The sequence below is a fragment of the Erithacus rubecula genome, assembly GCF_903797595.1.
Source record: "Erithacus rubecula genome assembly, chromosome: Z".
Taxonomy (NCBI): Eukaryota; Metazoa; Chordata; class Aves; order Passeriformes; family Muscicapidae; genus Erithacus; species Erithacus rubecula.
In genome coordinates this window covers 1,289,240-1,577,597 of record NC_136661.1, presented here as the reverse complement: position 1 = coordinate 1,577,597, position 288,358 = coordinate 1,289,240, and the positions used below count along the sequence as shown (strand labels likewise).

The following is a 288,358-nucleotide window of genomic DNA, read 5'->3' as shown; positions in this document are numbered from 1 at the left end:
TAGCTGCGTGGTGACAGTAATCTAATCTGTATTTTTTCAATTGCCTTTAACAAGGCTCCACATGAAAGGTTATAAAGGTTTTTTTTTTTGTTGTTGTGGCATTGGAGTAAAGGTCCTTTTAGCAACTGGGAGACAGTTAAAGCAGAAGAAATATAGAGTGGCTTGTGTGCCACTTCCAGGGTGAAAAATTGGAATCACACTGCAGAAGCTGTTAGGCTTCTACGCTTTCTTGAGTAGCATCTGCTTTTGCCTCTGGTGGAGACATAGTACTGCTGCTGGTTGGACTTGGCACATTTGGGCACTTCCAACATTCACCCAGGCCAGTCATTGACTTGGACAGGTTTAATCTTGTATCGCACGTTGTAATTTTGGTTTGGACTTGATTAAAATTTTTCCATCTTGGATATATCATAACTTCAGCTAAAGATTATTTCATAAATAAATGAATTTATTTAGAGGTACTTAATTTATTCTGACTACAGTCTTCCCCTTAACTTAGTTCATATAATTAGTTTACTTCTGCACATCTTTCCTTAGCCAAAAGAAAAAATATATGTGAAGAAGTTTTCTCTTAAAAATCTTGTGCAATCATACTGCATTCTTGTCAATTAGTGTCTAGAGAGGCAGTGCATATGTTTATAAATGTGTTCATTTAAATGTTTTTTAATTCAAAAAGTAACTTGTTCAGAAGATAGAGGTTCAAGCAGGAAGCATGTTATGTTGATTTTCGTTTTTAATTACATAAACAATGTTTTTTCAAGGAAATATTTTGCCATTCAGCTCAAAAAACTAACATGCTGTGAAGAGTTAAGACAGTCTGGAGACAAAAGCCACTCTAGTCTGTGTTACAGAAGCTGGTGATGACTGAGTTTTGGAGGATAAAAGAACAGCAAAGAAAGCCTGTGAAGGCAGATGGGGATCCCAAAAATAGCTGGATTTCTTATGTGTCATGCAAAGCAAGTTACTTTAACTTTTCATGTTTATAATTTTCTCAAAAATTTGTGTCTTACAGCTGATTAAGAGATGCATTTGACTTAAAATATGCTTTAACATAGTTTGTATTCTTTTTTAAAATCCTTTCCTTAAGTTAGCAAATATTTTGGCCAGATTTTTTTTTTGTGTGCCTTAGTTCAGAGGGCAGGAAAGTAGGGTAAAACATAAATTTCCTGTGAAGCAGGAGCTGCTGTTCAGAGTACAACTGAAATAAGTGACGTTAGCAGTCAGACTTTCACAACAGAGCTAGAATAACGTGTATTCCTGCATGAAATGCCTTTAAATTTTAAGAAAAAGCTGCCTATTAAATGACTGTGCTCTGTGCGCTGTATGATCTTTGGCTGAAACAGGTGGGGGTTTTATTGCTCAAATAGCGTACAACTATACAGATAGAGAACATGTCAGAGAACACAAGTATAAATAAACAATTTAAATAAATGTCTTTCTAGCATTTCCCAATTTGACTTTGAGACTTTAGTACTGGTATCCTGGCAACTTTATTTGTATGTAATTTCACTAAATTGAAAAAGGAGTAATTCAATTTGTTGTGCAGGCCTTAGCTGGTTGATATTACAAAATAAACTATGGTAGTAATATATTAGTCCTTCAGGGCTGGAAAATGGAAGGAATCATTCTGTTAATAAGTTTCTTGAATAGTTGATAGATCATAAGGTGTATCTTCACAAGTTTGGCTGGCAGTTTCCCCTGAGACAGAGTATTTATCTACGTCTTAAAAGGATTCCATCTCCTACTATCTTCTTTTAAACTCAAACATTTTCTTGCCTAAAAAAGATGAACTGAAAGTTCTTAGTGTATGTTACAATCAGTATTGTGTCTGAATTTTGGACATTCAGTTGATTTACACATTTGGAAAGCTGTTGTACAAAGGCCACCTTATGTTTGAAGCAATGTTAAGTGTTGTCAAATTAGAACTAATTCCAGGGTGTTGACAACTTTATTTGTAGTAATACGTTGGTATGGGTTTGTTTTATTTTTTAATGATTTTAGTGACATTTGTGTGATTGTACCTATTTCTTTATTTCATCTTTTATAGACTGAATCTTGGCAAAGAATAGGATCAGATGAAAATACACCCATCTGTGAACTATGGAACAGTAACTATGCTTACAGCAAAAAAAGGAAAGGTAAAGTATTTTATACCTGTATATGTAGTTGTAGTGGATTGAGCCTGGCTGGATGCCAGGCATGTACCAAATCCTCTCTATCACTTTCCTCCACAGTTGGACTGGGGGGAAAAATATAATGAAGGGCTCATGGGCTGAGATAAGGACAGAGAGAGATCAGACACCAGGCACTGTCATGGGCAAAACAGACTCAGCTTCAAGATATTAATTGAATTTATTACTAAAAAAACAAAAGATAAGTAAAAACTAATATTAAAAACACCTTCCTCTCATCCCTTCTCCCTCCCAGCTCTACCTCCTTCCCCCCAGCAGCCCATGGAGACAGGGTATGGGGGTTATGGTCAGTTCATCACATGTTGTTTCTCTCACTGCTCAGGAAGGGGACTCCTTCCCCAGCTCCATGGGGTCCCTCCCATAGGAGACAGTTCTCCATGAACTTCTCCACTGTCAGCCCATGTCATGGACAGCAGTCCTGCACCAACTGCTGCAGTGTGGGTCACTCTTCCATGGGGTGCAGTCCTTCCAGGACAGGCTGCTCCAGCACAGGCCCCCATGGGATCACAAATCCTACAAATCTGCTCTGCTGTGGGCTGCTCTCTCCCCAGGGCTGCAGGTCCCTGCCAGGAGCCTGCTCCAGCACAGCCTCCCACAGGGTTACAGCCTCCTCTCAGGCATCCACCTGCTCGGGTGTGGGTCTCCTCCACAGGCTTCAGGTGGATCTCTGCATCCCTGTGACCCTCCTGGGGCTGCAGCTGCTTCCCCATGGTCTGCACCTCAGGCTACAGGGGCATCTCAGCTCCAGCACCTGCTGGAGCACCTCCTGTCCCTCCTTCTGTACTGACCTTGGTGTCTGGAGAGTTCTTCCTCTCACATGCTCTCACTTGGTTCTTCTCTGGCCACAAGTACATCTGCAATTCACTTTTTTCCTTGTTGTGTTACCATGTTACTGTCAGCTCTGATTGGCGCAGCCTAGGTTGGTTCTGAGTCTGTCTTGTAGCTGCCAGGGACTGGCTCTGCTGGACATGGAAGAAGCTTCTGGCAGCTTTTAACAGAAGCCGCTCCTGTAGGCCCTCCTGCTACCAAAGCCAGACCACTCAAACCCAGTACAGTACTCTAGCAGAATACTTTTTATATAATGTTATTTTCTCTCCAAGGATTGATTTATTTTTCATGAATGTGTGTTTTGTAATCATATGGCCATATCTGTGATTTGAAAGTTTGTTTTCTCATTAGTTGTCCACACACTTATTAAGTCAATCACAATTTATATGAATATATATACACTAATACATTTGTGACTGATATGTATATTCTATCTATTTATGAAATATAGTCATATATAAATTTCATGCTTATTCAGATGTCAGTTTTAATTCTAGTCTAGTATGTGACTTGACTGGAATGTATGTGAATTTGAAAGCAAATCAAAATTGTGAAATTGTAAGAATTGATCATGAGTATCTTCTTTTATATCTTTATAATCTCTACAGTAGTTAATGGTTCTGTGGAGATGAGTCTTTGTCAGTCAGATAGGTAATATATTGCCACTGCTCTCCATCGTTCCTCTGATTCTTTATAGTATTAGCTGTTCTTGAATGGTTTGGACGAAATATTTAAGAGTGCATAATTACAGTCGAGCTGGGTATTGCATATGTGAGCAAAGAAATAAGTGGAAGACTTGGAGAAGTATTCTACATGTTCTAAGCAATAAAGCCTTACCATTCTTTGTTACAGTTTTCTCCTAGTGGTTGTTTTCTCTTTCTTGAGGTAATGCTGACTTCTTGAATGAAAAAATACAGATTTTTTACCTTAATTTTTTTACCTTAATTTTGTCTTTGAAATAAAGTGGAAATATCAAGCTGCAGAAAACTGAAAGTAACCTTTTTCTTTTGTACTACTTCTTATGCTTTATGTTCATAGCCACAGAACTAAAGGTTTAAATACTAACTTTAAGAATAATTTCTTTGTTTTTTCCAATTCAGTCAGTCTCTGCAGAGAGAAGGAAAAAGATAAGTAGTTATGGGCCTGATGGGCAATATCTGGACTTTTCCAACAACTAGTCAGATCTCCAGAACTGCCAGTTCTTGACATGTTTAGTGCTTTAACAATTAGTATTTTCTTCCTTCTTTCTTCATTATCTTTTCAGATTAACATATCCTCTTTTAAAAGTTTGTGGGTGGTGGCACAGTTCTGGTGTAGTAATTAGTAAAATGATTAGCTGTTTTTTTTGTTGTGACTGACAAAAAATGTTTAAACTACCAGTGAAGTATTCTATGCAAATTTTGTTTACCTTTTCCAGTCTGTGTTGATGTGGGAATCATTTAAATAAACAGGAAGTGTCTGATAAAATTCAAGTCCAAAGATACATATTAAGCAAAACTTTCCTGTTAGCATAGAAGACTGGGATGATTCTAGCTGTTTCCAAATGTTTGCCAAATGAAGTATAAAAAAATACTTGCTTACAGGGTCTCTAAAAAGTAATTTCCTTATTGTTGCCCTTGAACATCAAAGGAAGTTGTAATCATGACATGTATTGCTTGAGATTTTCTAGAAGGTTGCTCCATAATGACTGAAGCTGACATACAGCCTCTGCCTTCAAAAGGGAGTTAAATGTCTTTTTCCTAAATAAAAATACAACCTCATGTCTCTTATCAGTAATTTGCTGGGAGTCCAAACTTAATATGGTCTAAATACACTTTGTTCATAATTTCAGTGCGTTTTATTTTATAAAAGGTAACCTGATGTCAATTTCCTCAGTTTATCAATGAGGTTAGAACTCACTTTCACCTTAGTAGATAGATACCTGTTTTTATTAGGCATTCTAATATCAAGGGATAAAATCTATAAAAAGAGACTGAGCCTTCCTGTATTAAAATTGTCTGTCTTTATTGGATATCAGTTGTGTTTGTCAGGAAGAAGTAATGGATAGTTTTGTTGTTCTTCCGTATAACTTTTCAAATCCTGTTGGTCAAAGATGAAGTGGGTCAAGAGAAAAGGCAACTCTGTTCCTGCCATTCCCAATTTCTTTCCATTCTTATTGTGTTGTCTAATTATTTTCTAGTAGTCATCAAATCCAAATTCACTGTTCATGCTATTCATGTCATTATTTGTTAATGAGGGTAAAGGATGTGTTGGCAGATAGTCATGCTATTTTTTCCAAAAGCAGGATAGTGGATTGACCAAATCCTATTCAGAAAAATAGCAAATGTCTTCTTAAAAAGCAGTAGACTGTTGGCCTGCCATTTCTCCATGGAAGCAGTTTGAAGGCTTCTTTCATTATGAGACTCCTGAATATCCTTTGTTCTCAGTAGTAGGAGTGGGAGTGGCATTCCCTTCTGGTCTTTGTCCCACCAGAAGTTTCTTTCCACCCAGGAGCATGGGTGCCTACCACTGAGGTCAGTAACACAGTTGCTTTGTGCACCATGGCACCTTTTTTTTGTCAGGTAAATCCTTCAACTTGTGTTTACTACATGCAAAAATGTAATTCATTTGATGGTTTGCATAGATTCTTTGTAAGTGACTATTACAGTGCTCTATTGTGCTTTAAAGGGGCGGTTTGTTTCTTTGTGTAAGCAGGCTTTCTGCAATTTCTAATAGTGAACTATAGTTTCATAGTTCAAGTACCATTTTGGCAGCAGTGTTGAACTGACTCATCATCAGATTTGATGACTATTAATTAGGAATTAAGTTTTATGTTCTAAAGCTGATGGTTAACTGTATTTTCTCAGTGGTATGTAAGTGTGCTTATGTAAGACCATGGTAATTTGATGACTGAAGACAGTGGGACTTATGAGTTGTGGGTGTGTTCCTTGAGGGAGAAAATGTTGGTTTTTTTATGTAGTAGTAGACACATACAGCATGTCTTGCTTAGTAGGCTGATACAATGTATCTTTCTGCTATCCTAGACAGACAGCCAGTGCTGTTTCACTGCCTCCCCAATCAATTTCTATGAACAATTACATAACAATTAGAAGGGAGGATGGGATAAAGGGGCTTGAATGGACCATATATTTTCTGCTCAGAAAGGGTTAAGTCTCAGTGACCTTTGGCTACACTTCTATTCATGTTGCATGTGTCTTGTTTATAATACTGAACATGTGTAGTCTTTTCTATCAATTTTGCAGTAGTACTCTTTATTATCTGCATATAATATGTTTATTTATAGAGTTTTAAATTGCATTTTAATACATCCACATAATAAACATAACACCTTGTGTGCTTTGATCAGTTTCTTTGACTATGGAAAATAATTTTTATTTTCAGTGGAGTACAGTAAATGCTGATATAAAAGCTACAACAGGCATTCAAATGAGTGAATATTTAGAAAAAGATGAAAAGCATGTTCATATTATCTTTGTGTGTTACTTAAAGAATGTTCTAAATGTATGCAGTACCACTGTGCTGGGGGACTGTAGTCTGAAGTAACATGGGAACTAACATATTAATATCAAGGTAAAGGTACATATTCCCCAGATGCATAGTTTTACCTTTTTCAGCTTTTATTATCTTTAGAATAGTGTTCCATTTATTTCATGAATACAGAAGTATTAATTGGCCATGACATGTTCCAAAGACAAAAGAAAGGTCTAATTCACTCTAACAAACTTGTTAGTCACTATTTATATCAAGAGGATTGTGAATCTACAGAGAGTAACACTGTTTTCTTCTACACTTGCTTTGTTTATAAATCAAAAGTTTTTAAGTGACCTGCAGTGTCTGCTTGTAGTTTGAAATGTTACTTTTAAAGCAGACCTCCACAATGTAGCACAGAGATTTATCCCTTAAGATTAATTCTTCGAGTTCATTTGGGGGAAAGAAGTACCAAAAAAGAAATACTAATATTGTGGTGCTTTTAGAGTAGTGGGATTTTTTTGTTCTGTAATGCAATTTTTTATATTCTAAGATTAAATCCTTCTGAGATGAGTAATTGCTCATTTCTGTGAGCAGTGGGCAATTTGGGAATGCTAAGATCTTGACTTCTGGTTGACTGTATGTATTGGTACTTCTAAACTTTTTTTTTATGCATAAGTTTCATTTTTAACTTGGGATTTTTAGTATCTAAAGTGTATATCTGTCTCTGACAGATATTATATTCACGCTGGCTGTAATTAGTTGTATCAATTTCTAATTGTTGTGATTTCACAGTATTTCAGTTGAATCATATGTGTGATTTATCTAGTGAAGTACATGATCTTTAACTTAACAAAAACCAGGGTTTAAAGTTTTCATCCATCCTAATTCAGTTACTGTTTGCTTTGTTCACCAATCACTCTGATCCTCCTAGCAGGGGACAAGACCTAGAGAACAGAACTGATAGTGACTGTGTAGATAAAACAGAAATGAATTCTGCTTTTAAGGCATAGAGGGAATAGTCTGTAAAAGAATAAAAATTGGAATGAAAGTACAGTGTCTTTAACCTGCAGATCTATTGTACCTTTGAAAAGCATGTACTCTGAAAAAAACACACTGTGATGCTACAGAAATTCATAATTATGTGACAGAACACTTTGAAGAGAGGTCACTTTAGAAACTGACCAAAAAGCATGTCAAGAAAATAGAACACATTATAAATAATTACAGAAGTAAAGAACACATTTCCTTAAAATGTCTACAGATTGTCTTAGTGAAATACTAGGTGTCATAATGCATTTTATTTATTATATGATAAATATGTGTTCTTTATTTTCTGATAGAGCCTCTTTTTAAACTTAGTGAAGACGATGGGGTAAAGGGTAACATTCCTAAGAGGTGTATGAGGGACATTTCACATGAGATGTTACAGAAGGTAAGATACCAACCCCAACAAACAGATCTAAATTTTAATGTAAGAATCACAATATGTATGTATGTATAAATGTCTGTACTCATGAATTTAAGCCTTCATTTTCCTTCCTAATTAAAATTGTGGCTTTCCTGAATTTTGCTCAGAAATTAATTCTAGGAAAATAGCTGTGAATGTGTCATGTAAGATAAACATGGGCAATGCCAGAGAAAATGAAAAGAGTGTTTAGGGATATAATGTTAAAACCTAACAGGTTATCTAAATTGTAAGTAACATACACTTAGCAGTTTGTCCCTTAACTATGGGAACCTTAATTTTTTTGCTAGCTGTTTAACTTTAGATAATATCAGGTGTCAATCATAGAGTTCTTTTACAGAATAGAATGATGCATAATAGTGATAAATCCACCATTTGTTGTATTTAAATTTTAGCACAATGTTTCATGTGAAAATATTTTCTGTGGAACTGTCACTCTTTTTACAAGATAGTACCATATACATGTAGTGTTCTCTAGCTTTAAAAATATTGGTAAGTATTTTATTTTTACTGCTTAACATTCTACAGGTTTTGCCTCATACAGTAATGAGATGTTCTCAACTAGTTGGTATTTGTATTGGTATTTGTAATATACTCAGGTAGTTTTGTATGTTAACAGGTGTTCACTTAAGAGGGCTCACTTGTATTTTACCATATGTTTTGTTTGCTTGCAAAGAAAAGGCATCCTTCAAACAGTATCATGCCTTTTGTTTGTCATTTTGCAAACCTATTTGTTTAATTACTTATAAATCTTTAAAAGCAAGCTTAAATTGAATAAACACAAATCTATAACTTTGAATGTCAGTTCGGGTATGTCTATTTATTTTTTATCTGTGAATTAACTTGTAGGAAGTATGGTAATTTACAGCAGATGATGTGATTGCATATACTTGTAACACTTGCCATATGGTCAGGCAATGAAGGCTGTCATCTCGTTATTACTGAATGACAAACATCATGTTAAAATAATAACACACAGAATAGGAAGTGCTCACATTCATTTATCTTAAGGTAGAGTGAGTAATTGAAATAATATGAATGCTACCATCTGAAATGTCACAGTTTATGCTTGCTTATCATCTGTATTTCAGAACTATGATTTTGTTTGCCAGGTACTACATAATTTTTATCTCTGTGGATATACAGAGTTATGATGGTACCTTAGGGATAGGTGTATATGCTATTCATTGTTTATTTTCTTCTAGCTGTCATACATGACTGTAAGTGCTACTGAGTGTAAAAGGTTGCTTTAAAGAACTGAGAAAACAGTAGTAGAATCTCAGTTTAGGAAGGTGATTGAAGAAAGATATTTGTCTAACACATTGTCATTGGGGTGGAAAATGCCAATTGTGATTTTAGTTATACCCTTTGTTTCACTAAAGCATTTGAGAAAAAATCCCTTTCTAATTTCACCCAATAACTTTATGTCGCCATAATGCATTGTCTCTTCAAATTAAAGATTTTCCTATCAAACTCATAACTTCAGTATCCAATTCACAAATGTGAACTTTGAGCAGCTCTTGTCCTAATTTGCCCTGTACATCAAGAGCTCTCATTTCTCTGAATCATATATGTAGTACCCACTTTGTAAAACATTTCATAAATTTAAAAATAATTTAGGAGCATTGGCAAAATGCTTTTGTAAAAATCTAAAAATATAAAGCTTACAGAAATAATATAATTGAATATTTTCGGTGTCAAAGATAATTTTGGCATTTTGTATTGCTATGAAGTGTGGGAACTGGCCAGTGTTTTACAAGGTTGGGAGTTCATGCACATGCTAATATAGCTTCTGGAGAAATCATCTTTCCTGACAACATATGGAAAAACCTAGAACCCCTGACACTTCCCTTTGTGAAGGAGTGGGGATTAAGTTTGTACAAAAATATTTAATATTTCTCCAAGTATTGGAGTAAGTGGTTACTAAGCACAGAACTTGTTCTGATGCCCTTTTCAGGCTTCTGGGGATATCTCATAGACTAAATAATAATTTTAGTGTCTGCTGAAATTAAAATTGCCCCTTATTTCTGGGAATTGTCCTTTATGTGATATATTCAATAACATCATGGAGAATCAATAATTATTAACAATAAGTTAATGGACTTGAATATCTGTAAACTTCAAAGGACTTTAGAAGCAAAATATAGGTAGAATGCTTCTTCAAAATTTATGTGAGAAAATTGTAAAATTAGTCTCTTAATTGAAACATGTTAGATTTTCTATTTTAGTGAATAGAAAACACATAATTAGCATCCATATTTTTATGTGCTGAGTTTCTGATATCTCTTGCTAGGATTTTTTAGGAGTTTTTTGAAAGATCAAATTAATATTTTATTTCTGTATTTATGACACTTGAAAGAACTTGTTGCTTCAGATAGCTAGTGCAAAACTGTCCGTATTTCAAAGTAGTAATCCTTCTGAAAATGTTTTTTTAAATTCAATTTGTATGTATAACCAAATCAGTAATGAGCTTAAGATGCATCAGGAAGATTCATTAGCATGGGACGCTTAAACTTCTGTGTCATTTTGCCTGGAATTTTAAGTTCTTTTACCATCTGCCCTTTGTTCAACAGCTGTATTATTGCAGCTAAAATGTTTTTATCTGCACTATGTTAAAATTATTTTTAAATTAAGGACTACAGATAGCTTTTGTCCTTGTTCTTAATGTGATATTATTGTCATATAATAAATATATCTGAAAACATAGTTTGGGATTTTTCAAGACAGGCTGAAATATTGTGGATGCTAAAATGGCTTTTTTTAGGTAGAGCAACTAGAAAGAAGATTCAAAGCTATTGAAAGGGAGTTAAAGAAACAGAAAGAAGTAAACAAAGACTTACTGAATGAGAAAAGAAAGAATCTTTAAAAGTGCAAGAGTACAATGCAGACACAAGAGGAAGAGTGCTGGAAACACTACTTAAGAGGACTTGTGAAGTAAAAGAAAAAGCAGAACTTCAGTTAGTGATTAATGAGAAGGAAAAAGAAGCTGCCTCTTTGAAGAGGCAAGTGACAAAATCTAACAGGTTGAGAAATGAAAGTGAAGATTTGCTGAGTCAAGTGCAGAAGCAGAAGTGTTTGCCAGATAAAGCCAAAGCAGTGGCAATCTCTTGGCAATGTAATTGCAAGATAACAGGCACCAAGGTTAAATTAAAAACAGCCAAGAAAAAGAGCTCTCTGGGACATCATGGAGCTTTTCTCAAACAGTCCATCAAGGTTATGAGTAATGTATTTGAGAACTTCAGTAAGGACGGCTGGGAGGATGTGAGTGAAAGCAGGTACGGCTCTCATTAACTTAGCCCTGTAGAGGGGACACTGTGCATATGTAAAGCACTAGCAAATGGAGATTGAATTTCAACTACTGTTGATTTGGTATTCAAAAAAAATACTGTCAGATCCTTTGAAATATCTTGGGAGGTCTTGTTCTGAGCTTATTGACTGAAATTTGCATGCGAAATTAGCCACAACTGCATGAGTATTTGAATAGGTGCCAGGAAACCCAAAAGAAGGCAATGCTTGATTTCTTCCAGTGATGCTATTTTCATGCAGTCATGAGGCTTGAAATTGACAGTTTGGCAGGTTGATTTAATTTGCTGGCCTTTTGCATATTCACCACTGACAGCTAAGGATTCCCAGGCAAGCCTAGTAAGTCGGTTTAGTTATCTTGTGACATGCCGACCCAGGAGGAGAAACATTTTTCCCCCTTAATTTAGTTAGATAAATTTTGAATGACCCATTTCAGCTTGCTAGCAGATGTCTACAAGCTGTTTAACATCCTTTAAATTAAGAACCATCCACACTAATTATTTCATGTATGTTTTATGCAGTCATTGTACTAACTTTAATTGAATGATGGTTAAAAATCAGTTCTTTAAAGGTGATGGCTACCGCATACAATCCCAGTCTTGAATCAAAAGGCTCTCAGAAAATTCCAATGGCAAGTGTCATATAAACAATAAGAAGTTTTGCTTCTCCTTATTATTTCCTCATATACTTGAGGAGGCAGCAGTTAGCCACTAGGTAAATGGTTATCACGCCTTGTCTTTCAGAACTTTGTTCCCAAAGTGACAAGCAAAGAAATTTCTCAAGCCTGCATGTATCCAAAATACAGAAAACATGGGAAAAGAGTAAAGAAAATAGAATTGTCTTCATAGGCTTTATACTGGCTCTGTGTGTCATATGGAGCAAATCAATAGAGGCAAATGAAGCCTTTCTACTACTTCTCCCCGTGCAAAATAGGGGGTTCCTGAACACAGTATCTTGAGGTAGAAAGCAAATTAAGAACCATGTCATTTGTCAGTTGCTATCATTAATGTAAAGCTTGTTTGTTTTCATGTGTAATTAGATATTGTAGATCTGATTTTAATAGAAAACATACATGTGTGCACAATTGCATGTTGTAATTAGTGAGTAATTAATTTTCTATGTTTGCTTTTAGAGAAAAATTGAGCAAGCACATTTTCATTCCACTTTAAGTTTGACATTAAAAGTCAAATGTCACAGTGGACATTTTTGAAAGTGAAAATTAAAGGTGTCATTCTCAACAAGTTAGAGAAGTATCTTCATTTAGTTTCCTTTTCTACTTGTTAATAAATACCATTCTGTATCACTAGTAGCTGGCTCTGAGTTTCTAAAGCAAACCTTTAATTTCCTAAATGGAACATTCCTTAAAGCAGGAGAGGGAAATGTGTATGTAGTTAGAAATGTCTCCATGGCTATAAAGCAGCCCCTTTAAACCATTGCATTGATTTCTGTTCTGTAAGACATACCAACGTGTCAAGACAGTTTTGAAAAGTACAAACATGTTTATATGTGGACTCTTAAGTTTGAGGCCTTTTCTCTGGTTAAGTAAACTGCATCTCTAAACCATTGATTTTTATGATAGTGTAGCTTAATTTGATCTTAGTTATGCTCTTTTAAATACCTTGGTTTAAAAAGTAACAAATCAAACTAGCCTTCTGTCAAGGGATTCTGCTCACACAAATGATTATAAATTGCCAGTGATGTTATAGAAAAAGATATATCCAAGATTTCATGTTTTAAAGTAGACTTCCCTGAATATAACAAAGCAAATGATAATGTGGGGTAAGGCAGTGAAAAACTGGAAATTAGGAGCATATTCAGTGCAATTCTAAGGAAAAATTGTAAAAATATTTAAAGTTTCCGGTCCAGTTTCTCTGCATGGCAGGAATCTGTGAAAGAATTAAAATAGTTACAGAATTTAAGAGCATTCCAAAGGCGTGCTATATACAGCTTTCACTAAAGTGTGATTTTTGAGTTTGTCTTATGCAAAAATGCAAATAAAGTTCAATTGAAACAAAATGTTATTAAGTATTATGCATTTATTTGTTATATTATAAAATGTGAAAATGAAGGAAAGTGGAAATTTAGTAGTTTATGAGCCATTCACAAACTAGAAGTATAATGAAGTATTTTTTCATTTATTTCACTTCTGCAGATTGCCTCAAAAGTTGTCTTTTGAGAAGCAGCTGAATCTCAGGCCTCTAAATCTCGCTTATAGAGTGAGATTTCATTTGACAGAATAAAACTTGATAAAATCATTTCAGAGATATATTTTTGCTTTATTATATTTGAAAAGTGTATTGAATAAATCTACTTACTGTTTGCATTTTATATTAGTTTTTTTCTTTCTTGCATGAGTTTATTTCTATGTGCTTATGCATTGTCTCTGGAAAATTTAATATTTAGCTTGATTTTGGGGGGTTTTTGTTGGTTTTTTTTTGTTGGTTGGGTTTTTGTTTGTTTTTTGTGGTTTGTTTTTGGGTTTTTTTGTTTGTTTTCGTGTGTTTGTTTTCTGCTTTAGTGACTCTGAAATACCAACTTCTGAAAGTTTGGAAACAGTGATTATGAAGACAGTGCAAAACATTGATCCACTGCCAGACAGAAGTACACAAGAAGAAAAAATGCCCTGCAGTGTGGTTCATTTAGAAGTCCAAAATGAATAATATAATAAAAAGGTGTATAATAGAGCTAGTTTTGTTCTCCTGAGAGGAGTTTTGGTGTTCAGTATCAGCATTGCTGTCCCCTCTCAATTAACTTGAAAATACAGAAGTAAAAGCCTGCTTCCCGATATTTGGCCAGTGGATTCATTATATTTTAGAATGTTTTGTGGACTGTAAGTCTTCTGTCATGGGTTGACCCTGTCTAGATGCCAGGTACCCACCAAAGCCTCTTTTTCTCTTCCCTCTGGAGCTGGACAGTGGAGAGGAAACATAACAAAGGGTTCATGGGCTGAAATAGGGACAGAGAGAGATCATTCATCAAATACTGCCATGGTCAAAACAAATTAGACATATAAATGACATAACAAAATCAGAGGAGGATTATGAGAAATAAAAGAAGATCTTAAGAAGACACCCTTCCTTCCTTCCTTCCTTCCTGGAATCCTTCCTGGAAACCTTCCTGGAAACCTTCCCAGCTCTGCCTCCTTCCCCCCAGCAGCCCATGGAGACAGGGAATGGGGGTTATGGTCAGTTCATCACATGTTGTTTCTCTCACTGCTCAGGAAGGGGACTCCTTCCCCAGCTCCATGGGGTCCCTCCCATAGGAGACAGTTCTCCATGAACTTCTCCACTGTCAGCCCATGTCATGGACAGCAGTCCTGCACCAACTGCTGCAGTGTGGGTCACTCTTCCATGGGGTGCAGTCCTTCCAGGACAGGCTGCTCCAGCACAGGCCCCCATGGGATCACAAATCCTACAAATCTGCTCTGCTGTGGGCTGCTCTCTCCCCAGGGCTGCAGGTCCCTGCCAGGAGCCTGCTCCAGCACAGCCTCCCACAGGGTTACAGCCTCCTCTCAGGCATCCACCTGCTCGGGTGTGGGTCTCCTCCACAGGCTTCAGGTGGATCTCTGCATCCCTGTGACCCTCCTGGGGCTGCAGCTGCTTCCCCATGGTCTGCACCTCAGGCTACAGGGGCATCTCAGCTCCAGCACCTGCTGGAGCACCTCCTGTCCCTCCTTTTGCACTGACCACTGTCAAAACCTGGCCATACGAACTAAATAAGTCTGTAAAAGCATTTAGACAGAAATGTAAAAGGTGATTTAAAAATGTAAAGCTACTGTAAGCTAGTGGTGCTGTCTCGCCAGTCCAGACAAAGAATGGCACTGATGTCCCATTCAACTTTTAGTCAGAAGCACCATACAGAACAGCCTGACCTAATCCTTAACAGGGAGACAGCAACACCTCTCTCTCCCTCCCTTAACAGCCAAATCATGTGCTGACTAAACAAGCATAAATGTCTCTTGGTTTGTTGTGCACTGGATGATTTGCTCCATCTTAGAAAGATACTCTTCTTCACTCTGTGCCGGGAAGACTCTGTCTTGAGAAAAGTATGCTTTTAGCCTCTTCTTAGCCTATTTACATTCATTGTCAGGGGATTGGACTGATTGTCTCATTGCTCACATCTATATGCTGTTTTCTCACAGAAGAGAGCCAGCTGGTTGTGTCCCAGGTCTTTAGACGCTCCATACAATCTGTAACAGATGACTCATTCTTGGACTTTTTAACAGTGTCTAAAAGATTTTCCCTCCTGTGTTAGTCTAAATAAATCACTTCATGGAATTTTAAACATAAGCAGATATTAATATTTCTTAGTTCAAGAAACAGAATACTGAAACACAGAACAACTTGCTGTTTTTAGATAACTAGTTTGAAATTCAGTATTTGGAATGGTGATATAACAGATTTAAAAAAAAAAAAGTTTTTTTAGTTTCCAAAATTCTAAGACAAATGCAAACTCTGTTCTTGTGACATATTCTTGGTTGTGTTATTTCATCAGTACTTTTGGTCAAATAAACTGTAAAAAAAAGAAAATTCTTATCCATTAATCTGTTGGTAACAATACATAGTAGGAGTAGGGCACATGATATATGTGAAAATCTGACAAAAGTGTGCTTGCTCCTAATTAATCTCCTTCCACTTCTGGATGAGGACCTACAAGGCAGGGAATCCAGGAGATTCTGTCCTCTCTTGATTGGTAGTATAGCAGAGACACTCCAAAATCTGTAAGGCCTGTATTATGCTTACTTTCTGTTCCTACTGGTGAAGGTAAATACATTCTGAAAGACATTTGCACCAGGCTGGTGAAACTGAAGCAAATTTAAGTGTCTGGAGAGCCCTAAACAGTTAAATATGCTTCAACAGAACTCCCCTCTTGCAGGAAAAGAATTTGAAAACATGATTTATGAGCATGAAAGAATGTATTGTGCAAATGTTTACATTAACATCTGGGAACACCAATTTTAACAGAATTCTTGAATCTGTCCAGAGGATTTAAGTACCCTACTGCTGGGTCATAGTATTCTCCTACAAAGTTAGTACACAAACCCATTGATATGCTGTTGCAATATTTGCTTGTTTGAATTTGTATGTTTATTTTCAGATATTTAGCTCATAAATTCTCATATAATAAATGACTGTCAAACAACATCTTTTCACACAATTAAAGTAAGTTTTTACTGAGTCCCACCTAGGGAATGCACTGACTGGTATGAGATTTTTCATTACCTTTTGTTCATATTTGACCCTTGTACCCAATATAGCCAATGAAACAGATTAAATATACTTTTGTTTAGACCTTAAAAATACCCTGCCTGTTAGCACTGAAGCCTTTATTTTTGATAATCCTGATCAGAAATTCAAGACATGTAACTTCTAAGTCCTTGTTGATTTTGCATTGTTGGCACTTCAGAAAAAACACAATATTGAGTGTTTATAGGTTGAAAGTTTCATATGGTTAATGTTTTTATAGGTCAGCTGTTAATTTACCAGTTTACTTAGAAATATTTAAGAGATTCCAAGAGTGTTTTTAAGAACCAAAACAAAATCATAAATCATGTTATTTAAGATGATGTTGTCCATTTAGTAACAAGCCATTTTATGGTCAGTGAACAGAGCAAAAGGAAGAAATATCACTGTCCAAAAACTGGGCTACTCTGTTACTCTACTGCAGAAAAAAATTTAAGTCACTGCAGAAGCACATAGCTGTTCTGCAGAGTAAAAAAAAAAAAAACAAACCAGCAGTGGCTTCCATTAAGAATGTTAAAGAAACCAATGAAAAATTAACAAGTCAGCTACACTTGGCTGATCAGAGACTTCAGGTTAATAAATTTGAAGACAGAGGTAAAATACTTTTCATTATAGTGTCTTGCAATGTTCACCTTAATTCTACTGCAATTCTGTGAAATTTAGGTAACACTGATTTTTGTATTTTAGTTTCTGATAGTCAAAGTTATGAAATATTATATATTACCATGCTTTGTGTGGGCCAATTCTTGTGTATAAATAATATTTGGGCTAGTTTGTCAATGCAATTCATTTATCCTTTTGAAATAAGGTGGTATTCATGCTAATATTTTACATGTATTCAAATGAGTGATGTAAGTTTCATTTTTAGCTTGTGCTGTCTTCCTGACAGAATCTGGTCAGTCCAGAACTACTACCTGTTCCTCTGTGAAGAACAGACACTCTCTCCTCACTCCCCAAGGCAAGGGAAGTTTTCTTCCAAAGGGTGCTCAGACCAGTTCCGTATTTATTTAATCCCATCTTTCTCTGTTAAGGTGAAAAGCCAAAGAATAAAGTTTATTGAAATAGAGATAGTAAAGTATTTAGTTAACAGCCTAAGGACACAAATTTTCTTCTCTGCTTCAATCTTCATTCCTGCTTAATTCTTTTCCATGCTATTACTCCCTTCTGGTTTTCCCCATTCTCATATATATATGTATTTTGTGTTAATCTATATGCAGCTTCTCAGCTGGAATTCTTTTCTGTTCATACTGTAGTGATTGGCCTGCCCTTTATAGAGCTGAATCAACAAACACTTATGCAGTAATTGTCTCCTGTTGGTCACACACACATCCTGCTTCCAGAATTATAGTGCTACAACAGATGGACCTGCTGGAAGGAGGCAGACATTAAAAAAGAAATCAAATCCCCTCCCCCTCAAAATTCTTTGTGTTTTTGTCTTTGCACAGAAGGCAGAAGCAGTATCAGGAGCAGCACTTTTCACTTTCTTAGGACTAGGGAACTGCTAATTTCTAAAGGAGGGAAGACTTCATTTCTGTTACTCATTTTGCATAACTATATATGTGTATGAATTGTTTAGAAAGAGTTTTCAAGGTCATTGGAACCAATGAAGATCTGCCTATCTTGCTAACAGTATCATAATATAAAATTTCATGGACAGTATAAACTTCACAGGGAACTTATGTGTAATTATCTAAAATGTTCTGATTTCTCAGACATCTTCATGCTTTGCCTTCCTATAAGACTACTCCTTAGGTGTCCGTAGAAGAGCAGTGTGAGAAATAAAATAGAAAATGTCATTATCATGTTTATGACATTAAAATGTCATAAAAAAAAAAAAAACCAACAAGAAAAAAGGGGGAACAAAATTTATGTATAAGAAGTGCTGCAATGGAAAACTGACTAAAATAAAAAAAATTACTTTAAAACCAAACTCGTTTTCTATCACTCATTTCTTCTGGAAGATTTAAAAAAAATGGTCACTGTTCTATTTAAAGAGTCATGCATTCTAAGCAAAAATAAATAAATGGTGTTTCAGGTACTCAAGGAAAAAATCTTTATTAGGCATGCACATTTTTTTCCTTCTCAGCAAACAATTCAAATTCCCTTTCTTACAACTAATTACTCTTCAGGTGCCATACTAGTGCTACCAAGTGGGAAATTTAAAGCAGAGGCTTGGGCTACTTGCCAAGTGAAAATTAAGGAGGTAAAGAACCTACACAGTCACTGCAGGGTACACTCATGTTTTAGAGAGAGAACCCTGATTCAGGCAGATATCCTATGGTTCTAAAGCACACTTATGTGTGGGAGACTTGTATGGGTTTTTTTTTGATAAGAAATACTGTCTAGAAGTGAAGTTTTAAGATACTGCAAGGGATATAATGTTTTTAAAGTTGTTTTGTTAATACTTTTGGTACTTAGATTTTAGAATTTTCTTGAGAGGTAGAAGGTAAAAAACAAGATGTCAAACCATGAAAAAAAAAAAAAAGATTGGCACAACCAATCTGTATTTGGAGTAAATCTTCATTACTTCATGAGTGCCAGAATTTCAAAATTACTAATGTTCAGAAATAAGCATCTATGGTTAACTGCCATAACCATAATGTAAACTTACTTTAATAGTGAACTTTTGGTCCTAGGCTAAGGTAAGTTTTGCAGTCTAGCAACTGTAAACATTAACATCATGGCTTGGACAAGATGCCATTTTGCCTGAATTTATCTAAGAAAATAAATCCTTTAGCAGACAAGGACAGATGTTTGTGCAGTCAGGCCTTCGTTATAGTCCCCAGGGACTCTAGAAGATCGACTCTAGATTTAAGATTTAAATGTTCCAGATGTTCATTTTGAGACAGATTTTACAGTTCATGCAACCTAAGGACTGTCTAGCATCTGTTGATTTTCAGAATATATACATGCATGGTTTTGTGTATTTTTCTTGAAAATCCTGACAGACATATATATAAGTGTATGTTTGTCTGCTCTTAAGAGATCAGAATTCTGGATTTAAGTTCTGATTTTGTTTGGTCTTATAGATGGTTTGCAGTAATGTAGGTATCTGGCTTTATTTCTGCAAAAGCAATTTCTTACATATTTTTTTTAAATGGCTGTAAAGTGACTGCACATGTGAGAATCAACAGTTGCATTCTCTAAGGATTCACATTAACACTGAGTCAAGACCATCTGTACAGAAGTACAGTAGTTACATTTGTTATTGGTGTATAGAAATCACAGCTGGAGCAGATACTTAGTGTGGAAGCAATGGTCTTTAGTATTTTCTTAGTTTCTAAGAAACGCATTTGAAAGAAATTGTAGGGGAAATTCAGGTTCTTTGTTCTAAGGTTTAGTCTTCACCTCTACTAATTTCTATTGTTGAGTGCTTGTAAGAAGAGTGTATTTATTGTATACAACGCAGTAATCATATTTAGTTTTATGCAGTGTTATTCTTGTGGCAAAAATGCAGACAAAGTATATTGAATAAGAAGTTAAAATCATAAGAAGTTTAAGTCACTAGTGCTTCTCTTACTCATGTCAAGGCTGTTCGAAGGTCCACTGCTCACATGTACCATACTTCTGCATCCCCAGTTCTCCAGTGTTTCTCAGGTGATATCACAGGAAAGCTGCATTTCTTTATGGAATACTGCAGGCAAAGCGCCTGTGTGAGCTACACCAGCAGGAAACTTGAATCTCAGAATAAGAATAAGTCAACCGGTCAAATGCTGACACATTCTTTGAAGGGGATGATATGAGGGTTTAACTAAAGTTTTTTCAGATGCCTTCCTGCAGATATATCAGTACACTTTTGCTGAATTGGGACAGAGCTTTTAATTTTTTTAGAAGCATATTTTAAATATGGCCCAGACTATACTTTTTTCTGACAGCATTTTAAATATTCATCCAAACTTTATTTTAGCTATTTGATTTTCACTTTTCTTTGAATTTTAAGAGAACTCTTTCCCCCTGAGCTCATAGTTTGTTTATCTAGTAGATTATCTCAAGCATAGAAAGGTGTTAGCATGAAAAGCAGAAAAGCAAAGTGCTAAAGAAAGCCTTCTTTAAAGGTTGTGGCTTTCTTTACAAGCTCTCTTGACTGTTTTTTATTGCTTAGTATATGAAAGGACAGATCAGTGTTGCATCTACGAAACCAGGATCACAGCTTCATTCCATTTATGGCACATAAATATAAGAAAATCAGCCAATTTAGTATTTTTCAGTCACACTGAAACAAAGAAGGAACTGATGATAAATTTAGATGCATTGGAAATTATTGACTGAACTATTATTTTATCTCACTTAAACTCTAATTTTCATGAAGGATTTTTCACTCTTTAATAATTGTTAATTGCTAATTGTTTCACTCTTTATAATTGTTAATATAACAATTATACATTATATATATTTATATAACAATTTGTGTATGTTTGTAGTTACCTTAAAGAAAATTTTAGGAATAAATTTGGAATTATAAACTAAACACTATTTGTAACTATCGTGCAGCAGCTAAAACTGCTTTTGAAATTTCCTCATATTTTGTTCATTCCAGCAAATGTGTAATTGGACAGATTTTGTGGGCTTTCTAGATAAAGGTAGTCCAGTTAGAAGTGGTTGTAAACCCATCCAGTTATTTTCTGTCAAAACACTTTTATGAATGTCCTGGGTTTATGTGTTTGAAATCTGTTACATGGATGTACTCCCAGAGCATTTGTGTATTTTTATTAAGTTCATGAAAGAGATTCTATATTTAGTGTCACCTTTTCTGAGTGTTGGATTTTCTTCTTTCTCTGGTAACATGAAAAGGTGTTTCTCATTATTATGTTAATACATTAGGCAATTTTAATGATACCTATAGAAGACCTGAATGAAAAAAAAAAGTATTAAAAGATTGAGAATTGAAATTTGGGAGACTTTAAAATTAAGCATAAATAGTAATTTATACAAATAAAATTTGCATAAAGTTAATGCTACATTAGTAGCAGATGCAGGAGTTCTGACTTTCAGATATATATAAATAGTAAAAGAAAGTTAAAGCAGAGACACTGTTAATGACCACAGATTTTAATATGTTAAAAATAATCTGATAAGAATTCAAATTATTTTGGCTCTGTTAAACAATGTCCTTTTCCATTCTTACAGGGCAGAGTTAAGTCTATAACCTCTTCCTTGTAGCTCTCTTCCAAACAAAAACCCCACACACATAATATTTAACACTTTTGACAAGCTTGATGCAAAATCATTTGTGTTCACCTTCATAGATTGTAGTGGAACAATCAGAGAATTCTGTGAAGTTGTTTAGGAAAAGTCTGCTCCCAAAAAATGATGGGAATCATTATTTTTCTCCCCATCTTTAGAAGGATATAGCAAATCTTGTCCTAACTACTTTTAATAAGAGTAGTTTAAGTGAATTTATGGGAACTTAATCTTTGGGCCCAATGGTCCAAAAGAAGTAAACAAGTTAATCATAAAGCTCCACTGGATTCTTTAACCTTCTCTACTATGTAAAGTTCTGTGGATAGTATATGGTTTTGTCAGAGGATATTTATTCATCATTAAATTTCACACAAAAAGGTCATTTATTTGGGAATAATTATTCATATGTTGCCGTGAGATTACATTTCATCTCAGGCAGATGAGATATTCTTAGAGTCTTTCACAGACAACCAGTTTGTGTTGAAATTGGACCAGTACTCGTAGGTTTGTTCACTAGAACAGCCCATGAATTTTTCATTATTAGTAACTACTGCTATTAACTATGAAAGTGATCTTAATAAACCCTTTTATATGTGCTTATTTCCACTGAATTCAAGGAAATTTCAAGACATCCTACTTATAATGGTAAAATTAAGTCTTATTCCCTCTGATCTTACATATAGATCTCTAAAGTGAGGGGTACCTTTTTTGTTTTCAACTTTTAGAGAAGGAGTAACAACAGGGAATGTAGCAAATTTTTGTTAATATTCTCTGATTTAGTATTCTGATAGACTCTGAAATAATGAACAAGAAATAGCTAGTTTGCTTTTCCATCAGCCATATATTCTCCCTTGGAAGTTCCAGTTCCCTTCCCTGTTTTTTTGATGGATTTTTACCTAACGGTCCCTCTTTTCTCTCTTTTCCAGCCTAGATAAATGTGTTCCAAATTATGTTCTTAGGAAAAGTTTTCATGACTCATGTGAAATTGTATTGTGAACATTGAGTTGATTCTTCTGCCCTTTCCCAATGGACTCTTCTACTTTTGTTCTCCTTTACTTTGCTCCTGTCCTAATCTGTTAAATTTTTCTCAATGTAAAGATACAGAACATAAGATTGGTGGAGGAGAGTGCTTAGTATGGTTAGCAAGGTACATACATGGATGAGGGGAACTGATAAAAGACAGTTCTTTATTTGAGTAGCTGCATTTTCTAAGAATGTGGATGGGTAAGGTCATGGGATTTCAAAAATATCTCCATGATTTGAAGGTATCAGAGGTTTTAAAAGCACATTTACTCATTTTTGTTGTGTGCCTCTGTGCAAGTCATTGCTTATTGAAATGTAAATATGAAATAAAATTTCAAAAATTGTCTTCGCCATACTTGGTTTTACGCAGTATTTGGATTGGGTCTAAGCATTGCTATATGGAACACAATGGAGACTCAATGTCTCAATTCCTGCCTTAAAGTTAAATTGGTGCATATAAGTACCACTTAATCATTTTCACTAGCTCAGAATCTCATGTACCATGAAATTAATTTTTCAGTTCCCTCACATGAATGATAACATTATTTTTTTTCACCAGGATAATGGCTTACACCTTACATATCTATTTTATCTGAATATACTAGGAAATAAATGACTGTTGTTTTGCTGTTTGTTTTGGAACTAAAATCTTTTAATCATTTTTTAAAAATTAGTGTCAACATAAAAAATTCAGGCCAGTGCAGTAGGATATCTTTAGTCATTGTCAACTACTCTTAAGCTTTCAATCATCCACCAGAGTCTGATTGAAGAGTATGGATTGTTATGATCTCACAGTGTTTTTAATGAGCAAATCATTACATCATAATGAAAACCAATATGTTGCTTGGGTTTCACACTGAGTGAGGCTGAATGGCTGTCTCCTGGGAATTGGGGACTCTGAAGAAAAATGAGACTCCTAGGAGGTGATGCTGAGCATGAGCTCTCATTGCCATTTAAAAAAAAATACAAATGTATAAATCAGAGTCTGTACAAGAGGAGCAGAAAGAATATGTGTTCTTTCACTGGCATAATTTGACTGGTCTTAAAATAATATGTATAGTTCTAATACACAGAATCCAAGAAGGAAATTGAATTAATTTTAAAAACATCTAAAGACTAATGAAGAGGATTTGAAAATACAATGTGAGATTTTCAGAGAGCAGATTAGCAGGTTAACTCATGTTTAATTATCTAAGAGAAAGAAATCTTATAGATTCCTCAGTCTAGCCAAGGAAGATTGAAAAAACAGCAAAGATAGAAACATACTAGATATGATATCTGTAATTTTTAGGTGACTGTAATTGACTATTGCAGTTGGAGCCAGACAGCTGCAACTAATCTATATCTAAAAAGGAAGAATTAGAGAGAAATCAGCTGCTTGTGGTTAGCCGTGGGCAGATTCCTTCTTAAAGAAATAAAAAAATGTTGGGTCTGTAGGATGCATGAAAAAGTAACAAAAAGAGTGTTTGTTTGATGGCATGAGCTTAATTAATGGGAAGTATGAAGAGGAAGGTAAATTCTGAACTTCAGTAACACTGTTCGCTCACCTGAAGCAAGCATGGATGAAGTGTTTTTACATCACAGAGCTCAGCAATGTTTTTAAATTAATGCTAAAATGAGTTTAGTGCTGCATAAAAGAGATGTAAACATGGATGATAAGTTTAAGGTAAGTCAAACCACTTGTTTTTTAGGGATCTGAGGTCAAGCAGGAGTGCTGTAATAGCACTCAAACATCAGGTTATGAGAAAGATGAATTCTGAGGCAGAGGAAGAAGCCATCACCACTGAAGGCATACGTATATAAAGTCACAGCACAGGGAGGGTGGATATTGAAATGAAGGAAGTAACCCAAAGGAAATGCCCATTCCACAGTGTGCAGCAGGAGCATTTTAAGATCATTAGTCTTAAGCAGAAGATATGCAGAGAAGGGAGACTGGCTTTTGTGTGTAATGTACACAGAATTTAGGATTATCTTAGTCCTGTAATACCCTTTGAATGTTGCTGATTGCACAGCTGAGAGAAGATGAAAGCTTTTTGATTTACATAGTATGTAAGTTGGTAAAGGAAAATACACAAAACAAAATATAAAATATGATTTTTTAAAGTATTTACTTCACATTTTACTGGGAGGATTAAGCATAAAGAAATCCATTTTTAGTGAGGTAATTGTGACATTTTTTAAGGAAAAACTTTTCATTTTAACTGGGGGCATAGAGATGATTTTTGTTTTCAATTTTTTTTCAATTTTTTTTGTCAATATCTTGATTCAAGCTTAGATTTTTGTTAAAGGTTTAGCTTCAAAACAGTAAAAATACTTACCAGTCCAAAGATTTATTTACAATATAAACTTTAAACTTCAGCATAAATAAAATTTTAAAACAAACAAACAAACAAACATTATAATGAAAAGTAATTTCAATTAAAAACCTACAAGTGCTGTACTTATTTGAAAATTTTACTATCTCCATCACCAAAAGACTAAGTTAGATATGAGGAAGTCTAAATGGTAGGAGACATAAATTTCTGGTGTTATTTTAGGAAAATCTATATTGAGGAATACTGGAACTACAGGTAGTATATGATTATTGGCACCTCAGCTTCTATTTTGAGTGGTTACTATGAAAAAGATAAAAACATATTTTCAATGAACATAATTTTGATCAGAAGGCAGTATATATGGCTTAGCATGCATTTTATTGCAGCCCACTCTCATAGACACTTCTGTGTACAGTTCACAATGTTCTTTTATTTTCTTCAGAACTTCTCCAATGTCTGAATATTGGATTTTCCTGTGTTTTTTATATTTCTGTCAGGCATCATAAAAGTTCAGTTTCATTTCTGTTATTCAGCTGCTGCTTTGTGTTATTTGTGACACTCTTCATAAACAGGAGTTAAAAATGTCTTTATATATACAAATGCATGTTTCCCTGTTTACATGTACTCACCTGTGTGTCTCTAGACTTTTCTTTACACTTGCAGCTTTTGTAGTAGACATCGTGTGTACAGTATTCATTTTATATATGTCTCATCCTCAAGGGCCATGGCTTTTGCCAGATGAAGCACTTTTGATTTTGAGGCCGATGAAACACAGTGATATTATTGATCTATGCATGACACAGCCAGTCTCTCTGCTGGCAGAGTGTAGCAACATTTATCCAGGAATTTGTGAAATGTCACTTGGATCATGTTCGTAAGGTTAACTGTGCAAAATCCAGGATTCAAGCTGAGAATCCATGAGGAATTGGACGTGACTCTCTTATTCCTTCATCCTATCTTCTAGGTCAAGCCAAGTGGTATTTGTTAAAACAATGTCTGTGTTTTGTATTAGGTGTTGAAGAAAGCATGATTATCACTAGGAACACCCTGCACAGTGTAGTCACACTGCTGGTTTTCTCAGGTTGTTAAGTCACTTGGGAGAGCAAGATTTTAAGTCAGTGAAAGGGATCTAAGCATTGCAAGTGTGTAATTTTTGTTTTCTTTGTAGTAAGTGGATGACTTCTGTACAGCTGCAAGCAGGAAACTCTGCTTAAATTTTCTAAAGAAATTTAACTTTCCTGGCTTTATCTTGCATGTAGAGATGTGTGGCAATTCATGTTTGTCAGTAAGATCTTGTTAAGTGGTGGTCAGAAAGGATGTGTAACAGTCACTATGGGCATAATCATGCCATAATTTTGATAATTACATATTTTCTTTCTTTATAAATATGGTTGAGAATAGCTGCACATTTTTGCTAGTATCAGAAGCAGGTAATTTTAAAAATACTAAGGTAAAAACTTAAGGAAAACTAAGTTATGTAACAGAACGCCAAAGTTCCATGTACTATTCCTCTATTTGTCACTTTTCAAGTCATTTTATTTATGTTTCAGTTTAAAAATGGTTTTCAGGTATGAAAAATACACAAAGAAGCTGTAATTTTTAATTTGCATTTTTTCTTTCCAAAGCAGTTATTGTAGTAACAATTTTAAAGTTAGACATGAAGAAGAAAAAATTATATTTGCTAACATGTTATCAATTTTTAACAAAATACTTTAAAGTCTGCTTTTATCTCATTTAAAAATAAGTTATTAGTTAAAGTAAGAAGAAAGAGGTTTTGTTGAATGAAGGTTAGGCTGTTTTGAGATTTTTTCCAATGCTAGTAAGGATTTTCTTTTATTCTTCAAAAATAATTTCTTTGGTTTGTATCCCAAAGGACAAAATTGAAATGTAATTGAAAGAACACTTGTGAGTGACCACAGCAATGTTCTTGATATCTACTTTTTCAAATTATTTTTCCAGTATTTGTACATAAACAATAAACCTAGAGGGGAGAAGGTGTTGTTGGTCATGAAAAAATACATGCATATATGGTGTCTTAAGTTTTACATGTTATCCCTCATTTAAAGGTACCATATGTGAAATCTGTAAGTTCTACCATAAGGTAAAACTCAGTAAGTTGTGGGAAAAGTCAAAATAGTGGTTGATTTTTGGATTGGATTGTGGCTTTTTTGTTTGCTTGGGGTTTTGTTTTGGTTTGTGGGATTATTTTGTCTTGCGGATATGTGTGTTGATTTTGCGAAGATTCACAGGCTGAGCAAATGCCTGTGTTTCTCAGGAACACAAAGATAGTACTTCATAGCATGAGGGCCACCAGCTTGTCAAACTACTGCTCTTCAGAGCACAACCATTGCTAGGCATTATTTTTTACAGAGAATTTCACAGAGGACCTTTTTTTTTATTTCCTACTCAGCAATGTCATGGTACTCTTTGTAGTACTGTAGCTTGGTTTGGCAACGCACACAAAACACAGATTGGAAGAAAGAAACAAGGATTTTAGTAAGTTTTGAACATAGCAACAATAAGGAAAGATTGAAAGTCTGTAATTAATGAAATATTAAATAAAAAAATAACAGATTAAAGACAAAAGATACCTTGATAGAGAAGAGTTTGAACAATGGATTTAGAAGCTAGTCTTTGAAAACTCTTGCTCCTTGGACTCCAAGTCCTCCTTTTCCTCCATGCATTTTATTACTCTTTGGTATTTAGTAAGATTTAACAGTGATTAAAAGGGAGGACCATAACAGCTCCAATATCTTGTCCTTCAAGAAGAAGAGTTCTTTTGGAGTCCTCTGCATTTCAAAAGAGGAATCTTTACCCTCACCAGTTCCACACTGATAGGTCTGCAAAGCACTAGTTTCCTGTTTGACCCTATTGTCTTACCTGTCACACAGTGAGATTTCTTTATCTAGAATATATTGCACGAAGGGAATTGGCATTTTTACTAAAGTCTGCATTTTACTCCAGATTTCTAATTCCCACAATCCCCTGTTTACGCTTATGTGTTCAAAGTTGGTGCTGGTCCTCTGTTGTCCATTTCACTGCAGGAAGAAATTTTGAAATATACATTCATAACCAGGGGTATAAGCCATTCTTATCACTTTACTAAGGATGATGCATGAACCTTCTAAAGCTTTTGTTGATCTTTTTTAGGGTTTTTTTGTACTAAGACATGTGCAGCCCTGGAAAAAGAAACATTAAATCTAAAACACTTCTGAGACAAGGGAACTACACCTGAGATTCCTTTTTAAAGATACATATCTACAGCTTTCCTTCTTTGGGATTGTATTAATTATTCTCTGTCTTAGACTCCCCATTGTTGGAGAGAATGAGTGCTGGTTCTCAGAATTCTATGGCATCCCTATTAAAGTCAGACATTCTTACTGTCCTTGTAACCCAAAGGAAGAAGTTTGTAGTTTTGGCAAGGTGGTGGTTTGCCTGAACCTCATGGACTCTGCGCCTGTTAGAGGAAGTAGAAGAATATTTTAATTTCTTACTGATGTTTTGCATGGTCTGATTTGCTCTCCTAAGGCTTAACTGGGAATTAATGAGGTAGTCATGTGTTGGTTTCACTGCTAAGGGAGAGGGGTGGATTCGCCTGAGGGAAAGCTCCACCAGGCGGGGAACAGGAGGGGCTGTCCCTCTGGGGGCTTCCCCTGTGAGCTACAGAGACCAATCAGAGAGCTGGTTTGGTGATGGACAGCTCGGAAAACCAATGAAAAGTTATTTTGCATTCATAAATCACATTGCTAAGGCTAATTTTCCCTTTTGCTTTCCGGTCTCCAGGCCGTTAGCAACTCCCAGGCGCCCCGGCCTCAGGCGGCCCCCGTGTGGCCCCAGCTCCGGGTGGCCCGGCCCTGGCCTGGTGGGCCCCGGCCCTGCCGGCCCCTCCGAGCTGCTGGCTCGGCTCGGCTCGGCTCTCCATGTGGCAGAAGAGGCCTCCAGTTGCTCATGTGGATCCTTCACGATCTGGATACATTTTTAACTTCTTAATGCCTGGATAAGATTCTCCTGAGCTCCCCTGAATAAGAAGAAATAAAGCATGGAGACTATAGAGGTCAGCGGAATGAAGATAAAGTTCCTGATGGGAAGAGACTGAAAGATGCAACTGATAAGTAGCTGAAAATCTTTTTTGTGGGCTAAGGGGATTGTGACTACACTAAAATTCCTTTAAACAGTGAAATATACTTGGGGAGGTTTGGACGCTTGAGATGAAGACTTTTTTGCCTCGGAGAATTGGAGCTCTCTGTTCTGGGACTGGAATATGAACAGAGATATTTGATAGAGAAGGAGATTAAGAGAATTTTGTCTTCCAGCAGCTTGCCTTTAAAATGGTACCCCAAGTGTGTAACATAACCCATAGCACAGCTCTGGAAGGACTGTGAAAATGAGAGGAGAGTCATAATCTGCAATATTTTCCCGGGCAGATGTAGATTGTGAAGGTGAAGACACCCTCTAAGCCATAACTAAAAAAGGAACTTTTTTCTCAAGGGTGAAGTGAAAAGATTATTCAAGTAGATAACTGTTCTCTGTATGTTGTTGTTAAGGAATGTGGAATGAAGGAAGGGGTAGGAGGGATTAATCTAGAAATCTTATTTTGAATTCTTTTTGTGTTATTAATAAATTTCTTCTTGTACCTTTTAAAGTTTTAAGCTTGCATTGTCTTTACTCTTAAATCCTTTCTCTAAAAGAAATTAAATATATTAAAATTGGCAAAACCCATGTCACACCGTGACATCATGGACCGTTCCCGTGGCTTGTATCATGCTCAGGTTTACTTTGCATCACTCCATTCTGTTCTTAATATGTCCAGCCCTTCAGTTCCTTTCTCAGCAGTGGAGACTGAATGACTAGCCATAGCCACAGCACATCTCACAAGATTCATAGGCAGTGTAAGGCATTTATTCTTTGGTGGCTGAACTTACTTTTGGATTGGAAGGTTATCCTGTGGGCTTTAAGGTATTCTGGACACAAGATGAGTGATTTTGTCTGTACTTTTACCTTGGTAAAACCAGAAGAAGAGAGTGAAGGAACTATGGAGCAGCTGAAGGTCGCATTCAAGCTGGGGTTTAGAATTGCAGTGTTGCCCTCAAACTGTTCATGCATGTGGAAATACTATGGCCCGAGTGAGCCATAATATTGATGATAATTGTGATAAAGGGAAGGTATATTTCACTTTATACATTAGGCTGAAAACATATCTTTTTCTTGTAATGGTCTCTTCAGATATTAAATAAGTATAAATAGTATATAAATAATAGAGTAATATAAAGAGCATTTTACCCTAAACTGTTCATTTATGCCTGTAATTTTAGCAAGGGTTCTGATGATAACATAAATTACAAATTAAAGATAAGACTGTGGGGGTTCATTTACAAGAATCTGGGGATGAATTACCAATTTAATTTATATGAAGTACATTTTAGTGGTAATTTTTAAAAGCAGTTCATTATTTTGAAAAATATTCCTGTCTTTGCATCCTCCTCACGATGTATGTCATCAGCTTTCTCATACCTCTCAGAAGTGGCTAGTAATGTCTTTGTTTTCTTTTATTGAAATGTAAAGAATCAATAAATAAGTATTTGTGTAACATCACCTTATGTGATTCGAGAAATTCCTTCCAGATACTTAAGTTTTTTCTATACAATTATTTGCTGTTTATTTCTGTGTTTCTTATTCTCTATGAGAACATAGAACTTTTCCACTATGTAAGTTTGTTAATACAGTTTATGTTTAAAATGTTTTGATTTTGCACAGCTGTCTGCATAAAAACAAATAAGAAGACTTGAGGACATTTTTTTCTGCTTGTATTAATATCTGAAATGGCTGGAAATGAGATACTTAAATAATTGAACAAAATTAAGCATAGAGCTATCTTTATAAATCTTGTTCCTTGAATATTGCAATCAGCTTCTGAGACTTTCTATTGCCTACATGCATATTAGTAGTTCTTATTTTAGAATAGTTGCATCACTTCCCTAAAGTAGGTTGGAAGAGAATGGTCTTTAAGAGTTGAAAATCTGAAATTTGAGCAAAGGAAAATAATATGTAAAGAGTAATAAAGGAGATGGAACAGCTTTCCCTACAAGCAGATTTCCTACCCACTTACATTAGAGATACAGAAATATTTCAGCAGAAAATGGTTCACTATCTAAAACACAGGGAAATGCAGAGAGGTTAAATTAATATTTCACCATTCTTTCACTTATTTTGTTTCTGTTTTCATATATATTCTCTTAAAAATAACTTTAGTTTCTAAAGATATAAAGCTGTATGCTTTGGAACTAAGTGGGTAAATCAAAATAAAGTTTAAACACAGTCTTTAAAATAGCATTTTCATTTTGGTTTCTCTCTATTTTATGTGAGTTATACAGAAAACAGATGGAAGCATTATTAATTTTTTCCCCCAATGAGTTTTAGTGCAGCATATTTGTATGTGTTATCTGAAACATATGAATACTTAGTATTGCTGCTGTTAAATTTGTAATGAGTTGTAGGGATTGTGAAATTCCCTGACTGGCTGTCATGCAAGCAGTTCATTTGCAGTGCTTAGATGTGTTAAGATTAAGCAGGGGGAATATGGCAAGCACTATCCCTGACCCTAGATGAAAAATTCAAATTTCAAGCTTTATGAGTTTGCCCCAACTCTCATGTTTGGTGGAAATCAGATAAATACTGTGTAGACCTGAAAAAAAATCTTGCAGTAAAACTTGGTCCTAACTGCAAAAGACCGCATGGATACCACATCTTATATTGAAAATTCCCTAGTAAGTATAAAGCCATGGAAATCTTGGAGCACAGTTTATGCATCAGCTGGAAGTCTTCCCTTGTATATAGCAATACTTAATGTGCACGGGTCTGTTAGATGTTGGAAAACTAGTATTTTTGAGTATTTATTTAAATAACAGTGGTGGAAACATGAAAACATTGATTTTGAACTTCACATCTTCACAACTGGCTTGGCATAATACTCAGATATTTTCAATCACCACAAAGTGTCATGAAATGTCTCCAGTTATATTTTAATTCTTAATTTTTTTGTAGTAAAACATTTTAATGTACTGTGTTGTGTCTAGCAAATATTAATACTTCAAATAAGTTCAAATATAGTATACACTGAAATACTGCATTTTCTGTTTTTTTTTTTTTTTTTTTAAATAAATACTGATTTCTTCAAGTTCTGTAATTTTTCTCTGGAAATAGTAAGGCCTTGCAGATGATGTTCTGCATCTACATATTTTGTCAGTTTACATCTCCATATTGGAAAATCAATCACAACAAAAATTAAATTATATAGTTGTGATTATATAATTGATCATCATGAAACTACTTTTATAAGTACTGTTAAATAAATAGTTAATAGTCCTTATATTCCCTTGAAATTTGCAAGGACAGATGGAGTGCAGCATCTGCTTTAGTATGAAAGCAAGATAGTGTTCTTAATACGTACAGAAATTAGACATGGGATACAGCAATGTTTGCTTGTATGAAATGAAAATGAAATTAAAGGGTTAGAAAATAAAGGCTAAAATAGAATTGCTGTAGGAGAAAACCTTTATCTTTTAATTGGTGTAATCATTATATAGATGACATATATCAGCAGCATTTTCATCATCTTAAAAATTGTGATTTGTATTATTACTAAGTGTTTTTTCTCATTTTCTATAATTTATTTGAGAAATCATTGGTTGCACAATGCACAGTTCTGTAGTCAGACTTGTCTCTTGTTACAGGAGCAGTTAATTTCTTGGAGAATTGGGCCTAGAATATATTACCCCAATTCATTTATATATGAGTGTTTTATGTTTCTCTAAAATACAGTCATGTTTTCTGCTCTTCATCTATGTGATATTGTTAGTCATTACAAAAAAAAGAAAAATAAACCAAAATTCAAAAATGACCTGTCTGGACTGATTCAATTGATATTATTTTGTATTACATAATAAGTTGCTGTAGCCAAGTATTGCAATGTTAGACTTTTAAAAGTTGTAGAATAAATTTAGCTGTAGATTAACTGTAAGTATCTGAATTAAAATTACAGATAAAACCTTTGTTTATGAAGTGTTATACAGCAAATACCTATTTAGAAGTGATGATTGATCAGTAGTAGTACATGTTTAAGAAGACACTTTGAGTCTAGGAGTCATTGTTAGTGATGTTTTTCCAATAACAGCTGAATTTTGAATCTGTATGTGTGAAAGGGCAATTCCAATGTAAAAATTGCTGTTAAAAAGCAGACGAACGGCAATTGTGTTAGCACTATCAATAGGACAAAAGTTTTTCTTCAGTAAAATAACTGCAATGAGAAATGTACCTCTTATCTGCTGGTTAATGTCTGTATTTCTCTTCGGGAAACTAATTTAATCTCACTTCATGAGAGATTGACATTTTCAGTAGCTTAAACATCCTTAAAAGCTGCTTTGTTCACTGCAAACCGTATTTAGTATGACCTCACAATAATGTAGCACACCTCAAGTGTCATGTCTGTCTTTACTGTGCACTTTGGAGCTGTGTTCATCTATACTAGACAACTGCACTTCAAGGAAAGATTTTTTTTTTCCTTGATAGGCAATTAGCAGTAATTAGGAAGATTCACTTCAGTAAGGTGTCAACACGAGATTGTTTAAAAAAGTTGAATGTCAGTGGCTTTAAAAGAGGGTTCTTTTCCCTGACACATAGGTATGGCATGTGAAACATGAAATGTTAATTTAACTTTTCTGCTTATTATTCATGCACAATATTATTTTGTCATTCAGATACTACACTGACAGAGTGCAAAGGGTGTTAAAATAGTGCTGCTGGAATAAAAAGAGGATTAATTTACCATTGGCCAATTAGCCAAAGGGTACTTAATGCTCTCTAAAGGCTACTGAAGTCTAACAACTAGCTAAAGCACTGGCAAAAAGTCCTCTATATTACCTTCATTTATTTGACATTTTGTGGAATAGTCAGCTCCTGATAACTGCATTTGGCTGAAAAATACAACTAAACTATTTAGTAGACTATACTAAAATTTCAGAGGGATGAATGACAAATAAGTCCTATGTTTTAGAAGTTTGTCTTGCTTTTGAGGGGTCTTTGTTTCAATTTAGGGTTGGTACTAAGTCACCAAAGACTTCTGTTTGATATTTTGTCTTCAAGTCTAGAATACTAAGTAATCAACCACTTACAGCACTTGCATTAAAAGAACTTTGATCGAGGATTTGAAGTTATTTGCCTTTTCTCTATATGATCACATTAAGTATTCACCACAGCATTTTAGTCTGGTATATATCTTTTCAGATAGCTACATACCAACTTTATTAATTTAAGCCTTTTTTTATTTCCTTTGACCCATCAGGCAGAGAAAGGTTTTGATTCAAGAGAATGCAAAAAGTTTAGTGAGATTGACACAATAAATTTGTCTTGGATATTGTAAATAGGTTTATCATTATGCTATAATAATACTTGAGAGAGTGAGTAAAATCATGAATACATAGCTCTCCACCTGCAAGAATGCTTTGAAAAGTCCTTTTATGTTTTAATGCATGCAACAAGTACTGCTTATTTCGTCTGTTTTTATGATCAAGCTGAAACTGTGAGAAAATAGTGTTCTGTGTAAAGCATTTGAAGGACCAGGGTTATATCCTAAAATAGGACTTTGTATAGGAGCTATGCATATAGGAAATATATTCTATTACCTACTGTGGCAAGGTTTCTTAGAGGAAAGAAAAATGGGAGTGCTAACTTCAGTGTTCTTGCAGACATAGCAGTGCTTTCATCTGCCAGGATTTTAGGATGGGAAGCTTCCCAGAAAATGAGGTTTTTACACATCAGAGTATATTGGCTTTAGTTTATAATGAGTAGTAAAATAAGATTGTCACTACTTTAAAAGTGTGTCAATAATGTCTGATTTGTATTCTGTTTAATAATTTTTTATAATATATTTTTCAAATATAAATGTATGGGATTGTGTGACTTCAGTAGCAGTAGCAGTGTCAGCTGCTTCCAAAAGAAATGTTATATTCATACGTGCCAGTTGCAATAGAATTGTGACTTCTGTAAAATGAGCTCCAAGCCCCTTAAGGAGTGATTGTGATGCCAAGGAGCAAGAGGCTGTTACAGGAACTTCCTGTGTTAACCCATTGGGCCTTCCACACAGCTGTCTTTCTGAGCAGAGGGTTTATGGTGAAAGGTCTTGCTGAGTCACTGAAGTTTTATACTGACTACACAGAAACTGAGGTTTCATCACTTAGTGCTTTGTGAACAGCAGAACAGAGTGCCATGGGTATACCAGAAGCAAGGAGATTAAGATAGATGGATGTTAAAATATTGAACCTATAAACATCTGTTAAGCCAAAAACACTCTGGAGGAGGTGCAGCAGACAAAGGCTGCTACATCATAGAGAAACAGCAGTAGGTTGCCTTTACCAACATCTGGTCTAGCTGATGTTTAAGATTCTTCTACCTTTCATCCTAGTGACCTCTTCCCCTGGAGTAAATTCTTTTTGCTCTGTCATTCAGGATTTTTGGGGATGGTAGCACACACACAAAACTTTTGTTGCGTCTGAAAAAGAAACAATAAATAAAAATTTGACCTAAATTAAAGGGAACGGTGAAGAACAACAGGGTAGTGAATTTGTTTCTTAAGTAAATGCAAGGAGTGCCTTCTAGGCATAAATATCTTGATAGGGCAGTGGGGCTATTTTCTACATCCTACATGGATTTTCATAGGGTTTTCTCTTAACTGTTCAATAGATTGAAAATAGAAGAATAACGCAGTAGAATTAGCAGTCCTGTAGTACATGTACAATATCTACATAAGTATTAAGAGTCAACTTCTGTGAAATGTCTGATTGCAATTGTGTGCATGTCTGCTTCTGCAAGTTGGGGCTCTTGTATATCATATGCTACTTTCACTTCATTCCTGTAGTTCTTATGCTGTTTGTGAATTTATGTAGATTCTTAATTTATAATCTTTTTTGCTACCAGCTTAAAAAAGGTAGAAAAAGTAGCTAATTAGGTTCTGTAACTGTCATCTTTAGTACCTGTCCCATGAAGACCTTTACTTTTTGAATATATTTGCTGTAATTTTTGAGAATGTAGGCAGTGCAATTCATGATGTTTTAGAACTGATGCATATTGTCAGCAACAGTAGCCTGAGAAACTTCTGAGAGTCACAAGCTATCTTGGGCAGATATGGGGGCATTTCTAATTTTGAACAGTGATATTGATCTAGCTATGATTTTTTCTTCTTTTCTTTTTATGAATAATTTATTATAGAGACACTGAATCATGAAATTCTGCATGTAGAAATATTGGTTGCGTTGGACAAATTTACATAATCCTCATATTTTTCTATACTATGTCCTTCTATACTACTACTGTTTTTTCTTATTGAATGTTCCTCGTTTTGTCTTTTACTCTGCAAATGTAGTAACTATGAGAAGAATATATCAGATCAAGGAATAGTCAGTTAGAAAATACAGGATCTCTTTCTTGTTTAATGACAACAGCAGACACAGAAGGGAATGGAAAGATTAGCTCCTTTACTAAGAACAGTACTTACCTCAGATACATATGTAAAATGCCCACCGACTTCAATAAGTGCACTTGGTGAATGTGAAATAAATACTGTTAGAATTTTCACTTTAGATGCCAAATGAATTTTCCTAATACCTGTGATATTTTTTTAGGCTAATGCAAAATATACAAACATTCTTTTCTCATTGATAATAAATGTGACTCTCTTTTATCTACATATATGTGATCTTCAGATTATTCTCATGGGAGTGTATGGTTTTATAAACACAGATATATGATTTTTTTAATGACATCAAGCTGTATAAAATCTAATTTGTAAGTTAATAAATTCCTTGTAAATATGATACTCTACTTGACTTTCACCTTTTTTTTGTGGGGTTTTTTGTTTGGTTTTTGGGGTTGGGGTTTTTTGTTGAATTTGGAGAGGGGGAGGATTGTATGTTTGCTTTTGATTTTTGGTTGTGTATTTCTTTTGGCACCTGTATATAATCAGGTGCACATTTGGATATTTCAAGCTGTCATGTATCTCCTCATGTTTCTGAGCAGGATTCTTCACAATGTAAGGGTTTTTTAAATTTTGTGGTATTTCAATACCATTTTGTACAACTGTTTCTTACATGAAGCTACTATATTATAGTTTTATTTGGAATAATAAAATAGCATTTTAATAACCCTTTTAAGGAGCAGAGAGCTGTTAGGCCATTGTTGGCTTTTGGCTGACTACAGTTTTGTGAAAGTTAATCACTAGCATGGAGATTATTTCTGTTCCCCTTTTTACAGAGCAACATTCACTATTATTTAAATTAAAGCTATTATTTAAAACATTACTTCTGTAAGGAGTAATGTGAGATATATTGGTACAAAGATTGAATAAGTCTTGTTGGTTGTCAGTCAAGTGCAGCAAGACTGAGAGTTTGCATGATACTTATTTGAACTAAATCCCTAACAAGGCTCGTCTGCTAATTGGACTTAGCACTTACGTTGCTAAGTGAGAAGCATTTTGGCTGCAGTATAGGGTGGTAAGACCTACCCAGTGGAATAAACAACTAACATCTGTTATCCTGTCCTGCTCCAGCTTGTCTTTTACCACTTAAGTACTTCAGCCCTGGAGTCAAGGTTATGGAATGTGCAGTTCTCTGGCTATGGTGCATATATTGAAAGGGATGAAATAGCACATAGGTAAAGACCAGCCAACCAAGAGATGTTTAGTGCAGCTGGTCCACTTTGCTTTAACCTCTACAAGCCCTACAAATATCAAACAAAAGCCAAGAGAAGGGTGTATGCTTTACAGCATTGTCAACACAACAATTCAAGTGAGCTTACAGTGGTCACCATTATAACACATTTTACATTTATCTACCCTGAATTCATGCTGGTGTCTGAGACATCATGGTATTTCTTCATGTTCTGTGTAGAAATAATTGCTGAATTCCAGGGAGGCTCTGGAGGTAAAACATGTTTCAACAGTAATCACTGTTACAGTTTTTTATGATAATTTTTGTTTCTCATGGTTAAAACAGCAACATAGTCAGTCAAATTTGAATTATTTTGCCTTGAAAATAGTTGTGTTTTTTTAGTGGTAGTAGATTTCTTTTTTTTTTTTTTTTTGCCTGTACTGGAGAATTCAACCAACAGCTATGCAATGTAATTATAGGTAATCTCTACTGTTTCATTCCTCTTGAATGCTGAACTGGAGAAGCATCTGATATGATCAAGCAGAGATATTTTTAGGGTGAAATTGTGATTGTTTATCCTCTTTGTAAAACAGGTGTTGACCTCCAACCTGGCCAAGTGGTAACAGGAGAAGGAGGATTTAGAAGGAAAATTAAAGTTGAGAGAACATCTGTCTCAAACTGCTGGCAAGAGTGAAGCCATACCAGCTCCTTCAAAGAACATTGATTTAGAGGTGAAACAGCTGCAGTGCAAACTAGAGGTGACAGAACAGATTATCTAGTGCTGAGGATAATTCATATGAGCAGTAGTTCATAACTGGGTCAAGCAGACATACATGTACTCCCATACCCTTATCGTTTGTGTATCATAGCCAATTATCAGCAGCTTAGGTGTTAGATTGCCTTTGATGGTAAGTAGAAATGTAGACATAGACAGAACTAAAAGCTCTAAACCAATTTCTGCAGATCAAATGGGCCAGACAAGGCGCCTTGCTGGGTTTTTGCACAATGATGAAGTACATCTTGTTGGAAGGTGCTGTGGAATTAATTTGATGAGAATTCAGTTGATTCCTTTCTTCCTTTAAGAAGGAAAAAAGCAATAGGTGCCTGTTAAAGGGTAGCAAAGAATTTCAGCTAGTGGGGCAGCAGTGTTGTATGTGTATCAGTATTGTCTTTGTCTTCAGAGAGACTGTTGTTTTTTTTTTAATTTGTATTTTTGTAGATTAGCTGGTAGGAAAATACTGACTAGTTGATGATTTCATTTTTCAGTCTCGGGTGATTTTGTTGCATGTGAATGATGTAGAGCCTGGACTGTGTTGTTCTGAAAGCTTTCTCAGCAGGTGGCCTGGCTCAAACATTAATTCTTCTCTTCTTACTGGAGGAAATATATTTGCAACAGTATGTCTTCAAGTTGTTTTTCCCATTGTTTTCTGTTAAATAGTAGAGGAAAGAGAAAAGGTCAAAATGGTACAGCTTCATGCTGCTAGAAGACACTCCACAGTAGCAATAAGTCTGCCAAAGGATCAGCTAGAAAAAAAGGCTGTGTTACATGGTCAACATAGCTGACTCTAAATGCTGGATTAGCTGTGTTAGCACACGAGATGTGGGTAATGCTCAGACCTCTTAGCTGTTGATGGTAATCATGGTATTACAGATCGTGGCTGCTGCACAGTGGATGCATAACATCTGAATTTGGGGATTAGTAAAGGTAGGTCACATTGATAAAGAGATGAGGCCAGCAGGGAGTAACCATGAAAAGGCACATAAATTGATCTGCTTTAATTATGAGAAAGGGTTCTTAAAACAATACACTCTGTCTTCTTGAGTATTGTTTTTAGGTTTGGGATTGACTAATCTGCTTTTGTTGCTAGTGAGTGTAATTTCTGTTAATTAGCGTTGTACCTTTTAGATGAGTATCTTCATTATCCAGAAATCTAGCAGTCAATGGATCTATGCAAGTAGGAAAATTTTTAAAATGGGGATTTTTTTTTTTTTTTTTTAAATCTTAAGAGTAAAGCCCATGCTAGAAGCCTACTCTGTCTGCCAGATGTGAACAGCAAAATAAGTTGCTGAAAAATCAAAGTTTTTTTTGTTTCTGCAGCAGAGGAAATATTTAGCAGGCATATATAAATCTGATATCAAAAATACTAGCATGACTTCTAATTTCTTCTTAAAGATATATTAAATTTTTAATGAAAAAATAAATCATGTATGCAAAACTATATTTAGGATGGAGATAGTCTGTGACCCCAAATGCTAAGTAGGAGAGTAAATTCACTGGTTTCTGAATTGGATGAGAGTTTTGAGTATAGGAGCCTCAAAAACTACTTAAATCAAGTTTCTAAAATTCTTAACTTTATTTAAGGCTAGTTTAAGTCCTGAAAGTCATTTTTTTGCAGAAGAAATTGGCAAAAGGTTTTCAATTATTGTTCCAAGCTCTCTAGCTGACTTAAAAAATGAGACACATTGTTATTCTCCTGAATATCTGAATGTCTAAGCAGCAAAAGATTTCCTTGTAGCTCAAAATGTCCAAGTGCCTGGCCTTGCTAGTTGAATTCTTTTCCTTAGTGCTGTCTTTACAGTGCTTGTTTGCATTTTTTGTAATGACTCCTTGTATCTTTGCCAATAGGAAGAAACGTGTTAAGTGCGAGTGGTGAGTTCAGAAGCAAAGCACCATCAGCATGTCTTTGCCTCTGAATATGTACAGAGGCCCACCTAGGTACTCAAGTTCATGCCTGGTGTGTGAACCATGTAACTGGGTGCTGTGCTTTACACTAATGGAGCTCAAGCCCCACAAACAGGTCTCAGGAAACTCAGGAATGTTCTGCTGGCATAGATAATTTTAATAATTTTCTGGTTAAACCACACATTGTAATAATAGTAAATAGACTAGACAAGTTATTAAGAACAATATTTTACATCTAACTATGCACACAAGAATATATACTCCCCTTGAGGTGCACAGAGTTATGTACAATACTCCCATTAATGTTAATAGGCATTATAAGTCTGCACTGAGCAGAGAAATTCTCCTGAAGTATTGTTTACAGCATGTCAGATCTGTTTGTTTATTGTTTATACATACACAGTAAAAAGCTGTAGTACAGTGGCTAAATCTGTATACATATAGACACATACATATTTTGTGCATATGCTTATGCAACACCTTTTGGAGTTCTGAAATATCTCTATGTGGAGTGTTTGAGCTGCCATTTCAGCTGTGGCATTCAGTGCATATGCTCAGATTGCTAAAATGGCTACTTAGTTTTGGTTTGTTTTGGTTTTTTTTTTCCTGTAGACTGATTCAGTTGTTCTGAATTTAGGTCTTGGGTAGACAATATGTGTAATTGCCTGGAGGAATAGAGGCACTTTTTTTTCTTTTATAGAAATGAGGAATGGCCAACAATTGTCTAATTACCCTTCACTGGAATGACATGTGCCTAAAAATTAGGATCGTACCTGGTTGTTACTGAAATGTAGAATTTGTTAGTACAGACAAATAGAAATGTCTTTGTCTTGTGCTTTGAATTTCAGGAGACATAAAAACAACCTCTGTTGTAAATTGTCTTATATTTCCTAGTACTCAAGATGAAAGGAATTATTTTACATTCTCACTGTACAGATGTAGACTCCTTGTGCAGAACAATACCACTGAAAAGTGTAGTTCAAATGAAGATCCAGTTTTACTTCTGGTATTTTTTATTCTGACTATGCTCTGCAAGAGGAAATGTCCTGATTGGTGCTTGTAAGTGTCCTGGGGAACACCTATTAACCACATATTGTTAGAACAATGGAAAAGTACTGATTTTAATCATGTTTTCCAAGGAATGTGCTTCTGCTTAAGTGTTTCTAGAAAGTAAGAATGCTCCTTTTGTACTAGTTAATTTCTAAGAACCTTCATAAAATACATGGAAATTTACTCAGATAATTTTTTTTCAAAATTTACTGTTGACTGTACAGCCTACTTTATATTTATATTTTAATATTTTTCATTAAAGAATTCGAATACTGAGGTCACTAAGCAATCGACCACCATTAAGCCACTGAGAAAACCAAGTCCAGGAGAAGGAAGGATGGATTGAGGAGCTGAGAGCCAAGGCTGGTCCCTCTCCTATCCATTGTGTCTGGTGCCACCCAGTGGCAGCTGTATAATCGCTACGGCTCCTGAGAGAGCGATGTCTTCTTTTTATTGCAGTCTTGCATTGTGTCGCAGGGTTTTTTTGAAACTGGAGCTGTTTATGCTCAAATTGCGGGGTTTTTCTTTTTTCTTTTTTTTTTTTTTCTTTCTTTCTTTTTTTTTTTTAAGCTGATGAGTGATCAGCTGGCTACAGTATCTGTATGGCAGTAAGAATTCCTAAAGTCGGAACTCAGATCCAGAGTAGGATATTTTATCCTTGATGTAAGCCGAAATGAATTCCTCAGCACTGTTAAACACAGTCTTTCAAATTCAGTAATTCTTTGCCTAGGGGCTAAGAGACATGTCAAGGTTCAGATGCTTAAATAAGATTAAATAGCTAGTCTTATATTCATAAAAAAGTTCAAAAGAACAGTTGTATTTGTTTCTGTTTGAATTGATTCAGGTCTGCTATTCATTTTGAAATTCAAAAATTGTCAAGTATGCAACTGATATTTTTATTCAACCTGCTGTAATTAATATAGTACTGTTCTTCAATTTTATTACAATACAAACTATAAAAAAGCTATTAGTGTATCTGAATTTCTTGTCTGCCCAAGACTCCTGTAACCCTTCTGATATTTTAATTGAAGAAAGAAAGCAGTTTGCTTGTCTGAAAATAGTTAATTTGAAAAATAGCCCTAAAAATGGTTAAATTGTAGATCTTTTTTTTCTATTTCAAAGTGATTTTTTCCAACATAATAAATTAAATTTAAAATAGTTATTGGATGGCATGATTTCTTTATAAAATAGATACTGTTTTGTCATAAGCTGTAAGATACAATAACCAAAATAGCAGTAAGAGTATAAAGGTGAAATAGATCAAAGAAATTTTTAGGTGCACTGTATTCCTGGGGTTTTCTTAAATATGATATTGACACTGTGTTAATAGTGTTATATTCCTGAACACACTACCATTCATTTTGCTTTCATTGGAAAAAAAATACAGATATATGGACATATTTAGGTATTGCTTATATTTATATTTATAATATTAATTTGTGTTATAATAGTGGAAGCATTGTTTAAGGCATAATTTTCTCATTGAACAAATATTACTTTTCAGTGCATGAAAATTTTGGGGTTTTTGCAAGAATTTCTGACAAAAGCTGATTTTATTTCTAGGTTTTGCATTTTATCTCATCTGACACACAGGGACAGCTTTTTCAACTATTTCCATGTATTGCTCAGTTGGAGGAAAGAAACCTTCCTCGTTTCACTTTCTTTGAAAATAATTTTGTAAAAATGGTATTTGAATGGTTGTTTGAGATATCAAAGGAATTTAATTAATTGAATTTTGTGGGCTCAATGTGTTTCTTTTCCCTTTTTTTGATAATAGTTTAAGAGTCATTGTGATTTCAGTTCAGACAAGCAAAGATCAAATCACAAGTATATTGCATATTTAGAAAAAGTTCTCTTATAAGAGACTGAAACTGAGTTTAATACTTGATACCCAGGTAAATTGCAAGAGCTTAATCAGCTTTCATTTTGTAAGGCTGCAGGTATGATAAATTGTCTACTGCCTTTACACCTTTTAGTTGCATATTAAACCAAATTTTCTAGCAGTGGTGTGCAGTCCATCTTCTTCCCTTGCAGAATTTCTCAGTTGGAGAGGGACCTTATTATGAAAAGACATTTGATAGAAGACTTAAAATCTCGCCTAAAAGCAAATCAAGAAAATAAGAAGACCTCAAATGAAACATTGGAAAATCTTGAAAGAAAGGTACTTCTTTCTTACTATTCCTAGTTTTCAGAAAAACAGAAGCTGGTGGATTTACAGAAGTTATTTCAACACACTATACATATTAAATCAATATATTGTTTAAAGCAAAGAACATACAGTTAATTGAAGAATGCCATTCCCTCCACTATAATTTGTATTTAAATCAGTATATGGTGATAGCTTGAATGGATTCAGCATAATTTAATTTATCTTTGTTATAATTAAATATTAAAGTATTCAGAACGCACAGTTGCAAGGATATGCTGTAAGTAGTGGGATTTAGTTTTATGCACTGTAAGTTCATAAAATATAGTAGACCTGAAACAAGGGTGATTTTACATGACATATGCTAATGAGATCCATGCATCTCTCCTGGCTATAGTAGTTAAATGCTTTAATATGTTAATCTATTTTCTACTGCAGTGTTATGAATGATTCACAGTTCTTAGCTTAAAGTAATTCTGTGTAGTGCTTCACTTCTATAGCAAAATTCACTTCTCCTGCAAAATTTTAGGATGATTTCACTGAAGGCAAGAGAACTTGTGTATGGTTTAGCATATTTCTGTCATCTAACTGATGCACTGCACTGTGGCCTTCAGTGCCAGAAAAAGATCATGAAGTTTGGTTGTCTGTCAGGTAATGCAGCTTGTGACCCCAGAATAGAAATAAACAATCTGCCAGTTTGCTTTTGTTTGCCTAGAATGCAAGTGCTTGCTGAAAGTCACAAGCGCTATTCCTGCTTGCAGTCATACAGCATTTTCAGCTCCAAAGAGGGCTACTCTATAACTCTCCGTGCTAAAGATAAGGTGTTAATAAGAAATCCACAGCCAGAAAGTGAAAACATGAGTAAGCAAGGGCCTTAAGTTATGACATGAGAAAAATACATGGTTTTGGATAAAAGATTTAGCGTGGAATGGTGTGCTTTAGTGCTCTCCTATAAGTATTTTAAGCACTTCATTTCCAGAGAACCGTATTTCTTGCATTATTTTGCTTATTCCATGTGGAAAATCAGCTTGATAAATTTTACATTATCTCCAGCAAAAGATCAAAGAAATTCCCTGTTACTCAATATTGTCAGGAAAATTTTGTGATTAGCACTATAGGAAAACTGAAAGATTTTAGGAGCATTTATATTTTTCATTTTACCCCAATCAGTGTTTATATTGGATAATCATTATCTAGAAGGTTTACACATAGATAGTTATTTTCTCAGCTGAGTTTGCATTTGTTTTTATCCTTAACAAAAGAAGTTAGTGGAAGTTGTAGTTCACTCCCTTTTGCAAGTACTGTAATTCTAAAATATATATGAACAAACAGCTCTGCCAATTAAGAGCTTTTCTTTATATTTAATGCCAGTCAAAACTTTATGCATTGAGATTGTGTGCAAACCGATTTCTACTGGATCAACAGTACACATTTATTGAAGTCTGCAGTTTCAGCAAAAGATACTTCAGTAGTGTAGTTATATACTGTTACATATGCTTAGTTCTGATTTTGTTGTAATTTTGAAGTTTTTTATCTTTATAGTCAATGCTCTTTCCCTTTCATTATTTCAGGTGAAGGCACTGGCTGAGGACAAAAAAGCTTCTATTCACTCAGTGAAACAATGATTTAATGTAGCTATGAAAGAGAAGTCTTAATCTGAGCAGATGTATCACAAAGCTAAAGATGATTTGGAGAAAAAGGTACAATTAGAGTTTTGATGGCTCCACTGTGGAACTTCTTCTTACCTTAATTTAAAATGAAAAGTTGCAAGCTCATCATCTTAAACTTTCAGTAGAAGGGGATAAAATAGCAGAATAATTGTGATCTGTTTCTCTGATGCAAGTCAGTCACACTTCTGAAATTCAGATGCTGAAACATTGGCATAATGACTGAAGATTAAATTTCTTTTTGCCATGAAATTACATGCTATATATTGGAAGTGAAATATTTTGTGATGTGTGTGGGAGGGTGGTTGTTCATTTATTTGTTTGTAATCTACCATACCTCCCAATCAGCTTTTATCATAGCACTGCTGTGTGTCTGTGGCTGTGTTTCAGGATTTCAAGCTTACTAAACTAGAGAGCAGGTTGATTGAGGCTGAATGTGCTATGACTGAACTTGAAACTGCTGCATCTCAACAACTACATGGCTTGGCTAGAGTACACAGACTTTGCAAACTCTTCAGAAGGAGCTGCAGCTCACCAGTGGCAAAGTAGAAGAGTTTGGGGTGTTTGTGAAGGTTTGAATGTTGGGGGTTTTGAGTGTTCACCTGAAGGTTTTTTTGATTGAAAGCAAAATGTAAGAGATTAAGCAAGTCTTTGATACATTTCCTGTTCCAGATCAATGTTTGTAGTTGCTGCAGTGTTCTGATGTCTTTCAAAGACATCCATAACTTTTACTGGTCAACCTTTTATATATCTGGCTGCCATATTCTTGGTCCCAAAAGAAAGTACTTGGTTGTATATCAGATTACTTTGCAGCAAATAAATTCCTAGTGCATTTAATATAATAATTCATATCTATTGATCACTGTGAATTACCTCATGTTCCATATGCATGTGCTTCTTGTTTTAGAAGTACTATATAAGAAAGCCTCTATGTTGCAAAATTGAAAGTTTTAAGAGCAGCATGTAGGATATTGTTTCCTTTTATTCCCTCACAGCACCAGCCTGATAGAGTTCAGGAAAGGTTTGGACAGTGCTCACAGGCACATGGTGCTTGGGGTTGGTGCTGAGCAGGGCCAGGAGTTTGACTTTGATGGTCTTTGCAGGTCTCTTCCAACTCAGAATATTTTGTAATTTTATTAATGTAGCATATAACTACTGTATACCAACTTCCAAAGAAGGCTGTTGCTTATTAGTCTGTGAAACAACCACTTCTCTTCTGCTCTTGGGTTTCTGTAGCTGTTTTCAGATATGTTTGAACAAGACTGAAAAATTCAAAGTAAAGATAATGGTATTTTAATGGACTGGAAAAAGAAAGCATGTATATAGTTATCCCTTCAAGAGTAACTTTCAACTCTGGGTTGAAATTTAGTAACTTAAATACTTGTGCATTACATCCTGTTTGTACCTTCATCAGATGAAAAGTCACTCTGCATGGCAGTGTTTAGGCCTTTGCCTGAAATCATACCATGTTCAGTTCAGTTGCTAAGTTCATATCAATTTCCTTACTAAAAAAGACCGAACGATGTTGAATACACTTTAGTATCCTAAAATCAACTAATTCATAAGCTAACTTATCAAAGGTGAAAATAATGATTGGTTTTATGAAAAAGTGCTTTTTATTTAAAAAATGAGAGATTTTATTTTTGAAATTTATTATTAAAATTATTAATAGTTTCTTAATATTAATTTTTTATATCAATAAAATATCAAATATTTGTTTATTAATCAAAATACTAAGTTTTCCATTTAATGTAACTGTTGAAAAAGAGGTATAAAACTGATCACTCTGTTTGTTCAAAAATATGCAGCCTATTCTAGAACAGACTGTAAATTTTCATTAGACAAAATATGTTTTCTTTTAATGCTTACCCTAAGAGGAAGATATGGTTGTTCTTTCCAATAAGCTGCATGCTTGTTTTTGGCTAAATATGGAAAAGCCTGAATTAATCTAATATATGATCTACTATTTTTAATTAAGTACTCCTATTTCATTGATGACAGAGAGAAGCAATTCAGTCTCCATTCAGACTGCTTTGAGTTTTGGAATGTCTTCACTGAATAAAATGAAACTGGCAGCTACAGAAATAAGGAGACAAACAAAGCATACTATCAGTATTTTACATACTTCCATCATGATAAGTTTTTCAAAACTTAGAAAATGAGAAAGTAAAAAATCTTCTGTTTTCAAAAGTAAATGTAATGAGCAGAATCACCTATTAGCAACTGTTATTATAGCTTCATTCATTGTTGAATGAGATGACAGCTTCCTTGTTAATTACCATGAATATTCATTAGCACTTGCATGGTTGAAGTAGATGTGAAAAAAAGAATGTTAATATGAAATAATAATAAAATAGTAGTAATAATAATAATTAATAATAAATACCTACCTACTTTCTTGCCTGTATAGAAAGAAAATGCACACATATTTCAAGTAACAGTTGTGCTGACTGCTCTTCCTGCAGAACACTTTTTGCAAACAAAGACAGTGTTTATAAGTAAAGTATTTTGTTTAGTTGGGTGCTAGAATCTGATTTTATTAACAATATACCACTGTATAAAAGTAAAATCCTTGCCAGCTCAGTGGAATTGTGCAGTATATCAGGTAAATCCTGTTAAAATATCTCTTGTGTATCTGATGTTATAACAAGGTATTGTGATAATACTTTCTGTAATAAGTAGCAGTACTCCATCCTCTTGAAGACTACAGCTCTGCTTTTGAAGTCTGGTATGCCTTGTCTCTTCTCTTCCAGATAGCTGTCAGGTTTTTGTCCCCTGATCTTGATTCTCACTCCAGTTCCAGTAATTCAAATAGTTTTTTCTACATAGAGATCCAAGTTTACCCTATGTATATCACTTTAAAAGGTTAACAGAATTATATGACCCTTTAACCTTCATCTGCTATTCGGATCACTTCATAAGGTTTACTTTTTTTTAGAGTGCAAGTGTAATTTTCTATTCATTCTTACTTTAAATGCAGTTTCTTTTTCTACCCATTCCACCTCTCTTGTGACATTATATAGTTCTTTTTTAACACACAACAATTAAATTATTTCAGAGTTGCTCATTAATTTGCTACTGGGTAGAGCCATAAATGGGAAAATAGAGGAACTTCAGAGAAGAGTGTGACTGTTTATAGCAGGCAGTGCTCCTTGCTTTTAAAGTTATTGGTAACACAGAACCACAGGATCTTGGATATATTTGCATCAAGGTCATGAGTTACAAATCTAGGGATGAGGTTTCTGGTGGAAATCCAATATACCAGTGGATCACATTAAAGGATATGAATACTTACTAATTGAGCATCTATTTTTAATGGAATGCAGTAAAATGTTGCATTGCTCTGGTCACCCTGATTTGGGACACTTACACAATGAGTTAAAATCATTAGGTTGTAGAATCTAATAATAGTTTCCAAAAATGCTGAAAGGAATACTTGTAAACAAAGGTTGTTGTATCCAATACATTGTAAGTGATTATTTGATTTATTTTTGTTGGAGTGTGGCGTATGAATTGGGTATTGTGTGCTGAATGAATTTCAGTGGGAAATAGGTTAATTCAGAGCAGCTCACTTGTCCAAAGCTGTTATGAGGATGATATAGGCTAGTAGGAAATATGAATAGAAATTGTGGATTGTAACAGTTAATTAAGTAACCAAAAAAACCAAACACTGTTGCATAATTAGATAGTAGCTCCTTATACATCTATAGATCTATTATACATCTATTTCATTTTGGTAGGAAAGAGAGCAAAATATTTAGAAATAAAAGGCAACATAAAGAAAGTGGAAAATAGATTATAGATAATAACCTGAAAATATAAGCAACAGCACAGTATAAAAGATGGGTAAGATGTTGAAGAAGTCAAGAGGAAATCTTTGGGTAGCAAGAACAAGAACAGTAGTAAACAGGCAGGATTTTAAATTGTACTACTAAGATAGCTATTACAGGGCAGATGCAATCTATTATTAGATAAAACAACTCTGTAACTGTGTAAAGATAGAGATCAATGAATATTTCTGTTTTGTGTCTCAAATTAAGTAGGCTGACGTCTTATGAAGTTGGTGCAACATCCTTAATCTGTTAGTAGCCAAGACAAGATTTTTAACATTTTCTCAAAACAAGTAGGATTTTGGATTTAAAATTTTTATAGCTTACCACTTTATATTGCTGGTTAAGAAACATTTATCTTGCTGATCTTCATTTTGAATAAGAATTAAAAATTAGTGCGTATATATTACAACACTGCCTCATGACTAAAAGAATGAAAATATTAAGTCAATGTTCAGAAAAGGCCTCATTTCTGAAAAAAATATTGATACGAAATGCAATTATTAAAGTATTAAAGCATGGGAATATAGTTATACTTCTTAGAGTGCCTGTATGGAAAGCAAACTATTGAATAAATCTAGGTTTTTTTCTGGAGTCAGTTGATAAAGGTTACTATTTGTTTTAATATACCTTTTTAAGATATCTGACCTACTGCTGAGATATTCAGATGAAAAAATAGCCTGTGTGATATCAATAGCATGTTAAATGAAGTAAAAATAGCTCATTAAGTTGATCTAAAAAATAAATCATAAAACATAGGTGTTTTTTAGAGTTCCATAATAACCAGAACTAAGCTTGATTATTAAACATTTTCACTAAATTAATATCCTGACAAATTTTTCCATGGTATTTATCAAGAATAAGAAATAATGATGAAAGTAAGGCTGTAAATACATCAACTAGGCCAAATAAAGTGCTTTTATTACAGAAAAATGCAAACTAACTGGAAGAGGGATCAGGTGGCTCTGAGAGTACCTAAGATGCATTTTCTAGAGCTCATATCTTTATCCCACGCCACTTTCTTCAGCACCATACATCCTCTTGGAGTTATGCATTCAGTTTTTTGGTCTACCATTGCTCAGGATTTTTTGTAACATGGACTGTCAGATCCTCAGGTGGATCCTGCCAGTTATGTGAAGCACAGCAACCAGAGCAAAATATTCTTTTTTCCGTGTTTGTAGTACTTGTGAGAACTCATGCAGAAAACAGCCTTTGGATAAAGTTTAAAAATTGCTATTAGGCTGCTTGACTGGATTTCTATCAAAAATGTAGTACAACATACTAGTTTATTACAAAACTGTCCAAATTCCTGCATGAATTCTGTTTTCCAGCCTGTACTAGTTTTTTATCCTCCTCCAGACTTTGACTGACCATATGTTTCTGTTAGAGGCTTTTGTATGCCAAGGCTCAGTAGCGTCGTCTGTCCCATTCAACTTGTACATCAGCAAAAGTCATATTTACTCTGTGGCAATGATGTCTGTCTGAGCATGAGAATAACAGAACTTTTCTGACCTTGAGAAGGATTGTTTTGATGAGGCATCTATATTCAGCTGTGGTGTAAATAAATAGGTGATGGCAGCTGAATGCTTCGAAATCAGTTGAGTGCTCTTTTTACTTCCACACTACCTCTGTCATTTGGGATTTGTGTGCCTTCCACAGAGGATACCCTCTGCAGCACAGTGCACATCTGGTGTGTTCTGGCATTGTTCTTGATAGGTCTCCAGTACAACTATCTGATAAAATTGACTGCCAAAATCAAGACCCAAGGCAGTTCACTTGGCAAGCTTAATGGATCTAAGCTGGGATCTAACACTCACCCTCTTAAAACATCTGCCCTTATTTTGGCTACTCAGAGCTGAGCTTAATCTAGAAGCATGTCCCACTCACTCTTTTGTTTGACATGTATATGTTCACCAGCCACATGTGTCAGAGGACTTACTTCACCTCTGCTTGACTGAGTGGTGTTCTGCCAGTTACTTGCCATTCAGTCAGTTTGCCTTATATCCTAATATATCTATCTCTATCACCTTTCTGCAGTTTATCTTGAATACTGACATAAGTTTTGCCGTGGCATGTTTCCTCACCACGGTTGTGGGCTGCAGTTCAAAATACAGGTTTAGGTAAGTTAATGCTCCCGTTAAAAACTTACACCCCTGAGTGAGCCTCACTCCACTTCTGCCCTTACAAAACTTCCTCCCTGCCCCGTTTGTGAAATGTCATCAGAGATATTATCTGGGTCGATTGTGAGCTAGTTCATGAGAATTCAATTGACCTTCTAAAAACCCACAACACCACAGAGGGTCAGAACAGGGACAGGTTTACATGGTTGCAGTCATGGCAGTCCTAACTGAAAATATTACATAAAACTTTTTCCTATTGCAAACAATTGGTAATTAATGACTAGCCACATTTTTAAAAAAATCCTATTGGTCAAATTCCTGCTAATTAATAACCTGGTCTTTTTCTCTTGAACTGTTCTGTTGGTTCAAGATAGAGCATAGAGTTGCAAGCTAGACAATATGTTCTTTTCAGGATGGCTGTATACAGATTATGTCCTACTTGAACTTTTTTTGTAAACAAAACTCAAAAAATATATAATTATACATATATAATTGTACATAATTATTTGGGAGTCATGAATATTTGGGAAATAACCATTTGTTTTTTATCAGGTTTACAGCATGGGAGCAACACAAGTACATTGCTACTGTCTGTATTTTCAGTCAAAATGTCAGTTCTTTAGCTAGGAGGAAATCCTTGCAGGTGACTCAGAATTCTCCACTTACAGTGAGACAGCAAGAGAGATTCTTCATAGAACTTTGCTGTTGCTGCATGTATTCTCAAACCCTGTGGATTCAATCTTCCTGACAGTACTAGTGCTCCAATGTCTTCTGGCCCAGGATGTGCAGAACGTAGTTTTTCAGATGGGTACCCAGATCAAATGCAGAATAATAATTTGTTTCTTTATCTGAAAATAGAAACACATAATGAGCAACTGTAAAATTTGATAATAGGAAAAACAGACTAACTTTTTGTAAAAATAGAACTATAGTATGCTGTACAGATGAAAACTGGTTTATTTCGAAATTTTTATGCAATAGTATCTGAACTGTGCCAATTTGGAAGTGTTTTTTGATCAAACAAAGATTTCTTCAGTGAGTCACTCACTGGGATATTTTGCAAACAACAGCAGATATTATCACATAAATCAGCACTGTCAGTTTTGATTTGGAAGTGGACATCTTTAATATGTGTTCAAGTTGCTAAAAAATTTCCCCCACTGAGAACACTTGAGAGCCAAAAGATAAGTATATTTCATTTTATTACACTCCAAACTGTCAACACTTTACCTAGAAAAGTATACCCAGAATTATTATTTTGTATTATATGGAGTCTGCCAATCTGTGTTCAGTCAGAATCAGCACAATATTTGATTTCAGGAATATGTTCCACTATGATGAGAATCAATATTCATACCTGTAGAATACACACTTTAAAAGATGGTGTCCTATATGAAAAGCAAAATTTGTGTAACTGAGAAAATCTCACCATTATAATTAGGCATTTATTGCTTCTTCTTCATTGTGCGTGCTACTTCAGGAAAAAAAGTAGAAACAAGCTTTTATTATGAAATACCAATCTTTCTTAGTTCTGAGAAGAAATTGGTGATAAATTAAGCTAATCTCCATCAGGATTATTCTGCATCTGGGATTTAAGCAAATTGAATCAGAGGCCTGAATAGTGACAGTGAATATCTATTAGACTGTAAACAGAATAATAGGCCTTGTGAATTTTAATGAATTAAGTGAATGGGTGAATTCTTACAGTTTACAGAAGGCACATAGTTAGTGATACATACAGTGTACCAGGAACAGTATATACAGTAGATGGCTTAATGGATAAAATCTTGATAAATTAAAAGGAAAAATAAAAAGGAAGATAGTGAAAAGCATGTCCATACTCTATTTTTTTCTTTGTTTTTTAGACTTAGGAGGTTAGCACTTCACTTTGGTTTTTGACTATTATAGATAAAGACCATAACAGATGTAGCTTAAAATATATTGAATGTTTGTAAATCCTACTTTTTATCTAATTCTGTATTAAGAATTTAGGCATGTTGATTTAGATGATTCAACTATGTGACAGAGTTGTAAGGTATGTTAGTGTTTTGTAGCTGTGCATGTCATGCAAAGTTTAGATGCGTGTCTGACACACACAGGTGATTTTGATTTTCGGAGACCATAACTCTGTAATGGTAGATAATGTGTGCAAAATCCAACAAACTTGGAGACTGTTTTCACCAATTAGTAAAAATATTCTGTTTGTGCCTCAGTAAGAAACCAATCACATAAGTTTAACAGGGAATGAGATTGAAACAGGATCAGCTGGATGCTAATTGGAGACTGTATTGTACTTCCTGGAAGGGTCTAGATCCACCTGGGATTTCTTTAAATGGTTTGGAGAGACTTGTTTTAAAGCTCTTACTCCATTCTCTGCTGCACATAGAAAGATGTTTATTTTAAAGACAATGGCCAGTTCTAAAACATAGGAACAATGCTGAGTGGAAAAAGGAATGACTGAAAGACTTCAGGAGTGGACATATGACTACATACTAAAGACTCTGGGTTTGAAGTGACTAGAAAGGCTTTTGGCAAAAACCAGGAAAACTAGAAAAACTTGGAAAGGAGGAAAAAGGTCTCCAGTAATGATTTATTTACGAGTTCATGTAGAAGTAATTGTTTAGTGTATGTCAATCAAATTGTAAAGAAAGTGAGCTGAAGCAGGAAGAACATAAAGCACTCATTCATGCACAGGGTTTTGTGAAGTGTCCACAGTAACTTAGGAATTTGGGAGTTGAGGAGATTCCCCAAGGCACATGTCAAAAGAACTACAGAGAAGTAGGAAGATCTCTAGGAAGACAGGATCATTAAAAACCCCAACAAATTTTAAGGAAACATAGTTGACCAGTTTTATGGGATATTTTTAAGAGTCTAAGTAATGCCAAAGCTGACCTCTTAAGTTGGGTTTCAGACACATTTGTTTCAGCAGTGCAGTGGTCTTACACAGAGCATCTGATTTATAGTTCTTGGGCTTTTTGTGTGTTTGTGCAGAAAGATAGCATAAGCTTAGACACTGAGCTGAGTGTCAGGAAATCATGGTGCTCTTCACATCTTGGTCACTGACCTGCTGTGTGACCTTTGGAGCGTTGCTTCACCTCAATATTTCTTGGTCTGTCCTGAATATCTTTATTTGCTACATCTGGTACAACTGTGCTGCTTTTGTCTGCCCTAACTGTTTGAGATAATAAACTCCCTAAGATCCCAGGCATCTCTTGCCGCACATGTGTGAAGCTCTAATTTCTGTCAGTGCCTTTTTGTCCCTCTGTGTAAATAACTGTAATATATGAAGTTTTAAAGGAATTATGGTAGTTTTGCTAGCACCTGTGTAAATCAGAGAAAATTTTGTTGAAGCCAAAGAATTTACAGCAGGCAAAAAATTAATATAAATGAGGTGGTACTTAAATGCAGAAGTAAATAGGACTTTAAATTATTATTATTGCCCATTTCACATAAATAGAATTTTAGAAACCAATATATTTTGACAGAAATATTGTCCCTGTCATCCCATGCTGATTATACATATTTCAACTCATTCTCTGCTATAAAGAAAACTATTTTTTTTCTGTTATAGGTCACAAAACATGGTAATTGTGCTGAAAATTTAGCAACAATACAAAGAAAACTGTGAAGTGTTTGCTGATACTTAACAATCAGCATCAGTCTGAAAATGTTTGGGTTTACAGTTCAAGTTTTTTACAGTCCTAAAGCTTAATGTACAGGAGAGATTATATAATTGTAAAGCTGTAAAATTACATATGACCATAGGTGCCTCATTTTAGTAAGTACCTGCTGTATGTTCCATAAATGAGATGTCCAGCTGATGCAATAAATTCTCCTTGAAGGTATTACAAAGAATGTTATGAAAAAATGAGGTTTTTAGGACAAGATTTCAGGCATAAAATGTGGTAGCTAAGCAGTTCTCAAGAGAGGATTAGAAAACAAAAAGAGAAAAACTGACCAGTAATACAAAGCCCCTTAATTATTATTTACACAGGGAATTTTAAAACATATTAAGTGTGCCATTAAGAATATATGGTATATTCTCTACTGAAATATAAACTACATTGTAATTGGCCCTAGTAAGTCCATTGCTGTATCTTTGTTTAAATATGGCTTGTTTTGAAGCCAACCTGAAATTAAAAACTATCTATGACTTAGGTCACTTCTCTATGTATTTGTAAATAATTTTTTTGTTTGTTTGGGTTTTTTTGGGTTTTTTTAGGACATAGCACAATGTATTCCATTTCCTTTTCTTATACTGTCCAATGCAGGTTGAAATATTTTCAGTATCCTTCCCTATGTTTTTTTGCACATGGAGGTGGTTAGGAAAATGCAGTCAAAAGAATATTATCATTTCTGTACTCATAAATATCCGGTTATAAAGAAACCATTTGTTTTCAATAATTTTGAATCCAAAAGGAATGGTATTTTGCTAGAGTGTGTAGGATGAGGTATTTTGGAGAAATGGGGAGCCAGTCAAGGAAGACTTTCACCCCTAATGGCAAGTAGGAATAGCACAATTTAAGCCAGCAGAGCTTTTCAAATTCAAATCTTGCTCTTGATAGGGATTAAATTATCAAATTTTATGTAATGCAGTGACTAATTTATGTATCTTATTGTTCTTATTACATTTTAACTGTGTTTTTGGGGTATGCAGTACTGTGTGCCAAGAAGCTTAAATTTTGTATGCAAATACTGAAATCATCAGGCCCTTTTTATACTTTGTATGACTTTTTATATGTATGACTTGAGGGATTTTCAGAAAAGCCACAATAGATTTAGCTTTAGTAGGTTAAAAAGAAATACTGTTCAAATCTGTGTACACTTCTTCAGATGTGTGGTTTGGAGTGTTACAGAATTCACCTTTTCTGGTTCACAATCACATCCATAGCTCAGAGCCACGGAAAAGGCAGGGCTGGATTAGGATGGTAGACTGCAAACTGGAGATAGCTTCTGCTGCTAGGATAGAAGAGAATGATAACATTTTAAATTATTTCAATGATTTTTTCAGATCTTGTCTGTTAGAACCTTAGTTAGGCTCATGTGTGTTCAGGTTTGCCTGTGTTAATTTAAAAATCAGGAAACTGTGGAAAATCAGGTTGTAGATGCAACTGTGGTGTCATAACATTTTTTACATTCAGACTGCAGAGTCTCTATACTTATGTATAGTTGAATTCTTTCAGGTCATTAGGTGAGGCAGTTCTCCCAGGCCATGTGTGCTTTTATCTTCCACCTACCTCTGTGAAGTTGTGAGCACTATTCTCAGTGCCAATCAACATAAGACTGTTTAATTTAAATCATATATATTGGTCTGATATCTAGCTTTAGAGGATATATTTCTTCCTTTCAGCTATTTATTGAATTAGCCTTAGAAGCTTTGCATCTCTGCTAGCTTTTATGTGTCATGCTAATATTCTCTTAAATGTACCTTTTTTATTTTTGGGGAGTTTAACAAATTCAATGGCCTGTTTGTTTACTTTGTTCTTAATAGAAAAGATAATAAAATCATATCTTAATGTCTCCAAGTACACAAAACTATGATACAAGTAGTTTGAACATGTATATTAATAAATTTTAGAACCACAGCAGAAAGTAAAACTGTAGACAGGTAAATAAAACAAACTTATCACCTTATAAATGTGGCCTGTGTGACATTGGAAAATAATGTTATTACCACTTTAATATTTGGCTGAAGAAGTTTGAATGCTGAACTTGGTGAAGGAAGGTAAGATTGGTGTATATGTCCTCTGTATCTTTACTTACAGGTCATCTGCTGGAGTCTCTAAAATGACATGTGATCTCTGGGAATTATAAGAATTAAATCAGCCTCCTGAGGCTTTCTCATTCCCTTGGGTCAGAATGCTAGATGTTATAGCCCTAAGCAAAACAAGTCTATTGTAGTGGTCTTTTTTTGTGTCTTGTCTTGTCCCTTTTCTGATAAAAAATTATGCCTAGAAGGTGTGTTTTTTTCAAGTGAAGGAGCTTAGGTAATTTAAATATATAAAAGTATATAAATATATATTAAATAACATATTTTAAAAATGAAATTACTATAGAAGAGTTTTCAGTCATGCTGTGGTATCAGTTTAAACATTATTACTGAAAGTATTTTGGAAGTCATTTTTAGAGACAATAAGGAAAAAATAACTATCGTTTCATTGAATGCTTTTTTCAGCTGCTGAAATGGTGTATGGCATCATGTCTTTGTGTCATTTTGTCCATTTATTCTGTTTTGTTGATTATGAGGTATTTGAGATTGTAGTATTTCTCAGCTTTTTTCCACGATTAGGATCTGGCCTAACCTTAGGCCAACAATAAATATTCCACAATATATTAGAGTTCTTTAAGCTCAGTGTTCAGTTCTGTGAAATTTAGCTCTTATTATTCACAGACAGCTACAACATTTTCCTAACACTTTTTGACTCTTTAGGAAACTAACCTTTAGTTTCAGAAAAGATTTTCCACTTCATTTTTGGTTTAATGGTTTGAGCCACATCTGTATAATTTTCTAATCTACAAAACAAGTGTGTTTCTAGGAACACAACACTTGTATCTAAATATATCTCCATATTGAACTGCACACACCATACTACATACAGAATTGTTCTGTACAGTATATTCATCTATGTGTTTGTGGTTGGTTGACCTGGCCAGCTGCTAAACACCACATAGTTCTTTGCTGACTCCCTGCTTGCTCCCTTCTTCCAGTAGGACTGAGGAAAGAATAGGAAGAGAAAAGTGAGAAAACTTATGTGTTGGTAAGGACAGTTTAATAAAGGAAAGAAAGAGGTATAAATCCCCAAGGAATGTAGATCAATGCCTAGCCAGACTCTGAACAGACAAATCACCATCCCCCTTAGATTTTATTGTTCAGTGGTGTCCATGTGAGATGTCCCTTTTGTCACTTGTGGCCAGCTGTCCCAGCTGCGTTCCCTCTCCACATTTTGTGCATCCCAAGCCCACTTGCTGAGGTGGCAGCATGGGAAACAGAAGACCCTGACATTGTGCCAGTGCTGTTAGCAATGGTTGGTGTGTTGTCAGCACTGGTGTAGTTACAGATCTCAAACCCTGCACCTCAGAAGGGTTAGAAGACAATTAACTCCATCTCCATTTGTGTGTAAAATAAGCCACCAGGAAGGAAGACTAGCCTGGGTTAATAGAGACCTTAATCTCAAACTTGTAGCAAAAAAAGAGTGTGGCATCTCTGGAAGGATGAATAGGTAATTTGGGGGAGCTGCAGCGATGTTGTCAAGTATGTGGAGAGAAAATTAGAAGGGCCAAAGCTAAACTGAACCTTAACTTGGCCACTGGTTAAAGACTAGATGATCCTGAAGGTCTCTTCCAATTTCGATGATTCTGTGATCACAGATGGAGCCAGATGGAGCATGCTGTTGTACATTATTACTATTGTACAAAATACAGTAAAACTTAAAATTATCTATTAATTACTCTCTATTATCTATAATAATTACTCATGAGCCATGAGGTCTTCACCTGTGCAAGAAATCTGTCTATATGTAGGTATGATGCTAGGTAGCATCAGAATTTGCCTTGGAACCATGAAGTTTTATTAAGCTACAAACAATAATAGTGTGTAACTTAACATGGTAACTATAGGAAAAATGTTTGGCATTGCCTTGGTCATACAACATTACTTAGGGCCATTGATCAAATTGTGTTAATTCCAGGATCAACAAGTGTCAATGTTTTGGATTTAAGGCCTTATTAATAATGTGCTGTCAGTATCTGTGTCACCAAGGCTTCTTTGAGTGTCTAATTAAATATGGCCTTTTAATTGGAAGAAGAGCTTTGTATTTATACATCTCAAAACTGGCAAAAGATGCAAGTACTAAAAAGTGATTACATGCTAAGGCCAAATTTGAAAACAATATATTCTTAAGAATGGATATTTGAGGTAGTGAAAATAAAGTAAGAAGACTTATAATGGAGATATTTCAGAATTATATGAACCCAACATTGGTTATGTATACTACATAAATGGTATGGAGTTGGTTGATAAGTCAACAGTTCTTACTAATTAAAAAGAACTACGAACTTTAAAGTAATTTTGTTAGAATTTTAAGCTTCTTTTTTTTCTAGTCAGATCAGTGGCAGTTGCACAGGTCTGACAAGTGGTGTAGATTCATCTCAGGAATTAATCAAGAATTCCTATTCTAGTTGGCTGGTAGCAGCAAAGTGTATCCCACAGGAGTAGCTCTGCTAGTAGCATCTAAGTTAGGAAAATGGCTTTGCTAACAAAATATCTTATAGATTTGACAGCAAAAGGAAAAAACAAAGAGAAAATCCCAAGTCCTAGTGTTACTGGTACTAATAAAGGCATTGTTATAAATCAGTATATTACAGAAGTCATGTACTGCACTGATTTCATTTTAGATAGCTTGCATCACCTATGTATGCTTATTAGTTTTAAAATAAGCAATTTTGAAATGCACATAGAGAAATGTTTTACTTCAAAATCCTACATCTAGGTCCAGAATGCATTGGATCAAATCATTTTCTCACAGAAAAATATTTTACTGGCTTTAATACACTCATCAGCAAAACCTGTGTTGCTTAACTCTTGAGCTTTTGTACTTTTGAGTTTGGAAATTGGTCTTTTCTAAAGTTTCTAAACACATAGTTTCTAAAACCTATGTGGCTTCAGGCTGAACATTTCTGTATTGGAGCATGAACTGACATATACATTAAATCACTAATAAGTTAACAATTTAGCACATGAATACATTAGCATATGATGGATGAGAAAATATTAGGAAAAAAAAAGTAACTTAAAATCATAGGAAGACTGTAAATTTTAAGCACTTATTCAGTGATAAAATTTATGTCAAAGTATTCTATCAATAACATGAAGGAGGGAGGTTCAAGAAGTGCTAGTTTCTCAGAGTCCAATTTGAAAGTCCATAAAATAGTGTTTTCATATATGGTTTGTGCTTCACATATGCTTTAGTGTGTTTGAACTGCTCAAGGGACAGAGGAATTGAAGTGAAAGTCCTCCATATGTATGATCTGCTGTGATTACATATAAAGTGTATGCTTGCATATTAAAATCTATTAGTTGTAATTTTCTCTTTCTTTGACTTTTGTTTAAACTTGCTTTTTTCTTTGTTCTTTTTTTCTAACTTTCTTTTTTTAAATATTATTTTTAATTCATTTATTTTTAAATTGATGCTATAAATCCTTCAGTGTCTTTCTGGTACCTTTCTTTATGGCACCTTCATTTCCGGAACTATGGACTAAAAGCTAATCACACTGAAGCTGCAGTTTCTGTGTTCCAGTGTTGCTATCAATTTGCTCATTCATCATGAATTTCTTTTGGAGTTTGGATACACCAATAAAATTTATGTAAAAATGTCAAGTGACTATTGCCTGGCAATATTACTGTGCTTTCTAAGGCATTCCAATGCATGTTTGACATTTTTTATTATCATGCTGCTTTTTTTGGTCTGTTTTTTGTTATTTATCATTATTTGTAGCATTTCCAAGTGGCTTTGCAGATAATTTTCTTGATATTTTGCTGCTTTAATTAGTATTTCCTCTTTGAATCAGGTTACAAATGTGCATCTTCTAGAAGGATCACTTATGCCTGAGAGGGTACTCTTTTTGAAATCTGGGAAGTTGAGCAATTTGATTGAAAAAGTAGGGCTAAAGTTATTTTTCCATTGTCAATTACATGTCCTATACTTTGCAAGAGCCAGTTTACTGTCAGACCATTTCAGATGCTACAAAAACATGCAATTTAACTGTATTTTTTTTCATGATGTGTGCTTTTCTTTTTGGGGCTCCCTCTTCTCTTAGTCTATTTCCTTCTGTGAGCTTCGTTCAAGTTGCCCAAGGCTCCTGCCCTTAACATTTCAAGTTTCTTCATTCCTGTCAGCTCTGCACTTGCAGATAGGTTTATGTCTGAAATAGTTTGTTGGAAATTCTGTCGATGGAGGGAGCCACACTTGAATCAGAAAACATGACAAATTTAACCTCCTCTCCCTAGATTTGTGGCAGGTATTTCTATTTTTAGCAATTAATTTTTTTTTAAATACAGAAAAATGTTAAGTTGGGAAATGGTAGGAAAAAACACCTTGGAATTGGGTGAGTCTGCTGTGCTTCATTGAAGTGTATTGGCAAATGCTGTCTAATAACTGTTTCAGATACACTATAAGCTGTAGAATACTTTACCCAAAATGCCAATAAATATAGACTTCATAATCCTGTCCTCAGTTTCTATGAGATGAAGGCATTCTGTAGAAAAAGAGTTTTAAGGAGCTAATCAGCTACTGTTGAGGTGTGTCTTAATAAGATGAACTAATAATATGAGGTTCAGTAGGATGATCAGAAAAAAAAACCTTCTCTCATTTTAAACTCAGCCTAGGTGTCTGTGTTGACAATCACAATTCTGCTTGAGTCATGGAAGTTGAGTATTCTGGGAGGATCTTCTGAAAATGTATTACTACTCTTGTTTATTAGTCAACAATTTTTAAATAAAGTTGTCTTGGTCAGCTTTTGATGAAATCTTTTTGTCATAGTTGCATAAACATTAAAGCAAAATTACTTCAATTATAATACTTATTAATTACAATTCTGTTTAGTGTTATTTCATTGAACCAAAGAAGTTAAGAAATAGGAAAGGTAGAAAGGTGAAAGGTAGGAACTTCATAGCCAGGACAGTTTTGAATTACTCTCTCTGGGTGGGAAACAAAATTTCAGGTTTTGAATAAAGAGGTATACTGGTGTTTCTGCATGCAGAGAATTTCAATAGGCTTTCTAAAAAAAAAAAAAAAAAAAAAAAAAAAAGTTTAAAAAAATTATTAAATCTCTATTTGACCACAATGAAGCCTGACACTTGTTTTCTTATTTCAAGAACATTTCTGTTAGACTGGGTCAGGAAAGAATCTTGATTAATTCTGTGGAAGAAACTTTATGGCTTAATGTACTGTTGGGGGTTGAGTGTTTTTCTGTTACTGTGTCAATTGAAAGAATTTTTCCCATTACCAATGGAGCTGGCCGGGTTACACCCAGGGTCTCTGATGGGTCCAGACAAAAGGGGTGGGTGGGGACGGCCCCGGAGGGGCCTCTGAGGCTTCCGGGAGGGCACTCGCGTTTCCGGCGAGCCGGGAGCAGGATGCGCAGGATCGTTCAGCCACACGGCCGAGCACAGCAGAGCCAGACCCTCTGCGACCACCTGCCCTGCATCTGCCCCGTTCCAGCTCCTGCCTCTGCGGACACAGCTGATCACCCGGACACACACGGTGAGCGAGGAGCCGCCGCTCCCACCCATTCCCACTGAGACCAGCGTGGCTGCTGCTGCCCCTCCCCCCTCCTTCCTGCCTCCGTTTCCCGCTTGCTTTTTGGCAGATCCGGACTGGGACTAAGCACACAGACAGCATGCTTACATCTAAAGGGACTGACACCGAGTTATCTATTTCGTTCTGTTAGCAATATTAACTGTTACTGTTTTCTGTTTGTACAGTTAGATATATTAGTAAAAGAGCTGTTATTCCCACCCCCCTTATCTCTGCCTCAGAGTCCTTGATTCAAACAATCATAATACTTGGGGGAGGGGAGTGGAACCAAAGTCTCTATTCCAAAGGAAAACTTTTGCCCTTACTGGCAGACACCTGTCCTTTCAAACCAGGACAGATTTTGGCGCCCAGACGTGGAGCAGAGGGCACTGAGTTGAGAGTTAAGACAGGAATAACAGCTCTCTTAACTGGCAATATGTTGTCTGGTTTAATCTGGTTTGTGTTCCATGTGGTCACAGCCATCTCCCTCCCATTTGTAAGCCCTTTTTTGAATTTGGGCCCCCTCACCAAGGTTGCTGTGGCTATTGTCCGATTGGTTTGGTGGATTGATTATGTCAGGAATTCATGGGTTTTTAATTTTTTCTGGGAAGCTGTTGCATGGATCCGGAGCTATCGTACTCTAACTGCGTGTTTCTGGGGCTATTTCAGTAATGGTACTTACTGTGAGGTAACGAGTGCAAGGGAAATTTTTTCCCAACCCATCACCCAGTTTTTTGAGGCTACCCCACTGGTTCTCAAGGATTTCAGATCTGTTTTAATTGCCAGTGTTATTATACAGTGGCTGGTGTTGCTGGTAGGCTTGTTCTACTTAGCATTCAGAAACAAAGGAATATTGGCTTGGACAACAACTCTGATACCTGCCTCTGCCCCAGGGACTAGGGATATTGCCCCAGAACCTGCCTCTGCCGCAGGGACTAGGGATGCTGCCCCAGAACCTGCCTCTGCCCCAGGGACTAGGGATGTTGCCCCAGAATCTGCCTCTGCCACAGGGACTAGGGATGTTGTCCCAGAACCTGCCTCTGCCCCAGAGACTAGGGATGTTGCCCCAGAATCTGCCTCTGCCCCACAGCCCACCGCAGAAATGAGCCACCCAGAGTGGGTGGGGGCTCTAGTGAAGGATATAGGCCAAATGCTGAAAGAGCAGAGTCAGATGTTGAAGGAGCATAGCCAGATGATGAAGGAGTATTTTTCTCCAGCTGGTGAGAAACCCTGCCCTAAAGAGGGAGAGTCAGATGGTGCTGCAGTGGAACCTGTAGATGTTGTATCTGTCCAGGTTCCAGCTGGATCACAGGAGCAGCCACAGCCAGCAGCAGTTGCTCCTGTGGAAACTAGGAAATCTAAGATTAAAACGAGGCACTTAGATAATGGGGATCAGCAGGGAGGGTCCTCACAACCAGCAAGGGAGCCAGAGGTTGAGATTGTCACCGAGTCCCTCTCATACGATAGTCTCCGTAACCTGCGTAAAGACATTGCTCGGCGGGGCCATGAGCCTTTTACAACTTGGTTACTCCGGGTCTGGGACCTTACGGGAACAGGTGTACAACTGGATGCAACTGAGGCCAGGAATTTGGGATCCTTGGGCCAGGATTCAGGTGTGGACCAGATATTCGTAAGGGAGCAAGGCCTCCTTTCCCTCTGGGACCGGCTTTTAATGAGTGTGAGAGAGAAGTTTGTACACAGAGAGAGAATGCAGGAGCACCACCGTAGGATGCGCTGGAAGACCCTTGAGGAAGGGATCCAGCAGCTGAGAGAGACAGCAGAATTAGAGGTACTCTTTGGGAGGGATGGACAGCATGACAATGACCCTGACAAGGTCAAGTGCACAGGGCAGATGTTATGGAATCTGGCAACCTTGGGTCCATCTCAATATACCACCTACATAGCAATGATTAATGCCGATAACAGTCCAGAGATAGTGTGTTCTGTTGCCAACAAACTCAGAAATTTCGAGAGCATGATGAATGGCCCAATGCAGGCTAATGTCTCTGCCGTGGCCAGGGACTTCCAACAGGTCGAAGATAGGATGAGGGATATGAGGGAGGAGATGATAGAGAGAATTGAGGAGGTGAGGAAGATCAGCGTAACACCAGTACAAGTCACAGGCCCCCAAGTCAGAGCTTCACGTCCCCCAGCTAGGGAGAGAGGGTACACCTCACGAGCTGACCTGTGGTTTTTCCTGCAAGACCATGGGGAAGACATGGGAAAATGGGATGGGAAACCCATTTCTGTTCTGGCAGCACGGGTGCGTCAGCTCAGGGAGGGAAATGCTAACCGAGGGAGCCGCACTAAAATGAAGGTAGCCTCAACCTCCCACAAGCAAGGTGCAGGGTATTACAGCAAGGAGGATGTTCTGTCAGATCCCCTGAAGGAACCTCCACTATGTATGCCCAGGAAAGAAATAATAACCAGGGCTAGAGGGGCCCTGCCTCTAGCCAGGGAGAGGCATGGGATGACAGGATCTATTGGATAGTGTGGGTGCGATGGCCTGGCACGTCAAAGCCACAGAAACATAAAGTGTTAGTTGATACTGGTTCACAATGCACCATCAGAACATGTGGGGAAGGTACCTGTTTCCATTGTTGGGGTGACGGGGGGATCACAGGAATTCACTTTGCTGGAAGCTGAGATTAGCCTGACAGGGAAGGGGTGGCAGAAACATCCAATTGTAACTGGCCCAGGGGCACCGTGCATTCTAGGCATAGACTTCCTCAGGAACGGATACTACAAAGACCCAAAGGGGTTCAAGTGGGCTTTTGGAATAGCTGCTGTAGAGACAGAGAGCATTAAGCAGTTGAACACCTTGCCTGGACTGTCAGAAAACCCCTCTGCAGTAGGACTCCTGAAAGTGACTGAGCAACAGGTGCCAATTGCCACCATGACCGTGCACCGCTGGCAGTACCGGACAAATCGAGATGCTGTGATCCCCATCCACAAAATAATCCGTGATCTAGAGAGCCAAGGGGTGGTCAGCAAGGGCCACTCACCCTTCAACATTCCTATCTGGCCTGTGCAGAAATCTGATGAAGAATGGAGACTGACTGTGGACTATCGGGCATTGAATGAAGTGACTCCACCGCTGAGCGCTGCCGTGCCGGACATGCTGGAACTCCAGTACGAGCTGGAGTCCAAGGCAGCAAGGTGGTATGCCACCATTGACATTGCAAATGCATTCTTCTCCATTCCTTTGGCAGCAGAATGCAGGCCTCAATTTGCTTTCACCTGGAGGGGCGTGCAGTACACCTGGAACCGACTGCCCCAGGGGTGGAAGCACAGCCCCACCATCTGCCACGGACTGATCCAAGCTGCACTGGAGAGGGGTGAGGCTCCAGAACATTTGCAGTACATCGATGACATCATTGTGTGGGGGAACACAACAATGGAGGTGTTTGAGAAAGGAGAGAAGATCATCCAGATTTTGCTGGGAGCCAGTTTTGCCATTAAAAAGAGCAAAGTCAAAGGACCTGCCCGAGAGATCCAGTTCCTGGGAGTGAAGTGGCAGGATGGACGGCGCCAGATCCCCACTGAAGTCATCAATAAGATCACTGCAATGTCCCCACCAACAAGCAAGAAGGAGACACAAGCTTTTCTAGGTGCTATCGGCTTTTGGAGAATGCACGTCCCTGAGTACAGCCAGATTGTCAGCCCTCTCTACCAGGTCACTCGCAAGAAGAACGATTTCCATTGGGGCCCTGAACAACAGCAAGCCTTTGCCCAGATCAAACAGGAAATCGCTCATGCAGTGGTCCTTGGCCCAGTCAGGACAGGACCAGAGGTAAAGAATGTGCTCTACTCTGCTGCTGGGAACCATGGTCTGTCCTGGAGCCTTTGGCAGAAGGTGCCTGGTGATACCCGAGGCCGACCCCTGGGATTCTGGAGCAGAAGCTACAAAGGATCTGAAGCAAACTACACTCCCACAGAGAAGGAAATCTTGGCTGCCTATGAGGGAGTTCAAGCTGCCTCAGAGGTGATTGGCACAGAAGCACAACTTCTCCTGGCACCCCGACTGCCAGTGCTGGGGTGGATGTTCAAAGGAAAGGTTCCCTCTACTCACCACGCCACCGACGCCACATGGAGCAAGTGGATTGCCCTCATCACGCAGCGCGCCCGTATTGGTAACCCAAATCGCCCTGGGATTTTGGAGATAATCACGAACTGGCCAGAAGGTGAAGATTTTGGTCTCACTGATGAGGAGGAGCAGACGCAAGTGACCCAGGCTGAAGAAGCTCCACCATACAACCAGCTGCCAGCAGATGAAACACGCTACGCCCTTTTCACCGACGGTTCCTGCCGCATTGTGGGGATGAAGAGGAAGTGGAAAGCTGCCGTATAGAGCCCCACACGACAGGTTGCACAAGCTACCGAAGGAGAAGGTGGATCGAGTCAACTTGTTGAACTCAAAGCTGTTCAGCTGGCCTTGGACATTGCTGAGAGAGAGAAATGGCCAAAGCTCTACCTTTACACTGATTCGTGGATGGTAGCCAATGCTCTGTGGGGTTGGCTGGAAAGGTGGAAAAAGGCTGACTGGCAACGTAGAGGAAAACCAATCTGGGCTGCTGATGAGTGGAAAGACATTGCCACTCAGGTAGAGAAGCTCCCTGTGAAAGTCCGTCATGTGGATGCCCATGTTCCCAAGAGTCGGGCTAATGAAGAACACAGGCACAACAAGCAGGTAGATCAGATAGAGGTCTCAAAGATAGACTTAGATTGGGAACACAAGGGAGAGTTGTTCCTGGCTCTATGGGCCCACGATGCCTCAGGCCATCAGGGCAGAGACGCCACCTATAAGTGGGCATGAGACCGAGGGGTGGATTTAACCATGGACAGCATCTCTTAGGTTATTCATGACTGTGACACGTGCGCTGCCATCAAACAGGCCAAGCGGGTGAAGCCCCTCTGGTATGGGGGGCGATGGTCCAAATATAAGTATGGAGAGGCCTGGCAGATTGACTATATCACACTGCCTCAGACCCGCCAGGGCAAGCGCTACGTGCTGACCATGGTGGAAGCCACCACCGGATGGTTGGAGACCTATGCTGTGCCCCACGCCACTGCTTGGAACACCATCCTGGGCCTGGAAAAACAAGTCCTCTGAAGGCATGGTACCCCTGAAAGAGTTGAGTCAGACAATGGGACTCATTTCAAAAATAGCCTTATAAACACCTGGGCTAAAGAACATGGCATCGAGTGGGTGTACCATATTCCCTACCATGCACCAGCGGCTGGGAAAGTCGAACGGTGCAATGGTCTGCTTAAGACCACCTTAAAGGCACTTGGTGGGGGGACTTGCAAGAACTGGGAGATCAATCTACCAAAGGCCACATGGTTAGTGAATACCCGAGGTTCCACTAACCGAGCAGGCCCTGCCCAGTCAGAGCCCTTGGGAGCAGCAGATGGAGATAAGGTTCCAGCGGTACACCTGAGAGGCATGTTAGGGAAAACTGTCTGGGTGAACTCTGCTTCCAGCAAAGACAATCCTGTTCGTGGGGTGGTTTTCGCTCAAGGACCAGGTTGCACTTGGTGGGTGATGCAAAAGGATGGAGAGACCCAATGCATACCCCAAGGGGACCTTGTTCTTCTAGGGTGAACTATATATGATACTGTGCCTGTAACTACATGTATGTATATAATTTAAAGGTTTCAATATGATGTAGCATGATGGCATGGAAAAATTCGGGGTGGATAATGTTGGGGGTTGAGTGTTTTTCTGTTACTGTGTCAATTGAAAGAATTTTTCCCATTATCATGCCAATGGAGCTGGCCGGGCTACACCCAGGGTCTCTGATGGGTCCAGACAAAAGGGGTGGGTGGGGACGGCCCCGGAGGGGCCTCTGAGGCTTCTGGAAGGGCACTCGCGTTTCCGGTGAGCCGGGAGCAGGATGCGCAGGATCGTTCAGCCACACGGCCGAGCACAGCAGAGCCAGACCCTCTGCGACCACCTGCCCTGCATCTGCCCCGTTCCAGCCTCCTGCCTCTGCGGACACAGCTGATCCCCCGGACACACACGGTGAGCGAGGAGCCGCCGCTCCCACCCATTCCCACCGAGACCAGCGTGGCTGCTGCTGCCCCTCCCCCCTCCTTCCTGCCTCCGTTTCCCGCTTGCTTTTTGGCAGATCCGGACTGGGACTAAGCACAGAGACAGCGTGCTTGCATCTAAAGGGACTGACACCGAGTTATCTATTTCGTTCTGTTAGCAATATTAACTGTTACTGTTTTCTGTTTGTACAGTTAGATATATTAGTAAAAGAGCTGTTATTCCCACCCCCCTTATCTCTGCCTCAGAGTCCTTGATTCAAACAATCATAATACTTGGGGGAGGGGAGTGGAACCAAAGTCTCTATTCCAAAGGAAAACTTTTGCCCTTACTGGCAGACACCTGTCCTTTCAAACCAGGACATGTATTAATTCATATTTTGTGTTCTAAGTAGCATGTTATTTAATATTCCAACACATATCCAGTTGAACCAATAACACAGAATGAAGATAATTCCCATCTAAAGGAGCCTAGTCTAAATGATACTGTTTTTTAAATCTTATTAGCACTATAAAAAAGTGAGTGTTTTTTGCTTATGTCTTCTAGACTCTAACTGGAGAGTTACAGCACAGCATACAAGAGCTGAGAACAAAAATCAGACTGGCAAAAAAAAAAGGGAGAAATGAAAGCATGCAAAAAGGGTCCTTCCCAAGAGAGTCTTCAGCTGGCAGCATCTATCCTTAATGTTTCAACAACTGATCTTTATGAAATACTATGAAATACTACAAGAAGGAGATGATGAAGTAAATTATTCTAAGGACTTCAGTAAAAAAGGCAGAGATGAGAAGATGCTGACTATATCCCTCCTTCAGGAAAAGGATTTACAGGTAAAGACTGAAATTCCATTGTGCAAGATACAGCACAGAAATCAAGAAGGATTTAATCTAAATGAAAAGGTCAAGGTAGAAATTTGTAAGGTGGCAAGACTTATGGCATGCATAAATATAAACATACTGCTTTGAGCATGTGTATATGGAGATATTATTCAGTGTTTTCATTTCTTTGTGGGGCTATTTGGTGGAATTACACTTTTTAAATAGACTTCTGCATTAAAGAAAACAAAACTAGAATGTGTAATGCTGTGCCAGATTGATTTTGTTGATACTTCCTTTCTGAATTTTAATACTTTTAAAGGTATTTCTGGTAGACAGATAGTTTCTGGGTGAATTCATTTCCTTTTTAGTTGATTCTATCTTACATTTTACTATGAAATATTTGATTGTGTTTCATCAAATCACTCTATTAAATAGATGCAGTGATAGGATTTCTTACCCAGATTTATTTAGTCCTGATCAAATAATGTGTGGAAAAGTCTGTGCAGTTACTTTAGCAAGTGTCTAGAAGCTGGCCATTACTGACCTGTAACAGTACTCTGGTGGTGACTTAGATTTAGCCTCATTGGAGCTTTATATTAAAGAGGTCACAAAAATTGAGTTTCCCATTGGTTAAACAGTGCATGGAATGTGTATGCACTGATTGGGATTACACTCATGAATACAAATAAAAGGGGCTGATCCCTGCCCTGTTTAGTAACATTTATACAACACTATAAAGTGATTCACTTTGACAGAGTTGTTCCATGCTTATCTTATTCTCAGAGTAATTTCTACATCCTGTTTTTGTTGTAGTGACTGTGAATATATGTGTAAAACATATGAAAATAGTTAACTGCAAATATTAAAAAATTTTATTAGACAGCAGATGAATTTACACTACATATGCACTACATATTCCATCTATCAGTGCATAGATGCAGGCACCTTTATGTTGAACTCAAACAATTGAGACATAGATCACACATACACCAATATGTTACTATGAAAAGAACATGCTATGCACATTTCAAAAGGCATGCACAGACAAAGGTAGGTTTAAAAATTTAACACAGCACTGATACTTGGTGGGTATGCTGCAGATAACTAATTTTGCAAATGTGATTCCAACTTCCACATCCTTTATATTTAATGTATACCCAGTTACATGTTTCCTTTATTGGTCCTGATGTTTTTATGTTTTTAGGAAACAGCAAAGACAAAATTGAAATTTGAAAAAGATAAAGAATTGCTACACCATATCCAGAAACTTCTTGAAGCACAGATGCTCAATTTATATCATCCCACACTGAATTATAACTTCCTGCTCTGATTAGCTAAGTGTTTGTAGGTTGTAATTAAGACATTTTATTTTTAATTATGGTGCCATTGATGGTCTCAAAGTATACTATGGTGAGCAATGTGAAATCCTTGTTTTGTAACATTTCCTTGTATTTCTCTTAAAATCAGAGATACTGTATAGGACTGAAGAGATGTTAATAAAGGATTTGTGATAGCTAACTTAACAGCTAACTTCAGTTAACCTAACCAACCTAACAATGAAACAATGCTGGAGGAAACCAGCAAAGATCATGGCAAACGCGTTAATTGAATTATTGAAACACTGTATAATGCTTGCTAGAGTGAAAATTATCTGTTCTCTCATACCTCTTAGGAAAAAGAGACTTTTTTTTATGTGCCTTTAAAGTTACTAGTTGTTATGGACACCTGAGGAGTTCATGGGTTTCTGTGACCTTTTACTGTGGACCTGTTTCCAGTCAATTCATGTTTTCCTCATAGCCAGACAGCTGTTTATTATCGTGTCTTCTCGCATTCTCTACAATATTTTCTACTGAGACCTCGAGCAGCTTGTTAGTGGGAAGTAAATATTGATTTGGCATCCTGTCAATGCAGAAAGAATGAAAAAATTTCCACCAGAGGCCCCTCAAACATTTTCCTATCGACATTTTCTGGGCAGAGAGGAAAGCTGCATAGAGGATGACAAGTCTGAGACTAGCAGAAATCCCTGAGGGGTCCATTGAGACTGCTGCTGTGACCTGTGTGATACTTTTTCTTCTCTTTCAAGTCCTTTTTTTTAATACACACAGAGTCTGCTGGGATGCTCCCCTCTTGTAAGTGATCAAGGGCAGTTTATTGGCAGGTGAGAGCCCAGCTTTTCTAGCCATAGTCAGCTTTTGTTTGGATATCACTGACAACATACACTGACTCTTAAAACTTTTCTATTATATTTTTGGTTGTCTCTTTTATTTGAATGATGGGCAGCTGGTGTCTGGAAAGAAATAAAACTTGATTTGTACATCCAGTGTTCCTAATGCATATTCACTAGCATGGGTCTATTAGTGATGTAGTTAATATCTGTGAATAAAAATGTGAATGATTGAAAATATTTTGAAAGCCATTTTAAAGAAACATTCACATCAGATTTATGTATTTTACCATCAACAACTTTTGTATTGAAGTTGTATCTTGTGACCAGATTTTTAAGAAATGATATGTTTTCCCTCTTTCATTATCAAAACTTACTACCATGAAGAATGCTTAATTGCTGCAGCAGAGGGATAGAAATATCAGTGTGCTTTTACTGGCTGTGTAAGGAAAATTGGCATTTTAATTAAACCTCATAATGCCACATGAAAGCATTAAAAGCACAATTATTTATATTCACTTAGTTACCTTAATTTTAATAATTTTTAAATATATATATATAAATTTCAAGATTATGTTTATATTATGGGCTCCAAAATATGGATCAGATTAATAGAATACAATGAAGACTTTTGGGTTTTGTTGTTATTTGGTAAATCACAAAAAACACTAGGCAGAATTTTATCACTTTTCTTCCTCTGCTATAGAAAGACAGCAAAAAGCAGGGGATGGAGAGTGAAGGAATTGTTGAATGAAACCAGGTATATTAAGACTGCAAATGTTATATAAGGATAGAAGGGCTCATTGTTCTTAGCCATGTACATTTGTGTACAAGTTAATAGTGATTTTCTGTGATTTTTGCTCCATCTTGTGGGGTTCCTCAGAAGAATCACTGAGGGTAGAAGTAATTTTTAACAAGCAGACCATTTTTAGAATTGCAAGAGGATTATCATGGTTTTAGGAAGCAGCCAGCTCTGCTTTTCATTTGTGCCCATGCTAAGGCACATAGATGGAAACAGTTAAGATTGCTTCATCTGTATTTGTGAGCAGCTCATGGAACAGCTCTGTGCCCTTTTAAATTCTTTACTCATATCTTGCAGAGTTTGGTTGTGGTTTCTTTTAGTAAACTTTGGTAATTTTCTGATCAGTACACTAAAGCCCATGGTGAAATGTAAGCCTTCTGCCAGGTTTGCTCATAAAAAACTGCTGCTAAGTGTTACATGTTGTCAAACTGTGTTCCCCTTTTGCATCTTGAGCAAAGATGCAGGATTGCCCTTTTCTGTTAGTCTGAGTAAACGTTCAGTGGAAAACTGCATCAGATGACTTAATATTGCAGTTTGATATAGTGTCTTTTTGTGCCATTGAGCCAGAACTTTGCAACATAATTGCCCAGCAGTATTGATTTAATTGCCTAGGTTTATTTGTGGACTCCTAATTATTGACTGGAGGTAAATTTAATGGAGAAACCTTTATGAACACTGGGAAACTGCTGCTATTGCTGTTACACATAATGAACTGCATCATATCACTTTAGATCATTCTTCAAGCTAATTTTATTCTACTGTGACAGTACGATAACATTTAAAATGTCATAGACATTTTATTGTTATTACTGACATACGCTCTTTTACTGCTGCACTAGAATTTTGGGGGGACTGAGTGAAGCACTAGCTGGTTTTTACTGTCATTTTATAGATTCCCCTAAAATGTAATGATAAAGGATACCACAACTCTGTTTTCACTTCATTTATACCTTTATTTCCCATACTTTTATGACTTGGGAAAGTCTCTTATCTGTCAGCTTGACAAGAATATTAATATTTTAGTGATAAATACTCTTGCATTCCTGAAACTCACAGATACCAGTCAGAGTTTGTGTCCTTATTTTATCAACCACTATGTCAAGAAACTAGACTATTACTGAGAAACTTATGATTTCAAAAAGACATCTCTGAATAGCAATGTTATTATGTAAACAAGAATCATATAACAGGAAAGCACAGTCATATTATAAACTCAGCAGATCTAGTAAAAATCACTTGTCTAAATGTACATCTTGAATGGCCAAGAAGTGGGGGATTTTTTCTGTTGTCTCTCTGTATTTGTACAGTAAAAATCTAGATTGTTCTCACTAAAGAATAAAAGAATAAAAGTAAATCATCTCTATAACTGGGACAAAAGGAAAAGGTCTCTGGCCCATGAAGAGCCTGTATGTGGAGAGTTTTCACGTGAGTGCACAGAGATACTTGCTACCTCACATGTGTAGAGGTATCAGACTAATTACACAATACTTGTTTGGGCTTGGGAGAAGTCTAACATTATAGACATTTGAGCTTTTAGTGGTTTATATTATTTAGAGGGGAATAAGTATGAATAAGTATGTATGTATATCTACATCTTGCAAGGCAAATTATGAGCTTTTCCCAGTTTATGCCTCACACTGAATGTTTATGCTTTATTGAGTCTGGCTCTTCATAGGCTCTTCTTATAATGATAAAAACTCCCCCTAAAAATTCAAACAAAACAGTAATCTTTTCTAGATTTTGCCCATCATAGGAAACATATGGCTAAGCCAAGAGGATGACTTCTTCTCATGTAACTCAAACATGATTTCTTACACTTCCTTTGGCTTTCATTTACTGTGACTTATTGTAAGGAACACCATCTAGGAAAAATCTGTTAATAATTTTCTGTGTGGTGAGTACAGTATGGTAGCCCAGTCCAGATTACTGCCGGAAGTCTCCAAGAATTATTTTTTAATAAAATGTAAATAATCTACTTAAGTTTTCCAAGCACTGAAGCCAATGACAGCATTGATTTTGCATGTCCCTGTGAGATCTACAGCAGCACTTGCCTTTCCTCTCTCCTCATGCACTCCTTGGGATATGACATCTTGCACTAACAAAGCTGCCTAATAAATTCTTCCCTCTCGTGACTTCATTATGGGTCTAAAAGTCATATTCCAATAGTGAAAACCTCCAGGAAGGCTCCCTTTCCTCTCTTCTGCAGGCACTCTTTGTGTAACACATCTGTAAAATAGGGTTTGAACACTATATTCATTAATCATCAGTAAGGATTTTCCCCAATCCCCTTTTAGGATTTGCACAGGCTTCTAAATGTTTATTTCTGCTGTTGTCATCTGGGAATGGACACTAATGGCCATAGGTGTTTCCTTCCAAATTCCTGGCTTGTAACTCACCTGCTTAGCTTTCATTAGTGTCTCTCCAGTCTTTTTGTGTCTTTGAACAGCTGACACCCAGAAATGTGTATTCACCCATGTACAAACACCTGTGCACAATCACCACTGCTACCATCACCAGGTGTTTAAAGTACCTGCACCTAAAAAGCAGCACCAGCACAGTCTGAACCACATTCTGGGCACCATTAGCACTGACACCAGATCATGATTTTCTTCTCATTATGAGAACAAGAGTGTAGTCCTGTGCACTGACATGCATTATGGCATAAATCTATGTTTTATCTCCTGCCCACAAACTAAACTGCATTATATCACTCATCATAAACTGAAAACAAGGAGAAATTGGCTTGGTCACTCAGGGTAAAAGGCACATGTATATTTACACCATGATGTTTGCGCAGCCATCACAAAGCAGAATAAGAACAAAGAATAAAACAAAAAAACTACAAAAAAGTGAAGCATTTCTCTCTTCTTTTTTTTTTTAATTTTGACTTTTATTTTTTAGTGAAATTAAGATGTTTTAGTTATTGTGCCTAGGTTTTTTTGTTTTGTTTTGTTTTGGGGTTTTTTTGTGGCTCATTTAATTCAATGTAAGGCAACTCTGCAGGTGTTTGAGTAGTTTTTTGTTGGGAAAATGTATTATACTGATGATCCATATGGAAAGGTGTGAAACAGTTGTAATCAATAATTTGTATATTCCGAAGCCTAAATGCTTTTTTTTTACAGTGACACATTTTAGAGTTTTTGAAGCAGAAGTAATGCTACACTCTGCAAATTGAGATGCTGTGTCTCATTAGAACAATAACATTGCCTTGCATTCATTACAAGACTTTTCACTGGCAGTTTGGTGTATGATTATGCACTTGTGCTGACAGAGACTCAGTCATATTGTTTAAGGTCAATAAATAGTACTAGTTTGTTTTTTTACAGAAGGGATCTCCAAAAGAAGCAAACTTAGCACCAGAAGAAATAGGTGAGAGAAGAATTAACTGTCACTATTTCTGACTCTTTAGGATCACATCACCTTACATTTATCTGTCATATATCTGTTTGAAAATGGTGTAAAAGATATGACTTTCACTCATATGGATTCCTATTATCAAAGAAGGAATTTGTAAATCTGAGAAGTCAAATAAATAAATAAATAAACAAATAAAATTATTTTAATGCAGATGTAGTTTGCACATTCAGATGTTGTGAAAGCATATGGATCAACTAAATACTACTTCTGTTTAAGCTTACCATAATGTACTGATTTAGGATCACCACAATTAATGTTAAGTGAGCTGTGGCACAGATAATTGTAAAAGTCAGAAAGAAGCATAATTCTGTATGAAAATACTCAATGATCAGCAGTAAAAACAAGCTTTCACTCCTTAGGTGTGCACTTAGCACTCATTGAACTTCCAAAGCCTTCCCCAAGCATATGGCAGGTTCTGAAGCTGGGATAAATGCTTTAGAGATGACTTCAATTGTTGTGAAGTTCTGGGGAGAAATGTAAAGGGAAGTTTCCCAGGATAGTTACAGAGCCATCATTAAAAATAAGTCTGACAAACTTCTATTAAAGATTAAAACTGTAGAGATCATCCAGTTCTGGGTGTCTGCAAGGCAAGAAAACCAGTGAGAAACATACAGCACTTTCTCTGAAACCAAGAGTTGAAATAATGACATAGTGCTCCACTTTCAAATGCTCTTGATTTAAATGAATCACTTAAATGGCAATAGTTCTTGAAAGATCTGTGACATGGAAGCCACAGAGAGTAGTGAGCAGCAAGTAAAATGCAGTTAGAATTATATGAGTCAGAGACATCAATAAGAAGCCATTCATCTCAGGTACAGCATTAAGGAGGTGAAGTGTATCAGAAATGGATGTAGTCAAGCTAGGCAAGAAGAATTAGAGACTTTGAGGTAATGATACAGTTGTTCTCATAAAAAACATACCTAGAAAAAGAGGAAGTTGGAGTGAATAGGAGGCTGGAGTCAGTGTTTTTAAAGCATAGTAGCAAGTGTCCCAGAATTTCAGATAAGATTATGTCTTATATTACACAGAATAGATTTATGCTCAGTGAATTTGAGTTTTCTATTCCTCACAAAGTCATCACAATAGCACACAAGAGAAAGCTGACAGGTGTAGATGTCTTCTAGAAATTTCTTACCACACACGTAAGTTATTTATGACAGGTACAGACATGTCTGCAAGCATGCCAGTAAGCACCAGGCCCTGAAAACCCCCTTTCCTGTAGAAAATGAAAATAAAACATTTTGTTGTACTTTTTCTGTAACTACAAAGTGACTGTTGAGCAGCACATTGGAGCGCCTTTGTAGCTCTCCACAATACATGCCTTCTATTAACAATATTTTCCTTTTTTAGATTTTTAGATTTAGATTTTAGATTTAGATTTAGATTTAGATTTTTTTTGTTAGAGGTTATAAATATCAGTATATAGATTTATGTCTGTATATCAGTTCAAATGTTACATTTTGTATTTGAGGTGCTCTGGTATTTGATGTGATTTGATGTCTGGGGGTTTTATTTATTTATTTTGTTTTATTTTATTTATTTATTTTTCATTTCATGTCTATCTCAGAAACAAGCACTACACTATCTGGTGATACCATACAATTTTCACTTTCAGATGGAATAGAGAAGTGAAAAAAAGAAACTAGAACAAGTAATACTTGAAGTCTGGAACTAGACAAGAGTTCTAGATGGAAAAGTGTTGCTTTAAATCTGAAGTTTCAAAAAGCAGAAAGTGATGATTGGCCAGCAGCTTGTTACACCAACTTCTATATTTTACCTTATTTATTTCTGGTGGCTTTATAATGTAAAATGATCTCTCCTTTTGTATGAGTTATTAATTTTGGTGTGGTACTGACCCCTCAGTGTCCACTGGTCTCATCATGTGCTCAGTAAGCTGAGAGAGTTCTGTGAAGCTAATAGAGACTTTTCAATGGTGAAGGAAAACTGTCCTGTTCTCCTCTGGCACATCACTGGCCACTCTGGATGGAGCTGCCACAATCTCTGCTCTGTGCCACTTCTGAAAACACTTCCAGCAAACAGTGCACTGATATAGCAAGGCTTTGAAAGAAAACCTCTTTAAGCATTAAAGCAGTGACAATGAAAAATATATCGAATCTCCTTTGAAGACATTGGTTTTGTAAATGCATCTTTTTATATCAGAGAAGTTAAAAGAGGTTTTAAGTTTTTTCCTGTAGATACGTCAATACAATTTTTTGGTGTCATGTTTTAGAGAAGCAAACATTTGTGTCACATTCCAATTAATGCACTTGGAGGTTTGGGATTTTGCTTTGAGAGGGTTTTTTGTTGTTTTGTTTGTTTGTTTGTTTGTTTTGTTTGGGGGTTTTGTTGTTTGTTATGGGGTGGTTTTTTGTTGTTGTTTTTAAATTACTTACAATGTTTTGTGTGCGAGTCTAAGGCAATTTGCTACAGCATTGAGAATTATACTGGTATTTCAGTCTCATCCTCCTGGGATTTGTGAACTTACACTCATACACTACCATTTCTGCATGCCCTAGAGGTGACTGTAACCTTTTATTGGTCAGCTGATTGAAGATAAATGACAGAGATTCTGGTACTGCAGTTTACATCATTAACATGGTCAGTAAAGCATGAATTGTTTAATAAGTAGTTTATCTTTTTTCATTTTACACTGCTCTTTTATCATTTTTATGATAGAGAGCAAATTTTCAGACACTAACCAGGCAGATGAACTTTAAAGATCAGAAATGTGTATGTGGTAGTTGTCAGAGCTAAACGAAATCTGATAGTTTAAAGATATTTAATAAATGTATTTCACATGAAGAAAATAAAGTTCAATGATCATTTTTCTTACTCTGTTTCTTTTTCAGTTTCCTTTTGTCTCATACTTAATGAATGCTGTACTGGAAAAATTAAATGAGAAGAAGAAATTGTTCGAAGAATACAGTTCCCTCATGAAGCACACTTTATGATATTTCCAAGATTTATATTTGCAAAGTGTGACTAAAATATGTGCTGTTTCCTCATGTCTTTCTTCTTCTCATAAAGAACCATCAATATGCATGTTCAATACATACACAGAAACCATGAACTAATTAATTGTTAAACAAGAGGAATTAATTAAATTCCTATTAGAAAGCAGTGTGGTATTTGATTCCTGAAGAGAAAAATTGCTGCAAATCAATACAAAGCTCAAAATTGTTTTCCTTTAAATGCATTGGCAGTGAACACGTGCAGGCTTTGTAGAGAGAGGATGTCTTTGTTACGACTAATACACATTTCTACATTTTTGAAAGAACAAAAAGTAACACCTGATTGTACTAGTCAGAACAGCAGAAGTAGGATTTACAAAGGAATTGGGAGTATCACTGGGATTTTGAATACGTAATTTCTGGGTATTTTTTAGCCTATTTGTAAAGCCGAACTTTAAGATACATGCTACATAAAAATATATGTTTTTATGTCAGAAAAAAATGAATTCTTGTAGAATAAAAGTATTCTGTGTGAAGTAATATGAGAAAAGCTGCATTGTCTTTGGAGCATACTGGAGCATAATGTATGAAATGTATTTTAAAAATTCAATAAATTTTTTTCTATTATAGTGTTTTTTCACTGGTAGATCCAGTTCTTTCTCAGCTAACAAGTAGCTCTCACTTGCCTTGGGAAAGAAGTGAAGAGTTTTAGTCGGGTATTTCCACCAAGATTTCTCTGGCAATACTAACAAACAATTGCTGCTTCTTCACATTTTTGATCTTTTTGATCTGGTCCCAGTCACCTGACAAAAAAACGTGACACAAGTTTCTGACTTCATGTGTTAATAATGTTCAATTCTTACATATGTCTCATTTATGGATATCAAGTTGTTTTACAACAGATATCATTATCCATATTGGGTGGGGAATCAGAATAAAGACCTATTTGGATTAATAATTCACTTAATGAAGCCTGAACCTCAGCTTTTCTGCATGTCAGTCCAATGCTTTTCCTAGGATGTAATTATGTATCTTCTGATTTATGGAGTTCACTGTTTGATGTCTCTGACAAAAGGAAGATATCTCAAAACTTCTGCTCAGTTGCACCTGGTGAACACAGGGGCTTGAGAGAATTTTTTAGAGAAAATCATGCAAACATATTCCACCTGCACCTGTAAATTAAGACTTGGAACTAGCCCTGTGTAAAAAAAACCTCCCATGTCTTTAGGAATGGTTGACCACCACTTACTTCAATGCAAGAAATAAGGGCCATCCCATGAAATTGTGTGGTGATATACTCAAAGTTAGCAAAATGATGCCACTCGCATGCCAATGAAACTGAGCTGTTGGAGCTGTTTGCCTCAGGTTTTACAGAAGCTAAAAATTTACATGGACCAATAAAACAATGACAACAAAAAATAAAGAAGACAAATCCACAAAGACATGTGGAAAGCATGTTCTTATGTTGTTCAGTAATTCCAGCAAGATGCATTTGAACATAATTTGAACAAAACCTCCAATGTGAAAAGAGCTTCAGGAGGCCAAAGATCTCTGAAAATCATCCTTATTGTCTTTATTTCCACATTGCCAAACAGCTGCTAGTGCAAGTCTGATCTTGGTCCTGATATTTAACACTTAAGGTTTTGTCATAGTGAAAATGAAGGGAGCATCAGCTAATTCACACAGAAAATATCTCAAAAACAGGGAATTTGCCATACTACTATCTTTTTCTCACAACTTAAACATCTTGCTTTACTGCCCCTACAAATTTCTGTATCTGCTGGGCAACTGGGTACGAAGAGACATTTTTTCTTGGTGTAAGAGTGAAGAAGAACACAGCAAAACCAAATTATTATCTACTTCATCTGAAAAGAGAGAGCAAGATGAAATCCTTAAACCCAGCTGGAGACGGATTTATGCACATATGCCCCTGAAAGTATTACACTGCTGTCTTTCTGAAAACTTTGCTGGAAAGTTTGCCAATTATCTTTGAAGATCTTTCTTAATCTTTTAATGGTATTGGAAAGGTATTTTCATTCAAAAATTATTTTCTTCTTTAATTTGATATAAACAAACAAAAATGGAAATACCAGTCAACATTTTTCAGAGATAAAAAGTCATGTAGTTTGAGAGATATTTGTAAGGACAAAACAAGGATGATACTTCAAAGGAAATAATTTTTTTGCCTTTTGCTGACACAAATATCGAGTTCTGTCTGTGATGAACATAATTGTTTTTACTATTTTTTTGATATTTCCTGCAGCAGCAGAGCAGGAGATAGCCTCTTAAAATATTTTTATTGCTGTAAAAATATTAAAATTAATTATTTTTATTATGTTTTATGATTTTTTTTAAATCTCCTTACAATAGAACCATGCTCATTACGGTGAGTGAAGAGCTGATTCTGATTTGGGGAAAAAGCATTAGCTCAACACTTCCAAGATGATATTGCTAACAAAGCTAAATATTAAAGGCAGTGTTCTTTTCAACTAATTATGCATACGGACATCCAGAAAATCCACTTAATCTGTTTTTCTTTTGTTAAGGTAGTTTTCTGTCCTGGTATTACCTGATACATCCTCTAGATGGCAAACTTTGCCAAAAAATGGGCTCGGTGCTTTGATCCCTGCAGGATCCGAAATACTTTGTAAGGCAGGCCTGTCTCTCGGGCAGCAACAGCTGGCAACTGCTGTACCTGCGAAATTAATGGGCTGTTTACAGTATTAATACAGCGACACAAGGGTGAGCCCCTGAAGTACTGCAGCTTTTATAATCATATTTATTTATATATGTATGTATACGTGTGTATACATATATATATATATATATATATATATACACACAAACATATTTGTGGGCACATTGATGCACGCATTCATTAAATATGAGATACACAAAGTTGTAAGGTGCTTCAAAGTTGTTTAAATGTTTAACCCTTTCAAAAATCTTCATTTTGCACCGCAGGCGATGTGAGGGACTGAAACGTTAATGGTTAATGTCTCAAATTGGGTGTTTTGCTGTCATGCTCAAGGAAACAAGCCGTGTGCAGGGGGTGTGAGCACCAGAGGATGGCCATGAGAAATCAACCTGTGCTTAGCAAGAAGCTGGGTTTGAGCAAGATAAGGGAAGAGGCTGATAAGCAGATCCTGTGAGGTGGCATAATGCTTTTAATTCTAATAGGGTCATCCCTTGCACTCAGTTGGCTCAGTTGTAAAACTCCTCTCCCATGTCCTGCCAGGAAAAGCTACTGAGACATTCACGTTATTCATCCCTTTTGATGGAGTGTACTTGATTCTACTGTGCTGAAGTGAGAGAATGTGTCACAAACCCCCAAAATGCCCATAGAGTAATTTCTGGGGGCTTCTACCAGGGGAATGGGCACGATCTACAGTTTTACAACATGACTCACAGTGTTGCATCAGACACTGTAAAAGTCCCCACTCCAGGGGAAGTTCCTGGATGTTCCACTTGACTTGAGAGTATGTTAACCCACTGAACTTTGTGTTTCGTGGTCTTCCCCTACCCCAGATCAATAAAGACTGTGACCATCACTCCAACCAATGGACATCAAAAAATTTCAACAGTGTAGTCTCATTGATGGATCCACAGGTGGTGATGTTTTTCCCTACCATTATTCTTCCTTTTTCTTTGTCTCTTTGCTCTCCAAAATTTTTCTCAAAATACATTGTAAGCCTAAAAAATTCCAGTCAATGCCTTAGTAAGTTCCTTGTGTCTGGATAAGTTGAAGTTGGCTAATTTTTAAGTTCGTTAAGTTCAAGTTTATGAAGTACCTTACTTATTTTGTTCTAAAATTTGCCGCATTGCCCAAAGTGAATGAAACAATGTTCCCTTAAACCTGCCAAGGGGAACAGGACATAACTGAAAGCTGCAAAGATAATTTGAGGGCTGGAGCACTTCTCCTGTGAAGAAAGACTGAGACAGTTGGATTGGTTCAGTGTGAAGAAGAGAAGGCTCTGGGAAAACCTTAGAGCACTCTTCCAGTGCCTAAAGGGGCCAGCAAGAGGTCTGGAGAGAAAGGGTGTGTTGTAGGAGTAGGACCAGGGGGAATGGCTTCAAGCTGAAGGAGACTGTGTTTAGGTTAGATATTATGATTCTCTATCCCTGGAGTTGTTCAAGGCCAGGCTGGATGGGGTTCTGAGCAACCTGTAGAAGGTGTCCCACCCATGGCAGGAGTTTGGAATGATGATCTTTAAGGTTCTTTCCAACTCAAACCATTCTAGTCAAACTATCTGGCACTTCTCACTATGTTCGTGTTGTGCCATCTGTTTAAACCACTCAAATCCTAATTTACCTTGATAGGAATAAAGGTCTTCCTAAGTGTAGATCTCTTATACAAATGAAATCCATTTTCTTCTGTACTGCAGATTCTCTGATAGAGAAAGCACTGTGAGTATTTGCCCTGCCTCTGAACTTTCTCATTGTCTGAAAGGGTTGCAATTTTCAAGGCTAGGTGTTCTAAACGAGACTGAAGTGTAAGATCTAATAGAAGGAGGAGTTCAGGGAGAGATTTAAAACATCTCAAAGTACTCATGTAGCCATCATGTAACATGTCTTTTTTTTTTTTCTTTTTTCCTCTTGAATGGAAGAAACTTGTTTAAAGCATTATTTTTTTCTCTCTGTCTATGTTCTTATACATAGAGCAAGGATCTATTTTTGAGGTTTCCTGATTTGTGGTTTGAGAATTCCCAGTGGGTAACTATTTGAAATGTCTTGTAGCATAGTAAAGGATTGAGAGAGCTGGGAACACTCCTTGACTTCTGCTATAATCACATATGTAGAAGTTAATTAATTTTTGTTGCTGGCTATGTTAAGTTTTTGGCTTTTATCTTCAGGATTGCAGAAAGGCTATGGAGTCAAGAAGGTCTGAATTTTTATTTTGTCATACCTTCAGCTAGGTTAGTTCTCTTTTCTGTTTCACTTCTACAACTGAATTAATATCTACACTATACAATGCAATATCTATTATACACTACAAGATAAATAACAGAAAAAGGAAAACAAAAGATAATTTCCATAGTTGTGTGCCATTATACTCAGTTTGTGCATCACCATTGGATGGCTTCATGTGATTTTAAATTGACATGTAACTGGCATTTGAAGGGAATGTGACTCCAAAAGGGTCCAGGGACAGATAAGCAAAGTGTCCAGCTCTTTGAGGATATTGACTCAGTATAATTTTTAGGTCAAAATAACAACCTTTCTGAGGTAAGTGGAGAAGTATTCACATCTTTCTCAGCTACATCTAAGTCCAGCATTCTGTGAAGGTTACTTTACAGCATGTTTAGAGGCTTGGGGAAATTTAAGGCTCCTGTCTTTGTGAAAGAATAAGATTATCAGATTAACAGCCTATTTGGAAATCGCCATCAGACAGTATAAAGGAGAGGTTCAAGTGACTCTGACCTATTGAACCTATTACAGAACACAATTTAATATTTTTTCTGCTACAGGAAAACTCCCTTGGTAAAGGAAGCACTATTACAACACTATTGCAATTTGACAAATCCTAGATTTTCAGGGATCACAGATTTCCTTCATGATTGTTTGTTGTGGAGGAAAACAGAACTTTTAGCATAAACCACTTCAATTTGTATTTAAAAATATTACTCAACCTGGGCTGAAGAAATTATGTGATAGAGAATCCAGCAGAGTAGCTCTATGATCAAGAATTCTCATAGCTCAAGATTTCCCTTGGAAATTTTCTAGATTCAGTTTCAATTAACCTTTTTTCTATAAGGAATTTTATATAAGGAATATCAGAAATAACTGCAGCCAACAGGAGCTCTAACTGTAGCTTAATCCATGTAAAAATCAAGGTTTGAAGGTGTCAGTTGAAAATGTAATTTTTTTACACTAAAAATAATGATTTTTTGTGAATGGAAATAGGAGAATAATATTGACATTCTAGAAATGGGTGAATGGTTAGTTGAATGCTTATTTATATAACTCACTATCTCTATTAAATTTAATTTGAGATATTCATGTATGGAAGCTGCTGATTCTGAACTTTCCTTTTGAATTAGAATTTTTAACCTTTTGAAGAAAAATATTACATGAAGAATAAAATCTGTTGCTGTGCTAGCATAATATCATATACATCAGAAATTTACTTCTTTGGGGAGTGCAATTCTGTGTTCTCCATGCTGCCTACCCTTGAGCATCTGGCTCAAGTTGGGAATTTTTTGTCGATTTCTCTGTTTTCATGTATGTTTTCCCAGGTCTAAGAAGCCTGTGAGGCTCCTACTACCACAAGCACAACATGATCTAGCTCTGGAGAGCCCTTCCTCATGGAAGAGATTCCAGGGTGTGTCAGTTCAAAGGGAAAATAAGCAGTGATAATTCTTTAAATATTTTGCCAATAAAATTCCCTCCTTCAGAGGAAGTTTCTAGTGGGGCTTCCTATGGAAGGAAGTGGCCACAGGGTAAGATCTCAGCCTTCTAATATAGAGACAACTATTCCCTCCAGATAATACAGACTTCTCCAAACAATAAAAGAACAAGGAGCACATTGTTTGCAACTGATATGAGCTGCCACTAAGAGAAATAGGAATCAAATTAACTTCTATTTTTTCAGGACACAAGAGTTTCTCAGATCACTGTGATCCTCTTCCTTTTCTGTGTTTATCACTTGCAATTCTGTAATCAAATTTAAAAACTAATGTTTCTATAAGATTTTAAATTAGTGTGTATTGGACATATGTGCTGTAAGTTGGGAGAGGTAAATTAGGAACTGAAGTATTAAAGCATCAGATTGCTTTTTTAGGTAAATGACCTTGTGTCTAACACTGGATGGCTCTGAAGTACACACTATGGAGCCAAGTAGGGTACAGGAAATGGCTCAGTTCCATTACAAAGCTTCATTCTGCAAGGAACTAACGGGATAAGGGCTTTTCATGGTATTAACCTCTCTCAAAATAGTATCTATTTAAGGTACTATGCAAAGAGGATTTGTAAGTTGTCTGTGAGGTCTGATTCAGAATTTACCCTGGCATTTTGACAGAAACTTAGCAGGCACTTGATATAATTTAAAAATTTATGTTGAGACTTCAAGGCAGAGTGCATATTCTATCCTGACATAGTGTTTCTGTCTGGTTGCATGTGAAACTGTCTTTACTTCAGACTGACATATGCAGTTTGCTGAGAGTTGAATATAGGCCTTCTATTTAAGAGGCATATTTCTATGTTCATTAATATGAAGGATTTGCAGTGGTGCAACCCAGATGAGGATTTGAATTGAGCATGTGCTGAATTTTAAGCACACTATAAGTCCTCTGAGTATTAAATATCCTCTTGCTTCAGAGCTGATGATGCTGCAATGCAAGCATCAGATGACTGTCAGATGACTTATATCTGCGCCTACTGTGTATTCTATAGAAGAAAAGTCTCAAAACATTGCATTTTGGGGCGATTTTGAAGAAATCATCTAGCTTGTATTTTAAGTTTTGCATTTTTCTTAGAATTTCTGTGTCTTCAGAAATCTTGTGTTTGGCAGAGCAATAAAAGGATAGGATGTCTCCTATTTTGTACATGTCAAAGAGCTTGTCAATTTCATTGTCATTTGCCATGACACAGAGACCGTCTGGAGGAATTGATTCCTTCATGTTGAAAAAAAATCATACTATTTCTGATGTTGCAAGGAATACAAGTATGTTCCTTGTTTCATTGTTCTTTTTCAAATCATAATGATTAATTTTTATCTTGTCCTTAACCATGTGCTGTTAGTTTTAATACTAGTACTACCGTGGAATGTGATGCTATATTTTATCAGAGATACATGAAGTATCAGAGACTGGCCAGTTCATACAAGAAAAAAAAAAATCATTTTCCTCAAACAGTAAACATAGACCAGTAATAATACTAAGATCATAATCATTACCTGGATGAGGTCTCCCAGCTTTCCTGTTTATGCAAAGTTTATTTTTCACCAACTTTTCAGTTGCCTCCAAAACACCTTCTTATTTATGACTTCAGACTGGAGAATGTTCTGTGCTGGTAACATAAACAAATCAAAGCCTAATTTTGGCACCTTTGTCCACAAATTATTGAGATCAGTAAGTTTTTATCTTGTATGATGGAGACTGGCACATGGCAGCAGCATCTGGAACCATCAGCATCTGACTCGTAATTAATATGTAAATTCACTGATGAAGGCCAACACAGATATAAAGTAGAAAAAGATCTAGTGGTATTTATGTCTTACATCCAAAAAAATGAGATTTGGTGATGGAACTACTGTTTCCATGCAAAGGTGTGGAATGAGTCAGCTGCAGGCCAAGACATAAAAACCAGAGCTGTGTTTTCCAGTGCTGCACCACATCAATCACAGATATGACAGCCTGTGGAATGAGTTCCTCTTTCTGATGGCACCCACACTACTACATTTTCCTACATTTTAATTCTCCTGTTATGATGTGTTGTTGCAGTCTCCTGTGCTGGTAGATGTACATTAGTTACCTAACCTAGAAGACTAGAGATTGTTTTGAATCTGTGATCAAAGAACTGGAAGTTTGTGCAGATGCTATGAGAAGGAAGCACTTTTTAGTAGTTAAAAATCTCTCTCTTACAAACAGTTCCAAGGAAAAAACCACACTAATATACAATATAGTTTTAAAATGTTATATATTTATATAACTCATAAAGTGAGATACAAACATGTCATAACATAATTTTTTGATTACCCACTAATAAATTCTAACATCAGTGACTCATTCCTTCACTTCCTATTCCCTGAAAACTTTTACAAGTTTTTTTGACAGGAACAAATAATGACTTAACTTTTAAGCTCTGTTCTGAAACCTGCTGACTGAAAAAACAGTAGTGACTCATTGTTCTTGTGGTTCTTTGCTGCACAGTATTTTTTGATAGTGTGTGAAATGACACACATATAAACCAAAATAAATATGTCCCTCATTATGGTCTGTAGTTAGAAGTCGTAAATCCTAAGAATACAGTGACTTTCCTGTGAGTGAATGAAAAATGTCTCACCTTTTCATCAGCTGCTGAAATCCCTAAGTAAACAATTACTTGGTGTAGAAGGAAGTGTAGATGAATCAAAAAAACAAGCCCTCCTTCTTGTGAAATATCCAATGGCATTTACTTTACAGGGGTTACATAGAAGTCTATCAAACTAGGGAGAGGAAAATAAATCAATTGTAACATATCTATAGATTGTCTCACAAAGTCATCCTGATCGATGCTCATGAAATTTTCAGTGTAGTTCAACCATGAGAAGCCTTAAATTGTTTCTGACATTGCGGTGGTTTATACATAATTTTTATTGGCTTAATGAAATATACATGTGTACATTCTTCCTTGCCTGCCCTTGACTCTTTCTAATGAGCTCATCTTTTCATAGCTTTCATTTGCTGTAACAACCACCTTAAAGCAAAAAGAACAGCATAAATAATTTGATAACTACTGGGAGCTTGATATTAAGATGTATTCTAGGTATTATATGTATTCTAGGCTTCATACAGTCATCCATTCAAGCTATCTATCCTAACTCTGCTGATGAAAAAATTGGATTTCATTGATAAAAATTTTCTTAGATAAAATACTTTGACCACAATTATACTGATGATCTTATTGTTTACTGCTTACTAGTATTTATATTAAAATTTTATAACCCAGTGTAAATCCAAGAAAACAATCAGCAAGAAGAGGCAGTTTTTAATGAAGAATAGGACTAAGCTTTCAGTGTTGATTCCTAATCAAACTCAAGTCACAGGATAAATGATTGTGTTCATTTTGGATATGGTATTATTCTGAGATCTTTGAATTTAGGGAACCAAAATCAGCAGTGTATATCTTGCTGGCTTTTCAACTCACAAATGAAGTTCATATACAGATACCAGAAGGGGAAAGTGCAAATAATATAATTAATTTGTTTAAATTCTGATGGTATTGATACATCAAGATAAACTCATCACACTGTTTTATTTGGCTTCTTTACCATGCCTTCTGTTTTGTTGTGACACTGTTTTTGGCTCCAGTGTCTGATGCACAAGTGACACAATTGCACAGCCTCTTCCCTGACAGAACTCACCTGAGCACATATGTACAGTGAACATGCTTTTCTGATGTTTGTAAACTTAGGAATTTTATTTCTTGGTTGATTGTCTTGGCTAGTAAGAATTGAGAGAGAAAGAGGGTGTGAGAGGAAGTTGAGGTTTTTGATCTTCCCAAGTCATTGCTAAATGTGAGGGGGCCCTGCTTTCCTGGAGATGGTTGAATACCTGCCTACCTTGGAAGTGGTGAATGAATACTTTGTTTTGATTTGTTTCAGTGCACAGCTTTTGCTTTACCTATTAAACTGTTTTTGTCTCAATCCATGAGTTTCTCACTTTTAGTCTTCCAATTCTCTCCCTCTCCCTCATCCCCTCAGGGTAGTAGAGAATGAGCAGCAGCTTAGGACTCAGCTGTCCACCAGGGTTAAACTTGGCACCTGCCTTCTTCAGATACTGTTTTTTTCCAGATTGGATGCTCAGTGACAGAGTGCTGTGAACTTTTGTGTACCTTCATTACAGACTCTGACTTCCTGTCCTTGACAGCATCTTATTGTTCTGTCAGAAATTCATTGTGTTCACCTCACCTCACCTGATCTCTGAAGTGTCTGAACTTCTTGTCCCAGAATCTGCTCCTGATCTGCTCTCTCAATAGGTGTTCAGACCTTCAAAATCATAAGACTGTTTCTTTTTTTAATGAGGTTAGCTATATGCCCTTTTTTACTCCTTCCTTAAAATAGAACTTTTTTCTAACATTTCACTTTCTCTATGGAGTGCTATTCTAGCTGGTTTCATAGATTTCAGTTGCCATTGCCCAACAACTAAAAGGCATTTAATTTATCATGTGCTTCAAAACCAAGTATCATCGTTAATTCTGCAAGAAAAAGGGATTTTTTAAAAAATTTTTCCAACACCCATGTCTACAGCCTGAAGTCTGTACTCATCTGTACAGAATTTAAATTATATTTTTGGGTTTTTAGCTGCTCCATCTTTCCCTTTAGGGTTTATTTCCTCTGTAAGTGATGACCAGGCAGTGTGGTTTTACAATCTCCCTAAATCTACAGAATAACTAGCTGCCATTGAAGGTAATAATCTCTCCATTACTTCCCTGCTTTGGTTGCACATCCCTTTACTATCTATGGCCTGGTGTTAGCAGCTATCTAGATAAATGAAAACTCAACATCTTTTATTTTCTTTGGCTCTTTTACAGCTGTGTAAGTTTCCTGATCTAGACTGTTGTACTGATGAAGAAATCTAGCCTGTCATAAGAGTGCCAGAGATGTATGAAGAGTCCACACCCTCTCTGTAAAGATGATAACACAAAGGAGAAGTGTGCTTTGAGCTTACCTAATGACGCTCTTAACCAATAATCCTAAAAACCGCCCTTAACACAGCCAGCTGTTTTAATTTGAAATCTGAACACAGGACACTGCTGCAGAATTTGTAAATATATAGGAAATAGAAATGAAGGAAAGTTATTCTTCATATAATTGTTTAAAAGGCAAATAGAAAGGTTTTATTTCTCTACTTCCAGCTGAAATGCAAAGTTGCTTATCCACTAATAACTAGCTCATAGTGGGTTTGAAGTTGGCAAAGGATTTTTCTCTCGCACTCAGTTTTCTCTCTGGAAACTTCATGCAGATTATGGTCACTGCACTAAACAAAGATGAGATTACTTTGGGAGCCATCCTATAATTCTGTCTTCCCTTTGGAAATAACTCACTTTAACAGAGATAATATGCTATTTCTTATATTTAAGGAAATATTTTACAGTATCCAAAATCTCTCAGTAATCTTTCTCTCATCCAAAATAAGGCAGTATTTCAGAATTTCCATCTGAAGCCTCTGTATACATTGGTTTTATATTTAGAATAAAAAAAAATATGTTGGTAATCATGTCTGATAGAAACACATACATGAAAACTTTACTCATGGGATGAGACCAGATACTACAGAAATCCACTTCTTTTAGATGGTAATGTGTTTGGTGTCACTAATGCCACTGCTCTATCTTCCAAGGACATTTATCTTCCACAAACACAGGCCATTATTTTTATGATGTTTGTCTGATGACTTAGACTTTCATTTTTCTGGTTTCTTTTCTACCTACATCAGAAAGAACGGTATCATCCCAGGTGCAGGTAACTTCCTATTGCATCCTTGTGATTGAAGTGAAAGAAACAGAAAGATCAAAGATGGCATACAGATGAAGTAAAATCTACCATGTAAATTGGAGAGCAAAACAGCTGTCAAGAGGGATCAACACAAAAGTGTAACAGTGCACTAAAATGATAAAATATGTAGGGAAAGAACAATTATAAAGGAACAAAGAGAAAATGACAGTGAGAAAATAGTTTAGTGAATGAGGGTCAGGAGCAAATACACAAGAGAAAACAGATGTAATGGTTGTGAATTTGTCAATGACTGATTTGAAAATGTATGTAAAAGACTGTTCCTTGAATGATTAATACTTATTGGGTATCTGATATGATGCACATTTTTGCCTCTTTTTACAGTGTCATAACTGAAACAATTTAAACATGAGATAAAAATAATGCAGTAGTGAGATCACACAGAATAGAAATTGGAAAGATTTGAATTTTCAGCTCTTTGTAAGTACTCCATGGAATAACAATTGTGCTTGGTTTTGTCCCATATGCTATGAAAAACTTCTGAAAGCATGATGCTGAGATTAAGGGTTTGTTAATATCTAATATTATATAATGCAAAATTTTTAGCCTAATATTCTTTCAGCATGGAATCAGGATATACAGTTTCAGTACTTAATTTCTCCGTAGCAGTTATTATATACTGTTTTTCTGCTTCCTAAACATGTCTACTAATTGTGACGATATGAGAGTTTAATGCACTGAGGTTTTTCTACTATTAATGCTAATCCACTGACCTTAAGCAGCTTGAACTAAAGATATTTATAGTTTGGCACTGTCTGAAGTCTTGAATGTTGAATGGGAAAGCAGTAAGTGCTTCCTTCAATTGTTCATTTCTCACTATCAGCTTAGACTCTTGGCATTCCATCAACATCTAGGAGCAGGTGGCCTGCTTTGTCTTATATTCCCTAATGCTGCTCAAGTATGTAAAATTACATTAGTGAGAATGGTCTGATGACAGGACTATGCTACATGAGTCGTGATCCAGGGTCAGTTTCCAATTTCCAAGCATTATGACAGAGGCATGTGCAGAGCAGTTCCACTTTGAGCAGTTCTGAATACCCTAGGGGGCTCTGAAAGACAATAGATGGAAAGTAGCATTTAAGCACTTCTCTTTATAGCAGGCCAAAGGCAAATCTTATTCTATTTCACTGTTCTTCTTCAAAAGAAAATAAAGAATTATTTTTTAATGCTTGGATGAATTTATTGTAAAATCTGCTGCCCTTTTTTTTGTTGTTGTTGTTGTTGTTGTTTGGTTGTTTGGTTGTTTGGTTGGTTTTGGATTTTGGATTTTTTTAACATCATGAAGGCAAATGAAACTTTGGGAGATAAAATTGACTCTGCCCAATTTCTATCTCCTCTGCAGCAGGTCTGACTTTCTCACCAGTATTTAATTTCAGTTTACAAATGAAACTGTGCACAAAAATAGGGACTCTTATAATGGATCTTTCTTTTAATATGGATGTTTAAGAAATATAGACCAAGAAGTAGTAGAAGAAGAATTCAGGGCAGAATGTCAGTAATATATTTCAGTTAATGTGCTGAGCAAGGACTGCACCCCTTAAAGTTTAAAATCATCTTTTAGAAGGTCCTTCAAGTCTGCAGAGAAAGATACTTCCTTATATTTGATGTCCAGACTGGCATACTTGGAAAAAGAAGCCCACTGCAAAAACTTATGGACACTTTAAAAGTCTCAAAAAACTGCCTGATTTTACCAATGCTATCCTTTGTTCTAACAATCTACCTATAAAATATGGTCTGTGTGCATTTCAACAAAATATTATAGGTACTTAATTAAATACAGTTTACTTTTGCTGTTTATGTATACATCTTATGGAAGTCTCGCTGGGACTTCAGCAAAGCATGCCTCTATTTGTTTAACTGGGAGGAGAGGTACCTCCCATGTTCACCAGATCTCTCTTTCCTTCTGTTAGCTTACCTTCATCACTCCCACATAATATTTCCTTTAGAAAATATTTTCAAAATAGTTTCCAGAAAAACTATTTTTTTTAAATGCTGATTGCTTATACCAGCATGTTTTATTGAGTCTGAGGTATTGTTTTGGCAGTTTAGCAAAGCCTCAGTGTAAATTACTGCTACATTTGAGAGACAAATTGACTGATTGCAGTGAATGTGGCATTACTGGCAGAGTAACAAACCTACAAAAGATCTTTCTTTCATTAGGAAAATATACAATTAGAAAGCAATTCTTGCTTAAAAAAGTATAATAAATTTTTAAGATATTGTCTTATTTCAAGATTTTTCTTTGAGAAGGCAGCCTTCAAACCTTGTCTCTCTTAACTTGCTATTCAATTAAAAAAAAAGGTCACTTATAAGTTTAAAAGCATCAAACAAGTGAGTTTTTCAACCAGCAGCTGCAGTCTTTCAATGGAAAATTATGAAGAGTATCTGAAATAGATGCAAACTAAAAAAAAAAAAAAAAAGAAAGAAGTAATAATGGAAAAGAGGGAGGAAATTTCAGATTACAAGGATTCCCCAAATATTACAAAATAGGCAACTCAAATTAAAATGCTTCTGCCTCTATTTCTATAATTATCTCTTCAGTCTCTCTTTTTCCACTCCATCATTATGAGGTTTTCAGGCTATATTTGTAATGAATTAAATAATCTCTTTATAGCAGTTTGCAGTCTCTCTAGGGAAACAATAGCATTGGCAAAATCCTGTGGACTTATCAGGTAAGTTGCAAATTTCATGTCTTGAAAACCTAACATTATCTTCTATGTGAGTGTCAATGACACACTTTAGTTATATAAACCTTCAGTTACTAAGAAGTGGGAATATCTGTCTATATCTCTCCCATTGTAATAACCTCTCTTCTGCATGTCTTTTGTACTTGTAATAAAATAAACAAATTTATGTGCCTCCCTCTACCTATGCAGAATAGAATTCTACTCTGTACCCAGTAATATTACAATTAGCAGAATGCCTAATTTTAGGCATTTAATTAGTAAAGAGTACACGTATTAGGTGGCAATCTAATTATCTTTTAGATACTATTGACAGAATGGAAGGCAGCCTGCATTCTCAAAACAGACAGATGAATAAGCTAACTTCTGCTTTAGAAGAAGATCTATCTCTTTGTTAATTAATAGAGATACAGAGATAGCTTAGCTGTACCCTCTGTGACTTTGCAGATAACAGCAAGCTAAATGATGTAGTTAATACTTTAGAGGGAAGAGATGCCAACCAGGTGCACAGTCACAGGTTTGAGAGGTGGGCCCATGTAAAACTCATGAAGTTCAACAAGGACAAACATAAGAAACAGCACTTGTTTTGGGGCAAACCCAAACATGAATTAAGACTGGGAAATTAGAGGATTGAGAGAAGCCCTGCAGAGGACTTGAGGTATTGATTGACACAAAACTGAATACAACCCGTAAATGTGCACTTAGAGCCTAGAAAGGCAATTGTGTCCTGGGCTGTATCCAAAGCAGAGTGGGCAGCAGGATGAGGGAGGAAATTCTGCCCCTCTGCTCTGGGGAGAGCCCACCTGGAACAGTCTCTTCATTCAGCTCTGGCACCTCTGGCATGAAAAGGACATGGACCTGTTGGAGTGACTACAGCCAAGCGGACCAGAGGACTGGAATGCCTGTCCTGTGAGGAAAAGAGAGAATTGGGGCTGTTCACCCCAGAGAACAGAAGGGTCTGTGGAGACTTTATAGCAACTTTCCTGTTCCTGAAGGGGGCATACGAGAGAGCTGGGGGGGACTTTTGACAAGGGCATGTAGTGGTATGACAAGGGGGAGTGGTTAGTGTTGATTAGATGTTAGGGAGAAATTCTTTTCTGTGAGGGTGGTGAGGCACCAGAACAAGTGGCCCAGAGAAGCTTTAGCTGCTGATCCCCAGCAGTGTTCAAGGCCAGGTTGGATGGGGCTCTGAGCAACCTGATCTAGGGAAAGGTGTCTCTGCCCATGGCAGGGGCTTTGGAAAAAGGGCATCTTTAAGGTTCTCTCCAACCCATTGTATGGTTCTATATCTCTCCTGTATAAATCTAAATCCGGTTGAGGAGATTATCATTCCTCAATATTTGCAATTTTTTTCTTGTTTTCAATGCAATTTTCTTATAGGAATTGAGAAAGTTAATTTAGTTCATAGTTGATTTTGTTTCATCTTAGGGACTTCCATAGCCAGTACTGCGGCAGTTTCATGTAAATCAGAGTTGAACTAAAAATGCAATGTGGATTTAACTTTATGACATCACACTTGAACACAAAGTAGAGGAAGGCTACTTCCACTAAAAAACCTGGGAAAATGCTTATGAATTCATGAAATACTGTCTCTTTGTACTGTATAGTGCACCAATGACTTGTAAAAGGCAGTTTTTCCCTTTTTTTTTAATTTTTCTTTTTGATTGCAAGGTTTGGTGGTTCAAAAATCATACACAAGACTATAAAAGAACAGAGAAATGTGATAACAGCATGTGGAAAAAACGCATGGTTCTCAAATAACAGGTGGAAATGGTTGTGAATCCCTCCAACAGCTGGGTATTAAACCTATGCATAAGCATATCCATGAGAACTAGTTAATTTCTGAGTTGTTCTCAAAAATAATGCTATTGCTCTCTGGGATAAAGATAGTTGTTGTGGGTCTATACATTGGAGATAAAACAGGAAGCAAAAAAGCTGTACCTTTTGGCTAAAATCTGGACAGGAAGAAATGAAACAAGATAGCTGGTGCTTTAAAGAAACCACATGACATAGAATCCTGGAGACTATGTAATATTATAAAATTTGTCTAGGCCACACTGATGACCTCTTCAGGCTACTCAAAAAGAGATGGGTTGAGGAGTTTGCGGAGTGCTCAAGATTCATTCTTTTCTTGTTGATATTCTGTTCCCACTTCCTTTGGGGCATTTACATTTATTGCATTTTAGATGCTGAAAGGCTAAAAAATGGAGCCTTTCTGAAAAGCTATTGTGCTCTGATAGGAACCTGCTACCTGCTTTTATGATGCTCTGTTTTGCCTACAATGCAGAAGAAGCACCAGGAACTTCACCCATTTCGCCCTGTCTTGCCTTGTGAGGTTGCATTGAGTTCCTCATGCAGGTATAAATAAGGTTATGAGAAAATACAGCTTGATAACCCCAAAATGTTTCTGTGAGTTAGTTTCTCTTGTTTATGGGGAAAAAGCCTGAGAGGCCCTGTATCAAAGAAGAACAAGCTACAGAGAAGAGACATTTAATCTTTGTTTCTTCAGGGAAGAAACAGGTTTTTGGGGTTTTTTATAGTCAGTGGAGCAGGGCATTTGTTTGTTATGTATGTTTGTAGAAGCAGAAAAATTAATTCCATTTTTTCTTCTCTCTAGTTTGAGCCTTGAGGTTACCAAACAATGGTTTCTAATCAATTAAAATAAACCAATTCCATTAATTGTATGACTTCAGCCACTGGAGTGGCTTTGGCAGTCAATTTGACACTTTCTGTACAACTGTACAACCTCTGTTATAACTCAAGCCCAGTCCTACAAATGATGGACAAAAAACCTACACAGGAATTCTGAAAGACCATCTTGTGTAGGGAAGAGAAGGAATATGAATCATCTTAATAGATGAGAGAAGTGCACCAGTTACTTAATTAACAGAAAGGAATCTATATAGTGAAAGCTGTGTGGGTGATGCCAAGCTGTGGCTTGGATGCTCTCCCTGTTTCTGCTTCTCGTAGTCAGGGGATTGAAACACAAGGCTGGAAACCTGGGATATTCTATGCTCATATTAACACTGATGCTTGTACAGTAGCAAGCCTAGTGAGTGTAGAACAGTCCACTTAATGAGGGCATGCTAAATAACAAAGGCTTCTTTCTTTCTTTCCAGCTTGAACATCAAAGCTAGAGAATTTCAGGCATATGTGTTTGTGATTGAGGTCCCTGACTCAGTGCTTACCTGGAATCAGTTACATGGTGCAGTACATTAATAGATGATAATTACTGCAAGATGTTTAGTGAAGCTCTTAATCTTTACATAACTAGTGGAAAGAAAAAAACCAAACATTATGAACTTGGAATGGATGGAGAGGGATCTGGATATTTCATTCACAGTACTTAACATCCAAAGCAACAAGTAAAAATCAAGATGTTCAAGGATCATCTTATTTCAGCTGAAGCATTTGAGTGCACCAATCACTCTTGCATTGTTTCTCTTGTCTACTTTCTGGCCTTTTTGGTCCACTCAAGTGTCAGAAATTATCTTTCTGCAATTAGGTCAAATCCATGTTAATTTTCAAGCTTGTGGAGCCATGGACTTGCTTTAGTGTCTTAGCGTCATTCTTTCAGTAAGGACCAGTGGGAATAGGTGGCAATATCTGCAAACTTTGTTGCTAATCTCTGTCAAGGATGGCAGATACAGTGCACCAAATAAGCACAGATGGAGAAGCTTCTAAACACATGGACAGCAAGATGAACCACTGGACACAAGACTGACAGGCACTGAATATTCAATAGTACAGAAAGACCAGCTGGTACCGAAACCTCACAAAGATTTGTGGCAATTGAAACAAAAATATCTGCGCAAGGTTATGACAGAGGTAAAGAGTTAATGGCACATCACTGAAACAGAATTCACTGCTTCAGTCACAGCTGCAAACCTGAAAGATCTGTTTGTTATTTAAAGATCATATTTTAATATAATTTGTTATGAATATTTGGCTGTGTCATGCTGACTGCACTGATTATTTGAATCTCTAAATATTATTTTTACTGTAATGAAGTCCCTAAAAAAGGGTACATTGGAAGGTTCCACAATTTCATCTAGTATTTCTGTAATTCCCTCCCAACATAAATTGTCTGTAAAGTTTTGTTGTTTTGTCCTCACTAAACAACTTATGTTTCCAAAAAGTAAAGAAATTTAAAAAGGTTGGAAATGACCTTAAAGATCATCTAGTTCCAAATCCCTGATGTGGGCAGGGAAGCCTTGTACTAAACTGGGTTGCTCACAGCTCAGTCCAACCTCGCTTTGGACACCTTCAGGGATGGGCATCCAAAACTTCTCTGGGAAAGCTAGGCCAGTGTCTCACCACCCTCACAGTAAAGAATTTCTTTCCAATATCCAACCTAAATCTACCCTCTTTCTGTTTGAAGGCATTATATACATTACGTGCTCTTGTAAACAATCGCTCTCCATTTTTTTTCTAGGCTCCCTTCAGGTCACCCCAAAGCCTTCTCTTCTCCAGGCTGAACAATGCCAATTCTCTCAGCCTTCCCTCATACCAGAGGTGCTCCATCCCTCTGATCAACTTGGTGGCCATTCTGGGCTCACTCCAATAGGTTCTTGTCCCTCCCTGTGCAGGGACTCCAGAGCTGGATGCAGCACTGCAGGTGGTGTCTCACAGAGGAGAGCAGAGCAGAGGGGCAGAATCCCCTCCCTACCCTGCTGCCCATGCTGCTTTGGATGCAGCCCAGGATACAATAAGCTGTCATGTCCAGCCTCTCATTGCCCAGCACTCCCAAGCCCTTCTGGGCAGGACTGCTCTGATCTTTTCATCTCCAGACTGTGTTGATACTGGGGGTTGCCTTGACCAAAGTGCAGCACCTTGCACTTGGCCTTATTAAATCTCAAGGATTACCTTGGATCCACTTCTTATGATTATTCAGGTCCCTCTAGATGGCATTTCTAGTGTCCTAACATATTTTTTTCAGCAAGTTGAGAAAAAATGGCCTGTCACTGATTTTCAGGTCAAATAGTCTCAAGAGCCAGAATTTTCTTTAGAATGTATGCATTAACTTATGTTTGCTGCTTGTGCATCATAATAAGACAAAGACAGTAGGCTAAAAGTACCTGAAGGTTAAAATACTTAGAAATATTTCCATGGGGATTAAAAACATAAGTAAATGTAAAACAGTTGCTTCAATACAACTGGAATTACAGAACTGAATCGAAAAACTGAGTAAGAATTTTTCAGCACGAGCATAATTGTGCTAAGTTCTCATTCTGTATGATCTCTTTCTGAACATATTGCTATATATACATCTATATGTAATGAAGCTGTAATTAAGCGAAGAGATGAAATACATCACTATTAGGTTAGTCATCTGAAATATGCCTACTCTTGTTGCAGTGCTTTGTTTGTGACAATCTTGCTGAGATGGTATTGCAGGAAACTGCTTACCAACACAGAGATCAGAAGGAGCACTCATTAATTTAATGAAGAACAAACGATGCTTACCTTTTCATGTGCTTGGTTTCCTGTGAGTTGGGGATGTGGACATGCTGGCATCTGTGAAGCTTAGTAGCTCATCATCTGTTTCAAGGAGACAAGGGACAGACTATGAGCAATTTAGCCTAACTCTTCTGCTGATTAAAATTTTTTATTCAAAACTCTAAGTTATCTGCACACCTAAGGTACACTTCTTGTTCTTCTTTGTGTTCAAAGACAAAGGAATATGTGTGCATGCCTCATGTCTACACCTGAAATAACCTGGCAATGTCCAAAATCCACTTTCAGGACTTCTGGCCTAGACAATGCCTAGACAATGCATCAAGAATATAAGCAACTGTGTAAGCAACTGCTCCAGCATCTCTGAAATTGAACCAGGTTATTCTGTGCTGCTAGGTGCCCTAGCTCTAAACTGGTGCCAGATTTATTGGCCAAAGAGTGTGTCTTGTCTGCAGGTATTTTTCTGATATTTCTTGGTTGTTATGCTAAAGCATCTGCTCTTATAAAACATAGTTTAAAACTGCTCCTTAAAGAAATGAAGGTGACTGAAAATTAATTGTAGATGTGATTCTTAAAGATCTATTTGTTTTCCAGACTAGGCAGTATTTAGTAAATGAGGTGCGGGATCTCTTTGTGTTCTCGGACGGTTCTTAGGGACAAACTCCAGAGCCCAGTATAAGCTGATGGTTACAGTAACAATTTATTACGCACAGAGAGGGCGTGGGTATTGAGAAATCCTACCGAGGGCTGCCTGCTACAGCCCAAAGTAGGACAGGAATTGGGAATGGGATATTGGGATAGAAAAAGGATAATATAATGAAGGGAGGGAGGAAGAAAGAAATGAAAAGCAGAGGGTAAGCGTGAGGAGGAGAGAAAGGAGGGTGAGGGGTTACGAGAGAGAGAGGGGGAGGGGGAGTGAGGAGCGAGGTAAGAGAAGGGAATAAGAGCAAGAGAGGAAGAGTAAGAGAATTAAGAGAGAAGTAAGAGAGGTAAGAGAAAGAGAAAAGAGAGCGATTTCCCGTTTACAACACTTTAAATTTTTTTCTACTATGAATATTTAAATTTCCGCTAACCAATCTAGTACAAAATACAAATTCTGTAGCATTTACATACAGCCTATAGGAGTTTTCGTATTACCATAGTGTATTGTACTTTAACCTTTAACAAGGACTTTGACCCGTTTGTAGCAGGAGTCATTGTTTCATCAAGGAGGGGATTACCTTAGCTGGCCACTCCATTGTCTTCTAGTTACTTAGTAACTAAAGCTTGATGTCTCAAAAGTGGCTATCATTTCAACATCATTTTCAGAATTTATGCTTTCATATTTGTGGGGTTTCACCATTTCATTCTGCCCAACAATGAGGGATCTAAAAACTTATTTAACTTCTTGCAAAATCAAAATTAAAGGAGATTTGAAGCTTGAAAAGAACCAATCCATGCTCTCTCTTCATAACTAATGGAGCAATTAACAAAAACTTACTGCTAGTGGTAAACCACAAAGACAAGATTCATGATTGCATTTTTCAAATATGTAATTATAATGGATAAGACATGACATTCATGCAGAACAGCAGGATTAATAGCACACCTCATAAAACATGGACTGGAAGTAAATAACCATCTTTGGGAACAGACAGGACAGAGTTCAGCAACAATCTTATCAACAGCATTTTGTCAGAAAAGGCTCTCATCAGTTCTCATCAAAGACAAACAAAAAGGTGCTTGTTACTAAGGTACGATGGAAAGAACACAGACCTTGTTTTCTTTTGAGCATAGGGACAAAAAACCTGCTGTGCTTCCATGAGCAGTGTTTGAGGAAGAATACCATGAGAGTAATGGTATTGTGTTCAGTCAAGCTTTTTGTACTTTTATAAAGAAGAACTCTCGGACATTGTAGGAAACCTCATGTGTTGATCATGTATTAAGAAAGAAAGTCGTAAATTCATGAGACAGGAGATAGATAATTTGGAAGAGTGAAACTACCAAACCTGGATAATCTATATTATCTTTCAAACACATAAAAAATTCAGCTATTCAATCTATATTTTATATATAATATATAATATATATATATAATTTATAAATATATATAATATATATGTATTTATGTATAATATATAATATTCTATATTCAATCTATATACTGGTTTGTGTGAAAAGAAATTAAAGGGTTCCTGTAATTCAAACAAGAGTTAGGGGTTACTGAAATTTTTCTACCTTGATTTTTCCTTGTTAGATGCTTCCATCTTCCCTTACTTGCAACTCATCGCCTAGGTCTTGTGCAGCTTTTTACTTTCACAAGCTGACAAAATATTTCCTAATCAGTGAAGGAATTAGTTTTTAAGAGATAATACAATAACAGATTATTTTGTTGGCTTTCTTTATGTCTCACACTTACATGCCTATCTTTCACCCTTTTCAAAAGTGAGCACTATTTTAATGTTCATGCAATTATTCACTGCCTGCTGATTTACACAGCTTGGATTTAGATGTCTTTGCCAGCTGACCTGTAGTAGTGTAGTCCAGACTAGATTTCAAATGAGGGCTCTGATTTTTAATTTCTGGCTTAATTTCTGACTGAGATACACAGTTCCTGATCGGTTGCAGGTGATTGACCTACCTTCTCTGAAGCTTTTCCTGTTTGTAAGGATGTTTCTGTTTTTCTGTCTTAAGCAAGTATTATGAAAATATCAACAAATATTTCATATAAAATTATTGACATAGCAATATAGGCAACTTTATAAATACCCAAATTCTTCCCTGGTAAAATATGAACAAATGCTCTAAAAGTATTTTGGGTTTTTTTGGTGTTTCTTATCTGGAAAATTTTGTATTTATAATGCTGTCTGGTTTTTTTTTTTTGCTTCATTGTATTTACCTTTGCTTTTTCAATGTGATTTTATTACCTGAGTGCTGAACAGAGGGATTTGCTTCCTCTGCAAATTTTTCAAAGACTTAACACACATGCCATCTTGTTCTGGATTAGTTTTTTGCTTTTATACACATTTTTTGCTAATGTTTTAATTGTATTTCTAGCATTTTCTTTTATTTCAGTAGACAACTTATCAAGTGGATTTTATTATGCTTTACATGACTTTGTGCTGTTGAATCATTACCTACCTGCTTTTTAAGGGGAAAAAAAATTCTAAAAAGCTATCTATTAAAGTATCTATTAAAGCATTAATAAATTCTTTAAGACCTAGTGAAGTGAATATTTTCACTTATTTCACTAAATGACTGCCAGAATGAGAATGCAGTTCCAAATTTGCAGATTCAACTGCATGCTATATAAGAACTAAAGTAATTTGCAACCTAAGGTCATGATAGTCCACAAAAGAAAAGGACTAGACTTGCACCTAGAGAAGCCTTGTCCTTCCTGCACTTGATTATTTCTTGCAGCTGCAACAATGGTGACATTCTTAAGTTATTGGTAGAATTTTTCTTTCCATGTGGAATTAAAAGAAATGCTTAGCCTATTATACTTATCCATTTTAAAACGGGGTTTGGATTTATAGGTATAGACCTCATAAATATATAAAATATTTTAGAATCAGCTGTGATACATTGTAGGAAAAAATTGTTATTGTTTGCTATAATTTATTAAAACCAGAAGTTGTATCACTAAAGCTGATTTAAAAGCATTGTTTACATGCCTCCAGAAGAATTGACACCATCTACTGAGGAGCAGGAACTAAATTAATTTCTCTTTGTCCAAGAAGTGTCACTATTTAATTTACACAAAGGGGTTCTAAGTCCATTGACACTGATATACATTAATTGTTTTAATAAACTGTGTTTTAATAAAGATAATATGTTCCATCCCAGGAATATAGATATTCTAGAAGAAAAAGGAAAAAAAAAAATAAAAAGAAAAGGAAGCAGAAATGTCAGATTCAGCTGTGAGAATACACGGAGAATAATATAGGTGAGTCAGGGCATTCAACTACGATTTTGGCTGATCTATAGCAAGACATTATACTATAATTTCAATCAACAGGTAGTGGGAGCAGCAGGGGTCTAATACTCTTGAAAATGAGAGATAATTTGTATCTCCAGCTCATCACCGTGATACTGAATTTGACGGACATTTATATGTTTATTTATTTATAAAATTCGTAGTGGACAGGAATGTACTCTTTTGAAATAACCAGCAAAAGTTAGATCCCGACATGTTACCACTGAATTCCAGTTATTTAGTAACATACAAACACATTCCTAATTCCATAAAAATAATTTAAAATTATTATATTTATCATAGGTTTACTTTTTAGTTCTCACTGTGTTTCCAGACTGAAATGCCCTTTTCCAAATACTAAGTACGATGGGATTTTTCTGTTAAAAGCACAATGGCTGGCACAAGAGACTCCCAGTCTCTGCCTAGCATTTCCATATGGTGTTATTTTTCATCCTTTGAAACAATATTACAACTACTGGATGGAAGTGTTTCTGTGACCTGGACTACGCCAGAGAGCAGTGCCTCCTGATTATGCTCAGGATGAGATTGTTACCATCTCCCACTTTCCAGTGAGAAGAGAGGTATTCTTATCTTGCCATTCTTGATAATGAACAACTTTGATAATGCTTCCAAAAACACACACAGGACTTTCATTTCAGACCCTTCTCTTCACTGCACGTCACTTCCAAGAACTGCATTGTACCAGTGATCTGGAGGCCCGGTTCTGCCACTGGGTGCCCAGAGGTGTGGCATTGTCCCTTTCCCCATACATGGTAAGGCAGAGATGGTATGTGTGCCTGAAGAGTGCTGCTTGGCTAGGTGCAACAAGCCCGCGTGGAGCACTATGGCAAACCCTCACAGAGTTTATAAACAGCTGTAGGTGCTTCTGAAAATGCTGTCTAACTAGCTCAAGTGATGAGTGTTTGTTGTGATGGAATTAAACGCCAGTGTAGCATGGCTGCTTTCGAACAGCTGTGAGTGTGCATCTTCGTTGTGCTAATTTGCAGCACACATATGCAGTAACTGGTTCAGCCTGCAGAGAAGGATCATTGTGTTTGGATCACATTGCTCATATTGTTTAGTCTTTTGCTGGCAGAGCCTAATAATTGCTAATTACTGTTCTGCTGGTGTTTGTAACACTGAACTGCTAAAGTACATGACTTTTATCTGGGTTCTAGTCTTTTACTCTCCAGCCAACAGCCACACCAGCAGGCTGGAACAGGCAAGATTTAGAAGTGCTTTTCTATGCATCACTGGCAATCTGACGGGAGAGAAGAAAACAGCACTTGTTGAGAGAATCCTAATTAGCCGGCGTTTGACTACCAACTGTGCTCCAGCGAGGCACGATCAGGCCCAAAGAAGCTAGAAACGCTTTTTCAAAAAACTGGCCAACAATGATATTCCCTCTGCCACTGCTTTCCTCTCTCGCCCCCATTACTGCTCGCCAATTTCTTTTTTGGCTCATTTCCGCCGATGCTGTCCCGCGGGTACGAGTACCCCGGTCCCTGCCAGGGCGGCTGCTGAGGCGACACCGAGGTCCGCGCAGGGTGGGGAGGACGAAGCCCCACGCCCGTGACCCGGAGCGACGCGGCGGGACGCGGGTGCCCAAGCGGGGGTGTCCGCACCGGACCACCGCTCGGTCCATCGCCCGGACACGGTGTGCGAGCGCTGCCCGCCGCAGGCGGCGGTGCGGGGCGCGAGTCGCCGGGGTCGTGCGGCGGCGGCTTGCGGCGGCCCCGCAACCCCACGGCGGCTACGGCCGGGGCACCTGCGGGGCGGGGACGGCCGGAGGCGGCGCGTCCCGCCTGACGTCACGGTGCGCCCGCACCGCCGCCGTCTGACAGCCTCCGCCGGGTGCGGTGCGGTGCGGGCAGGCAGGCAGGCACGCACGCACGCACGCACGCACGCACGCACCCACGCACAGCGCCCCGGCTGCGCGGCTCCGGCTCCGGCTTCGGCTCCGGCTCCGGCTTCGGCTCCGGCTTCGGCTCCGGCTCCGGCTCCGACTCCGACTCCCGCTTCGGCTCCCGCTCCCGCTCCCGCTCCGCTCCGCTCCAGCGCACTGCCCTCGCCATGTCGGTGGCCGGGCTGAAGAAGCAGTTCCACAAAGCCACGCAGGTACCGATCCCTCTGCCCGCGCGGGGGGCGCGCTCGGCGGCGGCCGGCATGTGCGCGGGCATGCACCCGCGGGTGTGCGCTGTGCGGGGTCGTGCGCGGGTCGCCACTCGAGTGAGTGAGTGCAGGGTGAGCGTTTGCGCGGATGCTGTGCCCGATCGCGGGTGATGAGCGAGCGTGCGAGGGGCCGTGTGTGCGCACGGGTGTGTGTGGTGCGGAACGTGCTCGGAGGGCAGTGGGTGTCCATCTGCGGGGGCCGGGGCTTGCCGGGCCGCCGCGCCTTCCCTGCCGGCTCCGGCCGGGCTGCGGCAGCGGGCAGGGGCTCCCGAGGTGCGGGGGCAGCTCCTGGGCTGCCCTGCCCGCCGCGCTTGGAGCCCGCGGGGCCGGCTGCTGGAGCAAATACCGCTACCGTGTCTGTACTCCGTGTTTCCATAGGCGTTGTTTTAGCCTGACTTTGGGAAAACAGCAATAAACGTGACCTTGTAGTTCAGTGGGTCTGGACAGCAGCTGAAATCCGAGTAATGAGGTTTGGTTGTGTTGCTTTAGGCATGGTGTGATATTGCAGGAAGGTCAGGGTGAGTGTTTCGCCAGTAGTTGAGTTGTTTCATAATACAAAATGTGTGTGTTACAGTCTGCAAGCGTACTGTTTCTGACTCACTGTGCTTTGGGGCTGAATCTAAAATGGTTTCATAGAAGTTGGAGGAATTGCTTTGGATCTAGAGAACTAACACCAAGACCCGTGCAATGTTTTGGGTTTTTGTGTTTGTTTGTTTGGTTGGTTGGTTTTTGTTTGTAACTAAATACAAAATCTCCAGTCATTTCCTACTACTTCCCATTGCAGACATCTTCAGGTAGGAAGATGGTCTTGGTCCTACAAGCAATCTGTAGATGCGGGCAAACAAGATACATTCAGGTGTTAGACTTTCCAACATCCATGCATTTCCCTTTCATATGCATCTCATCAGCCGAGCACTGTGGGGAAGTATTCCCTAAAAGAATGATCCTTAATCAAAGTATTTGTCCAACTTCTGATTTTCCATACTTTGCAGTTATATACACATTATAACTCTGAATGCTATGGTTTTATGCCAAGTCCTGCATGGGGTGCACGCAGGCACTGAATAACGCTGTCACACCTTTCATGCTATGTTGTGCTGCATCATTGGTAAAATAAGCCTTGCAAGAAAAAGGCTGCACTCAAAACAGATGCCATAAGGAGCAAGTAAGGGTGCCTGAGCCCATCCAGCAGCACCCATCTGCTGCTGCTTACTTTGTTGTTTCTCCCTCTGCTGCCTATGGTGCTATGAGAAGCACAGGAATCATAATTTCTGCAATGAGTTCTGGTACTGAAAATAAGAATTTCAGTGTCTATACTGTCCACGTTTAAGAACAGGCAAGCTGAAGTTCACTATTTAGTACTACAAGTCTCTGTTTTCCATTATTATACTAATGAGAATGCATCTGCAGCAGCAGAGGCAAACATCTTTTTTTGAGGGAGCATGGTGTGAAAGGTTTGTGCATGCTGTTTTGTCCTTCAATTGACACTCACACTGATTGTCAGCAATACTGTCCTTTAGAAGGAAGAAAGAGTTTTAGCTGTCTAGAACCTAAATATTTAAGTCTCTGATGCCAGATTTAGCAGCCTGACATCTGATGACCCGGGATTTTTTGGCCCTAGCCTTGACTTTCAGAGTTTGTTTTCATGCACGCCATGAAGACAATTCATGTATGTGAATGAGTCACAAGTATGTTGAAGACAGATCTGCTTATTGGCTTGTTTGCATTATGAGTGAGAAATCCATGACATAGTTGTGTTGACCTTGCTGTAGGGAGTAATCCTTTTGACTAGTGATTAAACCACAGGTGAAATACAGATTGACATTGCTGGCATGAATGAAACTTTCCAGATAGGACCGGACAAATGGGAAGTTTTAAAAATTCTATATTATTGATTTAGTTCTTATTCATATTTATTTATATGATGCGCTGTTTTAATAGAATCCTAAGACATATCAAGAACACATCTGAATTGTTTAATACAATGTAAACATATTATTTAATTTCCTTTATTGTATTCTGACTTGTGAAATGTCAAGCTACATGACAAGCTGCATGAAGTACTGCCAATTTAAAAGCCATATTGAAGAACTTAATGCCTGTCAACTTTCATGGACCAACTGCAACAGCAGTGAGTCATTGAAAAACAGGAGGATACTTTGCACTTTCTGGAATGAGTCGAGTGTTCACCCTTTTGCCTTTCATAAAAACTAATGGATTTACCTCTGTGCAGCAGAGGAATAAAGTTTAGAGAAGTCTTCCTGAGTTTGTAAAAGCAGGATGAGTCTGGAAGTCCTGACATTAATACAGAATTGCAAGACTGTATTGTTAGACTGACCAGTGTGAAGTGGGTTAGATCTTTCATTTACTTCTAGTACCCACAAAGCACCTGAGAAGGAGAAATAACCCCATTTAAATGTTAATGTGCTGCTGCAGATCTGTCATACATCCTGAAGCTAGGAAGATCTAAAGAGTGCTTTTCCAGAAATGGGCAACAAAGTGCTGTGCTACCAAATGGTCCCTTTTTTTTTAGGCATGCAGACTCCTTTGCCAGTGTGACCAAGAGAATATTGCTTCTTACAGGTTTATGTACAGTTTTAAAACCACAATCACTTTGAGTGATAGAGTGATAGTCTGGGGCATTTAAAGAGTTGTTTTAGAATAGCATGAGCTTTGTTTCCACATGACTGCATTCATTGCATAATATGACTCTTGTAAGGCACAATCAAAACCAAGCCTTCAGAAAGTAATAATTTCATAGGCAAAGAGATTTAAAAAAAAATCTGGGAATGGTCACATCTGATGTTTAATTTGACTGACATTTAAATAACAGTATGAATGTGATGATTTGAACCAAAAGCCTGTAATATGGCTTATTTTCTACCACAGTATTCTGCTTTTATGATACATCATGATTAAATTTGTCTGAATACCAAGACCAAATTAACCAGTTTATACAGTTTTATGGAGAAAAATGTTTGATATTGAAAGAAACATCTGAAGAAATTACTTCCACTCTACTCACCATTTTCAGTACCATGCCCTTATTTTAGGTGGAAAGTACTGTGCTTCTTTCTTTATCAGGGTGGCCTGTGAATGGCACACTAAGAGAATGATCCTCTGGTTACTAAGAAACAAATGAGACTCTTGCCCAGCTATGCTGTTCTTCACAATATTCTGTGATCTTCCTAGGGATTCTGTGCTGATTCAGAGCCTGTCTACACAAGTTCTCTGCTGAAAAAGAGAGTATGTGGGTTCATCTTCCTGTATGTTTTTTTTCATTCCTTGGTCAGAAGTATTAAAATGTTTTTCACGGAAATGTATGACACAATCCACTCACTAAAAAAACTGCAACTCACCAATTTTTACTGTTCTCTGTTGATATCAATATTTTCCTAAATCTCTAGCACACTGTGTATTCATAATATGTTCCTGACTGTCCTGCAGTGTTGAGTGGGAGCTGTGTGTACTTTTCCAATGATAGGACATTACCTGTCTTTTCCAGCTGGCTGTGGTTGAAGCTGGACTCACACTGAGTCTGCTTTTCTCCTTCAATGTTTCCTCACGGCCTCACCCACCAAATAATGGTCAGCTCCTGTGTATGCAAAGGTACGTGTGGGAGCTGGTTTGGAAAGCTGGGCAGCGTTATGTTTTTCATAGTGCGCATCCTGCACCATGTGTTGCTCATACGGAACTTAATGAGATTCCTTCTTCTTCCTTCTCCTTCCTTCTCATGTGGAGTGGACAACTGTGAGCAGTCTGAGGAAGGCAGAAGGAGAACCTTTTGCACGGTGGTGCGGCTCTGAGGATAGTGCCTGAGCAGGCTGCTAGAAACCTCTGCCCCAGAGGCATGCACCACCAGCAGGTTTCTCTCAGTGTGGAGGGCTACCTTTTGAGATCAAGGAAAGGGAGCAAATTTTTGATCTGGAAATGAAGACTATTTTTAGAAAAAAAAATCTACTTAGCTGCAGAGGGAATTATTTCCACAGCAGGTAGGGAAATTCTTTCTGTTTGTGCACTCGAGCTTGATTGCCAGATACATTATTCACATTTGGCATCATTCCCATGCATCCTTTAATGATATTACATAATTGAAAGGGTGAAAAATTTACTTTAATCTAAATTGCCTGTTAGCTGGATACTGTGTAACCCTTCTGAGTTGTTGATGGCTTAAACAGTCTGCCCCAGTTTCAAACCCTGTTTCTAAATCTGATTAGAAGAACTGCTGCTTTGTGTACAAAAATGATCTTGGCTTTTTTTTTTTTTCGTTTTTGATTTCTCAAACATCTATTACTGTAGTATCTTTGCAACTGATGGATACACTTTCCATTTTCACGTATGTATGTAAAAGCTGGAGCACTAAATGACACCCATCTCTAGGTTTTCCCCCAGTGATGTCTGAAGGCAGAGAATACCCGTGGATGCTGTGCTCAAAACACAGCCTGCACCTGATTTTTGCTTCATATCTTGACTTCAGTCTTAGCTGGAATTATTACATAGCAAGGATGAACTGGACGGTCTTGGTCACTCATGCAAATCTGTCTTTGAGTTTCAAATGTGTCCTCATGACTAGCATACTGATAGAAAGCATGCTTCATAAAAGTGCTGGAGCAGCATGACCAATTTCAATTGAAGAAGATTTTGCAGAAGAAGATTGCACAGAAAATTCTCTAATTTTTCGTAGCTCCTAGTTGCCAATGGAGGTGCTGGGTCCATCTGATGTATTTCTTGTGAAAGATGAAGGGTTGAGGAGCTTGAATATTGACTGTCATGACCTAGAAGTGTGCAGTGAAGCCTTTGGCTTTTAAGAGCTGAGCAGCAGGTATGGAGTTGAAAATCTGCTTTGTGGGCCCCAAGGAACTGCTGCCACTCTGAGTACATCTGAAGAGAAGCTGTGTGGACAGCATGTAGTGGGAAGTGTCCTGATGGTGAAGCAGACTCATGGCCATCTTATCAGTGAAAGTCTGTGGTATGGTCTGTGGTATGGCCGGCCAAAAGGTCCTCCAAACGTCTTCTTCTAGAACTAGAAAGTCTTCCTTCTGCTGCTTTTCAGAAACTTCCATGACTCTGATTCTCAGTTTCTTCTCAGGTAGTGGTCTCTGATGGACAGTGGTGGTGCTTATCCTTTCTTAAGTATATGGAGATAATCTGATGAAAGAAAATGGAGCTACAGCATGATATTATTGTGATGATGTTTGCCACAGCACAATTACCTTGCTTTCAGTGCTTATCTAATCCTGCATTTAATCTTGGAGACAAACTAGTAGTGTTTTTGTCATCTGAGGTTATAGTACATCACAGGAATACATACAATCTGTCATAGAAGTGCTAGGAGTTAAAATTAGGTTTTTTTTCTCCCAAAACAGAGAAAAAAGACAGAAACTGATATTTATTGTGCTTGCATTTTTCATAAGATTGTTCTTTGTGGAGGCTCTACGTGGTAGAAAATGAGACCTGCATGATAGAAAATTTAAAATTAGAAGTAGTTGTTTGAAATTCAGTGTATTTTCAATTTTTCTGTATATGGAATCACTGTGATGGACCTGGAGAGAATGATTCTTGGGTATGTAGTTGCATTTGATGTAATAGTAATGACGCTTTTGTGTCTAATGGAGGACGTCTTTATAAATAAACACATTACTTTTTTTTTTTATTCTGTAGACTGAAATTGCACTGACGTAATTATTGCAGCATCATATGGTTCACACTGAGTGCAGCAGTTTGCTCTCACCTTCTTTGCCCATCATCATTTCTCCACAGAAAGGGAGTGCTGTTTGATCCCAGCCAAGGTGCTGCTGAGGCAGCAGCAGTATAACCTTGTGGTTTGGTGTGATGCCAGAGGACCTTCTGAAAGAACAAGAAATTCAACCACTCATTTGGCTATTGCACTTCTTACTGGAGGAGGGGTGGAGAATTGAATGCTTATCTATTTCAGAGTAGATAGGTGCCACTAGTTGGGGTCCTTGTCAGCACTGATGTGATTTTCATCAGAATGTGTTTTGGTCCTGTGTTCCTTGGATTTGTTATCATGTCAAAAGGGGATACGGTGCTGAATCCTTTGTAAGCAGGCATTCTAAAATAGAGAAAAATATTGGCTTTTTTTCTCCTTACAATTCTATGGCAGCAGAACACTATGCACTGTTAAAATGGCCTCTGTCATACTTTTTGTGGATTTCAGTTTTTAATAACTTTTTTATTTTGATGCTTTTTATAACTTGTGTTATTTATATAGCAATTGTTACTTTTTTTGATTGCCTAATTTCCAGTTTCTATAGGCTGCAATGAAGAGAGTTTATCTAAACATTTTGATACAGGGCTTGTTTTTCACTTTTGTGTTATGAAATTCAGTGACTGTTATGCAGAAACACCAAAGATACCATTTATCTTTCAATTTAAAGTGTCCTTAAGTGCTAGGCATCACTTTTGTTCTGTGCCTTTGGAAAAGAGTGCAACTGCAGTAAAACAGAGTGGTAGGAGAACAAATTTCAGTAGAAATAAACACTGGGGGGATTTTCTCTAGAAAGAAAATTTTCCTTTAAATGTTGTTGATTTTGTCTTTTATGTCTTCCAGTAGACTAACAGGATTTGCTCTTTTAAGCAGCACTAGACAGATATTTTTGCTGAGTTCTTTTCCAATCTGTGCACTTTTCAGCTTTAAGGTATGTGCCAGAAATTCCTTTTCATGCAAAGTCAATCTAGATGCAGAAAACCAATTAATAATTCATAAGGTATAAATGTCAAAAATAAATAGTGTTTGCCTTTCCAGATGAGTCACTTAGAGCTTGTCTGCCTTGGAAAGTTATGGCGTCGTAATCTAGGGGCTGAATTTGAAGTGCTGCAATTTTACAAGTATAACTCTGCAGTGGAGGATTTCTTTCTGATTGTAGAACAGCTTTTCAACTTAATTGTTTTGGGGGATTTTTTTGTTGGGTTTTTTTTTAATGAGAGTCAAGGGTATCAGACTAAGACTCATTCTTCTACTGTAATGGAATTTGTTTTTATTTTCTACTGTTTTAAAAGGAATTAAGAGATTTTAAAGAGCTGTGGCATGAATAATGTTCCAGCCAAATGCAAATATTCTTTTAGGAGCCGGAGTGCTTGAATATGCTTTGATGGGCAAAATAGCCACACAAGTCCACATTTTATTGGCTAGACTCGACCATCCAAGGAAACTTTCACTGGTATTTACAAATGGAAGTTTGTCTTTCAGGAAGAGTGGTTGGGTCTTATGTTTTTATTTGCAGTCTAAATTTGGGTTTTAAATATGCACATAGTATTCTGAGGCTGGCAGGGAATCTTCCTTTCTCACAAAATTGCTGAAAAACATATTGCCAAATATGAGGCAAATTCACCACTTTCAGAGGTGGATATGACTGTTGCAAGGTAAACATAATGCCTTTTCTAGATTGCCATAAGTATAAACAGGTAAAATATGAAGCAAGGGCAGCTGTAATTGCTGAAAGCTGAGACAAGCTTTGGTAAATTATATAAATCTTCAGCTTTTTAATGCAGAAAAGTGTTTTTTCCTCTATCAGACTTTTTCTGTTTTGTTTCACCTATGTAAGCTGCTGCAAAATGAGGTATATAAGATCAAGAGTTAAGCTTTGCATGGTAGGAATGGGATTTTCTTACTAGAGAGAGTAAGAGCCAAAATATATAAAACATCAAAACACATAAAATATCAAAAGGCAAATAACTTATTTTTCTTTGTTTTACAGTGCCATTATTCAAAATATGTAAGGGTGATTTTGGACCTGTGACTTTTCAAAGGCCTGGACTGGCATGTTTTAGGAAGGCTGCACTTTCGTGGTGAAAAATCTGTAACACTTGAAATAGAATAACAAAACTCTACAGCTTCGGGAAAGTATCCTGTTTTTTTATTTAACAGTAGACTTGAGTGGGAGTAAAATAGAAAGGAAGTTGAGTGAGGGTGAAAAACTGGAGAAATCCACAACAGAAATCCTTGAAAACTGACCGGAGGCAAATTGTCTCTTCTGGTATGTATGGGTGACTGACTAGAGGGTGAAGGAATGACAGATATTAGTGAACAAAGCTAGAATTTGCTGTTGCCTGCTTTATTAGCCTGCTATTTCTAGGATTCCAGTTCCTGATCTGGACACAGTGATTATGTGTGTTGTTCCAGCCCACCAGGAAAGACGGCTGTTCCCAAAACACATACAGCTTTAAGTATCACCAATAGGTTAAGGAGGTCAGCATGAGTTTGCTGGTGTCCATCAGCATAGGTGGTAACTAGGGAAAAAGGCAACATTGTGTCTAAGATGACAACCACAGCTGTTGCAGATTTCCTGTCTCAGAGAAAGAATAAGGAAAAGGCAATACTCCTCTGCTGCTCTGATTTCAAGGCAGTCTTTTAACAAGAGCTGCTGGACAACCACTGAAAAATAAGCTTTCCATGACTTAGTGCTTTTTCTTTTCTTGGGGTGAGTTTGTTTTTCTGAGTAGACTGGCAGAGCCTTTATGCTCGGTGTGTGGAAAGTTTCTCCAGCGCTGGCTGCCAAAGGTTCTGCTAGATTTTGATTAGCCAGTCCCTGCATCAAATTGGTGACTCACTCAGACAATCCAGTGAGGCTCAAAACTCTCCCAGGCAGAAGCTGAGCTCTGGGCTAGTGTATTCCTGGGACTCTCTGCAGTGCCGTAATGTACTGGAGCCCGAGGTGCTGCCAGAGACTGAAAGTACCCAGCCAGGCTGCAGAGGCAGGATGCAGTGACACATGCTGGCTATGCAGATTATGTGGCTTTTTTGGATGAAATGTGTCTTGCTTCTCCATAGCCCGGAAGGATGGGGAGATCCTTGTACATTAACATGAAAAAGCATTGCTGCAGATTCTCAAGATGAGTTTAAGTATAGAAAAGGAGCTATCCTTCTGCTCTGTGCTATTCAATGTCTTAAGTGCATGTCTTAAATGACTAAACCACCTATAATCACCTTCATCAGAAGAACATACGTCTCTGAACATGTGTGCCGTTGTGGCTCTTGAGGTCTGGAGTTTTGACGATAGAAGCTGGGGTTTGGCTGTCATGTTTCTTGATGCACAACCTGATTATACTAGCCAAGAAAAGAGATGAGCATGCTTGGGTTGAACTTCTGACAAGCTCAGTAGTAGGGCCTACTTGTTCCACTGCAGAACGTGTTCTAATAATTAAAATAAGTTCCTGGGATAAAATCAAATTGAAATGTCGATGGACTTCTGTTTGAAAATGTCTGCCAGACTATAGGAGAAAATTCATGTGATGCCCAAGGGCTGGCCTTACACTCATTCTTTTGGGCTGATTTACCCCTATCATATTAAGACCACTTCCCAAATTATGTATTAAAACAGCTATAGGGATTTCTAGCAACTTTTTTAAAATGCAGGCCATCTGAGCAAATTTGAAAGCTTCTCTAGAGAATTACAGACTTGATGCTGTTATATCCTCTTCCTTGTAAAAGACTCTCTCTTTTCTTACACAGTACATTGGAGCAAGAGAGATTTGAAAATTTAATGAATCTGCAATAAAACAGCCTATTCTAGTTCCACATTTTTCTCATTTCTCTTTTGCAGATTAACTATGTAAGTGCCCAGGGAAACTTCTTGACCTACTAACAGATTGACTGCTGTGGACTTTTTTTTCCTGATTTCCTCCTGATATTTCTTTAAAACCTTTTGTAAAATATTGTTACAGTAAATTTAATTTCCTTTAAATGCTATATTAATTTTCTTGCAATAAAATTAAAGTGGGGAAGGTAAATTAAGCAGCTGAGGGAGAAGCCGTGGTTGCTAAATGAGCTGTTTGTTAAAGAATGTAGACCAGATGAGGAGTATAAGTAACAGCCCTGTGGATGGCTGGGAGCTGGCTCAGAGCTAGGAAGTTTGGGCTTTCTGAAGCATGTGATGGAGCAAGTAACAGGGAGCTACAGCAAGTGGGGATGGGATGAGCTGTTGTTTTTGTATGCTGTGTTCTAGCAATTCTATTAACAATACACTAAGGACTTAATAGAAGAGAATGTGAAGAATATTTTATTTACCTATTCTCTACTGCAACATCATGTATGTAGTCATGATACCACAACACACCATGGATGTATCACTCTCAGAATTCATCAGGTGTCTGGTATGCCCATTTCCTGCCCTAAGCTCACCGCTCTTCCCCTTGAGAGTGAATGGCTTTGTGGTTATAGGTTTGAGATGTGAAATATTGAAGCTGAGAAGCATTAATAAGCATCGATGAGATCATGCCAACTTGCTCCTTAGTATTCCCAGGTGAGCGTGCTTTAAAAAGCTGTTGTCCTGTTTTTGCTTTCATGGTCTTGCCTTGGAAGTTATTTTCTATACACTGAAGGAGAAAGTAGTAGTCATTTCAGGTACCTGTGCTAAGCTACAGGAAAGACTTCAGAGAAAGGTGTAAGAATTCTGTCCTATCATAGCACAGATAAACCTAAGTCTCTGACAGAATATCCTAGGGAAGAGTGGAAGTGGCGGTGGGGGGGATGGGGGGTTGGGAAGGATAAAGTATGTTTACAGGTACTTTGTTTCCTGCCACACCCTTCCTGAGCCTGTGCCAGCGAGAAAAGGTCTGCAGTGCTGCCTTCTGCAACCATTCCTTTTCCCACATCTCTGCTGCAAAGTGACTGACTAGGAGGGCAGAAAAAGTGACTTTTTGCTTTTTTTCTGTGCCATCGTTTGACATCTGAGGAATTTCTGGCAGGGTTTATGGGCTTAGTTTGTTCTGCAGCAGGCCAGGGTGAGCAAGGAGCTGAGACTTAAAACAACTAAATCATTGCTTCTATTATTGTGACTCCTTGGCTCTACTGAAATAATGTATTTGGTTAGCAGGCTGGAAAGGTTGGGTTTTGTTCTGATAACTTTTTGTTTTTAAACTGCGAGAGTTCTGTCATTAACTGTTGCTCTAAATTATATAACAGTGTAGCGTACCTCTTAATTCTTCACTGTAGTATTTTAAAAGGTGGATAAATCAGTTAAGGAAAGTAGAAAGCATTTGTGTATTATCACAGGTTTTGCAAGCAAGCAGTGCATAATCAAGATTTACAAAAATTTTCCCAGTATTTTGTTTCCTAAGGAGACTTTATACAAATGTGCAATGGGGGTGACCTTGTTCTTAGTATGATGCATTCACTAATGCATGTGGCATATGCCTTTACTCAGCAGCAAGAAAAAATTCTGCAGACTAAATTCTGCTGATCTGGGTATTTTTGTTCGCTTATGTTAAGCATTCAGAGGTCATTTTTAACCCAGCTTTAAAAAAAAAAAAAATTATTAACAGTGTTTTAGCAGCATATAATACCAAACATTAAGGAGACATTGCAGAATCCAGATGTTTTAAAATTAGTAATGCAAGAGCAAAACCTAGGGTTTTGTTATAACCATATGGTTTTAAGACTTAGGAGTTTTGAAGGGGAGACAACACACAACAGCAGACAAATGACAGGCACTGCAAAGGCCATCAGTAAAACCTCTGAGCCATTTTGTCTTAGAGTTTACCTCCTTTGAGAGCTGTTCCAATTTGAAATGTGTTCCAGATCTTTAACGGTGTGTGACTGCGCCCCTCCCTCTTGCTTTCTTTCAGACAGAATGATGTAGCAGCTGACCTGAACTTCTGAGGCAGTGTCTATGTTGTAAAGCCACACAGTGCAAAAGACTTATGAGAATTGCAGGAAATATTCCCGTTCCAGACTAGTTTTTCTATGTCATTTGAATATTTAAAGTTTTGTTTGTTTGTTTGTTTGTTTTTTTCCAGACAGCTGTGAAGAGCTCTCTGTTCAGCTGATGGGTTGACTTGAATTTTAAATTTAGCAAATTGATTGGCTAACTTCCTTTGCAAGCAAGGGGTTAGGTAGATGCAAGCAGAAAAGTAACATCATGTAGATAAAATCATGTAGATTTATGGACAAAGAGGGCTGTGTTATAAAAAATGGTGTAATAATGAACAGATGTGGCAGAATTTACCTTCATCTCATTTTCAAGAACTAGATTGTATTTTCTGAGGCACAGGAAACATGGGACTTTAAAGACACTAGGATGGAACTCTTGAAACACTCCCTGTGATCTCTGGTCTTGGCAGCTCTGCTGGTTTGCTGTCTTGGAGTGTCATCCTCAGGAAATCTGAGGTACTGAGTATCCTGCAGCACTGATAGTTCACATCTCCAAGGTTTGAATAATGCAAACCAGGAGGCTGGTGAGGAACCACTTCTGTGATCCATCATGAGTTTTGGTGTCTGCCATAGCTGGCCTAAGAAGTGAAGGATGCTTAACCACTTTCTTTCTGTGCACCTAGACATAAGCTTAGCTAGATAGTTGTAGTAACCAAGGGATCCACACTGGCAGTGCAAGCTTTGCTCAGAGTTCCTTTCCCTGATTTTTTGTCTCAGTGCAGATGTTGTGACAGTGAGAAAGCAGCTGCAAACTCATGAGGAAACTGAATTAAAGATCTCTGAATATGCCAAAGATGGTGGCTGTTGTAGATGTGGCCCTGATGGAAAATGTCTATTTATCCTGCTTTTTTGATTTCTATTTCTTTGTATTTTGCTGATCTGAGTCATTGCTGTTATACAGCCAGAACCCAATGACTAGAGTGGTGTATGATCTTGAGTGATGCTGGTCTTGCTGAAGATACATACTGTGTAATTCTGATTTGCAGATTTACCCAGGTATGCAGTGCTAGTGAGTAATGGTACTGCCATACCTGTTCATTGTCAGTGATTTGAAATATGTTGTTTTAAAGCCATGCTTTGCAGACAAAGATAGACCTGTGATTTCTCCTTGACATGACAACTGTGATTTTTCTGTTGATCAAGTAATCAGTGGGACTGGAAGATCTGATGAATTTACCTATGCTTAACAGGTGGAGTTCATTGTAGAAACTGAAATATTTTAAGTAAGTATGGGAAGACCCTGCATTCTGCATTCTTCTGAAGAGTCAAGAAAATTATGCCTCCTGACCTCTGGAGGCTTATCTTTCCACATGCTTCCAGTAAAGCAGTGCACTTCATCAGAGCCATATGCCATGAAATTTAATCACCTTCAAATTCTTTCTTTCCACCACAACCTGTTTTTGGTGTGTGGTAGGAGAAAGATGTATATTTGTGCTATTTTTAAGGCCTTTTATTTAATTTCTTTGAAGAGTTGAAGATTTAAATGAAGAAAGAGTAGTTAAAGTAAGTTAAGAGTAGGTAAATTTTCAGCACTGAGTTCATGATAATTCATCATCTTTTTAAAAATTCGGCTGTTCAGCTACACTTCCCAAAGTTCACACAAAAGCTTGATAAATTCTAATAAATACTGTTTCTCATGAATAATACTTTAATCAATCAGGGAATTTATAGTTTTGTTAATATATGTGGGTGAGAGCCGTTCTGTATTTAAACTTATTGGTGTACCCTCTATTTAATCATAGCATTGCTCATGTCAGTACATATCTGTCAGGTTCTGTAGAGTCATTGCGATCTCTGCAGCCTTGCTTGCTAGGAGCATGTGCCTGGCAAAACTTTCAGGCTGCACAGACTTTTGAAGTTTTCAGAAAGCCCTCTTCATTACAGAGACCAGTCATGTAAAGTGGATAGGTTTTTTTTTCCTTTAAATCTTCCTAAAGCAAATGTCATCCATCATTGGTGTCGTTTACTGTCATGCTGTGGAAAGGAAGCTTATCTGTACTTATGCAAATAGCCTTTGTGAGAGTTCTATCTGTTTAATATGTTTCTAGGGCTGTTACAATTTTTCTTCCCATAAGACCTAATGACATCACTGAGCAGCATTATAAGTGATCTTCATCCTTTAATATGAGCTAATCAGTCACACAGAATTTTCCAAGGAGTAGACCACAACCTGAATAACCTGTGTTGTATTTTTTCAGTGGCATGTTCAATGGAGTTGCATGCAGCAAGGTCCAAGATCATGTGTCTAAATAACAGAGGGGTTACTTTGCCTTCAGACTGCTATAGCTGATGCTGCAAATAGCTGTAAAGACTTGGTGTATCCCAGTGGAATCCTACATATACACCCAATTCTCTTCCTGTGTTCTTGCTGCTGTGAGGGCAAAGCCAGACAAAACTAAACTGTGGCAGACACTTTCTTTATACACTTCCTTCATACTGAATGTTACATACACTAACATTGTATGCATAGTTTTATAACTTGATTCCTTGAGTGACAATAATGAAAAGTAGCTGTCCCCCTGAGACTAACACAGGTTTGCCTGTTAGTATTTGTCTGCTTCTGGGGAGACATATATGTGGCAATTACTCCTCTTCTGGTCCTCACCCTCTATCAGGAAGCTCTTAGGAGCCGTATAAATACATTACTTGTGCTTGCTTTTTTACACTATGAATATATTTGGGTTTATGGCACTTCTTTGCCCACATAACCTGAGCTTTTCCTGCTAATTTCACGTACTCATTCTCTGTGGAAAGATCTGAGAGTCAGTCTTTGCTTCACTGCATTTGGAGATGAATTTGCATCTTGAATGCAATTAAAGTCTCACCGTAGACATGCAAGCCTTTTTTATTTCATGTTCTGGTTTACTTGTCCTTGTGGAACTAGCAATGAAATAATTGTGGTGTGTCCCCATTCACATATCTGTATATGATTATGTATCAAGCAGTCCCAGCCATTAGGGATGTGAATGTAATGCTTAGACAAAGGAGATACGTAATTGTATGTGTACGACCAAATTATTTATGTATCAGCGTAGGAGATACTTAGATATAGACACCCTACCCCTGGTAATACGAAGTTCCTCTTTAGGTGATGAAGTGGTACATCAGAGAAAATGACTGGCTAGCTATTGTTACTATCTGACCAGTGCAGAATATCTGAAAATGGTGTATCCATTGTATATATATGTGTGCTGCAAACATAAACGAAAGGGTAGATGTGAATAAGAGATCATCAAGCTTTTTGTAGCAATCTTCAGCTTAAGCATTCAAATCAAGTGATGAAAATGCCTTCTGAAGTGATAATTAATATTTTATGTTTTATATCCAAGTAGTAAATCATGGTAGTTTAATGACACAAGCAGTACTACTCTGATACATAGTGTTGTCAGCTGTGAACATTTAAAAATCTTGAGGTGGGCTGTTATGATAATGAGAGGCTGAATTAAAATAATTTTAAAAAATTACACTGGACTGAGTTTGTATTGTTCTTGATTTGAAACTTTGTGTGTTCATGATTCCAAACCTTTCAAGAAGTGCAGGGGCCAAATGTTTTGTTTAAAACTCCATTAAGTAGATACTTTCAAGTAAATTTTTTGCCTCCAAGTTCTGATGCTTTTATGAAAATAGTAAATAAAATTGCAAGATTTCAAAGTTAAACAAATCACAGACATTTCATAAAGTGAATTCCTCCATAGATGGAGTGTAGTATATGGTGTTTGCTTCTCAGTGTTGGCTTTGGGATAATGACCTTCCCAATAAGTGATGTCAGCTTCTCTTCTAAGTCCCTGAAGATCATTCACCCCGTTGGTCACTCCCTCTGGACACACTCTAATAGTTTGATAGCCTTCTTGAATTGAGCTCCCAGAGCTGCACACGGAACTTGAGGTGAGGCTGCACCAGCACAGAGTAAAGAGGGACAATCATTTCTTTTGCCCAGCTGGTGATGCTGTGCATGAGGGACTCCAGAACACAGTTGCCCTCCTGCCTGGCAGGGCACTGCTGGTTCATATTCAATTTGCCATTGCTTCAAACTCCCTTTTGTTTTTCCATGAGGCTGCTTTCCAGGCTTTTGTCCCCAGCTTGTACACATAACCTGGATTATCCCATCACAGGTAGAAAATCCACCACTTTCTTTTGTTCAATTTTACGTAGCTGATCATTGCCCACCTCTTTGGTTTTATCCATATCTCTCTGTAAGGCCTCTCCATCTCTGAGGAAGTTCACAACTTTTCCTCTTTTGGTGACATCAGCAAAGTAGTTAACATGCTTTCAATTTCTGTGTCCAGATAATTTATAAAAACTTTGAAGAGCACTGGCTCTAAAACTGAGCCCCATGAAGCTGCTGGTGACTGTCTGCCAGCCTGGTGTGATGTAAGCCCTACCCATCAGTCAATTTCTCACCCAACATGTTATAGACTTTGCTAGGTGTGTGCTGGACATTTTCTCCAGCAGGCTACTATGAGAGATGGTATATTAATCATGCATAATGAATGCTTTAATTAAGTGCTACACATCACATCCTGTCTATTGTATAATGTGTTTTAACTATTTATGTCTACAACAGAGTGTAAACTTCTTTAGCCGGCTCTTAAGGCAGTTAAATAAAGTTTTCTTGAGTCCTCTATAAAATTTGCATTTAATCTCACCACTTCTAGTTCTACTCTGCGGATTGTTTTCACATGTCTGAAACTGCAGAGATGACTCACTGTGCTGGGCGATATCTTGACCCCAATGAAGTAGTTTTATAAAAACAAAAGTATTCCATTTTTTTTTCTTCATTGAGAGACAGATAGCTGCAGATATTCTGCCTGTGGGGTGCTCAGTGACAGAGGGAAAGGGAGGCTTGAGCAAAGAAGGATCACTGTATGTATCACCAGTATGGAAATATTAGCATGTGACACTGATAAATAACTGTGATTGCTGTATTAAAAATATGCTGGGATTAAAGCCATTATGAAGCTCTTAAAAGTAAAATGAATTGTAGAAGAAAAAATTGTTGCATCTATGTGAATGGCTTCTTTTGGCAGAGGCCTGGAGATCAGGAGTCAAGTCAGTTCCCAGGCAGCATTTAGCTGTGTTATTGCAAATATGCAGTGTAGATCTGCCTGAATGGTGGGTGTGAGAAAGGAAGAACAAAAGTCTGGTCACGCAGTGTCACATGTGCTGGCCAAAGAGTCTGAAGCAATAATGAGTTGTGAGTAGCTTGTGGGGAAGACCAGGCTGCAGGAGGCTGCTGAGCTGAGTAGTGTCAAGGGCATCAACACAGATCTTCAGGTTCTTGGAGGATGCACAGCCTGGTCTTCACGTACTGTGCAGTTAACAGAAACAGGAGGCTTTCTGAAACATTCAATTATGCTTTCAGATTTTTCATCTAAGTTTAAGGTTTTGATTTAATGCTAGGAATACACAGGTAACATTGAAGTAAATAGAAGCTTGTGACATAGATATTTATGCTCAACATATCAAACATTTATGTATAGGCACTTTCTCTAGCTAAATTAACCCCAACTACAGAAGACATGCAGACATTTTAAGTTCTTAGTGTCCTAATATTTATTATAATATATAATAGAACTTCTGTTTTATGTTATTTCGGAAAGGAAATACATTATTTTTCTAACTTGGATTCTGCACATTGATTTTCTTTGAACTTCAACTCTCAAGTAAGTTCTTAAGCTACTTCAGATGTGTTAAAGAATATTCAAAGCCTAAATAATTTCAAAATTTGGAGAGGACATGAAATAATGTATCCAGTGATGATGCCAGCTATTGTGATTGTAGAAGGAACAACTCTCTGTGATTCTGAGGGAAAAGGTAAGTCTTAAGGAAAGGTTTATGGCATCTTTCACTACCAAGAGATAATTGAACAATAGTTAAAGCCTTGTTACTCTTGTGGTGTACTTAAAGCACAGATGTGTTCAGGAGATTAAGTATGCTTTATCATGTCTATGTGAAATACAAATTGACTATTAAGTTCCTAATTCAGTGTTTCTTCTTTTTGCTGGTAGAGCCATTGGTTGATTTTTCTTGTAGAGATGGTTCTTGCTAATAAGTAATCACATATACAGGAGTAATGTTTTAACACCATCTATGGAATGGAGCAGTTTTGCTAGGAAATACAAATTTTCACAAAAATTTTGGCAGTTATTGATAAACTGCAACATTTATCAGTGAGACATACAGGATGTAGAATGAAGTTTTTCTGAGAATATGATTGGGGATCAGAAGTTTCAGTTTGTGTTTCAAGCAGTTTGTAAGCCAGTGTTTCACTGATTTTCTGCTCTTCTTTCTTAAGCAACTTCAGTTTCTTAGTAGTTTAGAGGTGAAAGGCTCTGAAAGCAAGAATGGCCTCCAGTGATACAGCCTGCTTGTGAGCAAGTAGGGGTGTAGTGTTGGAAGAGCAAAGGAGCTTACCTGCTGAAAAAATTCTGTCCCTGCTTCCACAATGGCAGAGGACCATATCTTCTGGACCTTTGCCTGAAGTCTTCATGCTGCTGCCATCAGCAGTCAGTTTTGGTTCAGATGTCCAAATGAGGGATCTCCTCACCATCAGGGATGCTAGTGGCAGCAGAATCACTGTTGGGAGGAAAGGGGAAGGCTTCATGGAGTGCCACTCTGGAAAACACTTGTCAGGAGACAAATCAGGTCAGTGATGAGCACTACAGTGAGGATTAGTGAACAAGGCTGGTGAATGAAGCTTCACTGGCATTTTAAACCAAGTAACATTATTTATTATCTTTCTTCTCAGCACCTCATGTGGAAGCTTTCTAGTTGTGCAAATATGAGAACTGAGGATTTAATTCTGTTAAAAAGAGATATTGAATAAGTAAATGTAAATAATGGCTTTTTCATAGAAACAGAAAAAAGACTTTTAAAATCTGTGTTTCTATTCTAAGCTGGCTAAAAGGGCAGGATAAACATTCTAAAAGACAAATACTGGGATTAAAAAAAACCATTTTTTAGAGTTGTTAGGGAGGAAAAATGCTGATACATTTTCAAATGAGGATACAGTTTTTGTGGGAACTTCTCACTTACCTTTAATGTTCACACAAGGAACTGTAGGAAATGGTAGTAAACAATTAGTTAAGAAATGAGTAATGTGTGGTAATAGACAAATACTTTTGACTGTATGGTCCAACTTATACCAATAACAATTGGTCTTTCAATAACAGTCTTGCTTTGTGTGATAAGAGTGCCTTTCTGACATGATGATGGCTGACACATATCAGGCTTTGACACAGTCACTGATGCTCATTGTCAGAGTGCCACAGCACAGCTAAGCCACAGTGACTGTTGTATTGCATGTTTTTTACTCTTCAACAGGCCCAATCCAACTTAATTTGGTAAATTACTTTACACTTCCTTTGATTACTCTGCAGAATCAAGCACTGTCAAAGGGGTTGTTCATTGTTTTAGGCTCCACTATGTGGAGGTCATGAGGAAATCTGAAGTAAATCTGGATGGGAGATTCAAGATAACTATGTTTTGTAGGAATGGCATATCTAATTAAAACATAAATGGAAATACTTTGCAGAGTATTTTGCATGTTCAACAGCATAAAAAAAAATAATGACTTCATAATTAAACTATATATAGAAAGGGCCATTTGACTTTTCAGTTGTTTCAGATATTTCATCAAAATACCTAATCCTCAATGTGGATACTTGAGATTTAGGTAACTGCTATGCCAAGTAGAGGAATTATCAGTGAACTGAGGGTGAAATGAGCTCTGATTTATGGCAGTCCAAAGGTAGAAGAACACTAAAAAAGGTCACCACATTTGTCCCAGAAGTTACCAAATGAGAAAGTAAAATGAAGTGCATTGATTTGTTGGCTTTATGGGCAAGGCTATAAAAATATGAACATTTTTTTGGGGCTTTGGCATTTGAGAAATCACTGCAAAAGATACTCAGCAGGAAAGCCTATACTGACCTGAAATTTCTAGCATTATGGTAATGATTCCTGTCTGTGGGACATTTCAAGGTTACATTTCTTCTAGGCTTCCCCAGAACATTGCTGATTTGAAAATTGAGTCTTCCACTGTTTTTTTCCTTTCTGCTTGCTTGTGCAGACATCACAGACGTTGGAAAATGATGCCTGTTCTGGTACTCCCGTCAAATCTCTGTTTTCCAGAAGAGAGTGTGCTGTATGTTGGAGTCCCAAAGCATATTGCTCCCCTGTGACCTCTCCTTCAAAGAAGCTTCACTTACTTTCAGCTCTTGCTTTTGTTTATTTCAGCCTGAGGAAAAATTCTCTGTGGAGTAGTTTTGTTGTTAGACTACTTCTGCCTTCCTTCCATCAGAACACTTACTTATTTTACATTCCTTTTCCATTCAGATATATTTAAAATGTCCACTAAAAGAGGGTCATTCCAGAAACTGCTGTCTTGTACTTCTCTGTTCTGTCTTTCCTTTGAACTCACCCGATGCTAGTCTTGAGGAGGCACTAAAAAGTACTGATTAGCAGGAAACATGATATGCTAAGAGAAGAAAAGTCAGACTTTTTGGGAGGTCTATCTAGACATAAAAATGTTGTACATGACTGGAGCTGGCTACAAGAGTGGCTGGTGCTTTGAACTGCTATGTGAATTGGGGCTGCCTGAGGGAAACAGTGACATGGTCAGTGTGAGTTGTTCAATATTATTTTCCATTCAAACCTCACACTCTTGCAAAGGCATAGAAAGTTAATAGCACTTTGCCATTCGGACATGGCATTTTCAGGATACAGAGAAATATCTACAGGACTTAATTCGTGCTATTCCTTGACCTTCTTTCCACTGATAGCTTGGAAGTAGAAGTACTTTGCAGGGAATTTGCAGGTACACTGGTTCCTGCAAGGAGTCACTAAAGAAAAAGGAGTTCTCTGCAATACTTTGCCTCTCTTTGCATTTCTGGCAATAAATGGATGAACGCCACAATCAAGACTGTATTTTGAAATTAAAATGCCACTTTTTCAGTGTTAAGTCAATTAATTTTATATGCCAGTAAACAGAAAGACTTATTACAGTCTCAGCCAGAAACCTTGGCTCTGATTCCTGCTTAAATGGTGATTACTGTTGTGGCTGACTGTTGGGTGTCTAAGTGAGGAACATCTGTGACTAAAGGTGCAAGATGATTTAAGTTAATCTTGGATCTGTAGGCTCCCTGTCTGGGTTCATTGTCAGTTTACGTGATGCAGAGATAGAAGATAGGAAGGAGCCATTGTTACGGGATCAGAGCTGATTGATTCTGTTCATCCCTTCAAAAAAAAGTTGTGTGGCTGACTCAAGCCAGGATGCTGACAACAGAAAAAAAAATTGCTATTGTTTTTCTGAGAGGCAGAAGTCATTCAGTTCCTGATGATCTGTACTTAAAACATATTTCTGCTGTAAAGAGTTTGTCAGCATCCTCATCTCCACACAAATAGGCTGTTGAGGCTAGGTCAGTAGCACTAATTAACATGTTCTCTCCAGCTTGGAGTTACTGCAACTATGCTGAAATCTTTTAAACTCATTTCTCGAAGACCCACATTGGTCTGTTTTCAGGGTGTTGATAAGCACATCTGCGTTGTTAGGAAAGTTTTACGGATAGGACTTTTGATGCCTGCAATGCCTGTGCTTGTATAAGATTTATTTCCTGTGTCTTGCACTGTGAGCACCGTTTTGCCTGTGTTTGGTGTGAGGTGAGGCAGCAGGAAGCGAAGGCTGATCACTGGAGAGTGACAGTGCATTCCCTGGCAGCTGCTTAGTGACTTCAGCACAGCATTAGTTCAGGGCCCCACTTAACAAATTTCAGTTACCATCAGTTACAAGTGCGGAGGAGAAGGGGGGCGAGGGATACACACTGCACCCTGTGTCTGGCCTTTTCCAGTTGATTTAAGAGTATTACAGTGGTTATGTAATGCAGTGTCCCGGGAGGAATGGGCAGCAGATCGTGTGCAGAAGGTTGCCTGCTCAGAGAAATTCTGGCTTATGAGCTGTTGTTGGGCAGCCTTGTCCCCTACCCTCATGAACTGATCTATTGTCAGCTCATAAAGCAGTACAAGCTACTTTTCTTCTTTTCTTTTCTTCTTTGAATTCTCTTGATTTGTCTGATAGGATTTTATTTAGTCACAGGGTATGATAAGCTCTATATGGCTTATCTGTAGGTTATGTAATGCCCCACGAACACAGGCTGGGGTCTCAGTTGGTCGTGGGCTGGCTGTGCAGGGCTTGTGCTGTAGCACTATTGTTACAAGCCATATTTATCCATTTACTTAGAAACAGCTCATCCATTTCATGTAGTCTGTGTAAAAGATACTAAGGACAGCTCTTAAGATGCCAAAGCATCTAGAATAAGTTCTGTTTTCCATTTTTCCCAAAGCTGTAAAGCTACATACATAGAAACTGAAAAGGTGATAGGATGAAATAGTGGTTGTCAGTCAGTGTTTTGCCATTCCTAAATTTTTGTATACCTTGGTGAGACCCATTTTTAAATATTCAAGAGCATAATTATTACCAAAAGTTGACACAGTATTCAGTAATAAAAATCTGAATTCTTGAATAGTTGTCTTAAAGATCATTATTAAAATTTAACCCTGACAGGACTTTTTAAGCTGTTTCCTTTGTGCTTTATGAGCACTGCCCTTTGACGTTTATAAAAAATCTCTTTAATAAAAGTGAGCTCAAATCAGATATTGTTGTAGGTATCTATGAACTTTGTATTCTTTCTGCAGTTTATATATCTTATTTTCTTTATAAAGCACTGTTTTTAAGGCAATTTCAGTATTTTCTTGAAGCATTCAAAGCCTGCTTAGAAGACTTTTGCTCTTAATTAAAAGAGCAAACAATAGATGTGGAAAGAGAACAATAGGGATTGAATGATATACTGTTTGAATGCTGTTTAAAGACATTTTTCCTTCAAGAAGTTTGTATATGGAAATTTTCAGTGTGTATTTTTCCCCAACTTGTTTACATTGCCTTGATTTTATACCTTTTGAAAAGTCACTGTTTCTGAAACATTTTCTTGTAAACACAACATCTTATGATGCAGCACTACTGTAATGATGATGAGGAAGAGGCTGTGGATGTTGACTGCCTGGACTTTGTCAATGTCTTTGGCACTGTCTCCCACAGCACTGTCCTGGAAAAGGACAGGTGGAGCCTTCATTCTGTTGGACAGCCAGGCCTAGAGAGACTCAGTTGGCATTCACTTGGCATCCAGGCACTGGTGGCATTCCCTAGGGATCAGTGCTGGGCCCTGTCCTGGTTATTATCTCCACTGATGATCTGGATGAGGGGAGTGAGTGTGCCCTCAATAAATTCACAGGCAGCACAAGGTTGGGCAGAAGTGTTGATCTGCTGGAGGGCTGGAAGGCTCTGCCAGGGCATCTGTTTAGACTGGACACCAGCGTCATGGCATTCGCAAGGCCCAGTGCTGGCTCCTTTGGCCACAACAGCCCCAGTCAGCACCACAGGCTGGGGCAGAGTGGCTGAAAAGTGGCCCAGCAGGAAAGGACCGGGGGGGTGCTGGTGACAGCAGCTGGACATGAGCCAGCAGTGCCCAGGTGGCCAAGAAGGCCAATGGCATCCTGGCCTGTTCCAGCATAGTGTGGCCAGCAGGGCCAGGGATTGTCTCCCTGTACCCAGCACTGGTGAGGCCACCCCTCCAACCCTCTGCTCAGTTCTGGGGCTCTCAGTTCAGGAAGGACACTGAGGTGCTGGAGGGTATCCAATCAAGGGAAATGGCTTGGAGCACAAGTCCTGTGAGGAATGGCTGAGGGAGCTGGGGGTGTTTAGCCTGGAGAAAAGGAGACTCTGGGGTCTGATCTTATTTCTCTAACTATCACCTGGGTGGGGATCGGCCTCTTTTTCCAGGCAATTAGTGACAGGATGAGAGAATATAGTCCTAAGGTACACCAGGGGATGTTTAGGTACAGTTCCAGGAAGAAATTCTTCACAGGAAGGGTGATTAGATATTGGAATGGGCTGCCCAGGGAGATGGTGGAGTCACTGTCCCTGGAGGTGTTTAAGGAAAAACTGGATGTGGCATTCAGTGCCATGGTCTGGTTGACAGGGTGGTATTCAATCACATGTTGGAAAATTATCTCAGAGGTTTTTTCCAGCCTAATTGATTCTGTGGCAATGCAAGTATCAATCTTGGCAATGTCCTTTTAAATCTTTTGGCTCTTACCATTCTCTTGAGTAATTTCTCCTGGTTCCTAATCCACCAGAAAATGATGTTTCAGCCACAGATCACAATACCAATGTGGCTACTGTGAGAGATCAAAAAATTTGGAAGTCTTCTACTGCAATATAACCAGTTAACCAATAGTGAGCAAGTTACCAGTGTACAGCAAACATTTCTTTCTCACAGGTTTATTTCCATTGCAGCCATGAGTGATGATAGAGCTGCAGGCCCTTCCTGCAGCTACTTATAGATGGTGAATAGTGTTTCAAAAGCTTTCAGGTCTTGTGGAAATTATTTTCATCAGGTTTTGTCAGATGAACTTATGATGTCTGTAATGCTAGTGTGTATTGAGAAAGTACAATATTTAAATGGAAGTGAATTGCTTAGCTTTGAAGGCTTACCTGTGAGCTTCCTGTGATGTGATTTTAAGTGCCTCTTTGTGTTGTGAATATGCTACTTTCTGTCTAAAAGAGAAGGTTCCTGTATTGAAAAGTTTTTGTTACACTGATACTGTTAAAATTCAGGAAAATGCCACCAGAACTTAAACATGAAAATAAAGATTTGTGCCAAAAAATTATTATCCTCCTGTAATTTATATAATTCTCAGATTCAGACCCAGAAACCAATTAATACAAGAAGGACTGTTTGGGTCCACTTCTGCATATATGGAAACTTTGCAAGCTGCAGCTGCATTGAAGTGGCATTCTAACTTGTCATGGACTCTGTACTCTGATTCTTAAGGTACCAACTTATTCATTTATACTTTGAATACAAGTTATCAGTGTGCAGGCATGGAGATATAAGATTTACAAATAAGATATTCCAAAAGTAGCTGTCATGATTGCATGAAAAGGTAAAAGATGAGTAAGCAGTGAAGATGTGAAAAGATAAAGAAGCTCAAGATGTCATGATGTCAGCAAAAGGTTCTGTCCATATAAGAATAGGTGCCATTACTTAAGCTTTGATCAAGTTACAGGAGTCACATTTTTGTGTGGAACTGTTGCTTTAGCCATGGAATAGTTTTATCCAGTCACCCCAACATTTGTAAATATCTTCTACAAGTAAATAAAACTTCAACTAAGCAGTTGGATAGTCTTGTAACAATATTGGTACTTTTCCTTTCTCAGCTGTGTCAAAATATTCTGAGGAGTTACCTGTGGTAGGATGAAGCCTGCACACTAAAGTGGACTCTTAATAAATCAAAATGTCCAGTGAAGACAGACATTGCAAATATTTGGGGTCGAATATGAGTGGTCAATGAGTAAGTTTTTCCAATAGCTGTCCTTAACTATGTCAGCAGAATCTGGTGTCTTGCTTACTGTATTCAGATGGTGAAAAAAAAAATCTCGCTAAAATTAGAAATCAGGTCATCATAAAAAGTAGATGGACTCATATCAAACTCTGGGACCTATACTTTAAACAAAGATTTTTTTCAAATATCTGACCGAGAACACGACAGTGAATCTTCTAGTGCTTTTGTACTAGTAAGTGTATAACCACTTGAGATTTCTCACAGGAAAGGACTAGATAGACATTGAAATTGAGAGAGCTAGAAGATGGACGTACATACATTTGGAGCCTATACTTACCCTTGAGTAAACCTATCTCCTACCAGAATGCATTTTTGAGCTAAATAAGAAAAAAAAATATACCATTATCTGTAACAATCGTTCCTTCACAAAGTCTGTCCTTCATGTGCAAAGATTTTAGATGGGAAATAACAAATCAGTTACAGAGTAAAATATGGACAAAGTATGCTCTACAAAAGTTGAAAATGTCAAATTTCTGTGCTTTAATCTCCCAAGCGAGAATTGAAAGGGTGTTAAGAGTAGTAATTATTTTTTATAAAGAATAAAAAATATTTTATTTGTCATTGTTTACAAAATAATGTCTTTTTCTCCACTGGAAAAAGGTAGCATTTTAGAAACATTTCCTTAATGTTCTAAAAGAAAAAAAGCTGGGTATAGCAATGGATTTCAGCAATGGCAGCAGTTACGGCTATCACCAGCCTAACAGTGGTTATCTTTTTGCGTGTATGAGTAATCTGCAACCTAAATTGAACCCAGCTGTCTTAGCTTGTTATTTAACTGCTGCAGCTTCTGGAATAAGCATGTGTTCTGCAGAAGCTTCCTGGGGATTATCCATGCCAGTGAAAAGGAAATTGCAAAACTCTGATATGTGCCTCACTGTACTGGAAAAATTAAAATTAATTTTCGCTTAATAATAGGTAAAATTGATTCAACTGCCTTCTAATTTTGATGTGTTATTATGTGATGTGATGCCACTCATCTTGAGAACTTTTCTTTATGTGTTCTCTTCATAGCTCTTTACATTTATTTCTATTTTAAATAATAAACTTTTTAAATTTGTGCTTATTTAAAAAATAAACAAAAACCCAAAAAAGCAAAACAGACAAAAAACCAAACCAAAACAAAATGAAAAAAGAAGTATAAACTTTGGAATCTCTGCAAATAGCCAAAAGCAAAATTCCTGGAAAACTGACATTTTAACGATGCCATTCCCTTCCCTCTCTGGTTGTCTGTGACAACTGGTATCAAAATAAAACATTGTCTCCAAATAATTTCTGGGTTTTTTTTTTTTTTTTTTTTTTTTAATTAAAGCACAGATTTTTGAATAATTTCAGAACATCTGCACTTTGGAATAATTTTGCATGCTTTCTAGACTTAAAATGTATGAACTTTTTTTATTTTTATTTTTGAATCTGTGAAGCCTCCCAAATGTATAAATAAATGTTTCTCCAGCCATCTCATATCTCACCTGTAGGACTTTTGCAGTTTAAAACAACATTCCTTTAGAATGGCTTTTGTAGTCTTCCTAAACTCCTGTCTGTTAATTTAATGAAAGGATTTTTCCCACGGTTGGTCTTCATTTTAGATTTCTCAATGGAGCTTCATTTTTAAATTATGTTTTGTAGCAGCAACTGCATGGATTGCATGTCAATCTCTTATCAGTTAGTGATAACTTCTAGTTGTTAGTCAAGTCTGACTCTTCCACTCCATTAAATTTTTAGCCTGCATAGAAATCAGGGCCACAAGAGGATGTTTTCCCTCCTTATTTTCTAGGATTCTGATTTGAGTTCATCTTAATTAGAACCATAGCCAGAGGACGAGTTAGAAGATGATGACCCATACAGGTTTTCCACTTTACAATAGTACAGTTTGTGTTCTTTACTTGATCGATAAATGATCATTATTGAGCTTGGGATGTGTCTCTTTTACAAACACAAACAACTGTCTTCAAGAGAGATTAGTTGTTTTGTTTGGTTTTTTTTTCCCCCTCAGCATTTGGATAGAGGTTGTATTTTGGATTTTTGGGCCAGAGTGGAGTGAGAGGAAGGAGATTCTGGAGTTTTTTCACTTAGTACAGGGTCAGTGATCTTCTCTGGAAATTAATTCACAAACCATCATCGGTCAAGTTGGTAGATGAGATTAAACAAGCAGAATTGACATGCTTGTGGTAAAACTCCATTTCTGCTTAAGTTTTTTTTATTTTTCCTTAAAATAAAACTATTAAGTAAACTTCATTTTTGCAAGAACTGTCAGCTTCTTGAGTAAAAGTTTAACTTCTTATATTAAGTACCAAAACATGCGATCAGAAGATTTCAGTGAATTTAACTCTGGAAGATACATTTCAGATGTGTTTTTCCCTCTATGGGCTAAGTTCTCATGTGGGACTGAGTGGTGTGAAAATGGGTATGGTCTGGTATGCTGTGAGTTACTTTGTTTAAAGAGCCTTCCCAAGAAGGAGGGGCTCTTAGAGACTCTTAGATTTTATTTCTTAAAACACCATAATACCTGTTTTGAGTTTCCTGCATAGAAAAAGGTAAAGATAATGATTTGATGCTAGTAAGAACATTTTAAGATAATCATCAGACAGTAAAAATAGCTTTGTTCCTCAAGTCACCTAATTCTTCTGAATTCAAGACAGGGGAAGATGAAGAGGATACTTGGAAAATTACGTAAATGTTGCATCTTAATAAAGTCATGTGAATTAAAGTACTAGTAAAGCTTTTTATTTTTGTAGAGTAATGCCTTTTTTCAATTTTTATACAGGAAACAGATGAATTTGCTTCACTAACCTTGCCAGTTAGTAACTGTGAAAAACTGTGGACAATTTATTCAGCTGAGAGTGGGCAGCTCTGAGTTTAAATCACCTGGTAATGTGGTGGAAGCACCACTTTTGTGACATAGTGTTTTACTGTATTTTCCTTGCTGCTGATCTGTTTCTCAATATATGCAGACAAGTAATGACTGTGTCATCTCTGCTTTGTCACATAGATGCCTTTCAGTGTCTGTCTTCCTGTAATTTCTGCATTTATTCTCTGCACACTTACAGAAACAGGGAACATAAAAAGAGATTAGCCGTTTTGGTTTTTTTTTATAGCACGGTAGGCTTGGATTTACTCACAGAAGTCACAATGTCAATGTGTATGTGTCACCTTTGCATTGTCATACTTAGGTCAAGTGTATTCCAGTACTTGGATGTTTGATGTTGGAACATGGGTATTTTGAGGGAATGTAGTGTTATTTTGAGTATACAATTATTTAAATTGCCCAAATGAAGTGTTTTAAAGTCTGCTGTGAGTTGCCTCTGCCTGTTGCTTTATTCAGACATAGGTATCAGACAACCCCAGCTAATGGGAAAAACTTCCTTCCAGCACTTAGTATAGGAATCTATTAATGGCATGCTGCTGACTTTTTAATCTAAGAGAAAACCAAATCATCTGTCTTTTCCCCCACTTTCCCACTTGGAAAATTAGTGGAATGACAATCATTCATCTGGAAATCCTATTTACACTGATACTTGGATGTCATCCACTGTACCTCTAAAATGAGTCTTTTACCACTTTCTGCAAAGAAAAACATGGACAGAAGTAATACTTACAAAATTCCTTGTTGTATAACATAACGTGATGATACTGTGACAATATTAAGGAAGGTATATCTGCTAGATAAGTAATTTTAATTGCTTATGCAACTAAGTTTACCCATCCTGAGCCTACTTGTAGCCCCTGAGAACTACAGAAGAAAAGCCCTTTTGGGCTTTTTGTCCATAATTTTTAAATGTTGTAGGTTGGGCTTTTATTTGTTGTTTGCTTGTTTGTTTGCTTGTTTGTATGGGTTTTTGTTTTAGTGTTTGTTTGTTTTTAAGAGGCAATGAAGGCATGGGTTTTTCCTTGGGCGTTTTGTTCAGACACAAATCATAATTGGAAAGCAGGCAAGAAATAGGCATTTTTGCTGCAGTGGTGTGAAGTTTACAAATGAAAAACATTCTAGTATCAGCAGTATCAGTATTTTCTAGACTTCTTTGAGATCTAGACTTTCTACTATTTTGAGACTTTGGTAAATGTTTATTTTGAATTAAGAAAAAGGAGGAAAAAGTTTGAAACATTGTAGATACTCCAAAACAGATCTCTGCACTCTACAATAAGAAACTTTTTGCCATAGCAACTCTGTTAGGAGGGAACATGACTTAGCATACTTGTAAGTTACATCAGAGATCCATCACTTGTTATGAAGTAATTAATTTCTTGTACTAAAATAAAGAATAGTTTTGAGATATTTTGAATTTTATCCAGCAAAATAAAAATGCACTGTGGAGAAAGTGATACAGAGTTCATTGCTTGACTGATGGCAGCATTTCAACAAATACAAAATAAATTGAATAAAAATGTTGGAACCCGCAGTAAATCATTGTCTCACTACAAACTAGCAAGTTGTGTCTCACTAAAAGCTTTCAAGTTTTTTGTCAGCTGCTATATTAAGCAGACAACAGCTGCTAGCTGGGATGCATATAGGTCTGTACTTACATTCATAATGAGTCATTCTGGTTATGCTTACCTTTGGGTTACTTAAAATAGGTTATCTCACCTCGTCATACCTGTATCTGGCACACATGTGCTTGCTATACCATTTCTTCAGTCGGAATTTCTCTCTGGAAGATACATTGTTATGGCCTCACAGCAATGAATCTTCTTAAATTGTTATTTTTTTCATTTAAAGGGTTAAGTGTCTTTAATATTTTCTCAGATAGTAAAAATTCTGCTTTGTAGGTCTAAAATGTCCACTTAAGCATAAGGTTTGACTAAACATTTAGGATTTCGGACAAATTTGATAATACACAATAGTTTATGATACAAATCCAATCAGACCTGAAGTAATAGATACTCTGGATGTTTGGGTTTTGAGGAATAAGAGCAGAAAAAACCCCGTCTCAGTCACTAGCCTTGTTCCCTTTTGATTTTTCCTTGTGTGTTTGGGTACAATTTGCACTGGTCTTGGATACTAGGTCCTCACTTCTTGTGGCTGAAATCATATCACTTTTGCTTCCTCCAGTCAGGTGAGTCAGTCACAGTTGTCTGACACTTGATGTTTGGGTACTTAGAGTAAGATTAGTCTTACTTTTTTTTGACTGAAGAGCTTGTGTTCAGGCATCAATGAGCACAAAGATCAGTAATGAAAGAGCCATCTGTTAGTTTTCATTTGGAGCACATCAGGGATAACATCAGGGATAATTTATAAGCCAGTTTTACTCCTGCGCAGGTTTACCATTCTCTGAGTGTATGGAAGGATCTTGAAATTCTCTATATAGTAAGACTTCTTGTCTAATTTTTGTGAAGGTGCTGCATGTAAGTGTTAGGATGCTTACAGTGCTGTTGTCGTTTTACCTCATAAAGTAGCTAAAATGGTCTTCTATAATTTGGATTTTTTTGGCATCCTATATGCAGCGATTTTTCTTACTTTAAAATGTCTTTAAGAGTTACTTTGATAAATTCAAACAGTTTCTTTTCTCCAGTATATACAGATATACAGTAATGTTACACATTTTGAAGGCCATTGGCCCTTACAGCTGAATCTGAAAGCAAATGTAGCTGAAATCTGTCCCTCAAATTCCAAACTTCAAATCCTGAAAAATCCTATTCTTCTTATTCCCTGGACCAGAATGTCTGCAAAATTTTACTGGCTTTTAAAACCTTGTTTCATCTAGTCCTTAGATGAGTCCTTTTGTGGCTACAGCCTGTCAGTGACTTTGGTTCTATTTCTACAAACAACCAACTGAATTCTAAGCTTTGGCAATTTAGTAGCTGAAGACCTTGCTTATAATTCAGAAGAACGGGATTTAAAAAGCTTGACTCTTACTGTCTGAATCAGTCAGTGCTTCATGCTTTCCATGCAGTAAGAAGATTTGGTCTCATGCTCACCTTGGGATTGTCATCTCTCGTTTTGTTGTGCATTTGTTGTACCACTTCTCATACCAGGACTTAAAACATTCATTCAGAAAATGGGAGAATTCTTTTTAAGACTAGTAATATTCATGCCTCCTGTTTTTCTTAGCAGTCTTTCAGTCACCAAAATGGGAGTATTATACCTTATTTCTGGATCAGATCTTACAAATAGTTGATCTTTTGAGTTACTGGGAACATGGCTGTGAGATGTGATCTTCTCCTACCTGGTTTCTCCATATTGGATTTGGAAGATTTGTCTAGGGACTGAGAGTAGGGCAGTGAGTTAACACTTGTAACATCTCTTCCTTAAGTTGTTTTACTGCCATATCATTTTTGTTATACTGTGTTTTAATTTAATGCTGACCAAGACTCTGCAAAGGGTCTTAAGGGTTAGTGTTAATTAAAAACCTAACATAAACCACAGATGTGCACAGTTACTGAAAATATTCTTCTGTACTCCCTTTTCATAAACATTCTCTGACGGTTTGGAAAACTACAAATGGAACAGAACTCTGGCTGCAGGTGGAAGGTAAAACACAGGAAGAACAAATAAAAAATTGTAGTTTGAAAATTGAGCTTACTCTCATGTAGGCATTAGTGGAACTTCAAGTGGTCTCAGATGAGTGAATCACTACATTTTCCTTTTCAGCAAAACATCATAAACAATTAATTTCACAGGATAGTAGGGCCTGTTGGCATCTCTAGGGATAAATCAAGCAGGTTTTAGTAGTAAGTGCCATAAGAAAAGGAAGATTGGGGTGAGGGGAAGGAAGTGTAGTGTTTTGGTTTCCTCACAACAATATTTAAATGTCAGCGGTGTCCTAGGCCAGCTGGTTGCAGTTAAACCTGTGCATTTAGAGCAAATGGGTCAAGCATGTTCTGCAGACACTCTGCTGCAGTATAGGAGCAGGACAGTGGGACAAGGAGAAAAGTCATTTTACAGAATAATGCATCAGTGTGTCCAGATCCTGTCACCAAAAGGTACCCTGTCTGTCAAACAGTCAAGCAAGGAATTTATGTATCTTTCCTATGCTTTTTTATCATGCTGGTGTAGTAAGGCCTCAAAAGTAGAATTCCACCGCTTTTCCTCTTTTTCTGAGAGGGACGTGTGTAACACAGGGTCTGATGAGTCTTAACTTCACTCATGTATTGCTTTACATGAATGAGTTCCCTGTATTTTCCACTGCTTCTGTAAGTATTTGTGGATGCAAAGTTCTAGAAATTATGTGCAATAATTTTTGTAAAGGCTGTTTTTAGAAAATGAGGAGAAATGTGGTGAAAATGGCATCAAAGGAGATTGGGAGGTTTAGTTGAACAAATACTCTTTCATAGAGCAATAGCACTTTTCTCTTATAGTGCCTCCTGTGACAGTGTCTAAAAGATTTGATCACTTTTCAAAGATGAGGAAACAAAGATGAGGCAAAGGTATAGGCAATTTACTTGGTTGTCCTGTGCAAGTATCATTTGTGTGAGATGTGTGTTTTAAATGAGTAAAATCAGAAGCTATTTTTTTAATGCTTTTAGAGGGAAAATGGGTCATGCAGAGCTCTCTCAGGATTTTGGACACAGCATTACTGAGATCCATTTCTGTGTATGTAGGAAACCCTAATAAACATGGTTTGCTTAGCAATGGTATATCATTGCTACTGATGTGCAGGCAGAGAAAATGCTTATTACGTAGTTATTTCTCTTGCAGTTTCATCTGTATTGTTAAAAGCAGAATAGGTTAATGACATAAAAAATACTAGCATGTTAGTTTTACCCTCCTGGACATGTGGAGATCTTAACAAGCAAATTGATGTTGCTAATAATGTTTCAACCTCCAGTCTAAAGAGATTGTGTATGGAGAAAGGGAGGGAGGGGAAATACTCTTACTGATTCATGGTTTTGTTAAAAAAATTGAGCTTTTACATTTCAATACTGATGTCATGATCACATAGACACCTGTACATTTCTTGCTGTTGCAGTTAAGCTGCATAAACTTAACACCAGACAGGATCACTGTAACAGAAGTTTTATTTAAAGAGCACTGTGGGTCTGATAAAATCTGTTTTCAGAGGAATGGGATAGACATAAGAATACAAGTGGAGGTGTGATTATCTCACAGCTACTTACATCTGTAGTAGTCAAAATCCCTGGTAAAATGTCCAAACGCACTTGTTCCTTTCCAAATAAACAGACGTTGCGTGTAAATGAACAGTTTGTGTTAAGAACGTCAAGCTGCTAATTAAATTCTGCAATAGTTTTCCCATTTGTTTCATTTAATCATCCAGTGAATATAATCCTAAGAAGTATCTTGCAAGAAGAAAATTGTACTTTGTGAAACTTCATATCCCTTACAGAACCAGAGCAACGAATGGTTCTTGACATTCTGTTATTTCCCTACCTGCTTTAAAAAAATAGAATCTGCAAGTATCTGACCTTACATTTGGTTATTCATGTATCATCCGTAACAAACATAAAAAATACAATCTGTCCAGCCTGGATGAATCTTTGTAATATTTACAACTACAGAAGCTGGTTCTTACCTTGAAACTTTCTAAAAATAAACATTCAACAAGTAACAAAAGGACCACTCTCTTTTCTCTGTTTTTTCCTTTATGATCATGAACTGTGTAAGTTTGAAATTAGCTAATAGGTGGCACTGAGAATTCATTAAGAAAACAGTCTCTTTGAGATTGAACATGAGTAACGTCCACCACCCTTCCAGATTGTGCCACTTGAGGATAGCAATGACAGACTATGATCATGCCTTACGATGAAGACATAATACTGTGTGATTAAAGACTATGTCAAGGTTTCTTCAGATCACTGGAGAGTAGCAACACCTGCTACCAGAAAGTAAGTCTTTGCTTAAAGAGATTTATTTTTTTTTTTTCCCCAAAACAAGTCAGTTGAGTAATTTTATCTTATGGGATATCACAGGAGAGCATGGTATGAAGATAATGTTATGTAGGCAGAGAGTCTTGATAAGTATTCTGTTTCTTTTGGATCTGTCTCTGGCAGAAAGACTTCATCTGCTTCTTTTCAAGGAAAAATTAAAATACCTATGAGGACTAGTAAGTGGTGCTTTTTCACATCTTGCTGTTACACCTTGTGTCCTTGGAGTGTTCATTCTGCCCCTATTGCACTGTATTTTGAGTGTGTTACTCCAGAATAAAAGAAACTTTATGGGAATTTGAAAAGCACATTCTATCTCATCTTTTAAATGCAAGTGAGTAGATACGGAAAAAATATCTGCTGTTGTGGTGTTATATATTGTAAATGAATTATGATTGTACTTCAAGCACTGGCTTCCATTATGGCTTCCACTATGATGAATGGCATACTTCCATATGGAGCCATTAAGAGAGAATAACTGTGGAATAGGTATTTGGTCATTCATCATTCAGAGGAGCGGTCATGACATCTGATCTCCTTTGAGCAAGACATTCTTGGGAGCTGTATCACACTGGTGTTAAATACAAGGTCTTTCTACAGCTGTCAAGCACATTGCCCTATACCTGCAGACTGCAGATGGCTTACCTAGATGGCCAGGACATATTTTAATATGTATTTCAAATGGCCGACTGTCTGAACAGAAGTCAGCATCCTTGGAAGATGACTCAGGATTTAAATGAGGAGGACAACAGTTTGCCTGGGCTGCATGTTTGCTAGATTCTGCTCCTGGCTGTGAGTTCTAGCTGCTGCACCACTTTACAGTGTGGTGGGATTTTTCCTTTGAGAAAGGAGGTCATGGACAAAATTATCTCTTTCTGAGACAGTTTGCCTGAGTTGAATTTTTGACATTTTTAATAGAAAATAATGTAGTTGTGTATATAGTAAGAAAACACATATTTCATGAATTAAGTGCAGATCTGCCCACAGCTTTACCACCAATAATGGCCAGTATGAACTGGCACATTTTTGTCCAGATCTGTTACATTTGGAAGGAAAAACTATTTTGTTGATCATGCCTCCTTGTCAGGACATGCACAGCTAATTAGGATGCAACCTCATCTGTTACATGATGGGTATCTGGGTTAGTTTAAGTGTTCCGAAGGTGTGGGCTTAGTTTTGGGTGCCCTGTTCATATTTGTTCTGGAGGTATCCTGAAAATGACAGTATCTCTATGTTGATATGTTCTTAGCAGATTTAAAAAGCAGCTAAGATCTTACTGCTGCCATGGGACATTTGGGACGTGGTAGTTCGTATTGCACTTTACAGTAACCCAAACCAGACAGTCTAATGGGACATGGCAATGCAGTTACTCTCACTAGGACCAGATGGAGCTGCATAGTCACACTGCAGTTGCCAAGGGTAACTGCAGTAAACACAAATTCAGTATTTGGAGGCCTGAGTTCTGTATCTTAGTATTCCCATGGAGTGTCTGGACCCAGTTTCTCTGCTGTCTTCTTCCTCCTTTGATCACTTCCTGACTCACTTCCTCTGCTCTATATTCTTATAAAGGAATGCTTTAGCTCACTGTTACAGTCCTTCAGTAGCATCTGAAAGTATTTTGCACTGATGTGAGGAGCAAATACCAAATGATCATTTAAGATAATGAATGAATCTGGCACAATGCTGTTGAAATAGTGAAGAACATTAGAAGTCAAAATCAGTTTTGCTTTATATCCTTTGTCTATCCAAAGTCTAACATTTGATCCTAAGTTAACTCCTAGGGTTCTTATTTGCTGTTTGCATCAGGAGCATTTACAATGCTAGCTTTTATTAAAGCTGATCAATCTGAAGCTAGATGCATGCTAAACAGGCTGCCCTTTTGATACAGTAAGTAACTGCAGCATCCTTCTCAGAAATTAAAATGTGTAAGTATTAAAATTTATTGGTATATGAGATGCTAAGAGTCTTAAACCAATGAAAAAATAGATCTTTGCTGCACCTTTATTTAGCATGTTTCTTATTCTGTGTTTTGGGGCATTGTCATCTAAACCAGAAGAAAACAGAATAAGAAAGGAAACAAAGCTTCTGCATGGAATAGTTTCAAGCATCCACAACTTAAAAAAAGCAACTAGTACAAGCATTTTTTTAAAAGCATACTGTATTATCAGGTTAATAATTCCATTAATCATATCATTAATCACATTCAGAAGTGTAGATTGCTTTTCAGCCCTTTCATACTGAAGTTAGATGGTTCTGGTAGATATTCCTGTAGAGTCCAATATACGTTTACCAAATTTACAAAATCTTGACTGCAGGTGATTTGTTTTCACCTCAAAATGTCCATCTTCTGTTTTGAATAATATCCCTCTGGCTTTCTGCATGTTCAATGTTCAATATCTCTCTAATAAAGATAATGGTTACTGCAGATGTCTAGCAGCCATAATACCTTAATATATTTCAAAGATTGGTAGTTTTGTGCTGCACATCCAAGTAATAATTATTTTTTATAAAATTGCTGCAAATTATATATATGTATAATGGCAGATCCACAATATTTTTGCAACATATTCTCTTTTAAGAAAGGCTTGATTTGGTTTGGTTTAAATCATTGTAACTCAGTTAGTTTAAAATGCTGTTAAATGTTATAAATACTGCAGCCTCATATGGTAGACAGACTCTTCTTACAGCTAGATAATCCTTTTAATGTAGACCTGGAAAGCACTGCAGACCAGGAAGAAGAGAAGAAAGGTCTTGACCTTTCCTTTAATACTTAAAAGATAGCCCCCCACAACTCACAGAAATGCTTCTGCACAGCTCTTACTCATTGTTCTACAGAACATGTCTTTGGCAGGTAAGGCAAGGGAAAGTTTCAGCAAGGAACAAGAATAAAATAGCATAAATAGTAACCAGCCTAACCAAAAAAATTGGTTTAGGTTCTCTCCAACTGAGACTTCATCAGAGTTCAACTGATGCACAAATAGTACAACTTAAATTGATATCACAGGAGACAGTCTCAGAACTGCAGCTGGGAATTGAACTCTCAGATTCTAAACCCTCTTTTTACTGACTGTGAATGCCTTAATAATGCCTTTAAGAGTAAGAAATGTGAATTGAGAAGAGTTGAAGGTAAATTAGGGTAAAGACCTAGGATAGAGAGTAATGTACCTCAATGCTGTAGTGAGTAGCAAGCTTTTATGTATTCCATTAAAAGGTAATAAAGGCTCCAAAACTGGCAGTTCCATCAGGGAGACATCCCCATGACTCATCTTGCGTAAGCAGGGCTGAGTCCTCATACCAAAAATAGAATAAAAATACTCCCATTCTATGAAGTGAAAGCAACATAGTTGTGGAAAAATACATTTTTTCCTTTTTTTTTTCCTCTTTTTCCTTTTGCTTTATTTTAGTTATGATTTTGTGGCTTTTAATTAAGGAAGATTTTTACAAATTCATAAAGTCTCAGCATGACATTTAAGAAAAAAATTGATCAGATGTGCTTGTATGTATAAAAAATTGTTGCCACAACCAGATAATTCAGTACATTACACATTTTAATTTGATAATTTTCAGTTTGGAGGAAATCTTATTAAAAATGGACATTAATTGTCCTGTGTTTCATGATGATTTTAGAAACTGTCTTTTTAAGGACATTAAGGAGTTCTTTTGTTAGATGTATAGAAAAACAGTCCAAGTTAGTTTTTTTTCTTTGTATTGTATGACTGTTAATGGTTTAGATAAAAAAAAGCCATATTTTTACTGTGTTTTCATGGCACCATGCCCAAAGATGTATTTTTCATCTAGTATAATTTGTCAAAATACTATTTTTAAACATAAGATGTTAGTCATAAGAAGTCAAGACTTTTGAAGTAGCAGTAGCCATGACAACCTTCACTCTTGGGGGTGCAGTATGAGGTCTGTTGCTGTGTGGCTGGACGCATACTGCATGTGACTGGATGAAATGTTACTGTGTATGGTAAAATCACTTATGACTTCATTAAAGACTACTTTTTCTAGGTCATGCAACAAATCAGCCTTAAGCTGCAGTTCACGAAATTAGTTGTCACTGCTGTGCTTGTTCCATCAAACAGTAGATAAAGACACTGTTGTGCAGGCAAGGTCTTCTGTTAAACCAGGAATGTTTTGTGGATTATTCTTTTTATTTCTTTCTATTTTCAGTTTTCTTTTCACATTCTGCTAGTTTTTCTTATTTCCTCCCTTTCCTCCTTATTTCATCCTTGTTTCTCAGGTTTTTTTTCCTGTTGGAAGGTGCACGTATTTTTTAACCTCATCTGAATTGTGCTGGTATTCAACTACATTATTCTTGCTGCATCAGTTGGATTAATTGAGATGTCTTGTGATAGCTATCTTTAAGTATTTCAGAATTAAAATATGACACGTTTTCTGAAGACATGTTTTCCCTGAGGATATGTGGGACTCACCAAGGCAATATTTAGATGAGTGATGTTCTCTTGAGCACCATCAGTATTCAGCAATGCTGTTAGAAATACCTGAGTGAAACTCTGAAGCCCCTGTCTTTACTGTACTGCAAAACAAAATTCTGTGAGCGGGGTTTAAGCTTTTTACATAACAGAAAAGGTGTTTATGATCATATATGCTTGTCAATTTATAAATACCAGATTAACAGAATATCAAAAATGTATTTAGCAAATGTAAAAAATAATAGGGTTTTCTACAGAGTTTTTAATCAAAATAAATTCAAATATGTTTTTAGCTCTCAAATAATAATTAATATGATGGGAAATGATATTACAAAGAATTTAATCTTGATGCAAGTTATGGTTATGTTGTAAGACAGTTCTGTATATAATGCACAATAGAGCTGAAATAAAGAAAAACCCATGGGTTTTTAAAAGTAATGCTGTCCATTCTATATAGTGAATGAGAACATGATATTGAAACTGCAACTAGTTCAAAAATAATAGAAGTTTGTATACTTTAGTGATATATGCAGAGAGCATAATAGGAGCTAAATTAAAGTTACTTAGAAAGCCTAATAGTGCCATTTCTTGTATTTTTTGAATGCACCTATAAAATCTTCCTTATTTTAAAACTATTTTATGCATGTGGTTTAGTTTGTTTTTATGCCTCTAAAATTCAGTTACATAGGCAGTATTTTTACAATAAATATAGAGACAGTATTTCAGAAATAATGTTAGATTGCAAATAACTCATCAAAAATGCAATTTATTATTAAATATATATTAATGATGTAAACTTGAATACTATTATAAATTTAAAATATTTATTTCATTTAAGATTTTATATACATGTATATCAAATGAAATAATGCATATCTTCAAGTTAAGATGACTGCTGCATTTCTACTCTGAATGTTAAGAAATTTTTACTTTTCAGTTAGACAACTAGAACAAAGCTAACCTAGATTTTTTATAAAGTTGCTTGGAAATGAAATAGGAAAAAAATGTATCCAGGCAACAGCACCTTAATAATTTTACAGCATCTTAGATCCACTTACTCAGTATTGAAACCATTTTCTGATAAAAAAAGAACAGCTTACATAAACGACTTGTTTTTTATGTCATTCACATGTCTGGATTTCTGGTAGATGTGGGGGTTCCTCCACGTTAATACACAGCTAACAGGAAGCTTACAGTTAGTTCACTTGTGCCTGTATTCTTACGGGCATACACATCAAGCTGCACTCACAGCAGTGTGAAGTGAGATGTTCTGACAGGCTGGAGGAGGTTAGCGTAAAATCTGCCTTCCTTTTTAAGGATCTGGTGGCACCTGTTTCTCAGGGAAGCCATTATGAGGAGGTTCTATACCTGCTACCTGTTGAGGTAGCAGAGACCTGGGATTCTCCTGTCCTTGAGCCTGAGCATGGTGAGCCTGATTGCTTAGAGGGATGATGGTGAGGCATTTGCTCTAGTCCTCAGAAATAGTCTTGGAGGGCAGGGAACGGGCAGTAATGCACTATGGATCATGACATTTAATACAATTGTTTGTGCTGAGCAAAACACCTGGGAAATTCCAGACAGGAAGAGAGGAAGAATTTTGGGAAGAGCTAGGTTCACTGAGCATTTCACATTATGTAGTGTGGGGACAGGTAGGGTGTGGCAGCTTTTCCCCAAGGATAATGAAGGAGATCCTGGCAGTTTCGGGTGGTGCTGTCCAACAGCTGTCACTACCAGCTTCTCTTCTGGCCTGGTCAAATTGATCTCTAATGCACAGAATCACAGAGGTGACAGTCTTGTTTGTGATCCAGCGTCTTCCACCAGAGCTTGCTTTCATTTTTGTTCATTTGTACAAATTAGGAGATAAATCTGGTCCCAGGAGAGCTTCTTGTGATCAGCACAGGATATTGTTGTGCACTACCTAGGCCAGTTACATGCTCCTTTTTTGTACCTCACATGACAGTGTGAGCAAACTGACCAGTCAGATGATAATACTGTTGCAGCTGGTGTATTAAATTATGTAATAACCTTTATTATGTTGAATTTGGACAAAATCATGTCAATTGTTCTGGTGTGTTTGACTTCATACCTTCAAGATAGTTCAGTAATTTCTGTATTTGAAGAAAATCTTTTCTAAGGTGTACAGTATGTGAGCATGTGGAAGGTGAGCATGGGCTACATTATGTTTACTCTAAAAGGTAATAGCTGGGTTTTGCTTTTGACTTGTGGCAGATGTGGCTGGTCCTTGGCAGATGCTCCTTTATATTTGGCATTTGTACATGGCAGAAAGTCAGCAATAGCCCATGTCTAAATCTATCTGTGGTAGAAGGATTGCTTACAATATTACGTTTTGTCATGTCTACCCACTTTCAGTGTGTTTTTTCTGAAACAGTTAGATGAACTTCTTTACTTAACTTTTTTTAATTTACAAGACTGTTCCTTTATTTGAAGGCAGTCATTTAATTTTTTTTTAAACTATATATCCAGCTGAATCAGCACAAAAGAAACCTGTCTCATAAGCCAAAAAGAACATTAATCTGGAGATCAAAATGTGGAAAAGGATAAGTATAGGAATATACTGAGATCCTATTCTTTGTGACGTTAAAGAGTTCATTATTTCTTGAAAGGAATACTGTAGCGGATTTTTGTTGGTCTTTTTTTAGCCTGTATTTTTTTATTTTTGTTGTTTTCAGCTAATTTATTGCGATAAAATGCTCTGTCATTTTTCTGAGTATTTATGAATGGCTCAGGAAGCTTATTAAACAGCCTGGAACAATGCTAGAGTACAGCAGTGGAAAAAAACCTGCTCATAAATAAGTTATATTTACTGACAGGAAGCCAGTGTACTCTGGTAATGATTCTTGCATAATAATGCAGAGTATCCAGTACTTCTTAAAGGACAGGGGAATTTTCTTTTCTTTTTTTTTTTTTTTTTTTTTTTTTTTTTTTTTTTTTTTTTTTAATTCTATAGCTGCTCAAGAACTCCTCATTTTGTAAGAATTCCATATTTTAAAATTATTAACTCTTCTGTGAAATATTTCTTTCAAATTCCACCTCCTTGAATGCTTATAACAAAGCCGCACAGTAAATTTAAAACACAAATTATTTATTAATGATCAGGTAATGACTTCTGTTTAAAAGCTGGTAAAGCTTTTTCATGGCACAAGTGATAATGTTGAAGTTGCATGTCTGTATAGACACGTGCTGTGTGCCGCACACAGCAATCCCATGTTATTTATTCTGAGTAATTCAGGGAAAAGAAGGGCAATAAAGCTGGTGAAGGGTCTAGAGCCCAAGTCCTGTGATGGGTAGCTGGGTTGTTTTGCCTGTGGAAAAGGAGGCTCAGAAGAAGCCTTATTGCTGTCTACCAGTGCCTGAAAGGAGCCCAGGCAACCAGTGACAGGTCAAGGGGAATCAGCTTTGGGCTGCACCAGAAGAGGTTTGAATTGGATGTTAGGAAAAATCTTTTCACAGAAAGGATGATCAGAAACTGAAAACATCTGTGTGGGTTCAATCAAGATCCCCAGAAGTGTTCAAAAACCATGCACATGTGGCACTTATGGGCATGGTTTAGTGGTGGACTTGGAAGGGTCAGGTTAACTGGTTTGGACTTGATGGTGATACTTGAAGTCTTTTTCCAACCTAATTGATTCTATAATTCTAAGACTACCTGTGAAAAAGATGTATTTTTAGTAGTAATTGGCCTAAGAGCGTGGAAAATTGTTGATAAGTAAGGCTATCCAAAAGTCAAAATTGTGTGCTTGCTTTCCCACAGTTTTGAAGGTGTGAAGCATCTGTCCTTGGACAATATTTGCCTCAGAGACTCCCAGTGCCCACCTGCCCTCTCTGGTTCTGCATGAGCGGCACTGCACTGTGCTGAGCAGGACACACATCACATGAGATTCAGGCCTGGTGGATTAGTTCCCAACCTCAGTGGGCCATGTTCTGGTTTTGCAATGTGATGAGCTCCAGAGCAAGAGCTGTCAGAGCTTACTGTAGTCTATGTTTTTTCAGACAGCCTAATTCCTTGTGACGTGTATGACTCCTATTAAACCATGCGAAGTTGTGAGGGACCTCCATCACTGATAATATTACAGACAATTATTTCATCTTAAAGATAGTTCAAAACTTCAGCAGAAGAGAGAGAACAGATCTGACTTGCAGTTCCTGGTGAGGAGCTGATCAGCTGCATTATGTAGAACTGGAGCTTGTGGAAGTCCCTCTGAGCTTTGCAAATACTGAATTGCAGTGGCAAGGCTGAGAAATGGCAGACTGTCAAATCACTGTCTCAGGACAGTCCCAAATAGGCGTCACAGCCTGAAAGCATTCTGCAGTTGATTAAAGTGCTCCACTCTGTACTATGCACGAGAGCTATGAGAAAGCAGATACTTCTCGCAGATAACAAAGCAAAATTTAAAACTTCTTTAGAGCTCAGAGTTCAGCATCCCTGTTACCTAAGTCACAATATTTTCATAAGGTGAGAACAAGGACTGAAAGTTTATTGAAGCAGGAATCTCTTTGATATAAGGAAAAGATGATTTAAGACTAAAAGCCTATACTATAAAGAAGCAATCAAAGACTTGTCTGTCTCAGCATTTATGTCATCAGCAGGTACAGTGTGTCTCTGTAAGCAGAGTACATTCAGTATATAATGTCATCATCGTTACTTCTCTTTTTTAGATAGTGGTAGGAACAAATTGAGTTATGTTTCTTATTTTGTACTTCAGGAAAGCAAAAAAGGTTTTAATTCTTAAACTGCTACAGAAGCAATATTAATTTATAGTGTGTACAAGAAAAAAATGTGTAAATTTGTTTAAAGTTGTATTGAAACTTCCATGTTTGAAGAAATTACTTCAGGAAAGCCGTGCTGAGGCATAATTTTGTGTTCTCTAAAGTGGATATTAAACAAATTAATGTTACCTAGGATGACATATAATCTGTAAAAATGTTATTATATGAGTTACTAAGGTAATTGAATGACCTGTCTCCAGATGCTTAAATAACTCAGTGCTAGCAATGAGGTTAACAGAGTTTGATCTATAGGTCATCAGCTTGTATCAAGATTAATTGTGTAGGTGAAGCTAAAAGTAATGATGTTCCTGATCTGCTGCAAACAGTCCACTTCCCTGCTTTAGAACAAGGTTCTGGGAATTAGACTTCTAACTCTCAGGAATGTTACTATGGACACTGAATGATATAGCATCTTATAAACAAATTTCAGCTGTTACTAATCCAGGAATTTATGACCCCAGAAAAAAACTATTTTTCCAACAATTTTTTTAAATTTTCAATTAAATAATAACAAAGTGGTATTTATAATGTGTTTTGTTTAATAATATCTCTGGACTGTGTGTTCTACTGTGTCAAAAATATTACTCAGTGCAGCGTTTTGCCTGCGCTTTGTTAAAGTAGAGTGAGGTAGTGCAGTATGATTTCGTAGCTGTTTGTGACATGAATTTGTTTTGCATGGTGTATTAATGTACAATTATATCAATAACCTGATTCAACATTTACAAAACAAGTGCACTATCTTTAAAGTTATGTTCCCTCTGGGCCAGTTTCATAAACAGAAATTTCTTGTTAATGATTTGACTTTCTGTGTTTTTTTATTCAGCAGAATTGTATATAGATCCAATGGTCTCTCTGCTATGCAGATTAGTATTAGCCAGAATCATATTCTCATCTTTTGTTTACACGACAGAATTCAAAATATATTGTAAACTTTTGCATTTCTCCACATAAACCCCCTTATGTTTTTACCTGTTGATAGAATTGACCCTTTCTGACTTAATTTGTAAGAGAGCCAGCATTTGCTAGACTTACTCTAATAACTGGACAATTCTCATTGAAGCTAATATGATTTAGGAAAATTAATCCAACTGTGTATTTAGTTGCCAAAATACATAATCAGGTTTTAACCTTAATATTTATAAATGAAATTGAAGCTCTTCAGCTTGGAGTAATAAAATGCCATTGGATGCTTCAGAATTTAAATGGAGCTCTAGTATTTGAAAACTCTGGCGTTGGTAGATGCAGTGTGTGGAGGCAGTGCATTATTTTGTTACAATGGTATCTTTTTACGTGTCAGTAGGTGAAGGGAGTGGTTCTTGTGACCCTGGCTTTCCTTTCAATTTTTTGTATCAGTGTAGCAAAGTGGAACCCCAGTGTTTATTTTTGAACTGAAACCCTATGGGTTTGTAAACTGATGCAGTTTGCAGGTGCTTTCTGCAGAACAAGTGATGATAAGGCCAGTTAAATAGGTGAGTTATTCAGAGTTATTTAATGGGTTACCAGTCAGTTGTTTTAGGACATTTGTGTGATCTAAAGTTTCTTGCTACCATACTCTTGGATTGAAAATACTCCAAATGCTATAGTAGATTTGTGAGGTTTAAAGTTTGTAAAGGAGAAAAAATTGGGGAAAATTTTATGGTCTAATAGCTCTGGGTTGGCATTTTTTCAGTTCTACTTGTAAGCTGTGTGCTGTGTTTTATTTGTGAAGAAACATGTTTACTCTAGTGAGCATCTGTTGAACTGATATATGTTAACCTGCTAGTTAACTTCTCATCACAGTAAATGCAAAAATTCACCAAGTATAAGGAAAAGATCAGAGAAACAATGGTATGATCAGACCCTTCTAACCTACTGCAAAACATACTGAATCAGGGACTTGTCATCATAAAATACCAAATAAATACCATCAGAAGAGGGATGCTGGATCATTATACTTAGTGCAAAATGTAAGATGGTTTAAAGAAAAAAAAATGTCTCACATCAGTAACTAACTCCTGTGGTTTGAACTGGCAGTAGAGAAATCCTTTGCTTGGACAGCTCGTGCACAACTTAGTTTATTCCAGTCTATGTCTCTTCAAAAGATAACACTTGTTCCTTTGGCCTGAAGACAGAAAGTCTCTGAAATCAATTAAAATGCGTTGCTATAACCATTACCAAGTGCTTAGATGAGGGTAGGACTGCAGATGTTGAAATGCTCTTCCAGTTCATGGTCTTGAAAAATTGTCTTTATTGCCAGAAAGATGTCTTCCACCAGGAGAGGAGACACAACAAAATACTTACATAGTGGAAAAGAGATAGATAAACTTCATTTCGTACTCAAAAGGAAAAATATTTTATGTAGTGGTTTATTTGAATATACTTCCAGTGCAGCTACAGGTATTACTTTGATAACTTCTCTATGCAAAAGTCCTAACATTTGAACTGCAGAAAGTTTTGTCATTATTGTTATAATGACAAACATATTTTCTTGCTGTTATTCAGCCAGCTGATGGACATGGACAGTAATCTGAAGCAGAAGCAAAGTTGAATCCATTCAGGATATTGAATATTTGCTTGGGATATAATCCTTGCCCAGTAGCATTAGTGTGAGATGAGTAAAAACACTAATTTGAGATTTGGTTCAAGTGGTTACAAAGAGAGGGAAAAGGTTCCATTAAGAGCATTATAAAGAATTTTAACATGGTATTTATTCCTTTCAAATCCAAGTTAAAAAAATTAAATAACTGCTATTTCTCCAAGATGTGTTCTGTTGTATGTGACTACTGTAATATTACAAAAAGATCCTGATCTCTGTGATTGTTAGATTCTGATCTTAGAGAAGTAGGGATTTTTAATAATAAAATCCCTTATTCCTGACTCTTGTCAACACACACCTTTCCTATTTATTTGCTACTTAATAGAATTATTTTAATTCTACTAGTGCCTCTCTGGAAACGTTAACTCACAAATTGGAGTATGAAGCACCTGAAAGATTTAGCTCTGCAGTTCTTCCATATTTTTGAAAGTGTTCTTTTAGCTCCTGGGAGTATGAGCTGCACTTCTTTCTGTAGGCAGCTGTGACTGGGTCATGTCCTTGATGCTGCAGGTCTCAGGTCAGGCTGCTTGGAGCTATTGTTTTCTTTCTCTAGTGAAATTCCAGCTGAATTCCTCGCTACTGAAGGCCAAATTTTGATGCCTGCTACAAAGGTGGATTTAGCTTCTTACTGAACTAAGAGTTGGAGCATAGACCTTAAATTTATAAAGAGAGGAACAATTCACCCCAAAAAGATTCTCTTTGAAATGAAAGTACTTAAAATTCTCCTGCCTGTCCAGTTTAGCTGAAATGTAAATCACAGAGTCTAGATACTTGCACATAATCTCTTAATCTAGCAGGGATTTTGCTTGTATTGCGTCCCTACCTAAAAACACCAGCTGTCACTTTCTACACTCTCTGGGACCTTCCTTCCTTGTGTTCAAACCACCTGGACTGGTATTTTTTATGCTGGTGAATAGGAGCTGCACAGCTCCATGCTCACATTGCAGTTTCAGCTATCCTTTTCCATTTTAGATTTGTATAGCTGAAAAATCTCCGCGTGCACAGGCATTTCTTTTGTTTCATTTCAGTTGTTTTATTCTTGCTTCCAGCAATTTGTCTTCAGTTTTCTGTTTCTCTACTGTTTCAATTTTCTTGTTTTGATTGTTCTAATTTTCATCACTTGTGTCATACTAGACCTTTTCTTTATATGTATTTTTGGTTATTGTTTTTATTGCCTTTACATTTCTGTTCTATGTGGTTTTTTTATTGCACTTTCCAGTAGATCTATCTTTCATTTCGTAAGTAAGAAGAGGTAAAATTGTAGGTTGTATTTCTGAGAAACAATATTATTAGTAACTTTACTGATAGTTCAAGATTTGTAGAATGACATTATAAGTTTGAAAATCTTTATAGAACCATTCCTGAACCTAGCTTGAGACACTGTGTATGTCTTTAATAGTGTGTTACAGGCTGGCATTTAAGCGTGTACTGCTGTTTACAATTTTTACTTTTTAGCTACTCTCTGTAAGTCTTTATACAGGGCTTACAAAGTTCTAAAAAACTTGCAAGTTTACTAGTGTTAGATGTTAACAGAGTGGGGAACTTCTGATGAGTCAATGGCATGTCCAAGGGTTGGAATACCCACCACCATCTGTAATGAGGAAAGAGCTGTGTCCTGATTATGAAAAAAGGCTCAAAGATAATATTCTCTGAGTTATGACTCAGAGCTCCACCAAAGTTTTTATAGCTGGTATAGTTGAAGCTGAACTGTGTATAGAGATATATCTACAATTTTTCGAGTGAAGGATTTACTTTGCCCAGGTGCAAACACAGTATCTTGCAAAACAAAGCTGGAGCATGGTTTCTCCTGAACAGTCTTCACACATAAAGACTTTTAGCAAGTGTCTAATATCTACATCAGACAACAGCAAAGTATGATCTGTATCTTTAAAATAATGAATATAGACCTTTGCATAATGGTGGTACTGTTCAAGAAAATAAGATCTTCTCTATCATCATCTTGAATATCAAAGAATACTTACAAGGTCTCCCTGTTGCTAAGAGTAACTGGTAAAATTGACAACAGCCATGACAGACTGTGCATCTTTATTATGCAATTTAAAGTTCTATAAACACAGAGTTATTTTGAGGAACTGACTGTATTAGAGATTCCTGGTAGTGGTGCCCCTGTAAAGAGGGAGGAAGGTGTCTTAGGCAGTCAGATACTACAGTCTTGAAGAATGTGAATTAGGTAAGAAGTAAAGTTATTCACTTGAACTTAAGAAAAGCAGACTTCAGCTCTTCAAGGAGATAGTCAATAGGATGCACAGGAAACTGCCCTCAGGGATGAGAGAGCAGAACAGAGCTTGCAGATCTTTAAGGAAGTCTTCTCTAGAGACCAAGAGCTGGCAATCCCCAGGAACAAGAAGTCAGGCAAAGAAGGCAGGAGACAGCATGACTGAGTAGGGAGCTGCTGGTCAAACTAAAGGAAGAGAAGCAAGTGCGGATAGTGAAAACAAGGACTCAACCTCGGTAGGGCATAGCAATCCCTGGGTTCAGTTGTGTAGGGATGGGGTGAGGAACGCTAAAGCAATACTGAAATTGGTAAGGGACATAAAGAATATGAAAGGTTCCTTCAGGTATGTTAAACAGAAAATGAAGGTCAAAGAAGGTGACCCCCTCCCCACCACCTCATAAAGAATGCTGGAAAACTGACGACTATGGATAAGGAAAGGCTGAGATACTCAACGATTTTGTTTTTGCCTCAGTTTTTAATGGCAACCTATTTTCTTAGATCTCTCGAGGGGATGGACAGCAGGATGGGACTGGGCTAAGTACTCCCAAATGTAAGTAAATATCAGGTTCATGATCACCTGAGGAACCTGACTATACATAAGTCTGCAGGACTTGAGCTGCATCCCTGAGTCCTCAGGAACTTCCCTGATGTAGTTGCCAAGCTGCTCTCCATGATATTTGGAAAGTTGTGGCAGTCAGGGGAAATCTCTGGAGATGAGAAAAAGTGGAACATTGTCAAAAAGGGTAGAAATGAGACCCTGTTAGCCTGGGACCCTTTGTGCCTGGAACAGTTCCTCCTAGAAGCTGTGCTAAGGCACAGGGAGGATCAGGAGGTGATTTGAGATATCCTGCACGGCTTCACCAAGGGCAAGATCCCACCTGGAGTGCTGTGTCCATCTCTGGGTTCCCCAGCACAGCAGGGATATTGACCAGATGGAGGACTGCCACTAAAGTAATCAGAGGGATGGAGCACTTCCATGAGGAAAGCCTGAGACAACTGGGATTGAACAGCCTGGAAAAGAAAGGACTTTGTGTTGACTTAATTGTGGCCTCCCAGTACCTGAAGGGAGCTGCAACAAACTCCCTTGGAGAGACTGTTTGCAAGAGCATGTAGTGATAGGACATTGGGAAACTGAAAGAGAATAGGTTTAGATTAGATATTAGGAAGGGGTCTTTTACTGTGAGGGGGATGAGGTTTCCCAGGGAAGTTGTGCATGCCCCATCCCTAGAAGCATTCAGGGCTGATTTGGATTGGCTTTTGAGAAGCCTGGTCTAGTGGAATGAATTGGAACTGAGAAACTAATATGTGCAGGTGAAATAATGTGCCAAAGCACTGAATGCAGCACTGACGATTGATTGAGACTTGATACATTAAAATATTAATTGGTATTAAAATATTTGAATGTCATCTTGAAACACATATACCTCTTCTATGTATGTTTCATGTGTAAAGCAAACAATAATATTGATAATTAAGTAAGGTTGAGGTAATATTGATAACTGAGGTTGCTGGTTACAGCGTGTTTGAAGCCCTACTGTACATGTAAAAGTTTCAGGTATACAATTAATTTGTATGTTTTTATGTTAATTTATTATTCTTTCTCTGTGAAACTTCTCTATATTAAGCTCTGATTTGATAAAAATCATTCTGTCATATCTTTTCAACTCTCTATTTAGTAGTCATGTAATAATTAGTAATAAGTAGTAATTTAGTAATCATGTATAAGTATGATCAAACTGCACAGCCAATCTGATGATTTCAGTGCATTTCCTTCTGTATCATCAGAGCAGCAGATGGCATATTTGGAGCTTAAATGTTTGTAATTTGTGTTTCTCAATGCCATTTTTGCTGTACATAGATTGTTCCTGGGAAGTCTAGTTAGTAAAATATTTCAGTAAGTGGGATCAGCAGCAGATAATAATTTTTTTTCTCACCCATTTCCTTTAGGGAGAAAGACCTCTGAGAGGGAGGGAAAGAAATGTCTGCAGTACAGGGCAGCTGGGATTCCAAGAAAACAAATGTAAGCATGTGGCATGGCTGAAAACAAGACAGTTACATGTAGACAGTACAACAAACTTCAGAGGAAACTCAGGGGGAAGACTAGAGTCCCACAATTACTGGACATTGGAATACTATTTTATCATAGGCTAGTGATACAGTATGGACAGCTAAGGGACCTGCCTATAGCTGAAAATTTATGGGGCTGAATGCCAAGTATTCTTATAGTACCTGCTATCTTGCATCTTCTACAAAGATACCTTTTAAAAACACCCTGTGCCTCCTGCTTGGAGTAAGAAAAGGTCAGAAAACAATTACTTTAGCAGTGGAAAGTTTGTGCACAAAAACCATTTCAGGATCCATTTTGTATCACGACTGGGACTGAGATGCTTCTAAAGTTATCCACAGAGATTGAGCTTTTTTGTTCTTTTTTTTTCTCCTTCTTCCTGTTTTGTTAGGTTTTTTTCACAGCATTGTATAATACCTCTCTTATGACTCATAGCTTATCTGACATCTTCCCAAACAAAACTACTACAGCTGAAGCTGACCTGATAATAAATTGGACTAGCTAGTAAGAAATGCTACTTGTGTGGGAAGTGAGAGCGAGATTGTTTGTGTAAGACTGGATTATGATACCTCAGAGAACATCCCTCAAACCCAAATGCTGGTGAGAAAGCTATGTCAGGATGGATGTATAGCTGACAGCATACCTGCAACTTTCTGCTCATTGAGAGTGCTTGCAGAAAAACAAAACCCACTTGTGGTATGGATAGGGGATCTAAGTCTTTATTCTGCCATATCAGTAGTTTATTTCTTCTCTGAGAGAGTAATATTTTTAAAGCATAAAATTGTACAAGTGTAAGAAAAAGTGAAACAAATTTTGAATGATGACACACTTTACCCCAGGTTGTTGCAATAAAACTCTACTGTCCTGTCTGTGCAATCCTAGCTTATATCTAATTTAGCTCTATCTATGAATGTTTTGTTGCTGAGTGAGTTGTTTTAAATATGTATAAATTGGTCGCAGGTAGATTTTAAAAGTAAAGCATTGTCCACTTCTTTTCTTTTTTAAGAGTATTTACATGATATAGGGAGTTTTCTGGGCAAGATTTCACAATTTTTTCAAATAATTAGTGGTCTTTAAGGAAAAAAACCATGAAAAAGTTCACTTTTGACCTATTTGAGGGCCTGTCTTATCTCCTAGGGTTTACAACAGGCATCAGTATTGGGAGTACAATTGTGAAAAAGGTGGTTGTTTTCAGGATTTTTCAATGGCCATAATTTTGGACACTAGAACTTTTTTTTTTTTTTTTTTTTTTTTTCTGCACCCTCAGTTTATAAATCACTAAAAATGTACTGTGTTTCTGAAACTTCATATTAAGCAATGGTACTTAGTGATTTTCAGCCTTGAAGCCAGCAGATTTCTTTTCCTACATGCATTTTGTATGCTTTTGTAGCTCTGCATTGCAGTTGTGGCTTAGCTATACCCCACTTTCTAAAAATTTCTTCTTCCCTAAATATTTAACTTGATAAAAAGGTGGTGAACAGGTGTGACATTTCAGGACGGACCTTTGATCATGTCCAACTGTTATCAGCTTATAGGTAGGGTATGAACCATTAGCCTGTGAGACTGACCATTAATCTGTTTGATCATGCACAGTAGAATCTCATGACAAATGCTGGGATAATCTCAGAAAGTATCAGTACGAAGATTAGGAATGTAGACATTCTGGCCTTACCCACACCTCTAACACTTATTCCCACCCTGTTCAGCAAGGGGCCTCCATTTGTCTCTTTATTCTAACACAATGAAAGAAGCTTTACCTGCATTTCTTGGAACTCTTTGCCAGTTCTGGCTTCAGCTGAGCTCTGAAGATTTCTGGCACTGTCCCTGTATATGCAATCAAGATTCTTACACTCCTTCTTTGCAACTTCTCATAGTTGCCATTTCCTGTGCCTAGAAGCTCAACTGCGAGTGCCTGCTTAGCCAAGCCACATACCTGATGTGCTTGCCTGTTCTCAGTGTGGGGACTCCACTTGTGCTTAGAGGTGGCAGCCCTTCAAGGCATGCCAGTCTTGCTGCCCTCCTCTGCCTGCCTGCACTGCCTTCTGTGCAATCACATCTATCACAGTCAGGCTCTTACTGATGAGCCAGCTTTCCCAGAGGCAGCTGGGCATGTTTGTCTTGGGGCTGCTTTATGCAGGACAGACATATGCATGTGCTGCAATGGTGTCAAACAGGTTATTTGTTAGGATATTGGTTTGATACTAATTCCAATTTCGCAGCTTTGCCAGCACCCTTAACATCATGAAGTTTTGTTACCTCTGTTGGTAACAAAGATACCAACAGGGTACCTGGGTAACTAGATATGTAGAGGTAACTAGTAATATAGAATAAAGTGAAGTAACTAGGAATATAAATTGAAAGGAAAGCACAGGAGTGGGATAAAACCCAGCAGTCCTGTCTCAAATATCCACAAAACTGCAAGACTTGTCTGAAAACCCTTATTACCATTTTCTCCATTGAGAAGACTGACAGATTAATACAAAATTGTGATTACTTTATCCTTTTTAAAAGCAAAACCTTTAATTAGGTAAGCAAGCTACAGTGATTTTATCTCAGTACAATCAAAATACACAGTTTATATCTTTTGGTTACATACAAAAGAAAGTAAGATTTGCTGTGCCTTAGCAGCAGCAGTCTATAATGAGAGCCAGAATGCTTTTACCTGAGTAAGAATGGTTGGTCATTTAACTCAGCAAGAGCTATAGATGAACGGATTTTATAGATGAACGGTAATTAAATTAAGAAACACTGTATAATTAAGCTCATGGATCATGGAGGCTATTCCTTGATATTTTTGCTTTGCAAGTAAGTTCTCTTTCTTGTGTATTTAATTACTTAGCACTTTCTGGTACCTTTTTAAGTGGGATTCACTAGATGGAATTTCACTGACACTAGGATAAATCAACTAGACATGATGGTATTTACACATACAGGGGGATATTCACACATTCTGCATTTGTGTAATGTTGTCTTCTGCCTTTCTTGCCTTACTTTGTAACCCTCATACACTTACTGATGACTTAATTCTCACTACTGCCAATATCATGGTAGAAAAGGGATTGGTGAATCAAAAGGTCACCAACATCCAGTGCAAGTTGTCTTCCATAGGATCTTTTAAAAACACAAGAAACACTGCAAGATAGAAAATTCATCAAGTTAGGAAGGGCATGATTTTCTAGGCCTGTGCAGCCTTGCTAGGTGGCAGAAAATTCCCTTACTTGCATAACACCAGAAATAGTTTTGAGATAGCAGAGAATTTTTGTGGAAAAAGATGAGAGCAACCTGCTTGAATATATACTGTCCACACAAATTTCTCCTATGCACTACTTGACCTTAATAGTTTCTTTTAGACCTCCTCCACTTTATGCGAGTTCCTTCTTCCCTTGCTTCAAAATTTTAATTCAAATTGTTTTAGGAATTCCTAAACCTGCTCTATAGTGTAGTAGCAGTTACTATTTATAGGTATTGTCCAGATGCCCTGAACTACAAAGATCTTTCTGCAGTTACTAATAGTGCTGATCTTGTGGGCGCCTGTCCAGGAGCAGGGAAGAACAAAACATCATCACGCTGTATTGTTTAACCTGTTTCAACAGAACTCAGATCAGTCATCTCCTTGATTGTATTACATGAAAGGGGCAGTGTCATAAAAGCTTCAGTTTTTGTCTTTGTACTTTTGTCTGCAGCTTGCAGGAGGCTTTATAGGCTTCATGAGGAACATGAGCGGTTTTTAGATGTACCCTCTTGCTGCATTTTATATGTCAAAATTGAGGTGTACCTCTCCCCAGCACAAGTGCCTCAGCAGTGGCAAGCTGAATCCTGACAGATTGATCTAGCATGATGATGTATATTGTATATAGAAGTAGTCCCAATGCTCCCCAGGCAGCAATAGGATACAAAAGGGAGAAAAGTTGAGGAAGTAGATATTACTCTTCACACAAAGAGCAGTGACATAGACACAGCTGCAGCCTCATTTCAAGAAATGGCTAGCGCTGTTTGTTTGTAGGTTAATACATCTGGTGTCAATCCCATAGTATTTAGAGTTAAAATTTCTCAGAATTTTAATTTCAGAGGATTTTTTTCCTGTGTCAGGAGAAAAAAATTGTAGCTTGATACTGTTTTGTGTTGATTTGTTTTCCCAGTTTCAAATTTTATTATGATTATAAAATTCATTATTGATAATATTATTTCAGGGCATAATGTCTTCATTATAGGGTGTTTTTTCATACTTAAAACTCATGGGGGTTTTGCCTTTTTTTTCCCCCTGACATTCCCACAGTATAAGAGAAGGGAGTACTCATTTGCAATTCTAACTGTTCATTTTGCTCTGTTTGACAGAAGTAACATCATATATTAAGAAAATGTGTCTCGGAAATAGCTCAACTTCACAAAAGAGCTTTATACGGCAAATAAGAATTAGAAACTTATCAGTTACTCCTAAAGATAAGTAAAATATTTGTTGTAAGAGCAAATTACATGCTCTTTTCCATTAAGCACAGTAATTCTTTCTTCAATTTCCTCAGTAATTTAAAGTAGCATTATCCTTCAGAGTGGCTGTGCTGTGGTAAGATAAGCTTGAGAATTAAATAGAAACTGTATCAGCAAAGCCTTTTCATCCCCCACTTTCTACTAAATAAAATGCGACATCAGTCATGAGAGTGGAGTGCACTGCCAGGTTATCTCATCAGAGGTTGTACTGCTGCTGAAACTGTAAAAAAACAAAGTCATGGTAGCTTGTGCATTAACAGATTCTGCTGTGGTGTGTAGTGATCGGGAATAAAATCAAATGGTTGGGTTGCCACCAGGACAAGAGCTTGTAATGCTTTTTGTGACAGCTCCACAAATAGATGCTGCCTCAGGTTTGTGAAGTACAGGAGATAGTATATAACTGGGAGTAGCCTTTCTTCACTTAGATAAAAGACTTCGGGCTGTGCACTTTTACCATCTTTTGACGTCTTTATAAAAAGGAGATGCAGTTGGCTTTGGTTTTCCTAATTTCATCCCCCACCCGCCCCAGACATACCACTGTTCCCTTTCACAAGTGTAATGGCAGAACCAGTTGCGCATTTTTGTGGTGCTGGAAGGAAGTCTTCTCCAAGCTCCTGTTTTCCCACCCCTGCAACAGCCACAGCTTGCTTTCCCATATGCCTCTTTTGAAACTTCTAATACAAGCAGGATTCAATGGATCATGGCCCACCTTGTAATGGTCCACATATTTGTAGTGGAGAGCCTAATGGCTGAAGAATGAGAAGTGCAAAGTAAATCTTGAGAGCGCCAGTAGTACATGTATCCATACAGTTTTTTGCCCTGATTTGTCAGATTGTGTCTACCAAGCTAATTTTCACAGTGTCATTTTATGTGATGTTCTTTTAGCTTTTGAAAAAGGCTGCTAAACTGTGTGTCAAAAATCTAAACTGTGTGTACCTCTTTTTTAGTTTTTGTCCATGTTTATATTGACATAGAGTGTCTGGATGTGAGATTCTTGGACCATAATCAGGAGGCACAGCATGACAGATTGCAAATCCATCACAACTCCAGCATATTTTAAGGAGAAGACATAAAAATGGTTTCTTTTTCTGTATCTTACCAGTCCCAGAGTAGCAAAAAATTGAGTCGCAGGGAAAATGTTTTTCACCGTTCATCCATATTCACAACATAGCTTATTTATTGTCCCCCCATCTACACAACTTCAAAGTGAGTGACATATTCAGCATAAATGGAGTATGAAAAATGACATACTGCAAAATCCAGTATGATTTGTCTGTCTCTGTACTTCTAAGTTTCATCTAGATAGTTTTCAACCACTAAAATCTTTGATTTTGAATGGTTAGAGAATATTAGCACTCATATGTCTGCATTTATACATATATTATATATACTATTTATGTATTTTTTTATTGTTTAAAAAGCCACATTCATCTGTATTGATATGTACTGTAATGCCTGTATTACTCTGCCCCCAGCCTGTGGTACTGCCTGAGACTGTCGTAACCCAAGGGTGAGACCCAGCAATTGGCCTTGTTGAACCTCACACACTCAGGCTTGGCCCATCAATCCAGCTGTTCCAGGTCCCTCTGCAGAGCCTCCCTACCTGCTCCACTTGGTACCATCAGCAAACTCACCGAGGGTGAACTCAGTCCCCTCATCTGTCACTAAGATATTAATGTTCTGAGCCCTGAGGAACACCCACTGGTGACCAGCCATCACCTGGATTTAACTCCATTCACCACCATTCTCTGGGCCCAGCCAGCCAGTTTTTCACACAGTGAAAAATGCACCCATCTGGTTTCTCCCAGAGAATGTTGTGTGAAATGGTGTTAACAGCTTTACCAAAGTCCAGGCAGATAACATGCACAGCCCTTCTTCCCCCATGCTAAGCAGATCAGATGTTTAACACTACATCACTTCTGCCACTTTCCTTTGTAAAGTCAGTAGGAATTTTTCTGCTGATCTCTGTAGTATAAGGTAAATTCTGGCAACTACAGCGTTTTCCTAAGAAGCAGGTTTTGCTAACTTTCTGCTGAGAAAATTTGTACTTCACAAACATTCTACCTCCAAGATGTGGTGGTGACTAGGATCCTCATTAATCTATCCCTCTACTGATGTGTAGGGAAGAACATGTATGTGCTGAAATCTGGTTACAGGTGATTACAGGACATGCTTAAGTTGTGCTCATTCAGCAAGATATATCACTGTAAAAACATTTCACAGTGGCGCCCACCCACACAGGAGAGGGAGTAGTGTCTTAAGACGTCTGTAAGGGTAGTTTCAGCTGTAATACAGCTTGTTTACTGGTCTTCTGAAGACTGAGAATAAATGAGTTAAAAACATTTTCTAAATTATGTGTATGTGAGACACCATCACAAGCACATAGTAATGCAAAGTCTGTGCTTCTCATTGACTCAACAGCCTTCAGGTGGTGCTCTAGAAGATGCAAGGGCCTTCTGCCTGTCACTGAATAGTTTGTGCAGGCTGGTGTACGACTTTCTCTAGATGGGAGACATTAAGGCAGTTAAGGCCAACAAAACTCATTAATTTGTTCAAAACTGACCACCTCTGGACATAATTCTGCTTGCATGTTTCAAGTACTTGGAATTTTTGAATTACTTTATGGCAAGAAACAGCAGTTTAAAACATTGAGGACTTCTCAGAAATTACTTTTAACTTCAGATTGTGTATAGTGCTAAGCAACTTCCAAGACAAAGTAAACCAGTGAAGTATTTAGTGGCCTATCTCTGTGTTTCTTTTACAGTCAACTACCTGTCCCAAGGCTGTGTGAGAATACAGTCCAACTTACTCTTCCCCTCACCTCACCAAGATCAAACTCTTTGGGTGAAATTAACATATTAATTGTCTGTAAAATGGACAATAGCTCTGAGCATATTGTTAACTAGATTATTGGTCTCATTTACTATTTAAATTAAGAGGCCACTGATGTATTTTTGTTCGTGGTTGTGATGTTTCAATTTTGGCATTTGAAAACCTCATCTGGCTTGCATTTTTGTTGCTTTTTGCTTTTACATCACCATAGAATAATGTGGTAAATTTTATATTGAACATAATTGTTCTCTGTTTAGTTAGCAGATTAACATAAATGATCATACATACTTTGATATCCCATGCAGACTGCTATGTGGTTTTATCCTAAAACTCATTACATATTTTAATACTTGCCAGTATGGAAAACATGGGAGGACAGAGAGAAGAAAAAGTTCTACCTTCCCCTCTAGTGTAAGATGATTGTCTTTTAAAACATTTCTCATTAGGATATTTCAAAATGAAGGGGAATCCTGTGCATTTCAGAGTTTTATTTTGCATATTCCTTTCATCTTATTCTGTAAAGTACAAATACTCTTTTTGCTGAAATGAAATATTTCTGGGATAGAACCTGGAATAAAGCAGATCAGTGCCGGGCAACGCAATCACATATTTTTAAGAAAACAGATGAAAGAAGAAGTGAATCTTCCACTGAGATGGCAGCATACAGCATCTGTTAGAATTACTTGTGTCATAAAACAGAAGCTGATTCATGCGTGTTACACTGGCTGAAGGGCTTGTTTCCTTTGTGCTCTGGTTTCCATGCTTTTTTCACATGCCCTCTCTTCTCCTGCTAGGTAGAACTGTTTTGCAGGTAGCAGATAGTAACCTTTGTGTGTTTTACAGAAGCTGTAAAATATGTGTGCATTTGGCAAGGGCTGTATGGCATATCTTAGGTCAGATGTATACTGCTGTCTTGGGGTGACTTTATGATGCTCATATCCCCAGCTGCCTGTTCTGCCTGTGCTGGATATTGAGTTCTGCACCTTTAGGACAGGTTCTGAGAGTGAAGGGGAGGAAGGAGTGTGCAGTTTGTTTGCAGAAGCTGCCCTGGCTCCCCTCCATCCTTCTCCTGGGCTGTGCTGTCTGCACTGGGAGAGAGCTCTCCTTGGCTCTTACTCAGGGTTTTCTAGCTAGCTGAGGCACACAGGTTCCTGGACTGTCAGTTCTTGGAACTGACCAGCCCTGCTCTGGACTGAAAACCCAGAAGAGCAGCGGGAGCTCACACCTGTGTCCCAGCAGGGCCGGGATGGGGCATTTCCCAGCAGAAGGGACTGGGGGAGACTGAGCGAGCAGAGCTACACCCCATGACAGGCACTTTCTGAATTTGCTATCTCTTCAGAACAGCAAGAGGCTTCATTGTTTAGTACTATTCCTTTTTTATGCTTGTGAATACTTTGTCTGTTAAATAAACAGTTTTTTCCACATTTCTCCAAGGAAATCTTTTCCCGTACCAGTTGGATGAGGGGCTGCTTGAATCTGCTTTCTAGAGGGACCCCTTTGGAAGTTTCCTCCCAAATCTGCCCTAAACCAGGACAACTGCAAAATGGAGAGCATAGGTGTCAGTGAGGTGCCTGTAGGTTGGAAGCAGACAGAGTCCATGGGCATTGGCCTTTCCAAGTCTCTCAAAGACAGACATGGTCTTTCTAAATGGGTTGAAATAAACTAAATAAACTAAATAAACTATTGCTGTGTAACTGAACTTGACCTAAATATGCAGATTTCTTTCTAAAAAGAACGACTCATAGGATGGTTCATCTGCATTAGATGCTGAAATAATCTGATGGGGCTTTAGCACCAAGCAGTATATTTCCAGTCTACATTTCTGCACTTAGTTGACAATATTGTTCCATAATTGGTATGGTTTTATTCAGTTTGCACTGTCTAAAATGTGATTGCCCATTTTTCAGAGGAACATGTCTTTGGTGTGTTTAGGAAGGATGAAATGGCAGCATTTATAAAACCTTATCTATTCACTATTTTTCAGACTTATTTTATCTCATCTCTGGAAGTAGTCTATTTGCAAGTGTATGTGCATGTGCACATTAGAATCTACTTTGCTTGTTTTGTTTTCTGCATGGGCTAACAGAGTTTAAGAACACTTTAACTATGAAGTTTAAAAACACTTCATTGTTAGTGATGGACTTCCAGATACTGAGGGCAGGGAGTGGCCGTAAAAATGGATTAGCTTCTAAAGGCAATTCAGAAAAGAATCTGTTGTCGCTTTTCATATTTTTGTAAAAATGAAGAAATGTATGCAGTTCCACATTTGTATCTTCCAAATCAGTTTTTAAAATTCAAAGTCCTCATTTTTAATGAGCTTGCACAGTCAGGTCATGAAGACTTCATAAACTGCAAGAGTTTATTCTCATAAACGATTGAAATTACAGGGAAAAGGCAGAAGGCAGCAACTGAATTTGTACATGAGGAGGAGCATTCCTCTTTTCTGTAAAGCTTCAGGTATGTTTATAATTTCATCTGCAGTGAACTCAGATGTTTGATAACTGTGTGAGCCTGAAAGACTGATTGTAGAAGACTGCAAATACCTTGAAATATTCAATGAAGTAAATTTTTTAAAGTTTTGAGCTGGCTGCAGATCCTTTGAACAAGGACCTGTGTGATCTGTTGTTTGGTTTTTTAAAATTTCTGGTTTCATTTAAAATCACATTTTCATCAGCATTCCATCAACAAATTGTGAGCTAACATTAGCAAAACTGCCTTTTTCATTTTATCTCTTAAAAATTTGTATATCCCTTTTAGTAGGGAAGACTCTGCTTTGTAAACTAGTTAAAGATTTCCTGAAAGGTTCCAATTTTTCTTTGTCACAGGAGCCTTCTTAGAGCATTGATATCTTGAACACAAGTTAGAACCATAAAGTCATTACTGCAACCAAGGCAGAGTTTGTTGTATTGTTCAGTGTTGCATTGTGATCAGATGTGACAGCAGTCATGAACTGGTCAGTGAGGTCAATGCTATTGCATTATCTATTTTCAGGAGAATTTTATGTTCATTTTTCTAATTTCTTTGGTACCTCTTAGAGAGCAGTACCTGTCAGAGAGCAGCAGACTCACTTCTGCTTTTGCTTAATGCAGATGTGTTTGTGTAGCTGCATGGATGTCAGAGCTGCTTCTGATGTGTCTCTTGTTTATTTCTGCAGGTTTTGTTTCCTTACATTTTAAAATGACCTTTATCATTGGTAGCTACTACACACAGTGTTGAAAAGATGAAAATTATCATCTTCAAATTTAGGTATTAATCCCTAAGGCTGTGGCTATGTCTTCATTTTGGAAGGAAGGACATGCTCTTCCTCCGTGCCAGGAATACTGACAGAATCCCTCTGCTGACCTTGCTACCTCTGCTCTGTGTAGCGTGCTCACAATACAATGCATTGTCAGGCTAAGTGGTGCCTCCAGTCATTTTCTTCTTCCATCTGGATGTGTTTCATCCACTCCTAACTCACTCAGTCCCCTTTCTCTTCTTTTTCTCTTGCGTACATCTTAGAAGCACAAAAAAGCATGCCACCATTTCAGTCCATCAAGGGGATCAGCCCAGAAATGCCCAGTGGCTGGCAGAGCATTTCTGTTGTATTGCAGTGCTCTCCAGCCCCAAGAACAGGCCAGTGCTTTGGGATATATTGCCCTTAAATGGTAAGTTGAGATGCAGGACAGTGTTGGATGGATTTGGCTTGTTATGTATGTGGTTAAGAAGCTATCAACGCTGCCTGCCAACAACATAAGAAAATAATTTGGACTGGTGCTTTGCTGTGCTGTGTAGACTGCCTTTTAAATGTGGTGGCAATAGAAAACTAGAAATAAAATGTATGTCAGTACTAGCAACAGCTGACAGGTTTTTCCTCACAAGCTTCTTTTAATGCCTTCTTTTAGACAGATAACAATTAATTCAGTGAGAGTTTCCAACAAACTGTTTTCCAAATTTAGCAGGAGCAACTTCACAATATCACAGTTTGTACAGCTGTTAAGTTGATGAATCATATTTAAGCCATGTTCTCTTACCCTCTAGCAGCTTCTGAATGTTCCCTGCATTCTCACATTTCCAGATGTTAAAGACTAGGCTAACTTTCACCCAGCAAAAGGCATGTAGACTGATATATGTTATGTAGAGGTGTAAACTATGCTCTAAATAAAATTTAGTTGCTGTAAATTTCTCATGCTGTTATTTTGCCTGCTTTTTTTGGGTTTTTTGTTGGTTTGTTTCTTGTTGGTTTGTTTTTTCTTTGGTTTGGTTTTGGTTTTTGGTTTTGTTTTGTGGTTGTTGTTTTGGCCAGGTTATGACCTATTTATTTCTGCTAGACTTTAATTTATTCCAAAGCTTTAACATTCTATGAAAATGGGCAGTTGTTTTGCCTAACAAGGTCATGTCTGCTTTATCAATCAATATTGTTGCATCACTGCATGCATAATGCTGATCAAACATTTGTACTCTGTATTATGGAGTTCTTATCAAGCTGTAGATTGTGTCCTAGCACTCTTTACCTGCTATGACTGTTTTTCACTGCCTGTGAAATACTCCAGTGTTTTCCAAAGTTGACATCTAGCACTTGTAAGTCAGCTGGATCAGTAGCCAAGACTAAATATTCTTTGTGAAGAGTGAGCATGAGCTCAGCCTCCCAGCTGACAGCTTAAACCACTGCTGCAGGAAGCACAGTTTTGTGCTGAAATGGAGAACATGAAGACAAGCAGTCTGGTGATATAGTTTAAGAAACCATAGGATGCTTTAAATTTCCCATCACCTGTGCCCAGATTGTGTCTGCTTCATGGTAAGGTAGATGCATACCAAGTGAAGTAGTGAGATGGTAGAGATAATTGGTTTTCTTCTGAATTTAGAACCTACATGGATGAAGCAAACATGTTGATGCATGTATTTTAGCTAAGATGGACCATGATCCATAAAAATGCTCCAGATTAGGATGCTAACCAGTTGGATACCTGGTCTGTGTTCTTTTTCTCTCTTTTTTCACTTCATATTGTACATGTGCCATCCATCTACCCTAAAGTACAACAACAAAATTTAAAGCCTTAATTCTATCTTCCTAGAGGAAGCAGCTTTCTTTGAAAGCCTCATAAAATTGCTTTGGAGACATGAGAGAGGTATGGAAGTTTGCATTAATGTGTCATTTTATGGTGTACACTCTTTCAAATACAAACCCTACATTTGTACATGATAATAGAGCATGGTAGGTCAGGAGCTGGCAACTAGCAGCATTCCAGATGAGAAAGCCAGTGCTGTGCACCTTTCTAAGAGAGAAACCTGAGAACTCCAGAAATTTTTAGTGGGTTTGGGCTAGTTTTGCACTCTCTCAGAATTTCCTTATCACCACCCAGCTGAATGAGCTCCTTACATCAAAGAAACAGGCAGCTACCAAAGTTTTTGCCACTCTGAGAAAAAATGAAAAACCACAGAGTGTAGGGCAGGGCTCCCACTACTGCTCTGTGGTGAACTTGTAAGAAATGTGGGTCTGAATCCAGATCTCTTTGCACAAAAGTGAAAAACCTGTGGGCATTTTGTTGCCCACAGGTTCTCTATAGAGACTGGCCGAATCATGGTACTGCTGTCATCAGAAGTAGATATATCCTACAGGAATAGATTCTCTGCTTCTTTCCTGTACTTCAAAAAAGCTGAGATTGGCATGTCTTCCAGCTAGCACAGCCACCTTTTTAATACGAATTTCTTCCTTTTCTCATACTGGTGTCCTGCTGGGGAGTGTTGAAAAAAGCACACAGTGTTCTTACTGTCTTCAGCGTTCTGTCAGCTTTTGAGCTTCTGCCAGCTTCTCTTTGTCAGCTCCCAAAGCCACTCTAAACTTCAGAGATGCTGGGGTTGTGACCAGCTTTCTGGCTGAATTTAAACGTTGCAGAGAGCCAGCCTCCTGAAGTGTGTGTTTGGTAAACAGGCGAGACTTCAGTAATAAGTTTAAACTTATTAATGCGTGAAATTAATTCTGTTATCATGGATGCATTGCAGTGTCTCTGCTATCAGCCCACTTCTGTCACTGGAATGCATAACATAAATTTCAATTTTTGTGGTCCTAGAGTAATACCTTCCTCATCTGTCATGGTGTGGGTGCCTCTGGGCAGCAACTTGCTTTTTCAGAGGTACAGTACAGGGCAGTACACCAGCACTTCCTCAGCAGTTCCTTCCCTGCTATCACCCTGTTTTGTTTCACTGACCACAGGACAGCCTCTGGTGTAATGCAGCAGCATTGCAGCAGAGACTCTGCAGTAACTCCTGCCAGTGCAGAAGCTTGCGACGTACTTTCATACCGTGCACTAGCACTGAATGTGAATGACTTCCCCTGCATTGCTGGAGATGCAGCAATTTGCAGTATGGCCCTTGGTAGTAAGGCTAGATCAGGCTGAAGAAAGGATTGTTCCTGCCACCTTCTTTCCTTCCCTTTGAGTACTCTAGCTGAAGATGAAAAATGAAAAAAGGGATTTAATCTAAATAAAAAAGTAAGAATGTGGGACAGGCTCACAATGCATGTTTCTTATCATGATAAAATACTGGAGGTTGGGATCCTGACCTTTATGGATCCTTCTTGAGGAGAAAGAGTTTGGCAGAGATATTTTGCTTTTGCTCCACAGTGGTATTACAGGAGAGCCTGTCCCATAAAGAGTTTAATTCATGGTTTGACAGGCTTTAGCAATGGCTTGTCTTTCACGCTGACAGTTGCTGTGTCTTATGTATGTTACATCTATAGCCAATTTCCCTGGCTTTCTGACCTGCCTTCGGACTGCTAGTGGGACTCACAAACAGGGCTGTGGGCCCTACTACTAGCAGCTGTGAGGACTAGCAAGGCCAAGCTATTGTATCTGTATAAAGGGTATTTAGAAGATGCTTTGTGAGAGAAGAAGGCAAGCCTTTTAGAGTCCAGTCATAGCCTTCCCTGCTTGAGTTTCCAAAATTCAGTTTACTTCCTGGTCTTTGAATAGCACACTTTATTGTTCACACTCTGAATCCAACAGCAGAGTCAAGGGAACTTTTAAGAGTGAATAAAGCTAGCCAGCCTGTGGCTAGCTTGGTGTTGTGATGGAACAGGCCAGCAAACAAAGATTTCTAGCAGGAAGAAAGTGATTTCAGGGCCATCAGGGGACAACGTATATTATTCCATGATTAAATATATCTACTGAGTGACAGAAGGGAAAAAGAAAAGATAATCTCAGGCTTGTCTGGCAGATGCTTACCTAAAATACATCATGAACATTTCTCTAAGATATGCTGCTCATGGCAAGCAGTAGCAAGTGCAAATTAATGCTAACCATTTTCCCGTGTGCTTTGCAAGTGCATTTCTTCATTTTGCCATGGAGAAAGCAGACTCAACAGCACGATCAAAGTCTCAGTGAAAACAGGGACTAAAATATTAAGTTCTCTGGAGATTCCTAGATCTCTAGGGTTTTTAACTTTTGTCTTTCACACTGTCTTTATGACCTGTTACAGGATCTGTGGTAGCAGTGGTGTCACTGTGCTCCTCAGTTTTGTGTGGGAAGGATCTGCTGCTGAGCTCCAGCTGACATGGTGGCTTGCTATTGTGGCTGTACAGCTCAAGAAGAGCAACTTACTAGTGAACTGGAAATGGACATTACTGTAACTTAGATGTATGTAAAATTTGGATCCTGTTTTCATTTTACTACAGAAGTGACTTTTTTATATTCTCATGTTGTTCTGTTGACAGTCTCTATTTTGCAGAAGTTGTTGACATATTTAAAAGAAAGATAGAATAAAATTCAAATAATTTTAAAGACAATGCTGAGTGTGATAAACTTTCCTTGTGAAATCTGTTGTGTTTAATGGAAGTGTGGGTTTTACTCAATTTCACTAACAAATAGCTACAGTGTGAATTTAAGGCTTAACACTCCCACTTCTGGCTTCTCTTGTGAGATCTATCACATTTTCTGAGTTTCCTGAAACTTTCCAAAACTAATGATAGTGGATCATGTGGCTTGTAAGTGAGGAATACCCTTATACAGATGGCTATTCTGGAAAAATTGGGTAAGATTGCTCTACATTAGCTGAAATAATTTTCAGTATATGATAAGATGCTGTGCATCAACACTGATGTTTTATACAGCCTCTTAATGTTTCTGAGATAAGTTATCTCCATAATAATCTGGAAAAGTCCTTTTTTTATTCTATATTTTGATACCAGTTGAAAAATAAGAAGTCTAAACTGCAGATAATTTACATATGCTTTCGTGGTGAGTACAGTTCCTATTCTAATTTATCTGAATAAGCAGAAGAGCTCCTCTCTTGCTGACTGTTATTGCTGAGAATGAGATTTGCCACAAGATGTTCCGTAATCCACAGAGAACCAGGGTCATGATCATAAATCTAAATTGCAGATGTCACATGTTTTCTGTGGTAACAAATTCTGATGCCATAAATGCCAAACAGTGCAGGATCAGCCAGACACAAAACTTAGCCTGCAAGTGGTAGTTTTTTTCTTACTCCAGTGTGTAGAGCAACAGAGGAAAAAAAAGTCTTGGTTAGGGACTACATTTTTAAAAATAAGAATGTTCCTTTTCCTGTTTTTTTCCTGAAAATACTGCAATGAATGAAAACTTTCACCATATACACAGAGACTTCTTCCCATTAAAATGTGCACTTCTCACTACTTTCTTTTGCAAGTTGGCTATATCTTCCTTGTGTTTGAAAAGCTCACAGCATCACGGAATTTTAGAGCCTATTTGAAAATTTTTAACAAACCTGGAAATAATTCTGTCACTGTGCTTCCTTATTGTGACAGAAAAAAACCCAAAATGGCAAAAACATCATGGCAGAACTGTAGAAACCTTTGGAAGAAGTAGTGAGCAATCAGGAATAACAAATCAATAGGGTGACTTGAATTTAATGAGCATGAACTACAGATAGCATTATCTTTCTCCATTGTGAATTTGTAAACTTCATTCATTATTCTTTCCCATAGCTTTTGTATTACTAACAATTTTCTTTCTACCAACTTGTCCACTGTGTGACAATTTTTATAGGACTGTGTGTCAACAGGCTTCCTTTGAGGAATAGAAAATTGTGCCATGGATACTATTTGGAGTTAGGAATGCATGCAATAAGGAGACTGTTGTTTTTCAGTCTTACTGTGGTATGGCCACGTTGCAAAGTGGGGAAGGCAGTGCATTGTGTCGGTAATCTATTTAAAGTTGTTTTTCTATTCCTTTATAGAAACAAAGCTGCTATCTATACTCGTTTCCAAACTAGTATGTCATTAAATTAATCAAGCTGCAAACTCAGGTGACTACTAGTGTAGTTGAATGTGGGTCTTACTGCATTTTCAATTTTGGGTAGTGTCATATTTTGCCCTTCACAATTTTCTGGTAGCAGTTGTGTGACCTGTACATTGTTCAGAACTCTGGTACGGTGTGGTGTGCTGGAATGGCTGTCTGATGCATGTTTGATTCATCTTTATATTTGTGAATAGTGAGAGTTGACAGCATCAGTGACATCTTTAGAGGACTGCTGTATGAGATACTGAGTAAATGATCACTGTATTCTATAATAGGTTACTGGAATTTTCAAGATGTTCATAGTGACTGCACTAGCATTCTTTTGTCCTTTGACATGCTGCATCATAACACAGCAATTCTCCAAAAAAAAAGGGGGGGGGAAAGGGTTATTTGCACAAATATATGAAAAATGAAGCAAATAGCTTCGTAAATATGACTTAAGAAGTTTTGTTGTTTCACATGAAATCCATCTACCAAACCTCATTCCTGTTTCTCTGCCTTATGTTCCAGCTCCTGTTAACATTTAACAAAAACTATGTTCCTAATATTAACAGCCAGGAAAATGATAGTTTATTTTTTCCCCTAAGTGTAAGAATCAGGCCAGTTTTTTTGTTCCTACTGAAACCATTCTGACCAGCAGATGTCAAATTTGTGTTCTACAGGAGTGGAAATAGAATCTTAAAATTGGAATTTACTTTAAGTATAGCACTAGTTTTCACTCAAATAAAGTATGAAGATACCAACAGTAAAACATGACATTATTAGGGATAGAAGAAGTCTGTATATTCCTGATTGATAAAAATGTTTTCAGGATATCCCCTCCTTCCTTTAAAAAACCTGATTTTAAATCTGTTGTAAAGCAAGAACCAAAATGTTGATACCTTGAAATGATGTGATCGGGGAGACTTTTGGTTCTGAGTAGCTGTAGCTGTTAGGTGACGATATTCCTGAGAGCTTCTTACATCTTTGGCAGGAGAGCAGATCCTTAGATGATGGAAGCTGGCATGGCTTCATGACCTGTGATAATCAAATCTGACTGTCTTAGATACTGATGGGGTGGTAGCCTTAGTGAAATGCTTTAACAGTTGATTTGGAGGATTAATATAAACTGGCTGAAAGATATCGTTTAATTTAGTCAATACTACTACATGGCATTAGATGTGGGTCCAATTGCAAATGCCTTTCTTGGGGTCAAAGGTCTCACCTGACCACTTTTGATTTTGGCCTTGAAAAGGGGGTTTGATACACTCTTTGGAGCAGATTATCCCCTTCTGCCCCAAGAGGCAAGAACTGTTGAGGGTTTAATTTTTTAAAATTTTTTAAATCTGAATTCTTAATTTGAATTCTGATCTCTGACTGCTTGAGTGACTGTGGTCTTCAAGAAAAAAAAAAATCAAAACCAAACAGAACTTAATTTTTTAAGTGGGATTTTGGTTCAGCTGTTTTGTTTTTTTTTTCCTGAGGTCAGTGCTTCTCCAAACCATAGATTTCTCTGGATAATGGAAGTGAACACAGTTCCTTGAGGGGCCTGTGATGTAACTGTGCTGAGAAAAGAGACTACCAGCCTCAGAAGGGCTGAGGAGTTGACAGCTCATCTCTCCCTCTCCTTTGACTTACCCCTGTTTGTAACAGTATTTGTCACAGGGCTTTACAAATTAATTTTCTGCTTAGCACATAGTTATTTTAGCCACCTTAAAGGAATGACTCTCAGTGGTATCTGTGAGCCTAATATTGATAAGATGAGCAAAAAGTTTAGAAAAGAGGGGTGGCCTGCATTTTGACTCTGCAGTGACCAGCAGAGAACTGTTGGGCTGTGCTTTTAAGAATGTCATACATTCCTCAGCTAGAGTAGTGATAATGTGAAAGAAAGGAGCAATTGCTATGGTTTATAGATGTGAATTAGGACATTTAGAGCATCTGTGTGGGGATGAATAGACATGTCTTTGCAAATCCTCATCAACCATGAAAATATTTCAAAATGATGAGATGTAGAGCTACAGCCAAAAAGGGCTGGAAGACTAATTACTTTTGAGTACTTTGCAGCCCTAGAGTTGAACTAGAGAAATTAAAAATCTATTTTAAATATTTAAGTGCTAGCATATTAGCATACTGTTATTTTTGGGATGTGAAATCTTTATGCTAAGGAGCTCCTGCACAGATTTAGCTATATTATCTGTAGTAGGATATCCATTTGCAGAAGATTCATTCATGAAACCTAAAATGATAAAAACTTTTACAGCACTGAAACTCTCCTTTGTCCTCTACTCCTAACAGTACTGTGATTCTTTTGTGGCACTTCACTTACCTCTATAGGGCACAAGTTTAAATTCATTTGTATTCAGGTTATTGGTAAGAGGGTGTCTGTATTGTTTTGAGCATGTCTATTTTTTACAGGGAAGACAGGACAAACACAGTTCCTTGCTTTTGTCATAGTATTGTTGTTTCATTAATGCACCATTTTGGCTACTAATTTGTGAGATGCTGACAGAAAACAAACAGAGCTGATAGCTATTTCCTATTGCACAGATAATTGCAGCCTGCATTAGTAAGTGCTTGGCCCTGATTCACTTACAGCTTTGTTGTAGTAGAACCAAAGTGAATTTAAAATCATACAGATGTCTGGATTTTACTAACTGCATATGAGTGACTGTGGGTATTCCTCTTCTTTATACTAAAAAATAGTACAGAGGACCTAGCACAGTAGTTAAAACCAAGAGGGGGAAAAGGGAAATTTTTCTTTTCCTTCTTCTTGTTTATTACTGGAATCCCTTCACTGAAGTCAGTAGTTAATAACTTATATGGTGATTAATTTATTATGACAAATAACATCCCAGTGAAAGATTAATGCATTCACTAGATCATATGCACGTGATTTAGTTGAGGGATTATACCACTAAAAGACTTTGTGACTGACAATGCAATTGCTAAAATCCATTTTGAATGGTGCTGCATAGCAGTTACTGTTCAAGTCTGTTATTGTCAATATTACTGACTGTAAAGTTCAATGCATTACATTGTATCTGGGAAATGAAACAGTAGCACAAAATAATTTACAAACCAGTTTTCGAACTGAATATTTTATAAAAATCCCAGGAGTATTTGCTAAAGTCATAATACCAGAGTTCACTTTATTTCTTTCTTTCTAGATAAGTGAGGTAGGTATTTTATGTATAACTTAACATAACACTCAAGCTCTTCCATGGCGTGAATATAGGGTGTTTTTTTCATCAATCTCTCTGTCTCTCTGTCTATCAAGTTCATTTATAAAATGTTGATTTTTACTGATTATCTGCTTTGGGTTGAGTCAATGTCTGAAAGTTCTTAAGCATGGGTGCCTTTTGCCTTCTAGATGGCTAGAGCCACACCTTGGGAGCTTTTTAATCCTTTGTGCTCAAGTATGGTTTCCATCCTTGGTCAAAGATTGGATCTCTGAGGCTTAAGCAGTAATATGTTATTTCTAAGTGTTTAACTGTAGAGTGTGTTTGAAATAAGTTTTTCCAAAGGAATAATAAGTCTGACTTGTTGTACTGAATAAACAGAAAAAAATCTAGCATTTCTACAAGGGCATGGTGTAGCTAGATTTTTAGGTTCCTCCTCTGCCCCGAGATCACCCCAGAGGGACACGAAGGTGGTTCAAAACCTGGTTTTCCCCGAAGCCGCCGAAGAGAGACTGCCGGAGACAGTTTTCTCTTTTTCCAAGGACTGTTTATTGTTTCTTATCTCTGGGACACTTTGCCTGGCCAGCAGCGGTCTGCTCAGCCTGGCATCCATGGTGGAATCCACCTGGTCAAGGCAGGGCTGATCTTATATAGTTAGTACTACGTATTACATGTTTACAAAATTTTACCAATACAATACAATTTTATTAAATGGTCCAGCCCTGTCCCCAACCAATCCAAGAGGCCAACGTGTCACCCACATGGATGACATGGAGAAGAAGGAGGAAAAGGTGTCCACCCCCCAAATTCTCCATCTTGGCCACGTGTCCCTTATCATAAACATTCAAGAAAACCTATTTATCTACGTTCTAACATTCTAATTTACACTCTACTCATCATTATTTTCTGTGTCTCTTCTCTCAATGTGGGCAGATTCTCCCAAGGAGCCAAATCCAGCCCCTGCAGCTCCTGGGCAGCACTCAGGGGTCTCTGAGGGGTCTGCCAGGGGGGTTTTTGCACCCCCAAAGGAGCCAGGGAAAAATCCTGGACTCCCACATCTCCCCCCTCTGTTTGCAGCAAAGAGACCTCCTTCACGGTTTTGTCCAGAGCCCTTTTCACAGCTTTGTTCAAGGCGTGCCGAGTGCATGGGATGATGCATGGCAAAGCAATGAGAATAGTAACAAGCTCCACTAATATATAAAAACCTACTTTCAAAATTTCTTTTTACAAAGGTAAAAGATCAAAAAGGTCAAACAGACCATCCAGGCACAATAACTGTGCTAGAACTCGGAAGGATGGTTTGTTTGAGACTACAATATAATTGCTATATACATTCTAATTTGGAGTAACATCCATTGTTTGGTTCTTTTTCACCCCTAAAACATCACATACAATTCCAAAATCCATTGTTGAACCAAAAATTTCTAATTCTTTTGGTTTGAAAACAGCCACAGGGAGAAATTGAACCCACACATGCCATCCATTCACAGGAGTTGTCACAACTCACATCACCCATGAAGGGATGCCCTCCGGAATGGACCATTCTTTCACTGTCAACCCCACCAGACATGTTGAAAATGGCTTTTTTGCCTGGAATGCCTCAAACAAATTGTTTCCAACCCCACTGTCCATGCTAAACTTTCCCAAACACTCTCCCTTGGCTGCATCACTGGTAAATCCTCTTTTTCACCTAATACAGTTGACAAAAAATAAGATACAACAGCATATAAACAATCATTTTTCACTGTCAGTCCTTAAGTCTTTTAAATCTTGTTTGAAGAGAAGTTCACATCCTTTTTCCTTGATGTCTGCCAACACTCCCCTTGGAATCTTGGCGGATTGTTGTACTGGATCATTGTGAGGAGGGTCTCCTGCTAATTCTGCCATGGTGAGGTTAGCATGAGCACCACCTTGGTATTTCTTTCGCAGCTCCTTCAAAGCTCTTCTCCATCTGCGCTCCCATATAAGTCCTTGTGTGTCAGTAAGTATCAATGACACAAGAGATTTCACGTCACATGAAGTCAAGTCATATTCATTGAGAATACCTTTTAAAAACGGTTTAAAATATGAAGATCCCAGTCCATAATCTCTAATTGCCTTAATAAAATTTTTAACTAAATCATGATTTAATTTTTGCCATCTTTGGTTTTGTCCTTGTGGGTCATAATTCACTGGCATGGCTATTTCACCAGTCCCAATTGCAGGACATTTTCTGCTTCTTGTCAAGTCCATTCGAATATTTGTCCAATCAACTAAAGTATCTTGAGCTGCTGTTGCAGGTCTGTGTGTCTCTGTAGGAATTTGTCTGTTCAAAGGTATTACTTGTTGAGATTGAGGCCAAGCTGCTGCCTCATCCATTTTTTGATTCATTGGTATTGTAGAAATCTGTGGTCCTTGCCGCATTGTTCATTGAAAAGTCCTTGCCCATTATTGTCATCAACCTTGTTCTTCCCTTTATTATCACTTGTACTGTCATTTCTAAGTCTGTAAGAATTGTCCTTGGAGATCTGTAAGATAGGAAAACCCATTCTATAATTAAAAGAGGGTCTTTTTTGTGTTCATCCCAATGAAAAATCAAACCATATAGCTGTGTTTCTTCTCCCAACACTACTAAATGGAATGGTAAAGAGTCCACGTATCGGTGTGGAGTGGCGAGTGCCACAGTAAGTCCTGCTGAAAATCCATTGTCAGGTACATGTTCCACTGTGAAAGGAGATCTCTTCCCCATACAGTGAATGGCTTTTACACGAGTAATAGCTGTCTTCTGTCCGGGTCCTGTGAATGTTATTGAATTTTCACTTTGGAGACATACAGAACTTCCTCCAATGCCTGTGATTTGATCCAAAGGTACAATCAAGTTCCATTATTGAGGTCAGAAAATATATGAAATCAGTGTCACGTCCGGTGTTCACCATCCCTGTGATGGATGTTTTCCTGTTATGGTCTATCAAGTCCCGAGTAATAGTTGGCTGTTCACGGGTTATGTACTTCAACCATAACGTGTGTACTTCGACATGGTCATTGTAGTGTGGATGCCCTTCGCCCATTGCCGGCATTGCTTGATGCTCCAATGGATGCGATGGCAGAGCTATCGCTTTGGGCCAGTTGAGTATTTTGTGGAATTGTCAATGGGGGTCGAAGAGCCCTTGCTAAAATTGTCATCTCTTCGAAGCAGTCTGCTGAAACAACAGTAGGATACATTGTCAGTCCAAAATTGCTGCACCGGTCTCTGCCTATTATCAAAAAATCTTGTCTCTTTCAGCACGGTGCTTTCAGTCCTGTACGTATAGATGCAGATTCTTCATTCAAAAAAAACAAGTCACTTTTGAAGCTGACAGGATGTACTGCGTTCCTGGGCAGCAAATCCCTGTCACAGGGGATGTCCCCTAACACCCTGCTGAGGGAGTCAGATTGACGCTCCCCGACAACTGTATTGTCTGTGCCGGTGTTGTTGCTGTTCCTTGTTGCACTGCCATCATTTCTGTCGTAGCACAAGATGGTCCTGCACTTCGTGTTTTTTGGCAGTGGCAATGGTTTTCTGTCCACATCCATCAGAGAATAGCATTCACTTGCCAGATGTCTTCCTCTGCGACATCTAGGGTAAAGTTCTGGTGGCTTGGAAGTCTTTGTGGATTGAGGACAATTTTTCCCAAAATGTCCAAAAATTCCACAGTCGTAGCATTGTCCTTTAGACGGATTCTTTTTCTTCTTAAAATTTGCAAAAATCTTTTCATGTTGTTCTTGAAGAACTTCCATCATTTGCTCCTTGACAACTGAAGCTATATGTTGTGGTGTTCCAATATTGCTGCAGGCTTCAACCACCTCTGTCCTCTCTCTGTGGAGACACAAACAGAACCCTTCCCCCAAATGCTTACTTTGTAAGCTTTTCAACTTTCTCTGTCTCTATATTTTTGATCAAAACTGGAAAATTTTCCCTTGTACTATTATTTCAAGTATTATCTAACAAAGAAAACAAACCCAAAGTTTACAATCTTCTGCAAGTAAACATAATACAATAATTAACAATACTTTAAATAACAGGCATACATTTACAAGATTAGATAATTATCAATTTAAAAAAAAAACTGTGTCATCACCTCAGGGTCTGCAGACAGCTGACAAATCTTGATTCAATGAGAAATTAGATGGTCATCTCTGGAAAATGAACACCAAATTCACTTCAAAGTCAGCTTCAGCTGTTATATCGATAAGTCAAATTGTCAATCCAAACGATTGGAATATTATTTTGATGCAGAAAACACCTGGGTTTACACAATTTCTCTTTCAGTCAGAATTAAGGCTTGGCCAGAGCCTAAACTCTAATTGGAAGAGAACTCCCTGACATCTTCTTATTAAAGAAATAAACCACAACTCTTAACAACAAAGTTACAATTAAACATTTCAAAAAGAAATCAAACTCCTCTAGCAACTCATTTTCTCTAAAATTCATCTTTAGAGTAAGATACTTTGAACATGGCAAGACACTGCAGTGCTTCTATGATAACAACTCAGGAAAACCATAACATTAAATTTTTTTTTTCTGAGAATGAAGCTCAAATATTTTCTGGAATTCTGCAAAATATTCAAAACCATAAGATATCAAAGTGTCAGGTCACAAAAGACCTGCCAAAATAAAAGAGAGAATTAATAAAAGGAAAATAAAGAAACATTAAGTTCACAACTTAGCTGATTATCTTCATACATTTGATTCAAGGACATATCTGGAGGCTTTCCAAAACTTACTTAAAGTATTGAAAGATTTCAAATTAAACAATGAAACAGAAAACAAAATCATTCTGTAATATAGAATTCATACAATCTTATTACAGTGGTTTTAAAATTAAATACAGAAACTAAATTTAAATTTTAAAATCCAACTCAAAATCTATTGATTTATATTGACAATATTGCAAATACTTATAAACTGGCTTCTCTAAAACCATTAACTATAGGAAAATTAAAACTCAATGTTGACATTTAAATAAATGTCCACTCATATCTGACCAATAACAAATCACTAAATATAGATGATATATATTCAAATAAAATACAAAATACCTTATTATACCTTCAATTATTAAAATACCTAATACTATTAAAATACCTTTACCATTCTTAAAATTTCAGCTATTTTTTTAACAAAAATGCAAAAACAAACACCTTTAGTTTAACATACAAGAACTGAAAATAAAACTGACTCTCTTGTCCTGTTCCCTTGTTCTGTTTGTTCTCCACAGTATAGATAAAAAGCAGCTCTTGGCCTCTCTCCATCCCCCATTCCCCTCCCATCTGCAGCACTGGGTCTGTGCAGGCACAGGGGGAGCAGTGGGGGTGCTGCTGGAGCCTCTGGGAGCAGGGTGGCTGTGCCTCCCCCCCCTCTCTCGGTGAGCCTGGGCTGGTGACTTCACGCTGCTGTGCCTGGGTTTGCTCTGTCCGGCTCTGTCCAGGCAGCTGCCTGCAATTGCTTCGAAGTTGTTAATTTTTTCACCTTTGACTTAAAAAGCATAAATTTCTCTCCCCATTTGAATCTGCCAGTTCTAATGTGGACAACTCAGGTTTCCCTGAAACAGGGCATTCATCTCCTCCCCCAGCATTTCTGACAGCTGGAGACAGGTCTGTCTGTGTCTTTTCACAATTCTCGCTTTTCTGCGTCCCGGCCATTGCCGCAGGTTGCCCCTCCCTGGACATCCCTTGCAGCTAAATGCACCGAATCCGCGCTTTTTTCCTGTTTTTGTCCCGGTCAGTGTGAAGGCTGCCGCTCCCTCCCCCTTTGGGCTGAGAGCCGCCCGCATGGTCCTGTCCTTCTGCGTCCCAGTCCCCGCAGGTTGCCCCTCCCTGGACATCCCTGCGGCACCGAGCCCGCAATTTTTCGTGGTCCCGTCCCCCTCCCCTCTGTCCCCCACGCCCGGGGAGTCACCTGCAGCGCCCTCCCGCCTTCTGGGGTCAGGGTTTCTGAAGGGGTGAAATAGCAAAAATGTATGTCCTGCAACTCACTTGGAAATATTTCTAACTTAATTTCTCCCCTGGCCTTGCTGATGGCAAGGCCCTTGCTGAACCACCTGCTGCTGGCAAGGCAGTCATAAACTTCCCTCCCCCAGCTCATAGCTAGGTGAGAATCCTTCCCCAGTCTCTGAGGAACTTTAATTGCTTTCTCCGCCTGCTGATAGCAAGGCAGCCGTAAACCTCCCACCCCCTGCTCATGGCTAGGTGGGAATCCTATGATGTGTCTGATTCTGAACCATCTTACCCAAAAGCAATCCGTCCAAAATCAATTCGGAGGTTCCTGAAACCGACCAGCAGTGCACAGGAGCGAGGCTTCCCGGGACACCTCCTCTCCGACTCGCGTCTGGAACTCGGCTTTTCTTGGCAGAGGGCCATAAATCTCCTCCAAAGTCCTTTTCAACAGCGTGCCTCTTCTGAAGTTCTGTCTTTTGGGGGTCTGTACCTGCCTTTGCAGGCTACAAGGATCCATCAGGGTCCGTGCCAAATGTCTCTGCCTGGGGGGATCTCCTCCATGTCTGTGCGTCTTCTTGAGCTTGCCCTTCTGGGGGTCCGCACCCACCTTTGTGGGCTGTGGTGCATCCAGAGACGTCAGATGTCACTGCCCAGCCAGGGGGATGCCAGATGTCAATGCTCAGCCAGGGACGCCAGGTGTCCCAGTCTGGGGTTCCTCCTCTGCCCCGAGATCACCCCAGAGGGACACGAAGGTGGTTCAAAACCTGGTTTTCCCCGAAGCCGCCAAAGAGAGACTGCCGGAGACGGTTTTCTCTTTTTCCAAGGACAGTTTATTATTTCTTATCTCTGGGACACTTTGCCTGGCCAGCAGCGGTCTGCTCAGCCTGGCATCCATGGTGGAATCCGCCTGGTCAAGGCAGGGCTGATCTTATATAGTTAGTACTACGTATTACATGTTTACAAAATTTTACCAATACAATACAATTTTATTAAATGGTCCAGCCCTGACCCCAACCAATCCAAGAGGCCAACGTGTCACCCACATGGATGACATGGAGAAGAAGGAGGAAAAGGTGTCCACCCCCCAAATTCTCCATCTTGGCCACGTGTCCCTTATCATAAACATTCAAGAAAACCTATTTATCTACGTTCTAACATTCTAATTTACACTCTACTCATCATTATTTTCTGTGTCTCTTCTCTCAATGTGGGCAGATTCTCCCAAGGAGCCAAATCCAGCCCCTGCAGCTCCTGGGCAGCACTCAGGGGTCTCTGAGGGGTCTGCCAGGGGGGTTTTTGCACCCCCAAAGGAGCCAGGGAAAAACCCTGGACTCCCACAAATATTTTATAAAAATCCCAGGAGTATTTGCTAAAGTCATAATACCAGAGTTCACTTTATTTCTTTCTTTCTAGATAAGTGAGGTAGGTATTTTATGTATAACTTAACATAACACTCAAGCTCTTCCATGGCGTGAATATAGGGTGTTTTTTTCATCAATCTCTCTGTCTCTCTGTCTATCAAGTTCATTTATAAAATGTTGATTTTTACTGATTATCTGCTTTGGGTTGAGTCAATGTCTGAAAGTTCTTAAGCATGGGTGCCTTTTACCTTCTAGATGGCTAGAGCCACACCTTGGGAGCTTTTTAATCCTTTGTGCTCAAGTATGGTTTCCATCCTTGGTCAAAGATTGGATCTCTGAGGCTTAAGCAGTAATATGTTATTTCTAAGTGTTTAACTGTAGAGTGTGTTTGAAATAAGTTTTTCCAAAGGAATAATAAGTCTGACTTGTTGTACTGAATAAACAGAAAAAAATCTAGCATTTCTACAAGGACATGGTGTAGCTAGATTTTTCAGTTGCTGAATCTGTTTATTGTTCTTTTTTTTAATTGCAGAAAGTGAGTGAAAAAGTAGGAGGTGCAGAAGGAACAAAGCTAGATGATGATTTCAAAGAAATGGAAAGGGTAAGTCTAAATACAGCATATATTCATTATTACCATGCATTTTTTCTTTCTAGGACAGGAATTTCAAAGGTTTTGTCCTGGAATCACTCAGAGAATTTTGATATACTTAACTTTTATTCAGCAGGACTGAATTTTCCATTTTCTGTTTCTTTTTGTTTTCTAACCAAGGGATATATAATGTATGGCACTCTATAATGCAAATATTTCATTCAGAGGTTGAGGCTGAAGTTAGCTGCAAATTAGTTGCTTTTAAACTATTGTAGAGGACCTCTGAAAACTGAGTCTGTCTTCAATAAAGCCATTTCTGTGGTGATGGGTGCTGGTAATTCTCTGCTTCTTGAGGATCAAGGCACTGGGCATGGCAGTGGCACTGGGGTATGATTTCACAGATTCAGAGGTCCTATTAGGCAACCTCTACTGGCTATGTGCTTCAGGGAGATGGGGCTAACCCTCCAACAGGCTGTTTGGTGAGGCTGGCAGTGGTAGCACTGAGTGTCTCACTGGAAGGGTAAATAAAAAGAAAAAAATCCACAGCTGTGGGTGGCAGTGATAGTATTTCACTCAAAAGGAACAGTAAGGGGCAGCGTTTCTTCAGGCTTCAACTTTGAGAGGTACTAACAAATCTTGTAATAAAAGCTTGTGCTAGGAGATTTGTAAGATGTGTATCTGATATATAACTCTGGTTAAGAGAAAAAGAAGCTATTTATCTGTACATTGGAATAATGAGGTGGGGAAAAAAATTTGGTTGAACAGTAAAGGGCATATCCTTTGTACTTCTTACAAAGAAAGTACAGAGCTGATTTTTCCCTCTCAAGTTCTACTTGAATGGGTAACCAGTATAGGCATTCCTACTGGAAGATGTTAACAAGGATTCAGAAAACTGGGGTGAAGTTTAGAGAGGAAAACAGGATATTGCATCAGCCTTGTGTGGGTCCCACATCATGCTTGTGGGCAGGATGGGTTGGCAGCCCAGGAGACAAGAACACTGAAAGCTGAGGAAAGATTGGAGTGAACTTACCAGCTGCCTCCACACTCCACCTGGCCCTGTGTCCACTTTTCTGCAGGCAATGGACATGATCCTTCTGCACATCCCTGGCCTTCTGTTCCCTCGCCCCCTCTGTCCTCTGCAGCCTCCTAGTCATTTCAGTGTTCCCTGCCAGGCAGTTCCCCTGCTTATTCACCCAAGTCTGGCAGACCACTCTTGCTTCCCTTTGTAAAGGATAGAGGAAGACCTGGCAGATGGCAGTGGCAGTAGGAAACAGGAAAGCCATTATGTCAGCATGATCCAACCAACCTCTCTCAGGTGTTCTTTTTTAAAATAGGAACTTGCCATTATGATAAAGGACTTCACTCTGTGGGACAAAAGCTACCCTGCAGAGAAATACAATGTGTCCTCAAAAATACAGAGTACAGGACATCATGGGGATCCCCCCAAACTGCCGAAGCAGCATTTTTTCTCTGAGACCTGATTCTGAGAGTAAGATTAGTTGCATACTTTGCTGCATTCAGTCTAGGATGTGGATAGGGGCTGCTTCCTAAGAAAGGAAGATTTCTTACTACAAAGGAAATTAGAAGAAAGTAATGCTATTTAGTTCTAAATTTTTTAAAATCTGAAATATGGGAATCAGCCAAGGAGAAATACATGATCAGTGCATTCATGCTGATAGCAAGCAATTTGAAGAAACTGGGAACTAAATGATGTTTAGTCTTCCTTACCCTAATTTTACCAGACCTTCCTCTGGAAGAGATAAACAGCTCATTTTATTGTTGGTGGTTGGTTATGAGTGACTTCTGCTTTCCTCTCATTTTGCCAGTTATTAGGGGATCAAAGATAGACAGTTCTCCAAAATATTGTCAGTGACTGTTCTATCAAAAAGTTTTCCCTATTGTGGATGGGTCCCCGGGTGATATAAAGAATTAGCACTGTGCAATGATCAAATGTATCAATAATGCTGTACAATCTACAATTCCTAACACATTCTGTAGTGTTCCACACTAATGATTGGCCTTACTTGAGAACAGACCTGCTGTAAACTGAAATGGCAGATTCATGCTTTAGTAGTTTTCCAGCGATTACCACCATTCTGGTACCAGGGCTGTTCTGAAATACATAAAATAAAATTATAAGACGAGTTAAAAAATTCGTAAGAACTAAATGTGAAAAAAATGTCTTCCTTTTGTTTAACTTTCATGTTTCTTTTTGTTTAACTCTCTGTCCTCTAGAAAGTGGATGTTACCAGCAGGGCAGTTATGGAAATCATGGCAAAGACAATAGAGTATCTTCAGCCAAATCCAGGTAACCTAATTTCACTAATTTCACACTTTTACAATTTTACAGTATGTTTTGAAAACACTCTTTCTTACCAGTATAAAGTCTGATAGATTCTGAGGTTTTTCCTTTGCCCCGAGATCACCCCAGAGGGACACGAAGGTGGTTCAAACCCTGTTTTTCTCTGAAGCAGCTGAAGAGAGACTGCCGGAGACAGTTTTCTCTTTTTCCAAGGATTGTTTATTGTTTCTTATCTGAGGCACCTTTTCCTGGCCAGCAGTGGTCTGCTCAGCCTGGCATCCATGGTGGAATCTGCCTGGTGAAGGCAGGGCTTATTTTATATAGTTTGTACTACGTATTACATGTTTACAAAATTTTACCAATACAATACAATTTTATTAAATGGTCCAACCCTGACTCCATCCAATCCAAGAGTGCCAACGTGTCACCCAACATGGATGACATGGAGAAGAAGGAGGAAAAGGTGTTCACCCCCCAAATTCACCATCTTGGCCATGTGTCCCTTATCATAAACATTCAAAAAAACCCTATTTATCTACATTCTGAAGGTCTAATTTACACTTTACTAGTTTTGGTAGCTTGTTTCCATTCTCTTTGTGCTGACAACTTCCCCCAGAGGTTAGAATTCAGCATCTGTGACACCAGGGTCTCACTCAGGAGTCTTTGAGACCCTTGCCAGGGGGGTTTTGAGACCACAAAGGAGGCCAGGGGTATGCCTTGGGCTCCCACAATAGATCTCATCCTCACTGGTGCAATTAACATTGACACGAAATTGATGAAGTTACTGTAAAGTGAACAACAGAAATGAGTACAGGCATCTGTGTTAGGCTGTTACAGTGAAGGGGGACTGACTTTGGAAGGCTTGTTTCCCTTCTGAGTCTTCTTTCTCTAGGGAGGCAGGCAGCACATGCCCAGGGACAGGGTGCACTTCCTTGTAGGAAGCAGTGTGTCAGTGCTGTGAGCGTGGGGACTGCCTTGGGGCTGGCACTGGCAGTGCTGCCCCAGGCAGCAGGGCAGGGCTGCAGCCAGCACCCATTCTCAGCTCCAGCCAGGAGCTGGAGGCACTGACAGCTGCAGCCCTGGCAGAGGGCACAACACTGGCTGTGGGGCAGGTGAGACCCCACAATCAGCCCACACCTGAGGATCAGGAGAGGCTTGGTACGAGTGTCTGCATGAGGCAGCTCTTTCCTCGACCTTCCCAGTCATTTGCCCTGTGAAGGAAAAGGACCAGGCAGTCCTTGCAGACCAAAGTTCTAAAGCAATTTCCTTCATGGCACGAGAAGAGATTTTCCACTCTTCCTCTGGTTCTCTGGCGATTTCTTACCCTTGTTGCAGAGAAGGAATGGTATGAAAGAGCTGTTGGTGTCATCCTGGCGGAGTGAAAATCAAGTATTACCAGACATGTCAAAACTGAACCCTCAAAATAGAAACCAATGAGTCTTTTCCATAGGGAGATGAAGGAACTGGTTTGGCTGGACTGATTGAGAACTGCATGTTCCACTTCTGCAAAGGTTTCTCGCAGGGACATGTGATGTGGTCCTGCAATAAACAAGCAGCCATTCATTGAATATTATGGAGATTTCTGTAGTGATCAGGACTGCAAGTGTTTTCATACTAGTGTAAGTCAATGCCAGCATCGCTGGTAAGATCAATGGAGTTAGCTTGTGATAAATCACAGAATCTCAAAATATGCAGAGCTGTAAGGGACCATCAAGGATTATTGAGTCCTGGCCCTACAGAGCATCATACCCAAGAGTCATACCATATGCCTGAGAGCATTGTTCAAACACTTCTCAAACTCTGTCAGGCTGAAAGTAAAATTAGGCCTTCTGTCTACCATAAGCATCTTAGAGTTTCATGGAACTACAGACCAAATTCCCACATTTACACTGAGAAATTCTTTTCCTAATAGTTGGAAATAAATTTGAGCTTCTGTGAAGTGTTTCAACTCCAGTGTGGTATGCTGAAGGACTATTGCTCATACAGATTAATTGGCAATATTTTTATGTTAGACCACAAAAGAGAAGAAAATATTTTGATGATGCTGACAATGGAGTGAAAAAAATAGGAATAGTATTTGCAAGTTGAAGAACTGCTAGAGAGAAAATAATGATGGCTGGAACACTTTCTATGTCAGCAGATTAAATTCTGTTTATGTCTTGAGGCCACAGCTTCATTGCATGTACTCTGCAGGAAAAGCAACAGGATTGGCAAACATTGCAGGGATACTGATAAGATTGTTAACTGCTGTCAAACTGTTGTTAAGCAACACTGCGTAGACTGAGTAATAAGCTTTGGCTGTTCAGTGCTTCTCTGACTGCCTTCTTGACACATCTGAGTGGTTATGGTTGCTGTGAATCATGAAATTTGCACACAGCAAAAGCAGAGAGCAAAATTTCTACAGGTAGCTAAGGGTGTGAATTCAAGCAATTCAGGCAGATGTAAATTTGCAGTGCTGCATGAAAGAGCAGTTTCCATAGTCCAGCTACATATCCCTTCATCTACTTATGGCACATGCAAGTAGAATAAAAAAATTAACATCATGATAGGCAGGAGGAAGACTCACTTTTGTGCCTACATAGTGAGATGACATTTTTCATTCCACAGCTAAGAGAAAAGGACTAAAACTTTCCAGCACTCACCTGATCTTAGATTGTTTTATGTCAGTTGCAAAAGGGCTCCCTATAGTAAGAGGAATTGTAATTTATTTTTTCAATAAAATAAAAAATTTTCACTTTTGAAATTCTCCCTGCAGTTGTATTACCTTTTGCATGAGTCCCCTTAAATGGCAGATTCTAGTATTCCCATTTGCTTTTTCACTTTCATAAAAATTAGGAATATTATATGGTGAAAAAAGAGGGGATGTAATTTTAAAAACAAACAACCCAAAAAACAGACCAAAACATGCCACAGAAAAGGAACAAACCTTTTAACAGCAACATTTTAAAGAAGATTAAATGCCTACCTGGGTTTGGTAGGAAGAAGAGGAGTTGGAATGCAGCACATATTCCTTGATAAATAAGATGGAAAACACTTGGATAGCATAGTACTGTGGTACTAGAGATCACCTGAGTCCATGGTGAAATGTTATGAAATACCAATAAAAGAAGTATGCATCATTGTCTAACTTTTGCTTTCTAGTTTTACCTTGCTGTTCAAAATATAGCCACTTTATTTTTTTCATATTCCCTCTTATAATTCTTAGTTTAATTTCTGAAACTACTCAAATTTGCTCCTGATGTAATTCAGCTTGTTGCCTCCATTCCCCTGACTAATTTTGTTTGTGCCTTATTTTCTTTTGTGCTTCTGTATTTTCTTATCACCACCATCATTTCAATGACATTTAACTTCATTAAAATGCAGTTCTTATACTGAACATTCAGCATGTCTGCTGATTGTAGTTTTGTAGTTGGTAGAAACAGAAGGCATCAAGAAATTCAGATGTTGAAAAGCATGATCTGGTGGCACTCAAACAAGCAGGAAAACTGAAAAAAACATAATTACTAAATGTTAAAGATATGTTGCCCTTTCATAGCTGCTTCTCAGGCAAAACAAGTGCTGTGAGACTTGTCTGATTTTCCTGTGTCTGTTTCCATGTCTGTATCTGTGCAAACACATACATAAGCTGCAAATTTAAACATACTCTACAAGAACTCTCTCTTGATATGCACTTTTTACAATAAATATATGAAGAACATCCAATCTGCTAATACCTCACTTTGTTGAAGTAACGTGTGCAAGGTTGAGTTTTGACCAGTCAAATACACAAAAGTGTGAACTACTGATGTTCTGTAAACAGTAAAACTAATTTTAAGAGCACCATACAGTCAAGTGTTTGCAAGGGGAAAGGTAGAGGTGTTCATGGCTGCCCTGCAGTAGCTGTGTGCAGTAGCACACAGCGTAATGTAGATAACAAACATGCTCTGAGTCTGAGTTGCTGGCAATAGGATTTAGCTGGAAAAATTTGAAGTCAAGTGGCATTAACTAATTCACTCTCTTCAGGCCATTTGCATACTGTAGTTACAAAAATTCACTAAAGCACATGAGCAAACAAATCAGTTATTTTATATTTGCTGTCTTTTTATTGATATTTGTGTCCTGTCTTTTAATATCTGATCTTCAGTTGTGTGTCTGAAATAAAACGCAAGTTAAAGAACAGTTAAAAACTTTTATTGAAGTAGGAGTTTCCCTGAATCCTCATAAAAAGCATAAAGTATTGCAAAGGTTGCTGCACATCATGTTTGGGGACACAGGCTTTCCTTAATATTCTGCAACAGAAAAACTTTAAAACATTTTAAAAGTGAGAGGTACCACAGTTTAATGTTCAGTGTACCCAGTGTGAACTTTTCCTTGAGGAGAGGGCTGGCTCAATCTGGTATCCATCTGGTACCTAGGGATTTTAAGATTAAGAAGAATTTGGAGATATCTTAAAGATTTTCTTCTCTGTCACATGTCAAGCATGCTATCTTGGGAGTGTTCCTGGGCTTACTTCTGTCCATGTCATTTCAAGGGAAGCTTTGACTTAAAAGTTCAGGACAGTGACTCCTCTCTAGTCTATCAGCAAAATAAAAATGGTGTTGACCAACAACATTTCACTCCCTTGCTCTAAAAAGAATTGATGAAAAACAGGGCTTAGTCCTAAACTTACATACTGTCTTTAAAATATATTTTAAGTTGCTCAGATAAATTTAAACACAAGAATGGATTTATTCCTGTGTAGGCAAACAATTGCATGTTTGTAACCTCTGTCACTTGCCTTCCTCAGCTTCTAGAGCTAAACTCAGTATGATCAACACTATGTCAAAAATTCGAGGCCAGGAAAAGGGGCCAGGCTACCCTCAGGCAGAAGCCTTGCTGGCAGATGCGATGCTGAAATTTGGCCGAGAACTTGGTGAAGACTGCAACTTTGGTAACTTGTTTACTTCCTTTTCCATTATAATGCAATAAAAATGGTAGGAAAATTTCATACAGCTTTCATTATTAAAGGGCTACACTCTTATAAAAGAAGAGTATCTGCAGGAGCATTAGAGTTCTGCTTCTCTGCAAAAAGCGAGTTCTGCTTCATCCGATTTTTCCTTTAAGGTTGGTCGAGGCCTGTTTTGAGTATCTTCTGAAGATTTCAACTAGAGAATTTTTTCTTATGAATGGAAGTCAAATTCTTTCTATTTGGACCCATAGGCTTTAGCCCTCGGTCATAAATTGTGATGCTATGGCTGTGTTGGATTGAAATATGTACATGTGCAGAAATTGTATTATTGTCTATGCATATTTGTAAAACAAAGTGCTTTTGTCCTCAGAGTCCTTAAACTGTTACTGTCGTCATTGCAGGCAAGGAATAAAAAGGAATTTTTTGTAGGCTTTGGTATTTTTTTTTTTCTGGCCAAATTCCACATTTTAAGGCACTAGTGAACACTCCTGTCTTATCTGTTAACTGCTTCTCCTTCTGAGCTCAAATGAATTCACTGCTGTCTGAGTTACAAATATTAAACTGACTCTTTATGTTCAGCAATGGAGTTCTGTTTATAAAAAGATGACATTCACAACAGAATACTTTGTCTTTCTGTCTTGTTCATGTGGACTTCTCTGTGGCCATTTTTACATGACAACATACAGGACCCTCAAATGGGACTGTGAAAATCCTGTTGTCTATTTGAACCATCATAAAATGGTTTTCTACATTTGGAGTGGAAAACGTACTTTCTTAATTATTTTATGTAATTCACTAGTAAGCTTGACAGACATAGTTTGATTTGTGCTAAATACTGATTTTTTTTAATTGGTTGCCTCTCATTTACTAAATTTCAAACAGGTATTTAAAAGGAAAATGAAGAACTAATATGAACAAATTGCTTTTTATTCTGTGATAACTGCAATACCATGCAGCAGAATAGATACAGCAATAGCTGAATTATGGCTTATATATTAATAGCAGCTATTATGGCTATTTGTTGCCCTTTGTCCAAATGTGGAAGGCTCTCTCATTTTGCAGTGAATTGCTGGCATCTGCTGCTTGGGAGACAAAACTTCTGGTTTCTCACATATTTTGGTTTTCAGACGTTTTGTATTCTTTGAAAGTGTTTTTTTTTTATCCCTAACCTGTACCTCCTCAAGCCAGGAGGGTGTGTTTAAGCTTCTTACTTTTCTTTTTATGCAGCAGGAGTAAAACCAGACTGGTAATTTTTGTGGGCCTCTGGTTAATCTTGGAGAAAATTTCAAAAGACAGTTAGGATTATTGAAGTTTATGAGCTTCATACACCTACAGACTACACTTGAGTGGTCTGTGTAGTAGACCTCTCAAGTGTAGTAGTACTATGAAGTCTATAGTCTCACAAAAAAAAAATAACTGTCATTAAAAAAAATCTGTTAAATTGTTAAGAATTTTTACACTTGGTCCTGTCACCAGTCTCACTGATAGAAATAGGGAGACTAGACTCCAATTAAAACTATTTTTAATGAAGTGATTGTACCACCAAGTTACATATAGTTAATTAACTACAATTAATTCTCTTCTAGCATATTTATTTCAACAGAGAGAGGAATGAATAGACAACAAGGGATGTGGAGGAGCCTGTCTTGACACAGCATAGAACCACTAATTCAGCTGTATTGCAAGGCATGAACTCTGGTGGCTGGCTGCAGGAGAGTAAAATCTATGTTGCTCTTTCACGTAGTGCATCATCCTCTCTTTCTTTCCTAAACTTGAGACCAAAAATCAAACTTAGACCAAACTAACTGATATTACCATAAAGTTTCAGTGACTCAGTTCAATTTTACAGTGATTCAAAACTAAGTTATTTTGACTGCATCTGTTCTTTCAGGACCAGCACTTGTTGATGTGGGAGAAGCTATGAAGGAGCTTTCTGAAGTCAAGGACTCATTAGATATGGAAGTGAAGCAAAACTTCATTGACCCACTTCAGAATCTCCATGACAAAGATCTGAGAGAAATACAGGTATCGTCCTCAATGCGGTACTTAGTAATGCCAAATGTGTGCACTGTCTATATTTTAAGAATTTTTGTTGGTTTTGTAGTTTAAAATGGGACATTCAGATTTGAAAATGAGCTGATTTTTGTCTCTTTTGGCTTGAATTTTGCTTTTCAATTCTGTATCTCTTGTTGATGCTTTAGAAAGGAAAAGATAAAAATTTGAACATTTTTTATGGCAAAATTTTCAATCTTATGGAGGCATGAACACAGTACTCTAATCCTGCCATTTGAAAGCCATTTCATAAAATGGATACACCAATGTTTGCATTCCATTTTCTAGTGTATAGCAAATGCTTTTCTGCAAAAGTAGCTGCTCTTCTCAACTCAGTAAGGCTCACATAGTGTTAAATATATGTAGATGAAAGATATCTTGGACTGCTTGATATAATTCAGAAAATGGGTAGTTATAAATATAGTAGTGGATGATAAATTGGTTCTTCTGAGATAAAATAAACACCTCAAGTAAACATGGTCATGACAACAGCATTCACTTCTGGTTAGTTCAGCATGGCAGCTGCTAAACAGATGAATGTGAATGTCAGCTCAATTAACAGTCTAGAAAATCTTCAGTATAAGACAACATTAAGATAACTTAGTGGTCTGATAAAAATGATAAAAATAATTCCTGTGTTGCTTTGTTTATGAAAGCTGTTGCACAGTCAAAAATGTACTAAGTTGTGCTTTTAAAAGAATTTTCTTCTGAACATCTAGAGAAAAAAAAAACTTAGTGTTCAGACGGTTGTTCATTAGAGCTAAAAAACAAGAAACCTGCATATCTTTTATACAGATGACAATTGAACTTGTCCATTCTGTGTGGCCTTTTATTAGTGTTGGCCTGTCTTTGCTTCTTAAATGATACATAAACCCATGTATTTCATTGTTCCATATTTCTGTCCTCTGGGAAAGGGCTAGTAGATAGCAAACAGCATGTGCTTTCAAGTATGCATGGACTACCTGCTTAGAATGCAATATCAGGAGAGTTGGGGAAGATCCTTTATTGTCTGCTTGCATTTTTGTTTTTTGGCTTTTTTAGCATCACCTGAAGAAAATGGAGGGTCGACGCCTGGATTTTGATTACAAGAAGAAAAGACAGGGCAAGCTCCCTGATGAAGAACTTCGTCAAGCTCTGGAGAAATTTGATGAATCAAAAGAAATTGCTGAGTCAAGCATGTTTAACCTTCTGGAGATGGATGTGAGATAACCCATGTTAATCTTTGACCAGTCTCAGAAAGATAGTGGAAGCACTTTCCTCCTTGTTGGACATAGTGAAAGGCTCAGAAACTGTAGTAATGTATAGTATGTTCGTGTAGGAACAATTTCTTAGCTATTTTATAGGTAACTGAGCTAGAGAATGTAAGTCCTCCATAGCATCATTGTGCTTCCTAACTGCAAAGCATTACTTAAAAAACCAAAGTATCCTTCCTCTTAGAATTATGTAAATGTAATGAATTATTTTTACTTTTGATTATAGGGTTTGTGCCAAGGAATTTGCTCAAGTGTATGGTCTGCTGAGAGGACTGTAAAGATTAGAAATTACGAAGTCATAACCCCCTGGTTACCCCGTGATAATCAGATGCAATAGTGAATAGAAAACTCAATTTAATGTGAACTGCTAATATCTGACTCTTCAGAATATATTTTGCCTATAGATCAGTTGGGATTGAACATTTTCTAGGTTTATCTAGTGTTTTATTTATAATTAATGTTGAAATTGTAAAATCAAGGAAGAAAAAATATCTCTATAACATGTCAGCGGAGGTCTGTCTTATAGAATATATAGTCAAATGAAATTAAATTTAAGTATTTCTGTAGATGTGAATTATTTGATTTATTTTAAGTACACACCTATTCTAACTTCTCATTTTGTTTCCAAATTGCTATAGAGAAGCTATAACAAACCTGAAAATATTTGCATATAGAACTTAATATTTACTTAGGAATTAAATATAGCTGCACTGAAATAAAAGAAATATAACAAGGCTGTAGTTTTAATCTTTGTAGTAACATCCATACCCATGTGTGCAAATAGTGCTGGCCAGCATTACACCATTGTGGCATTGTGCACTGTGAATACTGCTAGCAAAGACATTGCCCACAAGGTGGGGGTCTGGGTGTTCTTTCCCTCATGAAGTGGAATGCTCTCTGCTCTCACTACAAACTTCCGCATGCCAGAGTACGTAGTATCTTTCTGTTATGGTCTGCCTCACATGCAGAAGCATGGCCATAGTCCCTATGGTTCTGCAGCCTTCAAAGGCAGGGAGGGATGAGGTGTATTATACTCTGATTACAGTCTCATTTTTGCTTTCATAGTGTTTGCTGAATGTGGTAGGTCTGTAGGCTGCTGTGCATGCAAATCAGCCATGGAGAGATGATCAGCGGAGAAGAGTTGCAGTTACCATTCCAGATCAGGTCATAACCAGACGTGGTAATGAATAAAGACTGATATGTAAATATTCACTGCTAACTACAAATATAATTCAAGGTTTTAGAGAGATAAGTTAAACTGCCTTTGCACTAGACAGAGGTCTCTATTCTCTATTGCCTGAGCTGTTGGCATTCACCTAAGATCTGATGTTTTAATGTCAATCCTCAGATTGAGCAAGTGAGCCAGCTTTCTGCTCTTGTACAAGCCCAGCTGGAGTACCATAAGCAGGCCACACAGATCCTACAGCGAGTTACTTCTAAACTGGAAGATAGGTAATGCACTTTTTAAGTTTTTTAAGTTTCTCGAATAGTAACTTTTACAGAGGTAAAAAACCTACAAGTAGAGTGCAGTGCTGTTATTTTCGTCACTTGGTACTTGTACTTTTATGAAATCAAGAGCCATTTCATTCGAGGATTGCAAGCTGAGATTTAAATATTTTGGAGATGCATTTGCTTCTGAGTATGAGTTCAGGAAAGCACCTCAGCTCAGTAAAGTTAATTGAAAGTTTACAAACACTGAATTCAGTGATGATCACAACTTTGGATTCCTTGCTGTTTGTGCATGTATTTGCAAAATGTGCTCATTCTGAAAGAAGATGTTAAAAATTTGATTTTTTGCAAAAGAGTATCTTTGTTGCATTCTTGTCTGTCTGAAGATCTTCCTGAGCCTCATTATTAATCACTTTATTAAATACTCCTCCTACTATGAGATCAAACTTGATACAAGACTTGAGCTACCTCTTCCATCCCCATTTGTATAAATGTGTGTGCTATAAGAATTCCTACAACTTGTTTTTAAAAAGTGTTTCAAAATTTTTACTTTAGAGTTTTTGTTTCCATCGAAAGAGATTGATCAGCTTTTCACACACAACCTTCTTCAAATAAATTTAACATTCAGGAAAGGTTCCTCTGCCAGTATGGTTCTGGCAGACTTAGTAAAAGCTGGATATAATTCCCAAGTGGAGGTAATGTTCACATACTGTGCAAAGGCAGCTGTTTTCTGATGTCATTAGTATAGATCAATAATACTAATACTAATAATGCTAATACTGCTGGATCTGTCAGTATTAATTTTCTCAGAGCATGCGTCCTGAAAACCTCATTCAACTCTAAGTCTTATTGTGACTAGGAGCAGCACTTGTTTTGGTGGTTAGGCTGTCCAGCTGGGTGTTCCTGGATACAGTTTGCAGTACTAAACAGCTAATAGAACAATTTATAGCACTTGCAAAAGTGTACTGCAATCACTATCTTTACGCAAGCATTACCAATTCCTCAGGAACAGGTTTTTTATCCGGTCCATGGATTATGTCATTTAGTGAACAAACATCTCTACAATAGATTTCTCTTTGTATGTCAATTCAGATGATCATTTGCCCTTTTAAAATACCTGCTATCTGGTTGGTGGTTTTGCTTTAAGTTTCAGCTGTGAATGATGTTAGCTTTTCAAGGGCCTTGCATCATAATGCTGTGGTAATTCAGTTAACTAAATTTTTTGAATCCGTAATTGTAAAGAGCCTGGTGGCTAAATCATACTTTATCCACACCACTGGACATAAATTGAGCGTTGTGCTGTGTTCACACCAGAGATGAATCAAGGATGTAGAGCAGTTACTATCAAACTGCTAGCCTTTTCCTGCTGGTGATAGGCAGGTAGCAAGTAATGCATAACCCCTGGGGTCTGGTTGGGTTGGGATTTTTTTACCATACGGACAAGAAAATAAATTATAATTTCCTTTTAAGCTGAGAAAATTTGTTGCTGCTCACTGTCAGTGGTGTCTACAGCACATACTGCCCATTTTCTAGGTACTTTAAAGGAGAGAATGGAACCTGTTAATGCTGGCTTCTGGCATGGACAAGGTCTTATCACTACGAAGATTGTCCTATGTAAAATATGCACAAAATAATTTTTGTAAAGTATGAGATAGACTGCATAAACTAAGAAAAATTTTAAAATGCACTTCTGTTTTCTTCTGGGCTGTTTAGACTTCAAGACTTCCTTCAGGAAGTACAAGTGAAAGAATTTTGTGTTTTTTCTACACATTAGTGCAAGTCATGAACATCCTTAAAATGCCATGATTCCAGGAACTAGGAAATATTAGGAGCTTGGTGAACAGTGGGCAACTTTCGGTAAAATTAATAAAAACTGGAAGGTCAACAAAGACTATTTTAAACTCCCTTTTTCACCAAGTGAAATGAGGATGCAGTTTTCCAGACACAGTATCATGACAGAGCAGCTGGGAAGCAGAAATAATTTCCTTTTAGGTATTTCTTTTCTTAAGAAACATGGCTTATTCAGCAAGTCACTAGAACTGTCACCTTATAGTTTATAATCTAAAAAAAAAGCCCTTCTCTAAGCATTGATAGTCACATAACAAGATTTTGTTTAATATGAGCTCTTTGTTTTTGTTAAGCAAAAGGAAGATAGACAAATGCCTAGGTTTCCAAAAGGAGTGAACAATTAACAATTTCATGGCACAGTCACATCGACTGGTTTTGGTAATTTAAACTACTGTTGTAAACAAAAAACTACTCCAGATGACTCAACTTGTTTACTGTGGATGATTGGTGGATGAGAACTTCAGCCTTGGAAATGAAGGTATTTGGTGCATCTCATCTGCTAACAAGATATTAACTCTTGACATTTAACCTTGATGCTTTGGCAGAATAAAAGAGGCATCTTCTCAGCCCAGGCGAGAGTACCAGCCCAAACCCCGCATGAGCCTGGATTTTGTGACTGGTGACAATACACAGCACAATGGGGGAATATCCCATGCCACCACACCCAAGCCATCAGGTAATGCCAGAGTTTTGTGTCAGTGCAAAAGCTGCATGCTTTCTTCTGAAGATTAGATTTTTCCATAAGGGAAAATGAGAATGGGAGAGTATATAGGAGAGAGACGTTTGAACTGTTGTTTCTTTGTGAAGTGTAGGCAGTAGAACAGAGATGGATTACCAACTGCTCTAAATGTGTCTTTTGGTCAAAATTTCTTTTGTCCTAGAAGATTACTCTGAAATACAGATCTTGACAAAATAAGCATTTAGAAAACCAAAATAACAGGAATGAAAAAGCAGAAAGCTGAGGCCATCTGGACCTCCATAACCATATTTTTTAAAATCAGGTATTACAACACAATGAGCCTGAAAGTAAAAATAACAAAAGAAAAACTAAGCTATATTTGTCCAAATGAGAGCAGCACAAGCAAGATTAAACAATAAGTATTAATATGCATAATTACTATCTTAAAGAATGGTTTATTTAATATCAGCACACACCACGGAAGGCTTATTGTTTCTTACATAATAATGATCTGTTATCCCATGGTACAATGAGCACTGCCCAGACCCTGATTTTAGTTATTCCAGTTTACCTCAGTGACAATTGCTATCAGATTCCACCTTGCAAGACTAGATTTTTCTCACTAGATATTTAGTCAGAATTTCATTTCTTTCCGTCACATCCTGATGTGCTTGTTTGATTTTCTCCCACACCTAGACAAGAACAGTATCTCCATTTGGCACTGGCAACTGGAAATCATCTCACACAATCTTGCAAACTCTTAGCAATCTCCTCACTATGCTAACAAGGACAAGGATATAATAGAGATTCCTTGTGCATGAGTTTGACTTGAGACTTGCATGCTGGAGTAGTTCCACCAGTAATTTTCTTCTTCACTCCTTTTCTTGTAGTGTCATTAACACTTGTCTGTGCTAAGACACAGCAGACTGATGCTCATGTATCTCTCCAGTATTTATATTTCCCTCTTCAGAGAGCAGTATTTAAGATTTTCTTCAATAGGGGTTCTTCCCTTCTTTTGAAGTGCTTATTAGTTTCAGAGGAATGCCTTCTGTGAAAATTCTTGAATATATGTTTGGGGTGATTAATTAAAAGAGTTTATTTGCTAATTCTTCTAAATTTCAGCTGATAACAATGAGGATACCAAACACACTGTAAGGCTTGTTGATGTCAGTACAGTAGTCTTCATGAACAAAGAAACCAAAATACACTGTGAGCAATATAAAGAGAAGAAAACAAGATTTTACTATAGAATAAATTAAATCTGGTATTTGGAAAGTTTGCTCTATTGAGATCTATAGAAATGTAAAATTTTTTGTGCTAAAATAACTCATGCATGGTCCTTCTAATCAGAGTGAGTGTTCAAAATGAATATGTAGAACGTTTGAATCTGAGACTTATTCATCTTAAAGGTACTATTCACTATTCAAAAAGTAAAATATATATTCTTAAAACTATCATTGTGGTGAAGTGGAGTGTGTTGGTTCATTCAGACCACAGAAAGTGCATGAACTTTTACTATGGAAGGTCAGGTGTGGATGTGATTTCTTACAATTTAGTGCTGCTAAATCCTGAATATTTTGACCAGTAAAAACTTTGGATTTGGTAGGCTTGAAACTATAGAGGCTTCAAGGGGAGGGAAGAGGGGGCACATTTGTTAATTTCATATAACATATGAAAATCCAGTCAAAGTAATGGCTTATAATAATATCCATTAGCCATCCTAAAGAGTTTATGGTCAGATGTTCATGGACTAGCTATATTAGAAGCTCTTAGTTTCAAACTTTTTCTGAATCTATCCTGATGGCCCTGCAGTAAAGTATTTTTTGGGAAATACTGGAATTCAGAAGATTAGGAGCATATGCAGTTGTATAGCTGCATCAGTGAAATTTCCAAATTAAGGGCAAACAAACAGTTGTATCTTCACTAGTGTTTTAAGCTACAACTTAAACTACTTATGTGAGATAAATAGACAAAGCATCTCTTTGCCAGTAAAGCTAGGGCTTTTGATTAATTTTTTTATCTAAAAAATTAGATTCCAGATTGATCATAATTGCGCTTTTGGGTGTGGGCTTGACTTGGTTGACTTGTATCTTGGTTCTTTTGATATTCTCAGACTTTTACCAGCAGACACTTAGAGTAACTGAAGACTGTCAGAAGCTAATAGTTGTCTTGTAACAAAGTTTGACGTCCAGATACTATTGAGGAACTGTCCTTAGAATATGGGTGATAACAGAAGCAGCAAAATCTGTCATAGGTACAGTAGTAAAATGGTAGCATTGAGATTTTTAAGCATGCTGTTTCTGTTTCTTCTCCTTAGGTGTTCACATGGATCAGCCATGCTGCCGAGCTCTGTATGATTTTGAACCAGAGAATGAAGGGGAGCTGGGATTTAAAGAGGGTGACATTATTACCCTCACTAACCAGATTGATGAAAACTGGTATGAGGGGATGCTTCATGGCCAGTCAGGTTTCTTTCCCATCAATTATGTTGATATTCTGGTTCCATTACCCCATTAGGAGTGGTGATCCACCACCTCTGACACAGACAGCTGTGTCAGCACCACTGCTTTCAAAATGCTGCTTCTTACACCTTACAAGTGCAAACTGCAGTGGTTAGAGTACCAATTCCTAATGAGCATCTTTGGTTTACGTGTTGTCATACTATGTGGTGGTGATGCGTTGTATCTTCTGAGCCAGCATAGCATGGATTAGTTTATTGACTGTGCTGGCCTGGTAGTAACCAGGGCCATTAGTGAGATGAAATGGGGAAGATGATGGCAAGCAAAGCAGGTAATTCATAGTGAAGTAGCAGGAAGGGAAGGTGGTGTTGAGAAGATAATGCCTATCACCACCATATTACTTTTTCAGCCCTAGTTCTCTATAAAAAGAGGGAAAAGTTCTTGCCATTCCATCTTTCCCTTCCTAGTGATACAGTTCACAGAGGTCTAACATTGACTAACCAGAATTGTATCTTCCAACCAAACTGGCTGGCTGTTCTCACAGAGAGAGCGTAAGTGTAGATCCTCTGGTTTCTCAGAAAGTGAACCACTGTACTGTGTGTTCCTGCTGCTCTCTGCTAAGTTTTGTATTCTTAATTATTGTTAAAAGGCCTGTTTCCCTCCAGAAGTAAACTGTAAGCTGTCAAATGGGGATTCCTGTATTAGAAATGTTGGACCACAAACCACCTGAATTTGCCCTTCAGGAACTTTTAGCATGCTCACCAAAATGCCAGTAAATGGGCAAGATGGGGAATAAAACTGGCATTTATTTAATGTTTCTTGTCAAGTCTTGGCACAAAACCTTGCTGCTTAAGCACCAGATATCCTTTGTAAACTTATTCACTGAGGAATACAGTAACCAACCAAACACAACCCTCATTTCATTTGTTTCTGTCTGCCATGGGTTCTTTGAACATCATTTGTGCATACTCTCTCCTCAATGAGGACAAAATAAAACATGTTGGTTTTTTTGTTGAGCAACTGAAGACATGTGGCTGTATATACAAAAACACTTTCCATCTGTTTAGTTGGTTCTCCTGTGTTCCTCCTTCCTGCACTTGGTGTGTACAGTGCTGTGCCTAGCTTCTTGGCATTCTTTTGGTAACAGTTGCAGAAGTTCTGTTAGTTTAGTTATCCAGAGTTCTATTTATCTAAATTGTACAGACTCTATCAGAGGTTTAATGTGCTGCTTCAAATGTGCCACTTCAGTACTGGATGATGTGAAATGAAGACAATTCCCTACTGCTTAATGTATAAACTATATTATGGAAAGTATTGTTATTTCAAATAAATGCTGAGAGAATAATGAGAATAATGTTGTGGATTATTGCTTTGTTGCTTTGAAATCTCTTTCAATAACTTCAGCTAACAAAAATTTTATTTTAGTAAACATGTTTCTCATTTCCTGCAAATGTGAAAAATCCTTTTCTTTCCTTTTTTTTTTTTAACATTATCATTTTACTTCAGTCAAATAAATCTCATGCATATAATGGCCTTTATAAGCCGAATGAACTTGACACTGACCACATTAAATTAGTGTCTCAATGACGAGTATACAGTCTTGTAGATACAGGTTATTTCTTATCAGAGAATCATGGTGTTCATAATAGTTTTAAGTAAAAACAGAAATTTTGGTTTCAAGTAAAATTTGTGGTTTTAAGTAAAAACAGAGATATTGTCACAAGCAAAACAGACTTGACTTGGAGAACACTAATTTAAAGTAATTCAGGTTTTTTTATGCTGTGAGAACAAAGAGACTCACTTTTCCTGTCCCAGTTCCCAAGCTCAGATTCACTCCTGACTCTCCCCTCCAACTGGTCACTGGCATGGGTATACTTGTCAGTGTACAGTATGTCCATAAAAGCTCCTTACTGCTTATCCCTCCTCTCCTTTTCCCCCTTTTTCAGTGGTGGGTCAAGCACAGGACTCATTGAGAATATGTGCTGGTGTGTCACAGACTGTCTCCACCTCATAATTTTTCAATCTTGGTGGTCCCTCTGCTAGGAGTGTTCCTCACTCTTATTTTCCTCCTCCTCTGTTCTCTATTGTATGTTCATGTCCCAGTGCACATTGACAGAGACTGACAGAGTAGAAGAGATGGCACCTCATTCAAGGATCTGTGTAAGGTCAGGCTGGACGGGGTCTGAGCAAACTGGTGAAGATGCTCATTGCAGGGGTCTTGGACCAGGTGACATTCTACAGTCCCTTCCAACCCAAACTATTAATTTACATTAAGACAGAGGTACAATTCCTGCAACTTTTTGTTACAGTTCAGTCCTAAATCCTATGGCTGGCCTCTAAGGAAGTTTCTGTCAGTGACTGGAAGAAATCTGTTTCAAACAAAATGGATCTGAAACTTTTTTAGAGATACATTAATGGTGGCATACTACAGCTACTGTTAGTATTAATATAAACAGTCGCAGAACTGTTAAGTAGGTTAATTATCAAGCCTAGCACTCACAGATACTGCACTGACACACCTCTGTTTTGTCAGGATGTTATTCTGTAGCATTTGTGGGAGAGCATACAACTACCGGGCAACAACCTCAGAGGTAAATTTACATGATTTAGAGCAAAAGGGTGGTTGACATGCAGTGCTGCTCCACCCTGCTGAGAGGCCCTGGTTTTTAAGGTGTAGGGAATGGTAGTGTCTTTCAACAAATGGAACAAGAAGGATTGTATAGAATATTCATTATGATGGCATAGGCCTGGTCTTGACATGTTACACAATTCTTGCCACTTCCTTATTGCTCTATTCTGTTTCCTGCAGGTAATACCTAAAGAATGATTTATTCCTGAGGTGGTAAGATCAAAATCTAACTTGTCTAAGAGAGGAATTACCAGGGCTGACAAAAATTTGCATCCAAACCTTCAGTATTAGAATAAAAAGAGTGATAAAAAAAACAAAAAACCAGGAGGGTGCTTTTGCAGGTTAGGTAGTACAAAGCTTTGCCCATGGAGCTCCATGACTCTTTTATTCTAGAATCATATAAGGTTTGTTGTTGATGGAAATATATATATTTTTTTTCCTCTGGGAGACTTACAACTTCTGTCATTCTGCTTCCTAAGGTGTATGTTTTCAGAAATTCAAAAATATGACATGGGTTCCTAGTTATAAACTTGGCTGCTGAACTGCTCCTCACAGAGGAAATTAGGAAGCCTGCCAGCACTCAGCTATCAACTGCCAAATATAGCTAAATGTTTTAGGTTTGATGTTGACTTTTTTTCTGTTGAACTGTATAGTTCTTAGCCTGCTTTATTTATTGCAGAGTGAATCTTTGTGAAAAACATAGCGAAATACCCCAACAGTTCCCTAACAGATCTCCAGCTAAATAAAGAAGTGATTGAAAATGTAGAGTTTTTTTCTTTTGAAATAACCTCTTCCCTTCAGAAGTAAAGAAGATGATAGTCACATCCAGAATCTTGTATTCAAATGTGGCTTGCAGACATGGCTTGCAGACAATTCTTCTGAAGATAGTCATCCTGCTTTTCCCACATGACGACTTCAACAAGATTGAAAACTGCTATGAGGAATTCTTTTCTGGTTTCACACTTCTAGGTCTTGCAAATCTTTATGGCCACTCTTATACTGAGAAATAGTTCTTCTCCAGAATGTATCCTAAGCTTCTCATATCTCATGAAGGCAAGGATTCAAGTGCATACAGGTCAGTGGAAATGGGTCAGCACAGGAGTAGGCTGACTTTTTGACAGGCAAATGGCACAAGGAATTTGGGCATATAGTTGAGTTAACACTGTTTAAAAGCAGATACGTTCTATAGATAAGTTTAATTTTCAAAAAAGCACAGTAGGTTGACTTAGACTTAAGTTCAGAATGTCTAGAATGTTCTGTAATTTTTATTTTATATTTTAAAACTTTTATTGTTCTGGTAGTTCAAGCACAGACTTGGTGAAATTTCCAGAAGCCTTTGCTGTCTTTCCTTGCCATTTGAGGTAACATACTGTGGAAGATGGGAACAGATTTGTCATACATATTCTTGCTGTGCACTGTAATATACAGAAAATTTCTAAGCTGTTTATTAGTTTAGTATTTTCTTGGAGATGCAGCATAGTAGAGCAGTCAAATAAACAGCAGTTTCTGCTATGCCTTCCTAGAGCTGCTGGGTCTTGAAAACTCTGGTGTAGCTCTGGGACACACACAGAAAATCCTTTCAGATGCTGGTAGGACAAACAGTGGACAAGCTGAAATCCTTGTAGTGAGAGCCATCTCCTGGCCCACAGCTCATTTGGTGGGCTGGTGGCAGCCTGCCTCATGTTCTTGTCCTCTGCTTCTTGTTCTCCCCTGCACACTACTATAGGCTTGTGTCTTTCACTTTCTCTCTGCCTTTTGTAAAACATGGAATTGAAAAGCAGCAGGGAAAGATAAAGGGACTCAAGCTTGTCTCTCTCTGCTTATCTGTGAATGCAGAGACTCCAGGAGAGCCTGAGCCTCTATCTGAAAAGATCTGCTTTCCCTGCACCTGCAGAAATGCTGGTGCTTCTTTGGGTCACTGTCTGAAACTAGAGGATTCAGAAAAAAAAAAAAAAAAAACAAAAAAAAAAACCAACCACAATCAACAGTGCTTATCTAGGAACTTTCCTTTTCGCCAACGGTCCCTGACTTGGGCATGTCCTGTGCTCAGAACCTTCACATGGGGAGCAAGATCCTTCAGTAGCCACTAGCTGTAAAGCACATCACCAAGACAGCTGTTCTAGTAGCATTTCTAATGATCCCCATAGTAACTCTGTCTCCTTCCAGACCAGAGGTTTACAAGGTCGTGCAAGAGGTTTGCTAAGGACTTGAGCACTGATGCAGAGAGTGACAAAGCATGGCTTCAAATAGGGACCGTGTGCCACAGTGTTGTGGGGCTGCACATCCCTGGACTATGGTTATATTGCCCTGGACTTGACACCCCACAGCTGTTTCCCATTTCACCTCCCCACTGTGGTGAGCACCAACATCCTCCATGGGCTGCAAGAGTGACCTCCTATAGCTCCTGGGTAGCTGTGCTGTGCTTCCACATGACAAAGCTCATCTGCTTAGGTACTTCACTTTCTTGAACTTCATGAAGGCTATTGCTCCAACCTGTCCAGGTCTTTCCAGATGCCAGAACAACCCTCTGTATCAGCCACCCCTCCCTGTTTTATATCATCTGCAAAGTTACGGAGAGTGCCTAATCTTCCAAACTATAAATACTGAAATCACAGTGTGGTAGAATGGTTTGGGTTTGAAGAATGCTTTGGAGATTGTCCAGTTCCAAGCCCCCACCCTGCCATGGGCATGAATGCCTTCCACTAGATCAAATTGCTGGATCCCTGTCCAGTCTGAGTTTGAACATTTTCAGTGATGAGGAAACTACTCTGGGCAATCTGCTCCAGTGTGTCACCCTTCTCCTTGTAAAACAATTCCTTTCTTATGTCCAATTTGAATTTTCCTTTTTCAGTTTAAATCACTCGCCCTTCCCCTTGCCTAGTCTCTAGAGGCCTTTTTAAAAAAATTCTCTCTCCATCTTTCCTATAAGCCCCTTTTATATGTTGAAAGGCTGTAATAAGGTCTCCCTAGAGCCTTCTCTTCTCCGAGCAGAACAACTCAAACTGTCTCAGCCTTTCCTCATAGAAGACATGCTCCAGCCCTCTGGCCATGCTCATGACCCTCTTCCAGCCCTACTTTAACAAAGATGAACAAGTTGAGCAAGACTGGACCCATTTCTAGTATTCAATGGTATACTCCATTCATGTGGGATCACTGTGCCACTGAACACAGCTGTCTGGACCCAGCCCTTCAGTCAGTGTTCATCTGCCTCACTGTCCCCTGGTTTTTCAGTTTGACTACTGTGATGTAAAACCTCAGAGAATGTTACATCACAAGACTAATAAATTGTATATATTTCTGTACCAGTTGTCTGTATGTAGAGCAGACCCAAAACACTTGGATGCTTAAATGATGCCAAGATTCTTAAATACTGAATATTAATATGAATATATTAGTTAATATGTCATCTATTTTCATGTTAGTTGGTGAAAAAAATTTTCACAGAACCAAGAAAAAATTTAGATTTGTAGAGTCTAATTCAACCTCCTTCTCAGAGGATACGATTAGATAATGCTGCTCAGTGCCATGTCTGGTTAGTTCTTGAATCTATATAAGATGGAAGTGCAGTTTTCCTTTTTTTTTTTTTTTTCTTGGTTTTTTGGGCTTTTTTTTGTTGTTTTTGTTTTTGTTTTTTAAAGTGACATAGAACATACTTTGTTTCTGCTGAAAATAGTAAATTCACAGCACTGTAAAAGTTAGCTGGCATATGCTGTGCATTATGACTCTGTGTTACTGTTACAGCTATAATGGCTGGCTGGCTGAAGTATTTGAGGCGTCCTGAGGCATCTAATGGTCAGTGTGACAATATACAACTTGCATAATTGCACCAAGTTGGCTGCATAAGAAGAATTCCACAAATACCTTGGTGAAGTTTCAAACATTTAACATGCATTTTAACTGCCTGTATGTAAAATTTGGTTTCTTGAAGTGCCCATTGACTTTTTACTTAGCCCAGTTGCCATCACAGGATTTGTTTGTAAAGTTCCTCAAGTGTTTGTGTTTATTATTCAGAAGCAGTGAAAGCTTGGTAAAACTCATCTGTGACCCTTTGCAACTGATCAATTAGATAATCCCCTGACAGTTCTGCCAAGCAGAACTGAGTGCAACATGCAGTTAAATTTTCTTGACTGATGTTGAGATCTGTTGGGTGGCTTGATCTTCAATACATTTAAAATGTTGAGCAAAAATCAGAGCACTTAATCTAACTGGCAGTCCCAGTCAAATATTTCATACCTGCACCTGCCTGGATCTTCCACAGATCACAGTAGGAAGAATCCAGGAGATCCTGGGTAGGAATGTAAGTGGTGTCATATACCTGAAGCTTCAGCTCATGTATGGGGTTGCATGATGAACAAGGCCTTCTTAGCTTTAGTAAAGGAAGAAAGGAAGTTCAAACTGCTAGTAGAAAGTTTCACCAGAACCATCCTCTCTTATTGCTGAATTTTCAGATGCTACTGGAAATGAGTGCTTCCTAAACCATAAGGGAACAGCAGAGTAAGAAAAAGAGGGAGGAATTTTATTTAATTTCTGTTCTTCTAGATAAAAGATAATGCATTCCTTGAATTTCTCTGATTTTAGCCTGGAAGTGAAATGTGATCATAGGTGTTTCTAGAGTAAGTACTGTACAAAGAGAAAAAGTCATAAATGGAAAACCTTTCAAGCATAATTTAATTATTCAGCTTGAGAATAAAGGCCTCTCACAATCCTTTTGCACCATGAGGAAAAATACTGTATGATGATAGACATTACACAGCAGTGCTGATGTCTAGAGGAAACTGCAGATGCATCAGCTTCATCAGTCCTACAGTGATCTTCGGATGGAATGCTGTACCCAGCTCCTCTGCGGGGTATAGGAAAGACTGGTGCTAAGGCAGCAGATCTGTTTTTGCAGGTCCTCTAAGCAGATGCTTTAAAGTGTCATCTTCCAGGAGCAGAAGAAACTCCAGATATAAAGAAGGAAGCTGGAATGTTTATGTCATCAGTTTAACACTTCCAATCAAGAGGATAAAAAGCTTGGTACACCACAATGTCCAATACAGCAGAGCAGACCTGGAATTCTTGGCTATGTGTGCATCTGAGATAGCTGTTAAAAACTAGTAAGCTTACAGAGGTAAGATATTATAGATCATTTCACCACATTCTCAGCATTCCTTCTCCCAAAAACTAATCCTCGCTTTCACTTTGGGGCATCATGAAGTTACTGTTTTCTTTGGCCTGGAAATCTAGCAGCATCTCATGGGGTTCCCAAAATCAGAAGGTCATATGCTAACTAATTAGTTTTAGGTTCTAGAATTGAACTCAGCATAGATTTGCTGACAGAGAATTTTTGCCTGGGTAATGCATTTAGTTTTAATTCTCCATATGTGCAATAGAGATTATAATAATTCAGTGTTTCACAGAGTGGTTTAGGATAGATATGAATGTACATAAAGCTCTCAGAGCTTACACTGTAGACTTGAAAAGAAAAACCTATTTTTTTCTTTGTAAAACTATGGTATTAGTCCAGCCAAAACAAAATTTCTGCTTTTATTCAAGGCCAGACATTTTATTTTTGATAGTTTAAGAATATTTACAAAGCATTAATACTCTAAACTTCAGCTGAGAGTCTGAAAACAGGAGTAACCTGAAGGTGTCTTCCACTGAATACTGGGAAGCTGCTTGGAAACAAAGAAGTATTAATGAACTGCAATTTCATAGTTATCTGGAGGTCAAAACATTAGCACTTTGCTAGACTGTGCAGCTATATGGTGCTCTCCACACCTTCATGGCAGAGGGCCTGTCAAGTAATACTGCAACAAGCATCAGTGCTTCTATCTCTATTTTGATTCTCAGCTTGCAAAAGTAATGAATAATGCCCAGCTTACACATCTTTCATTTCTTTATGTCTAAAGGAATGTCATGGAATTTCAAAATTCCCTGTAACCCAAGGAAATCTCTTGCTTCCTGTTCGTCTGCAACATTGAGAAGTATTAAGAGTATGAAGATATTCTTGAAAAGTCTCAAGAAACAAGTCTGCTTATCTGGCTTTTATACATACCTTGAGAAGTACTAACATTAATCCTAGTACTAATACTAAAACCACTAAAAAGTGGTAGAACAGACACGTTAAAATCTTCTTCCCCATGTCAGACACTGGATGCTGACAGTCAGCAATCAGCTGCTGCCCCTTCAGAGAAAATGTTTCCATTTTGCACAAGAAGCTTTTCACTTGATATCTGAGGCATCTATTTACTTGATATTTGTTTCCCTCTTGATAGTGTGCAACTGTCAATCTTTTTTTCTGAGGTTAACACAGGTCAGTAGCCTATTTCTGCCACAGCTCCTATGGAGAACTATTGCAGGGAAAGATCGTGCAGAAGGAGGAATTTCACAGTCCTTGCTGAACTTGTAGGCTCTCATGGGATGTAGAAAATTTAAGAGAACATGCTTGGTTTCTATCTTTATACCCTGGAAAGCATTTTGTCAAACACTGATAATGCACAGCCATGCAGCCTGGTTGATGCATTGTGTTGATGGATTGGGACCATGGCTCATTCTGACCTGCACTCAGCAGCCACTGCAGAAGCCAGTCTGTTTCTTCAAGCTGCATTCAGCCCTATGGTACCACCAGCTTTTCAAGACCTAGGAGGGATGTAAACCTGCTTGTAACGAGGGCAAGATGTTTGAAATTAAATGCAGCACACATCTTTCAGATTTTGGACCCCTGTGCCTTACACATGCCTAATTTTTGTTACTGTTTGGTGCTACCACTGTAAACCAGTAGAGGGCACCGTGACATTTCATTTCAGCGTTACTCACTTTTAAACAGCTCCGCTGTCTTTCTCAAATTTAGTTTTAAAGGACGTCTGTTAACCGACGTAGACACTTCTATAGATAACGACTATTGTACAACGACAACTATGAAATTTTGCTTTTTCTGTATCATCAAAACCGGAATATTAGAATTTTAAACTCCCCAAACAACACAAAAGCCCAAGCTAATAGCCAAAGCTCACCCTACTTACTTTCATCTACATTTTCATAATGTAGATGAGGTTTATTTTCATATGGATCTTCAGAATTGGTTACTAAAACACACTTAAGGGTTGAAAAACCCAGTATTACAGCTGAATAGTATTTACATTACCAATCTGTCTTGTGTATTTTTAGCTGTCAGCTCACTACAGATCACTCCAGCACAAAACTTCATTACTGCAGTCAGCCACACACTTAAGGTAAGATTTTTTTTCTCCCCTCTGCCTCCTATAATAATAGAATTGCAAATACTCCTAGTCAGAAAACATAAAATTGAAAAAGAAAAATCTGAATAACTTCTGAAATGGTTCATTCAAGCACAAACTATTTGTCCTAAAATCTATCTGTGAGCCTTTAGCTACAAGGAGAGTTGTTTACTTTGGGCCAAACTTTCTCAAAGAATATATTAGAATGTGAATATTATGACAGTTCATAGCATTTTTAATCTCAATTTCCCTGAATATTTCACATATATTAATTGAGGTTCCTTCTAGTAGCAGATTTTTTTTATTATTATAAGTAGTTTATATTTGAGCCCTTGAGCAATAAGTGATTAAAAACCTCTTTTAACAAAATGTGTTTTGAAATCATTGTCTCAGTGCTTACTATGAGTGGAGGGTAATTTCAAATGTGTTTTGTTTTGTTTTGTTTCTCTAAAAATGCATTAAGAGGAGATGTGGGAACTCATACTGTCTAGGAATTTAATTAATTTGTAACTTGAATGCCAGATAGAAGTGAGAGAATCAGTAACAATAAGTGTTTTTTGGAGTAAAATTGCATTCTCCAGGGACATTCCAAAAGTTATTCATATTGGTAAACGGCAAAGCTGAAAATACCTCTTAAAATGCTGAAATAAGTACTCTTCATGAGAAATCTGAAAACCATCCACGTAACTAGATTGCAATCATATTGACCTTATGCTCATGTGCAGGAGAGAGTGCATGGAGAAAGAGGATAATAAGGCACTAGAAACTTGGTATAGATGAGGCAGAAAAGACTCAGGATGTCAAAGGTATAGGAACAATAATGGCAAACCATTGTCATGTGTCCCTGCATGACTCCACCCGAGATGTCATCATCAGTGCCAAACATCATCATCAATGCCAATGCTTTGTAAAATGTGTCTTTGTCCAGCATCACACAGAGACTTTCACATTCCTAGCTATCATTTTTACCACTTAGAATTAATTAAAAAGAAAACAAAGCAGTCAGACAAAAAGAAACTAGGCCTTTTTTTGTCCCTATTTGAACAGCAAAATAAGTCAAGAACACAAGAGTGGGGATAGAGCTCCATGGATACAGGCTTCTGCTCCCACCAGCACACCAGGATAGGAGGGAAGGATTAAAAGCTCTGCTCTGGGCTTGACAGTGTCAGCACATTCCTTGCAAGTATCGTGAATGTGCAAAGTAGAAATGTTTTGTTGATGAGCTCTGGAAAATCCCTTCTAGCAACCAATCTTTGCTCTCTTTATTCCTTGGTCCTTTCAGAGCATCATTAGTGACAGCAATTGTATCAGCTAGTTCTTTGTTCCTAAAGACCTAAGGAAATTCCTTACAGTTAAGCACATCTGGATTACAAAAATCATGGTTTCGAAGGAATGCACAGTCTCAATGCCAAATTATTTGGGTATTCTGTGCTGTGATAGATTCTCAAAACTTCTGACAATACTGATGGCAAAATACCCTGTGATAGCTGAAAGCAAATCCTTTTCTTTGCATGTGTAAATTTTCATTCTTTTCCAAATATTTGATATTTTTGTTTCAAAGTATTTTTAATATGCTGCAGAATTATTGCAACTGTTTCCCTAAGGTGCCCAAGAATGATAAGCCCATGTGACAGGCAAGCAAGAACTGAGTGGAATGAGCCATAGTATGGACCATCGATCAAAAGTGCCAGAACAACCCCTGAAACAGCTGGAAAGGCCTAGTGTGATACCATTGTGTATACACTGAGACAGCATGTGGCTGTAAATATTCCCCAGCAATAAGAGCTTGGGGAAGCTAGTATGTGGACATCTGGCACCATGAAGAACCAGAACATCCAGAATTCAACTATCAAAGCATTGTCTGCCAAGCCCTCAGGCAGAGCCCATCATGGAGACACTAGACAGTCTGTTTTTCTGCATCCTCAGCATTCTAGTATGAAACTGTGCATGCGCACATGTTCACAATCCTTTACCTAAACACAGTCTATCCTGCTGGTTTGGTCCACTGAATAAAGAAGTCAACTCATCAGTGTCATGTTACCTGGTGTTTCTTTTCCCCCCATGAGATTGTTATCACAGAATAGAGGCTACCTTTCTTCAAAATATTTTCTCTCCTTTTTGATAAGAGATTTTTTTTTCATTTAAATGTAAATTTTAATTTCTTACATGTAAATGTCTCAGCACTGAAGAATTTTTCTTTTCTTTGTTGAATTTGTGTTTTTAACCCAAACTGAGAAGGTTTAATGTTCTGCTATCCTGTTTTTAAGTGTTCCAGTGAAGAAAAATGACTACTGTATTTTTTTGCTTATTCATTCTACATGCCATAATTTTTCCTGGGTTTCAGTAGAAACAAACAAACAAACAAAACCCTGAAAAAACTATTTCTCTCTGTCTTGGGTTGCAATACAAGATGTGGCCAGAAATGTATATTCTATCACCATCTGTTGAAGTCGGGTGGGGTAGTGATTCCTTATCTCCGTGGTACATATTATCTGCTAATGGGCCATCTTTAAAACCAGGTGGGGCAATCATCTTTATCTTTTCCACAACCCATCCTTCCTCCAGGAAGATATCATCTGCTGCTGGGCCACTAAGTCCCACTATATGACTGATACAATTACATCATGCCACTGGGAGATGCTCCAGCCAAAAGGAGGAACAAAGCTGAGATTTTGGACAGCAAGTTATCTTATTTCCACTGGATTCCAGAGGAAAACTGGACCTTTCCACATCATCCCTGGACCTTCAGAGGAAAACTGCACCATTTCTACAGGTGCAGTAGAAAGCATGTATGAAGAAAGTATGAAGCAGGAGCACTGCTTCAGCACAGCTTCAGCTGAACCACACCTGTCACTGCAGGAGGACTGTAGTCACCATTTAATGGGACTGCTACCAGCACCCTGACTGATGGGGTGTCAGGTTGTATTCTGACTCTGTCAGGGTTGGAACAGTTCTTTGTAATACCGTATTTCTATTTTTCCTAGCAAAGAACTGTTATTCCTAATTCCCATATCTTTGCCTGAGAGCCCCTTAATTTCAAAATTATGATAATAATTTGGAGGAAGGGCGTTTACATTCTCCATTTCAAAGAGAAGCTTCTGCCTTTATTAGTAGACACCTGTCTTTCAAACCAGGACACTATCTTTAAAAAAGTATTTAAAACTTTTACTCTCTTCATATGTTTACTCTGAGTCAGTATACTAAGAAAAAAGGCCACTGGAGATAGTTTGTACTAATTAAGTTAAAGTTTTTCTGACATAGGCTCTTGAGTATGTCTGTAATTAAATATGTGACCCACAGCAAGACTTCATAAACCCAGATTAAAATATACAGGATCTTATAGAACCACAGTATCATAAAAATATCCCTGGTTCCCTGGTTCCAGCTCTCCTTGCGTGGGCAGGGACACCTTTTACTGGATCAAGATGTTCAGAGCCCATCTAACCTAGCCTAGAACACTACAAGGAATGAGCACCCAAATTCTCTGTGCAACCTGTCCCAATGCTGTTCGGCCCTCTGAATAAGGAATTTTTTCCTTATATTTAGTTTAGACTAGTCCTCTCTCTGTTAATATACATTTCCTATTTTCTGTCACTCTGTGTCCACCTAAAATGTCCCTCTCCTGCTTTATTAAGGCACTTTAGGGTAGTGGAAGACCACAATGAGGTTGTCTGGAGCCTTTTTCCGCCACACTAAACAGCCCCAGCTCTCTTGGACTGTCACTATAGGAGAGTTGCTCCAGCACTCTGAACATCATCATGGTCCTCCTCGGGACGTGCTCTAACAGATCCATGTATTTTTTCTATTACAGACCCCAGAGCTGGACAGAGCACTCGAGGTGGGGAATCAAAAGGGCAGACCTGAGGGGAGAAATCCTCTCTCTTCATTTGCTGGTTTGCTCTTTGAGTGCAGGCCAAAGACTGGCCTTCTGGGCTGACGGCACACACTGTTGGCTCATGTTCAGATTTTCATTCACAAGAACTCTCAGTCCTTCTTGACAAGGTCAGCCTCAATGACTTCTTCTCCCGCTCTGTATAGCTAGGATTATCCCAAGCCAGCTGCAGGACCTCATTCTTGAACTTCTTGCGGTTCTTGTGGGCCTAAATTTGAAGCTTGTCTAGGTCCCTCTGGACACCATCCCATCTTTCTGTTGTGTCAACAGTACCTGTTAACTTCATGTCATCTGTAAATCTGTTGAATGGATGCGCAATCCCACCATGTACACCCCAATGTAACTTGAAGATTTTGAAGAGCACTTGTCCCAATACAGAGACTCAAAGGACATCACTTGTTACCATCTTCCACCTGGATGCAGAATCACTGATTCCAACTCTGGCTGCATCCATCCATCCATCCATCCATCCATCCATCCATCCATCCATCCATCCATCCATCCATCCATCCATCCAATTCCTTGTCCACTGAACTGTGCATTAATCAACTCTGTATTTGGAGATGAGGATACCATGTGGGACCATATTGAAGCCCTTACAAATGTCTGGACTGATAGCATCTGTCAGTCATTCCTTGTTGACTGTTGCCATCATTCCATAATAGAAGGCCACCAAATTGGTCAGGCAGATGTGCCCTTAGTAAAGAGCTGTGCTGGCTTCATCAGATTGCCTCTTTTCAAATGTGATAGAAAATGTCTTGGTAACAACATCAGCTAGTTCCCTCAGGACCCTGTTACATAAGATGGTGTCTATAGATGTTGTATATGGAAAATGACTGTACAATTTGCACTATGTCTTTTTCACCCAACCATTTTTCCAGACTACAGATTTAAGCAATAGCCTCTTATTTTGTATTTTGTTCATGTTTTATGTAGAGTGACCTATGTTTATGTAGAGGATGCATAAGAATCTTGCTAAAAGCTTTCCCTGAAGGAGAAAACACTGATAAAATAATACTAATCTTTGAATCTCTGTGATCAAGATTATTCTTTATACTTTCAGTTTTTTTGTGTTATCGTATCTTTCTTGCATATTCACTGTAAACCTTGAGAACTTGTGTTCCAGAGAACACTGAAAATAGTTACTACTTTTCATCTCTTCTGGTATTTTAGAATAGCATCAGCAATTATTTTCCATTTGGCTTTTGTCCTTATCTCCTTAACATTTCATAAAACTTTATGCAATTTTTCTGTTTATGTTGTGCATGCTTAGATAACAGGGATCTAGTTGAAAAGCACTTTTTAAAAATTCCCTTAATTTGTAACAACTACTTGCATTTAGCAGTGCACTGCTTAAGGCTGTGTGCATCTCCTCTCTTTTTCATTTATTTTGGTTCTATGACTGGACTACTGGTTACTTATTTTTAGAGGATTCAGTACAGAAAGAGGAAAAATATCTCCATATTTTTTTAAGAAATAAACATCTGGTTTTGCAGTAATTTTGCATATCAATAATTAGCAGCTGTACACACTGTATGTATGTAGTACCCATTATATCTAAACTTGTCTGGGATAGGTTTTTCCATATATTTTCTATAACATTATATTATTCAGATCTGCTTTAAAAGGTCTCCTGTACTAAAGTTTGCAATGACAATATAGAGTGTGGGGACATCCTTTAGATGTTGTTGCTCAAATGCTTGGCGAAACAAGTAATAGTCGAAGTGTCTTGCATTAGCAGACTTCTCAAACAGCTAATCCTGTGCAGTTGGGATCCTCGGGGTGAGCATTTCTGCAAATTGGAACCCACTAGTAGGGGCATCCACACACACAGGGAGGAAGGAATGCTGAAGCCCAGGAATCTGGAAAGGAAAGAGCAATTAGAGATTACTCTCTGGTTGTTATCAAGAAGAACACCATACAATTCCTGCTCAGTTTGACACAAAGAAAATGCAAGTCACAAGAAGATTTGACTTAATACTCTTCTCTCAAAGTAATAAGAGGGAAATTATTACAGTATGTTCCTCTCTTCCAATTAGGTTTGAAAATATTTTCTTGTCTACATCTGACCCAAGTTTCTGTTTTTATTACTTCCAGTTAAGAACAAAAAGGCCTTCTATCTTGGTTTGAGAGATAGGTATCTTCCAAGGAAGGTGGGAACCTCCCTTGGAATGTAGAATACGACGTCCCTCCCTCCCTCTGAATTATTATAACTCTGAAAATAAAGGGCTTTCAGGCAAAGATATGGGAAAAGGAATAACAGTTCTTTATTAGTATATAGAAGGCAACAACAACAATTGCAGCAACAAAAAACAAAAAGAAAACCCCCCAGAAAACCCAATAAATAGTCTCTTCCTGCTCTTTAAGCACTTTCCCCATGGTGCAGTTTCGGGAACAGCCAGCAGGGGAGGGGTGGTGATTCCCCCACGCCTGCAGGGGGTGCTGTGGGGCAGGATCAGGGAGCAGCAGCTGGGCCTGGATGGGAAGGGATGGGAGAGAGGCTTTGATTCTAAAAACCCCTGGGGCAGCCAATCCCAGCGCCCCTGCAGGTCCCTTGGAAGCAGCAAGGGTAGAGGAAAGTCAGCAGGAAATGGAGCCCAGCAGTGGTGAATCCTCCTCACAGCAATCGCAGGCAAAAGCACAAGAGAGGCAGGATCTTCACTCACCCCTTTTCCTCAGCCCAGTGTTCCTGGTATCTCTGCCTTTCTCTGAGAAACACCCTGGCAAAAAGGGAGAGTAGCCAGCTGGACCCCTCCCCTGACCTGTGGCCCCCCTCTTTTGTCTCTCTTTTATACCCGGTTATTATCTGCTAGCAACACATATGGGAGAAAATACCCTGAGAGAAAGAAAAGGAAGAATCCTAAACCCCCAACATTCATACAAAATATATTTCTGAAGTATTGATTTACCAGTGAAAATATTTTGTATAATGTTCTGTGTGGATATGCTTAATATATTTCTGACATCTTTAAAAAAATATAAATAAATAAATAAATCTGACCAGCTTCTCTCATCTTACAGCTGCAAAAGCCAGAAATCTTTCCTAGTAATTCTATGCAGGTAATATTACATTTAGAGAATTTATATGAAAAATATGTGATTGATTTTAAGAAGGGAAGATCTGTGAAGTTTTATCCCCCATCTTTTACTCTCAATTCTGTTTTTCACCTCTACAATCTGTTGATTCATAGGCAGAGCTGAGGAGTTTGGCCCACTCAGAATTGTTTTCTTTCTGGGCCGCTGGTAAAGGATGATAAACAGAGACCATATGTGCATGAGTTTTATACCATTAAGCTGCTTCCAGCAATTCAAAATAAATCTACACTTCCATACTAACAACATGCATCTAACTTTGTGAAGCATGTAGATAATCAGTAGATGCAAAAATGCAGAGTTTTTGTGAAACCGATGCCACTACAATACATACACTTCTAACATCAACACTTACAAAGAAATGAGAAATGTAAATGTGCAAAGAAACTTGTTAATTGTTTGAAGGCAGGGGAAACACCCTGGTAAAACTCAATCCTTGTAGCTCACTAAGAAATAGAAATAAATTAATTTTTGTAGAAAAATACTATTTTTCATATAAACTGAATAAAATAGAAAACATACTTGGTCTACTAAAGTTCATTATTACAACAAGGAAAGGAAGTTAGCTAAAATATAAAGGGGAAAAATGCATTACTGGTCTGTAGGTAACTTCAGAGCATATAATAAGGCACAGTATATAGATGTAGTTACCAAGTGACAAATTAATTGAAGTCCTGAGGCTTGAATAAATTTGTCTATATGTTTAACAGCCCTTACCAAAGAAATTGATAGGGAAGAAACCAGTGACATTAGAAAGAAAGAAATAAACACACTATCCAAAAATATGTAGGTAACAGGAAAATAGAGCAATGTGACCATAATGATTTCCCCTTGACTAAATTAACAGCACTGTTGGTTTACTAGTAAAAATTTGTGTTTGAAATAAATAAAGAATGTTTTAAGTGACACATTATTCCACTCTTTCTCCCTAAAGTCCTCTCTCCTTTCTTGAAAGAGTCCTGAATGGGTCACTAAACCTTACTACAAACAAGGCAGACAGACCAACAGCGTAGCTTCAGCTGAATAGATTAATAGAATCTGAAAACCTAGCATCTCTCTTGTATGCTGTCAAAATCAGCTAAATATTCTAATCTTCCATTTTAGTAGCTAGTTGTTAGCGGTGATGAAAGCCAGATAAAGTGTGTGTGGTGGGTTGACCTTGGCTGTAAGCCAGGCACCCACCAAAGCCATTCTGTCATTCTCCTCCACAGCTGGACAGAGAAGATATAATGAAAGGTTCCTAAGTTAAGATAAGGGCAAAGATCATCCATCAGAGACCAACACAGAGAAAACAGGCTTTAATGAGAGATATTAAATGAATGTATTACTAATTAAATCAAAATAGGATAAAAGGAAATAACGTAAGATCTTAAGAAGCACCTTCCCCCCACCCCAACCTCCTTCCCAGCTCTACCTCCTTCCCCCAGCAGCCCATGGAGACAGGGAATGGGGGTTATGGTCAGTTCATCATTTGTAGTTTCTCTCACTGCTCAGGAAGGGGACTCCTTCCCCAGTTCCATGGGGTCCTTCCCATGGGAGACAGTTCTCCATGGACTTCTCCAATATCAGCCCATGCCATGGACAACAGTCCTGCATGAACTGCTGCAGTGTGGGTCACTCTTCCATGGGGTGCAGTCCTTCCAGGACAGGCTGCTCCAGCACGGGCCCCCATGGGATCACAATTCCTACAAATCTGCTCTGCTGTGGGCTGCTCTCTCCCCAGGGCTGCAGGTCCCTGCCAGGAGCCTGCTCCAGCACAGCCTCCCACAGGGTTACAGCCTCCTCTCAGGCATCCACCTGCTCGGGTGTGGGTCTCCTCCACAGGCTTCAGGTGGATCTCTGTGTCCCTATGACCCTCCTGGGGCTGCAGCTGCTTCCCCATGGTCTTCACCTCAGGCTACCGGGGCATCTCAGCTCCAGCACCTGCTGGAGCACCTCCTGTCCCTCCTTCTGCACAGACCTTGGTGTCTTCAGGGTTCTTCCTCTCTCACATCTCACCCCAGTCTTCTCTGGCTACATGTACATCTGCACAATCACCTTTTATTTTCATCCTAAATACATTATCACAGAGGCATCACCAGCATCTCTAAGTGGCACAGCCCTGGCTAGGGGTGCATCCATCTTGGAGCCACCAGGGATTTTGTCTGCCAGACTTATAGGAAGCTTCTGGCAGCTTCTCGCAGAACCCACCCCTGTAGCACTCCCTGCTACCAGAACCTGGCCACACAAACCCAATAAGATATGTTAAAAAGAAACTCACAAAAACATGACAATATTTATTGCATTATTGTAAACTGCAATTCTGAGTAAAAACAAACCAACAAACCAAACCAACCCAGAAAAAAATAGCGACATTTTCAGCTACATCGTTTCTCAGTATGATTTAGTATGACACAATTACTCAAGACTGTCAGTTTTCACTTAAGTGTTTCAAAAAAGTGGAGAGCAAACACTTTGTTGTGTTTGAAATAAATGAAAAACCTAAAAATAAAGACTAACTCTTACAAAAGCAAATTGAAATATTTGAATTTCAACATGGTTTTCTTTGGAAATTTATAACTAGTTTCTCCTCACCTAAACTTGGCCTTTTCTAGTGTTCTTCGAAGTGGAAGATTCACACTTGAATAGTTCAAAAAGAGAATATAGCATAAAGTCCTTTCTAGCATATTCAATCATGTAAAGAATTTTATTTGGTGTTGTGGAGGCAACCAGCATTTAATCTCCACGATTTCTGTATTGCAAATTTATCCTAATTAATCTATTTTCTTTGAAACATATGTATGTTTCCATAGTACATGAAGAACAAGGCAGTTAATGATAAGTAATTTAAAAGTTTTTAATGGATGCTTTATCCCTACCTAGACTTGAAGAATGTTCTTCATCTGGGTTTGGGTACTTGTAAATGCATGCTGAAACAGCACAGTGCAAACTAAGTGTTATCACATTGAAAATCTCTGTCTAGCTGGCACACAGTTACTTTCCATTTTCTCTTATAGAAAACATTCCTAATGTCAAGCATCACTAGCACATCTCTGGATTCCCTGCATATTTTCATTTTACAAGAGAAGCTGCATTGTCCTCTCGTTTTTATATAACTACAGAAAGAGATCAATTCCTTGTGCAGTAAGTACCATAAAAATAGTTGAATAACCTTTTAATTATGTCAAACAGCTCCTTCAGAGAGCATGAGTGAAGTATATCATGTAAGTCTCGTACAGGCATTTAGCTAGAGATACAGAAGACAAGCTGATAGGTGACAATGACAAATCTTTTAAGAAATTATCTATGGTTTCTTTTTCCTATACAATTAGAAAGGCTTTGTCTTACTTTCAGCTCTTTGACAACTTCGAACAATTTGCACCAGGCCAAGATAGATGTCTGCAAGTACATTTGATGCATTGAGAAAGGGTTGCATAGCATTCAGGGAAACTGAGAAGAATTTTGGTAATGAAGAGGTAAATGTTGTTTGCATTTGGAAGTGTTCAATATATTGTTTCATTTTTTCACTTGTTCTCAGAAAGCATCTTTAAATGGATTTTTTTTTACCTTATCATTAATATCTTTAATCCAAAAGTGGTTTGTGAAAAGGTAAATTTGAGTCATGAAGTTTGGAGGTAGAGAGAAATCAACAGAGAGGAGGAAGACAAAAATATTGCCCAGAATTTTTCCCTGTTTTAATGGCTGCACCAAATTTTCTGCTAGAGCCTGTATCATAGTGTCTGCTAATTATTCATATTTTATTGTCTATGCCATTGAAAGATTTTTTTCTCATGCAGCTTAAAATCAGAATTCATATTTAACTGCATGGACAGTAACAATTAAAATCCAAATTTTGGAGCATTCCCAGTTCATGTGCAAATTTTCATCATCCAGCACTTACAAGTCCTTCTTGGCAGAACTGTTCTTCATATTTATTCCTCAGCCTGTATTGATACAGGAGATTGCTGTGACCCAGATGCAGCAGCTTGCTCTTGGCCTTATTAAACCTCATGAGATTCCCATTCCTTAAGCTTGCGCAGGTTCCTCTGGATGGCATCCTGTCCCTCAGGCATGTCATCTGTGCCACTGAGCTTCTTGTTGTCTGCAAATGTTTTAATGGTGCATTCATTCCCACTGTTTATGCCATTGATGAAAATATTAAACAGTACTGGACCCAACATGGATGTTTAAGGGACAGCACTTGTCAGTGATCTCCATTTAGTCATTGAGCTGATGGCTGCTGCTCTCTGGATACAAGCATCCAGAGAATTCCTTGCATACCTAATAGCCCATCCATCAAAATCTTTTCAGTTTGGAGAGAAGGATGTTGTGGGGAGCCATGTCAGAGGCCTGCTTACAGAAGTCCAGATAGGTGACATTTGCAGCCCTTCCCTTGTTCATAGATGGAGTCATTCCACCATAAAAGGCAAGATTCTCCAACCACCATGTTGGTCAGGCAAGACGTGCCCTAGGTGAAGTGATGCTGGTTGTCTTGGAATACTTCACTGTCCTTCATGTACAAACTGTACATTTGGAGGCCAGTAGTTAGCAGAGTACCTGCGGGATCAATACTTGGTCCAGTCCTGTTTAAAACCTTAAATAAGCTGGAACATGGAGCAGAATGTGACCTCTGCAAAGGTACACAAAACTGGGAAGATACACCAGAGGGTCATGTTGTCGCCTCGCATGGATTTTGTCTGTCTTGGAGAAATGTGCTGAAAGTAGCTTAATAAATTTCAACAATGAGAAGAACACAGTCCTACACCTGGGCAGGAGCAGTCCAGCAGTGTGTCATTGCAGTAAAAAAAAATAAATGGGATCCTGGGCTGCATTAAGAAAAGGATTGCCAACAGGTAGAGGGAGACTCCACCACCTGGTGAGGCCACGTCTGAAGTCCTATGTCCAGTTCTGAGTTCCTTAGTATATGAGAGACATGGATGTACTGGAGACAGTCCAGTAATGGGTAGTAGCAACAGAACTCTTGAGCACAAATCCATTTCCCACCCTATCCTGTGAATTAGCTGGACAACAATGTAACTGGCCACCTGAACACACCTGTTCCTACATTAATTTCAAAGGCAAATGAGGAAAGAAATAAGGAAGATGAGTGAAAGAGCCCAATCTTTCACCACCAAGTTGCACCCACTGGACTGAGAAATTACACTGGTTTTCAGGTCTCTTGCACTCAAGAGTGTATAATGTTCCCAGTGGATCTTCTGGCTTTAGACTTTGGGGTTTACATCAGATATAAATGGCTGCAGGTCCATTCCGTTGAGAATTTGCTGCTGAAGACATAGAGCAGAAGAAAGCAAATCTCATCACAAAGAGAGATTTCTGTGTATACAGCATTCAGCTGAAAGCTGATTGTGTTTTGAGCTTCAGGATGGAGGAACAGCAGCTCCCTTAAAGACAAGCAGAAGGCAAAATGTGGGCTTCCTTCTAGTAAACGAGCTAGCCAGAGGGAAGCTCAGATCGTTCCAGCAGCAAAAGTGAAGGACTGTGCTTGTCTTCAGACTCTAGGTGCCATCTGAATGGAACGGACCAATGCTTTGGGGATTACTACTGTCAAAGGCTGCCACACTCTAATGACTTTTTCCTGGGGTGAGATAAAAGGAGTACCTCCATGACAAAGGATTTTGTCGAGAAACTTAGGGAAGGAAAGCGAGTGAAAATAGCATGGTCTCATGTGCTGCTACCCTACTATATGTGCCACAGGTGAGGAGAGATTAGAAAGGCTCTTACCATGGAGAGCTCAAGTCATCTGTAGGCTGCTCCAGCAGCACCTGCAATGGAAAGATGACACAGGTCACCAGAGCCCAGGCTAGCTCTTTGGAGGCACATGGGCACCGTGCCAGGTGTGGGGAACTGCCTCAGGGTGAGATATCCTGGAGGCAAAACCTTAAGTGCTAGTAGCTCTTTTGTGTGGCCTGTGTAGAGGATTGGGTAAAGGAGGTGAGTGAGGCTTCTCTTCTGAGGTTCCAAAGCATTAATTGAGGATGGAGGGCTCAGGGACAAATAACTCCAAGCACTGCTATGCTTGGGATTAAATACAATGGCAGATCAGGGGGTGGGTACAAACGATGGACCAACTAAGGGTCTTTGAGGGGAGAGTGGAGGGCAGGGTCTTACAGGGATGCAGGGGGAGGAGAAAGGGTCCCATGGCCCAATGGGGCATAGAGTATCAGAGGATATTCAAAGGGTAAGGTTACAGTAATGGACAAGGAAGGGACTGGAACAAGGGGCAGGGTTACCATGATGGACAAGGAAGGGACTGGAATAAGGGGCAGGGTTACCATGATGGACAAGGAAGGTGCTGGAACAAGGGGCAGGGTTACAATGATGGACAAGGAAGGAACTGGAACAAGGAGCAGGGTTACAATAATGGACAAGGAAGGTGCTGGAACAAGGGGTAGTGTTACAGTAATGGACAAGGAAGGGACTGGAGCAAGGAGCAGGGTTACAATGATGGTCAAGGAAGGAACTGGAACAAGGGGCAAGGTTACAGTAATGGACAAGGAAGGTGCTGGAACAAGGGGCAGGGTTACAATGATGGTCAAGAGATGGGAAATGCCAAACAAGGTAGTTTCAGGGGTGGATACAACCTGGGGACAAACCAACTGGGGAAAACATAGGGGTACATAGGAACAAACAATTATAACAATAAACTGAATAAAATTAAATTAAATAAACATGTGCTGCAGTAGAAAGACTCTTTACTTGAGTCTCAGAGCTGCCAGGGCTTTCCAGAGCAGGTGACTCTAGGAAGGCAAGACAGCTGCTGTTGCTGCTTCTTTTGGTCACTGCCTAGGACCAGAAGAACAGGGCAATTTACCCATCCATCTCCAGCAGTGATCCTTTGTGGGAATTTCCTGTCCCACGACAGCAGTCATTTGGGATCCATCCTTTATCTGCCACATCCATATCTACATTGAAGTACTGTAGCACGTACCAGTTGTAATTCACATCATTGCCAGAATTATAAACTGTAATAAAATTAGGTTTTCTAATGATCCCTATACACTTTCCTTCCATATCAGGATGGCAAGAGTTTGACCAAGAATATAGGGAAGTTGCACACAGGGAGGTTTTAGCTCCAGGTGGGGACTTTCTTGAAGGGCTATGGGGCTTGGTTTCTAGGCATGCTTGACATCCCACCATTTCACCTCCTTGCTGTGGTAAGTAGCACATGTATCCAAGCCTCAGCTGACATAGAGGGGCAGCAGCTGGGAGTGGAGGAAGAGGGCCAGACAGATTCCCTCACAGGCAGAGCACTGACAGCATCGCCTGGGCAAGGAGGGTGGGATGGGTCCTGGGGTACCCCACAAGTATTGTGGTATCGTGCAAGGACATGGACAAGGCAGCAAATTCCCTGCAGCACGATTGTGGTGGCTCTGCAGGGTTCTCTGGCCCAGCCTGACTTGGTGCCAACAAGGCAGCTGAAGAGCAGCCTTTCTTTGCTCTGCTTTTCTGCAGCACTGCAACATGCACGCCCTTGCTGGCTGCTGCCCTGGGACTCCTTCCAGGCTGCTGTTGGCTCTTCTACCTGCCCAGTCAGTCTCTTATGATCTTGGAGAAACCTTTCTCTTTTTCATCGTTGTGGGAAATGAGGCTCTCCTGTAAGCTTACATGATCTCCCTTGGTCACGGAAATATTGCCTGTCTGGCCTGATCTTCTTCCGAAGGACCCAAGAGAAGAATGTCTGACAGAGCTTCCTATCTTCCTCTCAAATTTTGATTTGCCCTGTGCAAATGTGTACTTCCTGCAATCCTCAATATTACTTGCTAATCAAATATCATTAATATTACCCAGCCTGGTAAAAACCTGAAGTTTACAGGCTAGTTACTGCAGCATTTATTCACCTTGCTTTGAGTACCAGCCTGATATATAAAATGGTTTTATAAAATATTATAAAATTATTTTAGTGGCTGTGAAAACACAGAAATTGTTTAAGTATGCGCCAGTTTATTAATTTGGATAATTCACAATTTGTTTCCGCTATTTAAGGCAAATACGTGTGTATTTATATTGGTATAACCTAGACTGAATCCTAATGTAGTGTTGTGGTTGGTTCAGTAGGTGTTGTTTCTGAACTGAATTCCTGTAGTGACCAAATTGATGACCTCTTCTATCTCCAGCAGCTATAAAAGGAAGAATTAAGTACTGTCAGTGAAGTACTTGAAACACACTTAAAAACACCAGTAAAATAATCTCCCATAACCTTCCAAAATCCTCTTTAATCTGTTTATTATATTTCATCTTCTAGTTAGGCACAAGAACAAATAAGTGAAGAAAAATGCTATATGCTTCAGCCAACATAAATGAGGAAAATACTTCCTGTGTTTCTGTTCTGACCTGATAGAGTCTGAAAAGAGCCTGGATTACTGTTTGCAGTCTGGCTTTGCTCTATTAATATATGCTTTGAGTTTTCTGCTCATTACTGTGGAGGGTAATTTCTTTGCCAGGGAAAGAAGACTCTCTTGTCACTACTCTTTCACATCCTCCATCCCTTGTCCTGCTCAGTGAACACTTAAAAGATCGACTTTTGGGCACTGTCATACTTCTGTGAAGCATTGCACTGAAATTCAAGTAAATGTAGACCAAATTTGTTTACAATAATTTTTATCAGATATCTGATTGATGAGACAACTAATATCCTCATGATTTAACCAACCACAATATTTGGAGTAAAGAAATAGTTTTTCTTTAGATCAAATTGGAACAAAAATTTTAATTTTTTCTACCTCCTCGGTAGTATAAAACATGGTTTTCTGCTGGGGATCATCTGAGGTTCCTGCTGAGGTTCACCAAAGTGGAGGCCCATCCAGAAAGCTGTGAGATTTATGGGACCTTCTGTCCTTTCTGCTCACTTCCTATGTTTCTTCCTACTTATGGATTTTCTTCATTTGGTTTTCACTTTTCTGTAGGTTATTGAGAAGTATTGTGGGTTCTGTGGTGACACATGGAATAGAAATCCTATAGCTAAGCTTTTTGTACAGTTTTTTTTTTTTTTTTTTTTTCATTTCAACAACTGAACTAAAACAGACTTATTATTGTCTTACTGACTTGCTGCAACCATGGACTCTAGGGCTATTCCTGAGAGTATCACTGACTCTTCAGTTACTAATCTTAAATTTCCAGTAAGACTGTTGATTAATTTTGATTGTTATAATTACTTTGGAACAGCCCTTTTGTTTAGCTGCTTATACTTAGTAATGTATCTTATTACCAGGCCAGTGAGATTTGAGCTTTATATTTGACATGAATTGAAGAATTTATTCCTGCTTCATGCTCAAGGGTTTCCTGTGATTCTTTTCTAACAGGATTTATTCCTTTTCAAAATTAAGATGCTGCAGAAATGAGAGACATTCATGCCCTGACCTTCCTTTTCCTTTCTCGGTCTGCCATGAAGCAAGCTAGGTAGAACTGTAGATCAATTTAATTGCTAGTTACTAGGGAGCTGTCTGTTTTGCTGTCACCTTCAGTGGGCCAATATGAGGAGATCGCTGCCAGTGGAGGCATCTGTTCTCTTACTTTGACTATAATTAATGATGATCTGGATTTCACTTATCTAAATAAAGCTTCAGTGCAGTAAGTGTAAGTGATATCCCATTTCCACTTCAGTGTGGACATTATCCAGTCTCTTGAGCTGACTGACTGAAAGTCTTTGGAAGTTAAATAGCTGGTTCACTGCTCTTTTATAAGTCTCAGGACTGTGATTGAGTTTACTCACCTTGGTTCACACCAAAATTTCAGTCTGTATAAGATATATATGTTCATATAGAAGTCCCTAGCACTAGTTTTCAATATAATTCACAAATGTGTGGTGACGTATGTGTAAAGATAAAGGCAGTAGTGTGTTTAGTATCCAGTTTTGCATTGCTGATAAAGACTTGTTCTTTCTATAATTACTGGTAGTAGATGCAGAGGAGTGAAACCAGAATTAAATTATGTTCATGGCTTTTTACATGGCATTTTTTCAGGTCTCTTGACCAGTGCAGTCAAAACCAAAAATTCATTGTAAGAATTTATTGCAATATTACCTGTTGCATTTAAAAAGCTGTAATATTTGCACATGACTGGGTATTTAAGAAATTTTTAAGTATGTTTCTTGCCCTCATAGAAGCTTAAAACACTTAGAAGATTTCCAAATGCTTTTTAGAGTATTACAAAGAGAAAAAATGGAGCAGTGGGACAGCTAAAAGAAGCATTTCCAACAATAACTTGAATCTACTAATTTTTAAGAATCTTTTGCTTTTTGAATGGCAGTTATGCCTAATTATCATGGTGTGCAGTGTGATACACATCTCTAAAAAAATCACTAAAAACAAGAAAATGCCCTGTATGAAAAGGAAATTCCACATCCTCAACTTCTCCAGAGGAAAAAAAAAAGTATTTCAAAGATGATTTTGTTGTCATGCTGGCCTTTCATCTTTTTGGGTGAGGCTCTTTATAAATAAGCACAGGTGCTCTGAATTTTGAACTGCAGCTGACTAGTCTTATCAATGCATCTCTTCAGTGAAGGTGTCATTCAGCCCCTGCAGGACAGTGGTAAAGGGTCGTTTCAGTTCTATTTCTGCTACTTCTGAAACATGCTACTTCTGGAACACAGGTTCTTGATGAGGTGAGGCACACATACAATCTCTGTACCTAGGGTAAGAGGACAAGGGCCTCTGCAGCCTTGGGGAGTATCATACACCAGAAGCATTTGACAGATCTCTGGATTTTGACAAGTGACTTTTTCTTTACAGAGAGAGGGAAATAGGGAATGCTCAAGTTGGGCAGGTTATTTTTGGGAGTTATTTGGTTATTTAAGCAAAAAAAGAAGGAGGAGAACAGCAAATAGTAGTATAAGCAAATGCTGAGCCTCTGTTTTGTGGCAAAAACTTAACCTTTTCTATTGGTCAATTTCTTGGCCATTTACTGAAGTCAACTCTACGGTGTGTATCTACAAGTACAACATTTATTATAGTGGGGTTCAGACTTTGTTTTGCAATAATTGTTCTCTGAAAAGTGTTGTCACGTGCTTTTTGTCTCAGTATTTTCATCTCATATTCTATTTATGGAATACTTAAAATTACTCTAAAAGCATTTGAAGGCCACAATTTGTCTGTGGTACTAAATGAATTGATGTGTGTTTGGCAAACAATGAAACAAGGAAGTGTTGCTTACTCAGATTTTTATTCAAACAAAAAAACCCCTTTATCTCTCAAGAGAAAATACTCTGATGAATACCAGAGATTTTTGAGATTTCCAAATGACCTAAAAAATGTTAAGAATTCTGAGTGATATGTGAGAAACCATGCTATGAAGAAGTGAGCAGCTCAATAGATGGTAGTTCATACTTACCAAGCAATGCAATACTGTATGCAAACAAAACTGATGAAAGGCAATTTTTTTACCTCTTAAATATCCAGCACTTCTCTGTCATATAGAAGGTGGAACGTGTGGACATAAAATGTGCGTATATTTTCTGTGACTAGTAGAGAATGCACAGTTAAAATTTTACCTAAGTGAATAGGACAATAAGTTCTAAATAAGTTGATCCAGTTCCCTAATATGGTAAAGTGCCTCTTAACATATATTTCAAAATGCTTTGGTTTTTACAAAGCTCAATCATTTTACTTGCTCAGAAACATGCATGTATTGTAACTCAGCCAGAGCTCCTAATTAAGGTCCAAATCCAAACATCTTTAAAACTCGGATATAATCGGATACAAAGTTTTGGTTCAGCTCATTATAAGACAGCTGCAAAATCTGGATTCTGATGCAGTAACTTCCTCAAAGTTTGTAGTGTCCAGATGTTTGGTGGGGAGTGTTGATTGTTTGGGTCATTCCAACATTTGTTCTTTGTCTTTATTTTTAATATATTCTTATATGTTTATATTCATCTTTTATGTGACATATCTGTTGAGACAGTAAGCTTTATACTGAGTTTGAAACACTGAAATATATTTAATCCTGGTTTGCTTTTTTTCTTGTGTAATAGAAACAGTGGATAAGCATGATACTGTAGAGAGACTACCTTGCATGAATTTGCTGTGAGATTCTGCTGCTGGACACTGTCTTGGATTCAGTCTTGAAGTGAACCAGTGTGTCATTTCAGGGGCTGGAAATCCTCAAGATCTTGCTACTGCTTTGTAATACCAACTAAGCTAACCACTGCAAGTTCAAAACCATAGAAGTCAGAAGTTTTATCTCACTAACACAATGATGTCGTGTTCATACTCAGTTAATAATGTCATTTAGATTATAATATCCAGGACAAGTTTTTTTCAAATCCAGGACTGTATAACTGGTGAAACCCACAAAGTTTGTAATACACTGGTAGATCAAACATTTACATTTATTATTTTGAAATTTTGTTCCTCCTTTTGGAATTGCTTTACTCCAACATGTCAACTCAACTCCCCCATTGTTACTGTTTTTTGCTTTCTTTACATATGATAATGATTCCAAGGAGCTGAGAAGTGACATTATTCTTGAATTATTGTATCTTTTCTGAACTGTTCATGGAAATTAACCTGGATGGTAAATACTTTTTTATTTAAACTAATGATATCACTGAAGTAAGTGCCTTAATGATATCAGAATACACTTCAAGAGACTTTGTTTTTCTTTCTGATGAAATTAAGCCCAGAGGCCAAGAACAAGGGTGGACTTCTAAGTCAATTTATCTAATTTAGAAAACAAATATCCTGTGACAGTAAGTAGCTTGCACTAAAAATAGGGACTGTTTTCCTGACTCTACATTGTAAGCTGTACACTGTGCAAACAAAACCTTTCTGGGTTTTTTTCTAGGATGACTTGTAGGCAAAAATAATTTGCTCTGTGACATGTATACATAAAGAGAAAATTAATTCTGTGTCCCATAAACTGGAGTCAAGGCTGGGAATACCTCTTGGCAAAGAGCTGGAACATGTGACACTTGTGCATGGTGTCCCTGCTGAAAAGCCCTGGGTTGTAAAATGTGTGTGCTGGGGTGGGGAGGGCAGGGCCATTCTTTGCGTGTCTCCCGTGCCCTACGATCAGCGCTCTCTTGGAGTGTGCTGTGTTCAGGCAGTATGACTTCATTAACAGGGGACACTTTCAGCATATGAAGGAAGGAGGAGCAGTGTCTTCTAAGTCACAGAGATCTTGACAAAGCTGAGCTGCACAGGAACAGCATGCAGACAAATGTTTGGCACCAGAATTACACTTGGGCTCCAGCAGTTTAGCTTCTCAAGTCCAGTTACACTCTGCAGCCAAAATCAAAATAATCTGACTTCCCAATTTATAGAGATCTTTGTGCTTTTATGTTAGGCTTCAATCTCTGCTCAGTTTATCCCACTTCATAGTATATTAGGAGAAATTACTTGCAGTACCCCGAAAAGGTGTAAATATTTGCTTACAAGAACAGCATAAGATATGCATTTTTCATACAAAAAAGTGACAAAATTATTGCATTGGGAGCTGAGCAGGACTTCCAGCTTCTGCAGCTTGGGAATGTCAAAGTATGTATACTGGCGAAAATCCTACTGAGCTGTCTAATAGCAAGAATTTTAAAGGGAGGGTTCAGGGACTCCTTTGTGTGCCCTCTTTACTGGCAGTACTGTTTTATTCCTTAAGTAGCCTTATTGATCTCTGAGGTAATTCTTGGATGGTAAATTACTGTTTAAAACATGTAGGAAAAGCAAAATTAGATCATAAAGCAGAGTTACCTTTACAATCATGGGGAATTAAAGCAAGTGGTTTTATAGTGGGCCAAAGAATTGCTGACCTATTTTTTTAGATCTCTGCTCATCTAATCCATCTCAACAAGCAGGGCTCACTCTCTGGCATTTAGCAACAGTGTCAGGGAGTGTACAGAGTGTACTTCCAGCACCAGAGAAAAAGTAGAAAGCTGCTCATTTGCTTTCTTTATGGTTCCTCCTTAAAGAGTGTTTCTAGTGCATCTGGCAGTCTCCATTCACCTATATGTAGAGACAGAGGCATGTTGTACTTCTTCATGTGCTTTTTCCTGGCAATCTGCTCAGTAAGAATTTTTGTATTCCTTCTAGCACATAAACAAGATCAAAGGTGACATTTTCCTTATTTCTTAAATTAACTTTTAACTCTTGTAGTAGTAGTTGTCAAACATTTTGCAGAACAATCATATATGCATGTTAGTGCTATGAATAAAAGGTCTTTCCTTTTCCTGACATATGTTTATTAAACAAAAGAAAGGATGGAGGATTACTTTGTGTGATACCATGGAGTAGAACTGTAAGTACTGGAGTCAGATGATAATAAAGAGAAATCATCATAAGCTGAGCAAACAGAAAAAGTTGTTAATGAGTTCACATCCCAAGAGGCATAGGGAAAACTTGGTCATATGGAATGCTTAACATTTCATTTTTAACGTTAGGCTGCAAAATACATTGAATGAGGGACTAATCCTGCTCTGGCAGAAGAAGGTACTTATAATGCAACTAATAATTTCAGGGCCAAATTCTCTGCTTGCATAAATAAGCCAAACCCTGCTGAAGTCAAAGGAGACCCACCCTTTCGTGCCAACAAAGGACAGAGTCCTCCCTGCTACTCTGAATGTGCCACAGTTTTGAATGGGGATCATTAATCCCCAGAAAGCAAAACGTTGAATAAAGTACTTGGCTTTCCAAGAGAGTTTTGGGGGTTTGGATTGGTTTTGTTTGGGGTTTCCCCTTTCCCCCACCCCTTACTATGATGAAAGCTTGAATAAGAAAAGCAAACTGTGGCATGCTTTCTTTAACCCCCCATTGTGTAGTTTTTGTTGACCCTCACAGAAATCTTTGTCACAGTTGTGTCTCATGAAGCTGTGTGATTTTTTAAAATCTGTTACAGGAAAAAGAATTTCATTGACCTAAATCTTTATTTTTTTAATTACTATTTTTGATGCAGTGTTGGGGGTTGAGTGTTTTTCTGTTACTTGAAATTTCTGTTACTTGTCAATTGAAAGAATTTTTCCCATTATCATGCCAATGGAGCTGGCCGGGCTACACCCAGGGTCCCTGATGGGTCCAGACAAAGGGGTGGGTGGGGATGGCCCCCGGAGGGGCCTCTGAGGCTTCCGGGAGGGCACTCGCGTTTCCAGCGAGCTCGGAGGAGGACGCACGGGATCGTTCAGCCACGCGGCCGAGCACAGCAGAGCCAGACCCTCTGCGATCACCTGCCCTGCATCTGCCCCGTTCCAGCCTCCTGCCTCTGTGGACACAGCTGATCACCCAGACACACACAGTGAGTGAGGAGCCGCCGCTCCCACCCATTCCCACCGAGACCGGCGTGGCCGCTGCTGCCCCTCCCCCCTCCTTCCTGCCTCCGTTTCCCGCTTGCCTTTTGGCAGATCCGGGCTCTGGACTAAGCACAGAGACAGCGTGCTTGCATCTAAAGGGACTGACACCGAGTTACCTATTTCGTTCTGTTAGCAATTTTAACTGTTATTGTTTTCTGTTTGTATAGTTAGATATATTAGTAAAAGAGCTGTTATTCCCACCCCCCTTATCTCTGCCTCAGAGTCCTTGATTCAAACAATCATAATACTTGGGGGAGGGGAGTGGAACCAAAGTCTCTATTCCAAAGGGAAACTTCTGCCCTTACTGGCAGACACCTGTCCTTTCAAACTAGGACATGCAGATAAGGAAATCAACCCAAACAAACAGTTTTCCAACTGCAGGCACATTACTAAACAACCTTTTTGTTTTGTTTTGTTTTGTGGGTTTTCTTGGGGTTTTGGGGTTTTTTGGGGTTTGGTTTTTTGGAGGTTTTTTGTTGTTGTTTTTTAATTTTTGTGATCCTTATTCCTTGGTGCTTATCCTTAGTTTAAGCAGCTAAATCTTTCTTCCCTCTCTCTTCCCTCTGCTTCAACCAGCTTCATTCCAACAAATAATAGGCTCAAATGTGGTATTAAGATGTATCCTGGGACATCATCTAACCTCTCACTTTCAGACCTCCAACTTTCACATGCCTAACAACAACTCACAATTTATTTTTTTCTGCTAACTTTTCAAGGCCTGGGGGAATTATCAGGATTTACTAGTAATTCCAGTGGAGAACTTTTAGGCCCAGAATGAAAGTTGCTGTCATCAGATTAAAAACAAACAAACAAACCAAAAAAAAAAACCCAAAAAAAACCCCAAAAAACAAACAAACAAACAAACAAAAAAACCCACCAAAAAACAAACCAAAAAAAACCAAACCAAACAAAAAAACTAAAACCACAAAAAACTGATCAGATTTAGTCAGAAATAAAAATTAGGATGGCATGAACCTGCTGGGCTGTGATCCCCATTTATTCATAGCTGCCACAGATGTTTAGACCCCATCAGAACACTGCTTGAAACCCCAGAGTGAAACAGTGAAGTGTGGCTCTTTGCATCACACGGGCAGATGAGGCACACAATTTTTGCAACAACATTAGCAGGTTTTTACCTCAAGATCTGGGATCAGATTGGGCTTGACTTTTCCTTCTGTTCCCCCTCAGGCTGGGCAGGACCACTGCATTGAGGAAATCAAGATAAATCTTGCCACCAGCATCACCAGCAATATGCAAAAGTGCCCTGCAGATAGGTTTGATGGCAGCTGCCATGGCAGCATTGCAATGAACAGGAGTCAAAGGGCACATTTTTGCTACTCAGGATTTTGGCATACCTGCAAAGCCGTTTTCAATGTGTGTGTCTCTTGGGGTGTTAATGCAATGCTCCTCTTCAAATATATTCTGTTCAGTTTCAGAAATGGCCTCTATCAGGTCAGCAGAAGTAGTGTAGGATATTGCTTTCCACTCTCATAAGAAGGACTGATTAACAGGTCAAGGAAGGACAGGTTTTGTGACATCCTGTTCCTAATTGTGCACTGATTGCAACACAAGATATTATTACAGGTTCTCTCTATTTATTGTTGAACACCAAGCTTTTTGTTTTATTTTCAATGTGTAAAGAGCTAGATGCTCTGGAAAATACCATTTCGCAGAGAGAAAGAGCTGGCTGGAAAATACCATTTAGTAGTCTGAAAGCTTCTGGGCTAGAAACATTTAAATTGCAATGAGATACTTAGGTGATAACTATGTATCATCTTCAAACACTGCTTGAAAGAATTGGGCTTTGCAGGATAAATCTGCCCAGGGTGGAGCCTGAGAATCTCTGCTATTCTCAAGTAACAAAATGTATTTTGTTCAGAGTGACTTTTGCCCTGGCAAAAAAAAAAAACAAACTCTTCTGGGCACTGAGATTCCTGGGATGTACATACTTAGTATGCTCTTCCTGAGTTTCTGCTCTCGGAAACAGAGTTCATCATCAAACACAACCTTACTATTTTATTAGAGGGAAATAAATGGCTGTCCCTGACACCACGTGAAAACTGGACATATTTGATAAAGGAATATTTACAGAGTCATTCCAGCCAACAACAGTCACACCACACATTTTTCTCAGGCATTATAGAGAGGCAGTGATTTGTGTTCTCCAAACGACTTTTTACAAAGTCGATTTTCACAGGGATGTTAGGCCATGCCCAAATAACAGAAAAGGGGTCCTTCCAACATGTCCATTGTCAAAAACTGAAGGCTTTTAAAATATTGTTAAGTACTCTTTGTCATAGACTATCTTCCGCATCTTCTGAGGGGTTCTGGTTTCTGTTGCTCATTTCTCCTCACTTCTGATGATAGAGCACTGCACAATCACTCTGTTCTTAAGGTCATCACTGGCTGGATTTATAATACAGTCTATCATGAGACCCCCTCAGTGCCCCAAATTTATGTTTTTGCTGTTTGTTGCAGTTAGAGTGATATCATTAACCTTTAAAGAAGTGTTGTCTCTAGACTGCAAGTAGCCATTGGGTTTGGAGTCTGATGACACAAATTGTGTGATGTCCTCTAGAGACATGTAAGTACTCCCTGAGCAGTTGCATCCAGTGCCTTGGCTGACTCTCAAATGTCACAGAATCTGTGCCATGATAAATGCAGAAGTATTGTAGGGCATGTAGGACACTGTAAAGTTGGAGGCCTGGGTATGCCATAGTAAAGCATAAATGAAAATGTTAGTGCTACACTGCAGGATCACACATCCTTCGGCAGTATCCACATCCTTATTGGTAAAGTTCACATAAGGACACATGGCAAGCCAAAGAGGACATAACTTCACAAGTCATCTGATTTTCTTAAAATGGTAGTGTTGGTTTGGCTGGATGTCTAAGTTTTTTTTTGTGGGGAAATTCAACATGGTTTTGAAAGTCAGCCTTTGGTAAGGCTTTTTAAAATATGTTCAGGACACATTTTCTTTCTGCCTTTATCCTGCAATGTATTAGCCTTTTTGTCATCATCTCTTTATTAGGCTGAATGGCCTGAAGATTCCTACTTCTGTTGGAGGTGTAGTTTCGAATAATCTCTGGAAAGACTTCTACTCAGTGCTGAAAATGTCAAACCCCATGGATTTCACAGCCCTTCTTCAGAGACTTCTTTAGTTCCAAGGAATACCAGGTACCTTTAGGGCTGCTTCTTCATTGCTGTGGATGCAGAGGGCATGGCAGCTTTCTGATCAAGTGTGGCATAAGGGAAACAGTAGCTTGCCTTTTACCTTAATGAGAAGAAAGAGCCTATAAGGTGGGTAGACTTTTACTAGGAACACCTGAAAGCAGGTTGTCAAGGTGCCAAAAAATAACAGCAGGGTGTTGTGGAGGATAATGTTTTGGTTGCTGGTGAAGAAGCAGAGGCTACCAAAATCTTACTGATGGATTTTTCTGTCAGTGTCTGTTTGTAGTAAAAGCAGGTTTTTTCCTTGCCACCAAAAATCACTACAGGGAAAGAAAGCTTTCCACCACTATCATCCTTTCTGCATCACACTGATCTTGAAATCCAGTTTGTGGCCCATGGACCAACTGTCCAGTTTTTCTGGTCCACCTGGTCTTTCTTTTGGATCACTTTGTATCTTTTCATTAATGCCTCCTCCTGTGTGTTCTTCTGAAGTTGGCATTTTGCTCTGGGTTTTCCCCTTTTGCAAACGGCCTTTCTTGTGTCTTGTAGCACTGAGCAAAGCCCCAGTCTGCCCTGTTGCCCTGTGTGGCCATCCTGCTGGATTGAGTGAGAGCACAAATGCCTTTTGGCTCACCAATACATATATATTTCTTGATAAGTATATGCTGGATATAAGTGTATTTATATTTCAATCTGAACTCTTCCTGGCCCAAAGGATAGAGGCAGGCAGTCACAGGGTTGCCTGTGAACATGTGGATATGATGGTGTCAAAAAACGGTCATCAGCTAATCCTGGTGCAGAACGAGAACAAGTTAAACACACCATGTTTAACTACAAATGGTATAAAATGTATGAAAACACATGATTTTTCTATAACTGTTCTGGTACTGTCAGGTCCCTTTACACTACGTGGTGTTCAGATCCCAGCTTCTGGAATTAGGTGTTGACTTTGTGGAATGTGCCAGACACACATATATCTAGATATGCTCACTTCTCTTTTTTTAATTTTTTTTTTTTTTTTTTTTTTTTAGTTAAGAACAAGCAGGAAATAATTGAAAGGCTTGACCCAAACAAGCACACAATATCTCTCTCAAATGTTCTACACCCTTAGAAGTGTAGAACTGCCTCCAGCCATCAGGGAGTTAGAATTTTTAGGGTTGGCACTTACATAACTGATCATACTAGGACTTACTAAATTTGGCAGCCATGAAGGAGTTGTGTTTTTCACACAGATTAACTGTTCTTGAGCAATTTCTCCAGTATATTGAGCACAAACAGGCTTTTCTTCAACATCAAGCATTCAAATTTCTTCTCTCTCTTTCTCACCTGTTCCTCCCCCCCTCCCATCCTCTCACCAATAAATGAAGTTATTGTGACCACAGTGGTGGATTCTGTCTAACAAAAAAAAAAAAAAAAATTCTAATACCATGGTGCTATTAAGCATGGGGAAATGGAAAGAAGTAAATTCCCTTTGGGCTGGGTCACAACCCACGCAGTTGTGCCAGAGAGGAAACACACAACACTATTGCCCCGTGCTCACATACTTTGCAGATGAGCAATAACCACAATCTCTGTGAATTAGCAATGCTCCAGAAACAACTGCTCAAATCCCTGACATCTTGTGGGCTGCTCACCTGCTGTGCACTGCACCCTCTAACAGAAAACATAGATACTGCTGCTGCATTCCTGGGAGCAGAGGGGAATGCAGCTCTGCCCTCTCTATGCAGCATTACAATTCAAGCCTTGAGAGGAGAATGGTAAATCTTCCTTTTCTTTACATCCCAGGATACAAAAGGCACAGAAAATTCTGAAAAAAATGGAAACCATAATTATTGTTACAGTTTCAGAGTACAGTTTTTTCTAAAAATATAATAGCTGCTTTAAGAGAAATAGGGAAACTGGTATATTCAACAATGGTATTAAATAAATATGAAAAAATAAATTTCCTTTTTTTCTTTTTTCATTTGAGGTCATATCAGAAATACAGATTGGCAGAACAATGATGCATAATTTATTTAGTGTTGTTGAATTAATCTGTGAGGTAATAAGAACTAACAACCTGCATATATTATATTAGAGTTAACACAAATGGCAAAAACCTTAGCTCCCCCTTTTAGAATTTCCTTTCAGATTTTTTATATTATTGTTTCACTACCCAGGCATATATGAATGAAATTTTGGATCTATGATGCTTCATTCTTGTTACAATCAAGCTGATTTTTCTCATGTAATAAGGTCTTATATACCCTGCTATATTTCTTATGGCTGCCTTTTTTAACCTCATAGTTTAATATAAAATCTGATTAAATGTGGTTATTTTACTTTCTGGATTTCTGTTTTAGCACATTCAGCAGTGTTTACTTTGAAAGCATATGCTATTCATGGTTTCTGATTTGGAAGCATTAAGGCACCAAACTACTTCTGAACATATGGAGAATCTATTTTATCAAATACTGCAACCTTTTTACATGACTGACTGGTTTCTCAACTTACTGATTTTTTTTTTTTTTTTTTTTACAAAAAATAGCAGCATTGAAACAGTGATGAGTTAACTATTTGATCCTTCCTTCCTTCCTTCCTTCCTTCCTTCCTTCCTTCCTTCCTTCCTTCCTTCCTTCCTTCCTTCCTTCCTTCCTTCCTTCCTTCCTTCCTTCCTTCCTTCCTTCCTTCCTTCCTTCCTTCCTTCCTTCCTTCCTTCCTTCCTTCCTTCCTTCCTTCCTTCCTTCCTTCCTTCCTTCCTTCCTTCCTTCCTTCCTTCCTTCCTTCCTTCCTTCCTTCCTTCCTTCCTTCCTTCCTTCCTTCCTTCCTTCCTTCCTTCCTTCCTTCCTTTCCTTCCTTCCTTCCTTCCTTCCTTCCTTCCTTCCTTTCCTTCCTTCCTTCCTTCCTTCCTTCCTTCTCCTTCCTTCCTTCCTTCCTTCCTTCCTTCCTTCCTTCCTTCCTTCCTTCCTTCCTTCCTTCCTTCCTTCCTTCCTTCCTTCCTTCCTCTTCCTTCCTTCCTTCCTTCCTTCCTTCCTTCCTTCCTTCTTCCTTCCTTCCTTCCTTCCTTCCTTCCTTCCTTCCTTCCTTCCTTCCTTCCTTCCTTCCTTCCTTCCTTCCTTCCTTCCTTCCTTCCTTCCTTCCTTCCTTCCTTCCTTCCTTCCTTCCTTCCTTCCTTCCTTCCTTCCTTCCTTCCTTCCTTCCTTCCTTCCTCTTCCTTCCTTCCTTCCTTCCTTCCTTCCTTCCTTCCTTCCTTCCTTCCTTCCTTCCTTCCTTCCTTCCTTCCTTCCTTCCTTCCTTCCTTCCTTCCTTCCTTCCTTCCTTCCTTCCTTCCTTCCTTCCTTCCTTCCTTCCTTCCTTCCTTCCTTCCTTCCTTCCTTCCTTCCTTCCTTCCCTCCTTCCCTCCTTCCCTCCTTCCCTCCTTCCCTCCTTCCCTCCTTCCCTCCTTCCCTCCTTCCCTCCTTCCTTCCATCCTTCCTTCCATCCTTCCTTCCATCCTTCCTTCCATCCTTCCTTCCTTCACCTACAAACTAGTAGGCCAAAACTCAGAGTGAGAAATTTACACTTCAAACTGAATCAAGTTTGCTTGGTTGTGTTCCCCAAACATTGTATAATATCACCTAATTTTTGATGGATTATAAAAAGAAGGAAAAAAAGGCAAACCAAACCAAAAGAACAAAAAAACCTGAATGAAATCAAAGCCTGACTAAAAGGGAAAAGCTTTTTTTATACAGCTATGTTTCTTCTGTTTCCCTGTTCATGAGTATTGTTTTCATATAGAGGAATGTCAGTTCCTACTCCTATTCCTTAATGTGTGATGTACTTCACATTTGTGTTCCTCTGAGTCTCTGGAACCACAAAACAGCTCATTTCTGCTATCCCATGCAGGCTTCTTTGTAAGAGAAATGAGGGCAAGCAGGGGCTGATACACAGGCTGCTTCTGGCAGCAGTTGGAAAGAGGCCACAGTATTTATGTGGATCAAGAAACCTTATTCCACGGTTTAGGTGCATTTATTGAGTGCTCTTCAATCACTAGGCAGGGCCCCAAACAACATCTGTCCAAAGAGAATTAATACACAGTCAGAATTAAGGCAACTGCATATAAAAATGCAAATACTACAACCATTTGTTAAATATTAATTTAAAATCATCCCATTATGAGATGCTCCACCCTGGAGGAGGAGCCAAACATTTCCTATCTAAATAAAATCTGAGATTTGGAACATCAGAGCAGCCTTTTCCACTAAATTCCCAAAGGAAGACCGAGCCCATCTTCATCACCACTAGACCTTCAGAGAAAAACTACACTCTTCTCCAGAATCCTTGCTTCAACAGAACCACATCTGTCACTCCAGGAGGACTGTAGCCACCATTTAATTGAACTGCTACCCTGACCAACTGGATGTCAGATTGTATTTTGACTCTTGTCTGTGTTTTATTTTTCATATTACAGTATTTTTATTTTAATTTTGCTAATAATTTAGAGGGAAGGAGTTTATATTTTCCATTTCTAGAGAGACTCCTGCCTTCCTTAGCAGATGCCTCTCTTTGAAACCAAGACACTCTATTAGCATAACATCAAAAATACCTTGAGAAATTCTAAGACAAAATATTCAAAATAGTGTGCAACTGAAGTGCCTAGAAATGTTTGTTAGGGCAGAGAATAGTTTGTAAAACATAAGCCGTACAAGAAATACTTGTTCTAGAAACACCTTTCCTCCACCCCCTGTAATCAGTCAAGAAAGTAAAAAGGCTTGTGAAGCCTTTAGGCAGCAGCTAGCAGTCTGGTTCCACAGTGCTGAGGAAAGCAGCAGGCTCTGCAGCCTGGACAGCAGCTATCGATCTGTTGGGGAGACCCTGCTGAGTTATGGAGCAGATCGAAGAGTGCTGAAATCAGTTTATCAGCTGTGGATGGGTATGCCCCACTTTATTTCAGATAAGGCTTAAGTAGGGCTGGAAGATGAATTCTTACCTTCCCTTATACTGTGAGATCTTATCCTGACTAGCAGCACTCCTATTACAGAGAAGGAGGAAGAAGTCTGATCCACTATATGCTTTCTCCAGGGCTGGAGATAGTCCCCAGAGCTCCTGTAGTACAGATCTATGGGAACACAGAAAAGACTACAGCTAGGCTCATTGCTCCTGCTCCCTGTTTTCAACTGTTTATGCAAGAGCTGCTGTACTAGGTGAACTTAGCAGCCTGCTTAGCTGAGGGTGTGTCAGTGTTGGGCAGACTGTGGCCAAAAGCCAGTGCAATGTCCAGCTCACTTTGCCTCCTAATTATCTTTTTGACTCAGTGATATCTTATGGCTACAACATGCTCATCTTTGAAATTTCAATATGCGTATTTTATGCTTTATCCCAGAAGACTTCTGCTTTGAAAATAAGAGAAGGTGAAAAGGAGAATTCTTAGTGACGAGGAGCTATAGACATGTTCCCTGAGTGTCAACAAATTGAATTAAGGTCTTTAAATAAAAATACTGTCTGGGGTTCATAGTGAGTTGTATCCTGTGGTAAAATGGAATGAAATCAGGGAAGAGATTTACACGGATACACACAAAAAAATTAGCACAATCTAGGACTCTTGATATTTGAGCACAACTTTTTTTATATTGCAGATTAGAAGGCACTTACAGCTTTCTTGTCAGGCCTCAATTACTTCCCCATCAGTAGGACTGAACTTCTCTGACTTCAGAAATGATCTTTCAGAACACTGCAACAGAAATTATGTGGAAATTATCATTAAAAGCCTACTATCAATAGGCTTCAAGGACCATAGGATTAACCTATTAACATTTGTCATTTTCCTTGTTTTCCATCTGAAATACATTTCTATGAAGTTCTACCACTTGCTGGTTTTCTGTCCCCATTTATGTCGGTGTTGTACAGAGCTGATGTAATGGCAGCAACAGTATGTTCAGCTGCTCTCTGGCTGGTATTTGCTCACTCTTCCTAAGTGGAAGGAATCTTACGAAGAAGAATGCAACCCCAAAGAGATGGTTTTCATAAAAGCAAAGGAAGCAGAATTTTTAAACTGTTTTTTTAAATACTTCACACTTCAATTACTTATTCATGTAACAAGACATAAGATAAGTGAGTATAAGTCAGGAAAAAGGGAAGCAGGCTTGTTTTGTGCCTAAACTTTTGGCCAGATGCCTGGTTCAGAACTCATTCTTCACAGAATCAGTAGCAGGTTGTCCAGTCAATTTATTAACTATGTTATGTTTGATGCCTTGTGCAAAGCACTGAATTACATTACCTCTGGAGTATTTTTGATGTGGAAGGTCAAATCTATGAAGTGATGCAGGAGATAGGGCATAGGTTGGATTAAAGTTAAACAATTGACACTGTACTAAAATTAACATAGTGCATTGGAAAGATAATCAGATGATAATTTACTAGTATATGAACAGTGCTAATTAAACAATTATATGAAGTTTCTTATGGAGTATTTTCTTTATTTATCAAGCCTTTGTGATTAAAAAGGTTTGGATGTTTACTTCACACATTTTCACTGCGTATTATTATAAATCTATCAGTTAGATTGAATATCATAAAAGTCTGGATATTGTTCTAGATCAAGTCACTCAAAGCTCTATTCAATCTGGCCTTGAACACTTTCAGGGATGGGGCATGCACAGCTTCTCTAGGCAGTCTGTTCCAGTTCTCCACCACCCTCACAGTGAAGAGTTTTGTCTTTATGTATAATCTAAACTTACTATTATCCCTTGTCCTATCACCATGTGCCCCTGTCAAAAGTATATCTTCAGCTCTCTTGAAGACACCTTTAGGTACAGGAAGGCTGCTATAGGGTCTCTATAGAGCCTTCTCCAGGCTGAACAGCCTCAGCTATTTCAGCCTTTCTTCACAGGAGAGGTGCTCCAGGCCCCGATCATCTTTGTGGCCTCCCCTTGACTCACTTCAGAAGGTCCATGCCCTTCCTACACTGGGGACCCTAGAGCTGGATGTAGTTCTCTTTAATAAACTCCAAAAGCTGTATTGCTAAAACACTATAACAGAATGTAGAAATTGCCATTATTTATTTTGGAATAAATATCAGACCTCAGGAAAGAGTTTTTCAGGTATGCTGTAAGTTCACAAATACACAAAAAGCAAACAAAAACAAAAGACATGGTTCTGTGTTGGTATGACATCTTAATGCTTGCAGAAAAATCCCCAAAATGTGTAAACAAATACTTCAGCCATGTCAGAAAGGGCCATTCTACTGCAACTGAAAATGGCTTGTAAGGCTGGAATGTGTAACTGCCTAACATCTCCTGTATGAACAAAGCATTGCCCCTCCACTTTTCAGTAGAGGATAAATACACTGTGCAAAAAATACTGAAGTCTGCATCACAAATTGTCATTTTTAGGTGAGCAAGAAGGTGAATCTCTGTTTCCACTGCTCCTTTTAGTGCATATTCAAATGCTCCTGGCTGTATTATGCTTCCATCCCCTTTTCTGCAAAAATTTTTTGAAAAAACTTGCGGGAGCGGAAGGAGGTGACGGAGTTTTGCTACCAGGTGGCTCTTCCATCAGCACTTGACAGGTGACTAAGGATGACAGATTCAGTATAGAGATTTCTAGACTATAGATAAGGTGTTAAGGGAATCAGAAGTAATTTCTCCATCAGTGTTTCTCTTCCACAAGTACTATGTCTCCTCATATTTTAACTATCTTCTGCGTATCCTTGGGGAACAGTAGATGGTAAGTGCTTTGGGAAGGTCTTTAAACACTCTATGACAATTTCAAGAACTTTTTATTGTGGTTAATCCTAAATTTTGTATAGCTAGTTAAGCCTCACCCAGAAAGCCTCACCCATCAGAGTTTATATGTGTTATTATACTTTGGAATGTTAAGTGTTTTAGATGCAGTCTCTGCTGGGAGCTCTTATATAAAGAACAGGTTTTCTTCCATGAAACAAGTAAGTATTCAAAACACACACCCCTTCTCCCCCCAAAAAAATCTGAAATTGCATTGTATTGCTTAAGTTTTTAACAGTTTGCAATATTATTTTTTCTATGTTTAAACAGATTTGTATCTTCAAGTCCATTTACGTAGGAAGACACTCAGAAACCTCTCTCCCTTCCCTCACTACTTATTAATTCACGACTCTGCTGTTGTAGACACAACTGTTACAGACCTATAAGACAATAGTACAGTTCCAACATTGCCTGCAGTTGTAAATTTGGTGTGAGCATAGAGAAATCTCACCTCTTGTATACAAACAACACTCAATTCATAATGTAAGTAGTAACAACTGTCAATAAAACATTTCTTGAAAATTAATATATAGCTTGGTTTTATTTTGAACTGTCAGGCCCTTCAGACAGTTGCAAAGGGCAGGTAATGTCCTTCTTATTTCTTAAAATATAAGCAAAACATGTAACATGAAACATGGAAACATTTTATTCCTGACAAATTCATTACAAATTTTGCTCATGACATTTTGTTCATGAACAAAATCATGGTTCATGAACAAAAATCATGTTTTTTTCAGCCAAGTTTTGTTTCTTGGATCATGTGGCATTTATGACATACTTTAGATCACACTATACATACAGGAGCCTTAATCTCTGTAATTACATGCTGCTAAAACCAAGAATGTTTATGCACAATGTTTATGTTTTTTCTAACCATAAGTCTGTAAAAAGAAAACCAGAATTCTAGAAGCTCATCTGTCATGTATATTCATAGAGTATTCCTGCTTGAATAATCAAGCACTTTTCAATTTAAGCAGCTATGCTTCATGTAGCTGTACTTGAGAGGGCATTTCTGAAATCCTACCCATAGCATTTAGTGTATAATTAACAGGTTTTAAATAATTATCAAATGAAGGAGGTTACAAATCTCAGTGTGCAAGACCTGTTATAATTTCCTATGCAGATCTCAGCCACAAACCTAACATGCATTCTCTGCACAGGGCAAAGACTTTGTCAACAATGTCTTGACACGATGCATAAAAGATGGAGAGAAATGGGGCATCTCTAGTCCGTGCACATGCCGTTTCCCACATGATTTATTTGGCTTATCAACAAGGTGAACGTTTTCCAGGGGTAACCCAAGTATGTAAATACATGTGCCCAGAATGCTGTGGTAGCATCCAAATAGACTCATGGTGGGAACTTCAGGAACACACACAATAGCAGTACATTTTCTTGTGGTTTTGCAAGAGACTTAAGGAGCTGCCATAAACCTTTCATAAGCAACCAACACAATTTTAGGCACATTCTCGTTTGATTGTCACAGCTTGCATTTTGACTGCTGTGTTAGCAGATGATGGGGTTGCATGTACTAGCCAAAAAATTTAAGTGAAGGCTTGAAGGTCACAGAGATAACTGTATGAAGAGGTTTTGCTCCCCTGGATAAGCACCTGCAGCCTTTCCCTCCAGGCACATGTGGGCAGCAAGAGTCATAGCACTACAGCATTACGGCTGAGGATTCTGGAAATTCTCTTAGGCTTAATAGGCAAGCATGTCAAAGAGAGCATACCAGCACACCATGATGGCAGGCGGGGGCCCATCCCTCAGTCTGCACACTCTGCACCTGCATGACTGGCTCTGCCTGCCTGCCTTGCACTTGCCACGGCATCCCACCCGTGCCAATATACCCTGCTCCCGCCTTAACCACCCAGCTTGCACGGCCCATACCCGCGTGCATACGCCATCCCTGCCTGCATGCCCCATACCTGCCTTGTGAGCCCCAGCCCCATCCGCCCCAGCCTGGAACGCCCATCCCAGCCTGCACGCTCCTCCTGTCCGTGCCCGAGCGCCCCGTCCTCTCTAGAGAGTCCCGTCGCCGGGGCCGCCCGTCGCCAGCCCGTGCGCACGGCGCACCTCTCCGTGTAGCCCTACCCGCTCCGGTCCCGGCGGGCCCTCCGGGGCGGTGGCGGGCGGAGCGGACAGCGGTGGGCGGCTCCCGGCCCCGGCCCCGGCCCCGGCCCCGGCAGCGGGGAGCCGCGCCCCGCGCACCTCCCTGCCCTGCGGGGCCCGGAGCGCCGCGCACCCCGCGCCGCCCGCACACCGCGCAGCGCCGGCCGAGCAGGCGGAGCGGCGCCCCGCCGCACCACGGCACGATGGCCGCGGGGCAGCGCCGGGCCGCTGCCGCCTCCCCGCTCGCCCTCGCCCTGGGGCTCCTCACCGTCGCACAGGTAAGGGGCCCGCGGGTCGCACTCCCGTCTCTCCGCCGCGCTGCGCCGGGCGGCGTGCGCTGCGCACCTGTGGCCGGCGCGGCGCTCCCGGGCAGGCAGCGCTCCGCGCTCGGCTGCGCCTCGGCCGGCAGGTAGCTGCCGCTGCCGCGCTGCTCTGCGGCTGCCGCGATTGCCGAGCGCGCGTCTCCGTGAGCCTGGCTGCTCTCACCAGCCCCCTGGAAGGGAGGATGGAGGGCCGTCCTTATAAAAGTTGCGATGTTGCTAAGCTTTTCCGAGTGTCGGGCGTGAGGTTCTCAGCCCGCTTCATTGCCGGGAAGTATTCGCCAAGATGCAGAGAAACTTAGAGAGTCCCCGCCCGCCTTTCTCGCACGGGTGTTTCTTTTCTGAAGTCGAGATCTGAGTCGAGGCCTGATCAGTGCGCTGCCCTTGGGTGTAATTGACATCCTCTAACGTGCTTTACAGGTAGTTTGTTTTGCTTATTCGTCGGTTTGCCATCGCTCAGCTTTTATTTCAGACTCTAGCCAAATAAAATAATGACCATGATGATAATAATAATAATGATAGAAACTCACTGAGGATGCACCAGTTACCCCTCTGGAGACACTGTATGAACTCACTTTAAGCTTTGCTTGTGTCTTAAAGAAAAGAAGGTGTAAACATGGCTCTCTTAAACTGTTCCCACTTGATTTTGTTCTTAAATTTCAAAGACAAATTTTAAAAAAAGAGTAATAGCTAATTTCATTAATGGCGATATCTTTGTAATTTGGGAAGTATCTTAAATCTCTCAAGGAAACAACAAGCAACATTTTAATTAAAAAAAATATAGGGTCACTTGAATAAACTTAGAAATAAACTTACAAAATTCACTGTATAGGCATTTTTGGTCTCCTTCTGTGTTCTGAAGTGTGTTTTCTCCTCTCTTGAACCTCTGTAGTAACTGTACATCCATGGGCAAGTTAGCCTAGTCATGTGAGTAAAGTTTTTAGTTTTGACAGAGAAACTCTTGTGCTAGATTGCATTGCCTTCTGTCATTGCACCACTTTGGATTCCATGCAAGGAATCTATTCAAAAGCAGAGTGGAATGCCACGAGGGATGAAGTGTGATGCCAGCCTGCACCTGAAGGGGTGTGGCCAGGACTGGGTCTGACTGTGTCACTGCAGAAGTTGTTGATGAAGGTTGCAGGTTGCTTTGGTAGCACAGGTATCCTCAGGATGCCCAGACTGGCCCTTTGAGACCAATCTGTAATGGCACCTGATGTCTGTTCTGATACAGTCACTGGAACTGTAATAGCTGTGATCCTGCAATGGAAACCTCATCTGCCACTTCCTTTAATCCTGCCACCAGTTCTGCTCCCAGGCCTGAGATTGAGCTGATCTCCCCTGGCACTCTGCTCTGTCTCTGCTTAGCCTGGCCCTCTGCACCTGCTTTGCCTCTTTCTTGCAAGCAGTTCTGCTTTGTGAGGAGCTAAAATATCTCCTTATTTCTTTTTTACATGCAAATACAGACTACTCAGGCTTACATTTGAAAATTGTGGAGGGAGAGAGATGCTAGTCAATGGCTTGGGGGCTGAAACAGGCTGTTTAGTTTCCCCTGTCTTTTGTGTTGGATACTTAGTTACAAGAATTTAACTTTATGGTTACTGAGATAGTGTTACTCTTGAAATAGCATTTTGGTGCTGCCTCCTGCCTCTAGGCTCAAATTTACGCACAGGTAACTTGAATAAAATCAGTTGTCCTCATGGACAGCATTTTCTAGGGCCAAGAATATAATCAGCTCAGGAAACCTCCTGTTGTTTTTCTTGCATTTGTAATACGGAATAGTGGAATAAATGGGGATGAAAGTTATGCTTCACTGAGCAGCCACAGGTTACGCCTGTATGCCTGTATCACAAATTGTGTATGTGTATATATATATATATACATATATATATATATATATATACAAGCAAACTGCAAGCTGTATTTATTAACTAAAAATTAGATTTAAATTAAGACAAAAAAAATGTTGTTCTCATTTACTAGGTATGTCCATATATTTAGAGGTTGGATGATATTTCTATGCCATTCTATATTATCATAGAATGGTTTGGATTGAAAGGGATCTTAAATATAATCCGGTTCCAAATTCCCTGACATGGGCAGGGACACCTTCCATCAGGGGCTATGTTGTTCAAAGCTGCATCCAGACTGAACATTTCCAGGTATGGGACAAAAGAACATGCTAAATACTTTTTTTTTTTGGTGGGGGGGGGGGGGGCGGGGGGGTATATATAAACCGAGTCTTTAAATCATATGTTGTTGTCATTACTATTTTAATTAAAATAGTTATTACTATTTATACTATATATAGTTTATTACTATTTATAACCAAACTGGGTCCTCTCAGTAGTGATGAATAGGATCTATTAATAATTGTAGGTCTGAACTCTATTTTTGAGCTCTGTTTTGGAATTAAGTACAAATTTGCTTGGGTTGACATGTGCTCCTACTGCATTATCAGTTCAGTATTTCTGTGGAATTTCAGTTTCCTCTTAATTTTTTTCCACTGTTTTTAATGGCTGTAACATTTTTTTTAATTTTTGAATAATTTTTTTATCATTTGGGTCTGTAAATGAATATATTAACCTTTAGTGGAACTTCTTTTATTGGAGCAATTCTTCTCACAGGGACTTTTTTTTTTTTTTTAACTTCGTGGTTGGGATTATAGTAGATACCTCAGTTTTTAACTCTGCCTAAAACTTGATGTATGAGCTTCATGGATAAGTGCATGTGTGCATGTGTTTTATGGGCTGACTGGATGTGAGGAGGTTTAGGTCTGGAAGGGGTGTAAACAAATGTAGGCCATTGGTAAATCAATTTTGCATAGTGGTCATTATATTCTTGGACTGTTCAAGCCTCTTATTTGCTATATGCTGTTCTATTTTGTATTTAAGTTGTGCTTTCTACGGTGTACGCATTTTATGTCCACAACACATATTACAGGGTGGAAGGAGGTGAAGTGGTGGTGTTTTGTGTATCAGGAAATTGTCATATGTAGAAGAGAGCATATTTTCAAAATACTTGCATGTAGTGACAAAATAGTAAATTGTATTGAGCAGTTACCTTTATCCTTCCCCACAAAAATACTTACCAAGTGAAAATCCACTAAGTTTTGTTCCATTGTCCAGAGAAGACTGTAACTTCCTCTTCTATTGGCTGAAGTTGAAAATAAAGCAAAGATACTGAAAATGCAAACACACTCCCTACCTTTGAAAAACTGACCATCTTGTAGTATGAAGACCAAAATGCTTCAATAAGGAGTAATTTCAGATAAGACTGAAGGAAAAATATGAGATGAGGACAAAATATTAGGATACAAGTACTTTATTTATGTGGGTCAATTAGTCAGCCAGCACTAAAATATCACCATGCCTCTACTTGTTTCATGTGGAATCATCTTGAAAGCAGTTTGTACCCATCAAAGCAATTTTGTAGTGTGTTTTTCGTAACTCTTGGAAGCAATGCAGTCAAAATCATATTGATGAACCTAATTATGTCTGACAGTGTTAAATTTGAACAAAGTCAAATGTAGTTTTATCTTGTTGCGGAAAACTTATATAAACTTCTGTAACTTTAATGATTAGAGTTTTATTTTGAGCTTTGTAATAGATCAAATGGGTTTTTGGTATATTATCAACTCAAGGCAAAAAAGCCACAGCAAGGTGTATTTTTTTTACATCATCATCTGACACATTGATGTCCCTATTGTTTCACCCTCTCTTTCCATTTAAAATCACGGAATCGTAGGCCGGGTAAGGTTGGCAGAGACCTCTAGACATCATCCTGTCCTATGCCCCAGTCAAACAGGGTTCCATAGAGCCAATTTCCCAGGATCATGTCCAGGCAGCTTTTGACTATCTTCAGAGAAGGAGACTCCACCACCTGTCTGGGAAACATATTCCAGGGCTCACCCTCAGCATGGCCTAATGTTCAGAAGGAACCTCCCATGCTGCAGTGTGCAAACACTGCCTCATATTCTGTTGCTGGGCACCAAGTCTGATTGTGTCTTCTCTGCACCCTCCCTTCAGGTATTTTTGTATATTAGTAAAGTCTCCCCAAGCCTGACTTTCTCCAGGATGCACAGTCCCTCCTGGGCAGTCAGTCCAGTCCCCCGTCATCATTGTGGCTGTTTGTTGGACTCCTCTTGTATGTCCGTCTCTCTTCTGTGCTGGAGAGCCTAGAACTGGACACAAGTCTCCAGAATGGCCTCATCAGTGCTGAGCTGGCAGGAAGGGTTACCTCCCTCAGGGTACTGGCAGTCATTTGATTAATGATAACGTTTTATTTTTTATTTTTTATTATGGATAACGTTTGCTTTATCTAATGCAAGGGAAATATTGCTGGCTAATGGTCAATTTTGTGTCTACCAATCTTTTCCCAATGTTCTTGGCTTTAAGAAAACACTTTGGGCTAGCTTTTTTACCAAGGTGGGCTAACTTAAACCTGTAGTACACCTGGCTTCAGCCAGCTGTTTTTAGGAAAGCTAATATGTATTGCCATTTCTGATAATTCAGGTGCATGAGATAAAATTTAATTTTAAGCAGTTATTTAAAATTATGAAAGTGAGAATAAGTTTGCTTAAGTTACCAATCTCTGAGCATGCAGCTCACTAGAGATGTAAGCCATCAGCATTTTCACACGTTTTCACAGGCCATATGTGAATATGTGCATACGTCAGTGAAAGAAGTGATACTTCCTCTTCTCCTGTTGCACCAAAGTCAGGTTATTCACAAAATGCTATTACATATGCTATTACATACAACAGTCATATTTTCAGGGTCATGGGTATGTAGGGTGAATCAAGGGTTTGTGAATTCTTACTGCATGTTAAAAAAGAGCTCCAGCAGTTTCCGAGAAAAATAGCGGGGAAGGGAATATTTTAGCACTGGTCTGATTGTACAGTTTCTGACAAGATCTCTGAAAATATTAGTTGTTCCTCTTGTGTATGATCACAATAAAGCCCTCTTCTATAATAGCTTTTGCCTCCTGAAGATGAAGGGAAAAGAGGAAATCAAACTGTATTTCTGCGGTATCTGTCTGATTTGAATTTTTATTTGTTTCCTCATTTAATTATGAATGCCAGATTTCACAAGTTTAAAAATACTGCCCCTTTCATCAATATTTTCTGCAATGATTGCAGGTTGATAATGCTACCATACAATTAAGTGCAGACAGGGAATAGTCAGTGATCATTAGTGAGTGATGGCAGAATTTTTTGATGAATATATTCTTCAAATAGTGGTGGTATAATTTTTGATAATCTGGATTAGATTGTAGTATCATGTTTCAGTTTCATACCCCTGTAAATTACTTCTCTTACAATAGAAGCATAACCTATGCATTAAAAAGCATCTCTGCTCTCAGTGTAGAAGTTCACATTGGATGCACGAAGTGAACATTACTAGATCTTTATGGGAACCTCAGAGGATGTAGATTATTGCAGCTAGTTTTTTCCTAAGGATTAAGGAATTCCGTGTGGCTATCAGACAGGCTTGTGTCTTGTATCAGGATTTTTGAAAGTCTTGGTTAGAAATTGAATATTTTCCTTAGACTTTGCTTAGACTTTGCCTTAGCATGAAAAAGAAAAAAAAATTTTTTGCTGTAATTCACACTTCCATACTTCAATAATTTTCCTCTTCAGTGTCTCTTTTTGTTTGTTTCTTTCTTTCTTTGGCAGTTTTTGGTTGTTTTGGTTTTGGGTCTTTTTCATGAAAAACACAATAAAAATATGCCTTGCCTGTGATCTGGGGGATAATGAATTGTGATGATGTCTTCTATCTGGATGATGTATGGTGAATAGACTAGCAAGTCATTATCTGGATTTTGCACCACAGTATTCCCTGTATGTTTCTGGTTCTGTATTTAAAATCCTCCTCTAACAGCTCCTGTAAAACGTGAGTATATGTTGCTATTGTGCACCTTAAGGCACTTTGCCTTCTGAGTTTGCAGTTCTTCCCCAGCTGCAAGCAAGATGTTTCTGTTACAGTAAGCAGTGTAATGGCAGTGTAACATGTCGTTTACAAGACTTGGTGAATAATGCCATGTGCATCTGAGTCATGCCCCTATTAAATTTAATTAAACTCTTTACACCCTTTTCAGTCTTAAGGGTATATTTTTTATGCCTTTTGAGAGAAATGTGCAGTCAGCATAATTTTTGAACATGTATGTGCAAGGAAGGCTACCAAAAGGGAGAGAAGTGAAAAGTAAAGAGACAATTCAAGGCCTTTTGGAAATACATATTGGAGCTGCAGAAGTTATTTTAGAATATGTTCTGGGATGACTAGATTACTGGTGTTGTTTGACATAGTTACATTTCTTCAAGTGGAAGAAGCAAATAAATGGGAGAAAAAAAGATGCTGAAGTATTTGGACTGAACATATAAGTGAAATTGTTCTATAACAATGAGTTGCTGAACTATAGAAAGCAAGCCATTTTTTTACTGCATGTTCTACTGAGTGGAAAAAAGTAAAATTATATGTGCTGCTTACACGCCAGTTCAAGGCTGGTGTGGTAATGGAGGGGTGATCTAGAAGGACTGTCTGATCTTGGCAAATAACATCCATCAGAGGAATTAAACAAAGCTTATTCTTGCATCCATGCCTCAGATTTTTCATAGTTCTATATGACTAGATGTCATAAATACTGGCTACATTACATGAGTCCTGATATGTCTTGTGGAGTGCTGTTTGATATTGCTATTTTCGACTCAACCAAGTTTTTCCAGAAATTTCTCTCTGTACATATATTTTTTTTTAGACTGACCCCATATATGTGTATTCTTCCAATAAGGCATTTAATAATGGAAGACTACATTTATACAAAACTGCTGGTAATTGTTTTATTTAGTTTTGTTTTGTCTTCAGATTAAACTGGCATATGTATTGCATTAAATAGAAAGACCTGCTTTTGAATTATGACATTGTTATAATAATAATGCCATTCTCTGTGTAACTCAGGTGGCTGCAGTAACCAGTTTTTACTTGCACTGTAATTTTTTTGTATTCTGTGAAGAGTTGACATGAAGGACAAACTTTCTGCATAAGAATGACACTGCTACATAATATAATAGCCAAACACTACTGTGTGGCTACATCTTTTATTTGATTTTATTTCTCTCTGGTTTCTTTAGAGGAAATAGAGGGCGGCCACACTCATTCTGATTTATGCTAACTCATAAAGGGATGACTGAGCTGAGATGATTATCTCATTCTTATTTCTATGGGCTTTGCTATGCTATATTGATGTAGGACAATGGAAATGAAGAAGGAAATATTTTAATTTTTTGTAAACAGTTGATTTACATTTTATGAGTAAATGAGCATAATGAAACAAGAATTATATAATTTCAGGTTTTGAGTCAAAGACTAGGAAATGGCCTTATCTTTGCAATGTTTTATTTATTAATTTTTTCTGATGAAGCATTGTGATTGTAGAACATACACACCTTCAATGGCTGATTTTAAACATACCTGTCCTGGGTAAATCATAGCAAGTTTGTAGTACAGAAAGGATTTATTATTTGAAGACTGGCTTGTTCTAGGAAGCTGAGAACAGGGGTTACCCAAGTGCCATTAATTTCTAATATAATTTGGAAAGCTAATTTGGAAAACTTCTTACTGCAGTAACAGAGGAATCTACTAGACACTGAACAGCCATGCAGTGATGAATGTTTTTATCTGCCAGAAAAAAACACAAGGGGAAAAAAACCAGGAAAACTTGATAGTTGACGGTTCTGCACTGACTACTGACTTGTATCAGTTAGGAGATGAAGAGATGTGTTCAACATTTCAGATAGATAATATAAAAGTGAATGCACAGTCGATAGTGGGGAAAATTACTGTACTAACTGCATATGTGAATATGAAATCCAAAAAAAATTATTAGACCTGGTGCCAAAGAGATAATTTTAGGAAATAATTTTAAAGCCATAGTTGAACATTTTTAAAAGAAATGTCTACTTAATGGAAGAAAATTCTTCCTAGGAAAACCTCACTTTTAGAGATTTTAGGAATTTTAGAAACTATTCTTAGTCTTTTGGAGGCCTTTATTTTTATTATGTTTAAAGTAAAAATACCCAAAACAACAAACAAACAAACAAAAAAATTCCCAAACCCCCCAAAACCAACTTAATCGTACTCAAAATACATTTTTTTCTTCTGTACTTGTGTGAAATTTTGTACTTCATCCAAGTCAAAGTGGACCATTCTCAAATTAATTTAGATAGTGAGACCTGCAAGCTGTTCATAAGGTTTTGGTGGAGGATCAGTGGTGTTTGAATTTGCAAATTTTCCCCCAGATTTATAAGATTTCTTGAGGGGTAGGAGCCTTCTATTTTATTTCTCCTCTTATTTTCGTTTTAAACTGTAGCAACAATATATCTATCAAATTTCTGTAACAACAGAACATGTCTTTCTGGCCACTCTTAACATGCTAAAATTGGCTCTTTCCATGTCTTTTTTCCCCTTTCTCCTGAAATTAATAGGGCTGTCCTCAAACATGTTGATATAAATTAAACTTTTGCATAGAATCTGAAATACTTTTTCAAGAAATTGTAACAAGGCTCCCTTTCGCCTTTCCCCTTTCCCCCTTGCCCCTTTGCCCCTTTGACCCTTTTCCCCTTGCCCCTTCCTCACCTTCTACCTCCAGACTTTTCTTCCTGTCCCCAGGTAAGCCTACTCGCAGAAGGAGATCTTTTGTTCATTGCCACAGGATCAAGCTGAGGTCTTGAATTACTAATGTTTCTAATGTACACTGTATTTTGAATTCTTTATATAGCTTTTCTAGTTGTAAAACAGAGATGAGACCTTATATTTTCTTGTGTCTTTTATGTTCTCTGTATGGTTTTGAAGCAGAAATTTGTATGTTCTTTAGGAAGTACACAGCACAACCTAGTTCTTGACAAAGTTATTCAGAAGAAACTGCAGTTTAAATAACTACTTTGAAAACCACAGGCTTTAATATCTCTGCTAGCTGCATTTTTGCTAGCTGAATATTTTCAGCTTACAGGATTAATACCTGAAAATTATGTTTATAATAGTTGAAGTTAGATTTTTCCACATGTCAGCTCTGAAATTCAACTTAGCATCTGCTGGGAGATATTTTTCTTACTTGTAATAACAAGATTATATATCTCCTCCCCAAAGTCTGCATTGTTTAAAGACATGAGCACATATCCTTCAAAATGTTTCTCAGTGCACTTGCCATCATTATTCCTGCTTTAGCCATGATATTAAGCTTTTCCAAGTTTACAGCTACTGATGAATTTGTCTGTAATGTTGGGTAAAATAATGGTCTGGAAATTTCTAGATTTCAATTCAATTTAAATTTCTAGAACAAAAATTAGGAAGAAACTTCCACTGTTTAAATGCTGTCCTGTAATGCTTTTGTAAACCCTTTGTAGCATAGCTAAAATACGAGAGACAAAAACCAAAATCTGACTGTGCATCTTTCCTTCTTGAGACATCATGTTCATGAAAAATTCCATCTACAATTCTTCGTATTAGTGTGTCTCTAGCTGGTTGTCTGTATATTATAGAAACCTTATTGTGACCAAGATTGGATTGAACTTGATAATTGTATTTCGTTTTTCAAACTGAGTTTTTGGCACATTTGCAATATTTGCAGTAGGAAGTGTTTGTCTGAATAGGAGCACCTGTTATAAACTTGTAATGGAGAATGGATTCTTGATTGCATAAAAAGCACAAAATGTCAAATATCTCAAGGCTAAAATAATGTTTACAACCATTATTTTTATCTTCTATGCCCTATTTTAGCAAAGCAGGAGGATTTTTGTTTTTAAACTTCCTAGAAGTACATGGGAAATACTTCATGCTGTTCATCTTTTTGCTGTTTTATAGTGGTTTTGCTTCTATTAGCATTTTCTAAGTATTCCAAAATGTCTAGAGGAAAGACTACAGTACATACACTATATGTATAGTACATTATGTACAATATGTATGTTATGTAGTATAGTAGTGTACTGCATAAGTACATGTAAACTGCTCTGACTAGAAAAATTCATATGGTCCTGTGAGATGATGATACCATGGAATTTAATTCAACCTGATAGAAGTTTTTCCACTTGTTCTAAAATCTAAAGGCTAAGGATTCAAAGAATCCTAGTTTCTTAAAAGCACTGGGATGTATACTCATAACTTACACTGCATTGTAAAATTTAAGACAGTTCAAATCATGTTCTATGTGTGTTAGAATTAAATACATGGTCGCATAGCAACGTGAATATACTTCCCATTTCATTGGTAATTCATGATTTTGTGTGTGTTTAGTCTTTATGTGCATTCTGAAATTGTGGATTTTTAATTTGTTTGCTGCTATTCATGTTTAACACAATGTTTTTCACTTGGTGCTATATTCAAAGTTGTGAAGGAGTAAGCAAGAGAGGTTTGAAGACTCTTTCAAAGCTAAGAACTGAACTAGATAATATTTTTTTTGTTAGCTGTCCAAGAGGTGAGCCTTTCTCTCTTCCTTTCACTGTGACTTTTTTCCTTAGAAATCACATACCATTATGTTGAAAACTCCAAGGATTCTCCCATACAGCAAAGGTGAGAGAATGAAATTACAGGTGTTAGGTTATGGCTTCAAAACACTTCAGTTTATTTTATGTCTGTGAGGAGTGCAGCAAGAGATATGCTCATGAGTTTTTTTTTTGTTTTGGTGTCTTTTTTGTTGTTGTTGGTTGGTTTTTTGGTTGTTTATTTGTTTTAACAAAGGAAAGCAAATATTGGAGCCTCAAACAGTGAATGTTTGGAGCTGTTCCTTTCCAGTCAGCATCAGGTAGAAAGTCTCCTTTAACATTCTAATAGCTGAGCAGAAAAACATGACTTGCATATTTTTAACACAATATGAAAAATGGGAAATCATTGCAGGACTCATTGAAATCTGATGGTTATTGGATGCAAAAAACAAAAAACCAAACAAAAATAAAAAAGTCAGTTACAAAAGAATGAAATATGAATTTTTAAAGGCAGAAATAACCTGAAAGTGTTTTCAAGTAATTAAGTACAATGTAGTCAAACTATGACATTTGAGATTGTTTCTCATAAGTAGCAACAAACTGTGTTCAGCAGTTTGACTTCTTGAGTTATAAAAATTAAATATATGAGTAGTGTTTTTAATTATTGGGTAAAAGAGAATGGATCTGCCTTTCGAAAGCTTGTTTACATTATTCACAATATTAAATGAACATAAAACCTATGTTTATTATTTTTAACTCCAGTGGTAAACTACTTAAGAAAACCAAAGCAGCATTATTCTTTTGTGTTTAAGCAGAACAAAGAAAGTAAACAAAAAGTCATTCTATGCCATTTCTTGAATAGAACGTGTAGGTACTGCTTTGAAACAGTTTCCTTAAAAGTGGTATCTATGCCATAAATTTTGCCATACCATTACCCATTACAAATGCTTGCAAAAACAAGGTTTTAGATCTTCAGACTAGACTACTTTGAAAAAGATACTTTCATTTCCATAAAAGCGAAGATTGAAAAAAATGTGTAAAATGATGGTTCAGAGGAAGTTATGAAAACAGAACAGAGGATAACCCTGGAATTTCACTTAATTAATTCCTCTAAAAACATTTAGGAGCAGGCACAGGAATCTCACTGAAAATGTTTTGAATAGTTATATGCAATAATACATTGCCCATTAGAAAAGAGTTTTGAGACAAATATGGACAGAAGCAATTAACTGAGAAGGTAACCGGATCTTTAATATGATAAACACTTAAATAACTTCTTATGATGTTCCTTAATTTTTTGAGATAGGTATTTCCTTCCTCCCACCCCCCCAGGCCTTTAACTAAACATTTATTTATTCTGATGCAGCTTTTAGACTTGGACTACTCTTGTCTACCAACTCATACACAGATCAAGGAAGAAAGGAAGAAAGAAAAAAAGGAAGAGTAAAGCAATCAGTTTAACGTTGGCAGTCTCTTGTTTTCACAGAATTGCTATAACCATTGCACTCTGTTTTCTTATGGTTCTATCTCCTTCACCTCCTACCTCTTCAAGACATCACCAAAAATTAACAATTTTTCCTACAGTAACATAGTATATCTTGGTGAAAGCAAAGTTTAACACAAAGATTTAATGATATTAATGATACAAAAGCAGTGAGGAATTTGTTCCTTCTTAACCTTGAATAACAGGATAACAGGGTACTTATCTATAGAATCTTGGAAGAATTATTCACATCCTCTCCTTATTTACTTCTCCCTCCCCTTGCTCCCCCACCCACATTTTTCTGAAGCTCTGGATGTTTGCCATGGTCTGAAGGATGTTGAGCTGCATGTGCAAATGTTACTATTTACTTGAGACACTTTCCTTGTTCTCATGTGTGTCATTTTCCTCATTCAGAAGCCACTTGCCAGATTTTTAGGTCATCATCCTTGTCCTTTTCTAAAGATCATCTGGCAAGTTCCTTTTAACAAACTCTTTGTCATAGGGGTGCCAATGATGCATTCAGCTTTTCCCCATGGAGTGCACCAATTTGTCCCCTTAGGAATTTTCTACAAAGGTTACATGTCTGTTATTTTCAGGGGCGTTTGGTTGTGTGCATAGGTGGTAAGCATGTGGTGGAGCTTTCTGAAACTGGTCTCTCATCTGAAATTAGCTACTTGTGGGAGTCTATACAGCCCTTTTCTCATAGTCCTACCAAGTAAAAGTATCCCTAAGTGGATCTCTTCCATATGTCAGGTAATTGCTTTTGATAAATAACTTGTTTTCAGCTTTTTGTATTATCCATTGTCATAAGCACTTGAAACTGGCTGTCTTGATTAATGTGATCATAAAATTTCATACTATAATTTTTTTAGTCTTTTGCAGCTTATTTAGAAATGTTTGACTAATTAGATCTGTGTTCTCTGTAACTGTATTTTGTTCAATAAGGAGAAGCATGAATGTACTAACAGAAATTTATGCTTTTTGAATCTTCCATTAATCTTTCATTTTCTAATCAAGAAAGCTGCCAGTGAGTGCATTTATATTTGAAAAAATATTTCTGTTATCTTAATCAGAAACTGTCATATTCCTGTTCAAAGACTGTTCAGTGTTTTCTTATTGTGTTAGAATCTAGAACATTAAAAAAAAATCTGACAACAACTGGAGTAATAACCTGAAATTAATAAATTAATGGTCACTGAAGAGCCATATTTATAATTGATTTTTCCAGATATGAATTCTGTGGTATTTTAATGCAACAGTGTTTGAAAACTCAAATTCTGAAGTGTTGACATTATTTTCTCTTCTGAAGTGTTTCCTGTTCTTGGTATCTCCACCGTAACCACAAATCCAGGCAAAATTTCACATAAGTTTAGAGAAGGGGTTTTTCTATTTGCTTTCTTTTGTTTTTTTAATACAGTGTCCTGTCACAGCTAAAAGTCAGAAGGTTTTGGCTTGTGTTTTTCTGGAATCCTGTGATTAGAAGAGAAAGAGGAGCACATTGTGGGTCAAAGTCATCAATACTGCAAGCCAACAGTAGCAGAGGAAACATAGATATATGTCTATCATAAAGAAAGCAGTTATGAGAAAACACATCAGTAGACAGTAATAGATACAGTAGAATGGCATATAGGTGAGTAATAAAAACAGACAATTTGGAAGGATGGAAGAAAAAGATGCAAAGAATTATGAGCAAGTTGTTATGATTTGATGATGTTTTGTTTGATTTTGGTCTTTTTTATGTATCTGAGGCAAAATAAGTGAAAATTACATTAGTCATAATCTAACATACTTTTGTAGATATTTGCTGCATATAATGAAAAAGGAACTCTACAGCTGGGAACCAAAAAGAGTTTTATTATTTTAATCTCACCTTTGCTTTATCTGCTCAATAGAATATTTCCCAAAGGATCTGCACTGATGCAGGGACTTACATTGAAATTTAAGCACCATATATTGACCCAAGATTACCAACTTTTTATTACATATTGTTGCTAATAAACAATACTGTCTACCCCTTACAGAAAGTGTGATATTTTGGTATGGTACAGGAGATGGGATTTCTTTACAATAAGGTGATTTAACCTGGGAAATGGTAGTGGCAGCTTCACTACTTCAGGTTTATATGGTAAGCTCTTCCTGTAGCTAAGAGCAACAAACACATCCCAGAGCTTTGGTCAGCAGAGCTGAGGCAAGGGAGTTTTTGATCCCTCAAGTAAGCTCTCCAGGGACAGCATTGGCATTCGAAACCTGCTAGTCCTGGGGTTTTTCTATCTGGGAGCTGAATTATGCAGTAGTCCTCATGTTAGTGAGGGTTTGCTGCTGCTCATGTGAATTAGCTGGTAGCACTGCAAGAGAGCTGTTCATAAACCCATCGATTGCCCCAATATTAAGTGTGTGATCATATAAGGAATTCTGTATGATGTCTGTATCAGCAGGAGATAAATTTAACCACAAAGGGATAAATTAGATAAAACTAGTGAAGTACACATTCCAGAATGTGGGCAATTAGCCAAAGATGCATATTTCAACCCTGTAAGGTATGTGATGCCATTTTAAGTAGGTGGGAAAGCAGAAAAACAGGTTTACACATGTTACTTCTTGGGAACCATCCTGCATTGTATAGAGACACGGTTTAGATCAGCTAGTCAAGGAGATAACAGTGTTCAGTAAGATCACCACTTCATTCAAGGAAATTGAGACTTTTGATTCCAGTTTCACAATTACTTTTCTGTTTTAGGTACTGTGCTACATGAAATTAATAAGCACTGGGCAATTTGAAGAGTAGTAGGGATTATAACCACTGTAAGAATGTATTATTTGTGTTTTTCATTTTTTTCTGTATTTCTTTAAGTGTGCTTAATTTCATTTTTCAGGGAAAGGATTTCTGTTTATTGAGCTGTTAGCTGGGGAAACCACCATGAGCCTTTGCTTTTCTAAGAGTTGACTGAGCCAACATGCCAAAATCACCATGTATGGTCTGGTGGGTACATCTAGCTACTGAGCAGCATGTGCTGCATGTTCTGTGACCTTAGTGGTTCAGAATTTAGCACAGAGGCCTTTTTCAAGTAAAATAAATATGACAAACTGCACGCCCCTCCTAACAACACTTTTTAAAGGAATGTGCATATATAATACAATTTATATATGTGTGAGGGTTTAAAAATTCTGATAAGGACAGAGTGAGTCTTGAGAAATTTTTCTCTATTAAAGTATAAATAGATGGTGTGCAAACTTAGATGGATTTTATGTCTATGAAAAATAGCTTGATACTGAAGGATATGCAAAACAAAGCTTGGTTATCAAAAAGAACAAGCATATTTTTGTAATAAGTTTGTTTTTCTGCCTCCAGCTTGGATAAAATATAAAATGAATCCATAATTTTAAAGCATTAATTAAATCATAATTTTGAAGTGTCATAATTGTTGAGCACTTGTAAGTACACATTTTATTGTTACTTAGTAATATGGCCAGTAGTCATTTTTATGGAGGACATATCAACTAGGGAAATGCAGATTTATTTGAAAAATGATGCTTTCAATCAGTCTGGCAGTAGCAATGTGTGATTGTGATATTTTCTTGTTTGGGACATTACAGAGGCAATCTATAATGAGGTGTATTGAGGCTGTTTAAGTTTCATATATCATATATTCCCAGAAGGATAGGACTGCTAAAATAATGGTGAACAGGACAGTTCTTGTAATACTGTATTTTCCTGAATTTGTTCTGAATGTACTCTGCATTGCTACTTTTGAAAAACCTGAAAGGCCCTCCTGATCCACATGTGAGCTAAATCATGTCTGAGGAGTGAAGGGATTGAGAGCAGCCTTGCTGTAAAGGATTGGGGATGCTGGTGGATGAGAGGCTGGACATGACCCAGCCATGGGTACCCACAGCCCAGAAAGCCAAATGTGTCCTGGGCTGCATTCAAAGCAGTGTGGGCAGCAGGGGAGGGAGGGGATTCTGCCCCTCTGCTCTGCTCTGTGAGACCCCACCTGCAGTGCTGCATCAGCTCTGGGGCTCTCAGTATAAGAATTACGTGGATCTGCTAGAGAGATGTCCAGGAAGATGGCAAGAGTGCTGGAACACCTCTCCTGTGAAGACAGGCTGAGAGAGCTGGGGGTGTTCAGCCTAGAAAAGAGAAGGCTCCATGGAGATGCTACAGCAGCTTTCCAGTACCAAAAAGGATCCTGTAAGAAAGATGGGGACAGACTTTCTAGCACTGTCTGCTGTGATAGGACAAGAGGTAATGGTTCTAACCTGTAAGAGGGTAGATCCAGACTAAATGTAAGAAAGAAATTTTTTACAACAAAGGTGGTGAGGCACTGGAACAAGTTGCTCAGAGAATTTGTGGATGCCTCATCTCTTGAAGCATTCAAAGCCAGGTTGAATGGAGCTTTGAGCAACCTGGTTGAGTTGAAGATGTCACTTCTCATTGCAGAGGTTCTGGACAAGATGACTTTTAAAGATCCCTTCCCATCCAGACTATTCTATGATTCTAAATATGAAATAGAAAGAAAATAGAATTATTTGTACAGTATTATTATGTAAGTGGAGTTGACAGGAGGAAAGAGCACTGGTAAAAGACTGCCAGGCATCAGTGGAAGGTCACTATCCAGCCAATCATTAGGAGGGGTGAGAGAGGGATAGTGTTATCAACTGACTCCATGTAAGTTCCTTCCATTTATTTGTGAAGAGTTCAGTCAGCCATAAGATAGCTTGAGAAATGTCTTTGGCTAAGATAAAAATGTAAGGAAGAGTCATTTTAATATCTTCAGGTTTGTCTTCAAGTCTGTCTCTTGGCAAAGATGGATGGAGGTTTTTCAATGTTATCTGCTCTATTGCTTTTCCAATGCCAGCAAATGATAGCTCCTTTGTAAGGTGCTAAGAAGGTACAGTACCACAGATTTGTTCAAGAACCAGGTGTGGAAGCAATGCCACTGTTTGATTTTTCCCTTTGACAGATGACTGGAACTGAAGACTTGTCTGGAGCAAACATTACCTCATAACATATTTGGCACCAGCACAACTGAAAGATTAGGGAAGAAAAAGTAATGTGCTAAAATGTGAAAAGGAAAAGAGTATTATTTTCTCCATCCAGGGTTCACAATTTGTCCATTAATACAGCGTAGACGGTCCGTCTGGGAGAGTAGCTTATTTCACTAATTCTGTGTGTTGGAAGCGGTGATGCTTCTTGGATGTGTCTGGGTATCTTGAACCACTCAATTGAGAAATTTCTCTGTATTTGATGACATGCAGTCTTTTTAATGATGGAAGGTTAACATGGTCACACTGTCCTTTTGTGTGGTAGCATACCAAGACAGCACTTCCTTCCTTCTTTGTCAGACCTAATTATCTGTGAGATACTAGTGAGCTAGTCTCAAGCTATGTTTAGAGTAATTTCTGTAGTAACACCTGGTAAGAGCAAGGCCTACTAGCTCCAGGATCCCTCGCGGTTGAGTCCACCCAGCAATCTGCTTTCAATTTTCTCACAAGCATTCCTGGTTTTGGTTTGCAACTTTATGGACCAGTTTTCTTTTTCCCTCTCTGAAACAAATGTCAGCAGAGTGAAGATCCATAAACTCACTGCTGAAAAGTGAAAACAAAGTGCTGACTCAGCAGGGAGTTGGAACCAGGTTGCTCTCATAACAGGTTTGCATAGAAATAACTGCTGTGATAGTTGGGAGGGTCTTGTAATTTTACTTTTTATAGACATTTCCATATGGGCTTCTGGTGTTGTGTTTATGCACCATTGCTTGAATTACATGGGCTGTGCAAACCATTTTGGGACACCGGAACAGCAACTCTTGTTGAGACCATTCACTTGCTGGAGTGGCTTTGAATCAGTATTGTCTGGTGCTCACTCACTGTGTCCTTGTGCGCTGGGTTATGTAAGTGTTAACTTCTTGGAGCTATACTGGTGGAAGTACAAACTGGCATGTGCAAGCAAACTGTGCTTTCTGGCTTGTTTTTTATTTCTCCAGATTGCACTCTGAAGGTGAAAACAGAGATATCCTTTGCTTTTCGGGAGTGGTATCTTTGAATTAGGTAGGGTTAGCTCCCTTGACGACATGCCATGTGCTGCTCTCAGTTTACATCATCTCTGCAGTGAGGAATAAATCCAGCAAAAAAACCTGGTTTCATTAGCCTTAACTTTATAAATTTTCCACACTAGGCAGTTATCTAGTTAACATATGGACTGTACAATAGATTACCCCAATGTGAATATGCTGTAAGTCACTCGAGGGATTTAGCTGCTGTGATCAATCACAAGAGCATTTGCTCTAGGGCCATGTGTTATTATTTATAATATATACTGTTTATACTTCATAAAATTCTCTTATCACTCCTTATTTCATAAAATCAATTTGTTGAAAGAAAGAGCCAAAAAATTTATCATTTTTATAATAAAATATCTGACTTCACCTGCCAGAAGTAGCCAAATCGATTTTTAACGTCTGTTAATGATTTAACTCCCCCCTTTTACTGACGTCAGTAAAAGGGCGTTACCACTCCCAGCTTTAAGTGAAAGGGTATTTTCAGTTTACAGAAAAATGTACTGCATGCCTCTACATTTATAAATGCATAATGTATACTAAACTTTTAATTTCTTATCAGTAAAATGTTGGAAATTTAGGTGGAACCTAGACAATAGGACAGTTGGATACTCTGAATATGGTAGATATTCAAGCAGGCATATAAAGAGGTTTTTTTTTTTAATTATTCAAATCTGATATTTACACTCCTTCTGTTTTTATGTAATAAATAAGTTAAGAGAACACTTTGGTTTGCTTTTGTAATCAACCCTTTTTCTTGCAATTCATAGGTGTTTAGAGCAAATACTGATCAAGTTAAACCCCAAGAAGTGTGTGGACATGCATTTTTAGAGAGAAAATATGTTTCAAAAAGAATTAAGTAATTGATTTAATAGACCCTCTTTTATACATCAGGATATATAATATAACATAACACTTTTCTTCATTTCACAGTAAAAAACAATTCTAAAAGTGATTACAGTATCATCTTCTGTGTTAGGGTATTGTGAATTTCAGCCTTAAATGTGATTCTTTGATGGATTTTCTTTGTTCAAGTGGATTTTCCACTCTTATTAAAAGTTTGCTATAAATGCCTAACCTTGATTACAAGGAAATGAGAGATTATTTTGTATGTAAGATCTTATAATGTAAGCAGAACACATCTTTATTTACATATTTTTTCATAAAAATGGGTTGGTCAGAGGTTCCTACCTAACATATTTTCAGTTGTTACCTGATGTCTCTCTGTCAAAACTTTTTCTTTCTGAATTTTAGTTTCCTGAGAGTTTTTCATTTGAGTATTTTGTGCATCCAGGATGGTTCTCTTGTTTCACAGTAATAAAAAGAGCACCCATTACAGTGTAGCCAGAGGGATGAGAAAGAAGTGTGCAGTGAGGGGGTTTAACTTTTTCCCCTGCACTCCATTTGTTAGCTGTCACTTATAATTGCTATTGCAAAATCTTATGGTATGTTTTTTTGTTGCTGAAGAAAGGAAACTGTGAGGGAAAGGTCATTCATTTTGGTCGACTCTCAAACAGGGGAAGTATTTTTTAGGCTCCCCATTCTGTCAGAGGCATGCGACTTTATGCATTTTCTGCAACCCATGAATTGTTTTCTGAAATTATCTCTTTTAATTTCTTCACTCTGTGGTAATCTGCCTTCAGGAATACTGCCTGCTAAATTTAGCGTGTATAGACTAACTTCTGGCATCTTTGAGATTAACCACTCTAAATTTCTTGCCCAGTGGCATCTTGGATGGCTGCACTCTAGTGGAGAGGTCACTGAGTTCTTTGCAACTATCACAGGAATCCAGATCTGGCTAGTTATTCAAGTCTCAACTTGCTGTGTTTAAATTTCCTGTTTGTTTTGGGGGATTTTTTTCTAATGGGGAAAAAATGTATTCTGAAATTTTTGAACTAAGTTGGCATGAGCTATAATCATGAATATATTTTACCTGTTGTCTTAGTTCTTCAGAAGGGAAAGGTTCTTAACACACACTCAGTTTAAAGTCTCAAATTCAGTAGTTTAAAAAAAAAATTGCTGTGTCTAAATTCTGAATAGTGTTCAGTTCTTATGCTTATTTAAAGTCATGTCTTAACCTGTTAAAATTGTCTTATCAAAAACATTATTTTTAAAGGTCTGTCTGAAGAGCCTAGTCTTTGGACTACTTTGCTCTGGACAAAAGTGAAATGTTGCATTCTTCTTCAAATCCACTTGCTATGACTTGAATGGTGTAAGCAGTTATTGGTCAAGTCAATGCTGGTATTTCAAATTCCCTTTATTAAAAATTGCTTATATTAAAATTAAGTACTGGAGGACTTCCTTTTCTTCTCTTTCCTTCCCTCTCCCCTGTCTGAGAAGATCACTCTCCAAGCAGAAGGAATCAGTTTTGGTGTTATCTTCAGAAGACTGACCACTTCAGTACTCTCTTTACACACATGGGTACCTATGTTGATGGTTATATTAATTTTTAATTTTAGGAGAAGAATATTTTTATTTTCTTGAGGTCTATTGGGTTAGTAATAGCAGAAGTACAGTGGTATGGACAGTTATAGCCATATAACTGCATTTTATTCTGACAGGAACCACATTCCGTGGGCTGTTTGTGACTGAGCTTGCCTGTGCTGAGATTACTGGCCATGGTAGGAACTTACTTATACTAGAGGGAAATAAATTCCAATGACATTAGCAGTTCATAAAAGCATGGGGTGTGGACCATATCTATGAGATCCTAAACCTGGTAGGAAGCACCAAAAGGTACATGGGAGCTGTTAAATGTGGAAATAGGTATGAAAGATATATATTTTTCTCTTCATTAGCAAGTCAAATAACTCTAGCAGAAGGAAAAGGGAGAAAACATTAGCAAAGCCAAGTCACAAACATCTTAAATAATTACCAGCCTTTTCCAGTGCTTTGCAGGGCACAATAAATTGCAGCAATTTCAGCTGCCAGCTAGTTCAATGTTACTGACTGAAGAGCTGTTTCTTACTAAGACACTCAGTAGCCAGTTAGCTGTCACCTGATATGAAGGAAAGCCTAGTTCCCTGAAATTCTTCCCTTGAGTTGGTTAGGTCTGCCAAATCTCTTCTCAGAAAAGCCTGTCTATAGCTGATAACGATGTTTTGGATTTATGAAGAATAGTAACTTCACACTGGCAGGACAAATATCTCTTCTGGTGATGAATGTATGGTTCAGTCAAATCAAATGCTAAAATTTCTTTATCCCTTGGGAATCCATATAGCTATCTTTTGATTACATAGCTAACATATGCCATTTTTAATCAAGAAATGAGATTACATTGCATAGGTTTGCTCACCATATAGGCAACTAGTATCATTCCAGAAAATAATTTCAAAGGTGTCAATATTTGGAGAAACACTGGGAAATTATGCTTGGGGGCCAGCTGAGGTACCATTGAGAGTCTTGGCTTGCAATGTAGCAGTCTCTCTTTGTTTGCCTAATTGGTATAAATATTCTTTCAGAGCTGTAACAGAGCTGACAACAAGAAGCATAGCATCCTGGAAAAAAAGGTAGAGAAAAAGGACTTGGTTTAATCATTGACACAGGTTGAAGAATGCGTGGTTCACATTATATCATAGTAAAAAGCATGAACTGAAACAATTTGTGTGGGAAATATTCCACTTACAATAAGTTATGAACATAAAATGGCTTTCATAAAAGACAAATAAATGGATGTGAGGAACTTTATCATGTTCCAAAATAACTTTTGGCAAAATAAAATAAAACTAAAGGACTGATGATAAAAGCTGACAAAATTAGTGATTTCAATCAGAACCATTTCCTCAGATTTCTGCTAGCAGTAAACTGTGAGAAAAAGTCTGAATGGACCCTCTACTCAGTCTACTGAATTGGGCCAATAAAATGGACTGGCTTATGTTACTCTTTGATTTTTCAATTTACTACTTGATTAAAAGTTCCTAATATATGGAGCATGACTAGTAGTGACTGCTTACATTAGAAAAGCAGTTATCATGTCCTAGCCCTCTGAGGCATTTAAGGTGTATTGTGTGTTGCACTTCAAATTAAGAGACCATGTAATCCCCATCAGCAATAGGGAGGCAAGCCAGTACAAGCAGGAGTCATAAAGCTGAGAATGCAGCAGAGAAGTAATAATAAATATTATGTTTTCTTACCTCGCAATTAACTATTTGTTGCAATATTTTGACAGGAGTTCTACGTGTCCTTGTACACTCCTGCATGGGTATCATTTGTTGAAATTGGATGCACAAGTTAAATTGAGCACAGATTTTAAATTTTTTTTTTTTTAATATAGATAATTTGTAACCTTCATGTCCATAATAAAATCACAAAATAGTAGTGTAAAACTGTCTTTTGCTCAGGGACTGGATACGAGATGTGAGGAAGTCTGACTGTTTCAAAGATGCCAGTAATGGAATTTGACATCCAACCAAAGTTCTGTAACAACCTGACACACTGCAGTTTATATTTCACAGAAGTAATTCGATTAATCAGAATAGGCTTGGGGTAAATGTATAAAAGAAAAAAATTCAAAAACATTAAAAATATTCAAGAGATCAAAATTTTCATAGGTCAGATTTTTTTCTAAGGATTGATAAATTCTAGAAATGTAAGTGGATGTGAGTATTGTATTTTCCAAAACAACTTTCAGTTAGGTTAGGTACTTTAAAGCAAGACGGATAGGAATCTTAATCATTTATACAGTAACAATATCTTCTTCAGGCTAATTCCACTTTTTAATTTTTTTCTGTAGAAATTAATCAGTTATTCTTTTTAATCATGCCAAAGTCCTTCTTGATCCAACATTTCCTTAACTTTTCCTCATATTACACCCACTTTGCCCACTTTGTCCCATTCAGAGCAGTAGCTAATAAAAAATGATGTGGCAAAATGCTTACTGTCAATGAAAAGGTGACTATTTTGCCTTCTTCAGCATAATTTAGCAGTCATAAATGCCTCACTAATTAAAAAATAAAAAACATAAAAGAAAAAAAAAGCGTATTCCTTTAGGCTGGGATAACTACATTCTTAATCAAGCTTCTTTACTTCTTTGCTTTCAGATGCAAAGTACTTTGATTTCTAAAGGCAGTTTGCTAAACTCTGAGGTATTGATAGAGGTTCCCAGCACACTGCTACATTCCACAATTGCCTTTAGTTCCTAATTAGTATTAAAGCTTATGGATTGACAGAGAATTTGTTCCAATCAGGTTAGACTACAACTCAAACTCAAATAGGCATTTAAACAAGAATGTGTATCTTAAGGATACTTGTCTGCCAAAAGCAAACTCCTAATTTTTCTTAACTGTCTTGTAGAGGTCTGATCTCTGTCCTGTGTGATGTTAGTATTCTGCTGGAGTTCTTAAGCTCTGAATGTCACCAAGAGCTTGTCAAAACCTGATCTTTATTCAAAATTAAAAATGGAGTTAATTTAGAGCAGTATATGGGACAAGTTCCAGGTAATGTGGCATCTTGTATTTTTGACACGTGTTTTCCTTTCCTTTTTGTTTCTATACATCTTTTAATTTTCACCAATATCTGTCTCCAGCTATGCTGTAAAAACACTATGAAGTTTACAGCTCAGGAACCCTGTATGCTTTGCACACTTCAGTTTTTGTAAACCAACTATGTGAAAAATTTTCTTTTCTTTTTCTTTTTCTTTTTCTTTTTCTTTTTCTTTTTCTCTTTCTCTTTCTCTTTCTCTTTCTCTTTCTCTTTCTCTTTCTCTTTCTCTTTCTCTTTCTCTTTCTCTTTCTCTTTCTCTTTCTCTTTCTCTTTCTCTTTCTCTTTTTCTTTTTCTTTTTCTTTTTCTTTTCTCAAAACTAATTTATAGGTATAGAATAAGTAGGATGAAAAGTACTTGGGGACTAGCATGACATTTCTGAGACCAAGTTACTAAATAGTCTGACGGGAGTGGATATTTGGCAATATATCCTTTCCTGCTCCCTTTGTTTTTCTTCCTTTTACAGATACAGATATCTGGAATGTGCTATCTGTTAAATGCTGTAGGAAAGAGTATGCATCCTATGAATTCAGATTCTTTCGGGCCTTGACTTTGATAACATATACAGAAAACTCTCCAGATGACATAGTTTGGAACAAAGACAGATAGTTTGTGGAAGTATTACAAGCTTGATAAATTAGCTGGTTTGTGTTAGTGATTTTTTTGCTAAGTAAGACAGTGATGGGTTACATGCTACATTCGACAAATTTCGTGAACTAGGACTTAAGACTTGTTTAAAAGATCAGCTGAAAAGGAGCTTTGCTTGATTACCCATGTGGCTCCTAAAAATTGCAGAGAGTGACTAATCTAGAAATGAGGGAATGCAGTATGAAGCAGATGATGCTGCAAAGATTTTTCTTTAAAAGCTGACTAGTAATAGTCATTTCTAAAATGAGAGCTGTGGCTTTTCAGCTTTTTGCTTGTTTGCTTGCTGTTGTTTTGTTGGTTATTTTTTAAAGTCTTGCTTCATTAGCTTTGTGATGTCTTTTTATTCAGACTTGCGATTGGTGACATTAGTGCCAACATCTGACCATTATGTGCCACTAAAGTGGTAATATTCACAGCTTAATATACCATTGGTCTTTTTTGAAAGAGAGCAAAAAAATGAAACTTGTGGCAAACAGAAGATGTATTTTCATGGTGAATTTTTTAAAAAAGCTGGACCTGTTTCTAACTCTTTCCATTCTTTTAGAGTTTTAAACTATATCACACACATTCTGTTAATTAGGACACAATATTCATGTAATTCAAGAGTAATCTTTGCCTTTCTATACAACCAGGAGAATCACAAGTGCTAGAGTTTTAGAAAAGTTAACTTTTTTTTCATAACAGTATGCATTGTATACTGAACAGCATTTTTTTAATTCCAGGGAAGCTGGTGGGTAGTCTAATTTTTACTAAACAGTAGCTTAATTTTGTCTGTTCTCAGCCAGTTTTTTTAGCACTGGAGCTTGCAGTGTAATTTTTAGCAAGCTATGTAACTGACTTTTGCTCCCAACACACAGGAAGGAATCTGGGGATGAGTAAAACGTGTAACCTATTCTTCCCTGGTAATGCTCACTACATCAAGAAGCAGGAGGAATATATTGCATTTGAAATTACACTGTTTTGTACCATTTGAAAGCCTTACTTTATTATTCTGTCTTAAAACTAATCTGTACATATTTTAGCAAAACGGATAAAACATTACAGAGGGAAAGAATAAAACTGACAAAACCATAGTAGGTAGGATGGCAGAGAATCATCATTTGCACATGTTGTGGTTTTATATACCCAAATAACTAGAATGCACTCAAAATGAAAAAAAAAAAAAAAAAAAAGGTCATGATAAAAAGGATTTATTTCACAAGTTCCAACAAATACAGTCAGTCTCTGAACGAGCATTTAGTTTTAAATATAGAGCACAGCTCTGATCCGTTTCATAATTAAATCTGTACAGCTGGTTCTCTGAAACTAGTAACAGCAAGGCATAATAACTAGCCATGTGGGTTCTCCAAATTCTAAATCTGTGTCTCCAAAATGTATGCATTTATTGTGTCTTTCAAGTTAGCTAAACATAAATATAAGATTATAGACAGCAATGAAATTTCAGCTTTTTTTTTTTTTTTTTGAGAAGATAAATGCAAAAGTAGGTAAAGTAGGAGAAAAAATCTCAAGAGATTATTGAAGAAGAAGATTTGCTCCATAGTGAATTTTTAAAGACTAATTTAAAATTCCCTCTTTGAAGGAGATAAATGAGCGTCTAATGAGCTATTTAAGATTTAACCTCCTAGTAGTTTATGGGCTATCTCTATTAAAGGAATATAGGGAATGCCAGCTTTAGCAATGGCATGCATTTGAAAGAAATGCCATGACTGTACATAAGAAATCCAGTCCCTACATTATTATAAATTATTATTCCATCACTCAGCAGAATGGTTAATACTTCCATCACCTCTAACTGGGTGCTGATAATTCCTCACCTGCAGAGAGATCCCAATAATGAAGAGCAAAATACATTAATTCAAGAACTGAGATGAAGTTGCCTAGTTAATAATCGATCAATTTCAATTTTGAGATAATTTTTGCTTCCACCTGAGAATATTTTAGAGATGACCACAGTATCAAATATAAATTCTGCAGTATAATGTTTACATTATTTTCTTATATTTATACATACAAAGTGTGAGAGAAATGTGATAGATTTATATTACATATGAAAATGATACAGTAATTTTTTATAGTTTTAATCTACAGTGAAGCAAATCTAAATGTAAATATACTGTCTTATATTAAATTGTTTATCTTCTAAACTCCGATTTTAGAAAAGACTAAATAATTCAATTAATTCCTCTTGCTGCACTTGTTTTAGTGTGTCCATTTAAAGCATTCAGAATCACATGTAATTATTTTATGTTTTTACTTGAACTGTGACATACTTGTGCTTGAACAGCCATAGTATTTTATCAACAAATTGCTATCTAAAAATACCTTTTTTTTATTTTTCTGATGATAAGCATTCTTAAAAAGCTAGTAGAGTATATGGCATCCTCGTTATAACTTTTCTTGAGATAATATATTTATAATGTGGATTATGCATTATGGATACTGAGGTAGTGCTCAGGTGACACCTTATACATGACCTGTTCTAAACAGAAAAAACACTTTAAATCTGAAGAATACAATAAAAGTTAATAGCCCTTTTCCCCCAGCACTGCTTCCCCCAAGCCCCAGTTATGGCTTTACTGGACTTTGTGTCCGTATTCCGGACTTTTTCCTTAACGCAGATATGGAATTCTAAAATTATTAACTGCCTCAGTGGGGTGCCCATCATATCAATATCTCAGCAGAACTTTTGTGAAAGCATTTGCCTGAGAAACAGTCTTTCAACAAGACAAATTGGACCAAGAGGAACAAGAGGTCTGCAATCACACATCACTGTTTTGAGAGGGACAACCTAACTCATTGCAAAAGTAGGATGTCCAGCCTCCCTGATGCAGGAGGTAGTTGTTGACCTTTGAAATAACTTGCAAATATGGTGATGTGACCATGTAGGAAGTAGACTGGTATGCACTGTCTAGGGGTGGGTGTTATCTTAAAACTTCTGAAAGCCTTATATCTTTGTCTTCAGAGCAGTCTGACATTGGGAGCACCTCTCTTGGGTAGGATCTGGCCCCTTGAAGTGCCAAACTTCCTTCTGTTGGGAATGGGTGACAGCTGAGAAGGTCAGACTGTAAATGTGCAGGAGCAACTAAACTAAAGTAATTTCCTGGAAACATTGCTAGTGACAGAATCATAGTGTTCAGTGATGCAGAAAAACAAGCTATATGTATTGTAAAATTTGCCAAGAAATGTAGGTGTTTAATGTAAACACTAGAGTAGGTGTGTTCCTAATCTGTAAAGGTATCATTAAGGGACAGTGCCCAGATGGCAAGTTGTAAGCTTGATCAATAGGTAGATTTACTAAAAATGCTCTGCTTGCCATATGCAACTGGTACCTCCACATGAAGCAAGTTGCAGTTTCCTTTCTGCTTGTAAGAAATTCTATATTTGCTTACTGTTCTGCAGCAGGCTCTTTCAATATAGTATGCCAATTACACCTGTAAAGATTTACGTTTAAGCCTTTAAACCACAGTAAAATATTTTAAGTCTTTAAACCACAGGGAAATACTTGAAGTAAAACTTGTTTTCTTTGGTTTTAGATGAGGATTTTTGTATTCTATTTCTGCAAGTGTCTGTAATAGTAATACTTTAAGACTTTTGAATTACTATCTCTGGCTTCTCACTTGTTCAGTGAGAAATTTGAGTTTGCTTTTTCAGTTCTATGACTTGACAAATGAAACTAGGACCTAAGTAAAAAAGATGGCTCTGACCACAGAGAAATCAAATTGTTGTAAGAATTCTTCTAATTTTAGTTTTACCTGTGCTACCATAGCAATGTCCACAGTTTGCCACTGGTGTTGCTCAGGAGATGCAGAATTTCATCTTGAACTCTCCCGTGGCTTCAACAGGGTTTATTTTCTATTTTTTTTTCTTTTTCATTTACAAAGATGGGTCTTTCTTACATTCTGTAATCTGGTAATGAAGAGCAGGATTAATCTGAAATATTCTTGATACAATGCTGAAATACAACTCTCAGATATGTCATGAGACATCAAAGGTCATATATGAAACTGAGAATCCCATCAGAATCCCATCTATTAAAAATTCTATTTTCAAGGACCTAAGTACACTGATGCCTAATCTTCATTCCCTGTGGCCAGCTCTTCAGTTATCTCCTGAAGTTCTGAATTATAAATCAGTCATAAGTGATAAATTAATGAGGAAGAGTAATAGTGTGGATTACTAGATTATGTACAAATGTGAAACATTTTTCAAGGCTGCTGATCTTGCTCACCCATGCAGTAAAAAGTGTAGCATTCAGACACCTCATATTCTTTTTACATACATAATGACCTCTTTAAATTAGAGAAATCTTCCTGAGCCCTCATCATTGCTGTCCATGTTAAAGTCAAATGGATCAAGAACCCAGAGGTCTTCTGTCACCATGAAATTCCCCTGTAAAAAGTGCCCAAGAGCCCTGAAGAATTAATTTTATCTATTCATATGCATCTTTCATCCTTTATGTGTATTTCAGCAAACAGTTGTCCACAGACTTGTTTCTTGGTTTTGGTTTCGTCATAGCCTCCCAGCATACTGTACAAAAGGTTCTGTTAACTATAGAACACAGAAATCTTCAATCAAAGTTTTTGAAAATCAACTTAAAATTTCTTTATCTAGTTCTGAAAAGTTTTAATGTTATTTCAAATCTGTTCCACTCTACACAGTTCCTGGGTTTGAGAAAACTGATTCTAGAGTGAAGGTGAGGGTGTTCATGCGTGGCAGTTAAAAAAATGACTCAGTAACTTACATGCTGGAAAGCATTTTAGTATTAGTTCCACTGTTTTGATACTCAGAGTTGAGTCTTCACCAGATTTCCTGAGCAGGAAAACATAGTTCATTACTGAAAACAAGTAGGACCTGAGTGTTTGGACTTCCCTGTGCATCAATGGGCTCTCTTACACCCACTCTTTTTTACCAAAGCGGAGCTTTGAGAAGTGCCTTTAATTTATTATTTTGCCTCTGTAAGGTTTTCTTCTTTTTATGGCACAAGGTAGTGGTCTGGAAAGACAACATTTTAACATTTTATTATAATTGCTCTTTAGAGTTACTTTCATCATAGTGAGATCTTTTCAGTTAAGAAGGATTTTAAATTCTTCCTTGTGTTTATCAACAGCAGTACATCTCCCAGGATTGCCTCACCACTTTTGTGGCAGCATCACACACAAGTATGTGTAAATAAGGTGGATTATGTTACATCATGTCAACAGTGATTTTCATTCTATTTATATTCTACTTTGTTTAAAATTTGAGGAAAATGTGTGAAATGCACTTGTGATTAGGGATATTAGCAGATTTGAATAATATATTTTAGAAATAATAGCTCTTCTGGTAATACAATTTTTCTAAGACCTCACTGATATACTGATCTTGTCACAGATGTAAGGGCAAGTTATAGACAAAGCTGCTTCTGCAGTTGTAGTAAATTAGGCAAAGAACCTGTGAACAAGTGTGTAGTCTACCTAAAGGTTCCATTTTAAGGAATTCTCACAAGGTCACAGGTTGATGGTGCATCAACAGTTCTAAGTTTTGTGTGATCAGATTTCTGAATTTGTGAGACTATGGCCAGACATCGTCTGTGCTGGGTCATAGCTTATGACCAGAGATTTTCCCAGGCTAAGTACAGAGATTGACCTTTTGATTGTGTAAAGTGTTGAGGAGAACATTGGCCAAAAATCTATCTTAAAATTGTAAAATATAGTTCTATTTTTAAATACTTTTTTTTTTTTTTTCATTACAGTCCACTGCAATTTAAATATCTTGATTTTATTTCTGAATAATTGCCAATGAAGTAGAGAATGTGGTCAAACCCAATGTAAATACCAATGCCATCTAAAAATAACATTTATAAGAAGTGCACAAAGGGTGGAAAGAAGTAAGCTGTCATTTTCAAGTGTTAATGCAGAATTGAGCTAATCCTTTTATGCTGTGATAGTATGACACTAAATAATGTGTGTGAGCATTTAGCAATAAGTTGATGGAACCTTTGACTAACTGAACTATAATTTTTGTTTCATTACATGTGTTACCATCCCATGGTTGAAGTTCCAATGTGCACACTGTATGTGCACACTGTGCCTGTATCTCATATGTTATTTAAGCAAAGTGTGGAGAGCTGGAGCTGGCTGCATTGTTAAGGTGAATAGATGTCACTTTGTTTGTGTAACTGGTATATTAAATTGAGCAATTGGATGAAAAACTGTTCAGGTTTCTTCGTTCAGCAGATTCATTCAGCTGATGAACCAAGAAATGGCATTTACAGCCTCAGTTAGCCTACTAAGCTGTGGACTTCCTTGAGGCTACAAAGCAAAATGAAGCATTCAAAGCAGACTTTTTGAAAGCATCAGCAACAGGTTGTCTCAAATCTTAGAGCCTTACTTTGGATTTCCCTGTAAATATTTTATGACAAACCCTTAACAATTTGAGAGAGAGTGGTTTTCTGTCAGATCATCATCTCACTAGGATATAAGAATCTAAAGACTGGTATAAACAGCAATCCATGAAACCCAGCTACAAATAGAAGCAGACTTGGATCTCCCCTTGCAATTAATTACTTCAGTGCTTCTTTCTTGCTCTGCCTGCAGTGTTGGTGTGTGGGAATGGTATGTGACAATAATGGCATAGGTGGAGGAGGCCTGTAAAATCAGAGAACTGAGAGATGGTAAATATCAACGTAAGCAATCAAGAGTTTTTAATAAAATCACAGAATGATAGGGCTTCACAGAATGATAGGGCTACAGATAGGGCTCTGAGGATCATCTAGTCCAACACCTTTGGTGAAGCAGATTCAGCTACTTCAGATTGCACAGGATCATGTCCAGATGATTTTTGAATATTAACAAAAAAGAAGATTATAGAATGTCTCTGGGCAGCGTGTTCCAGTGCTGTGTCAACCTTCCAGTATAGAAGTTTTCCTGATGTTCAGAAGAAACTTCCTATGTTTCCACTTGTGATCGTTGACCATTGTCCTGTCCCTAGGTACCACTGAAAAGAGTTTGCCCTCCACATTTTCTTGATTATATGAAAAACAGAGCGGAATTTGAAACTTAATAATTAAAAAAACCAAAAAAACCCAAAAACAAAAATCAAAAAAGCACATCTTTGAAAAAAAAATCTTTGTGGAGTTCTATGGCTCCTGCCTTATATGCCATTGTGTTATTTCTGTTATTACATTCTAAAGCCCTTTTGCTTTAGTCATACCCACAGGAATTTGTGCCTAATCCACAGGGATAGTATAAAAGTTATATTAGCATGTTTTTGTCTGCACAGGTCAAAGTGGAGTACTGGCAAGATACCAAGTGTGGTGTGGCAGTCTTGCTGTCATTGGCAGTAGAGATCTAGGCTGGGCTAGGCATTAAGTTCAAAATAAAATGTTCTACAATAAAACTGGTGGGCAGCTCTGTTTTGTTTGGGAAAAAAAAAGATGCAGAAATAGAATTTACATATATCTTCATCAGCATTTTTAGAAGTGCTTTGAAGTTCCAAGAAGTAAAGCTACAGTTAATGTATGAATAGCATGTCTTGTGTATAGAAGTGCTCTGTGGACTCCAGATGTTTCACTTGTGTGGGACCATGCATGATCCTACATGGTACTGAAGTTTAGTATTTTGAGAAAGAGCAAGTGAAATGCATAGACCTAAAGACTGCAGTGTGATCTTTTATAAATATGAATATGCAAATACTGGGAAATATAATTAAGATTGCTGGGATCTTAACTATGTTACATCTCTTACTCTTGAAATATTGGTAGCAGAGTGTTTATGTTTGTTTTGTATTGCATTTTTCATGTGAGATAGTTGGATTATTGGTAGCCTCCATGCAGTCTTCCAAGGAAGGAAACCAGAATGAAGTCATAGTTTAAAGAAATTATAATGCAAGGCATTTGGAGAGGAGGGAAGAATTACATCATCTTCTGGTGATAATTCAGCATAATGCAGCATAAATGGACAAATTATTGTTATTTACAGTATTAGAATATCTTATGAAACAGGTCATATTTATAAAATTTATTTGAATATGGTCCCTTAATGACCTCAAGGGCAGGATAGACATAAATATTCAAAGCTTTGAAATTTCTGTTCTGCTTTGTATAAGAAAATGACATAATCTATCTGCTCTGTAGAGAATGATATCTGTTTAAAATCATACAGTCACGATACTGCAAACATGGTTATCAGTCTTGGAACACTGAAGATTTTTGTGCTTTTTGGGATTTTTTAAACTTCCCCAAGTGAAAGTGTGAATGTGAGATTCTCACCTTTCACTTGGAAAAAAATTATTTCAAGTTGTTCTGATTATGGAGAAAATATCAAATATGTGAATTTCAGTGACAAAGGTAAGGAAGAAAGGAAAGAATATAATGGTGGTTTTACATCAACACTCCTGGAGTACATTACATGAAATGTAATTTTGGAACACTTGGAGTGATCAATACTGAGATCTGGTTTGTAGTATCAGACCACATTAGAAATTGAACAGAATATTTCGGCCAATATTGACTTCTGTGTGAAGCTTTACAGACCTGGCTATGTGTAAAACGTGGCCAGATCTCTGGTACATTTCATAGAGATGTGTGAAATTCAAATAAAATATCAGATAATGTTGAAGGGATTTTGCATGAATTTCAGGTAAGATGCCTGGAATGCTTGGTGGACATCTGTAACCTGTGTTCAAGTCTTTCTGAAAACTTTATGGCTATTCCAACTTGGTTAGCTAGACTGAAGCTGGAATGGCTGACTATTAATGATTGAACAACATTTTCATCTTCTAGAGGCACAGCTCCAGGCAGATAGTTACCTTTGCTGTTAAAAATACAGGTCATCCAAGACAATTCCTTCTCATCAACACTTCCTCTTCTTTCTCCATGTATTCTGTAGCAATTGTCAGAGATAAAGCCAGACTGCTTTAATGGATTTTGAACACATTTAGGTAAAATCGTTCAGAAGCCTGTCAGCCAGACCTGCAGTCATGCTCTGATAGACAAAGCCTTTTAGCTCTGGAGTGCAGCCATGGTTTGAAGTGTGCTTGCATCCTATCAGATGTTTCTGTGTATGGCAAATTCTCTTCCATATTATAAGCTCAGCCAGGGAGCTCATTTCTGAGCTGATGTTTTAGTTTGGTTTCTGCCTAGCTTGCTGGACAGAAAAGTTGACCTTTGCTTCTGAATGGTTTTTTTTCAGATGCTCTTCACCAGAAAGCACCATGCCTTTTCATTTTGGATGGTCATGATTATAATTGCTTGGGAGTTTTTGAACAGTGCTTTTGGTCTTTTATGTTTTCTTGTGAGAAGATATACATTAATCAAAACTGGAACAAGTAAAATTCAGTGATAAATTTTCAATCAAGTTCTAAACATATTTCAAAATTTTTAGAAAAATGTGATTGTTCTATTTCATGATAACCTTTTGTTTTGAACTCTCAGTTATTTATGAAAAAAACCCAAAAATTTAACTATTTTGAAGTTATACTTGTGAAAACTGATAAACTCAAACTTATTTTTAACACTTGTTCAACTCTGTTATGCAGGTAAACAAATTGTGAAATTCAATTAGAGTTATAAAATAATAATGCATGTTCTCCAGTAGTTTCCAGTCCACAGTGGCCAAGCTATGTTTACGGGTATCAGATATTGTTATGACTTTGCTTGTCAATTCAGAAAGCATTCTACTATTTAAAATTAAGTAGACATATATAATTGATTTTAAGTAATCTATGTTGTTTCACTTACTAAACTAGGTTTTTGAGACAAAATATCATGAGGCAAAATATTTCCTTCATTAATTGTGCAACTTTTCTGAATCTTTCCCTTTTTACACCTGTTTTGAAATACAGATGTCAAAACTAAGTTAAATGGTCTCATTGTTGCCTTGAATTTATGATATTGCAACAAATATCTCTAAACTGTTAAGGCATCTTCTGTCAGGAGAGGGTGGATTTAGTATGACTAGAGCATTTAAAATGGAAAGAAGCATGCAGATGTGCAAATGTTTTTGCCAACAATTCTCGAGTGACACTGATGGTGACAAAATCACACATATAGCATGTCTTAACTAGAGAACAAAATCCATTCAACTGCTTATGGATATAGAGTAAAATTTATCTGACATGGGAAATACTTATGAGTCAGGTAGCATTTAAAAGTCATAGTTTTTGTACTTGCAGACATTCTCTGCTGTGAGATGCAGTTTAAATATCAAGCAGAAGTTTAAGCTAATACTAAGAAAGATATTTCTTTAGTTTGAATGACGCTGACTGTATACCTTAAATAGTGTTAGTGGTCAGTACAAAATAAAGTAAAAAAATCTGCTGAGAGAAACAGCTTAATTATGAAGATGATTTATCTCCTAATCTTTGCTTTCCTGGTATTCCTCCCTGGACTAGACCATGTTCTTATGCTAGGATGAAAACTGGGCTTGTGGAAATTTTCTGTCAAGTGTGAGCAAATTTAAATTGAAAAAAAAAAAATGTTTTACTTAAATTGCCATGCTAGTGGGGTGGAGGCATTAATTAATTTTGCAGATAATATGATGTCATTTGCATTTAACATAAATTCATTGCAATACGAAAATTCTTTTATAGTCATGAGTGTGTTTTCATTTAAAGGTGAGTAAAGCTGGTTCTAGTCTACTGTCCTGAAATACTGGACTCTTAATTCCGTTGACAGGATCTTTCTTGCCTGCATGAAATAAAAATGTATGTTAGTAGGTCTGAGAGATACTTATAAAAAGGAGAATGTATAATAATGGTACATGTATAATAAGAAAGCTTTCATCTGAGCTTTCATCTCCTTACTGAGTGGTGGCTAAATGCAACTTTTGACCTGTTTGCTGCATGGTGGCCAACCCCAGCTTTACTGTTTTCATACATCAGTACACATGCAGTACTTGTCAGTGCAGAGAGCACTTTGACCTATAAAGTGAGAAATGAAAAATGTTCACTAAGTGCCTTGTGCTCCAAGAATTTGGGATTTTTTAGCATGTAACAGTAACCTCAAATTTTGTTCATGTGAACTGTGAAATATCTGATATTATGAGTCTGATGCATACCAGAGTGAGTTTGTTTTATAATTATTTCTGTAGTGGTTGTAAAAATTATCACAGGCATTCAGGTTTAATTTGCCTGAGCTGGAGCATGACAGACAGGTACGTAGCTGTGGAAAAACTACAGCTTCGCTCTGTTGCTTTTTCACCAAACTTGAGTACAGATATAAAAGGGAACCCAAACCAGGAGACAACTATCAGCTCTCCTTTCCCTCCCAGCCTAAATATGGGATGCCTTTGGCATCACTGAAAACTGCCAGGGAGCTTTTCTGCAAAAAGGAAGAATTTGTGCTGCAAGGAAGATATTTTTACTTCTGTTAGGGAACAGCCAAGAGAAATATACTGAAGCTGTCAGTAGAAATCAAGGGTTGAACAGGATGCACGCATGGTGGCTGAATGGTGATTTTATCTTTGGCTCAACTTTCTTGGTGTGTTTACAGAAATTAATAAGTATGACTAAATTTTTAGACTTTTTAAATAGCTTGCTTCAAATAGATACTTCAGAAAATATGAACCTTAGTGATCTAATACATAGGTCTACATGCATACATGAATGATACCCCAAATATTGTTTGTATTACCTCCACGATTTAGCTGAAAAATCTTCAAAGCAGCACCTAAACCACTAAGCTTGCTGGCCCAGATTTCATAGCCTAACAGCAGAATCCTTGTCAGGGCATATTTATGGTGTGTAAGTTCCAAGTGAACAGTAATGCTGTAGGGATCACAGCTGTTGAATGAACTTTTGGAATTAACTCTCTCTCAATGCTTCTATCTGTGATAAGCTCGGGAGGACTTTCCTGTGCAGGAGACCTTCCTGGCAGTCACCCTTCAGTGAAGGTGTGCCTGTGTGGGTGTGGAAGTTTGCTGTATGAAAATAGGAACTGCTGACCGAAAATATATTTCTTATTTTGCTGCTGGAGGTGGCATTACAGTGTGTGATGTATACATTTCAGTTTATCTGAAAGACAACAGCAAGATTTCCAGACATTCACTTGGGAAATCATCCTTGGAGTAGTAAATTTCTTTTACTTTGTTGGAAAAAACCCAATTTATTCTTACACAATTTGAAGTTGATATCATCATATCTTCAGCAAATGGGATGATATGTGATAAATGGCTAAGGTGTCAATGGCTTGGCAATTCCAGATAGTGTACCCTGTATAAAAGAAAGAAATGAAGATTGGATTCTTATTTTTTGCAAAAGCAAATTGAAAACTTTTACCTGATAAGGTATGGGTATGAAACAAACTCAAACATCCAAAGAAATTATGTTCTGAAAAGGTTTGCTGTGGAGTGCTTTTCTTTTTATTTGAAGTTGCAATAGGCTGGTTTGAATCCTGTTTGGATATGTTAAGGGCCATTACAGCTTTGCAAACAAATATTTTCATGTTTTTACCAGTTCTGTTTTGTGGGGAAAAAAAATTAAATTTTGTACTAAAATTAGTCTTCTACTCTTACTTGAATTCTTCCTTATTGTGGAGGAGGGTGAGCCAGGAAGAAAGAAATAAATAATAAAGTCATTATAACTGGAATGGGGTACAATGATAGTAACTGTGTCCGTATCTTACTGCTTTCATTTTCATGGCAGTTTTAAAGAATTAGATGGTCACCAAGATTATTTAGAGGAAATGAGAAATACCAGAATTATGCCAGGTACAGGAGGATCCCTCAAAGAAGGAAGCTGGAGGAACTTTCCTTGATCATAATTCTTTTCCCATATCCTACCAACCATTTGGAGCCTATAATTTCTATCATTTTTATTTCTATGGCACTCCATTATGAAAAATGCATTATTTGTATGACCAGATATGTGACTGACAGAGAAAGCAGTTTTAGAATCATCGAGTAGTTTGGGTTGGAACAGACCTTACATATCAAGGGTGAAGCCATTCACTGTTGTCCTATCACTTTATGCCTAGTGAAAAGCTCCCTCTTGAGCTGTCTCATTGAGGCCTTGTCCCTCTTTTCTTTCTTTTCTAGTTTTTTCCTAAATCCTGCCAAAATGCCCACTGAGATCTACATTTGTGCCTTCTCAAGCTGGGCTATATGTATAAATTAATATATTTTTTCCTAAAGTTTATAAAAAGCAGCTATCTATAAACTTGAGGCAGGCCCAAATATAAGTGGATGGAAATTCAGAGAATGGCGTATTTCTTCATTTGAGTGGTAGCAAGTAATTTTGAACAAAAAGATATAGTATAAAGTGAGAGAATCTTGTTTTAGGAACTGTTGCTTGAACTGTCTATAGCACAGAGAAATAAAAAGGAATTAAAATCTCAGAGAACATATAATTCGTAGTGAACCTAAAGAAGTATTTGTTGGCAGAGTATTTGTCTCACTATGGAAAACAGTATTCGCCCTCTGTGGTTGGATGATGAGTGTTCTCCAAAAAGGAAAAGGACAGGATGACATTCTCACTCATCAGCTTCAGTTCTTTTCTCAAGCAGTCAAGTTTTCAGGAATTGGATAAGTATTCTCATTAGCAATGCTAAGACTGTCTAGATTAAAAATGTAAAAAATCTGACAAGAATTTTTATTCCATGTGAGAGGAGAAAATTGCCTTTGATATGAAAATATATTTTAGATGCAATTAAATGAGAGCAAAGCTGTATACAAAATGACATACTACTCTTAAAAGAGGTCTGTAACTAGTAATTACTATATTTGCTTGATCTTTTTGGGACAATAATAAACAGTGAAAATCACAAGAGAGTTTTGTTCATGCTTAGCTATAATGTGGCCCCTAAATGAATGTATTATAAATACACAAGTTTAGTAAAGAAAAAAGCATACAGCAGCATTTCCTAGTCTATCATTCTCTGTTTTGAGTAATTTCTTTTTGAGTAAATTTGGCCATCTTTCTTATGTCTTCTTTGGCAGTAAGCACACAGAAAGAGGGATTTACAACACTGATCCATGGAATTTCTATTACATGAGAAAGCTCACAATGCTTGGCGGGAAAAAAAAAATCACTTCTTTCCATTGATAGTTCAAACAATTTCAACTGATTTGTCCTGAAGTTGCATTTCTACATATTGAAATGTACAGTAACTGTACAAGTAAAAAATAAACCATCCTAAGACTTAATCTTCATAAAGAAGAAACAAGTTTGTAATGTAACTGATCACTTGAATAAGTATAAAGTACTGATCTTTCAAGTGAAGTTCTGCCCTTTGTGTCTCAAAAATGTTCCCTAAAGAACAAAAAATTGCCCTGCAAAGACATTGATTCTTGATGAAAAGTATGATCTTTTTATGCTTATTATTACACATAATAACTTAAATTTAACTAAAATTTTGCACAAATGAAAATGTTTTAGTTTATGGTCAACACCATGTGTTTTCCCAGGACAATGAGTTCAACAAATGCTTGATGAGGAAATGAAGACTTAGGTATACGAGCACATAACTTTAACTCTCTTTTCCTGGAACTGGCAGAAGCCACTGGAAATTATCTGTAAGTGCTCCTGGTGTATTCATTATGTTCTTCTTGTATCCTCCTAATGTAACTATGTTTTTCCAAAGTGAGGAACTATTGCTGTGGTGCAATATGTAGTCCCATATTGGAAGTCACCTGTGTTTTCATTTGGCCAACAGCTGCAAAACATTCTCACAGGTGATGCCTCTAATCCTTGCTCTGCCTGACCAATCTGCATGTCTAACCTAACACATAGATTAGCATCTGCTAATACTTGTTCCTAATGCCTTGGCAGTATATGCTCTCAAAATTGTCTACAGCATTTTTATACACCTGCCTGTCCCACATCATGCATAAAAGGAGCAGCACAAACTACATATCCCTTGTGGATATGCAGGTGTGCCTGCTTTTGCAGGTTTCCTAAGGAATAACTGTTGTGTGAAGGATGTCTGTTAGGTTGTGGCATCATACTCTGCTGGCAGTTTTGATTTGGAAGGCACATGGAGTAACAGAAGAGGAAAGCTCTTGGAGTGATGTAGAGTCATCTGAAATATGCCTCTTTCCTCTTCAATTTTTAAAATAATTAAAAAGTACAGACGGCTCAAAATGCCTAGCATAATTCTTAGTGCAACTAAAGATAATGTTTCATCTCATAAATAGAAGTGTCTGAGTAGCAGGAAGGATTTCAGCGAGCTAGATCTTTTTATTAATTGTGATTTGTTTTCCAGCTGAGTCAGAAAACACAATTTGAAAGGAAATTCTGGGAAAGATGGATGCCTTTATTCATCATAGTGCTTGTTTTCCATCTTCTGATCTCTTCCTTCTTTCATCCCAAACTGAGAGCTTTGTACCCATGACTGGGAGCTGCAATGTACATAATTGTGTCCTTCAACAATTCTTCATCTCCTTGTGCTTTATCTGTGTACCCATCCTAGTATTTCTAAGCTCCCCAGACTCATGGGGGTCTGGCATTCCTTGTATGTTCTCTGTGATAGTTATCAGGGGAAAAAATGACATGCAGCCAAGTACATGTAGACAAAAATAGTGGAGGAACTCAGAACAGCTTAACTCCTTTTGTCTTTGCTTCTAACAAGTACAGGGAGTAAGGTGGAATGAGTAAACAGAAGAGATTGTGAGAAAGGAAAAAGACTGGTTATTTTTTCCATTGTTTTAATGCCACTGAAGAGCCTGGCAGGATGTCACACCAGTATTATCTAGCTCTGAGGATTTCTTTTAGTATCAATTGTATCTGGCTACTGGTTTAATAATTTAAATTTAATAATTTTTGTTGCAACTTACAGAAAGAGAGAATTCCCTGCAGACCCTGTGCTGTAATTATCAGTGTTCCTTAACATGATGTCATTCTTTCTATATTTGCCTGGTTATTATACCTAGATTGCATATACTTTTACTCTGACAAACAAATTCACATGGTTAATGATTGTAATTTGTTTAATCTTTTATATACCTAAAATGAAATAAATTTGTCTTTGGGGAATCCATGTTAATTTTTAAAATTATAACTCTTTTAATACCTTTAAAAGTTGTTTAGCCTCTTAGAGAACATAAGTGGGAATCCTTTGTAGCATGTGCCCTTGTTTGAAAGATGCTTTGCTGAAAAGTTTGGCTGTCACATAACACAAACTCCTCTTTTACAACATGCCTCTTGCTGTTAAGTGAATTGTTTGGCTGTTGTAAACTTCTTTTGTCAAGTGGGTGCTCTGATTACGAGCCAGGCTCTACTCTAATTTCCAGTCAGGTTCTGAAAGGCAAGACCAAACTATTCACATATTTCTCTGTTTCATTATCTCCTGGGCTTCGGTTTTGCTTGCCTGAGATTGTTTTGGTTCGTATTTTAAAACTGGTATTATTTTCCCAATTATTTTCTTTTTTTAAAAAGTAAAATGAGGAACGTATTATGTACAAACTCCACATTCATGGTCAGCATCTGGAAAAATTCCCTTTTCTGTTATGTGCTAGGCAGGCCATTGGGAAAAAAGTGTAACTGTATCAGTCTCCATTTTCTTGGGAATGTGCAGCTGGATACAAAACTTTGCTTTTTTAAAAGGGAAGAGAAATGTGGAATAAAATGAACTGGTTGCAACATTCTTTTCAAGAGGCAGACCTGTGGATCCTCATTTCAATGCAGACAACTTAACTCATCACAAGTCAATTTCAATAGTGTCCATGGGTTTACAAGTCCTGTGTGAATTTGTTATTTCTAAGAAATTTCAGATGACGTTTGGATGATATCTGGGTTTGATTTGTTTGGTGATTCTTTTATGCTACCACATAGTATATCCTTTTTATTTGTAAAAATCCTTTTCTGAGGGAATATAATTTTGGTGCAATTCTAAAAATCTAAACGAAAGATTTGCAATAGTGTTCTTTATCCATCCCTGGTGAAGACTTGCTCATGAATGCTTTTATTCAGCATAAGAAAATAAGGTAAATTAATTCAGTGATTCCTGATCAGTACAGAGACAATAATATTTGTCCTCTGAGTACATTTATCATGTGTAGTCTACTTCTATCTGTACTTTTTATGCATGTGAACATTTCTACCACTTGCCTTTATTATTTCCTGTACTTTTATCCCTTCTTTCTCTTTAACAGTTAGAACAAGCTGTGTGTTGCTCTGGGGAAACATGTTAAGGGCTTGTGGCCTTTGGCTTAAATTAGCTTCTATGAGGTATAAAGGTTACTAGCAGTTAATGGGGAGATCATTTGGCTGAGCTGAGTTGGCTTTGACTTTCACACCTGGATTCATGAGTGAATTATAAACAATTTCTGCAGCAAGCATTTTGAGTGCTTGAGAAAAAAAACTTGAAATATTAAATGTGTTTAGAATGGCTCAGTACTTTGTAGATGGAGAGAAAAATATTTCAAAAAACTGCTTTTCAACGGCTGGAAAAGCAAGTACACACAAAACTGACTTTCCTGTTTAAGCCCCCAAAGGGAAGGTGCCAAATCATGCAGGGTTTTCTCATGTATCCATTTTCCTTTTGAGGTGACTTTCTCTGCAAAATAGACCAGGATTTTTCTCAGTTTCTTTTTGAAGTATTATACTGATGTGTAGAAAATACTCATTAGTGTTTTCTTAGTATTGTCTTTGGCATGAAATGCATTCAGCTCATTTTGGTTTTTTATAATAATCACTATGATAAGCAAAGTAGTCTTCATCCATGAATTTAATATTATCTGAAAACACCTAAAGCCAGAATTCTTGCTGACTTGCATGTGTATGAAATCATTTTTATTAGCTGTGGCCTGGTGCTTTAATTTCTGGAGGTCCACATCAGATTCTACCCTCCATGATTTTCACATTTAAAAAAGAGTAGGTCAAAGGAAAAGTTTGTCTTTGGTGTTACATACTAGCCAAGTTGGCCTTTGGAGATGGCAGCCAGGGGTTTATTTTCCTCCTATTTGTCTCATCAACCTGGAGGGAGAGGCAGCATCCTTGAAGCTAATTTTCACCTGCGAAATGGGAGCTTCAATAGAATGCTGCAGAGAAGTTGTTTCCTAGGGTATTGTTGAAACAGTATTTGAGCAAGTTGACAGTTCCCCGATGTTAATTTTATCTAATAGGTAAATCCTTCGAGGATAAGTGATTTTGGAGCAAACAAGAATGGCTTAGCTTACTGTAACACAATTTTAGTACTTTTGATACCAAAAGAATCACAAAGGGCAGAGAGTCTAGTGTTGAAACACTCTAAGGACTGTTTGGTGCCATGTATTGTGTTTGAGCTTCAAGACTGGAAATTTAACCCAGGTGGTTGAAACATCTCCTTATATGCCTTACCATCCTAAGAATGAGCTGTGAAATTCTCTGTGTACTCTGATCCTATTACAATTTAGAAAAGAAATGCTGCAAGGATGGCTGAGACTTACTAGTCTTCTGGAATAGCAGGAAACAAATCAAGATTTTCCTTAGCTTATTTCTAGAATACTTTCTATTTCTTGATGGGTAAGCAGATATAAAACACAAATCTGGACTAACAAAAAAGCGTTTTGGGTATCCAGCAGAAGTGTGGAGAAGGTAGCACAACTGTGTGATCACTGTTCATTAAACATTTCATTCTCTTGGGATTAGTTCAAGTCTTTCTGCTGTGAACTCCCTGTTTAGGAATAGAAATCTATCCCCAGCTGAGTAATAATTCTGTTGATTCTTGGTAAGGCAGGTTGTCTCTGGACACATATTTCTATGACCTTTGCTTGTCTAGTTTCATCTGAATGTCAGTGGGGGAGAGTGGGAGGGTGTAATGATTTTTTCTCAAAGGGTTCAAAATTGCTATTAGAAACAACTGTCGTTTTCAAATTTGTTGCAACGGTGCTCTTGAAAGGTCATCCTGCATTCACAGTTAACATTTACAGAGTTTGAAAGAGTTTTATCCACATTTAGAATGGGAAGACAGATTCATGTAGTATAGCAAATGTTCTAGTATAGAAACTCACACAAAAGTAACTGAAGGGATTGGAGCTGCAAGAAGGACTTTTTTATCTC

The 288,358-nt window shown here is 37.8% G+C and overlaps 3 protein-coding genes and 1 long non-coding RNA gene across 7 annotated transcripts in view; 3 read left to right on the top strand and 1 right to left on the bottom strand.

The window, feature by feature from the left end:
* Nucleotides 1–78,814, top strand: part of CNTLN (centlein) — a 186,975-nt gene extending 108,161 nt beyond the window's left edge. Inside the window, 21 exon segments of the mRNA XM_079330391.1 lie at nt 7,832–7,923; nt 10,721–10,811; nt 10,814–11,231; nt 13,778–13,860; nt 16,862–16,935; nt 16,937–17,116; nt 38,310–38,336; nt 38,340–38,474; nt 41,712–41,762; nt 41,764–41,859; nt 42,020–42,057; nt 43,484–43,610; nt 45,167–45,217; nt 45,221–45,247; nt 45,251–45,295; nt 45,653–45,752; nt 45,755–45,834; nt 69,105–69,164; nt 69,166–69,270; nt 70,578–70,655; nt 78,606–78,814. Coding sequence (XP_079186517.1) covers nt 7,832–7,923; nt 10,721–10,811; nt 10,814–11,231; nt 13,778–13,860; nt 16,862–16,935; nt 16,937–17,116; nt 38,310–38,336; nt 38,340–38,474; nt 41,712–41,762; nt 41,764–41,859; nt 42,020–42,057; nt 43,484–43,610; nt 45,167–45,217; nt 45,221–45,247; nt 45,251–45,295; nt 45,653–45,752; nt 45,755–45,834; nt 69,105–69,164; nt 69,166–69,270; nt 70,578–70,655; nt 78,606–78,707 — 2,060 coding nt within the window. The 3' untranslated portion in view covers nt 78,708–78,814.
* Nucleotides 78,815–103,523: 24,709 nt separating this feature from the next.
* On the top strand, nt 103,524–201,182 carry SH3GL2 (SH3 domain containing GRB2 like 2, endophilin A1). Of its 2 annotated transcripts, none has more exons than XM_079330766.1 (9): nt 103,524–104,504; nt 182,807–182,875; nt 185,099–185,171; nt 189,931–190,074; nt 191,984–192,117; nt 193,186–193,344; nt 194,746–194,849; nt 197,240–197,370; nt 199,691–201,182. In XM_079330766.1, exons 1-9 carry the CDS (start codon nt 104,412–104,414, stop codon nt 199,888–199,890), a joined length of 1,107 nt encoding a protein of 368 aa, XP_079186892.1. In that variant the 5' UTR covers nt 103,524–104,411; the 3' UTR covers nt 199,891–201,182. The 2 variants fall into 2 exon arrangements, with proteins under 2 accessions (XP_079186892.1, XP_079186893.1); XM_079330767.1 differs by lacking the exon at nt 103,524–104,504 and adding an exon at nt 105,044–105,135.
* A 20,384-nt stretch (nt 201,183–221,566) lies between these two features.
* Nucleotides 221,567–222,718, bottom strand: LOC306814296. Its single transcript, XR_013777136.1, has 3 exons — nt 222,544–222,718; nt 222,388–222,428; nt 221,567–222,047 (listed from the first exon to the last, which is right to left on the bottom strand). It is a non-coding gene; the product is annotated as an uncharacterized lncRNA (long non-coding RNA).
* Nucleotides 222,719–242,450: 19,732 nt separating this feature from the next.
* Nucleotides 242,451–288,358, top strand: part of ADAMTSL1 (ADAMTS like 1) — a 394,686-nt gene continuing 348,778 nt past the window's right edge. For 2 of the 3 annotated variants that reach the window (XM_079330160.1, XM_079330159.1), the window contains exon 1: nt 245,030–245,228. In XM_079330160.1, coding sequence (XP_079186286.1) covers nt 245,154–245,228 — 75 coding nt within the window. In that variant the 5' untranslated portion in view covers nt 245,030–245,153. Of the gene's footprint in view, nt 242,786–245,029; nt 245,229–288,358 lie in introns of those variants that run through there. The other variant, XM_079330161.1, reaches the window with a different exon arrangement.

Bases quoted from the DNA above. Each gene is read 5' to 3' on its own strand.
- SH3GL2 (XM_079330766.1), top strand. From the start codon at position 104,412: ATGATATTCCCTCTGCCACTGCTTTCCTCTCTCGCCCCCATTACTGCT. The intron at 182,876-185,098 runs GTAAGTCTAAAT...TCTGTCCTCTAG, and splicing joins ATTTCAAAGAAATGGAAAGG to AAAGTGGATGTTACCAGCAG. The intron at 185,172-189,930 runs GTAACCTAATTT...TGCCTTCCTCAG, and splicing joins GTATCTTCAGCCAAATCCAG to CTTCTAGAGCTAAACTCAGT.